The following is a 266,667-nucleotide window of genomic DNA, read 5'->3' on the forward strand; positions in this document are numbered from 1 at the left end:
TCAACATGCTGATTGAGAAGTCATTAACCTCAGGGACATCAGTGATCCGACACTAAGTGACTATTTCATGCAAAATCTCAATGTCTTTCAAGTTCATCCTTCTCCCAGATCAGATTGCCTTCTTATCATGCTACTTTGTCGTCGTCCCTCTACCACCAACACAGTGCTGCTTTGGACAGCTAACTGCTGCTATCTAAATCTGCCAAAATGTCCTTATTTAACCTGGGATTAAATTCTATTGAAATCCACAGAATTTACTTCCAATAAGTACACATAAGGCTAGGCTGCACCTCCTTTGTTTCCAACTATTATCTGCTATATATTTTGGAAAGTTGTTCTTCTGTTGATATCAAAATCAAATTTTTCATTATGATTCCTGAGATCAGTGAGCAGGTTTTCATCTATGGATATGACTGGGTGTTGGTCTGAAGCAAGATGGCAGACAGAACCTTTCAAAACTGCAGATGATGATGATGATTTGCTTTCTTCGAATTCCTGAGCAATGGCAAATTCAAGACAGCTAATATTAAAGATAATTAACCATATACATATTCTTTGTTTGTTGGTTGTGAAGAATGAGTCCTCAAGGTGGCTTATAACAGACTGTTATAATACACTGTTTCAAACAAAATAAATTCTCCTGTATGTAAATTCACATCCAACCCCCTGACTCTTACGCCTCTGGCCAATGATGTAGCCAGAGCATGCTTCTCCCCTTTTGCAGCCTGAGAGCAATTGGCATTTAAAGCAGACTGTACTTTTAAGTACAGAAAAGGTCTAGGTTAGGTGTGGCTGATGCTTCTTCCACTGTGGGGTTCTTCCTGGGAGGCAGAGAGTCCAGCCTTAGTCCAGAGAGTAACCCTTAGTCCTGAGGAAGGAATATTTTTTCAGACTGAAAGCTACATTCTCGTTTGGACAATCTTCCAGGGTCTACATTCCGGAATAGGGTGGGGTCAAGTCAAAAGTGAGCAGAACAATGAATGTAAACACACTTTCACACCTGTCCTCCATCCAGGGAGGCAAGAAGCACTGGCATAGTTCAAGGACACATTCCAGCCACCTACGAACACTCAAGGGCCAGTGGGGTTATGTGGCCTGGGGAGAGTTATGAGGGACTGACAAAGAGGCTGGAGGACTACATACAGCCCAATGGGCCTAAGATTCCCCATTCTTGTTATAATCCTTTGTTTGATTAGATGCCAGGAGAGGATATGTTTATTAGGTATTATCCTTTCTCCCTCACATGTGTGAATTCAACAGAGTGCCACCCCCTTGCTGCTTAAAGAGAAACTTAGATAGACTAGTTTTAGCCTTTCAGTATAAGAAATCCAAGATGCTTAAACTGAATTTTGCCTTAAACCTGATTTTTCTGGTATGACTTCCTGTTCCTCCACTTAAAATAAAACCCACCAACATCATCATCACACACAAAAATATTATAAAAGGTTTTTTAAAAAAAACATTTACTTACTCAGAATAGGTTTTGAAGAGTAACAGGTGCAGTAGCATGATGCAGACAGGCTTAAATAGGTAATTAAGTCACTAAGGCATAGGAAGTCTAGTTTAAAAATGTAGCCAGAGATGCAGGTGCTGTCATGTTGCAGACATGGTGGGAAAGAATGGAAAGAGAGTATGTCCAGACAGGGAGCAGCATATATAGCTACACCTTCTTCCTGTCAGGACACAAAAGGGAAATGATGTGTGAATGTATCTCACAGGGTTCTCTCTAGCATGTTCACAGAAAAGCTCTGTGAGCCTCAGCCCCTTCATGAGCCTATCTGGCAAAACATGAATCATTGGTCTGACTGCATTAAATACCCCACAAATCCTACACACTGGAATTAAGATCCACCTTAATGAATGGGGCTGACTTCTGTGTAGAAAGGCACCGAACCACACTGTAAACCAATGTGCTTCTGCAACTGTTTTGCTGAGATAATAACTTATTTGTTCATCTCTTAACACAAACATGAGGAGTAGGAGGCGAAAATGTTTTTACTCACATAGAAAACAAAAAAATTATTAAGCGTGCTAATCCTTGCACGCGAGGCCTGATTAGGCTACAAACACCCTTGGAAGATTTTAGTTCTGCAGGTCTGTAACACCACATTATTTTGACTGAAGCCACATTTGCCAGGATAGCAAGAAAACATTTGTCCGTAACAACAAGAAGTGTGTCTTCTTCATGCTGTGGACAATCAATTTTCAAACCAAGGGTTGAAATATGTATATGTATCTTACCTATTTTGAGTATATATTTCATTAACTCATTTGGTTGAACAGAGGAAAAAAGCAAGATTTTTTTGTTGTGGGGGTAAGCATCGCTTTCCTCTAAATGACCTTTCCCTCAACAAATATACCATTTAATTGAAACAAGAAACAAACGTTTCCCTGCTGTATATTTACTCAGAAACTTTTATAAAGGTCAAGCAGAAACAATTGTAAATGTGGCATTTAGCCTTTAGTATTTTGGAAAGTATTAATTGAATCTCCACATACACAAAGGGTACATTGCCTTTGTTTAGTCAGGAAACTTTGGAATAAAGAACAGTTCACCCACCCAATAGAAATAATAATTCTGTTTTCCTGCTCTTTTTAAAATGTTTTTATTGCCTTCTGATCTAAACAAACTGCAGCAGATTTCTTTCAAAACAAGAAAATATATTTTAAAATCTGAACTTGGAGTGGTGTCTTCATGCTCACAATCACCTTACGTTACCCAGCAGTACGGAGTCAACTATTTCTTTGTGAAAGCATGATGCCACATTGCTTGCTTTTATCCTTATAGTGCTTGAATAATTAGTCTTTGAAAGCAAGGTGCAGGCATTATCAAGCTCAGGCCCACACTCCTACAATGGGGTTGCTTTTGCTCCCTGGAGTTTCCTCGTCCTGCTGCTTCTACCTCTTTACTGTCACTGTCTATTCACCTCCCTCTCTGGATAAAAAAAGCTGTGCCCAAGCTTCAACAGCATCATTCATTTGCCTTGGCGTCTCACTCTAGGGAATGGGCACCCTGAACAGCAGTGAGGAGATGGTGGCAACTCTTAAGGAGGCAGAAACACAGAGGGCACCTTTGCCCACAGGCCCCCTTGAACTTGAAGCTGGCAAATATATTTGGGAGGCATATATATGCTAAACATTTCTATAGGAAATGGTTTCTGCGTAATACAATTGTGTTTTGCATCTGAGTGCCAGGCATCTTGCATAATATTTTGAAAATGCATCTTCTATAAATGGTTGCTTTTTCTTTCACAGTAATTATGAGTGATGACAGCTAGGTATAGACTGCCATATCCTGACCACATTTGGATTCTTCTTAGGGGCATCATGCCACTTCCTGGTTGTTTGATGTATGTTGGCTCCCAATGTGTGTCCAGGTGCAATTCAAAGGACTACTCATTACCTTTAGTTGGTGGCACCACAAGGGCTGCCCTTAAAGCTGCAATCAGAGGTCTTGCTTCATGATCCACTGCAATCAGAAATCTATTTGTAATAGTACACACCTGTCTGAGCAGTAGCAGTTTCTGAAGTGGCATAATGGCACATCCATGACTTCTTTTGGAAGAGAAGGCAAACATTAGCAGGGCATTGGGAAACTGTTTACAGTGGTAGTTGCATTCTTTTCTGGACAACTTTCCAAGATTCATATGTCAGTGGTGGGGTCAGGGCAAAATATAAATTTTACCTTGTACAGCTGCCTACTTTCTACAAATACATGCACCTCTCTATCCTTCAACCAAAATCACTTCAGGATGGTTTGAAGCAGGGCTGTGGATTGGAGAGACAGTGTGTGGATTGGAGAGAGTTCCAAGGACCAGGCAGAAATGCCTGGAGGACCACAGTTGGCCCATCTGCCTGAGATTTTCTACCTCTCCACTTAGCATGGTTATATTTTAACAACATGCCTTTCCTGATTCAGACATACACTCTCTGGATATGGTCTGAAGTAAGATGAGGCTACAACTTTGTGGAAGCTAAGTAGGTCTGAGACTGCTCAGTGCCTGGGGACATGACCACCTGGGGACCACATGTGCACTGCTACCTTAGGTTTTATTTTGGAAAAAAAGGCAGGGTTTAATGTAAGTTTTTTTTAAAAAAAAGTATTTGGCAAGTGTGCACAGGGCTCAAAATTACTGTTTATTATTTGTTCCTAAAAACTCATTTGCCAGTGCCGAAGAAACAATAATTCAGCAAATAGACCCCATTTCAAGAGCAGCCAGCAAAGAAAGGATTTACAAAAATCCAATAAAAAGCTTACGTTTTTGTCACCATGTGATAACATTTCAAAGTAGTATGAGGAAGGGGTGAGGGAGAGGGAGAGAGAGGGAGAATGTGCTTAATAGAATTAGCCAGGGAATTGGATGCTCGAATATTTCAGTCAGATTAATGTTAATCTTAGCATGATTTACAACATAAAGGGAGCTTAGAGAATAAACACAGCAGACTTAATTCATCCCTGGAGTAACTTCATTAACTCCAGTGATGCTACTCTAGGCATAAATCTGGCCTGAGCCTTTAGGAGCAAGTTGTAGGTGAAGTTCCTATTCTAGCTAAACTCTTTTTGAAGGAACATGTTTTAGGAAGGACTATGTGCAAACATTGGTCAGAAGTCAAGAATTGCTAAAGAAAAAGGCAAAAGCATGCCCTCCAAAGGCATCAAAGGAATGACAAACTTTGAACATCTGCACCCAGAGGTTCCATTGCTATCATTACAATCAAGAGGAATTATGGGGAACAAACAAAGGTCTCCATCCTCTGGACTGTAGCTCAGTGGTAAGGCACCTGCTTTGCATGCAGAAGGCACTGCTGTCTGAAACCTGGAGAGCTACTGCCAGTCAGTGTACACTATACTGAGCTAGATGGACCAATGGTTTGACTTAGTATAAGGCAACTTCCTTTGCTCTCTGCATCAATCAGCTGACGGGCACTGAAAGTGAGCCCCCTTGAACTCTGATTGTACATGTGATTTGTATCCACACTGTGCCTGCAACTGGACTTCAGAGGAGTTGCTCTCAGCAGTGATCAGCTGATTAGCACTGAGAGTAGTCAGTACCTAACATTATGATATCACAAGAGGCATTCCCTCCTCTAAGTATGAAAGAAGGGAGAATACTTCTTTCAAAATGGTTTTCCATAGCAGACATCATTCAGAAGATGCATTCCCTTCAACACAAGAGAAGGACCATAGCTCAGTTGTAGAGCATCTACTTTGCTTGGAGAACATTCCAGGTTCAGTCCCTGACATCTGCAGATAGGGCAGGGTACAGGTAGGGCTAAGAGTGTCCCCAGTCTGAGATCCTGGAGAGCTGTTGCCAGTCAGTTTAGACAGCACTGAGCTAGGTGGTCCAAGGGTCTGCCTTATACTAAGGCAGCATTCTTTGCATCTATGTTATTTTAGGAGCAGGATGATAGTTCAGTAGTAGAGCATCTGTTTCATAGAAGGTCCCAGGTTCAATTCTCAGCATGTCCAGGTAGGACTAGCAGTGATCCTTACCTGAAATCCTGGAGAGCTGCTGTCAGACAGTGCAGGCAATACTGAGCTAGAAGGACCAATGGGAAATTCTGATGTCCATTGAGACCAGTATTTGCTGACAATAATGCTTTACAGTCTCAGACATGTTTTTCCCTGCCTTACTATGTAGTATTTTTAACTGCATTCTGCTCCTGGGCATTACATGTGTTGGAGATAAGCAAACATGTTTCCTTCTCTTGAATTTTTGGTTAATGCATGTGCTATTTTATTTATTGCTTATGACTACTTTTGTTATGTTTGTAAATTTGTGTTTTTTTCATGTTATATGCCACCTTGAGCATGGTTTTGGCTATTAAAAGACAGCATACAAATAAAACAATGTACCGGTATGTATGTGTATATGTTACTTTAAACCACCAAAGGGTAATGTTTTTCTAGGAATCTAGTCAACACTTGCTTGTAGTCTTTGCTGTGTCCACCCCTAAAAGCCGAGTCATTTTGTTTGTTGTTCTATCCAGACAAGATGGGCCCTATTTTTATATCCTCTCCACTTATACGGTAAATAGTTCCTGCATGAATAGAGTCTTTGAACTCCAGACTGCAAGTTATTATTCCAATCTAATTCACTCAAGCTGCAGGGTCTGTTAACAGGGTTACCCTCCCATGATGTAGACAACAGTGAAGTAGATGAACCAATGGTCTGACTAAATATGAGGCCGCTTCCCCTGTTTCTGGGTTATCTTCAGATGTTGGTCATTACTTTAATTCATATTGAAAACTGAGTACCTCAATGATAACAACATCATATTTGTCTCTGTCCCTGTGGGGCAATTAATTACTGCAGAAATTCATCCATTAGAATATTGGGTATATGAATGTGAGTAATCTGAAAACAATAGCAAATGGCTTGGCAGTTTAGGAAAATGAAACCCATCAATTTATGGGGCTAGATAAATTGAATCGTGAATTGAACAGCCACACATTCCATTGCTTTAGAGGAGGGGAGGGGAAGACTTGCCAGAGATTAGTATGATCATGTCACTCAGAGTAGATACCTTTCTCAAGCCAATTATTCTGGATTAACCCTACTGCCTTCAGCATTTTGATGTACCTGTCTAGTTAACTCTTCTCATAACAGTCTTGTTCCAGCTTTAATTCCAAGGAACTGGTTGTGTGCTGCAATTAGTGGACTAGGATTGGGATGCACACAGCTCAATCTGTATCAAAAGATTAGTTAGTTAGTTAGTTAGTTAGTTAGTTAGTTAGTTAGTTAGTTAGATTGATTTCTACCCCATCGTTCATGTGGCAACAGACCACAGGTAGGTTTGGAATATCAATCCACCAATTGCAGCACCTCATAAAATGCAGTTTAAAATTAACAACAATCTGCAACAGGTATGATTATTACCTTTGCTCATCCAGCCACACAAAAGTCTAATGAATTGCTCAGCCTAAGGAAGTTCTCCTCGCCCCATCACTGCTAGCCTTTCAACAGACAACTGGGGGTTGTATCCAGTTTTAGAGCAGACCCCCTGAAATTATTGGACACAACTATTTAAGGTCTATTAATTTTAATGGTTCTGCTCTGAATATGAGTAAGTTTTTATACATGCAGTTGTTTTAAGTATATTTTTATTCTCTCGTGAAATTGCTTTGAGATCTTCATAGGAAGCAATTCATAAATGGAAACTACAATGTACTGTACTGCAATTCTATATCTAGTTTCCCTAAGCCCCACTGAGCAAGACTTGGTTTTAAGTGGACATGAATAGAATTGGGCATGAGTCCCATTGAACTGAGTGGGGCTTGTTTCTGAGTGTTGTTGTTTAGTCGTTTAGTCGTGTCCAACTCTTTGTGACCCCATGGACCAGAGAACACCAGGCACTCCTGTCTTCCAGTGCCTCCCGCAGTTTGGTCAAATCAGAGGAATTTAGTTACAGCTTCATGCCGGTATAGCTGATGTCAGCAAATTCTGCCAGAAACAGAAGCAAGAGCAGAATTTGCTGCAATTCACATGTTTATCCAAGGTTAGAAATGGAAGTCATGCAAGTTAACATGAGTGGCATTTGTTATTATTGGTTTTTTAGTTAGGAAATGTTATGCAAATAATTACATTATTTTCTGCAAGTTTTTGACAGTTCTCTTCCACTGAAATGAATTATGTAAATGAATTATGTAATTAATTAGGTTAGTTTCAGCCATAGCATATAGCAAGATAAACAACATAGGTTTTAGTAGAAGATGATCTATAGTAGAACAAAACAGCACTGATTGTGATGAACTTAGGATGGGATAGAAATCACTGCCTCTTTACATCCCTAGCTGAGAGATCTTAATTAGGGCAATGGAGCAGTATGGAAAGCAGTAGATCCATAGCTTGTTCTGTCTCCATTCACATCTTGACCGTGCACTTACTACCACTGGCAAGAACACCACTAGTGGTGCCTTTCTGCCTGCTCAGCTCTCCACACATAAAGCAGAGAGCCCCCTTACACACACACACACACACACACACACACACACACACACACACCAATGGCAAAGGGACAAATGGAGGGCAAATGGAGACTGTTGTCCTCCATTTATTGTCTGACTACAATTCCATTCCTGCTCATTGGCTATGCTGTCTGAGGATGGTGGGAGTTTGTGTCCAAGAACATCTAGAGGACCAAAGGTCTCCATCTGTGTACCAATCCCCTTTAGCAAGCAACATCAGAGGGTTAGAGCTGCTTGCTTAATTTTGTTTTGTGTGATCTATCATCTATCTATCTATCATCTTTCTATCTATCATCTATCATCTATCTATGAATATGAGAGAAATAGATGAAGAAATAAAAAAGGAATGTATGTAGCTGCATACCCATGAGATATACCTTAGTATGCCATTTCTGGAAATATATAAAAGAAAATGAAATGTGAGCAATATGGATGCGAGAGGTAGCAATCTTACCTCTTTTCACAGGCAAGTGAAAGGTATTTGATCTTTCTCTCGCTTTGATTACCTGGCATAGTATTCCCTTAAGGTTATTTTTGCTAGTCAAGAACATGAGACCTCGTAGTTGCCACAATGTGAAATAGATATAAAGTTCCGTGTTGCAGGAAATCCAACCTTGCAAATGTAGATGATTGTAGGAGCACAACACAATTATTCTCTCTTTAGATATGTCATTGGATTCACATACTTCACTTTCGAGTCCTCAAACTCACCTTTGCAATTATTATTTTTACAGTGTTGCCACTAAAAATGCAGTCTTGGGTGTGATGTGAAGGGTGGAAGGGTTCAAGGAAGGGAAAAGTCAGCAATACAAAGAGGCACTTTTATAGTAATATGCTTTAAGCTGGGCTCTGTCTTATTAGGAGCTATTTGGGCAGAATTGCAGTGGTTAACATGAGGTGGTAAAGATCAGCCACCATGAGTCCACAGGGCAATTTGCCCAGCATAATTATACTTACCTGAATCCAATTAGCTGACTGCACCAGCACATCAGAGTTATTTGTAACAGCAAACTCCAATTATGTTTAGGAGGTTAGGACTGTTTGTCCATTTCCTCCATTCACAGTGCTTTAAGGGAGCTGTTGCTTCAGCAGTGAAGCCGCTCAGATCTGGAGCAGGAATGAGGAACCTTGTTTAGCTTGAGAGCTTAGTGGGCAACTTTTCAGGAATCACATGCTAGTGGTGGGTGAGGCAATGGACATGACTCTTGGCTTTGAAAAGGAATCTACAGTCCAACCATGCAAAATCCAGAGGTTTCTACATGCACATGTCTCCATCCAGGTCTAAGCAAGAGGCATCACTGTAGTTCAAGGACACATTCTGGAGGGTCATTGAAGGGTGTGGTCTGAAGAGTAAACGCCTTCCATCCAAAACATTCCCAGTTCAATGCTTGGCATCTTCAGGAAAATATGGGTAAAGAACACCTGTCTGAAACCTTGGAGAGCAACTACTAGTCAGTGTACACCTGGTGCCCTCCACATGTTTTGGACCAACTCACATCAGGCAGAGATGTTGGGGGTTGTAGTTCAAATGAGCTAGGTGGACTATTGATTTGACTTGCTGTAAGACAGCTTCCAGCACAAGGCAGCTGGTAAATATTGCCACATTTACAGCAATCCCCAAAATATACCTCTCTGCTCCAGCAGCAAAATATACCTATATATATTCAAGGTGTGCAATCTGTGATCAGTTTTTACTGTAAACCCAAGGGATTTGAGGGTGAAATATAGCAATGCATGCAGATTCTGCAGAGGCTGATTTGCATATGAATAAATTGCCATGTACAAAAAAAGGCTAGGAGAGGCAAATCCATATACTGACCATACTAGAAAGTTCATGCCAATCCTGTATTATCATGGGTACTCAAAATGCATCCCTCACCCTTCAGAGGTGTACATTAATATTTGAACAAAAAAGAATTCTGAAAGCGTGTGTGTGTGTGTGTGTGTGTGTGTGTGTGCGTGCATGCTTGTATGTGAAAAAGAGGAACTATCACTGCAATCCTATGAGTGTTCACTCAGAAGTTAGTGATACTGTGTGTGTGTGTGTGTGTGTGTGTGTGTGAGAGAGAGAGAGAGAGAGAGAGAGAGAGAGAGAGAGAGAGAGAGAGATGGGGAGGGAGGAAGTTGTTAAAAATAACACTTCAGGCTGCTGGATGCTGTTTTGTTGAATATTATAAGGTGGGGAGAAACAAGGACCAGTTGAACCAGTCCTATAGATCTATACTATCTGCCCCTTCCTCCTCTCTGGTGGTCTCCACCACTCTTGTTCATCTGCCCAGACCCTGTCACTGGCATTTCCAATTAGGGCTGGCAGAAACCCTGGAAAGGCACAGTTAGAATAAGCAATACTGACCCAGATGAATCCAATGACATATCTAAAGCAGTGTCCTATGCTCAAGGCCTGAGTAGAAATCATAATTTTAAAGGTTCTGAAATCCTGCCAGACTTAAGAAGAAGGGACACCAAGGGCCTTGATTATCATCACAAGTTTTATGTGAATTGCAGAACTCTCGAAAGACTGCCATGTGTACAGAGAAGTTTCATCGGCCAAGGGGTTGGGGTAAATTTCTTACATGTGGAAGAACTGTGTGGTTTTGTGGTTGTAAGAAAATGACATCTTTCAAACATGGCAGAAGCTCATTACCATAAACTTTGTAGATGATTAATGTAGCACAGACTTCTGCTCATTCTCTGTCCAAATCCTGACAGCCGGACAGGCTTAAACAAATGTGTGAAAACACACCAATGGTGGGCAAGAGATCTAGGATCATTTGTATGACATTCATCTGCCTTACTTTAAATATTTATTATTCCCCAGTGCTTTTGTAAAAATGAAAATGAAAATGAATGTAATCCAAAAGAGAAGAAAGTTTACAAGGCCCGGAGACAATGAGAACAGAATGATTATTTTAGTCACGTTGCACGGAAGTCATGCAGTATTTATACTCACCTGTTGCTTGCTTCTTCAGCTGCTCCAGGCTCTCAACTTACTTTTGATTAAGGTGTTGGGTGACATCCTGATGATAGGCTGGCAGTGAATCCTCCAGGCAATTTCAACAAAAAACTGAAAGGGGTGTGTGAAATATAGGCATTGAACAGTAAGCAGAAGTATGTGATACAAAGCACACCTTTGGATGAGTGGCACATCAGTTCTGGGATCTAACCGTATAACAGGAGTGGGGAATCTCAGGCCCAGAAGTTTGCTGCCATCCAGGCCTCTCCATCTGGACTCTTTCCAGTCCACACCCCAACCTCAGCCACTTCCCACACTGGCCCTGTTTTACCTAAGTGTTTTTGCAAGGCTGGGACCATTGAACTCTGATAATGATTTTTACTAGCCTGGATGGAGAATAGAGAGGGGTGTGTGGGTTTAGAAAGTAGCGTACTGAAGAAAGATAAAATTTATATCCATAACTCCACCTATTTTGGCTCTGGCCCCACCCACCCTGACATGTGGCCCTGGCAGGTTTCCCAGAAGGAAAGGCAACCCTAGGGGTGCAAGGTGTTCCTACTCATGCAATGTACCAGATGCATCTTTCTTTTCAAAATTCACACTTCTCTAAATTTTGTAGGGCAGTTCTCCAACCAAACTATGTGTACACAAATGTGTGTATTAGAGGGAATTGTGCATGGAAATGCATATATTAATAAAAATAACATTACATCAAAGGAAATTGCTTTGTAAACATGCAAGCAGAATTGCACACAAAACTCAGAACATCAAGAGAGTTGTATACCAAAAACGCTGATGAATTTGGGAAGGACTTTAAAAACAAAAGGTTGCTGATTTGAAAAAGTGGTGAACTAAATGATTGGAAATATGAGAAATGGAGAGAAACCAAACTGAGAGAAACCAAAATTACAAATCTGTCAATCCCTATTGCCCTACTCCAACTTTATTTTGTACCTGAAAGAGACGCTATGGCTTTAGTACATACCAATAGCCCCAAGTAGTTCATTAGTGTTTTCTGGTTCAGGCCCTGGAATCTTGTCTCTACAGTATCCTATCTCTTCACAGTGTACCTCACCAAAGACTACTATGAAGCATAGCAGTCATGGAATAAGAGGAGAAGTCCTCTTGCAGATCAGGAATTGGTTAAGTAGCAGGAAGCACAATAGGAATAAATGGGAGTGCTCCGCTTGGAGAGATAACAGAAAGTGGAGTCCCCCAAGGGAATCTGTGCTTTTAAACTTGTTTGTAAACCATCTAGAGTTAGGGGTGAGCAGTGAAATGGCTGAATTTGCTGATGATACCAAATTGTTCAGGGTTCTTAAAACAGAAAGAGATTGCAAAAAGCTCTGAAAGTACCTCTCCAAACTGGGTGAATATGCGGGAAAACGGCAAATGCAATTCAGTGTAAACAAATATAAAGTGATGCATGTCAGTGCAATAAAAAATAAAACATCTTAAATTCACACATACACTCACGGGGTCTGAACTGGTGGTGACTAACCAGGAACAAGACCTTGGAGCATGATGAAGATGTTGACCCAGTTTGCAGCAACTGTGAAAAAGGCAAATCCCATACTAGGGATCATTTAGGAAATGAATTGAAAGTAAAACTGCTGATATTATAATGCTGATAAACAAACCTTTGGTTCAACCACATTTGGAATACTGTGTACTGTTCTGGTCACCTCAGCTCAAAAAGGGTACTGTAAAGTTGGAAAAGGTTCAGAAAAGGGCAACCAAAATGATCAATAGGATAGAGTGACTACCCTAGGAGGAAAGGTTACAGCATCTGGAACTTTTTAGGCCACCCGTGTCCCTGCAGTACTCCTTAGGTTCTGCTTTAAGGCTTCCCACAGGGATCCTGTTGGCCACCGTGAGAATAGAAAATAGAAAAGCTATTGGCCTGATCCAGCAGGTTTAGTGCTGTTCCGGCAATCTTCTCTCTTCTCTCACCCCTCTGGGGGATATCCTGTCTTCACGATCTTTCAATCCAGCACTACCTAAGGCATCATAGTTGTTGCATTGGGATCCAGATGGCTCTTCTTCCTTCTTCCAAAAGGAAGCCATGGGATCCTAATATTTCTTTTATCTTGTGCATTTGCAGGACAGAATCCTCTCTCCAAGATGTTGCTCTGAGCAGTATAGCTTCTAAGCAGGGGTAATGCTGAATACTTTACAGCAGAGCTACCAGAACCACATGTTAAAGTTTCTAGACAATGAGGATATAGCCTAAATACTGCTAACGTATCCTGTTATGCTGTAGGATAACATGGTTGGGATAGGAAGTAAGCATCTTTCAAGTTCTATTGACATCAGGAAATCCTCAAGGGGATATAGCTACTATGCTACATTGTCTGAGACTGATGCATCCCTTTTTGAACTTAAGGTCTATGATAAATTTAGTGCTGTCATCCTTCTTAAAAACTATGAAGGTAATAGAATAGAGGGCCTGAAACCACAGGAGGCCACCACCATGCTGACATGAAGCAGGTCTCAGTCTAGCCAGTGCCTGGATGGGAGACCATCTGGGAACCCTTGCATATGCTGTCTCAAGTTCCATGATGAAATATATGAGATATAAATATTAGATGAACTAGCCTTATCACTCTGAATTTATGAAGATATTGTTCATTCACCTGGACCATTAAGATGTGTTTCCATCAGCAGCAATGAGCAGCCAGTGTCACGCTGGATGATAGCATGTCTCCAACTCCCATCATCACTAATAAAAGACCATGGTGACTAGGGCTGATGGAAGTTGTATCCAACAACATCTGTAGATACACCCATAGGCCTAAAAGGATCCCACTGCCCATTTTTGGCAATGGAATATTGGTGGATCTTTGCCAGTCCAGCCAGTGTTCTTTAAATCACTAGTTCTCAGCAGGTGGGTTGTGAGCCACAATGGGTCACACCTTGAACTAAATTGGGGTCAGATGTGTCATCCTTACACTGGAGTCATCTGCATTTCCTTTCTTTGAGTGGCTTAGCTTACTATTTTTTTAAGAGAGAGAGATGAGGAACCTGTGGCCCTCTAGATGTTGTTGGACTACAACTCTCATCATTATTGCCCATTGACCATGCTGGCTGAAGTCTAACAACATCTGTAGGGTCACAGGTTCTTCACCTCTGCTAAAGGCTACTTCAGCATCAGAGGGCTTAGAAACAATTTCCTTGGAGTGCTCGAATTCCAGAGAAGAGCGCATGCAAGTGGCTTAGTGGACGCACTTGATCTGTTTCTGAAGCTCGCCAGACACTGCAGTAAACCTGCAGTCTCCCTCCCACTGCATCTGGCAATACAGAGAACTTTCTAATTCTGCATCTCTTTGGATTTTCAACACTTGGCAAGTACAAGAGCAGTATCAGAACAAGCATTATTTCTCCTTACTTTTACCTGAAACTGCATTCCAGGAATAGAGGAGTTAGGCCTGTTTAAGGACTGTAAATTCCAAACTGCCTTTATTCCTCCCATCTGCCAAAGAAGCAGTGGACTCCCCACCCCCACCTGCTCCAGAGAACAATGGAAATGTGCACTTGCTAATCGGGAGATTCTACAATAGTGCTTTTTTAATATTTTAAAACCTTACAACAGCACTCCTAAATTTACAGCACCAAAGAGTCCCATCTAGCGATGCCATTAGATTAATCTGCTCTCTCCTTCAGTCGCATGATTATGCTTGGAACAAAGATAGTGTTGGTGTATTCTTTGTTCAATTTAATAGGTCCAGGCACTTTCCTAAAGCACTGCAGTGGATCAATTGGAGTTAATTATTATACAAGATTAAACAGCAAATAACTACAGTACATCAAAGTAATGCAGGGAAGAATTGCCTGAACAACACAAAAGGAAAGAATTTCAAAGTTAAGCTGGGCAGTATCCTTAATTTACCCCATTGCACCTAAATGGCCAACACAGCATCAATGGCTGACTGTCCAATGCAGTTCTGGTGCAGGTGAGATGGTGTTTAGTATCCAGAAAGAGTTGGTCTCTGATTTCAAAGTTAGGAAGCAAGCCTGGTGCAGTAGCCTTTGTAAGTGTCAAGCTGTAACAGCTGAGCTTCTGTGGTCCTTTTGTGGTTCTGATGTGGCTGATTTCCGCCCCTTGCAATTCCCTACTTTGGCCAGAGCTGGAGGGAGCAGGGGGAGGAACCAGCTAAGGGGACAAGATCCACCAGGATGAGAAGCTTAGGATGCAGAAGATGCCCAGCTGACTGATTTCCATATCTGCCAGGCTCAGCTAGCGTTAAGTCCCTAACTCCTGCTCAGCTGGAAAAAAATGCCGTGTATCACATTCCAGCTCAGCCAGGTGAGCTGAAGCCAGGTAAACCAAGGCTTGTGTGAATCCCCCAAAAGGGGCATTCTGGAGGCATGGTGTGCCTGAACCAGAGAGGAAGGGCTTAGGCTGAATCCTAACTCTGTTCAGCTTGGTCATGTGCAACCCAGCATAGAACAGTGTTTCAAAGCCTTGCTTTCTCTCTGCAGGCTTAGGCAGAGCAGGAGCCACCATGCTGCAGAATGAGCTTTGCATCTGATGTAACTTTATGGGGACTTAACATACACTGACTTGCTCCACACCAGCTTATTGTGTATAGGATTGCTTCCTAAATATCCCTCATGTCACCAGCTAGAATTCACTGTAAGTGCATATATCTGCGGCGTGGGTTTTCTATAAATTTTTGAACTGGGAAAATTTCCAGTATTTTTATTGATTTTTTTCCAGATTTGTTATTCCCACCCGCCCCCCAAAATTATCCAATGCCCTGATCTGATCAAAGCTTCTTTTTTCCCCAGTAGCTAAAATTTTGAATGAAAATAGGTGATTTAGAGAAACACACAATGTATGGTAGTTTAAATGTTGTATTCAGAGTCAAAGCTTTGCTTGGAATTTGTTTTTGTTGAAATACTTGCCAATATTTTAAGATACAACAGTTCAATAGCATGCATGTCCCTTAAAATTTAAGGGCTGTATATCATAAGCATGCATGCTTCATAGGGGTTGTCAGCTGAAAGAGGTTAATTATGACTTTGAAACCATCCAGCCTGATTTTGTATGCATTGTGCTATTCATTAATTCTAATTTTAAGAATTTATTGGAAATGAACATATTTATGTGAAAAAGCCTATAGCTGGTCTGAAAAAATCTAGCATAAATGAAGCACAACTTATGGAGCTTCCATGGCACATCAAAAATTTGATGCTTATGAAAAGTATCAGTTCATATAATAAACAGCAAGTCGTCAGCTAAAGCGTTCCTGGAGATAACCTGTTAAGTGATGTAGACGTTTGTTCAAAGTCCCTCACTGGAAATGAATTAAATAGCATTCCAGATTTTGCCTAAACAGATGTTTGGAATAAAGTAAAGATGTTTGAGGAATTCAATCTTTATAAATTTTGATATGATTTAATCCTCCCCAGCTATTAGGCTGATCAGAACATAGTTATCCACTGACTTTACCAATTCCCAACATTTCCAAAAAAATTAAAAAGTCATTGGTCCACTGGATGGACCAATGGTCTGTTGAAAGGGACCCCAAAGGTCATCTAGTTCAACCCCCTGTAATGCAAGAACGTCAGCTAAAGCATCCATGACAGGTGGCCATCCAACCTCTGCTTAAAAACCTCCAAGGAAGGAGAGCCCGCAACCTCCCAAGGGAGACCGTTCAACTGCGGAACAGCTCTTACTGTCAGAAAGTTCTCCCAATGTTTAGTTGGAATCTCCTTTCTTGTAACTTAAAGCCATTGGTTCAAGTCCTCCCCTCCAGAGCTCTTACTGGTCCTGCGTGGCTGCCCACTTCCGGGTCGGAGGAGCACCGATAATAGCTTGTGCACATGTGCAAGTGTCATTTGCGCATGTGCAAGCGTTATTTGTGCATGTGCAAGCATTATTTCTGGTGCACATCTGGGTTGGAGGAGGCTCGTGCACATGATCACAAGTTATTTCCGGTGCTCCTCCAACCTGGAAGTGCACCAGAAATAGCGTGTGCACACGAGTAAGGGCACACGCTCCCCTGCCCTCTGGCCCACCGTGCGATCGGTGCTGGAGACACCGGCCCAAGGAGCAGTAAGTTTGCTGACCCCTGGATTAGATGGTTGATCATCTTTGTTGCCCTCCTCCACACACATTCCAGCTTGTCAACATCCTTTTTAAATTGTGGTGCCCAGAATTGATGCGGTCTGACCAAGAAAGAATAGAGTAATACTATTATTTCCCTTGATCTGGACACTATACCTCTGTTGATGCAGCCTAGAATAGTGTTAGCTATTCTGTTTACTCATCTTAAGCTTGTGGTCCACCAAGACCCCTAGATCTTTTTCACATGTACTGCTAATAAGCCAGGTTCAATCCTTGACATCTCCAGGTAGGTCTAGGAAAGCTCTATCTCTAAAACCTTGTAGAGCTACTGTCAATTACTGTAGACAATAGTGGGCTAAGATGGACCATTGGTCTGACTCAGTATTAGACACCTTCTTATCCTCCAATGTTCATCTGAAGCACATTCCAAAAGTCAGGTCCTGGACATAAGATGGTAAAGTGTGAAATGTTCCTGGAGATAACCTGTTCTTACCTGCCCTTGTGCAAGAAGTTGAACATGAAGAACTACCTCTTGGGATTTAGTTTCACTTTCCTCATACAACACTCAGATGCAGAAGTTAAAACAGCCCTTGTGTTGAAGGGAAGAGCACCTCTAAATTCAGTCCACATCTTTGTTTCCACAAAGCAACTGATGTATTCATTCAAAAGATTGTGTTTTCCTATTGACTTGCATGTTAAAAGTGATAGAAAGGAACACCATCTTCTTTTAGAAAAATAAATATAACAAGTTTTCAAATTAGTCTCCATAAAATGCCAATTACATGAGAGACAGGTTAAAATTAATACCACAGTTAATTAGATAATATATTTGACTATAGCAGCCCTAATTAAAATCCTAATTGGCTTTTCACCACTTATCCTATTGTTGCCACTTTAAAACAATTTAACTGAAACATTTCTAGTTAATTTCACTGGTGCACTTTTCATGCTTGGACTACACAAAACCCCAAATCCCAAAACTTCCAACCCACCCACCTGCATTCAACCTACTCTATAAATGATGAACTATGTGGTAGTTTCCCAGATACAATGTCACACAGCTGTTAAGCCTGCAGCCAAATATACATGTGTGAGTTTTCTGAGATCAAACAGATCCCAGGCTGCAATTCTAAGCATACTTACTAAGGAATAGGCTCCATTGAACACCATGGGAATTTCTTTTCAAGGAAACACATATAGGATTACATTGCACAATTTTACACAGTGTACTAGCAATGAGTCAGGAAATCCTCAGCTGAGCAACAAATGATTTTCTTGGGTTTGTGTGTTGATGCTTTCTTAAGGCCTTGATGGCTGGTGACTACTAGACCACATCACTTGGGGAGATTTAAAGGAAACAGTGTGTCAGTTGCCAGTAAGGAGGGGGGAAAGTCTAAGTAGTAGGTCCTAGCCAAGGAGAAAGCTTGGGGTGCTCCAAGGCTATGCTGAATATTTCCCTTCTATGATTTTATTTGGCTATAGTCTCCCCCAACTACTGCTTAATTTCTCCTTCTCCCAGCCAATCAGGGACAGTATGAGGAAAAGGATGACATCATGATACAGTCAGATTAGGACATACAGACAAGAGTTCAAGGGTGACAGTGGAACCTGTGTGTATGTTGTGTTAGAAGCTGCCAGGGCTAAAATGAGGAACCTCCAAATTTATGTGCTTTGGACTCATTTAGTAAGCTACAAAGACTTAGGAATGGATGGATCAGTCCCTCATATCACACATCAGACAGGTACTGACTCTGTTCTCTTTGTGGCTCCCACTGAAGACTTTCCTCTTTCAACAATTGGAGATGTTCTTGTTCTATCTGTTGACATGTATACTAGATTTTAAAATTGTGTTTATATATGTAATTGTTTTAACTGTCTTTGTAATATGTAATTGTTTTAACTGTCTTTGTATATGTAATAGTTTTTATGCCTGTAATCATTTTAACTGCTTTTATATTTTTCTTGTAGTATGAAATCGCTTCAAGAGGCTTCACAAAAAGTGATTCATTCATTTATTATTATTATTATTATTATTATTATTATTATTATTATTATTATTTCCTGATGTGTCAATTTGGCATATGTTCATACATAGGCTTCCTCTAATCCATTTCTGCATTAGTCTGCATTTCTAAAAGAAGTATGAGAGTTTTATTCAAATATGTATTTTATCACAAAATGTATTTTTAAATACATATTCTTTCACACTGTATGCATTTCTAAATGTGTGTACATTGAGCTAAAAGACACATTAATATACTTATTTTTACATGTCAAACTACGTTTTCCCATCTGGGAACAGCATCACAACATTCAGTGAATGAAACAATGTGTCTACTTGTCCATCTCCCACAAAAGAGGAAGAGCACCACCACAAACAGAGGATGCAGGTTAGCATAAAATTTGCATATGCTAATATATATATATATATATATATATATGCATGCATGCAAATTATCCCTAGAATTTAACAGAAACACAATGCAACTCACCATGGTGTGTCTGACTGTGACCAGGTGACATGTGCATCTGCTCAGTCTGCTGTCCATTTGCTAACTCTTGAGGGGGAAATTTGAAATCCCTGCTCTCCCTTTTTTATGTTATTTATCTTTCAGCTGCACTTGAACCACACAGCCCTTCTAACAGAGGATTTATTCAAATAGAGGACTGTCTTCTGTAAGGCAGGACACATAGCATCCTAGCACCGAGTGCTACAATTGCACCCGTAGCCAGATTAACACTCTCTTCTTCTTTGGACAATTTGCTCCCTCTTTAATTCCCTTTCATCTCTGTTATTATCAGTGCTACTATCACACAATCTGCAAAAATAACCTGGTCTCCTTTGGAATTAATCAGGTTGTAGCTAATCAAACCACAGGCATTAGCATAAAGTTCAGTTAATTGTCTCTCCTCTGCTTTATGGGGAAATAACCATAGAGAAGCGACATATTTCTGATTAGATGAAAGGCTCTTTGGTTAGTACTTTTAAAAAAGAAAAGAAAAAGAAAAAATAAGCTGGAAGATACAATAGAATCAGCCTTCCTCGCTAGCAATAGATAGTTTTAAGAGACTCAAAAGGAAAGGGACGGTCATTGTCTTACTCAGAAACCTCTCATACAATTAAAAAATAGAAATGGGAAAACTGTATGTGTCTGTATATATACCAGAATTTTCAGCCCCCTACTCCCCGCTTTCTATGAGCCTTTGCCCCTACTGCTCATTGTCTCACACACAAAGCTTCATGTGTGTTACTCCATTTCATTCTTGAGGATCACAAAAGAATGTTTTAGCAGACTTGAAGCCACTTTGCCTTTCGAGGGAGAATGCATTCAACACTTCTTCACCTCCCCATAATTTCTGCAGTTGAAGGTAGTTGTTAAGGCAGTTGTGAAGCTCCCTCCTTTCTCCATTCTCCTATAAACACAGAGTATGGCACTGGACTGGTCCTATTCTGTTCTAATCCCAATGAGTAACCGCAACCCCAGAGTCATCCGCAACTGGACTTAACAGTCAGGGGTACCTTTACCTTTACCTTTTAATCGGGGACGCGGGTGGCGCTGTGGGTTAAACCACAGAGCCTAGGGCTTGCTGATCAGAAGGTCGGCGGTTCGAATCCCTGCGACGGGGTGAGCTCCCATTGTTCAGTCCCAGCTCCTCCCCACCTAGCAGTTTGAAAAGCACATCAAGTGCAAGCAGATAAATAGGTACCGCTCTGGCGGGAAGGTAAACAGCGTTTCCGTGTGCTGCTCTGCTTTGCCAGAAGCGGCTTAGTCATGCTGGCCACATGACCCAGAAGCTGTCTGCGGACAAACGCTGGCTCTCTTGGCCTATAGAGCGAGATGAGCGCACAACCCCAGAGTCTTCCGTGACTGGACCTAACACACAGGGGTAACTTTACCTTTTAACCCACCAGGCATGGTGGAGCAGGTAAAGTCAGTTGCTGCAGCACCAAGGGCAGCTCCCAGTGAGCAACTTGCAGGGGCTGAAAGTGAACTGGAACCTTTTGAGCCTGTAGCTCCACTCTACCTGTCATATGCCCTCCCAACACCCCCTTTGTTGGAAAAGTGCAGCCTCTTAAAGGACCATCCCTCTGGCCCAAAAATATGCCTTTCTCCTTTGTACATGGCCTCTCACCTGATGCACTCCCTGCATTGTTGAAATGGCAAAGTAGTGTGGGAGGCACTCAGTTCATCAGGGCCAAAGATAGCTGCCTATGAACATCCCAGCTCTGGTTCTACAAGCCCTGGTGCTATGGGATCCTGCCTGTCTGTCTCAGGTTCAGTGTAGCCCTAATCACCAGCATTAGGCTAAGACTGCCAAAAACCTGGTCCAGCTCCTCTAACTCACTGATGGGTTCCAACTAAAGAAGAGCTCTGGGGCTGAAGGTGCTCTCAGCATAGTGCTTTCCTCTGGACAGTTCTTGCTTTCTCAAAGACAATAGCAGTACAGGCAGGAACCAGCAACATGCAGTTGGGTACAGATGCCATGCTAAATTCTTATGGTCCTTCATCTTTACACCAAACTTGGGCCAGATAGCACTTCAAATAATGGACACCTTCAAACAGAGGACGGCCACCCTGGCAGGCCTTCAAACAGGGGGACTGTCTGCTGCAAAGCAGGACACATGGATAACCTATTTCCATCTGTGAAATGCTGGATGGTATGGAAATATGGTCATCAAAGGCAGACTTTTCCTACAGGCAAGCAGTAGCTTTCAATTATAGTCAATGGCAACAGTAGCCATGTGTGGGAGGGAGACAAAACAAGGAAAGAGAGGGAGGCCATATGCAAAAAATTCCTCCCTTTGAACATCTTCCCTGATACATAATTACATTTGCTGTGTGGTGAAGCTCTGGGAAAGGTTCCCTGTGGCAGCCCAGAAACATACCCCATTTAGCTGTAGAAGCTGCCATATCACCTACAGCAAAATACTTCAACTTGTACACAAATTCCACCTAACATGAAATTCCTAGGTGAATATGGGGGTTACTGTTCAGACAAACCTCTTAGGAAATGTTGAGAAAAGCTCAGTATTTCTGAGTCAGGTGGTGAATGAGTTTACACATACTTAATCTGGATATATCTATATATCTTCCAAAGCTGTGGGCCTTTTGTTTCCTAAAACATTTCCTCAGGTTTAAGTGTTTGATTTGTCAGAAAACATGGGTTATGCTAGGAATGGGTAACTCATGGCCCTCCAGCCATTGTTGTACCACAAGTATCATCCCTGACCTTGTTGGCTGGGGCTGATGGGTGTTTAAATCCAGCTACAGCAGGAGAGTTACAGGCGTACCATCCATGGCTTACATGACTCAAATTATTGTGTTGATTGGTTATCCTAAGGATCCCATGGTCCAGTTTAATATTTTTTCACTGCCTATTAGCTTTCTTGTTTGTTTATGGACTGTAAGGCATCTGATGCCCCAAAGAACCAGCACACAACAGGCAAAAAGGAATAACTGAGATATGGGAGCACTGGAAAAAAGGAATTAAAGCAGATATTGGGGAAATGCATTAGATTAGTCATATATATATATTCAGTGAGTTTGTTTTTAATGGTACTTACTAGTCCAGGAGACCATCACCTCTTTTTTTGCTACCCACAGTAGATATCTTATGGCTCTTATGGCACAAGAGATGAGTACTAGCATCTCTCTCTCTCTTTTAAAACCAAAAAAATCCCCCTCTGTCTACATTTGCCTATCCTTCTCTCCTAATCTGGGGGCCAGGGACTTCTTGCATTACTTTCACCACCCTACAGGGTTCACTTTGAGAAGTTGTGATATTTAAATGGATATAAAACCATGCCATAGCATGATTCTTACTATGCCTGCCCTGAAGAAAATCCCATTGCATTCAGTGGAGCTTACTATCATACAAGCTTGTATAGGGTGGTGTACTAAATTTGTAATGTGCATCTGTCTACTGGTTAGAAGCAAACCAAATTCTATAAGCTAGCTCTGCACTGAAGAGTTGAAATGTAGCTCACCTGCCATGGTGACATGTCCCACCTGTAAAATAAAGAGATTGAGAAAAAAGGATAGAGCAGATCGCATAAGCAGGCTGAAAGAAAGGCCTGACACATAGGTGTTGCTTCTGCCTCTTCTCAGAGACTATTAGGTGCTGAAGAAGGTAACATGGATCATATAATTGGTGAAAAAATACTGACATGCAACATAGATTAAAATATGTTGGGAAAGAAAATTGGGAGTTAAAAGATGGATGGTTTACTTTGGCAATATTCTGAGCAAGCAAAGCTCAAGGCCCTATTGCTCTAACACCTAGAGCCACACTTCTGTTGAATGAACTTGTAAACGTGATTCTTTCACTTCCCAACAGAGAGAGAAAGGGAAAAGGAAAGCACCTCAAAAGCTAGGCATGGTCTGCATATATAGCAGAATGGGTTGGTAAAGCATAGAATTGTAGAGTTGGAAGGGACAGCTAGGATCCTCTAGTCCAACCTCCTGAGTGTAGGAATCTTTTGCCCAATGTGGGGCTTGATCCCATCGCCCTAAGATTAAGAGTCTCATGCTCTACCAACTCAGCTATCCTATATCTGATTCATGTTAAAAACTCTTTCCCCCAGCACCACCAAGCTGTCCTTGGTTAGCCTCTCAGCCACATTTTATCTGGTCACTCTGTTGTTTTGGTCTGTCTCAAACTTCAGTTTATGGATTGATTATATTCTTTGGGTTAATATTTTGTGGGACACCATTCTGAATCTTTATATGTTCAGCAGCCTAAAAGGACTATAAAATAAAAGGAATAGTATTATGGACTGAGTATGTAGCAGAGTATTTGAAAGTGGTATCCCCTACACAGAGAGAGGGAGAGGGAGGGAGGGCGGGAAAGAGAAAGTACAGGCATACATTAAAGAGCCAGTGTGGTGTAGTTGTTAAGAGCGATAGACTCGTAATCTGGTGAACCGGGTTTGCTTCCCCGCTCCTCCACATGCAGCTGCTGGGTGACCTTGGGCTAGTCACACTTCTCTGAAGTCTCTCAGCCCCACTCACCTCACAGAGTGTTTGTTGTGGGGGAGGAGGGGAAAGGAGAATGTTAGCCGCTTTGAGACTCCTTCAGGTAGTGATAAAGTGGGATATCAAATCCAAACTCCTCTTCTTCTTCTTCTTCTTCTTCTTCTTCTTCTTCTTCTTCTTCTTCTTCGCACATCATTGTCTCCCCCCCCCCCCAAGAAAAATAATCCTAGGTTCTGTAGTTCATTAAGCTGGCTGGGAATTGCAGCTCTGTGAAGGGTAAAGTAGAGTTCCCTGAATTATTTTGGGGAAGTTGTGTGCTTTATATATGCTTTAACCGCATACAGTGTCCATAGCCAAAAACCTGGACTGGTATAATCTGTTCTACTACATTTTTCACACTTCTTTTGGATGCATACATAGACCCAGCAGCAGAGAATGCTGGAAGGAATATTTGCTGCTAGTAATAGAACATACTTGCAGGGCACTAAAATGGGAACAGCTGCGTTTAGGAAAGAGTAGTGGCAGAACACACACTTTGCATGCAGAAGATCCCAGGTCCAGTCTTTGCATTTCCAAATAAAGAAATCAGGTAGCGGATGATGAGAAGGACAGACCTGCTTGAGGCTCTGGAGAGCCATTGCCAGTCATAGTAGGCAATATTGTGCAAGATAACTGAATGACCTAACAGGGTATGAAAGGCAGCTTCCTTCATTTCTATAAGAATTTATTTTTATTTTGCATTTGTTCAGGAACGAAAGAGATTACTTGAGATGTCTGTTCACCCCCCCCCCTTTTTAAGGAATCTCATGCAGAGCTGAGAAGAGAGCAGCAAAATCTATAGACAGATAAACATGAAACAAATGCAGCATCTTTAACCCAGCAGGACTGTGCTTGGCCGTAGTTATGAAGATATAAGAAGTGAGGGCTTTCAGGAAGGCCAGAATCCTGTATTATAATAGGGTTGCCTAGTCCTGCTTTTCTGCCTTGAGCTACAGTTCACTTTGCAGAAATCAGCAGGTGAAGCATTGCAACATGCATAAGGTAAGTCTGATTGCCTGCTAATACTTGATTTTATGGCTTTAACTCATTTTTAGTTTCATTGTATTAAGACTTCTGCACAGTGTTTAGAGAGAACTTTGGTTAAGTGAGAAACAAATTGCCAAAATACATAAATAAATGTTGGTGGGTCAAAATGAATGCAAGCAAAACTCACACACACAAAAAGTTGGCAACCCTACTTTTCATTGGGAAATGTACCTGCACAGCTCATTCTCACTGGAGTCCAGAATGCAGCAGCGAATAGTCTTAGACCAGGGTGATCTGAACCTGAAGTGCTGTTCTTCCACAAAGCCCGTTGCATGGTGCTAGGTCAGTCTTCTCATTCCCTTTTCATTCCCAGATCCAGTTTGGCATCCCCCACATGCATTTGCGTACACACACAGGCTGGGAGCCTCAATGACATCCCTCTGGAGGCTGCACCCCGGGGGGGGGGACCCAGCTAGCTCCTCTCCCCCTCCCTCTCTCCCCCCCCCGTAGCTATAGCTCTGCCAGATCCTTCTACTCCCTGATTGCCATTTTCAGCCCTAGCTCTTCTTATTTTCTGATGCACCCACTCTCATGCACTCTTATCTTCAGTTATGCCATCCTGCATTTCCAGAGTTAGCCCAAGTACACATTCTTGGGATGAGACGATATTATTCAGGGCAATAACAACATGGCATGAAGCATGGAAGACGGTACCCAGGAAGGAACTCTGTGGGTCCACTCTCAAACTGCACACAACTTAGATATGGAAGAGGTCATCAATTTGGATGGCTTTCATTTTTTTATATATAATAATATTTATTAAAATTTCAGAGGAAATACAAAAATATAAAAAAAGAAAAAAAGAAGACAAAAAGAAGACAAAAAGATACAAAATACAGAAAAATAAAAATAAAAATAGTTAAAAACAAATCAGTCATTCCATATCCTATCTTTCATCTGCCTATTTCCCTGACTTCCTCACACCTCCCTTTTTTTGTATCCTGATTCAGTCATTGTTTCAGCAAATCCTTTCTATATTTTATCTTATAACCAATTAATTAACTCTATACATCCTATCCATCTTTCACCATATTCTGATGTTCAATTTACCTTACTTTATTTAACCTTATCTTACCATAAAATACCTTAACCTTATCTTAACATAAAATACCGTAAAATACCTTAAAACTTAAAAACTTAATACTTATTTATCCTTATATCATTTCTGCTAAAGCCAGACAATTTCATTCCAACATTCTCCCTAATATTCATTAATTTTACACTAATTCCCAAAATAAAATTTTTTCTTTATAGACTCTTCCAGTTTTCATCCAACGTCCCTTCTTCCTGGTCTCGGGTTGTGTCAGTCCTTATTATCCAATTCCATCTAGTCCATCAACCTGGTAGTCTGATATCCGAGGCTCTTAAGTCTCTTCCATGCCCCTTCTGCAGATCTTTTTCTTCTTGTTTATGCTTGCACTTTTCCTTGTCTTTTGTTGGTCTCTTTCTTAGTTTCTTTCCTTTCTCCTTAGGGAGTAGGTCTCCGGGGAATTTCCGTCCATACTCATGTCCATCTCCCCACATCAAACCAGCCCATTCCCCACAGTCCCACTCCCCACAGTCATCAATATAATCCAAAAGATCTTTAACAGCATATTTCAAAATCTCTCCAGAGTTGAGATCCTCCTCAGCTCCAGATTCCTTCAGGCCTAATTCAAGTTCATTCTTCCAAAACAGCGGCTTATACTCCTGCAGGGCCTCGGGTCTCACCATTTGTGTTGCTTGAAGTAGCACCGTAGCTTCCTCCATTATTATCTGCCCTTGCATTTGCCCAGTCGAACCAGTTTCCTGGATTGGTCCCTGTATAATTTCTATGTCAATATTCCCTATTTGTCCACATTCACTAGTTGCAACAGTCATCAAATCCAACTTCTCATTCATCAAATCCACCTTCTCATGCGACTGCTCCAGCAAAGCACTTGTCTTGCAAAAAGCAAGCACCAGGACTTCTTCCAAACACATTTTTATTCAAGGTCACAGTCTGGTCCCGATGTTAATCTCGCAGCTGTGAAATCCCCAAGTAAACTGCAGCAACAATTTGACAAGCTCCCTCTAGAGGATACAATTTCTATTTGTGTCCATCTTTTTAAATCATGTCCAACAAAAGAAAGTTACTTTCAGTTTTCAAATATTTTGTTTCTTTAGAATGCAACAGGCAGCAGTGGAATCAATTTGTTTCTCTTTTTTCTTGCTATCTGTCAAAATGTTCCATTCACAGTCAATGAACGTCTCCGATAATTTCTGTCCCTGGCACCCCGTTCCCAGGTTTGAGACGGTGGAAACTTATTTTCCTTTACTCCCTCTCCAGCAGGCTTGAACAGTTTAATTCCCCCCCCCCCTTTTCTCCTGCTTCCAAGGGGTTTTAATGGTTATAAATGAAGGAAATTTCAACCTTTGTAAAGCGACTTTCCAGGCTATTAGCTTACAAGATTTTTGCTTCAGTCTATTTACAGAAAGCGGAAGGCGGACTTCCTGTTTTGAACCTTCCCGCTTCGGTGCCAAACTAAAATATTTCTTGATCCAATTTTCCGTTTCTACTCACGGGTACTTGTTTAGAATCCAATTGTCAACAGGAAAAAGTCAGCGCTCTCAATTTGGATGGCTTTCAAATGGGATTAGACAAATTCATGGAGGCTAAGGTTTTCAAGGGGACGTGGGTGGTGCTGTGGGTTAAACCACAGAGCCTAGGGCTTGCTGATCAGAAGGTCGGTGGTTCGAATCCCCGCAACGGGGTGAGCTCCCATTGCTCGGTCCCTGCTCCTGCCAACCTAGCAGTTCGAAAGCACGTCAAAGTGCAAGTAGATAAATAGGTACCACTCCGGCGGGAAGGTAAACGGTGTTTCTGTGTGCTGCTCTGGTACTCCAGAAGCAGCTTAGTCATGCTGGCCACATGACCCGGAAGCTGTAGGCCGGCTCCCTCAGTCAATAAAGCGAGATGAGCGCCACAACCCCAGAGTCGTCCATGACTGGATCTAATGGTCAGGGGTCCCTTTACTTTTACTAAGGTTTTCAATGCCTGCTAGTCATGATATATACCAGGGGTGGTTGGAAAGTATAGATAAGGATTTACTGATAGATCTTTTCAATGAGAAAGGTGGCAATTCCTGGCATCTCCAGGCAAGAAACTCTGGGGAGCTGCTGGCGGTCAGCATCATAGATAGCAATAGTAGGCAACTGGTCTGACTCAGTATTAGGCAGTTTCCTCTTGCAAACAAATGCTACTAGAGTATTCAACTAGGACCTGGGAGACCAAGCTTCACACCTCGATTCAGCCATGAAGCTCAGCTGGTGATCTTGGCCCAGTCAGCATCTTTCAGTCTAACCTACTGCACAGAGTTGTTTTGGGAATAAATAAAGGGAATAAGTATGTAAAGACACCTTGGAGAACAAGTGGGATAGAAAGGTAGTGAATAACTTAAAATAAAATAACTTGCATCTTTCAGATAACATGATGCAGCACCACTGGTGGTTGCACAATGGTTTAAGCTGTAATGCTAAACAAACTTCACTGAGGAATAAACCCCATTAGAAGCAGTGCAGCTTACTTCTGAGTAAACATGCGTAGGAGAGCACTGTCAAGCCAGCTCTGCAAAGAGCTTTTATGCTTTATTTTCTTCAAAGCATTTACATTCCTTGCCCTAAAGTCTCCCTTTTTTATTATTCTGTTTCCAGAAGCTCCATTGGATATGTCTCTAGCTGTTCCTGTGCGTGTTTATGTCCTTTCACTATTTAGGCAGAGGGTGGGGGAGGGAGAAGAAGAAGAAGAAGAAGAAGAGGAAGAAGAAGAAGAAGAAGAAGAAGAAGAAGAAGAAGAAGAAGAGAGGAGGAGTTTGGATTTGATATCCCGCTTTATCACTACCCAAAGGAGTCTCAAAGCGGCTAACATTCTCCTTTCCCTTCCTCCCCCACAACAAACACTCTGTGAGGTGAGTGGGGCTGAGAGACTTCAGAGAAGTGTGACTGGCCCAAGGTCACCCAGCAGCTGCATGTGGAGGAGTGGAGACGTGAACCCGGTTCACAAGATTACGAGTCTACTGCTCTTAACCACTACACCACACTGATCCAACTTTGTAGATCTTAACTCCTTCTTGTGCCTTTCTGAGATTGTGCAGAAGAAAGGTTAGCTGTCCAGCACAGACATCAGTTTGTTTTGCAGGGCTCAGAAAATACTAACATCCCTATTGAAATCCTCTCTTCGGCAGAGCACTCCCTGCCCAAGCCTACAAGTACATCTCACTACCTGCACTCACTCTCCCCATGGCGGACTACAGCCTGAGAGCCCAGTTCCTATGCATGTCTACCAAAAAGAAGCTCCACTGTATCTAAGAGGAGCTTATTTTGATATAAGCATACTTGCAGAGTGGTGACCTGATCCTATGCAGCAGATGGGGGTGGGCACCTTTGGCCCTCCAGATGCTGCTGAACTACAACTCCCATCATTCCCGGCCATTGTCTATGCTTGCTGAGACTAATGAGAGATGTAATACCTAGAAGCCAAAGGTTCCCCACCCTTGCTAAGGATAAGAAGGGAGGAGTCCCATTGTTGTTCAATAGGGATTACTCCCAAGGAAACATGTGTACAGAGATTGCAGCTCATCCTATGCAGCTTCCATCAGAAAGATAAAAACCTAAGAAGAGCCTGTCTAGATCAGGCCAATAGCCCATATAGTCCAGCATCCTATTATCACAGTGGCCAACCAGATACCTGTGGGAAGGTGACGGGGAAGACCCAAGCCTAAGAACACTCTTCCTCCCACTTGGTCGCAGGTACTAGACTCCATCTCCCATCTCCCTGGTCATTGGCTAGGCTGGCTGTAGGAGAGCTGGACTAGCTGGATGGCACCCTGTTGGCTGCCCTGGTGACTTTGGTGTTCCTTAGGCTGTACTCCTTGGTCCAGGTGTATGAACAGGGGAACAGCCTTGAGGCATAGGTGCCTTGCTCCTGGGGAGAGCAGGAAGAGCCTTAGCTTGGTGACAGAGCACCTGCTTTGCATGCAGAAGGCCCAGAGGTTCAATCCCTGGCGTCTCCAGGGAGGGCAGGGGAAATGTCCTCTGCCAGAAACCTTGGAGAGCCGCTGCCACTCAGTGCAAACAATGCTGAGCTAGATGGACTAAATGAATATGTTTCCTAACATTCCTCACCCCCACTTTTCCGTGTGCTTGCCTTCCTCTCCCGCAATCCCTCTCTTCCCCCCCACCTTTCTCATCTCCCCTTCGTGCCATCGCCCTGTCTCTTGGCTATACCTCCCTCTTTTCTTTCTCTCCCTCTCTTCCTTCCTTCCTTCCTTCCTTTCTCCCCCTCCTCCTCCCAGAGATGGAATGCGAGAAAGAGTCAATGCAGCTTTAAAGGGGCCAGCTTTAAAGGAAGGTCCACGTGAGCCTCGGTGTGTTGCCATTGATCGCATCTCCCGGCGTTGCAGCAGCAGCCCGCCTGCCTCTCTCTCTCACTCACTCACTTGCCGGTGAAACTGACACACATCGAGACGCCGCGTTTTGCGGGGCTCTTGCGGCAGTTCGTGCGGGGAGCCTGAAAAGGGGACGACCCGCGCTCAAGCGGCAGCAGATGAAGTTTGAGCTGTGAGCCCCCGCGTGGCCCGATCGGGGGCGGCTCGCTCTTTGGGTGGGGGAAAGGCAGGCAGGCTAGCGAGGTGGGGGCGATCGTTTGCTTGGCTCGCCCCACCATCTTTGCGTAGGGGAAGAGGGGGAGAGGCAAGCGTAGTCCCAGCTCGGCTGCGCTGCAAGCTCCTCCAAGCCAATGAGCCTTTTCAGGCTGGAGTGAAGAAGGGAGGAACGAGGAGAAAAGGAGGGCGAAGAACGGGAGGGAGTGAGGGGAGGAAGAAAGGAAGGAAGGAAGGAAGGAAGGAAGGGGGTCTTACTTCTGAGGCTCCCCACATTTGCGCCGATGCCCATCTGGTCAGTTTCGTCGTAGGGACTGAACTGCAGGGGCCGAAGAAGAACCGAGCGAAACGAAAACTAGACGAACAGAAGAAGGAAAAAAAACCATATTAATATGGGTCAGCCGGTGCCTCCAACTATTTTCCTCATGCTGGTGGGGCTTCTGGGGGAGTCGCTCGGAGGTTTTCCAAACACCATCAGTATAGGTAAGAAGCTCCTATCACTTTCCAAAGCGCCTTATTATTATTATTATTATTATTATTATTATTATTATTATTATTATTATTATTATTATATTAGCGCTTCAAGGTTATACTGAAAGAAGATTGAAAGAAGTCGATGATAGTAGTGGCGATGGGGGGGTCGACCTTTTCATCTCAAACTCGTGTACCCCACTCCTTTCCTCTTTCCACTCCCCCACCCCACCGCCACTCCCGCAAGGATCCCCCAAGACAGGCGCTCGCTAAAAGAAATTGAAATTTGCTTTAAAATTAAAATGCAGCGCTGCATACCTTTGGACAGATTAATAATGGGTCGAGGGTGGGCAGCGCTGGGACGGAAGCCTGGATTGCGGTACCATTATTAACAGTACTATGAGACTTGCAGTCTCATTTGAAATCGTGATTTATTTATGTTAAAGACCCCACCTCTTGATTTGATCGTCGATCGGGGTGCTATTCTCGTTAAAGAATTATCTGTAAGCCCTCACCCAATGGAAAAGCAAAACTTTCACTCATCTCCCCCCTTCCCCCAAAAAGGGGGCTAGAGAGGCTCCGTGTCTTATCACTCTATTTACCCCCGTAATCCACCTGAATCCAAAACTTCCTTTCCCCCTCTCTTTCCCTCCCCACTCAACAAGATTCACGAGGCACGTAACTCTGCCGTTTAATGGAGTACGCTTTTGTAACTCGCAGCTCTTCTAAAACCTCTAAACATTGTCTTGTTTGCAGACGCGGGGGACGCGGGGGGGGGGACGGGACGGTGTGTGAGTCTAGTTGATGGACCCAAATGTGCCAAGACTAATAGGACCAAGCTATCGGAAATGGCACAACCATCCATCGGGTGTCTCGTGTGTGTGTTGGGCTGGCATGGAGCGAGGTGGGGGGGGGGAGTGGGGGCGGTTGGAGCGGACAAACGGAGGGGAGCGTGCAGGCAGATGGCTAAAATAATCAATTCCTTGTCTGCCTGCATATGTCATCAAACGAGCGTTGCATCCAATGTATTTAGGGGGGGGCTGTTCCGCGAGTGGGAGTGCAAAGTTCCCTCCCACTGGGGTTCTGGGGCATTGAGAAATGCCAAGCCGTGTTTAAAAATAGCGTTGTATTCATTTAGCGTAAGGCGCCGTTTTACCTCGGTTAGGGTTCCTCCCCCGCCCCCCTTCCGTTTGCGGCTGTAGCCTTCCCTACACGGCTGCAGAAGGAACAGGCAACGGTGGTAGCGATGCATAGGAAGCTCCTTTGGAATGCATCCCATGGATGCGCTGGAAGTCAGGCCATTGGTCCATCTGACTCACTGCCGTCTACACTGGCTGGCAGTGGCTCTCGAGGGTCCTTATTCCAGCCCTACCCGGAGATGGTGCTGGGGATTAAACCTTGGACCATCTTGCGGCTGAAGCAGATGGTCTTTTTGTTTCTTCATCTCTGGGGGAAGGGGGATTGACTCCCTGCCCCCCGCACAATAAAAATGACAAGAATAAGTTCTGTTTGAAGGGTCCACCCCAATGCTTTCTCCTTCACTGCTTCCAAGGCGAGATCCGTGCCAGTCTTTGTTGGGAAGACCTCTGTGCGCATTGCTGTTCAAAACTTTGTCCGTGCATAACGTGTGTCTGCTATGTGTTGCTCCGGGACCAAAACAGAACGTTTTTGAACCCTTACCTGGAGCCAAGACATATCAAGCAGATTGACCCTAAAACCCTTGCAGAAGCCTGCTAGCCCCCAGGCTCCATAGAGCCTTATGCTATGCATATCTGATCTTTATCTGTGTTTACTCAGAAGTAAGTCCCACTTAATTCGGTGCGTGTGTGTTCTTGGGTATATCTACACCATAGTTTAAGCCCGTAATCACACTGCAATCCTGTGCCCTCTTATCTGGGAATTAGCTCCATTGAACTCAGGATGATTTACTTCTAAGTAGGCATGCACAGGATGGCAGGGTTAAAGGTCCTTTCCTATGCATGCCTGCTTGGAAGTAAGAACCAGTTGGGACTGCTTCCAGGTAAGGCTGCAGTCGGGTTTCTGCATCATTACCAGGGAACAAGCCCCACTGAATGTAGTGATATGTGCATTTAAGTAAGCAAACATAGGAATGGGCTGCACATGTTTAGGGTTTTTTTTGGGGGGGGGAGCCATAGTGATATTGGTAGGATTTGTTTCAGCTTCCTTGTTTAAAGTATTTGTTTGCTCTGAACGCAAAGCCCTAAAATGATACCTTAAGGTTCTGTTGTGAGCCACCAACATATATGAGGCATATAGACTGCAGGCACCAACTGTATGCATACCTGTGGGTTAGGAATAAGCCCCACTACACTCAGTGAGATTTGCTCTGGAGTAAGCATAGATGGTATTGGGCTACAGAAGCCCAATCCTATCCCTGTTTTCTTGGAAGTCATTGGGGCTTACTTCTAGGTAAACATGCACAAGATTCCACCTTGCAAGTGAGATAGAGATTGTGTGTACATGTTTCACATAAACCCTAGTTGTAAGCTGCATTATATGTTTGAATACGTTGCTTTAGATATGGAATATAGTATTTTTGCTGTGTGATGTTTGGTAATAAGCATCAATTGCATAGCATATTCCCAACACAGTTGAAAATATGCAGGTTCTTTTACCCAAGCAAATAAACAAATGCTGTTTCTTCTGCCTTACAGGGGGACTTTTCATGAGAAACACAGTCCAGGAGCACAGCGCATTCCGATTTGCTGTACAGTTATACAACACAAACCAGAATTTTACAGAAAAACCTTTTCACTTGAACTACCATGTTGACCACCTGGATTCCTCCAACAGTTTTTCAGTAACAAATGCATGTAAGTAGCTAGCTGGATTTTTCATATTATAGCCGCTGCCTGTTTATAGACCGATTCCCCAACTCCACCGTCCAAACACATTATCTCCCTCTTGCCCTGAAAAGCTATCTAGAACTGCATATCATGTTTGGTAAAACTAGATTGCAGCAAGACATCATTAATTGCTCTTGCAGCATTTTTAATGCATGTTACTGTTGGGATCTTGAATATGGTTTGGCCTCCCCCCCCCCCTTCACAAGCACACACACACCCCAATAAATCTGATGGAAGCAATTCCAAGTAAGACACATTTTCATGTGCCTCTGTTGCTTTGATGCGGAGATTATAAGCAGCATTTAGCAACAGCATGGATAGGAGTGTGAGCAAGTAGGTGGGGATTATTTCACAAATAATGTCTCTCAGGAACAAAATGTGGAGGAAGCTTTTTGAAGTGACCTTGAGGGTGGCAGAGGCAAATAGGCTTACTGGCCTCCTTCTGCCTTAAAAATAGCATTTCTTCTTGCTGAGAATGCCTTGATAAAAACCAGTGTGACTGTGCAAACTGATGGATGCCCTAGGAACTGAAGGGTGGGAGGAGAATTGGTGGAGAAAGCTTGACAGTCTGGAGAAATTAGCACTGCAAATGCATGTGTGTTTTTCATAGCTCTTGATGTTTCACAAGAGAAAAAGAGTGACTAGAGAGGGAGAGACTGAGGCAATCAGACAAGGAATGAATGTAGTATGGTCAGGGAAAGCAAGTGAGTTCTGCATTCTGTTACACTGCAGCCTGTTAGAAGGCCTATCTTAATATTTGGGCATCTGTTTTTGTTTGGGAGAGGGATGACGTTTACAGCAACAAGAGCATCTCTGGCTGTATGCCAGCCTCTAATCTTAAATCCAAGGAAGCTGTTTAGGGAGCAGACAAAAGGAGAGCTTTTTAGTTCCAGTGACCTTCCACACTGAAAGCTTAGTTGGTGTCTGATTTCAGACTTGGATTATTTGAACACCAGACAATTGGGTATACTGGGGTCAAGGGTACATTTCGCAGACTGGATGGTGGACTATACAATTCCAATTGTGCAGTGTTGGTTTTAAAATGTAAGGGGTTCATATCCTGCCCCTTTCTCCCAGAGGTTCAGGGTGACACAAACCTGGGTCTCCCTGGTTCTAGTCTAGGGACCTTACAGCCCGGGGGTGAGCCAACGTGGTATCTTCCAGGTGTTTTTACACTATCAGCTCCCAACAGCCCAAGACAGCATAGTCAATGGTTAGGGATGATAAGAGTTGGAGTTCAAGAACATCTGGAAGCCATCACTACACCATGACAGCTCTCATGCCCTGCTGCCAAAAACCACTCTGTATGATGGTGCTTCACCTCTTTTTATAAAAGCTTTGGTGGGCAGCAAGGAGGCTGGATTTGGTCTTGCATCTACCAGTTGCTGTTCCCTACCTTAAGGCATTTTCTTTAAAAGAAAGAAAGAAAGAAAGAAATCCTTACTATTAAGCAAATAATTCAATTTGTTATCATGGTAACATTTGTGTAAAATGTTTCCCCTGGACCTTCCAGTTGAACTGGTGATGGTGGTGTGTGCGAGAATAACATGATCCTATTGCAAGATGTCCCAGAGACATGAAAATTATTGGGCAAGGAGCTTCGAGAATATGTGAGCTTAAGTTTTAAGAAAGCCTTTTTCTGCTGCACAGACCCTTGTAGGGAGGCTCCTAGTTGTGCAATTCCATCCTATTGGTTTATGTTTTGTTTTGTGTAGGATTTACAGTTCAAGCTCTTTGGAAGTTTAAATGAAAATTCCAATAGTCCTGTTTATAATGAAGTTCCCAGTTTTTTAAACCAGCCATTGAAACTGTGACAATAACAGCAACATATGTGTGAACCTTAGCAGGATTTTTTTTTAATGCTATGGAAAGCTACATCTGCTGGTTTCTGCAATGTTAAAGGCACAAGAGCAGGACACACTTGTTTCTCTGGTCAGTTGGCAAGTACCCCCGCCCCCCAATAAAACCCTATGTCTAGATTTGGAGTTTTATTTTAATAATCCTGTCCTTCCCGAACAGCTCTCTTAACACATATCTGAATAGTAATCCTTAATGAATGTAATCCCTTCAAGAGGCCCTATCTCAAACATAGTTTCCTTTAAAATATCAATTATATGGATTTAAACTAAAGGCACTGTACTTTTATGATAATTGACTATTAACTACTTTCTTTTTTAAAAAAAAACCACCATAAAACTGCTGCTTGGATCCTATGAAGGGTGCCTCAAGGTGTCCTTTTAATGGCACAGATTATTATTATTTGTGTTCATGATGCTATTGGAACAGTCCTGAGTGATCCCACATCCAATACTGTTTGTACCTACAAATGTTTTGGAGCAGTCTCACTGCTTCATTTACAACCAGCACATGTTCTGTAACTTCCTGCTGAAACCTGTAACATTCTATACACCAAATGTTTGTTTCTGTCCACCCTTGTTGCTCTATAAGCCCTCAGGTCAGCAATAATGTGGCAGCATTTGGGAAGCATCACAGAAAAACTAACAGAGCAGAATAAATCCACCACTGGTGCATTTATATTGTGGCAAAAGCATGCCAGCCCAGTGTATTTTGGCACCTGAAGCAAACCGCAAAATGGTGCCCACCCCTCTCAGGGAAGAAGGGGGTGAGTGAAGATCATCATCAGGAACAAGGGGGAAATAAAGATCTACAAGAGGAACATGGGGGGGGGGGACCAGCAGCACTTCCTATTAGCCAAGACTGCTGTACAGGTGACTTGGGGCAGCTAACGAGGAACACACCACAGTCATTGCTGCTACCACAGCAGCGAGTGATGTATTCACTGGAGGCTGGATCTACTGCCCCTGTGAATCCTACCACCTGAAGCAGTCACCTCAGCTTGCCTTATGGGTGAGCCAGCACTGAAAACATGTTGCAGAATAAACCTTCAATAAAACTCCAGAATCATTTGCAAGGCTGGTTTAAAACACTTGTCGATCTGAGATGGAAAATAAACACTATTCCTTCTTCTTTCGGTTAAACAAACACACACACCTAATGATGAAATAATTGGCCCCTTGCTGCTCTTCTGTGGCATCCAAAGTAATCATTCTGCCTTATAATTACCCTCATTTTAAGAATATAAGAGCCCTTTCAGCCAAACCCCAAAGTCATCCAGCGCAGCAGCATTATATAAGCTAATAGTGATATCTGGTTACAATGGGTATGTAGGCAAAATGAGGTTACTGGAAAAAGGAAGAGGTACTGCCACGTTGGCATCTTTCTCAAGAGACAATAGAGTGTAGCTCTGGGAGTGAAGTCAAACTACTGCAGTAGAAGTACTGAAGTGACGTCCCTGGGGAGCAAGCCTGGGCAGTGCATATAGAGGTATTGCGCTGCCCAGACAACACGACAACACCCCGCTCGACCTTGCCGATGTGGTCCAAAGGAAAGCAGAGCAATGCGCTTGGCACCAGCTGGGCTGTAAGAGCTGTTGGAAGGAGGCTACAAGGCACCATCCAAGGAGCATGGTACTGCCATGTTTAGGAGGGAAGGCTTTAAGAGAGTGCAATGCCCTTTCACGTCAGCTCAGTAAGGGCTGAGAATGCTCCATGGCCACAGGATGTTAAGCATCAGCTGGCAGAGGAATAGAAAACTGGGGAGAGATGGCAAATGGAATGGGCAATCTTGAGAGGCGGCATGGCTGGTTGGAACGGAGCAGACCACAAGTGCAGGAGCTCTCAACTTAGCAATATCTTACTGCAGATCCCCCTTTAGAAGCTTCAGAAAAGAGGGTACCAGTCATGTGCTCCTGAGCATAAAAGCAATAGCCCACCCTCACTGCTATTCAGTGGCATACTGCCTCTGAACCTGGAGGTTTTATATATCTATCTCAGTGCACAATCCTCATTTGTCTAACCCCCTTTAAAGCTATTCTCGATATTTGCCATGGAACTCCATGCATTAATTGTGCCTGGAGAGAAGCAGTTCTTTATCTTCACTCTCCTGAATACTACCAATCAGACTGGAATTGAACAGTTTATTAAATGCTCAGGAGCATATATCATGCATTATATTACTTGTTGCAGCAGCGCTTGATCTTCCTGAATGCATCCCTAATCCAATTAGAAAATAACATGGTAATGCCAAGGTGTATTTCTCCTCCACAACTGCATATTTTAACATCACTGGAGCTGCAATTCTTTTCACTAGGACTAAGCCCCACTAGGTGCACTTAATTTTGAGTAAACATAGAGTTGCAGTGTTGGTTGCTTGTTACTGCCCTTATATGTCCATACATGTGGTTAGTGTGATCATAGGGTACATTTGATGCTTGCTTATGGCAATCTAGTCTGCTTTAGCAATTAAGCATTTGGAAAGGAAACCAAAGCATGCTTATTTTTCCTCAAGTTGCACCCTATATTGGACCATGAGTTCCATCCAGGCCAGAGATGAGAAGCTACAGACTTCCAAATACAGCTGAAATCCAATTCCCATTGCCCCAGCCAGCATAGCCAATGGTCAGGGCTGATGGGAGTTGTGGTCTAGCAAAAGCATGTAGTGCCATAAATTCCCCATCACTAATCCTAGTCCAGGGACGTGGGTGGCACTGTGGGTTAAACCACAGAGCCTAGGACTTGCCGATCAGAAGGTCGGTGGTTCGAATCCCCGTGACAGGGTGAGCTCCTGTTGCTCGGTCCCTGCTCCTGCCCACCTAGCAGTTCGAAAGCACGTCATAGTGCAAGTAGATAAATAGGTACCGCTCCAGCGGGAAGGTAAACGGCATTTCCGTGCACTGCTCTGGTTCGCCAGAAGTGACCCGGAAGCTGTACACTGGCTCCCTCAGCCAATAAAGCGAGATGAGCGCTGCAACCCCAGAGTCAGCCACAACTAGACCTAATGGTCAGGGGTCCCTTTACCTTTACCTAATCCTAGTCCAATGTCCTGCTTTAAAGAGCGGGCAGCAGCATCCTTCTGGGAAGCTTAAGGGCAAAACACAAAATAACCTTCCCCTGTTTGTTTCAAGCATCTGATATTCAGTGGCAAACTCCCTCAGATCATGGGTGTCTCCACAGCTTAAAGTTGCTGTTGGATACTTGTCTCTGGAATTCAGGAGGAATGACTGTGACTTGGTGGAAGAGCATGCACTTTGCATGCAGAAGATCCCAAGTATAATTCATGGCACCTTCAGATAGAGCTGGGGAAGATCTCAAACATTGGGAAATCACTGCTAAGCAGTGTAGGCCGTGCTGAGCTAGATGGATCAGTGGTTTGACATGGTATAAGGAAACTGTCTAAGCCATTGTCATATCTTCTGTCAATGGAATTCCATACATGCCTTTTGAAAAGAAGTTACGTTTCTTTATTTGGCAGTAGACTTGCAACAGACTATTCAATGCAAGTGGCCCGGTAAATTTGTATCTGATATGATATGTGAAGGTAAACATTTTCTCCCCCCCCCCCCCTGCATCCTATTCTCCTGGAGCATCTGTGGCTACATCCACAGAAGAAAGGGTAGGGAAAAGTGACCTTGTCTGGAATAAAAAGCTCAGTTGACGATGTATTACAGTGGGTGGAAATACATTATTTGCAGTCCTGCCCACTGAACACTGAAGTCTTTGCAGCTACAAATAAATATCCAGAAAGGCCACTACTATTCTCAGATCTGAAAGTAATTTGTCTCTGTAAAGTCATAATGCTCATGCATACAAATATGCCCTAGTTCCCCAAAGTGTATACAAATTAGCCACTGCCAATCCCTTATCCTTATTAATGAGCTAATGCTTTTTTATGTTTGGGATACATTTTCCTACAATTGCGTGGCTTCTCTTGGACAATCACCTACCCTCAAGGGCTACCATGTGATATTTGCCTTTGATATTTGCAACTGAAAATGAAAAAGTTGCAGTGACTCTACCGTGATTTGGGGTTTATCTGCACTGCAGATTCAACAGACTGTTTAGTCCATCCTTTCCCAACCTTGCGCCATTCAGGTGTTTCAGACAAATCAGCTTTAGCTAGTATAGCCATGTTCCCTTCAGCACCAGCTTCATGCAGCCCATGCCCATGGGGGTTGTATTCTCAAAGATCTGGAGACCACCAGGTTAGGGAAGGTTGGTAGTTACATTCCCTTCCTTAGGGAACTCTGGGAAATATAATTCTGCGAAGAGTGGCTGGGGGACAAACTCAGTGCTTTACCAAATTACCTTCCTTGGGTGCAATTAGAGTGATAGGTATAAAACCAACATAAGTTTATACTATAAATAGAGCCCCATCATAATGAATACTGCAAGGGACAAGGTGGTCGGATTACTATTATTCTTTTATCACTGAATTCTATAATATGTTTTAAATTGGGATGGTGCTAAATGTTCAGGTCCTTGGTTCCTATTTTGTTTTAACCACCCCTTTCTCTTTCAGCTGGGGCACTTGTAAAGGTATCAAGTGGTATATTGTTCTTCCTAAAGACATTTGAAGATGTTTTCACCCTAATAGTTTCACTATTTGATCCTAGGGTAAAATCATCCCAGGTTGTTGTTTTGTGTGTGTGTGTGTGTGTGTGTGTGTGTGTGTGTGTTTTGTGTGTGTGTGTGTGTGTGTAAATTTGATTCCCACTGGGTTGTCAAAATGCCTATAAAAATATTTTGCATTCCAAAGAAAGCCAGATAATTATTGCTGTTTTTATTTGTTATTTTGCTTTTTAAAAATAATGCCACCTTGTTTTCAGTGTTTGCTTCTATCAGTATTTTTAAATGGATATTTAAATGACATGTATTTTTTCCTATGGAGTGAGCAATATATAAATTAAGTAAATAAACTTATTATTATTATTATTATTAGCCACCCAGCATAGAAAACCACTTTATACCATTGGTCCATCTGGCTCAGCATTGCTTACACCAACTGGCAGTGGCTTTCCAGGGTTTCAAAAGGCAGTTAGGAGTCATTCCTAGCCGTATCTGGAGATGCCAGGGATTGAACTGGAGATCTTCATCATGCAAGGCAGATGCTCTGTCACTGAGCTATGGCCCTTCCTCCCTGAGGAATCCAGGTGCAGTGCTCTGCTCAGTGAAGGATCAGTCAGGGATGCAATGGTCATATGTTCCATCCACAGCAACCCTGGAAGATGGCTAGCCTCCTGCTTAAATACCTCCAGCAAATGATAGCGCCCCCACCCCACCCTGTCCCACAAGGCAGTCTGGTCTGCTATTGAGCAGTTATTAGTGTTAGAAAGTTTATTGTTTGACTGAAATTTCCTTCTGTACAACCTTCACTCTGCCCTCTGGTGTAACCAAGGGCACTTTCAGGGTGCCCAGAGCTCTGGCACTTAACAGGGCGTGTCTTAAGGGCTGGTCAGCTTGCAGTGTCATATAACTATAAACGGAGATCTAATCTAGATTTGCGAGTGTGGAGGAAGAATGAGAAGGAAACATTTATACCAGGAAGATTGTCCTAAGATCTGAAATTATGATCTCTTGAAACCATTTTCTAATTTGATCAAGGAGGAAGAAAACTCGTTTCTTATGCCGTATCCAGTTTACTGCAACCTGGTGCACATCTGAGGTAGCATAGACTTACCTGGGGAAACAGGGAAGGGAAAATGGGCTATTCGCTAAAAGGTATCATCTATTTTCAGAGGCAGAACCACTCTGATCTCATGAGATCGTGTGTGTGTGTAAGCACTCCCCCCTTTTCCAGTTAACTTGCTACATAAACCTGTAGTATTTTGTCTTGGCATACCATGTTTCTTATCTTGGTGTTAACACCTATCTGGAGATACAGAGGAGAGATGCTGTACTGAGCTGTAGCTCAGTGGTGGAGCATCTGCTTTGCACAGATCCAGCCCCCAGAATCTCCAGGTAGGGCTGGGAAAGTCTCCTTATCTGAAACCTTGGAGAGCCACTGCCAGTCAGTGTAGGCAACACCAATCAGATGAGCAAATGCTCTGTTAGCAATAGTGTGACCATTCTACAGCTTTGGGTTGTCTCTCTTCCTTGGGGAGTGGGAAATGCCAAATGAAGCTGCTAACTTGCTTTGCAAGTCTGACGAGTGCATAAGTCAATGTAAGCAGGTGGATACAGAGGCATTGCAGGGTTCAGCTCACATTTGAAGTGAGACGTCTTTGTTGGAGTATATTGAGACAGAGCAGCTTAAATGCATAATTCCATCCCTAGCATGTCTACCTGTGTGTGTGTATATATATATATATAAATAAATTCCCTCTCTCTGAGTTTAATTCAAAACCTCCAACGGTGTCTTTTACTGTTAGGTTTTCAATTATGTTTAACGTTCTGTTGCTCCTATTCCCTCAAAATAAAGCACTGCTGGTGTCTTTTTCTGTTCTGCTCTTGTAGTGCACTACACTACATTGCTCCAGCCACTGCAGTGTCAGCTCATTAGCACTCAGATCGCATATTCTCTCTCTCTCTCTCTCTCTGCACTGTCATCGCAAAAAAAAAAGGGCTGTTGTACACCTTTATGGTCAACAAATGTGGTCTTGGATTACGCACCATTTGCAGGGGATATTTAGAAACCCAAGCCTTGGGTTACTTCACCCACCCTGCTCTGGAATTTTCCTAGGGAAAAGGGTTAGCTTTAATACTTAAAACCCTGCAAGAAAATTGGTTGATCTTAGTGAAGGTGGGGCCTATTTTTAAAAGCTTTAGTTGCACGATGCAGATGATCTCTCATCAACAGCTAGCCACCTTGACCAATCTGCAGGCCACCCTCTATTCTCATTCCTCTTATTAAATTTCCTTGTAGGTATCTGTTCAAAATCTTCAGCTAGCCCACAAAGAGAGATAACAAATGTTGATCTGTCTGCATCCTAGATGCAGATGCCATGGCATTTCCTCCTTTGCCAACCAAAGGGAAAAAGAGCATAATTACCTAATTATCCTTGTTTGCCGAGATCCATTTAGATGTTTGTTTGGGTGCTTCTCATCAAATGGGGGGTTTTGTAGCTTTTCTTCACTATTTCTACTCAGTGGTGTGGTGTGTTTTCCCCCCTCTTCGATTCGTTTTCAAGCATTCAGAGGGATGGGGTTTTACAAAACAAAAACTTGGCATGTTTTGATGTGGTGAATAGTATTACAGGACATGATATGACCCACAATTTGGAGAGATCATTTAAATAAGAAAAAATTCCTTTACTCCCTGCTATGTGCATCACTTTTCTTGTCTGTTGCTGTTCCTCATTTTCTGTTTCCACTGGACAAACAACTTGCTTTCCTTGCCTCTGGGTGTTCTCTCTCTCTCTCTCTCTCTCTCTCTCTCTCTCTGTCTCTCTCTCTCTCTCTCTCTCTTTCTTTCTTTTAAGCCAGCTGGTAAAGCAAAGATGATGCAAACTGGTCATTTCACTGCTGCCCAAGATGCCTCTGTTTTAAGGGAATTAACAGAGGAAGGGGAGGAGAGAGAGAGGACAGGGATAGCAGTTGAAAGTGCAAATCACTCTTAAGTACGTCAAAGGATGGCCCTCCCCACTAAGACACTCTAATGTGGGTTATGTTTTGAGAAGCTCAGTTTATATAGGGCTCCTGTGTTGTCCCAGACATCCAGACACCGGCCAGATTGGGGACTTCTGCTTAGCTTTAAATGATAATGGCATCAATTAACCCAGTCTTTACGTTAGTGCAGGTGTGGTGAACATGTGGTCCTCCAGCTGTTTCTGAGCTATGCCTCACAGCATCCCTGGCCATTGGCTATGCTTGCTGGAGCTGATGGAAGTTCTCCATAAGCATCTGGAGGACCAAAGGTTCCCTGCACCTGTTTTAGTTAGTGCCCTTCTCCTCCCTTACCCTCCTGTACTGCTGCAGTTACAATTAGCATGATGCTCCATGATTACTTCTCCTCCTGCTATCTGGATCTCATTAAGTTTCTGACCAATCTCTGGCCTCGCTAAAGATGAATTCATAGCAACAAGAAGAAGTGGTGACAGGTGCAAAGGCTTTGATACAGATGAAGCCACCCTTAAAGTCAGTGGTTCATAAATCTGTCTGTCCATGGACACACTTGACTGTAGCTACCCACCTGTAAAATACAAACAAGGACTGCTGGTGTGTTGATGACCTGTGAATGACTAGAGACATATTTTCAGCATTTATATACTGTATATGGTCCCCAAGACTAAATTCTCCCAGGTTACACTCACATCATAAATTAAAGCAGTGCTATGCCACTTTAACAGGGACGCAGGTGGCACTGTGGGTTAAACCACAGAGCCTAGGACTTGCTGATCAGAAGGTCGCTGGTTCAAATCTCTGCGACAGGGTGAGCTCCCATTGCTCGGTCCCTGTTCCTGCCAACCTAACAGTTCAAAAGCACGTCAAAGTGAAAGTAGATAAATAGATACCACTCCGGTGGGAAGGTAAACGGCGTTTCCATGCGCTGCTCTGGCTCGCCAGAAGCGGCTTAGTCATGCTGGCCACATGACCCAGAAGCTATACGCCGGCTCCCTCGGTCAATAAAGCGAGATGAGTGCTGCAACCCTAGAGTCTTGACCGAATGGTCAGGGGTCCCTTTACCTTTACCTTATGCCACTTTAACAGCCAGGCCGTTCCCCACTCTAAAAAATTCCTGGGAGCTGTAGTCTGTTAAGAGTGCTGTGAATTGTTAGGACTTGTACAGTTTACACAGCTAAAATTACCAGCACCCTTAACAAACTACAGTTTCCATGATTCTTTTGGGGAAGCCATGACAGTTAAAGTGGTGTAAAAGTACCTTAAATGAATTCTGAAGATGTTCCCCCAGTGTTTTGCAAAGGCCTGGGCATCTGCTTGTCTTATTATTGACCATCTGCATCTGAGAACCTTTTCAGTATGTTTGATGCAAAATGTGAACTGCATTTCTCTAAGATGAGTATGGCCAGTAGTGCTTGTAGCTTTACTTCTTATGTTTTGAGTATTCTTCACTGGAGCAGAAAGAGCCTGAGTTCTTACTTAGACAAGAAGCCTGGGGACTTTCATCCTCTGAGGTCTTTGAGAGTTTTATTTCCCATTGACTTCAGGAGGAACAAGACCCAAGCCCACTGGGAATATTCACATGAGAGGGCTGCAACAGCAAGCCAAATCTTTGACAAATTTGATACAGAAGACAGCAGTTCAGATCCAAGGGAGCATAGAGAGGCATGGCAAGCAAGGGGAAAACAGAGTGCTCAACATAAATGGCTATTTTAAACTGAAGGTTTAGAGAGTAGGGAGAGAGAATCTCCCATTTGAATAAATAGCAGGAACCTGCATTGGGACTTTCCTTTTGCAATGGTACGTAATGCAGGTCTGGAGAACATTTGGCTTTCTTGATATTGCTAAAATATCCCAGCAGGTATGGCATGATGGGAGTTACTGCTCAGTAATACATGGAGAGCCAACTGTTCCCCACACCTGTCGAAAAGTGTTTAATTTTTTTGTATTTTTTAATGCATGCACAATGACTGATCAAACTAAGCTTACAATTTGAAATTAGAGAGTTGTGAGGGACCTTGGAAGTCATCTAGTCTAACACTTTTTGGCACATAATGGTATAAATAATATAAACAACAACCCCTACACAATGCAGGAACGAAAATGCGCAGTGCAGCCACAGCATCCCAGAAAGATGACTGCCCAGACTTTACTGATATATCTCCAGCAAAGGACAGCCCACCATGTCCTGAGACTAATGTTGAACAAATCTTACTGCTATAAATTTCTCCTAAAACTTATCTGAAATCTTTCCTTGCAAGCCTGCTCCATCTACCTTATGACAATACCTGTATGGCAGCCCTATATTTAAGCACAGCTGTAATATTTCCTCTTAATCTTCCCTTCTCCTGCCTAAACTTACCCAGCTCCACCAACCCAACTCCATAGGACTTAGTTTCCAGACGTCCTCACTATTCTAGTTGCCCTCTGCTGGACACGCTCCAATTAGGACAATGATAGGGAACTTGTTGTCTAACAATATCTGGGATGCTAATATCTCCCATCATCCCTGACCACTGGCAGTGCTGCCTGGTGCTGAAAGGAGTTGGCATGAAACATGTTTATCTACCCTGAGTTAAGGGAAGGGTCATGATTCAGTGGCAGAGCTTATGCTGTGCATGCAAAAGGCTGAAGGTTGAATCCCTAGCTTCTTCAGCTAGGGCTGGTAGAGATTCCTCTCTGAAACTCTGAAGAGCCTTTGCCAGTATGTGCAGAAAATATTGAACTGGATGAACCAGTTATATAATTCAGCATCCTGTGTTTGTCAACAACTAACCTTTTGACTGTTACAAATCCCCTGCTTCAGTTGGGACCACACAGGAAAATAAGATTGCCCTAGGTAGGATCCATTAGTTACGACAAGTAGATGTACTGGCTTGATTTGGATCCAGTGAATATAGTACCAAATAATTACTAAACTTTTTGAAGATGACATTACCACTCATTTTTCTTCTTCTTAAAACACCAACACTAATGCACTTCACATGTTTTGCCTATTGGGTCACTGTGTAATATGACCTTCACCTGAATACTCCCAAATTGAGTGGCTGATTTAAAATAAACAAAAGGCCAGAAAATTGGAACAAAAGGGAATTGCAGTCACATGGGGAGAGGGACCAGGTAGGTGACCACAGCTTCTCCTCTGCTGCTTCTCAGTTTTGCTATATTGATTGCATTTGTTTTGAAGCTGCCAAACTTCTCGTTGTCTAATTAACTTTGCTTAATGTCAAAAGAGCAGCCCTGTCATCAACCTCTTTCACACATCTGAAATATCAGGCAATGCTAACTCTGGCTTCAAGGTTGACATTTTCATTGCAATTCAGATTAGGTCACCCTTGGAGAAACTTTAGATGAATATAATTAGCAGATTGAGGAAGTCTCCTGCATCGAGCCACCATGGGATATTTGCTTTTCTCAGCATGCATATAATTTAATGCTTACCAAAAGGGGAGAGGAAAAACGCCAAAAATGTCACATCACAAGTCAGCATACTTCCATTCTTCCTGTTACTTGTTGGAATGTAGAGACATTAGCTCTCCTTCTACCTGCTAAAATTTAGGTCCTGAGCAGCAGATTTCCTTTTTAAACACTGTGCCAAATGCATGAAAAAATACAGTGGATGTCCTGTGCAGCTGGTCTCAGGGTTCACAGAGTAGCTGGACTGGAACACTGTTGCCATACATTGGCAGGGCAGCTTAGTCCCCATGCTGGGAACCTCATTTTGTTAAAGGTGCTGAGACTTATTCTTAGGAGACCCTGAGGGAGCTTATTGAAAAGAGGGATTGATTGTTCAACCACTCTGGAAATTGTAGCTCTCAGTGAGGGAAAGGACAACTCTCAGTACCCTTAACAAACTACAGTCTTCATGATTTTTTGAGGGAAACCATGACTGTTTAAAGTGATATGATGGTGCTTTAAATGTCTAGTACAGATATGGCTTTAGCGATTTGGTAAATAAGGGCTGGCTTAGACAAGGCATGTGCAGTCAGAACCTTGGACAGATCACTGTGTGAAATCTGGCTGAAATGTTCTTACCCAAGGCGACGAGCTGCTGATTCAGCAAAATGTATGTACAGGCCTTCAGAGGAACTGTGTATGTCCTTGAGGGGCTACTACCTTATTCTACATTCATTAGAATGTTGGGGGCTGCCTTGGGAGTGAGTTTTCTAAAAGAATATCCACTGGCTTGGAAGGATGGAGCATGTGATAGCAACCTGGCAAATGGCATGTCGTCCACAATTGGCATCCTCCTCTGTGCTGAGTACAGTTAGAGGGTGACAGTAATTCGTATTATGGATTTGTATATCTAGTACAAGATAAGGCAAGTTGAAGGGTCATTTCTGGAAGGTCATCATTAAACTATTTAAAGAAATCTGTCTCCTTTCCTCAAACATTAGTAGAAGCAGTGTCCATCTAGAATGGCATCCTGCGGGTGGTATGGAATGTGGCGTGACATTGCCTTGGACAGCCCTGGCACCAGTTTTGGGGGAGACTGGCAAAGCAATATGCAGGCTTATCTACAGACAGCCACTAGCAGTAGTGCTGCATTCTACACTGGCATGTGTAACCCACCTACCATTGTAAATATACACAATGCCCCCAATTCAATCCAGCAGTATGAATGAAATAGCCTACAGATGGCTTTCAGGAACAGCATTGCGTGGTAGCGGTCCCCACCACTTTTAATTTCATTGTTTGCAGATATAGCGAAAAGAAAGAAGGGATGTCAGCTGACATCAATAAGAATCAACCCTGATATATATAGATGTTGTCTATATGTCCAAATAGATATACAAATGAGATAGATACCTCCAAATATTTTTGTAAAAAATGCAGTAAAATCTTCAGACCACTGAGTAAAGTATGGTGGGTGTTTCGCCTTCAAACCTTGAAGTAGAAGTCTATTTCTAACCACAAGGACTCGCTTTTGTTAGTGAGTCCCCAGACCCACTATTGTATGATGAGCAACTTTTTAGCTATTTAAATCCAAGAATGAGGCCTCTTGTTGAAATATGCTGGTGCCTATGGCATCAGTAACAACTAAAATGAAGTCCAGACCACACACCCCAAAATTTACTAAAGGGCAAAGCCAATTGGTGCAGGACAAGTGCTCCTTATGAAATTAGTTTTTAAGATCTACCAGAAGTTAACAAAGAGAAAAAGAGTGGAAGGAGCTGCTTTTATATCTGCTGTACCGTGGTCTCCTGAGAGACAATGCAGACATTTGAAACTTACCTGGAATTTGATACCTTAACTCTTTGTGGGATAATTGCTTTTTGTCTTGCATCAGGATGGCTTTGACCCTTTTTTGTTGGTCCTTTGAGATGACTGTATCCTATAGCTGGTGTCCTAAATCAGAGGAAGTGAGCCAAGACCCCACAAATTATTTACTTTTTTATCAGGAACTCTTTATAATCTGCCCTTCACTCTCAAAGGTACTACTGTGGAACAATGAAATTAAACAAAATACATATGCAGTGCCACCTTGTTCCTCCCAAAGGTAGCTGAGGGTCAGCTGTGGACATCACTGGTGGACCAACATTAACTATGCTTCTTTCCAGGTATCAAAAAGACTATGAACATCTGAATGTCATCCATCCAGATTCACTACAATGGCAGGATCCAACATGCCAACCCGCATTCAGAACCTACATTCTTAGATACTTTCTCCCAAATATTCCAGTTTTGTTTGGTTTCCTGATGTTTTCACAGGAGATTGGAACAGAGCTCAGTTTCCAGACCAAGGCTGCAGTCATAAAAAGCAGGTTTATACTGGCTGGTTGTATAGTTCCAGCTGATAGTGAAAGCTAGTTTGCATTCTTTTGTTGGTGAATTACTGGTGTTGATGGTGACAACAGATTTCCAGCTGCTGTGGCAGTTTCTACAGAGATGCCTCTGCATCTTCTTTTATGTTTCTTAATTCTTCAACACACTGAGGGAGTTGCTTCTAGAACTTGTTGAGATTGACTACTGAGAAAAGATGCATATAGTCACAATACAAAATGTACTTTACTCTTTGCCGTACTGGTGAGGGTCTTGAAAATCGTAATTATGATGATGATCTCAATGCAAATCAGCTAGGTATCATTTGCCAGTGAGATTCTTCCTGGGCAGTGAGATTCTTCCTGGCCCACTGCTTGACGCAATAAATAAACAACAAATAAATTCTATTATCCTTGGCCAGTGGGCATTTTGGCTAGGGGTGTTGGGAGTTGGAATCCAATGACATATGGAGTCCCTAATAATAATAATAATAATAATAATAATAATAATAATAATAATTTATTATTTATACCCCACCCATCTGGCTGGGCCTCCCCAGCCACTCTGGGTGGCTTTCAACAAAATATTAAAATATAGTAATGCATCAAACATTAAAAGCTTCCCCAAACAGGGCTGCCTTCAGATGTCTTCTAAAAGTCTGGTAGTTGTTTTTCTCTTTGACATCTTGTGGGAGGGCATTCCACAGGCGGGTGCCACTACCGAGAAGGCCCTCTGCCTGGTTCCCTGTAACCTCACTTCTCACAAGGGAGGGAACCGCCAGAAGGCCCTTGGCGCTGGACTTCAGTGTCCAGGTAGAACAGAGGGGGGGGAAACGCTCCTTCAGGTATACTGGACCGAGGCTGTTTAGGTTTCCTATGATAGAGGTTTATAAAATTATGCATGGCATGGAGACAGTGGATAGAGAAATGGTTTTCTCCTCCTCTCATAATGCTAGAATTCATGGACACGCAATGAAGCTGAATGCTGGAAGATTCAGGACAGACAAAAGAAAGTACTTCTTCATGCAACACATAATTAAACTATGGAACTCACTCCCACAGGAGGCAATGATGGCCATCAACTAGCATGGTTTTAAAAGAGGATTAGACAAATTCATGAAGGCTAACACTAACTAGCTGGGATTGCTATGTTCTGCCTCCACTGTTGAGGCATAATGCCTCTGAATGCCAATTGCTGGGAATCACAGTTGGGGAGTATGCCATTGCACTCATGTCCAGTTTGCAGGCTTCCTACAGGCATCTGGTCAGCCACTGTGAGACAAGAATGCTGGACTAGATGGGTCATTGGCCTGATTGAGCAGGCTCATCTTATGTTCTTAATTTGTGGTTTGTGACTGGTTAACTTTTAATCAACGTCACAGTGATGGAACATCATGATAAGCAATGTGTGCTGTGTATACACTGACTGTTGTGTATGCAAAGGGTATGCAAAAGTCTATGAGGGTTGGTACAGACTAGGAATGAAGCAAACCAAATCAGACCCTGATATGCTTGTGCCAAGAATCAAAGTCTGACAGCTGGGGAGATTCCCAAAGATTTAATGGTTTCCTGCAAATGTAGCTGCTTTACATATATATCTTTAAAAAATAAAATAAAATAAAGCTTTCTTTTTAGAACAGATTCAGCCTTGTCGGCTGGTAAGAAAAGCTTTACAGTGCAAGCTGTGATCTATCTGTGTCCCTGGAGCCACAGGGGGCAGAACCACAAAGAAATGGGTGAGCCTCTAACATTCACACTGAAAAGAAGGGCCTATTTTATACTCCAAGGCCTAATTATGAACAGTTTAAGAGCTAACTTTCTTTTTATCCCTTTCACTATTGATTAGCATTGGCACAGAATGCAAGCTGGCACGATTGGAAGCTGTGATCAAGGGCAGCAGTGCTCATGTGATGATTCTGCAGTGTGAGGGCACCGGTTGCCTGGAAATCTCCTCGGGATTCTGGCTTGTGCTGATTTCGGACATCTGATTCTTATAGGGCATGCATAAGCCATGATGCCAGACAGGCAGAAATATATTGTGTAAGCTGTTTCAGTTATTCTACAGACCGCTCCTGAAGAAGGAACCTTGTGTTCCGAAGCACACTGAACTGTAATAAATCTTCTGAGAACAAATTTCTCCTTCCTGCACTCTTTCTTTCCTTTTTGCTGGGTAGAAATGCTTCTCAAGTTGTCACCAGCCCTCCTTGCCTGAGGAACATGTCATTTCCAAGGAAGCTGAATGCTGGAAAATTCAGGTGAACGAAAGAAACTACTTCTTCACACAGTGCATATTTAAACTATTCCCATAAGAGGTACCAACCACAGATGAATTCATGGAAAAGGCTATCAGTGGGCACAAGTCATGAAGCGGTGTGTCTTTGCATACCAGTCGTTGGGAATCACAAATAGAGAGAGTGCTGTTGCATTCAGGTCTTGCTTGTGAGTTTCTCATGGCCATCTGGTTGGCCACTGTGAGAACAAGATGCTGGACTAGATGGTCCATTGGCCTGATCTAGCAGAGCTTTGCTTATGTTCTTATGGTATGCTTCTTAAGACTTCCAACCATGTTCTTGTTAACCCTGAGCCTATTTTCCATCCCAGCTGTTCCTTGCCTCCTTGCAACCTCAACCTCCCTTAGTCTCTTTGGTTGTGTCCTGCTCCTTACTACCCTTGCCCTAGGGCAGATCTTCAGCCAACCCTTTACGCTCTCCCTTGCCACCATTTCTTGCCAGCTTCAGGCAAATCCCAGTGACTGAATCTCCGTTCATCAGGGATTCAACACATATGGCATAGGCTCGTTTATTGAACTTTCCCCATACTAGCTATCTCTCTATCTCAAGTTGGTGATTTATTAATTATCTGAAGTCTTGATCCTGTGACCACATCTATCTAGGGCTAGGGACCGGGTCTCCTATGACCCAGTGAGTGGTGGATGTGTGCACTATTATGAAGAAGAAACTGCTAAAAATGGGTGTTGAAAACTTAATGGTGCCTGAGTACCACCCATTAAGTATTCTAGATGCACACTTGTTCCTGTGCAGTGTTTCCAGCACTGTTTGGATGATCTTTAAGATTTGCCAGTTGTTGAGTCAGTGCTTGGTCTGTTTGGTTTCATCCAGTGGAAGCTCCAGTGATCAAGATACACCCCATGTACTCATTGTACATTCAGAATATGCTTATCTTTTAGTTCCAATCTCCAGCTCGCATGAAGCTTAGTCAATTCACCTTTGCACATACATATTCCATCACCTGTGTTCCCCTGCTTTCTTCCTCACTCTCAACATTCTAGATCATAAAGCTCCTTGGGGCAGCAATTCCCCCCCCCCCCCAGCTTATTTTGATCTCCAAAGCAACATTGATGACAACAATGGATAATAATATAAATATACAAAAATGATGACTATGGTGCACTCATCTTGCAATTAAGCTCAGCCATTCGGGTTTTGAGTTTTGGACAGGCCAACAAAATGCAGCGAAACTGCTGATTGTTTTGACAACTTTGCCACTTCTTTGAAAGAACTTTGCACTGATTTATATTTACAGAGCTATTCATTTTGCCCTGGCAGTTACACAATGCAGCTATTATGAGGATATGAAATGATGCCCTGAGTTATACCTTCCTTGCATGCCGAAAATAACAAGCTTTCTTCTTATGACTCTTTTTAGTGGCGGATGAATTTGAGAGCCATTCATCACTCGAGAGTACTTTAGGATGCTTAAAAGGAAAGGATAATAGGGTATTTCTGCTTTAAGAATCAAAAGATTACTATAATGCTTTCAAAAACAGGCAGAGTTAAGAAAAGGAGTAATTTTGCACTGATAAAGAACAAACTCAAAAAGCAGTGGCTTGCTGGCATGGACAAACGTCTGCTGCATAGACCAAGGGGCAAAAAAAAATCCACTTTATTAAAAATTAAATACCCATAGTCTTTCTCCAGGGGTGGCTAAAAACTAACACAACTGGTGGGACCATAGGCAGAGCAGCTAATGGGGGGCAGAGCCAGTCATCTGACTCTGATTACCCACCTCTCATCCTTTTCCCTTGCAAAAATGCAGTGGACAGCTAAGTTATTCTCAGACACAAGCATCAAATATTTAAGACACAGCTACTGAAGAGAAGGGACGCGGGTGGCGCTGTGAGTTAAACCACAGAGCCTAGGACTTGCCGATCAGAAGGTTGGCAATTCGAATCCCCGTGACGGGGTGAGCTCCCGTTGCTCGGTCCCAGCTCCTGCCAACCTAGCATGTCAAAAGCACGTCAAAGTGCAAGTAGATAAATAGGTACCGCTCCAGCGGGAAGGTAAACGGCGTTTCCGTGTGCTGCTCTGGTTCGCCAGAAGCGGCTTAGTCATGCTGGCCAAATGACGTGGAAGCTGTATGCCAGTTCCCTCGGCCAATAAAGCGATATGAGCGCCGCAACCCCAGAGTCGGTAGCAGCAGCAGCAGCAGCAGCAGCAGCAGCAACAACAACAACAACAACAACAACAACAACAACAACAACAACAGGACTCTAGAGCTCAGTTTCTGCTGTGCTTTCCTTCTATGTCTTAGACATCATTTATTAGGTTCCAGCAGTATTCAATGGTCTTCTGTTATAGCCTGCCAATCTTAGGGCCACCCTGAACCCTAAACTACAACACAGTGCTGCTCCTCCCCCCAAATCATATGTTACCATCTTGTTCATTGTTTGTTTTCTCTGTCTTTTTTATTATCAATATTTTATTGAAATAATTTATGGTGATGAAAGAGAAGGAAAGGGGGGAAAGTGAAAAAAACACTACATTAATAAAGAAAGATATAGTAAAGGATCCTTGGACGGTTAAGGCCAACTGAATTTGAGTATGGGGTACAGCACTCATCTCCACTTTCAGGATGAGGGAGCCGGCATTTGTCCACAGACAGTTTTCCGGCCAGCATGACTAAACCACTTCTGGTGCAATGGGACACCGTAACCTTCCCACTGCAGCGGTACCTATTTATCTACTTACACTGCTATGCTTCCCGAACTGCTAGGTTGGCAGGAGCTGGGACAGATGGCAGATGGCAGGTTTAGATTAGCAGCCATTGCAGAAGTTGAGACAGAAGATTGTGTAAGTAATGCATTATGGATTTTTTTTCTTTTTTTCATTTCCTCCAAACCTCTTCAGCTATATTAGGCAACTCTGGTTCTAGTACACTTCAGTTTTATGAAATCCCTCTAATAATCTTTGTAAGTCTCTGTTGTGTTTCCCCCCCACCTTTTTCATATATGAAAAAGCCAACAAATGCTTTGGCCTTTTCTAATGGATCAAGGGCCCCAACAGCAAAAGTAAAGAACATAGGAGCTGCCTTACATGGAGTCAGGCCAACATTCCATCAAACTCAGTTTGGCCAATACATTGGCAGTGGCTCTCCAGAGAATACTCACAGTCCTGCCTGGGGTTGCCAGGGGATGTCCATTCTGCATGCAGAGCAAATGTCTTACCACTCAGTTACGGCCTTTGCCTAAGAAGTAGGGCTTCAAAAGTACTCCAAACGTGGCATAATCCTGGTTTCCCTTTCTGGTTCTAAGATAAGAAGTGAAAAAGATAGTGATGCCTTTCCTTGAGAATCTGCTATACTTCAGCATCCTCAGTAACCATTATTGTTGCCTTTCTGAAATCTGATGGGGAGGAGAGGGAGGGGGGGGAAACAACTCTGGCAATCTTTTTATTTTTTATTTTGTTAAAGCTAACCCTAAAAAGGTTGCTATTCCACATGCTGTCACTTAGCTAATGGTGTGTATATTCGTTTCCAATGCTCTTCAGTCACCTACTTCTCTTAGTGTTGAATTCTCCAGAGAGATGCTCAGCAGATGGCTGTTGGGCTGCTGTTTCTCTGTTCTTATCATCTGCAATCTGTTGCTCTCAATCAGAATCTTCAAGCAAAATATATGTGTCACTCCCCCTAATAGCAAACCAGGGTGGTGAGTGCCAATAGAAATTGAGGGAAAATGGGGCCACGGAATAACAAGAGGGAAGTAAAGGCATGCTTGAGGGAACCCTGAAATATGAAAAAAGTGCAAACTTTATTTTTAAAAAATGCCTAAGGAGTCCCCCAAAAACCCCACAGCATAATTAGCAATCATCGAATGCTGGGTGTCAGTTGGGGAAAATGAAAAACTGAATGAGGGGGAGGTATCTTCTGCTTCAGCTCCCTGTTGTATCTTGAAGCAGGTCACAGCTGGCTAACAGAACTTACTCATGATAGGCAGGGCCAGCCCAAGACATCTTAGCACCTGAAGCGAACCACAAAATGGCGCCCTTGCATCAGGGAGGAAGGGGTGAGTGAATATCTTCATCAGGAACAAGGGAGAAATAAAGATCAACAAGAGGAATGGTGTGGGGTGGGGGAAGGAAACCAGCAGCATTTCCTATTCACCAAGAGGCTGCTGTAGAGGTAGCTTGGGGTCAGGGCTGGATTTAGGTTTGATGAGGCCCTAAGCTACTGAAGGTAATGGGGCCCTTTATATGTCCAGCTGTCCTTTGTTAACAACAAATTGTCGCTGTTTTTTGTGTATGGTAATTTATGGACTTAATAGGCCATTTTATTTGTTTTTTATCTTATATTTTGGAAATGTACATCCACTTTTTTGTCCTTTAAGAAGAAGAAGAGTTTGGATTTGATATCCTGCTTTATCACAGAGAAGTGTGTCTAGCCCAAGGTCACTCAGCAGCTGCATGTGGAGGAGCGGAGAAGCGAACCCGGTTCACCAGATTACGAGTCCACTCCTCTTAACCATTACACAACACTCTCTCTCTTTAAATTTTTTTGGGGGCCCCAAGAGAGTGGGGCCCTAAGCTATAGCTTGTTTAGCTTATATGTAAATCTGCCACTGCTTGGGGTGCAGGCAGCAGATCCAACCTCCAAGGAGCACACCACAGCCATTGCTGTTATTGCAGCAGCAGTATCAGTGGACACTGCATTCCTCAGAGGCCAGATCTGCTGCCCCTGTGGATTCTGCCACCCTAGACAATCACCTCATGAGTGGGCTAACCCTGCTGATAGCAGGTGAGGACATGGAAGCCAACTCCTAGGGGACGAGGGGTCTTCGCCCCCTAATAAAATATTTGAGGGGGTGCCACCCCCAAGTTGATGGGCATTGCCATTCAAATGGTATCCATGTGCCATGTCATGTGATTAATTATTCAGGGCTGGGCAGGGCTTACTTGGCCACCCCAAGTTTGCACCCCAGGGTGAGGATAAGCTGCAGCATTTTCTCATTTGTTCCTTTCCTGCCATGTTAGGAGTAACTTGAGGAAGTGGCCGAAAATGGGTTCTCGTGTTCCAATTCTTAATTGCCCTGGCTAAAGCTGGATCCAGAATTATGAAAGGCAGGGAGCAGACTTGGACCTCCACCCCACACAGAGAGGCATTGAAAGAGATGGAATTGTTAGTCAAAAACACAATTGTAGCAATGATTGGATAATTATAGAACTGCTTGATCTAAACAGGATTCAAATATTCTCGCCTGCAGTCTTCTGCATTAGGATATGATTGCAGAGCAATCTATGGATGAAAGGTCCATTTGTATGCCTCTGCTCCTGGAGGCCAGGTCATCCTTTTTGTTTCTGATGAGAAATGGGGGAATTAATTTGAGCATTGGCCATGTCTGTGCATTCTTCTTCCTAATGTTCTATTAATATTTTTCTAAGCACTGCTTAATGCCAGGATTGGCTTCTAAATGGTTTACAAGTATCACAATGGATGACATACACATTAAAATAAGCATCTATAATTAAAATACACAATAAAATAATCCCATTAAAATATAAACATCCATAATTAAAATATGCAATGGAGTGATCCTATCAAAACAATGCTGTAATTAAAACTGCATACTTGGGTCAAGAGATCAAGGGAATGCCTGTGTACATAGATGCATCTTCTAAAACAAGTGGAATACCAATGCAAATAGGGGGCTGTCTTAATTAAGCAGGGAATGAATTCCATAATTCTGGCACCACCAGTGAAAAAGCCTAATGGGTCCATGCACCTCTCTACTGTGGGTGGTGTTGCCTGCATCACAACTACTACTATTATATATGGTATTGGAGGATAACTCCAATGTTGCTCCTTCAGTCTTCATAAAGTTCTGTCAACTGGTTCAGAAATAGAGCTGGGGATGGGGAATTCAGTTCGGTTTGTCCGAAAGGCAAACTTACATTTTCTGCAACAATATGCTAATTCACACTTCTTCAGATTTTACATCTCAATTCTCCAGCCAAGTAATCTGTACAAAAATGCAATTATTAGTGAAGGCAGCAAACAAAATGTACTATATCAGAGGAAACTGCTTTGCAAAAATATGTATATTAGGCAAAACTGCATGCAAAAAAGTGCATGCTAGGAAAAAATCACACTAAAATGCTGATTGATTTCCATGAGAACTTTTTGTTTTAAAAAATTCCCAAACTAATGAGGGAATGTGGAGAACATTAAACCAGAAAAGTCAGAAACTAAAATCAACAGATTTGCCCATCCCTACCCAAAGGTTTACTTTAGTAAATACAACTGGGATTTATGTGTTTGTGTCCATTGGTAACTGTACCTTCCAAATACAATAATGAGAGGAAATGAGAAAACTTAAATAAAGAAAACCCATACATTGGTCAATTCCACACATTTTGCAGGAAAGAGCTGTTTTATGCCAGCGCTTTCTCCATGTACCTGATCAGGCTGTGATTTCTAAATGCATGCACATGAAACACTACCAGTATAAAACACCTGTATTTACTGCAGCAATCATAATTTTCAGAGCTACACTAATCTCTTATCATTTCTGCAGGAGACCAAGGCTTCCATTGCATTAACAACAACCACCCTTGCCTATGAATCCTGCAGGAAAGAAAATGTGTTCTTATACACAGCAGGATGGGAAAGATCGACCGGGCGTTATAATAATTGCCAAATGTCAGTGAATCTTGTGATTGTCTCTGCTTAATCATTGCCAGGGTTTTCTCTGACCAGACTTATGCAGTATTGATACACAATTAGAATATCTACACACATTAATACACAAACATTAGCATACACATTAATACACAAACAAAATACGTATCTGTGAGAGATATGAACTCCTACTGTTCATGAAATGGATGGCTTTAGAACACAAAACAGTAGGTGTTCAGCCTCTCTTGAATTAAAACAACATGCAATTTTTCCTGTTCCACTATACTGTCATATTATTCCAGAAGCTAACCTACACAACAAAGCAACAGATATTATTTTGTCATAGTAAATACCAATGACTCATTTCATTGTTATTATTTATGTTTACTGCAAAGGAAGCTAGAAAGGCAGATCACATCAAGGAACTACAGACTTTAAAAAGCGTGGCTACTGGAATTGTTTGTTTGTTTAATTAGAAAATGAATTTTTAGGAATTCCCTGGCAACCTAGGAAGTGAAATTACTCTTTCAGAGTTTGTGCCTTTATGGCAAATTTTCCACCCAGGAAATGAATGCTGAGCAGGGATATAAGGAGGCAGCAATTTCCAACCCATCCTGTCTTTGCCGCAATAGGCTCTGTTTCCATTCTTCCATTCCAGTTCTATACGGTTCCATACAGTCTGACAAGCTAAAGTCTCTTTTTATTATCTGCTATGGCCAAAACTAACATAATTAATTGTGCAATCAATTTTAATGGAAGGGAAGCATTTAAAATTATGCAGATAATAATGTAATTATTTACATAACATTTGCAGACTAAAATAACGATAGCTAATACTGCTCCTATTCACTTGCAAGATTTCTGTTTCTGTATGACGAGCTTGCAAATTGAAGCAATTTCCACTCCTATTCCTGTTTCTGAAAGAATTCCCCGACACCCCTAATTTCTAACAAACATGCTTAGAGGCTGGGTTACAGAAACCAAGAATGGCTTTCTACATGTTCACCACTACAGTCTATTTGATTTCTTATCCTGCCTTTTGATCCAGAAAGATCTTCAAGGTGGCTTACATAAAAAAACGATTTGATGCAATAACATGAGAGATCCTTGTATCCTCCGCAGCAAATGTCAGCTAGAAAGGTTATGTAAACTGACTCCACTCAAAATATTCTATGCAAGGTTATAGTGAAGTTCTGTGCCTGGTGCTCGCATCCATAGAAGTCTATTTACACATGCCAAGGCATCACTTGTTGGTGCTGTCATCTTGTGCACCACTTGTGTGTCTGAACCAGGCCTTGCTGGGAGGAAGCTGAATCTGTTAACTGACTCTGTTGAAAAGCATTGTCTTTTATATGGCAAAATGAAAAGTCTGAGTTGTGGCATTAGATCTGCAGGGTACCATTCACATCATGATAACTTGATTGATGCTGTCACCATAAATATGCATTGTTCCTTGGCTCTGGTTGAGTTGCTTCTCATGTTAACTATACTTGGAGTTTAATTATTGAAATTGAAAGACATGACTAATTTAAGCATATTAATTCCAATGAGTCTACTCTGAAAAGGATTTAGTTGACTACAACCACACCTATTTTTCCTCCATGAATGGGATTAACTATGGTGGGGGTGAAGTAACAATTAAGTTCTCTGTAGCTTCTTGGAGTTATCTGGAACCGTATTTTCTCTATAAATTACCCCTTTGTTACTCCTTTATCTCTCTTTTTGAGCCTCATGAGACTTTCACAGCCCAAAGATAGCGACAGCTGCCAGCTATTGCTTAGCAGTCATATTTCCGTGACTTGATCACAGCAAAAAGACAGGGCAAAGATGGATAGTGAGATAGATTTGCCCTCTTATTTGAACTTACAAAAACATTAGGCACTGTTCTTATTTACCTTTTTCACAGGATTCCCTACTGTGCAAGAAAATGTCAGCCCCCCTCCTTTTTCCCTCCTTAAATGCTTTTGATCCATCCTTAATGGTAACTTTTCCTGATGCAATTTCATTTCTGCTAGTCAAAACTACGCAGAGTGGCAGATTGATTTCATTCTCAATTTTCCTAAACCATAAACATAGAAAAAACTTCAGAAAAGATATATAACTCCCCCCCCATCAAACTCATTTTGCTGCAATAACAAGAAAAGAAGCTGAGAGATGAGTAACATGGCAATGCAGTATAATAAAAATGGATGGAGAAGGTATAAGGAGAGCCCTGCTGGATCAGGCCTTGGGCCTATTTGGGTGCATTCAGATGTACAGACCAGTGCACTAGTTTTCCTGGTTATATTGCTAGCACTGCTGCCCTGGCTTATAACATACATTTCACTCTGCATTAGCTGCCATGTTATGGAACCATGGCTTCTTGATTAATATGCCAACATGTCAAGCTACATTTCGTTCAAACCAATGGGTGTGGTGTGATACAACAGCAGACATCACAAAACATATCACCCCCCCCCAAACACATTACGTATGCTCATATATGCTTCTCCCCCCCCACACACACACACCTTGATAAAGGTGCTGGGAAATAATTATATATGATTATCTGGGATAATGGGATTGCAAATGATTTATTTTTTTTCTGGGAGCAATTAACATGGAAATGAGTGCTAAATTCCACTAGATTCTCCTAGATTTTCAGAAGGTGTTTTGTTTTGTTTTGTCTTTTTACATCGTAGGAAAGATTACATGACTATTCAGGTAAGGAAAGATCAGGAAGATGGAATGCAACCCTATCAGGAGTCTGTGCTCACTGTAGCCAACCAGATACTAGTCACGGCAAGCCCCAAAGCAGGACAGAGTGCAAGAGCAGTCTCCCGATTTGTGATTTCCAGTGGAGGACCAGCATAGGCATTGTGGCTACTGGCCACTGATAGCCATGTGCTCCATGAGTTTGTCTAACTCTCTTTAAAATCTGCTCAGGTTGGTGGTGGCCATGCTCAAACATGAAGCTGGGATGCAGTCAAAGGCTGCTTCCAGGCCATCAAACTTTGGTGCAGATATTTTACACATTTGTGTTTAGGCCAGGGTAAGTTCTTTCGCACCAATTAGTTGCTTATTAGTGAATTTGCTCCAAAGAAGTGCCACCTTTAGGCTGAGGTAGGAGGACATTGGGCAGCATACTATATTTGAGTCCCATCACCCACTTGCTGAGCCCAATTTCTATTGCCACTTAGAGAAGACAAGGTAAGAGAATGGAACAGGCTGAAACTGCTGCTTCCCCTTTTCACAAGTGCTCTCCCTCTACCAATATAGGTGAGGTAGCAGCAGGACCAGAGGTCCATTCTGGTCAGCTGTGGGCACCCTGCTGATGTTTTGGCATTGGCAGCTGCCCAACAACAATGGGATCATGTGCTGTGCCTGGTCCAAAGGTTATTTTTGCAGATTGGTCCAAAGGCCAATTGCAGATTCTTTTTAAAAGGCTTCTGTTCCTCTAGAAGCAACATGAAGCTGATCTGAAGCTAGCTAAAATTGCTACTCAGGAATTCCACCATGGTAGAAATATGAGTTTCATAGGCACCCTTTAGGAGACAGGTGTAGCAGTGATTGTGAATATTTCTATTGGTGAATCTATTCCTAGTGAACTCTCAATAGTTTTATATGGTTTGTAGTTGATGCTAGTCCTACTCAGAGTAGGGCATGGCAGGGGTGTACCAAGCGGGAGGCGGAGGGGGTGGTCCGCCCCAGGTGCCACTCAAAGGGTGACAAGATGGCACCTGCCTCCCCCCAGCTGTAGAGCAACTGAGGGTGCGTGCAGTCCGTATGGGTGCCACTCACGTGGTGTCCATATGTCCTGCCTCTCGCATGGCAACCATACGGGCTGCAGCACGTGCGCACTTCATACAGGATGCCACACATGCGGGGTCCGTATGGGATGCCCCGCCCCGGGTGCTGGAGAGGGTTCCTCTGCCACTGGGGTATGGCTAACTCTGATTCTTTACAGATAGGTAGCCGTGTTGATCTGCCATAGTCAAAACAAAAAAAATTTTTCCCTTCCAGTAGCACCTTAAAGACCAACTAAGTTAGTTCTTGGTATGAGCTTTTTTTGTTTTGACTATGGCAGACCAACACGGCTACCTATCTGTAACTGGAACTATGGAAGGCACCACATTGAGCCTCATGAAATGGAAGTCCATCTGTGTATCTGAAGAAGTGTGCATGCACACGAAAGCTCATACCAAGAACTAACTTAGTTGGTCTTTAAGGTGCTACTGGAAGGGGAAAAAAATTTTTTTGTTCTGATTCTTTAATCTCAGTGGGTCAGTTGTATACAGCCTTTGCATATCACTTTGTCAGGTGCGAATCTACCTTCAATGTCCATACCCGTGTAGGACATCGTGATGTTAGTGTTTCATTCTGTGTGTGTGCGTGCGCACTCGCGCACACACACACTGCATTACTGGCCCAATAGGCTTTTGAAATAGCTTGGCGTTTAGACCCAATGGAAGATGAGCACCACATATAAAAGATGTGAGCAGAACCTTCAGTAAAGCAGAATAATCTGAGCAAAGGGGGTGCTCAGGTATCTCTGGTTGGCCTAGAACCTCAAATATTGGCCTAGAACATCTCATCATTTTAGTCTGTAACATGTTGAAGGTGCAGTGGTGCCATCAGACCAACACTTTGGGACAGAGATCCAAGGTTCTGCCCTCCAGAATGGGTAGGAGGGCTGTCAAATACAGCCATGTTGGCTTCCGGCAATTTGAAACAAGTGAAGTAATATGCATTGCCATCTAAAGCATTTTAAGGAGAGAGTCATTGAAAGAATGCACCCACCCCAGGGATGAAGCACAACTTTGGGGCTGTTGACAGCAGTAGAGTTGAAAAAGTGAAAGTTCATGGGGCAGAGACAGTGACCTAATTTGTTTTTCCTAAAAATAAATTTTAAAAAAATCACATTTCCAGACACGTGCAAAGTGCTAGTGGGGGAAAAAATCTAGGATGAGGCAGATGTCGTGAAGGTGGGCGAGAGACAGAATTTGGCCTAAATAAATAATACGCTGCTGTGCATGTGAGCACATTCAGTACCTTTTAGCATTTCTAAGTAAAGAGACAGATGTCACTAGGAATGCAAGGGAGGAAGAGCAGATGTTTGCCATGGACCCATAAAAATTCCCCTGCGAAAGCATTTTTCTCTTTGGTCTCTTTCTCTTTGAGTTTTGCGCAAATTTTGCTAATCTTATCATGTCTTATGGGTGGAAGTGTCCTCTATGCTATACTACCACACCCACAATATATTATTTAAGATAACAGAAATCTAATATGTGGGAGAAATTCAAGTCATGGCACATTTTAAGGCAAATCTGTCTGACCTGCACTTTCTGAAACAGTACACAAGCCAACAGGCAGCCACCCTCTGAAATTTGCTGTCCTCTCAATTTTGCAATGCTATTCTTCAGGCAAGTAATGTGTATAGGAATCAGCACACTACAGTAAAATGTGGATAAAAATGCATATGTTAGTGAGAAAAGCATGCAAAAGTCCATTATATTAGGGTACACTACTTTGCAGAAATGTGTGTATCGAGCAAAATTACGTACAAAATGGGTATATTAGAAGAAATTTGTGTTGAAATGCGGATGAATTGTCATGTGGACATACTGGTGTGGAAATGTTGAGAACGGGATTTAAGGCTGGAAAAACAGCAAACTCCAGTGAACTTTCAAACATTTTAAATAATGTTAATGTGCCCTTCATTGTCAAGGAGACAATCCCAGGGCAGGGTACATTTAAAGTGAAACAACAGCTTCGGGCATCTGGCAAGGAAAGCTAAAATATACACCTTTGTCATCATCTTCCATCAAGCAATCAAATCAGGTCCAGGCACTAATAGCTAGGAAAAAAAGCTGGACAAATAACTTCAGCTGGCACAGAAAGCTCATAGGAATTGGTGCAACCCATATCTCTGAAAGGTGGAGATTCGAGGGCTGGGGTGCCACCACTGAAAGTGCCCTGTATAAATATTTAGTGTAGTAGTGGGAACCTCCTCAGCCCTTTCCAGGCCTCAGGCCTCCCCAGCCTTGCTTCTCACCTCCTCTGAGTGTTTTTTGCTTTGCTGGAATGTATCCTCTAATAATGTCTCTTGACTGCCTAGATGGAGAATAAGGAGGCGGGGAGGAAACTAGCATACTGTACAGGAGTAACAATAACATTTGTTCTGCCCACATTTGACTCTGGCCCCACCCACCACTGGCATGTGGCCCCTGGAGGGTTGCCCAGATGGAAATGTGTCCCTTGGTCTGAAAAATATAATATTACCCTGGTTTAGAAGGTAGTATTAGCAGCAGCATGCACCAAACTTCTATTTGTGATCTGTGCTCTGTACAAATTGTGATTCTCTTCACTTCAATTATGCCACCTTAAACATGTTGCTAACTAAACAGAAAGTTTAGAAGGGCAAAATGATCTTGCCACATCTAAGCAAAACAAGGCCTGGGCTAATGTCATAGCTTGGTGGCTGTGTATGCATGTGCGCGCGCACACACACACTGGATGAACTGCATTATAGAGCTACAAAGGCTTCTTGCAATATTGGCTTGATTACATTCTTGAGAGAACTGATTGCCTTCTGATTGCATTCTTCCTGATTGCTTTCCTTGCTGTTAATAATCAGGGACATCCTTTCGCCCCCTATTCAAAGGAAACAGTGGGAAACCTGTGACCGTGCAGATTTTCTTTACTCCTCCCAACTTCACCGACTACTGGAAATGCTGGGAGCTGAAATCCAGCAACATCTAGGGTGCCACAAGGCGTGCCTACCTGGCCCTGCAATCCTGGGTGTCCGGGGCTGTGGATGCCATGCAGACCTATGCCAGAGTGCCAGTCTTGTTCTGGAGCCTTTTGTTCAATGATGTAGGCAGCACTATCTTTTAAAATAAAATACAATGAATATTATAAATATTTATCTTGCCCTCCTCCTCTGAATTCCAGTCCTGAGAATTCCAGTTCAGTCCTGAATTCCCAGTCCTGGAAAAAGGCTACTTCTGGAACAATCAGTATATAATTAGAGATTATATTTCACTTGTCCCTCATCAGTACTGTATAGAAGTTATTCAGGCTGTGCTTAACTCATCTCCCCCAACTGAGACTGGTTACTTATTGTGGAGCAAGTGTGGAAGGAAATGGCTTGGGGATATTTGCAGAAGTGGTGTCTCTGTCTGTGAAGTATTCAGTCCTTCATCTATTCTCCACCCCCATCCCCACACCCAATACAGTGGTACCTCGGGTTACATACGCTTCAGGTTACATACGCTTTGGGTTACATACTCTGCTAACCCAGAAATAGTACCTCGGGTTAAGAACTTTGTTTCAGGATGAGAACAGAGATTGTGCTCCGGCGGCGCAGCAGCAGGCGGAGGCCCCATTAGCTAAAGTGGTGCTTCAGGTTAATAATAGTTTCAGGTTAAGAACGGACCTCCGGAATGAATTAAGTACTTAATCCAAGGTACCACTGTACTTCCCACCCCACTTGTTGTCTCAGCAAACATAACTTTGAGAGGGCTTTTATATTGTGGGAGCTGTAGTCTTAAATCCTGCTCAAGTTCTATCTGTCTGCTCCAGTTTTCCCAGGTCTGATCCTACCGGCCAGTATTTACTGTGCAATACCAGTCCAGCAATGTCCAAATAATAAGTTTTTGCAATATCCAGTGTCTCTTCCTTGCTGTTGATGGGACCTAAGGAGGCTAGAATATAACTGAATCTATCATTCCTTACCATCAGAATGAATTCAATTCAGTCTCTTTCACAATCACCTTTTAAAAATGAAGCTCAGTTGTGTTCGTTGTTTCCAATGCCATTGTTGTCCAAGGTAAGGTTTGTACTGATTGATAACAACACTGACTGTGGAAGCATGGATTTGTTCATGGAGATGAAAAAGTTGACAATAGCTTTAATAAAACCCACTCTCTTTCTGTTCTTTGAACTGCTACTTCTTGGAAAATGAGGTCTCTTGTCACTCCTCATTTTTGAAGAGTCACTTTACTTAATCTGTTGAATCCACCTGTGAAACTGTATTATCCTACTTTGCCAAGCATGGGTACTTGAAGGATGCCAAGGATGCATCAATAATAAAACTGTCCAACCAGCTTGTAATTCTGTTTGGGGCAAAATAACCTCTATATAATTTTCAAGTTCAAAGAGGTAAAGGTAAGCTAGAATTTGTCATTTGGGCCATCTGCATGGAATACCTTTTTGCATTAAAAGGAAGACTGGTTTTATTGCAGTATTATTTTTCATGTACTTATCAACACTTCTGCTCTGAAAAGTAAGTCATCCATCTATCCCAAATGCAAGGTCACCCCCTTTAGTAGCAAAGTCCATTGTGAAGTGCCAGTAAAATTACATGCAAAGTGGAGCCACCCAAAAACAAAGAGGAAAATATTGGCATACTTTGAACAGCATAAAAATGTTTTGTTTTTTTTGTTTTTTTGCAGGGGTGGGGAACAGATACAGAACTGACTCTATGCAGGGCAGAGCCTCTCACCTATCAATCACAAGACATCCTATGATGTCAGGTGTCAGAATTCAAAAGAAGAATTGGGAGTATACTCAACACACTCCTGATTCCTCCTTTGCTACCCTGGACTGAATTCAGGCTACAGCTGACAATATTCCTGCTGAAAGGAGGTCTTGCTTTCAGCAAATTCAGCTCTGATTGCAAGCCTTGGCTCCACCCTTTCTGGGAGCTCTGATCAGGAACTCCCAAGCAGAGGTGATGCAAGTGGGTTTTGCAATCTGTGCTGAATTTAAATCAGTCCTAATCCTTGCACCACGTGTTCCCCTCCTGTGCCCTAGATCTTGAAGACCACTTGGAAGCAGAAGGCCCAGAAAACTCTTTCCAGTTGATCTTTCCAGAAGTTCCCCAAGGGTGTTGCCACACCATGCTAGCTCTATCTTTCCATCCTGTAACTCAAGTTGGTATACTTAGATTTTTCCCAATGCCCTGTGAAGTACCATAGGGTGATAGAGAATGACTGAATGAACAGAGATATGAACTGTAGTCCAAGACCAACTATCTACTGACTACATTATAGTTGCTTGCATACCTCTCTGGTCACAGTAGCAATTTGGGTTCAGTGAGGCAGAGAGAGAGAGAAAGAGAGAGACTTTCCTAAGGCCAACCACTGAACATCTTGTCTGAACTGGGATTTGAATCCTGCTCTGCGCATGTGTGCCCAAGCCATCAGATTTTGACCTCTGCCTCTTCTGAAAATGCAAAATGCATTTTGAAAGCAGCAATGACTCCTTCTCTGTGCAATCAAATACTTATTGTTCAGTTTCCCTCCCTGTTTCTGGTGTGCGCATTACTCAGCAGTGCACCAGACATCTCTTTTGTTATGTGTCAATTAACTGAGCTCGATAAATACTGATTATGCATAATTTACATTGTGAAATCTTTTTCTTTTCCTGTGAATGTGTTTGGTTTTTGGTTTTTGGTTTTTTTAAGATGATGAATTGTCCTGTGTTATTATGTTGAAGAAGAAGAAGAAGGGCCGTTTTGACGGCTAAAATTGATGCAGCATCTGGATCATCCCCCCTGCACCTTTGGGAAGACTCATGGGTCAATTCCCACAAAAGACTGAACCTTTCTCCTCCACTAGGGATAGACATGCAATCACAAATATTGCTTCTTGTGTCTTTTTTTCCTTTTTTCCTTTTTTTCCTTTTTCTTTTTTTGCTTTCTGGTCTTTTCTGGACTAAATGTGTGAGGGGGTTATTTTTGATATTGTATGTACACATTGTTAGAGCCTGCAGATTTGACAGATTTCTTCTGATTCTAGTGCAGAGCTGGGGAACCCGTTGCCCTCTTGATGTTGCTGGACTACAGGTCCCTTCACCCCTGATTGTTAGTCATGCCAGCTGTGGGCGATGGGAGCTGAGAGTCCAAGGTTACATCAAACACCATAAATTTAATGCACATTTATACAGTTATTGTTTTCCCTCAAAGAATCCTGAGGACTGTAGTTTAGCCCTTCACAGAACTATAATTCTCAGCATCCATAACATCCCAGGATTCTTTGGGGACCCAACAGCATCAGAAAAGCCACAGGTTTTCTCCTCCCGCCCTGCTCTCATAGATGCTTAGTGTGGAAGAATAATATTACAAAATTATTATTGCTGTTGGAAAACTAACCAGGGATTGTAAGAGCTGGTCAGCTGGCCAACAGAAATTAATTGCCCTAAGTTAACCATGCCAATTGATTTCAGTGGGTCTAGTCTGGGTAGGACTAGCTTTGACTACAACTCCTAGATTAGTGGTCCTTCTCCTTGTTCAATGACTTCATGATGAAATAACACACTTTTTTTCTTTCATAAAGAGGTCTTAATTTCTGTTCATCAGCAAAGAAGCCATTAAGCAAGGTTGCATTTCATAAACTAGAGCCCAACAGCTGCTCTGGAGCTGTGAAGTTAAATGATAGCTCCCTCTGGAAATGGCCCCTTGCAATAGATATTCCAGAATTGATCCATGAATGCGACACACAGCATTCTTCTAAGTATTCTTTTAATGGATATAAGCCTACAGTTGTATATTAGTCTAGCAGGTGCCTTACACTGCCAATTGATTTTATTTTCTTTCTCATTTTTTCCTTCCCTTATGCTATAAAATTCTTGTTTAACTGTTTGCTTATTATTTAAAGTATTGATCCAGCATATGGTGTACAATGCAGTTGGGGCAAAACAACAAAAATAATAATACATCCAAGAGGGAGGGAAACAAGCAATAGGCAGCATTTGACCTGTCAGAAATTTTGTCTGGCCTAGTGGAACAAAACTAGGACAATTTCTGCTCCCCCCCCCCTTTTCCATTTGAGCAAAACAAACAAACGAATGAATAGTATAAAACTCTCAGAACACATGTTTCTCAGATAATTTCTGTGACTTCCCTTTTACACCGGTCTTGAAAGACCTACATTACATAACACCAGTCTTGAAAGACCTACATTGGCCCCCAGTACGTTTCCGAGCACAATTCAAAGTGCTGGTGTTGACCTTTAAAGCCCTAAACGGCCTCGGCCCAGTATACCTGAAGGAGCGTCTCCACCCCCATCGTTCTGCCCGGATGCTGAGGTCCAGCGCCGAGGGCCTTCTGGCGGTTCCCTCATTGCGAGAAGCAAAGCTACAGGGAACCAGGCAGAGGGCCTTCTCGGTAGTGGCGCCTGCCCTGTGGAACGCCCTCCCATCGGATGTCAAAGCGATAAATAACTACCTGACATTCAGAAGACATCTTAAGGCAGCCCTGTTCAGGGAAGTTTTTAATCTGTGATATTTTAGTGTATTTTTGGTTTTCTATGGAAGCCGCCCAGAGTGGCTGGGGAAACCCAGCCAGATGGGCGGGGTACAAATAATAAATTATTATTATTATTATTATTATTATTATTATTATTATTATTATTATTATTACACACTCATACCCACACACACACACCCCTTTGTACAACAAAGGCGCTTTGTACAACTGTCCCTGAGGCCTTTTCTGCAGTATGCATTTAAAACAGTTAAATGTTTCCCAGCTCTACTTGAAGGTGTTGGGAATTGAACCTTGGACCCTCTGCATGCAAGGCAGATGCTCTGCCATTGGGCTATGGCCCTTCCCCCAAACCCACCACAATATCCACCCAATGGTAACCAGATACTGAAATCTGCTGCTGCCAGGCTCCAGTACTGGCTGACACTCATCTTCAACATATTGAGCTAGCTTTGTGTGTTGGGGAAGACATTAATCTGCATACTGTTCTCTCTCCTTAAAAAACAAAACAAAATTTTAAAAACACACCAATTGCCTGGTTGTCCTCCTTTTTAAGACCTTGGGAATTAATGAAACCTGCTTGCTGGCTTGACTGCAAGGAAGTTTTACTTGAACGGAATGGAAAATCAGGTGTAGCTGTGTAACCCCTGGCTCCAGCATTTTGCCACAATCTGGCCTAGCTGCAACGGAGCTATTAAAACCCTAATCAGCTTGCCTGCTTACCTGAAATCTGGCCGAGTTCCTAATTGCTAGCCCTTCTAATTACCACAATACACAGCAAAATAATAAGGATAACTCTCAGTGGTTAGCATTTAAGCATAAATTCCTGAGATAAAATATTTAGTTCGTGTTGCAACATCCCACAGAAAACCACTATTAATAGCATGGTGGGTTCTTGTATCTTCTGTTGCTTTTTAATCCACCCTGATCCTTAAACCTCCATTTTAGATTTTGGCAAAACTCCCATGGGCAGTGGAGGCCAGTTTACTAGGTTGCAGCTCAAGGTCCAGGTTCAAGGCCCATCATCTCCAGGTGGGACTGGGAATGCCCCTCCTCTGAAATACTGGAGAGACACTGCCAATCACTGTAGACAACACTGAGCTAGATGGAGCAATGGTCTGATTCAGGATAAGACAGCTTCCTTTGTTCTAACACAACCTCACCTGCTCTGCTTTTTTACTTACAGTCAAGAGGGTCACATTGCCCATCAGCTTCCTCTTTCTCAGTCTCAGTGTCAGCCTTGTAAAACTCACCATGGAGAAGGATGGAGACAAATGTAGAATGAGTTGCCCCTACCTGTCATGGCTTCTGGCACCACCTACTGGTGGCATCTTTGCCTTTCACCCAGTGGGCACTAGCCGCTGCTAGACACAAATTGCCCTCATGTCCAGTGAAGACAATTTGTTAAATATTCCTTTGACAAGGAATGTCCTGCTAAAATGCTGAACTCTGCATGGTTGTTTTTTTAAAGAATAGAATAAGTAATGTGGGCTGTTGGTTTTGTTTTGTTTTTTGAAAAAACCAAAAAGAATAGGTTTGTGAGCTCAAGGCAAAAATGATGCTTCCCTTATTTTTATATTAAATCTGACAGTAAGCTAGAGCAAAGGTGATATTCTGCATGTTTTCACATATTGAAAATAACACTCTGCAAATAGAAAACTTAGCATGTTGAGGAAAGGATTCTCTCTCCCACCCTACCCCCCTCAGCATGTCCATTTTCCATTTACAGGTTAATATGGGGAAATAATCAGACATATGGTAGGTAGCTCACCTTGGTCTGGGCTATAAACTTGACAATGCTGTGCATGTCTACTCAGAAGTAAGCCCCTTTCTGTTCAGTGGACTCGCTTTCACATAAATGTATTGGTGCTTCCATATCAGGTTTAGTTTAAGAACACAATAAAAAAATCTCTTGTTCTCACCTTGGCTAACCTGATGCTTATGAGAAGCAAACAAGTAGGATGTGAGTGCAAGAGCACTCTCCCCACTTGTGATTCTCGCAGCTGGAGGTAAAACATGGCTATTGCAGCTAACAGCCTCCTTGAACAGGTAATTGCAAATAAGTCATTGAGATATTGCAGGTACATTGTTGACCACAGAGGTTTGTTTGTTTGTGTACTTACATTCTCCAGAGGAAAGATAAATCCAGACTAAACAGAGAAAGGATTATGGGCAGGCATTCTGATTCCAATGAATCAAAACAACAACAACAACTATCATCAAAAAAGCTTCCCCAATAAACACTCACCTGGCAGTGTCCTATAGAAGATTGCTGCTTTCATGCTCGTTTTTCAGTTGCTATGAATGATCTAAGGCAGTGGTCCTATTCCCACATATATGGGAGTAAGCCCCATTGTTCTTATTTGTGAAACTTGATTGAGCACAGTGATACTTATCTCTGACTAAACATGCAAGGAAATGCTCTGCATCAATGCATGTGTGATGTTCAAAGGTGTGGGCCAGAGTATTAAAAATCCAGGCATGACTCTACAGACAATTAAAATATATTGAGGAGTTCTGCCTGTGACCTGTCTTGAACTGGCAGGGAATCGCTTGTTGTCATGTATGAGTTCAATAAAATGTAGCTTCTCACTTTCAGAATGACCAACCAATTAGCAAAGAGTGACCAAAGAGTCCTTTTCTATCCCAGCTGGTCATTAGAACAGCTTGAAACTAACAGCTTGAACCTGAGTTTGCTTATTTCCTCCCTTACCTCCCACCCAAAGCATCTCCCTTTTGTGTCACGTATTTTTGAAATTGTAAGTGCTCTCACACACACGCCCTCTCACTCTCTCTCTCTTTAGTGATTTGGGATCTGCTCTGGGAACGTTTCCTGTCTGAAGTGTGGGATAATTTATTGTTTTAATGAATACCTTTTCTGTTTCCAACCTCTGTTTCATGAATGTCTAGCCATGTTGTTGTTGGTTCATCTATGCAGCTTTTAATTTCCAGAAGGAGAGATGCCGAAATGATCTGCCTGGAAACTTTATCAGAAAAAAAACAACCCACCACTCTCTTCCAATCCCTCATATCTGTGACTTTATACTTACTTGGGTCCATCTAGGTCAGCGGTAGGCAACCTAAAGCCCGTGGACTGGATGCGGCCCAATCACCTTCTCAGTCCAGCCCACGGACAGTCCGGGAATCAGCGTGTTTTTACATGAGTAGAATGTGTCCTTTTATTTAAAATGCATCTCTGGGTTATTTGTGGGGCATAGGAATTCATTCATTTTTATTTCCCCCCCAAAATATAGTCCTGCCCCCCACATGGTCTGAAAGACGGTGGACCAGCCCACGGCTGAAAAAGGTTGCTGACCCCTGATCTAGGTCAATATGGTCTGCACTTTTTAGCAGCAGCTCTCCAGGGTCTTGGGGGATGTCTCCAGCCCTACTAGGAGATGCTTGGGTTTGAACCCAGGACCTGCAAGCCAGACTAGTGTTCTAGCACTGAGCCACAGCCCTTTGAAGCTGTTGAAGCCTTGTCTTGTCTGTTCTCTATGTGTTTCAGGATTAAGATCTGACAACGGGCTGAAGCTTCTGAGCCCTAGCCTAAATTAAGACCTGCAGTACTTTCTGCTCAAGCAGAAGGAGCTGTCCAAGGTGCTAGAGGTCTTTTAAAAAAAAATCTTTTAGCTGGAGATGCCAAAGACTGAACAGGGAGCTTCTACATGCAAAGCATGCACTCTACCCCTGAGCAATGTCCCTTGACCATCAATTATCAGGCTGCATTCAAGCTAAAACAATGGACAAGCTATCAGACCTTAAGGAATGTTATTAAATGGCTGTAGCATTTATATAGAAACTCCAACACTGCCTGTTCTGAGATTATTTTAAAATGCTGCAACCTTTCCATTTTGATGATGCCCAAACATCTATTGATACTACAGTTAATTATATAATTAATTATAGTTAAAGTATTTCCCTGATTTTAAGGGGTGCGGAGTGCCCCAAGTACCTGGAATATCCTAAGTCAGTAGATCCCATCAAAAAATTCCCTATGAAATGCTTGAAAATTGCTGAGGGTGTTCACAAAACACTTAATGATTTTGCTCCCTGTTGTTTCAGAATTGCAGTGATCTTTTCTAGCTCTCCCTCTCCCTCTTTCTTACTGCTTCTTCCATTCCCATGTATTGAATCTCCACTCCTTTCAAGTGCCTTGACAGCCTCTTTTAGTAGCTTGGGACTTTTGTCCTCTGAGGATGAGAAGTCAGAGCCTCTTCTCACCCTCCACTACCTCCACAGACCACCTGAAGCTCACTGGTGGTCTATAGACCCACACTTTGGGAACCCCTGACTTAAGTGAGCAAAATGAAGATACTGCTTTTAAAATGAGTGAGGTATCCCTGAGTTATTTCAACCAGAGAGGATCTAGCAGAGGGAGGGAGTTTGGAGGGCTTTTGTTCAAATCTGGCAGGTTGCAGACTAAAGTGCCAATTTCATGCTTGAGTTTCTCTCCCCCCCCCCCCACCGCCCCAAAATATAAAAAAAACAACCCTTCTGCATAATGTTTAGCTTCCCAGGCAATCTGCTCAAATAAAGGCTGCATCATGGCTCAACGTCTACACAAATTTTGGCTTTGTGAACTGAGCTCAGAAATGAAGCAGCAAACAAATGCTGGGTCGCAAATGTAAGCACGTCTCTTTTTGTCCTGCACTTTATTGAAAATAGCTCTTGGTATTCTGTCGCAATGCCCACCCCCCAAGGCAGCATAGAATGAGGATTTCAAAAGCATCTCCCCCTCCAAAGAACCTAGACAATCATATAGTACAAATGGAACAGCAATTGTACAATGCAGCTATTAGTATTACAGGGAGGGGGAACCTGATGCCTTGGACTTCAGCTCCCACCATCCTTGACCATTGGCCATGCTGGCTAGGGCTGCTGGGAGTTGGAGTCCCGCAACATCTGGTGGGCTGTATGTTTCCCACCCATGTCATTTTGCCTCCTTCTGTCTTACATAATGCCATTTCTAGGAATGGCGGCGTTGCCAACATACTGAAAAAAGTCTTCCCTGAATCCACATTTGATGTTCCATTGCTCTGCCACCCTTTTCTTAACCTTTCAGTTTTGAATAAGAAGGATGCTCGTAAAATGGCCCCCTCCTAGAGAAGAAAACAAGAACAAAAACAGAACTACTGCAGCAGCAGCAGCATACTCCTGCACCCAACAGAGGCTAGTCCATTAGGGTGAATGGGGCACTGACCAACCATACTCAACTTGTTCTCAACCATCTCCCTGCTTTCTTTCTGACAAGTTCAAGGACTATCAGCTTTCCACCTCCTTAGTCTCAGTGTCGTCGCTACAGAACTCATAAGGGAGGAGGATGGAGATGAAAAATTAGTCAGCTCAGCCTGCCAATGGCTCTGCATCCACCACTACATCCACCACTGTTTCCATCTGATGTCCAAAGAGCAAATGGTGGCAGCAAATGAATCTATCTCTCTCTCTCTCTCTCTCTCTCTCTCTCTCTCTCTCTCTCTCTCTGGTATTCCACAGATAATATTCTATCTCTGGTCATCACATACCTAAGCTCTTCAGGCTCTTGTGCACTGGTAGAACTTGCCATGGGGCATGATTCAGTCATAATTGCTGATCACTTACAATAGGTCAGTGAGATTCATTCCTGCATAAATGTATACAGGAGTGGAGTCTTGCCGTGTCTTCCATGTTGAGGTGTAGACTGTAAGTCCCTCAGGACAGGGAGCTGCTATCTTTTGTTGCTTTATTTTAATATCACAATAAATGTATTGGTGGTGGTGGTTGAGTAAATGCACTGTCATACTTATTATAATTATTTATTATTAGCATGTTAACAACCGCTTTGGCCACAGCTTCATGACCTTTTTGCCCTGCTGCCACATAGCCACTACCCCTTTAGATCCAAAGATCACTGCTTTGCATTCAGAAGGTGCTAGGTTCAATCCCTGGTTTCTGAGGTTAAAAGGAGCAGATAATGATAGGTTTAGTGCTCCTTGAGGGTTCTGCATTGCGGTGTAGAATTCAGTTCCATCTACTTTGCAAGTCCATTTCTGCAAATGGTTAACCACAGCATAGAAATGGGGGGCAGAAAAATATCCATGTTAGATAACCAGCATGCAGATCATTAGAGAGTCGCTCTGTGTTTTGCTTCATGCAAGTGGAACTAAAGCATGCAAAATCGATGGGATCTGTAGGTACACTAGGGTTAAAGAGTGGGATCAAATGCTGCCATGGTTATCCTACCCTAAAAATAGCCTTGTAAATGTGATGTCTTCAGTTTGTGCTGGGATGTTTTTAGAATTCCACCAGATTAATACAGAGAGACAAGCCCACAAAGCCCATTGTTATAGTGCAGTTCTCCAGCCAGGTAATTTGTACCTCAAAAATGCCTATGCTAGGGTAAAGCATGCATAAAAATGCATATATTTGCAAAAATAGCGTACAAAAATGAATTAGGGAAACCTGCTTTGCAAAAAAAGAGTATATTAGGCAAAAGTGTTGCAAAAATGTATATATTAGGAGAAATTCATACTGACATGCTGATAGATTTTCATAAGGATTTCATAAACTGATGCTAAAATATGAAAACCTAAATTTAAAATTTGAGAAGCTGAGTGAAGTCAAAATTGACAGATTCACACGTTCCTAGGCTCAGCCTATCTGGACCTATTCCTACTTCTTCCCATGTCATCCTTAGCAAATATTCCTCTCTGTTCCAGTACAAGCAATTGCAGCACAGAGGAGAGAGATCTTCTGTGCATTCTAAATAATGTACTGTCCTTCACTGCACTGTCAAAAGGACAATCCACTCTGCTGAGAAATTCCCTGTACTGGAAAGACTAAAATAAAATAAAAATGATTAGTGTCCTTAAAAAAAATAATCCTCTGAAATAAATATTACAGTGTTAAGTGAATAAAAATGGAAAGCATTTCTAAGGAGCAATAATTATTAAGGAGATGAGCCTGTTGAGGCCAGAATTTATTTAAAGAATATTTTATTGCTGTTTGCTTCATCACGACTTACCAAAACTGCTTATTTAATAACCTGTTTATGAGCTTCCCGTTCTGACCACATGTCAAATGGAGATGAAAAATGCATTGATGCTGTTGGGCAGCGGGGAGAGGGGAGAGGGGAGGGAAGGTTTTACCTGAATTACATGGAAGTAGTAGGGAAGGGCAGCAGACAGAGAGTTGCTCCGCATTTTTCTTCATGCAAACAGCACTAAAGCATATGTAGAATTGATGGGAATTTTGTGTACAGTGCAAGGGAGAGATCAAATACCACAATGGTTATTCTGCCTTAAGAATAGCCTTGGAAATATGCCGTCTTTAGTACCTGCTGGCTTTTTCCCATGTTCTTCACGTTCTAAACTTAAAAGTCCATTTGCTTTTTATTTGCATGCATGCATTCTGATCAGCATCTAAGTAAGCCAGATGTGTTCCCTGCAGCAATCACAGTCTTCTATTTATACAGTATATTATAAAACAACCATCTGAGAGAATCCTCTTCCTTACAGTTTGGTATGTATGCGTGGTAGATGAGGCCCAAATATTGTTGCCAGATCTAAAGAGGTTTGCAGTGTAATCCCATGCAGGTCTACTTAGAGGTAATTCCTGTTGAGTTAAAAGGGACGTATCCCTAGGTAGGTAAGGTTGTCTGGCTAGTTGAAGTTGGCAGTTCCAAACATTTGAAGGCCACCAGATTCAGGAAGGCTATTGTGTAAGACTGCACTTTAAGAAGAGAAACGGGGCCAGGAACAGGGTAGGCAACTCAAGCAGAAGAACCACTCACCCACAGTGCCTCCATGATTCAAGCTCAGCTTGCTTTTGCTCAGATCCATGGAGCTACCCAAGAGCTTCTTCCTACTTGGGTCCATTGTTAGCAGCAAGACTTTTACTCTGCTGTGCACATTCAGAAACACCCCTCGTTGTAGAATTATAAGACCATCAACCATTTCTACAAATAATTTTTGAGTGCTTCAACTGTAAATTCTCAGGACCAAGCCTGGACTCTTGGGCACACATAACATGCATTCGTACCATTGAGCTATTGCCATTGGGTGACAAAGAGCCATGGGTTGCAATAGTTGCAGATGATAGTGCTTACTCGCCTCTGACACATGAACACTCAAACGTTTTCCCCCACTCTATCTGCCCATGTTTATTTGTTTACAGTGTTGAAAAATCCTCTTTCTTTCATATATACTTTTAGCAAAAGATCTAACAGTTCTCTTAAATCTTGGGGAAGAAGCAAATGTAGTATTCTATGTGCTTTTATATCTTCATTTCAGCTACTGAGGCTGCTTTTAACATTTTGTCCTTCATTTAAAGTGTGTTCTTTATTTCTTCAATGTGTCTGGTGGTGATCGACTCTTTATCCAAATGCACCTGCCCTTTTCTTAATATCCACATGCCCTTTTTGCTTTGTACTCATTCACAGTGTGCAACCACTCCAGAATAAAACCTCTTCTTACCAGTTTTATATTTTTGCATCTGTGTTTCATGAGGATGAGAAAAGATATGTTTTAGTTTCTCTTTCCTAAGGTATTCTTTTGATTCTATGTCAATGAGCTATTGTGGATAATCTTTTTTCCCTTCTAAAATTATTTTAGCAGACTTCAGAGATTCTAAATATTATGATTTGTGGAAATAATGAATGCTCTGGGATCTGGTACTTGGGAATGCAGCATCGTATATTTACTGCAAAGGTTGTAGTCTCTATCCCTTGCAATTATTCCTCCATGAATCTTGGGCAGTTAAATATATCATTACTAGGAAATGGTTGGTTTCCAAATACAATGAAGATTATAGCTGTAAAGGGTGTTTCAGATGGCACAAAACAGATTTTCAAAAACAGATGCGTAGAATGAGGTCTTCATATATATCAAATACTAAGGGCTCATAAGTTCCAGTTGTCTGTTTTGAAACATAATTTTTTTTAATTGCTTTTTTAAATGTAAAATTAGTAATAGAAGAATTCTAGAGAACCAAGTTTATGAGTCACTCCATTCTAAATCTGGATTTTCTTCTTGGCCTGAAAGCAAAGCAAACAGCAATCATCTTTGCAACTTGCCTTATTAGTGAAGATGATTGTGACTTGCTTGCTATATAAGCATCACTGAAACTTCTTCATGTTTCTCATGCACTGTCATCCATCCTTGCCCATCCCTGATTTGTAACAGCTTTGTTCTTTTGTCTCTTAGTCTGTTCGCAGTTTTCCAGGGGAGTGTATGCCATCTTTGGATTCTACGACCAGATGTCGATGAACACGCTGACGTCTTTCTGTGGGGCGCTGCACACATCTTTCATCACTCCCAGTTTCCCAACTGATGCTGATGTGCAATTTGTCATTCAAATGCGCCCAGCTCTGAAGGGAGCCATCTTGAGCCTCCTGACTTACTACAACTGGGAGAAGTTCGTGTACCTCTATGACACAGAAAGAGGTAAGACAATCCCTTTGAACTCCCTGCACTTTCCTCTTTCTGCTCCTACACACAAGGTATTTTATCTAACATAATTTGTATACTGCTTAATCATCATGATAGCTACGCAGTTTCTTTCCTGGATCATCATCTAAGAGCTAGCGTGGTATTGTGCTGTACTAGGATTCATATCCAGGGTTTAAATCCCCACTTGGCCATTAAGCTCACTGGGCAACCTTGGAACAATCATTGGCTCTCAGTCTAACCTACATCACAGGTTTGTGTGGGGATTAAATGAGCCAGGGGAGAACACCATGTGCACCAAGCTGAGCTCCCTGTAGAGAAAAGTGGGGTATAAATGCAATAAAGAATGCAAAGAATAAATAAATAACAGTTAGATATGTGTTGGCAACAGGCAGCTCCCTAGTCAGATCTGGCCTAGGTTGCATCAGCATGCCAAAGGTTCTAAAGCTAACTCTCAGCTGTCAAAATAAGCCACCTTTGGGGCTGAGTATTCTTAGTCCTCTTCCTTAGTTCTCACTGTGGCTCTGTGATATGGGGAGGTGAAACCTAGATGTTAGTACTTAAGATGCTAAATACAAGAAGCAGCGTAAATGAAGTAATATTTATTTTTACTAAGCAAATATTAGCGGGGTCCAATAGTAATAGCAGTGTGATTGAGCCATGATTGCAGCCCATCACAATGTTATGCTAAGCCTGGTTCTCACAAATAGCAAATGAGGTAGTGACACTGTGTCTGGATTATACCACTTCAGGCTGCATAGCGAAGGGGCAGCTCATTTAACCGAATAATCCCAAGTACCAAAAGAGAAAAAGAAATAATCACAGAGAAACCTGTGCAAAGAACCTGGGATGTCAAGAGGGAGAGATGCTAGCTTCCCCTTCTTAGAAATCCAGCTGGAGTTTATATCTCTATGCTCTTCCTTATCTCAAACTAATTGCTTTCTGCACACAAAGGATGGGCAGAGCAGTACATTTTGGACCAGAGGTGCCCATTCAAAAGCCCATTCCATCCCATTTCTGCATTATTCAAGGAGATGGAATTGCTCCCCTATGAGGAAAGGTTACAGTTAGGGTTTTTTAGTTTAGAGAAAGGACAGGTAAGAGGTGACTTGATGGAGGTATATAGAATTATGCATATCATGAAGAAAGTGGATAGAGACAGGAAATTATTCCTTTCTCGTAATGCTACAACTTCTGGGCAAGCAGCAAAGCTGAATGTTGGAAGATTTAGGAGAGGCAGAAGAAAGTACTTCTTCACACTGCTATCACACAAGAGTCAGTGGTGGTCACCAATGTGGATGACTTTAAAAGAGAATTGGATAAATTCATGGAGGGCAAGGTTACCAATGGTTCCTGGTCACAATGTCTATTTTCCACTTCCACTGTTGGCAGCAGTGGGGAGAGTGCTGTGATGCTCAGGTTTTTCTGGCAGGCTCCCCATGGGCATCTGATTGGCCACTGTAAGAATCTGATGCTGGGCCAGATGAGGCTGTGGTCTGATCCAGCAGGGCTCTTCTCATGTTTTCTTTATGTAATGTATTTGTATGCATGTGGATACACACACACACACACACACACACATACAGTTTGTGTACTGTGTGTGTGTGTGTACTGTGCGCGCATGTGTCTCCATGTGTCTCCATGTGTAAATCCATACTTAAATACATGTTTGAATCCATGTAAAATTTCATATTTAAATACATGTTTCCATATGCATTACACATTTCTAAGCATACCTAATCCTAAAATATTCATTTTATACTCAAGTTTATTTTTATATCTAAAAATGGGATTGTTGTATTGTGTGTCTTAAGTGCGGATGCTTATATCTCCACGTATGTGAAACTGTTTTTTATACATGTAAGCTGCTTAGAAGTCTATTTGGGCTTTCAGTGGTATACACAGTGCTTTTTTTTTTCCCTTAAAAAATGTTTAGGGGGGTACTCTCATTTTCCTACTGATATTGAAATACTTCCCCTCAATGAGGTCAAACTTAGATTCATAAAATGTTCAGGGGTATGTGTACCCCTGCATACCCCCAGAATAAAAGGCACTGGGTATACATAAAATAATAATAAAAATTAAATAAATAATTCTAACACACTTTGGCACAATTTGATTAAGCGAAAATTGTTTCACAAAATTTGGAGAAAACCTGAGTGATTTTCTGATCTATTTGTTAGTCCAGGAGCTTGGTTTACTGAAAAGCATGGACCAAACAAAAACAAAAGCTACCCTCTATTCCAACTCTATACTGATTTAGAGTTCTGCTGCCTCTTTATATAAGGCCAAAGTGACAATTTGGGTACCACCATCAAGAAGCAAAAAGTTGAGTTTCAATAAAGTGAAGCTTTTCAGCTTTGGGGTTTCTGGTTTTCTTGTGGGCTGATAAAGTCTGTGCAAAGCTGATTTAAAAAAGCTTTGGGTGGGGGCTAAAATGACCAGCGCATTACTCTTTTATCTTGGGGGGGGGGTGCTGTATTCTATTCTGCACAGCAGTTTTATCACCCACAAGTCAGTGGTGGTAGGCGTGGCCAGAGGCAAAAGTTGTTGGAGCAATAACAGTAAATTTTACTTTTGCAGAGTAGGCTAGGCTAGTTTCTACCTGTAGTCACATGCCCCTCTATATCCACCATCCAGGCAAACAAGAGGCAATATCAGAATTTAATGACATATTCCATCCAGGCAAAAACATTTGAGGAGAATGCAAAGCAGGGCTGGTGAGAAGTGTGTGGCCTGAGGAGAGTCACAAGACCACATTTTGCTCCGAGGCCTGAGATTTCCCATCCATGGTATATGGTGGGGAGAAGGGAGGAATAATCCTATCACTTGCTTTGTATGCACCTTTTAGTACAGTTTATATTAAATTTTGGGACGCGGGTGGAGCTGTGGGTTAAACCACAGAGCCTAGGACTTGCCGATCAGAAGGTCGGCGGTTTGAATCCCCGCGACGGGGTGAGCTCCCATTGCTCGGTCCCTGCTCCTGCCAACCTAGCAGTTCAAAAGCACATCAAAGTGCAAGTAGATAAATAGATACCACTCCGGCGGGAAGGTAAACGGTGTTTCCATGCGCTGCTCTGGTCCATCAGAAGCGGCTTAGCCATGCTGGGCACATGACCCAGAAGCTGTACGCCGGCTCCCTCGGCCAATAAAGTGAGATGAGCGCCGCAACCCCAGAGTCAGTCACAACTGAACCTAATGGTCAGGGGTCCCTTTACCTTTACCTATGTTAAATTTAGCAGAGCTCTTGAGGAACTAAAAGACATCTCAAAGCCAGGTTCTCTAAAACAAATTGCTGAGATACACACTCATACAAATGTAAAGTTCACTGCAGTGCTTTTCCCCAGCCTTTTGCTAAAAATGAGGTGCTAGTATTCATATCTTGATAACAATGATTGAGAGAAAGGCAAGGGTACAGTATACCACTGGGCACCATCACACACACAAAAATACTGCTCTTATCTAATCCAAGACAGTATGGCGAGCTCCAAAATTAGTTGCTGCTTGGAAACCGCAGGCTAGGTATTCAAATAGCTTTGACTACCCACAGATTTCAGATAGGGAGAAAACTGGCTTGGAGCTTCTCTGCTTTTTCTTTTAGCTGGGGAAGAGAACTTGGTCTGATTTTGTAAATATCTATAAAAATATAATTGCCTTACAGTTTCACCAAAAAAAGCAAAGACAGTTTGTGTTTTGGGCAGATACAACCACAGTCAGAACATCTGTTTCGTCTTTTTTGTGCTGTTAATGCCCTGTGAGGATATCTTTCCCAGACTAAGAAATTAAAGAAGTGTTGTAATTACTGCCCGAGGTCTTTAAATCCATAAAATGTAATAGAGATGCTTAGGCCCCAATACACACACACACACATTCATATGCACAGCTCAGTTGCTAGCAGTTGTTTGGGAAGCGTGCCCTGATTCACTTTGTAATATAGGCCTATTAGCACATCCTCATGCACAGGTGGATGGTGGTGTCATGGCTCACAGGTAATGCACATGCTTTCTATGCAAGTGGTTCCAGGTTCAATCTCCAGGAAAACATCTGTTAAAAGATTTAGGTGGTAGGTGATGGGAAAAGCCTCTGCCTTAGACTCAGAAGAATCACTGTCACAGTACACAAAACTGGACTAGATCTGATATAAGACAACTTCCCATTTTCCTAGTGGTGTGTATTTTAATTGACCTGTAGCTGTAGACCTGAGAGCCAGTGTGGTGTAGTGGTTAAGAGCGGTAGTCTCGTAATCTGGGGAACCGGGTTCGAGTCTCCGCTCCTCCACATGCAACTGCTGGGTGACCTTGGGCCAGTCACACTTCTCTGAAGTCTCTCAGCCCCACTCACCTCACAGAGTGTTTGTTGTGGGGGAGGAAGGGAAAGGAGAATGTTAGCCGCTTTGAGACTCCTTAAAGGAAGTGAAAGGCGGGATATCAAATCCAAACTCTTCTTCTTCTTCTTCTGTAGACTGGCTACAGCAGAGAGTGTGCTGTCATCTAAAACTGTACTCTCTCAGTCAAGGAAGGCAGAAATCTTGCTCCACCTAAACTTGACTTTGCTACTAGGGTATGCCAGTGGCAGAAAAGAGGGAGCTACGTACATTCTTGCTCCATGGTTGATGAATGACCAAAGGATGCCACAATGGACCCCCAACCCATGCAAACCTCTTTGTCTCTACCATGTCCCACCTTGAAAATGCCCTTGCACAGTGTAACTTTTGCAGAAGGTCCATAGCTCAGTGGCAGAGCACATGTTCTGCATGCAGAAAGTCCCAGTTGTGACCACTGGGTTGCCACCTTTGGTTGGGCAAAAAAGGGAAAGGTCAGGCAAAATAAAGGACAGGTTAGGGATGGGAACTGGTGGGGGGGCACACACATTCTCATGACACCCAATTCCTGCCTCCCATCTTCCTCACCACCCTGGTCCCGCTCTTCCCCTCAACTCATGTAGATGGACAGGGTCCAAGGGTAGATAGCCAGTTCCGATAGGCAACTTGAGCTGCAGCTCCTAACTCTCTCCTTTGCTGGCATTGGAAGATACTCGAGTGGGAAGGAGGAGGAGGGATGAGGGAGAAGATGTCAGGTCAGGGTGGTGGAGGGGGCCAAGCAGTGGCAGACCCACACCATGCTAGACCAATGTGCAGCGGCTGGCTGAGGAGGAGAACCAGTGATAGGGAAGGAAGGAGGAGCGAGGGAGGGAGGGGGAGGAGGTCACGCCTTACCCCTTCTCTCTTGTGCTGGACCAGGCTCCTCATCAGCTGCACCAACAGCGATGCAACCGCCATTTTGGGCCAGCTGAGCTCAAATATAGGGGGGAAAGACATCCCATTTTAAGTCCAAATGGGACAGGGGACACTTTTGTTAAAAAGCATGGTGATCCCATTTTTCTAGGGACAAGGTGGCAACCCCAGTGGTACCCCCGGTTACAAGGTTCAGGTAATGGGCAATGTCTCTGCCAGAGACTTCAGCATGGTATGGTAAGTCAAGAATAGATAGTGCTAAGTTAAATGGAGATATAGTTTGTACTGGTTTAAGGGTTCTGTGTTCCACACATTCAAATGTGCATTGCAGCATAGATGTATCTCTGGTTCTGGTACCCAGGTCCTTCTGCTAGTGACGCCTAGGATAATATCTCCATGAAATCTCAAAGCCTGTAGAATCCGCCAGGCATGGTATGAGAGGGGTGTCAGCTCAGGTCTTTCCAATGAGCAATCTAAACTGGCCCACCCAGAACTCTTGGCTCCCCATGAGAGATTTGAGAACACAGAGGGCGCGATCTAAGGCTGCTCAAGTCCTGGAACTGAAGAGCACCAGCTTGGTGGATGTTTGTTCTAAGTCAGTAGAATTTCCAAGGGTTTTTTTATTTTGGGTTGTTGTTTTTTTATTTTCCATCTACTTTTATTGTTTCTGGGGGAAACCAGAGCAAGCTGGAGTTGCAGGACAAGTGCATTACCTTTTGGAGCAGGAGACCCTAAATCCCATCTTCTTGAGAGTTGTAATTGTATTTGACAGCATCTGAAACATTTGGCAGTTTGGGTAGCCTGCCTAATCTATTGTGATGGGTCTTCAAATAAGGGAGCATCGCAAGAGCCTCCCCAGTAATTCTGGTGAGTGATTGCTTGTATCAGATGGTTCAGTAAAAGACCTCATATACGTCACTGCCAAAATCCCACTGAAAATTGGGGCGGGCGGGCAAGGAGAGGAATCTGGAACTGTCATACTTTTTAATAATTTGTTCTGTCAAATCTTTGCTTGCTCGGGGCACTACTGGGAGACGGTACTGAGCAATTTTCTGTCGGTTCTTGAAATACATTATCATTTAAATACAATCTCTCTCTCAGTGTGTAAACATTATTAGCTTACTAGGCTGTTGTTAGAATGGGGTGATCGGTGAGAAATCGCAGGCTGTTGAGCTGTTTCCTCCTTGGTTTGACTATTGAGTTGCTGGGAAAGACAGACAGAAAGCATTAAACTCTGGATTTACCAGTAGAATGGCAAGTAGCATATTACAGGTGTTTGCAAAATAGAATGTGTTTTTGTAGAGGGGTATATTATATTGTAAGCTCCTTGGAAGGCAGGGACTTATTTTGCTCATGTTCTGTAAAGAGCTCCAGCACAGTAATCTATGTCCTTAACACTGTGTCACACTTTGGGGTGATCAAAATTTGAAACACAGGATGCAAACTTGATTTCAGCGTGCCTAGGATCACTAAGGATGAAGAGCAAGCTTAAACCCTCTGCTGTAACTGAGTCCATAGGATATACCCAGGTTTAGTTGTACCTAGAGTGGATCCATTGGAGATACTGCTACTTAAAACTGAGTTATGGTTTCAGGGGGTCTACTCTAAGCATTATAAAGTCTCACTCCAACCCTTTATTTTCTCCCTTTAATGAATATCGACCATATATATTATGGGTGGGGGGGGAACATAGTGTTGCATTAAGAAGACAAAAAGATATCTGCTTGGGTAATAGCCTTCCCCTGCATTTGCTCTCTATCTGCTGCCCTGCAGGACATCTTCAAAATAAGATAAGGTCAAGGAGTAAATCCTATGCAAATCTGGAGTAGAATCCCAGAAATGGTTGGAGGCACCTTGTATGCCTCCTTTTACCAACTCCTGCAGCCCAGCTGACGTAAAACATTTTGCTCTGCTTTCCTTTGGACCACATCAGTGGGTCCAATGTGTCAGCAAGGGTCTTATTGTCTGGGCAACCCAGGGCCTCCATGCACACTGCCCAAGCTTGCACCCCAGGGAGGTCACGCCAGTGCTGTTAACACAGCATTTGCTCTCCAGCAACAGGTATTCAATGGAATATTTCAGGTATTGGGAATGTGACACTCCAGCCTCTATATCTGGTCCTGCTTGGAAAGGAATGCAATCCTCAGACTGAAAAGGGGTTACCTGCTTCAGGTATATCGGCATCGAAGATGGAGGTTCCACTTGATCATTATGACTAAATGCTGTTGTATGCAGAAGGCTCCAGGTTTCCACCTAAAGTAGCAACAAGTGATGGGAAAGGCTTGTGCCTAAGACCCTAAGGAGTTCTTGCTACTGAGAGTGAGAGTCCTTCATTTGAAGGGTTGTTCAGTCCTACTCCAGTTTAAAGTTAAAGAGCCCTAAGAAGGGTGAATAAGTGCCTTGAACTTATGCGTCAGCAATTAACACCTGGGCAATAGCCTAAGCTGGCAGACAGGATGCTTGGCTATACAGTGGTACCTCGGGTTAAGTACTTAATTCGTTCTGGAGGTCCGTTCTTAACCTGAAACTGTTCTTAACCTGAAGCACCACTTTAGCTAATGGGGCCTCCTGCTGCTGCCACGCCGCCGGAGCACAATTTCTGTTCTCATCCTGAAGCAAAGTTCTTAACACGAGGTACTATTTCTGGGTTAGTGGAGTCTGTAACCTAAGCGTATGTAACCTGAAGCGTATGTAACCTGAGGTACCACTGTAGTGGGAAAGACTGTCACATTCTGTTTAAGCTCTTTCTCTATTGGCACCAAGACATTCAACGTGGAATTCAATATAACACTAAGGAGATAGTTCCCACAGAGAAAGCATTTTCTCCCTCTGATCTGGGAAATCCCCAAACACTCCAGAACAAATCTGGGGGATGTGTGGGGAGAACCCCACTGTACCAATGAGAGTCCTTTCACTGGTTTCTGCTAGCGGAACAAGGTAGTTTAATCTGGTCCTTAAATTAGTACACACGCACACACACAAATGAAAATATGGCTCCTTTTTTCTGGCAATGATTTGGGACCACCTACATATCAGAGTAGATAATTCTGGTCTAGATGGGCAGATACTCTCTTCCAAGACAGCTTCTCATATATGAAGAGCAAGCTGTGAAGAACTACATGCAAAAACCCATGCTTCAGTATAGCATCTGATATTCATGCAGAAGGTCTTAGGTTCAATTCCCAGTGTCTCCAGGTAGGACTGGGAAAGTCCTCTGTCTGAAGTTCTGGAGAACCACCACCAGTCAGTGCCATAGCTGTCAACGTTTCCCTTTTATAAAGGGAAATTCCCTTATTCCAAATAGCATTCCTCGCAAGAAAAGGGAAAAGTTGACAGATAGATGGGTCAAAACTCAGACTTAGTATAAGATAGCTACCTATGTTCCTATTCAAATGAGAGTAACAGTCAGCTAAGAAAAAATAAAGATGCAATAATATTATCCGTACTATCTTTACATATTCTCATCTAAACAGGTAGAGAATCAGACCTTAAAGGCCTAATCTTGACTCTACAAGCTAAGAGGGTGGGAGGAATTTAAGTCAGCAATTGTTGTTTTCTTACTTCATTGCTATGTAGACCACAGGGTAAAACACCATGGTGGGAAATCTATTAATTTGATGTACAGAGCAGCCATGTTGAGAGTCATGTTTAAATGCAATAACAAAATGAATGGTTTTTTTTCATGGTTCTTGGGGGGCTGCTAAGTTGGTATTTATCCTAAACAATGATGGGGAGTTTGTGCTGCTTTCATAATCATACCTCTTTCACAAATAAGAGGCAAAACTTCTTAGACTTATAGCCAAATAATTTATTACCATCCTGCAATGGAACACCATCCATGGAGGCAAGGAGATGTCATACATTGAAAAAATATTTCCTGAAGATCTAAATCAGGTATTTCACCACCACTTTTAACAAGTCTTGTGTTTAGTTTTGATCAGTTTTAGCAATATGCATGCATTTATTTATTTTTCATTATAAAATAAACATCACAATAAACATCACAACAAATAAATAAAATAAAAATACAACAAATAAAAACAGATAAAACAGTTCTCAAAAGAACTCAACCTTCTAGGGGAACCTATAAGCCACTGAGCAGAAAGTATGGTCCTCCTTTGCTAGTCATGAATTCCCCCAAAGGATCCTGGGAACTGTAGTTTGTTTAGAGTGCTGAGAGTTCAGAAAAGACTCCTATTCCGCTCTCAGATGTGCAATTTCCATAGTGGTTTAACAATCAATCCCTCTACCCAAGGAATGCTGGGAATTTAGCTTTGTAAGGGAAATAGGGGCCTCCTAATATATAGCAGGTGGGACACGGGTGGCGCTGTGGGTTAAACCACAGCGCCTAGGACTTGCCGATCAGAAGGTTGGCGGTTCGAATCCCCGTGACGGGGTGAGCTCCCGTTGCTTGGTCCCTGCTCCTGCCAACCTAGCAGTTCAAAGGCACATCAAAGTGCAAGTAGATAAATAGGTACCACTCTGGCAGGAAGGTAAACGGCGTTTCCGTGCGCTGCTCTGGTTTGCCAGAAGCGGCTTTGTCATGCTGGCCACATGACCCGGAAGCTGTACACCAGCTCCCTTGGCCAATAAAGCGAGATGAGCGCCGCAACCCCAGAGTCGTCCACAACTGGACCTAATGGTTAGGGGTCCCTTTAGCTTTACCTTTAACAAATAGCAGAACCCTTAACAAACTCAAGTTCCTAGGATTCTTTGGGAGGAATCATGACTCTTTAAAGTGGTATAATGTTACTGCCTTAACTGTGTAGTGCAGATAGGACCTTCATCTGGTGGTTCACATACTCTGGAGGCCTCGCCTACTTCATCCTTCTAAGACCTCCCAAGCACATTTTGAGCATGAGACAAGCATTGTGTGTTATGAGATAGGAGATAGGTGCAGAGCTCTTCAGCTTAGCACAGAAAAATGGGGATGGGCTATGAACAAAAGATAAAATTTAGAAACAATATCTAAAATTCTCCAAAGCTTCTCATGCACTGATCAATATCACCAAGATTAATAAGGAAAGCAAACAGAATTATTTAGGGCATAAAGAGAGGCAGCACTGAATGCAAGATCTGCATGGAAGGCAATTCCAGTGTGCGGCCATTTGAGAGTTGCAGACATGCCATGTGTATAAGCAGGCACTTGTTTTAATACATCCTATTTAAATATTAACCAGATTATAAATATGCATGCTTGTGCTACTCTCAAAGAACAGGATAAAGCATGTTTAATTTTCATGGTATGTGTAGATATGTAAATAATTTAAGGGAAAGATACTTTGTTCACTGAATTTTTGGAATGCATCTGTGGACCAATTCTAGCAACAAACATGCATGCAGATGAAATGATGGTTCCCCTCACCCTCCTCTACTTGGTTCTACCCCCGACCTCAACCTCCACCATCAGCACTATTTAGGGATATTTGTTATGTCCCTATAGTAAATATATAACCCCTTTTCTCTCCATTTCTCTCCTTGATTTATTTTATCACCAACTCTCAAGTGTGTGTGTGTGTGTGTGTGTGTGTGTGTGTGTAATATATTCTCATTCTGACTTTCTGGTGGACAATGTAATTCATATATATATACACACACACTATGTCAAATATACAGTGGTACCTCTGGTTGCAAACAGGATCTGTTCCGGAGCCCCGTTCACAACCTGAAAAGAACACAATCCGCATCTGCGCACGGGCGGGTCGTGATTCACCGCGTCTGTGCATGTACGCGATGTCATTTTGTGTGTCTGCACATGAGTGAGCGGCGAAACCCGGAAGTAACCCTTTCCGGTACTTCCAGGTCGCCGTGGGACACAACCTAAAAATGTGCAACCTGAAGCAAACGTAACATGAGCTATGACTGTATATAAATGAGAAATAAAACACAAAACCATACAATAAATAAATTAAATAGAAATGTTAAAGACAAACATCAATTAACCATTGTTGAAGGATATGTTCTTAAATGGCCTGGTGAAACAGAAAAGTTTTTGGCAGGCATTTAAAAGTTGGCCCCAAATGCACCTGCTGAATTTCTATTGGCAGAGTATTCCATGGGATGGGGCCAATGAAACTGAAGGTTTGGTTTCTTGTTTGGTCTCTGAGCACAGTAACTTGGGTAATGACTGACAATGCTCCTGCAGATGATCTCAGTGATTGAGCTGGGATATAATGGTTCAGGCAAACCCCAAGGTACTCTATTGCAGTGAACACGCTTAAAATCACAAATCAAGGATAAACTGGGCAGCACACCCAGTATCTAGTGATATATATATAGATATATATAGATATTATATATATATATAATATCTATATATATCTATATATAAATCACTAGATCTATATATATATCACTATATATGGATGCGGGTGGTGCTGTGGGTTAAACCACAGAGCCTAGGACTTGCCGATCAGAGGGTCGGTGGTTCGAATCCCCGTGACGGGGTGAGCTCCCGTTGCTCAGTCCCTGCTCCTGCCAACCTAGCAGTTCGAAAGCACGTCCAAGTGCAAGTAGATAAATAGGTACCACTCCAGCGGGAAGGTAAACAGTGTTTCCGTGCGCTGCTCTGGTTCACCAGAAGCAACTTAGTCATGCTGGCCACATGACCCGAAAACTATACACCGGCTCCCTCGGCCAATAAAGCGAGATGAGCGCCGCAACCCCAGAGTCGGTCATGACTGGACCTAATGATCAGGGGTCCCTTTACATACATATATATATATATATATATATATATATATATATATATATACCCCTACCGCTTCAGAAGACTCCCTCCCCCGAGTTTGAAAAATCCTGTCTGAGAACACCACTGAGCTCCACTCCACTTCTCATTCGCTGCTGAGGCCTCAGGGAAGACATATTTCAAGGCCTCTGTGCGACTGCCATTCATAACTGCTGTAAAATAGGCCGAGGTCCCCATGAAACTGTTCTCAAGTTCCTCCTATTCTTCCCCCATTAAAAAAATAACAGTGCGGAGATGAATTCTTAGGGCTGCTGTGTATAAACATTTCCGCAGCTTCTCCTTTTCATATATCAAGGTGAAGGAAGAGCAGATAAAACTGCAGGTGCTTCATTTAGTATTGCCAAGTATAAGACTTGCTACAGTAAAGATGGAACAGACAGGGGCTGATTAATTCTGCCATTCTTTCTATTATTTAGATGCCTAGAGCAATATATTGCATCCAAAATGCACATCTGACATTAATCATGGCGGAAGCCCCAGTTGACTTCCGTAGAGCTACTCATCTGCTTAAATTTTAGGAGAAGGATTGATCCCCTTTACCACGCTCTTCAATGAAATATTTGGTGTTGCAGCATTAGACAAATTACTTGTGAGGTCTAATCCAACTTGCCAGTAGTGTGCTGGCCATTTCCTGACTCCTGCTCTCAAAACCCCAGGCACTCAAATTATAGAAGTGGGGTCCTGCAACAAAATGTTGCAGACCTTTAGTCCATCAAGCTCAGAACTGTCTACACTGGCTGGCAGTGTGTCTCTCGGGTTTCAGACAGGGGACATTCCTGACCCAACCTGGATACTCCAGGAATTGAACTTGGGACCTTCTGCATGCTAGGCAGATGCTGTACCACTGGGCTATATAGCCTTCCTGGCTTCTGTTGAGAGTTCAAATCACTCCATTCTCTTACCAGCACCTAAACCTTCACTCAGCATTCTGTGCTCACTGTGGCTGCTCAGTCCTCATTTTGGTCCCCCCTCCCTGTCTCTGTGTGTGCACAAATGTAAATTCTTGGATTTCTTTTTTTTTTTTTTTTTTGGCAACTCCCATTTATTTACTGAATTTCTATTCTACCCCTTCCTCCAAATTCTGCAAAGCAATGCAAACATTGTGGTCTTCTTCTTTTTTAAGCATTTTTAAGCATCAAATAAATGTGTTAATTGTACAGGCAGCATAGGACGCTGGCAAGGAGATTTATAAAACATGAAAGGAGACTGGTGTATTTGGTCTCCTCAGAAGACAGTAGTAGCTACTGTTACACATTTAGGGCTCACATTCGTGTTTACAGCCCTCAACAACTTAGGGCTATATCTGAGATTATCTCCATCCTTAACAACTGGCTTGGGTGTTAAGATGTATAGACTCGTGGTACTTCCTCCATCCTCAAAAGTGTGGGGTATGGTGGCCCAGGAGAGGGCATTCTCTGGGGCAGCCCCTACATTGTGGAACTCCCTCCCCACAGAGGTGTGTTTAGCATCTTCCACTATAAAAGTTTTTGCTCTATGCTGCAGATACACTTCTTTACCTTGGCCCTTGGCAATTAAGGTATTTTGCTTTGCAAGTCCAACCTTATTTGCTGAATTTATATTGTTTTGTCCCACATGGAATGGTTTTATGTGTTTTCTAATTGTTATGATTTTAGCTGTTTTTATAACTGCATTTTCTGTGAGAGGGGTGAGTGAGAAAACTTATAAATAAATAGTAAGCCCAACCAAATTACATACTAATTATAATTAGCTGTATATACACAATTTGTTAAATTTTTTTGCACATTGACTGTTAAAGCTTTTTTAAAAAAAGAAGCAACAACGCCATATTTTTTTTCAGTGCAGAAAACACACATTCCTTCCCTAAGGACATTTAACCGCAGCTTCTCAGTGTGAACCAGGAAATTGTTCATCTAGGCAATGAGAAGGGTTCTCCTCATATTTTCTACAACTGTGTGTCTTCCTTCATCTTCCTTTTCCAGTTACTGCATTCCTTTCCCCCCTCCCCAGTATTTTGCTTTTCAGTCAGTCTACAGATGGCAGCTGAGTATTTATTGGGCTATTTCTGGGGTTTCCCTCTCTCCTTTCTGAAGACTTCTGCAAACCTTGGGGGTTATTCTGAGTCTGCTAATATCTCCCTCTTGCCCATGGGAGAAGCCATTTTTGCTTCGTTTGTACAAGCACAAAAAGACTTGATTCAGAAACAGTCAAGGATGACAGCTGATAGCCGGTTTGTATATAGAAGCAAACAGCTACAGGCCCCTTCCTATAGAATGACGAGGGATACAGTCCCTTCATGCAAACTCTACCTCTTTGGCACTAAAATGTGTGTCTTCACTCAACGAGGCTGATAATTCCTTGTACTGAGCCAAAGCATGTAGTTTATTATTATTATTATTATTATTATTATTATTATTATTAAGTTTACTCCTCAAAATTCACACAATGGAATCTACTGTTTTCTCTTACCTGCTTAATTATCCATGTCATGTTTTCTGGGAAAGCATTAATTCCCTTAGTGGAGCATAATGATGACTCAGATGTTTTATAGGGTGGGGGGAGGAACACAAACATGACAAACTTTGTGCATCTGGAGGATGAAATGATCTCGTTTTGAATTAATTTTAAAGCAATTTGTAAAGTGTTTCCCTCTTACAAAGATGGATTTTGTTTGGCATTCCAATGAGATGTTTAAAACCGTAGTCATCCCTCCTCCCTCATATATCCTTGCTTCTAGTGAGTCACAGCTTAATTTCCTAGCAAATGTGGTAAACAGACGATATTGTATTCGTGGGGTAATTCTCCTTTGTAAAGTGAATATGGATTGGTTCAATACCATCCAGAGAATCAGATAAATCTGTGAATAACAGTTGATGGGGTAGTGGGGTGGGGGGTGGGAGAGGTGAAGCCCTCATGCTATGGAATGGACTCCTTCGGAAGGTGGAAAACTCTCCTTCATTGGAAAGCCATCCCAGTCAGAGATTCTTTCAATGCAATTCCTGCATTGTAGGGGTTGTACTAGATGACCCTTGGAGTCCATTCAATTATTTATTTATTCATGCATTCACTCATACATACATACATACATACATACATACCCCACCCATCTGGCTGGGCACAGAATATTAAAAGCACGATAAAACATCAAACATTAAAAACTTCCCTAAAGAGGCCTGCCTTCTAAACGTCAGGTAGTTGTTTATTTCTTTGACATCTGGTGGGACGGTGTTCCACAGGGCAGGCGCCACTACCGAGAAGGCCCTCTGCCTGGTTCCCTGTAACCTCACTTCTCGCAGTGAGGGAACTGCCAGAAGGCCCTCGGAGCTGGACCTCAATGTCCGGGTTGAACAATGGGGGTGGAGACACTCCTTACAGGGCCGAGGCCATTTAGGGCTTTAAAGGTCAGCACCAACACTTTGAATTGTGCTCAGAAACTCAACAATTCCAACTCAACACATCTTTGATTCTGTGCCCTGCTTGTGAACTTCCTTGAGACATTTGGTTTGCCTGTGTGAGTAACAGAAAACTGGGCTAGATGGGCCATTGGCCTAAAACAGGAGGGCTCTTCTGGATTGTACTAGCAGGCAATCCATTATTTACATGAATGAAATGCACTACTCTGTTTCAGCTTGACCTGAACAGGAACGCTCCACTTTTTTTTCTTTTTTTTTTTGCTAGTACCACAAAATAGGATCTTAGCTTGAGGATTTTGTTACTAAAAGTCAGCATGTTCCCAGGAATCAGCTCCTAGTCAAGGCTTGATGTCGTTAACAATGTCTACATGCTGTTGACGCTGACAGCAATACACAGTTAGACAGAGAAAGATTGTGGAAAGAGCTGGATTTGGATTGTATTATCAATTAATTAATTATATTATTAAATCTGCGGACAGATTTAATAATATAGTTAATTACATTATTGTTATATGATTGCGCATCATTAATTTAAATGATTTAAATGGGGCGCACTATCAATAATACGTTGTTTGTGTAGTGGGGGGAAATAATAGCGAATTGCAGACTGTGGAAGAAAATGAGGGCAGCAAATATTGATTGCATTTGCCTGCCTGATTACCATTCCTACTTGCAGATGGACACACAAACTGACCCAGTTCCTAGCACCATTCTTCATTTCCATGGAATTCTCTGACATACCCAGGAAGATCTCAAGCTAGCCTTTCTCATGGACAGAAAAAAATGGAGGAGGGAACCATTTTGATGAACATTTTCTCAGGGAATTATTATTTTTTCTGAGCCACCTCCACTCAGCTCTAGTCTGAATTTTCCAAATGTGCTACAAGAAATCAGCCCTGGGTCCCCCAAAAGCACTGATTGGCTAATGGAAACTTGTAGCAAACATCTCTGTCTGCCTCAGAGCATAGTGCAGCCCAGGAGCCAGACTTGTAACTAATGAAAACATAAACCCCAGCTCTGTTTCCTTAGCCCCATAGGGAGCATATTTTATTAGAATCATAAATTTGAGTTTAGCTACTGGGGCTGCCGCTACGGCAAGGCATGGCACTCGGATAAAAGGGAGATCCTCCTGGGAAGGTTAAAGGAGTCCCAAGCACCAGTTGTTAAGGATTCTGCAGGAGTCTTGCAACTGTATGTCACAAAAGCTTTAACATGTCTTTTGCCTTTGAGATAGTTCTGTCAATGCCACACGCGGCACTTGATGGTATCGCTAGTCTAGTATACGTGCGCCTATCTACATGAATGTTACTGAGACTGGAGATGTGTTTGCTGAGAGTATTTAATTCAGTGGGTTTATAGAGATGGCTCTGCCTTTCAGTTGCCATGTTGGTCTTATTTGCTTTCTGCTCTGCTGCCGAGATGGCAATTGGCAACAGGCCTCTTTGAGTCTTTTTACTGTCTAATGAAGGGATTAGACCTGGGTCACCCCTGGATTGAGTCTGCCTCCCCCCCCCCAAAAAAAAAACCTTTTAGCCCAGGGCATTTCCTTCTGAGCAATCTTCTGGGGGCTACGTGACTGTGGTGGGTGGGGCCAAAGTGAGGTAGGTGGTACATGTCATCATCATCTGAGGCCCTTCTTTGTGTGGCTCCTCCATGAGAGGTCTGGAAGGTGGTAATGCAAGAACAAGCCCTCTCTGCAGAGGCAGGCAATATCGCTCTGCTTGTCCCAGGCCTTTGGCTAATCAAACAATCTATGAGCTTTTAAGTTATGAGGGGGCATGGTTTTGGTTGTTGGTATGTTATGTGTTTTTGTGTTTTTAATTGTAAACAGCCCTGTGACTCTTGGATTAAGGGCAGTAAAGTGGTACCTTGGGTTAAGTACTTAATTCGTTCTGGAGGTCCGTACTTAACCTGAAACTGTTCTTAACCTGAAGCACCACTTTAGCTAATGGGCCTCCTGCTGCTGCCGCGCCACCGGCGCACGATTTCTGTTCTCATCCTGAAGCAAAGTTCGTAACCTGAAGCACTATTTCTGGGTTAGCAGAGTCTGTAACCTGAAGCACTATTTCTGGGTTAGCAGAGTCTGTAACCTGAAGCGTATGTAACCCGAAGCGTATGTAACCCGAGGTACCACTGTATAGAAATGCAATTAATAAAATAGTACTAGTAGTAGTAGTAGTAGTAGTAGTAGTAGTAATAGTAGTAGTAAAATACCTCCCATCCTTCTTCCTCTGTCCCAGCCTCCTCTCCTGCTTAAGTCCTCTCTTCATCCTAATCAGCAGCAGACATTTTGGATTTCCAGACCTGACAAGGAGGAAGGCAGCCAGGCAGGGGCCCCAAGGCTGGCAGGTAGATGTGTCCATTAAACTAGGGGGCTGCTGCAGTCTGTTGAACCCATCTGTCTGTGGCTTGCAGGAACTGCCTATCTAGCTCCTCTGGTCACACAGCAGTTAGCAGCGCCATCTGTTGGCAGCCATACAAACTATGGCTTGACAACAGCCTTACACAAATATAGATATAGAAATATCACACACTTGTGTCCAAAATGAAATTGCTCAAAATGACTACTGAGATATGAACAGACACACATTAAATTTCATCATTAAAACAATTATCAGAAACAGCCACAATAAAAGTCAGATGGTGGTTTTTTACTTGTCCAATGTCTATAGGATACCTTCATTTTGAAAAGATGCAGTCACAAAATATCACAAAAGAGGGTGGAGTAGGAGAGAAATCCATATAACAACCATAAAATGAAACTTGCACAAACACAACATCATAATAATAAGGGGGTAGACGATAATACGGTTTCATCTGTGATCTTCCAAAACTCTCACAAAATGAATTGCCACTTCTTCTTTCAATATCCACTCACTTGTTATACGTTCTGGGTAGTTATCTACATTCCAGCCATTTATGCTAAGCATGAATCCCTGAGATGCGGACACATCCACGCATTCCCCTAATGTAATGCGGGCAATTTCTTTTGTAATGCCATTATTTTTAAATAGCAATGCATGAAACTCAGACTGTCACTGTGTACATTACAGCTGCCTTGAGGCAGCTATTGCTTATGTATCATTCGGCTTCTCCCCCTTCCTTTGCTTTTCTCCCTTGCCTCTCAAAAATCTCTCCTTTTCTCAGAAATAATATCAAGCATAATTCCCTCTCCTGCCCACCCACCCCCACTCCCATTCCTACTCTGCATCCCTTCAGGGTAGCCATTTGAATGCCTGTGACACACGAGGAGGAAATAGGTTAAGAAACTGAAGAAAATGGTACATAAATCAGAAACTCTTTTTATGCGGGGGGTGGGGGGCTCTGTATAAAAACTGTTCTTCTTTCAAGACAGGCTGTCATTATTGTATGTTGAGTAGGGAGGTTGAGATGGGCATTAGGCTTTTAATTTCTTTAATAAGAGCTTCACCTAAATGTAGGTGGATGATTGTGAGTGCAGGCAAACGTGCAAGGCTGATCGATAATGTGTATTGCTTAGCTATTTTCTGTCAGGTGATATGAAGGTGAAGATGTTGCCTTATTGCAGGAAGGAGGAGTCAGAACACTGGTTGACAGGAGAGTCAGTACAACTAACTACTACACCACACAGGGTGCAAGATCTGGTGACAGCCACTCACCTAGACACATTTAGAGGAAGGGCCACAGTGGAGCAACTGCTCTGCACAAAAGAAGTCCCAGGTTTGATCTACAACCTATCCAGGCAGGGCTTGAAGAGACCTTTGCCTCAAATCCTGTTGCAGGTCAGTGTAGATAATACCGAAACAGGGTTGGTCTTAGGCAATATGGTGCCCTGTGCAAGGACAAAATCCCCCCTCCCCTCCCCCGCCACATGATGGCAGAGCAAACCCAGCTACCCTACCAGATTGTGACTAAAAATCTGCTAGATCCCTTGCAAGGACTAGTTTCTTAATACAGTTAGATATGTTGGGCTCATCTGTGATAGATGAATCCTATATTGAGCAGTTCTCCTGATTTGTCTGTGTGGAGGTTATGACACTGTAGTTGAGGGGCTGTCCCCCCCCCCCGCTCCACACACACACACTATAGTTTTCTATCGCTTTCCTTACAGCAAAAGGATCCCCCCCCACCTTGACAGAGCAAATTCATTGTACAAGAGTGTTTACTTTGTGTGTCTTCGATGAGGGTGCTTTCACACACCCACCACCCTACTTCCTGGCAAGCAAGATCCATTATCCTAGATCAAGGACACTGTGCAAAAGGACCAGGCAGAAGTGCCCAAGGAAAGGATGGCCTGGAAGGGTTCCCCATCCCTGAGCTAGATAATCTGATTTGCTTTAAGGCAGCTTGCAACTTTCCTGACTGGCAAGGCCAATTCTGGCTGAATTTCACCATGTTTAAATATTTACTTTCCCCAATAATTGTTAACATCCTTTAATTTCTTCGTGTTCTGAGCACATTTATTCCAAACTTTGGCTCAGAATGTCTTTACAGCAGTTGGCACTTGCTGGAGAACAGTTCCCCAAAGGGTACTTTGTGCCATCTCCCACCCCCCAGTCTCTCCAAAGAAAAGAAAATGAAATATTTTCCAGTTACTTACATAGAGCCGTCAGTGTGCACGGCTACAAGAGGGCTGCAAGAGATCTTCAACTCCAAGGAGTTAACATTTGTTAGCAGAAACAACAAAGGAAGGGGGGGGGATAAGGAGACAGGGAAGCATCTCCATGTAGAGAATATCCTCTCACAGAGGAAATCTGCAGATGGAATGCTCAAAGGCTGAGTGGGGTGGCAGAACTTAGAACCTTGTAGATCACAAGGTTCTAGGGCTCCATTTGCACTATTGCATTTTAAACTGTATCATAACACCTTAAGCAGCCATGACTTCCCCCAAAGAATCCTGGGAACTGTAGTTTGTTAAGGGTGCTGAGCATTGTTAGGAGAGCCATATTGCCCTTAGGGGGCTACAATTCCCAGGAATAATCAATGCTTCAACACTGGTGAGCTTTGCTTATTCCAGTGCACTGGCATTATGTCTTCCCAAGCGATGTGTAAATTTTTTTGGAGACACCATTGATGGAATCTTTCAAGGAGTTAGAGATGGTATTTATAAGTGGTCCATGTTTCACAAGCATACAGTAAGGTTGGTAGTACAACAGCTTTGTAAACTCTCCCGCCTGGAAACCTATGTCCCCACTGTGGAAGGACGTGTGGATCCAGAATTGACCTCCACCGTCACTTACGGACTCATTGTTAAGACCGTGTTCATGGAAGACAATCTTACTCAGCTATGAGTGATCGCCCAAGACTAAGAAGATAATTCCCAGAGTGGTTTAGCAAACAATTCCTCTTCCCTGAGAGCTTTGGGAATTATAAATCTCTGAGGAGAATAGGGATCTCCTAAGGATTCTGAGCATGCTTAACAATATTTGGGGGGTGGGATCCATAACTGTATAAAGTGGCATGATACTGCTTTAAATATATAGTGCATATGGGGCCCAGGGTGCAAAGGTGACATAACTACTGTAACCTTCAGTTTTTGCAAAGGGCTGTCAGGTGTTTGTGGGGAGCCATGGTGCTCTGTGGTGCAAAGCAAGGATAGCTAACCTGGTTCCCTTCAGGCATTGTCCAGATAGTACTACAACTCCCATCACAAACACCCCGCCAGCATGGCCAATGAGGAGAAAAGGTGGGATTTGTAGTTAGGGGTGAGTGAGAAATTTTATTCACTTCTTACTTACAAGGTTATCCTACCCAATTTGTTCTTTCTGAAACAATACACGAATGGAAAAAATAGCCATCCTTCAAAATTCACACTTCTTCCCATTTTGTACTGGTATTCTCCAACAAATGTGCGTAGAAACACATATACTAGGGTATGACGTGCACAGAAGTGCATGTATTCTTGAAAATGACACATGAAAATGCATTCCATTTGGGGAAATTGCTTTGCAAATATTAGGTAAAATATGCTGAAGGAGACTCTTGAGAGTCCCATGGACTGCAAGAAGATCAAACGTATCCATTCTTAAGGAAATCAGCCCTGAGTGCTCACTGGAAGGACAGGTCCTGAAGCTGAGGCTCCAATACTTTGGCCACCTCATGAGAAGAGAAGACTCCCTGGAAAAGACCCTGATGTTGGGAAAGATGGAGGGCACAAGGAGAAGGGGACGACAGAGGAGGAGATGGTTGGACAGTGTTCTCGAAGCTACAAACATGAGTCTGACCAAACTGCGGGAGGCAGTGGAAGACAGAAGTGCCTGGCGTGCTCTGGTCCATGGGGTCACGAAGAGTCGGACACGACTAAACAACAACAACAATGTGTTTATTAGGAGAAATTTGTACTAAAATGCCGATTTGCTTTCTTGAGGGCTTTTAAAAAGACAGGCGTACCCGTGCATGCACACACACACACACACACACAAATTTGGAGAACTGAACTTAAGACTGGGAAAAATAAGAAACTGGGAGAAATCAAAACTAACCGATTTTCCTATCCCTACTTGTCCAACAACATATTGAGGACACTACACTGGCTCCCACTGGTCTAAAGCTACTACCTTCAGTGAAGCCAAAGCACCCACATTTAAAGGGGGCGGTTTGATGTTCACTGAAGGTGACTTCAGTGGGGTTTCTTCACATCCTACAGACACATGGAGACTTTACTCTTCTTTGTATTTAAGTCATGCTTAAAATTGTCGCTCCAGCAGCAACAAAATTGTTCTCCATTGTTAAGAGCTGTATAGTTTTGCCTAGCAACCACATTTACTTAAAGAAGAATCGCTTGCATTTTCATGCATATAATTGCTTTGAGTGTCAGTGGCCTTACTCTATAAATAGTGCCGGCATCTTTCCAAAGTGTTTTTTCAATGAGTTTGCTGGGCTTTCTGATCTCTGCGAAAGACACATGCAAATCAAACTATACACCAGAATGGAACATGGGCCAGATTATGTTGTGAAAAATCCAGCAGTACCTGGGATAAACTACACTTAAAGCAAGAACCTTGCTTGCTGCTTGGTAACAATGTAGTGTTTAGACAAGAGTGAATCTCTATCTCCCCTCTTAAAATTTAGTTGTAAGGTGGAAGTTGAATGAGTAGTGTTTCCTCTAGATCCAACTTGCCTTGTTAACCAGCACAGTACTGTACTAGAGTTGGTGCAATTTGACCTGATTGGACTCCTGTAGTTTTATTCTAGTTCTAACTGTGTGAATAGTGGTGTTCTAGCTTCCTGACTGACGTGTCCTCTATGCCTTCCATGACACATAAAACATGTTGAAAATAATGCAAAAAATGTTGAGCTTCCTTTCACATCGAGGGAGAAAGACTGCTTAGATCTCCAAGCTGTTTACATCAGCATAAATGTATTTTTAAATTGCACATACAATATGATATTTTTTGGAGGGGGTTTAAAAAAATCAAAACAATATGTATTTTAATCAATATATTATCATTGTAATCAAACAGTTAATACTCACATCAATTCACTTGATTTCTGACATTCTGATACTGAATCTAACATAAATTTATTCCATTCTTCCAATGAGTCACCTTTTTGTTATATTTGATAGATAAACACTAGGATATGAAGAGGGAAAGTGATTGTTAGCAGGGAGGTCTGGTGAAAATGAAGTACAAAAATTAGAGATTATGATAATTATGTTAAAGTAGGTTTGACTCTGGGGACGCGGGTGGCACTGTGGATTAAACCACAGAGCCTAGGGCTTGCCGATCAGAAGGTCGGTGGTTCGAATCCCCGTGACGGGGTGAGCTCCCGTTGCTCGGTCCCTGCTCTTGCCAACCTAGCAGTTTGAAAGCACCTCAAAGTGCAAGTAGATAAATAGTTACCGCTCCAGTGGAAAGGTAAACGGCATTTCCGTGCACTGCTCTGGTTCGCCAGAAGTGGCTTAGTCATGCTGGCCACATGACCCGGAAGCTGTATGCCGGCTCCCTCGGCCAATAAAGCGAGATGAGCGCCACAACCCCAGATTCGGCCACGACTGGACCTAATGATCAAGGGTCCCTTTACCTTTAGGTTTGACTCTGCAAGTTGTTTGACTGCACCTCCCATCATCCCTGACAATCGGTCAAGAACAATTGAAAAGTCATGTGTTTCTCACCCTCAAACAACAACAAAGCTCTAAGATATTAGAACAAGTCTTGTGTGTCCCTAGACCGTATGTGCACCAATACATTTTAAAGCAATACCATACGACTATAAACAGCCATGACTTCTTTCTTGAAATGCTGAGAACTGTAGGCTGTTAAGGGTGCTGAAAATGGTCAGGCAATCTTTATTCCCCTCAGAGAGCTACAATTCCCAGAGTCCCCCACAAAAATGAATTGATTGTAAAAACCACTTTGCAAATTGTAGCTCTGTGAGGGAAATATGGGTCTACTCAGAACTCTTAGCACCTTTAACAAACTACATCTCCTAGGATTCTTTGGAGGGGAATTATGACTATTTATAGTGGCATGATACTCCTTTAAATGTATGCTGCAGGTGGGTCCTAAGAAAATTATTTGGTTCTTGGACATAGGTAGAATGTCAAGGTGGTAAAATGACTCAACGAAGCATGCAAAATAATGTATTCATGTATATATTCATTTATTGAAATGTTATTTATTAATTATTTATTTATTTAGGAAGTATTTCTAATCTAAGTACTACTAGGTGATGACGCAAGTAAAACTTTCCTCTCGTATTAAAATTTTAATGCTTTTTTTTTGTAAATTGCTTAGAGCTTCTACTTGCAATCAGTGCTACATAAATTTTGTTAGATGGATGAATAATTTATTTGAATTAAGCAGCCAAGTTTTTGCCTGCAGGCCACAAGCCAGACAATCAAAGTACAATTCCAGTGGCTGCCTAACATTGCAGTCCTAAGCCACTGTCCTTGGAAGAACGGGCTGTCAAATCCAGTGGAAGCTTGTATCTGACTAAACCTGCTTAGGATCAGTCTATCAGAGAGTTAAATTAATGGGCATGGGGGGGGGGACTAACCTCTCCTTTCCCAGATTGACTGCCAGGCATATTCTCAAAAGGAAATATTTGAATTTGATGCATCAGGGTTGTGTGTTTGTTTCCTTTTTAATGGTGCCTTGGAGCAACTAGAAACACATAATCCTTTTCCTTTCTTAATTGGATTTGGGCATTCCGCTATTGTGAATTGCTTTGCAAAACGCATATCGGAGCCTCTTGCCGCAGGAGTTCAATTAGAGTATGTCCGTCTCTTCTTAGCATTCCTGCAGGACAATTTCTAAACCTTAGCTCAGGTTTTGTTGTTGATCAGACAGCAAATGAGAAGCTTACAGAAGCTGGACTTTTCAGTGATGTCCATCAGCACAGGATCCATTAATTTCTGTTCCAAGAGATGGCTTCAGCTGTGGAGATTCTGGCCTAAGCTTGGAGTGGGTTCAGATCAGTAGCTCTGATTCCATCAAGCACAGCAAGGTGAGTCAACATATGGCAGATTTAGCTTCGGGAAAGGTCAGGGTTCAGGATTTGAATAGCAGCATATAAATAGCTCCATGTGGAAGTCAAGCTGGAGACTCATTCAGCCAGAACTCACTAGAACTCAGTTCTGCCACCTCTCACATGGACACCATTGCCATTATAAGATTAAGAGCTCATCCCCACCTCCATTTTCTCTGCTGCATTCCCCTGGGAAATCCCACTGCTTACCACTGAGTCAGAGCAAACTTCAAATGGGTTTTCCGTGGCTTGATGTTTGTTCCAATTCAGCGGTAAATAATGTTGCTGTTTTTCCAGGGAAACCATGGGGCAAATGTAAAACCACTCAGACTTGTGCCTAGAAAGCATGGGGCAAGCAGAAAACCTCTTGGACCCCCCCACACACAGAAGTATGGATGAGCCCTAAGCTTTAAACGGCAGCTGCAGTGACACCTTGGTAGGAGTCTCCACATTTAAAGGGGACTGGCTGGCTTTGACAGTCATCAGCTCCAATGAGTCAGTTGAGAGTGTGATTTCATTAGGGCTTCTGAACCCCAGTTCCATCCCTGACCACTGGTCTTGGAGTCAGAGCAGGGCCTAAGAAATGAGCTCCTGGATATCTGGGGCTGGCTCTGAAACTATGCCTATTCTGCATCCCAGGCTCGTCACTTGAAGTTGAGGAGTCCAAGCACGGCATTAATGAAAGTCTGGCTCTTTAAATTAGGTTTGTTTGTTTGCTTCTGAGTTTCCTCTCCTCCATATACTGGTTGCTATGGAGATCAGGCCTAGCTGGGAATAACTGGATTTTCAACCCTCAGTAGCTTGGCTTTCTTATTCTCCTTCCACGCCCAACATTCTTGTGACAGTGCATATATATATATATATATATATATATATATATATATATATATAGTATATGAGAGGAGATTGTGTTCTCCATTGTAGGATGCATGGATGAGGAGTCCTCTGCACAGTGGAACATGCATTATTATTGCTGTTCTTATTAAAAGAAGAGGAGTGGATTAAGTATTTGGACATTAAGGATTTTAATTGAAATAATATTGTGTTACTCTTTTATTTGTTTAAAGATTTCTACCCCACCCTAATCCAAAACAACTCCCAAAGTAGCTTACTTAAAATCAATAAAAATAGCACATTCCCTGTCCATTCCATAAGCTTATAATGTGAAGGGCATGGCAGAAAAAGAAAAGGGGATGAGGAGGGAAGAAGAAAACAAGCAAATTCAGGCACTAATTCTGAACATTCTACAGTAGTTCTTAGAATGACCAGCTGGAATGGAAACAGAATAGGGAGTGGGGAAATCCAACAGATGTGGTAACTCATCAGAGCCAAGTGAACCTGCTTCAGTAACTCTCAGTGCAGAGGCTCCACAGAATTATGGCATCCAGAGAAGGCTCCCCATTATGGAAGGGGGGCAATAGGTAGTGCACACTGTGCCTGCAGATGGTCCCAGTTTCAACTTCCTGTGTTTCCTGTCTGAAGTCCAAGAAAGCCACTGCAAGTGAATACTGAGCTAAGTGGACCAATGGTTTCCTAGTTCAGTCAGAGGTAGGTTCCCATGTTCATTAGCAGCACCCATCTCTCAGTGGTGGAGCACATGTTTTCACTGCAAAATGTCCCAGTTTCCAAACCTGTCATTTCCAGTCTGCTGCCTAAATGAACCCATGCATTGTGAGCTAAATGGGGCAGTGATCTGTCTCAGTCTAAAGCAATTTCCTATGCCCACTGGAGTCCAGAGGCATTCATATATATAAATCACATGAAATTTATTTTATTTTATTAGAGTGCCAGGTCCTAAATAAAGGGTTTTTTAAAGGATTCTTTAAAAAGCAAAGCGAGTCCAGTGTCAGCAGCAATGGACCCTTGAGGCATGGGACCAGGGGAGTACGAAGTGGGGGACAGAGGGGGTGTGTTACCCCGGGTGCCACTCTGGGGGGTGGGTGACAAGATGGCCCCTGCATCCCACCAGCTGTAGAGTGGCCGAGGGTGCGTGCAGTCCGTATGGATGCTGCTCGCGCAGCGTTCATACGGGCTGCCTCTCGCACAGCAACCGTACGGGCTGCCGCTCTTATGTGCCATTCATGCGGGCATCCATATGGGCTGCCTCTTGCGCAGCAGCCCATGTGGATGCCATGCAAGTGGCAGCCCGTTCAGAGTGTGAATGTGTGGCATCCCGTATGGACTGCTCATGTGCGACATCGCATACGGAGTGCGCACGAGCAGCATCCCATATGGTTGCCATGTGTGTGCACTCCGTATGGGATGCCGCACATGTGCAGTCCATACAGACATCACACATGCATCACCGAGCAGTTCACCCCGCCCCTCGGCATCCCACCCCGGGTGCCAGAGAGGGTTCTTCTGCCACCAGTGGCGTAGCGTGGGTTGTCACCACCCGGGGCAAGGCAAGTAATTTGCACCCCCTAACCCGTGGATTTGCGCCCCCTAACCCATGGATTTGCGCCCCCTAATCCTAACCCCCAGATGTTGCGCCCGGTGCGGCCCGCCCCCCCTGCACCCCCCACGCTACGCCACTGTCTGCCACTACATGGGGCCCCTGACATTTGTCCTACCACACCAGGTGCTGACCCCAGACCTGCTTGCTGTAAATCTTGCCCTCCACTAATGAAATCCCTTTCCCTCTACTGATATCTGAAAGGGCACTGCTGTGTTGAGATTATATTACACAACGTCCTCTGCAGTGAAGCACAGAGAGAATGTGCATGCTTTGCTTGGCTCTTCAAACCAATGAAGTCAAGAACAAGTTTCTGAGAGCAATGGAGGTGCAAATTGAAAATTGATGAAGATCAATAACCTAAATGAGGGTGGTTCTGATTATTTAAACTGAAGATTGAAGTCACTAAACGGTCTTGATTTGCACCCCACTCAAATCAATTCTTGCACTTGCAGTCAATCTTGATTTCAATCCATCTATCCCAAAGGGTACAATTCAAGTCTTTATGCAAAAACCTTGAGCATTAAAGAATGAAAAATACCATCATGTTCCAGCGGTGGTGTTTGCTACTAGAGAACAACTGCTTTCAAAACATCTGCTACGCTACCACTTTCAGTCGCAGCTTGCCCTCCACCCCAGTGCTGGTGTTTTTTATAAGGAAAAGAACCTCCTCTGAGCCAATTTCCTAGTTAGCCCTGCTAATTAAAGAACACATGTTGCAAAGTTCCTTTCTGCCTGCAGTAGCCACTAGTAGTAGTAGTGGTAGTAGTAGTAGTAATAATAATAATAATAATAATAATAATAATAATAATAATAATAATTTTTATTTATACCCCGCCCACCCCAGCCAAGGCCGGGCTCTGGGCGGCTAACACCGAATATATAATGCATCAAAAACACAAAATCAAACAATTGATTAAAACATAGCTCAAAATCACAGTAAAATCAAAATAAAATGAAGTGGCCAACCCACGAATCACAGCCATGAAGGTAGGAATATTAAATATTCGCCAGGCCCAGTCACCTGTGCTGGTTCCATATGGGCCAATAGAAACGGCCAAGGGGCCACTTACATACAGGGTTACATGGAAAGAAGGGGGGTCACACTTGGCCCAGACCAAAGGCCTGGCGGAACATCTCCGTCTTGCAGGCCCTGCAGAAAGATGTCAAATCCCGCAGGGCCCTGGTCTCTTGTGACAGATTGTTCCACCAGGCCAGGGCCATGACCGAAAAGGCCCTGGCCCTGGTTGAGGCCAGTCTAACCTCCTTGAGGCCTGGGACCTCCAAAGTATTATTATTTGCGGACCATAAGGTCCTCTGAGGGGCATACCAGGAGAGGCAGTCCCGTAGGTATGAGGGTCCTAGGCCATATAGGGCAGGCATAGGCAAACCCAGCCCTCCAGATGTTTTGGGACTACAATTCCCATCATCCCTGACCACTGGTCCTGTTAGCTAGGGATGGTGGGACTTGTAGTCTCAAAACTTCTGGAGGGCCGAGTTTGCCTATGCCTGCTATAGGGCTTTAAAGGAAGAACATTACTAGAACAAAGTAACGTGCTTTCTTCTTTGAAGAGCAACATATTTAACATTTTGTAGATGAAAACTGAAACACTTGCATTATTGAAGGGATGTGGAGCCTTTTTCAGCCCAAAGGCCACATTTCCTCATTGGCAACTTCCAGGGGTCATGTGTTCCAGTGATGGTTGGGGCCAGAGGCAAAGTAAGTGGAGCAATTAATGCAACTTTGGCCAGCAGGGTGCATTCCATCCATCCCAAACTCATAGGTTTCTGCACATATGATTCCATCCAGCCAAGTAAGAGGTGCTGGAGTGATGGGGTGAAACCCAGAGGTCCACCTGCCTTTTTTTTTCCCTTTCCTGCTGCATCCTGTATTCATTTTCCCAACAATGGCCTATCATGCAATGGCTTTTGAAACTCAGAAAGTTTTAGCATAAGGAATGAGAACTTTTGGCTCTCCATATGATGCTGAACTACACCCCTCATCAGTCTTGGCCATTGGCCATGCTTACTGGGGCTGATGAGAATTGTAGTTTTGCCCTCAGTCTATGGAGGTGTCTGGCTCACCCTTCAAGGACTCAAGTTCTGGGTCAGAGATAGGCATGGCACTCAGCCCTCTCTGTTGCATTACCTTTAGTCAGCTTCCAGCCCTCTGTGAGCTTGAGTGTGGCTTTGTGAAGTGGGGAATCTCCTCCATTCATGGAAACTTCCAACACATTTCAGGGTCTAAAGTAAGGTTACCAGATGTCCCTGTTTCCTGGGGACAGTCCCCAGATTTACAAATCAGTTCCCTGACAAAATCCATTCATTCCTACTGAAGCTGAAAGGTGTCCCCGGATTCATTGAAAAAAATCTGGTAACCTTAGTCTAAAGCACAACTGTATAAGTAAACACATCATCCTGTTTTCTGTTGTGGAAGGTGGGTGATTGCAGGGCGTACAACCAACAGAACAGAACCATCAGAAATACAGAACAGGATATTAACAGTAATCCTTGCTGTGACTATAGGGACAGATCCATACCATGCATTTAAAGCACATGGCTTCTTCCACACACCCCAAAGAATTCTGGGAGCTGTAGTTTGTTAAGGGTACTGGAGATTGTAGGTTTGTGAGAGGTGCCCTTGATTCTTTGGGGATTGTCATGTGCTTTAAATGTGCATTGGAATGTGTTTGAAATACATTTTTTCCTCTGGAATCCCCTCATTTTTTCCTCTGGAATCAGAGTATGGATATTGGACTCCAGCCCCCATCATCCTCAGCCAGCATGGCCAATGGACAGGGATGGTGGGAATTGTAGTCCAACAACATCTGGAGGACCACAGGTCCCCCAACCTTGCCTTTGAGGGAATACTGCTTCCATATGATTCTAGCCTTAATAAATCTCAACAGAAGGGTTACGATTAAATGGATGGCAAAAGGTAGCCAGAGAATTTGGTGTAGTCCCTGGAGTTGTTCCAAGCCTGTAATATCTGCAAGCGAATAATTGGCCATTTTACATGTTCCCCCCCCTCCTCCTCCTTTGAGGCAACTGTACTGTGGCTCACGGGCAACACTGACCTGATTTTTATCTTTCCCTTCCTCTTTTTGCACAGATATAAATATCATAGTGAGGCAATATTAAATAAACATCTTTTCTGCTTTGTATGTGAAATAAACAAGGAAAGGTAAGCATCCGATTTGCAGGGTGAGGTGGGGAACTGAGAACACTAATTCACTTCCCACTCAATATGCATTGCACCCTATCTGCTTAACACCTTACCTTCTTGGTTTGAATGTTCCAGTTAAATATGTTGGGAATAATCTACTGCTGTAAGAATGTCCAGTGCAACACCCACAAAGTCTTAATGCTGGAGCCCACATAATGCTTTATTTCATATTCCTTGTTAATTCTAAAACTGTTTATGGGGGCTGAGCTATGGTCACAATCCCTCTCAAACTGCACATGGTGGGAAGGGTTCTAATGGACTCTTCACAGTATGTTACTATTGTCATCCCTCTCCCACCATGCTGCCCCTGTGCTGAAGCTATGCTAAGCTGCTTATTTCAAAGCTAAGACCAAAATGTTCTTTGGAGCATCCAGCAGTCTGCTTCCCACCCAAGGGAGATCTAGTCCTTGCAGGACCGCAATGATCACACAGCATTCCAGAAGAGGAATGCAGCTAAGGATCTACCTCCAAACAAATGGGAGTGCTGTAGACTGTTCCATGGAGTTTGGGACCAGATATGTTCCTCTACTAAGGAACCATTTCTAGTGCTGTGCCAAAAATTCTCCAGTGGTGGTTGTTGTTGTTTTAGCCATTGCCCATAAATAAATGTGAAAATATATCGCATTTCAAAGTTATCCAAGGGGAGAGAACATTTTCATGAAATTCTCATGGGAGTGGTACAAAGTTTGTGTCATGTTTGCCTACCTTTTGATGGGGACACGGGGTGTTTATGAGCACCCTTTATTTCATTATGCCAAGCATCTCACCTTGCAGCTTTCCTAGATGCCCATGTTCTGATAAAAGGGAAAGCAAGGGGAAACCCATGGGGTACTGTAATTCTTTCCATGGGGTGGTTTTGGGATTTATTTATTTATTGAGATCAGGAAGCAGGGGTAGCCAGGGAGACTGCAGAGTGCTGAAAAAATTATTTACTGGGAACGAAAAGAAAAACACATGCCACTTTCAACTATGACGAACATAGTTATTGCACTTATTTGCATACAGTATGCCAAGTGATCCATGGATTATTATTAATGCCATTGTAAACAGCGTACGTAAATGTTACAGATAGGTAGCTGTGTTGGTCTGCCATAGTCAAAACAAAAAAAATTTTTTCCTTCCAGTAGCACCTTAAAGACCAACTAAGTTAGTTCAGAGTACCTTAATTATTTTTTGTTTGTTTTTTAAAGATATTTATTGAAGTTTTACAAAAAGAAGAAAATTACAAAGTAAAAAGAAAGCAGAGAAAAGAAAAAAATACAAAAAATACATAGAAAAAAAGATAAAAAATAATTAAAAACAAATCAATTTTTCGTATCTTAAATTTCATTTGCTTATTTCCCTGACCTCCTCACACCTCCCTTTTTTGTATTCCCGTTCACATGATTAATTCAGCAAATCCTTACCCTCTTTCTTTTATCTTAACTCTATATCTCAACATATTATAACTTTATATTTTCATCCGTTATCAATCCATTTTTACATACTCTTATTAACCTTGTTGCTAAGGCCGCTTGATTTCAATCCAACATCATTTTAACATTCATTAATTTTACAATGTTTCTGCAAATAGTCTTTAAATTTCTTCCAATCTTCTTCCACCAACTCTTCTCCCTGGTCTCGGATTCTGCCAGTCATTTCCGCCAGTTCCATATAGTCCATCACTTTCATCTGCCATTCTTCCAGGGTGGGTAAATCTTGTGTCTTCCAATACCTTGCGATGAGTATTCTTGCTGCTGTTGTAGCGTACATAAAGAAAGTTCTATCCTTCTTTGACACCAATTGGCCGACCATGCCCAGGAGAAAGGCCTCTGGTTTCTTCAAGAAGGTATATTTAAATACCTTTTTCATTTCATTATATATCATCTCCCAGAAAGCCTTTATCCTTGGGCACGTCCACCAAAGGTGAAAGAATGTACCTTCATTTTCTTTACATTTCCAACTTTTATTATCGGGCAAATGATAGATTTTTGCAAGCTTGACTGGTGTCATGTACCACCTATATATCATTTTCATAATATTCTCTCTTAAGGCATTGCATGCCGTAAATTTCATACCTGTGGTCCACAACTGTTCCCAGTCAGCAAACATAATGTTATGTCCAACATCTTGTGCCCATTTAATCATAGCAGATTTAACCGTTTCATCCTGAGTATTCCATTTCAACAGCAAGTTATACATTCTTGAAAGTATCTTTGTTTTGGGATCTAACAGTTCTGTTTCCAATTTTGATTTTTCCACCTGGAAGCCAATTTTTTTGTCCAAATTGTAAGCCTCCCTTATTTGATAATAGTGAAGCCAGTCTCGCACTTTATCTTTTAATTTCTCAAAACTCTGCAATTTCAATTTGTCTCCTTCTTGTTCCAAAATTTCCCAATATTTCGGCCATTTGGCCTCCATATTGAGCTTTTTCTGAGCCTTTGCTTCCATCGGTGACAACCACCTTAGGGTTTTATTTTCAAGTAAGTCCTTATATCTTATCCAGACATTAAACAATGCTTTCCTGACAATATGATTTTTAAATGCTTTGTGTGCTTTAACCTTGTCATACCACAAATATGCATGCCACCCAAAAACATTATTAAAACCTTCTAAATCCAAAATGTCTGTGTTCTCAAGAAGCAGCCATTCTTTCAACCAGCAGAATGCTGCTGATTCATAATAGAGTTTAAGGTCTGGCAGGGCAAGTCCACTTCTTTCCTTTACATCAGTTAGTATTTTAAATTTTATTCTGGGCTTCTTGCCCTGCCAAACAAATCTAGAAATGTCTCTCTGCCACTTCTTGAAACAGTCCATTTTGTCCAAAATTTGCAATGATTGAAACAAAAATAACATTCTTGGCAATACATTCATCTTTATAACAGCAATTCGACCTAACAAGGAAAGCTTCAAATTTGACCATATTTCTAGATCCTTTTTCACTTCTGACCAACATTTCTCATAATTGTCTTTAAATAGGTTTAAGTTATTAGCGGTCATGTTAACCCCCAGGTATTTTACTTTCTTAACCAATGTTAAACCTGTCTCCTTCTGAAACCTCTTTCTCAATCGGTGTTAAGTTTTTCTCAAGAACTTTAGTTTTTAACTTGTTCAACTTAAATCCTGCCACATGACCAAATTCTTGAATCAGTTCTAATACTCTTTTAGTACTAGATTCTGGCTCCTGTAACGTCAGTACTAAGTCATCTGCAAAAGCTTTCAGTTTGTACTGTTTGGCTCCAACCTGTATACCTTTAATCAAACGGTCCCTTCTGATCATATTTAGCAAAACCTCCAGGACCGAAATAAAAAGCAATGGGGAAATTGGGCAGCCTTGTCGTGTCCCTTTCTCTGTCTTAAATTCCTCTGTCACCACGTTATTAACTATTAGTTTAGCCTTTTGTTCTGAATAAATTGCACTTATACCATTTTCAAACCCTTGACCAACCCCCATCCCCTGAATATTTTTCTTCATAAAACTCCAAGAAATATTATCAAAGGCTTTCTCCGCATCTACAAAGATTAAGACTGCTTTAGTATTAATGTTCACTTGCAACTTCTCCAAAATGTTAATTATATTCCTCGTATTGTCAGACAAGTGTCTACCCTGGAGAAAGCCAGCTTGGTCTTTATGTATCTCCTCCACTAATACTTTTTTTAGCCTTTTAGCCAAAATATCTGCAAAAATTTTATAATCCACATTAAGCAGGGATATGGGGTGGTAGTTCTTAAGCTGTGTCTTTTCAGACTCATTTTTCGGTATAAGTGTAATATAGGCTTCCTTCCACGACTCTGGCGCTTTTTTCCCCTCCAAAATTTCATTGCAGACCTCCTTTAGTAGTTGAATTACCCAATCTTTCAAAGATCTGTAATATTTTGAGGTTAAACCATCCGGCCCTGGAGATTTGCCCAACTGCATATTCTGGATGGCACCTTCCACCTCCTGTTCTGTTATTTTATAGTTCAACATTAACTTATTTTCTTGAGAGATTTTTTGTAGTCCATTTGTTTTCAAGAATTGGTCTATATCAAACTCTTTCTGTGGCCCTTGTGTATATAACTGTTTAAAGTACCTCTGGAAGCATTTTCTAATTTCCACTGGATTCTGAATATTCTTTCCTTCTACTTCCAAGTTGGTAATGGTGTTAAGTTTTTGTTTTTCTTTCATTTGCCAGGCTAACAATTTTCCACATTTATTAGCCGATTCAAATGTCCTTTGTCTCATCTGTTTAATTTTCCATTTTATTTCCTGATTCATCATCTTCATGTATTGAACTTGATATAACTTTATTTCTCTCAGAATCTCTTGTGACTTTGGTTTCGCTCTCAGTTTCTTCTCACCCTCTTTTATTTTTTCCAAAATTTTGTCTTTTTTCTCATTTTGAGTTCTCTTCTTTATTGCATTCTGTTGAATTAGAAACCCCCTCATAACTGCTTTACTTGCGTCCCAGATTACTCTTTTTTCAATGGTGGTGTTCATATTTATCTCAAAATAGTCTCTCAGGGTTTTTTGGGCCTTCGTGGTAACCTCTTGGTCTCTAAACAAGGTGTCATTCATCCTCCATCTGAAGGAACCGGTTGGTGTTAATTTCATCTCCATTTTCACAGCATTATGGTCGGAGCAAGTTTTGGGGCAAATATCCACTTTTCGAGTCTTAGGTGCCAGTCCTCTAGTTATCCAGATTTGGTCAATTCTTGTCCATGTCATTTTGGCTTCAGAGAAGAAGGTTCCCTCTCTACCCAAGGGATTCTTTATTTTCTCTACCCAAGGGATTCTTTATTCTTTATTCTCCAAATGTCAATCAAGTCCATATTGTCAGTCATCTCAAAAAAGGTTTCTGGTAGTCTGCCATCTTTAGTAACTACCTGTCTCTGTGACTTGTCCATGTTTGTAGATACCACTCCATTCATATCTCCCATCATGATAATGTTGTAATCCATATAGTCATTTTTGATGACCAGTTCTTTAAAACAAAATTCAACTTCACGTAAATGTGCAGGCACAGAATTCCTCTTACAAAGTTGATTAGTGAAGGATGACATGTTCCCTGACAGAATTGGTAGATTTTTCCTTTGGGGTACTTGTTTTATTTCTGGTTTAAAATTATTAGCATATTCTAACGACAATATCAGGGTGGCTTCAGAAATATATATTAAAGTTTATCAAGAGGAGGTACATATTTATTCGCTCTTGATGACTGGAGGTTAGGCATCAAGAATCTTTTGACGAAATAGGAAGACAATTCAACCAGCCAAATATTTGACTTTTCTAGGACATTTATCTAAGACTTGCTAAGCTAACATACTCTTATAAATGTTGAATATGAATTTCCATTCGTGGCTTGATTAACATAATCTCCTGCGATTGTTTCTTCAAACGAATATTATTTATCATTATTTAAACTCAGCAGTTTCTGGACTTTTGTTCTCTCTTTTTAAGCGTTATTCAGCATTATTCAGGCTTGCGTAATGAAAACTTGATTTGCTTTATCAGTAAGATTACTGCTTGCATTTGAAATTAAATTTATTACATTTTTATCATGCCCTTCCACCAAGGAGCTCAGGGTAGCACTTGCTCCTCACAAGAATCCTGCATGGCAAGAAAACGTGGCAAGTCAGGTGAGCCAGGTGACCCTAGTCCCTAGATCTGGTGGGTTCCAGATGGCAGATATGGGGCTGTATTCTTCAATGTAATAGGTCTGGAGCCATGTGGTGATGGCGAGCAAGGGGCAGAGAGAGAGAGAGCCAGAAGGGCAAGCCACTTGTCACCAACCGCCTCTCTCTCCCTGCTCAGCAGGCTGTGAGGAGAGGGCTAGATTGTTCCTGCCAGAGATCTTGAACCAATTGCTAGCACATTGCTCCCTCCCACATTAATTGCTCCATCCCTTTTGGCTTGTTTCCACGTTTTCCCACTCCTGACCTCCTTTTCTCCTGCAAAACGTCACCCCAAAGGCACACAAAATTAGGCTAAGGGGTGCATCAGCTGCTGCTCCTGTCAGCTGCCATTTGTTGTCTTTTCCCAGAATGCTTCACCCTGGCTACCATCACTCCCCACCCCAGGCAATGCTCCAGAATTATCCTGCAATGCTGAATTGGGGGGGGGGGGGAGAGACACCAAAAGGCAGCTTCTAAAAATGGCTACAGATGTCTCCTCTGTTGCTGCCACCAAAAGCAAAAAAAAAAAAAATGGGGTTGGGGCTGGGGTTTTGTTTTGTTTCTTTTTTAAAAAAAAAATCCTGAAAATAAAAGTGGGTGTCACAAAAAAACAAATGCAGATGAATAAGGCATGAAATAAACTAGACCAGCAGAAATGACTGGAATCCCAGTGCAGTGTGTGTGTGTAATCTTGCATACCCCTTCAGAGGGGGAGCAGGCTTTTGTCAGTGGCAGAATGCCCTTCACAGCTGAGAGGGCCAATCTGGCTCGAGAGTCAAATAAATTAATTAATCTCTTTGCAATTTTCTTGGAAATTCTTCCATAAGCCAAACGTACCTTTTGAGGGTGTTGAATGTGCTTCTGGCAATTGTAAAGCCGCCAGCAGCAGCAGCAGCATCTCACCTCCAGCTGAGAGCCACCTGATTATAGGTTTGGGTATCCCTGCATCCAGGCACTCAACCCTCCTGGAACACAGATCAACCATCTCACCCAGTGCATGAGGTTATCCGCTAACCTGCTAATTACTAACTGCAGGATTCCTAATTAGATCCCCTTTCCTTAAATAAATACATAAACATAGGCAGACGTGTTCATCTGCATCTTCAGTTAGGCACCAGCAGCTACAGAGAGGGGGGATTTTTTTTTTACACACACACACACACACACACACACAGAGAGAGAGAGAGAGAGAGAGAGAGAGATGCTTTTGATTTTGTGCATTCCACATTGATGGTCAGTTCACATTTATAGATAAACCTACCTAACTCACACTTTCTGAAATGATGTACGAACCAAAACACAGGCACCCTTCGAAATTCACATGCCTTAAAGTTTTGCAATGCATTTCTCCAGGCAGGTAATGTTTACAAAAATGCATATACTAAGGGAAAGCATTGTATTTAAGCCAATCATTATATCTCTTTGCAAAAATGTGTATATTAGGCATAATTTCCTGCACACCCAGTGAGGGGAGTGGGGTGGGCTGGAGAAGAAGGGCAACTAGCTACAGAAGACGGATTTAAATTACTGGTGCCTTCTTGCACTAATGTGCTTGATGGCTGTCCTAAAGATTTTCATGCTTCCAAAGATATGCGCTAATATGGTCCACTGGATGCAAGCCCTTATCGGATCTATCATTTCTTCAGTTGCATTCACAAGTGATGGTTACGGTGCTATCTGATCAAGCATAACTATATAAAAAATTCGGTCAGTCCTGCTAGACATGGAATTTTATCTAACTGAACGAGCTCTTCAGTGGAAAAAGTATTCTTTCCTCTTGCTGCTCAGCTTGCTTTTGAAAAGAGAGATTCTCACACGCTTTTAGAGTGCTATTAAACTGGGCAAATAGGCCTCTTTTGTCTGTGTAGTGGTATTATCAGAGCAACAGTATCTGTCTAAAATTGTAGGCAAAATGTGTTTATTTTTTTCCCCTTTGACAGCTATATATCAGTTTTGTTTGCATTTGGTGTGTGGCTCAGGGATAGATAGAGGCATTGCACTTACAGTTCTATGATTCCATGAGCAGGAGGTTTAGACCACACTTACAACTGCATTAAGGTGGTAAGAAAATAGTTCCTGGAACAGAATCTATGACAGCCCTCCTGCATGACCAGAGCAGTCCTATACAGTGGTACCTCTAGTTATGAACTTAATTCGTTCGGAGGTCCGTTCTTAACCTGAAACTCTTCTTAACTAGAGGCGTGCTTTCACTAATGGGGCCTCTTGCTGCCCCTGTGCTGCCGGCACATGATTTCCGTTCTCATCCTGGGAGAGAGTTCTCAACTCGAGGTAGCTCTTCCAGGTTAGCGGAGTTTGTAACCTGAAGCGTTTGTAACCTGAGGCGTTACAAACTGTAACTTGCTTATTCAGAAGTTAGTTCTACTGAGTCCCATTGATAATAAACCTGTAAGTCTTTAAAATTCCACAAGAAGACTCCTGTTTTTGCAGCAGCAGTGTAGCACAGCTGTCACAGAATCATACAGTTGGAAGGGTACGGGGGGGGGGGGTATCCCTGGTGTGCCACAGTGGTCAAAGTGTTAGACTAGGAGAAGAAGACCTGGGTACAAATCCCCACTCCCAACACAAAGGGTGTGGGGTGTGCTTGGGCCAATCACTGTCTCTCAATCTAATCTATCTCACAGGGTTGTTACATGGACAGGGTGGAGCAGACTAGAGCCCTGATCTCACTTGGGAAAAGTCAGTAATAGGAATGCAATATACTTTTTAAAAATGGTCATCCAGTGTCTCTCTCTATCTCTCTCCTTCACTAGAGATATTTAAGCAATCTCCTTGTGAGGCACTCTGTTCCATAGGCAAATAACTCTTGTTGTTAATGCATTTCACCCAGTGATTAGCTGATATTGCTTGCATCCACACCACACATTGAAAGTACATTGAAAATACATGAAATACATGGCTTCACCCAAAGAATCCTGGGTTTGTCCCTGATAGAGTTACACCTCTAACAAACTAGTTCTCGGGGGGGGGGGGATGAGGGGAGTCATGGGCTTTCAATGTGTCTTCAATGTGTGGCATGGATGTTGCCATTGATTACTCCGGTTTGCATTGGTTCTCCTCCAGATTTGTCAGATCTTTGTACAGAAGCTGTCAGCAACTGAATCTGGACCCCATGGGTCACCAACATGGGCACACATACTTGATGTCCTCAGGGTCCCATCTCCACAAAGAGTTCTTTGGCCAAAATAAGGCTTTTTTATCTCCTGGGAGGGGGAGATTTGTGGCTAAGGCTGGGGAGAAATGTGTATTTAAAGTCAAATCTATCAAATCTGCTCTTTTTTGAAACTGAGACATAGCTATATCCTTGTAAAAAAAATTGTGAAGAAGCTCTCAAAAATACATCTATCAGCAGAATATGTACGCAAAAATGAAGATAATAGTGAAAATAACACCAAAATTAATTGTATTCAGGCAAATTGCTTTCAAAGATGTGTACAATAGTCAAAAGTGCATATATGTCTGGTCAGAGAAATTCACATGTGCATTTTTTTAAAAAAAATATTCAAATTGCTGCAGTGTGTGAGGAACTGAATTTAAGACTGGTAAAATGAGAACACTGAGAGGATCTAAACAGACAGATCCTTCCATCCCTGCTTGTGACATGCATGTTTCTCCAGTTAGCAAACATGCCCTTTGGCCCCCAAAGGCTGGTGACCTAGCTTTAACCACTGACCTATGCCTCCCCAAGAATCTTGTCTCTGAAATTTTGGAAAGTATGAGTGCATACAACAGCTGTGTGGCAGTGAAGCAAGACTCCAGGTATATTGGCAGGTTCCCTTAGGGACATGATGTACAATATTAAACACTCCTTAAGCAAAAGCAATAAAAGGCCGATTTTTCCCCCACTTAGCTTAAAAAACCGGCATAAATTTCCCTTTAATTGCACTTGGAGTTTTCAATTATCAAAATGTCTCATTTGTAAGCTGTCTGCTAACCCAAGCCTTGTACCTGCTCGTTCTATAGCATGTAGCAGAATCGTAATGCTGCCTCAGACATCACAGCCATCTTTGTAAAATATGATGTTAAGGAAGGCTGAGTTCATTGTACCATACATATGTAAATGCCTCTCTTTCAGTGGTCTCGGGGGAGAGGGGAAGCCAGACCGTATTCCCAAGCACAGCATGTATTAATTGTACAGCAATAAAGTGCACACGTACGAACTCAAGAACGTTCAAGAAGCATTAAGCAACCAAAGTCAGGACATCATTAAGGGAACCAGAAAGCCCTGCTCAGAAGTTATATTTAAAAGATGCTGCATTGGGAACTGCCTGGACTGAAGCTCTTTTGCAAAGGGCAGACAACCCAACCTGTAAACCAGGTAATGTGAGGAGTAATTTTCAGCCCGGGGCCTACATTTCCTTCTGGGTGACCTTTTGAGGACCACTGGCCAGAAGCAGAAGTGGACAGACCAACAAATATAAAAGTTACCTTTGTATAGTAAGCTGGCTTCTACACAGTGATGTGAGCCCAACTGGTGCGTGGCTTGGGGAAGAGTTTCACAGGCTGGACAGAGAGGCATTGTTGGCATCCATCTGTCTCAAGAGACAATGGAGTGCACCTCCACAGGTTAAGTCAAACTGCTGGAGAATCATAGTGCCTGCTGTGGATGCAGAAACCGGTAACTCAGAACTGCTGCCTCCCATGTTGTTTCTGCTGTGTTAGCAGCACCAAAGTGACCTTCCACAGTGTGCAAGTCTGGGCAGTGTGTATGGAGGTCCTGGGCTGCCCAGATAACAAAAAACCCCTCTTAGCCTCACTGATGTGACCCAAAGCAATGCGTTTTGCACCAGTTTGGTTGCAGAAGTTGCTGGAAGGAAGCATACATGACACCATCCAACCATTTTAGGAACTCCACTCCATATTTGTTTAGGGTTTACTCCTTCACCTTTTCTTCTTACAAAGATATCCTGCAAGGCAGCAGAGGTTTATGTTCAGAGCTTTCCTTCTCTTAGTTGGGTTCCCTTCCCAGGCTGACGAGCCGATCTGCCCCTCACTTACCTCCACAGCACATGCAGAAACTGCCGTCTTAACCATTGGACCCACTATGGGTCTCATCCGCTCAATCCACCGGAGCCTGTCTTCACATGCAGGAGAAGTCGCTAACTCACTGAGAGTTTGAGACCCAATGGCCACCCTCACCTTGTTTAGCCAGCTAGTCAGAGCCCATAGAGAGCAGCATCATACCACCTCAGATTCACATGGCTTCCCAAAAAGAAACTTGGGGAATGTAGTTTGTTAAAGGTGTTGAGAGTTGTGAGGAAGCATTCTCCCATTCCCCTAACAGAGCTACAATTCCCTGTGTTCCCTGAAAAGAGGGTCTGAGTGTTCCACTACTCTGAAAACTGTAACTCTGTGAGCGGAATAGGGGTCTCCCTAAGAACTGTCAGTACCCTTAAGAACCCTACAGTTCCCATGATTCTTTGGGGGAAGCTATGACTGTTTAAAATGGTATGGCACTGCTTGCAGAATAAAGTGCAGATAAGGCCTGTTAAATCCACCCACAGCCCTGGACTGAATCCCTATCATTAGTAAATAATGGTTTCTTAAATGAAGTCAGGGGACATTGCCCTCCTGCTATAAGAGACCATAGCAAGATTGCAGCCCACCCCCCTAAAAAAAAAGCTTCCATGCAGATAGCCTTCAAGAATGAGATTATTCTCCCCAGCTGTTCCACAATTAGCTCTCAGCAGTTTGCTTAAATTCAGTCTACGTCCCAGCCACAGTTGTTCACAAGGAATGAATGGTCCACTTGCAAGCGTAAATTTCCCACTGTGCTGCTCTTTGTTCGTTTTATGCTGCCTCCCTGCTCTGCTGAAGCTGTTAAATGAGTCGATATTACCTTAATATGAGCTTTAAAGGTGTTATTTAATGCCATTACATTCTCTATTAAAAAAAGAAAGAAATGCACTACATGAACGGGAGGCGGGGGGGACGACACACCTCTGAATACCAGTAAAACCACATGTCTACATTACTTGCCTTGAGATAATTGCCACAATATTTTAATTGCCATTTTCTCCTTATGCAGAGCTCAGTCTGGGCTAGTTATGGGCCAGACCACACCTCCCAATCAATTCCAGTACTGCTCCGTGCCACCTTGGAAATAGGATAATGTCAAACGGAAGCTACTTCATGTTATATAAGGCTCCACCTGCACTATACATTCAAAGCAGTATCATACCGCTTGAAAGAGTCATGGTCTCCCCCAAAGAATCCTGGGAGCTGTGGTTTGTTACACCTTCCATTGAGCATACAAAGATCATTGCTGGGGTGGAAAACATGATCCTCACAATTTCAGTGAGCATATTTTGAAGGTGTGAACAGGACTTTTCAAGTTGTCCTTTGGGCTGCTGATTAGGCCAGGGATGGGAAGACTCAAATATGCCCCCCCCCCAGTCTATCTGGCCCTTGGAAGCCTTTCCAGGCTATGCCTTCTCCCTAGCCACATTCCCTCTCCCTAGGTCTCAGCCCTTACCAGCCCTGCTTTGTACCCTCCAGTTTTTCCCAACCTGGAAGGTTCCCTTGAACTTGACTCGATGGAGGCTAAAGAGGGGTGTACATGTATCTGTACTGCACTAAAGTAACATTAACTTTTACTGCTCTGCCCACCTTTCCATCTCTGGCATGTGATTCATGGAAGGTTGCGCAGAAGGGAATGTGGTCCACGGTCTGGAATAGATTTCCTCCACAGCATCAAGCTGATTGCACATGAGGTCATCTAAAGGAAATTACACAGTTTCGTTGGTGTGTGGGTGTGGGTCTGTGGGTCTGTGGCTGTGGGTGTACTTGCCTGGTCTATGGCAGCAGGATGAATGGACTTGAAAATTGTCAAGGCACGTGTTAAATGTTTCATGGACAATCTCTATGTCTTGGCAACTCTGCTAAATCCAGAGGGTTACTACAAGCAGGAGGGAAATTACAACTGGATTTCTATTGTTCACAGAATGCTCGCAGGTCATTAATTTTACTAGGTTATAAACACTGCAGCTGTTTCCAGATGAAGCAGGAGCTTTCTTTCCTTCTTTGTTTTTAAATCAACTTGTCCCCACTTTCTGTTTTTAAGTCTTCTTTCTCCTTTTCTTTCCCCAGGATTTTCCATTCTTCAGGCAATTATGGAAGCCGCCGTGCAAAATAATTGGCAAGTGACTGCCCGATCCGTGGGAAGCATAAAAGATGTTCAGGAGTTCAAGGCAATCATTGAGGAAATGGACAAGCGGCAGGAGAAAAGATACTTGATCGACTGCGAGGTTGAAAGAATAAACACCATTTTGGAACAGGTAGGTTCCCTTTTCGTAATGGGCATATCGTTGTGCAACAGTTTTATACATAATGCACATTGCACTCCACCTTACCGGATGTGTGAATTGAAGGACTGGGCTGCCTGCTGTTGTTACCAAGCATTGTGAGCCATCCTGCATTGGGCCTGCAGCACCACTGTTGCCTATTCAGAAGAAATTTATGTTGGGAGAGATTTGGGAGAGATTCTATTCTCCAAAAGCAGAGTTAAGCACAATGGTGATTGTTCCAAGCACATTAAAACTTTGTTAGATTTATATTGGCTCTTATCCACCTTTAAACAAACATTCCCCACAAAAATACCTAGGCCAGAATAAATCACAGAAACTTAGCTTTGCAGAAAAGTGGCTGTTTTACTCATAGAGTTTCCAGAAGTTGCATCAAACAAGTCTCCATCTCCTGGCAGTAAAATAAAGATGAAAAAGATTCCAGATGACTTTAAAATAAATGCACTTGGTTTTCTTACAAAAAGGATCATACACTATTTGGGTTAGCAAACATACAGGGTTTTACAGAGATTCAATTCATTTACATGCAGCATTTGCTGAGTTCGGAGAACAAACAAAAAGGGGGGGAAACAAGGAGGCAAAAGCTGCTGGGAGCAAGCCAAGCCGTACTCGCTGGCAACATGAGCTCATGGCTCACTTTAACCCTTTTTTACATGCAAGGGTGAGTCAGTAACAATTTACTGCGCCATCACTTTTTGTTCATTCATTATTTAAAGCATCTTTACCTTGATCTTCAGCCAAAAAGCCCTATTACTTTTTGCGGGCAATGGCCTTTATAGCCTGGCATGATGGTGGAGGGATGTAGTGTTGGCATCTGGCCTTGGGGGTGATTCCTATCCCATATGGCTGTTCTGACAGCTGGGGAAAACTCGTGAGACCCAGGAGCTAATTAGCACCCAATATGGGCTCTCAGGGGCAGGCCTCCCCTGCAGACCTGAGTGAAGACTTCCCACTCCCATGGGAAGCTGCTTTATACTTAGACTATTAATCCATCTGGTTCAATGTTGTCTACAATGAGTGGCAGCTGCTCTCCAGGATTTCAGTGAAACCTTACCTTGAGATACTGGGGAATGAAGATACAAAGCATGTTCTACCACTGAGCTATGGTCCTTTCCCAATTGTGCCCTGTTGTGACAAGACAGCTCTCATAACTCTGCATTTGAGATCATTATTTCTAAATAGGGTTGTTAGAGAGGGCTGTTATGTTTGTTTGTTTGTTTGTTTGTTTGTTTGTTTGTTTGTTTGTTTTAAGATTGGGGGAGGGCTAGCAGAATATGCACTGGACTGTTTTTAAAGCTTGATCTGTGGCAATTTGGAATAAAATCATTCGATTAAAAGTGCACCATATGATAGATTATGAACCACCAGGGTTGTCCCCTTGTAATTTGTGTGAAATGCCATCAGTGCTCATGGTGCTATCTAAATAATATATGAAGAATTCAATTTACTGAATCTAGTATTTGACTTTACAGCTTGGAATTTAATGGAAAGTCACAACTGCAGCCCAACTGTAAATTTGTTTACTAGGAAATCAGTCTCCCTAAGTTCAGCAGGGCTTTCATTCCTGGGAAGCATGCTTAGGCTTGTTGCCTAAAATTTCAGAGAGCATTAGCATATTTTCCTGAGCAAATTTTCCATTATTGACTGATGGCAAACTAGCCTCCCCGCTATAAGCAATTCAGGAGAAGCGCTGAAGATGTGAATTGGTTCCGACAGCATTCAGCTCCAATCAAGCTGTGTGTTGAATCTGCATGGGTAACTGGGGTGCTTGGGTCATATCCTGCTGCTTTTGAACTTAGCAGGAACATTGCAAGAGAGCCATGATGTTGAATTGCATTACAAAAAGCTGGCTTTTTGGTGATATTTGGGAATTACCCATAAACATCCTTGGTTGTATTTTTCTTCTGATTTACACTGAAGATCCTATAGGTTTATCTTCTGATCCTTTCATACAGGTGTAGCTGAACTGCGGGTTTCTCAACCTGAAAGACCTGAAATAGGATCCTTTCCAAACAATGGTACTGATTCCTGGTATTACTGGGGATCTGAACTAACAGTTATGAATTTAGCTCACACCTGCTGCATAGAAGCCCAAAAGGGTTTGGTGGTCAGCACAAGTTTGATAGTAGGGATGGGGGATAAATATGATTTAGCTCATATTTAAAGACTAACCTACTTAATTCTCACTTTCCAAAAAAATACACAAACAGAAACACAGCCATCTTCTAAAATTCATACCCCTCTGAAAGTTGGGATGCAGTTCTTTAATCAAGTAAAGTGTACAAAAAGAAAATTGGAAATTGGGACAGAAGTGCTATCATTTTGATTCATAAAACTAATGCAATAAATCACATGCCTGAATGCACCCAGGAAAAACTAAAATGATATTGAGAAGAGGGAACAGACTTGCACTCTGTTGCTCTAGAAGGCAGGATCAGAAGCAGTAGGTTTCTACTACTGTGGACCAGGAAAAAGACCTTGGGGGCATTTTGGATGGCTCCATGAAGATGTCAACCCTGTGAACAGAAGCTGTGAAAAACGGGTGGCAACTGTTGGAGAAAGTACATTCTAGGGATCATTAGGAAAGCGGTTGAAGTATTGTAAGCCTGTACTTGGAACACTTGGAGAGGCTGAACAAGGAGAAGTCTGTGATAATACTAAAACTGTGATAACTCCAATGAAACTGGATGTTGAAAGATTCAAGACAGAACAAATGAAAATACTGTGGAACCTTGGTTTTCAAATGTAACCCATTCCAGAAGACTGTTTGAGTTCTGAAACATTCGAAAACCAAGAACTCAATACGGAAGCCTAAAAACGGAAAAATTAATACAAAAAACTCAATACGGAAGCGTTCAAAAACGGAAGCATTTAGGGCGTTTGAGTTCTGAATCGTTCGTCAACGGAGACATTCGGAAACCAAGGTTCCACTGTACTTATCCAGAGAGTGTATAGTTAAACTATGGAACTCATTGCCATAACAGTGATGGCAACCAACTTGGGATGGTTTTTTTAAAAAGGATTAGAAAAATTAATGAAGGATAAGGCTAGCAATGTCTACTAGCCATGATAGCTATGTTCTACCTCCACTATTGGGGGCAGTGTGCACATGAATCCCAGTTGCTGGGAATCACAAGTGGGGAGAATGCTGTTGCACTTATTGTGGGCTTCCTGTAGATATCTGGTTGACCACTGTGAAAATAGGAGGCTGGATGAGATGGAACTTTGATCTAACCTAGCAGGCTATTCTTAAGTTCTTATGAATGGTTTCTTAGTACATCTGAATTGGGCCTCTAGCACCCATGAGGAGTAAACTATGGAACTGACTGTCACAGAATATAGTCGTGACCATGAGTTTAGATAGGTTTTTTGTTTTTGGGGATTTGTTTTTAAGGGGATTTGATAAATCCATGGTGGAAACAGCTACCAATGGCATGATGGCTATATGCTACTTCCAGGATCAGAGACACCATGCTATTGCTTCACTGTCAAAGGCAGTATGTGCCTGAATGCCAATTGTTGGGAAGGGTGCTGTTTCACTCAGGCACTGATTGCAAGCTTCCTAGAGGCATCACTCCCTCTAATAGCAAACTCGTGATGAGTACCAAAAGGACTGGCATCAAAGCACGGCTAAGAGGAGACAAGAGCTGTCTCCAATGAGGTGCCATCAAGATATTTAGAACTACAGTGGTACCTCTGGTTGTGAATGGGATCCGTTCCGGAGGCCTGTTCGCAACATGAAAAGAACGCAACCCATGTCTGTACATGCGTGGGTTGTGATTCGCCACTTCTGCGCATGCGCATGACGTCATTTTGCATGTCTGCGCATGCGCGAGTGGCAAACCCGGAAGTAACCCTTTCCAGTACTTCCGGGTCGCCGCGGGACGTATCCTGAAAGAACGTAACATGAAGCAGACGTAACATAAGGTATGACTGTATTAAATTCCCTCCCACAAGAAGTAGCAATGGCCACCAACGTGGATGGTTTTAAAGGATCATTAGACAAATTCATGATGGGCAAGACTGTCAATGGTTACTAGCCATTGAGGCTGTGCTCGGTCTCCACTGTCAGAAGCAGTATGTCTCTGAACACCAGTTGCAGGGAAACACACTTGGGAACCTGCTTGCAAGCTTCCCAGTGGCATGTGATCGGCCACATTGAGAATAGGACGCTGGTCTATGTGGGATTTTGGCCTTGTCCACAAGGGCTCTGTCCTTAATAGCCAGGATGCTGCTGTCACTCCACTGCTTCCAGTACATTTCTGAGCACAATTCAAAGTGTTGGTGCTGACCTTTCGAGCCCTAAATAGCCTCGACCCAGTACACCTGAAGGAGCACCTCCACCCCCATCATTCAGCCCAGACACTGAGGTCCAGCACTGAGGACCTTCTGGTGGCTCCCTTCCTGAGAGAAGTGAGGTTATGGGCAACCAGGCAGAGGGCCTTCTCAGTGGTGGTGCCTGCCCTGTGGAACACCCTCCCATCAGATGTCAAAGAAATAAACAACTATCTGACATTCAGAAGACATCTGAAGGCAGCCCTGTTTAGGGAAGTTTTTTCATGACTGGTGTTTTAATGTATTTGTAATCTTTTATCAGAAACCGCCCAGAGTGGCTGGGGAAACCCAGCCAGATGGGCAGGGTATAAATAATAATTTTTTATTATTATTATAATATCTTCCGCCTGAGGTGCTCAGCTCATTCTGCCTAGTGGTAGCAATCTGCCCTAAGAGCCATGGCTTGCTTTCCCAGTCAGGATTGATCTACCCCTGGTCTGACTGCTATGTGATTTACATTTTCTTTCTTTGAAAGTGTTTGCTTCCTTATTTCCAGCTCAACTCCTTATCACCACACAAGGTAAATAAATAAATAAGACAATCTCAGGGAAATTTTAAACACTTCTTAGATCTCTGCAGTAGGGATAGTCAAGGGGAAAGGAGAGGTCCTTTCTTCTTGGCAACTGTGTTTGGCTGATAATGCAGCACTGTGGGGTGGGATAACTCTGGATTTGCATATTTTGGATTGTCTTTTCCCATTAAGCTTAGAAGAGAATTTACCCAGCCAAAGGAAAGGAAAGCAAGCAAAAGAATTGAAATGAATTATATATGCCGTTGGTGCATTTCGCTTCCTCTGGAGAATGAATTTAGCATGTGCTTTCACACATTCTTGATCACTGTGGCACCATTTCTTAGACATTTAAAATGGGAGGTTCATTTCACTCTTATGTCTTGAAGATTTTATTTATTTATTTAAAAAGCTAGAATGAGCCATTCTGTAAGTCAAGCCCAGAATGCCTTATTTGGATGCAGACCAAGGTAAGTCCCAAATCAATGCAAGACAATGTCCAGCATGGCTAACTTGAATTCCTCTGGTTTCAGCCCACTAACTCCTGCAGAGGCATAATGGGAGAAGTCTTCTCTGGGAGTGGTTCATTTTGCATGGTGTGGAAACAGGGGGCAGGGAGAGGTTTCTCCTCCCTATCTTGTTAGCACTAGAGCTTGGATTCACCCATTGAAACTAATTGGCGACTGAGTCAGGACAAACAAAGGGAGTCACTTCACCCAGTGCCTAACTCATTTATGAGATGTGCTGCCACAAAAAGAGGTGGTGACAATCACTTGGATTTGAAGGCTTTAAAAGAGGACATGACACACTCCTTGCTACTTTTAAAACAGTGAAGGGGGGGGGACAGTAAAGGACATTTTCTAATAAATGTAGTAGATGGGAGTATAACAATATGTCATGGGGCCCTGAGTAACAACAGTTAGTATGTGAATGTGGATAGAATGAAGGAGCACATTCCTGTCTTATACTGAGTCAGATACTTGGTCCTTCACCCTCAGTACTGTTCACATTGAGTGGGAGAAGCTCTCCAGGATTTCAGCCTGGAACCTCTCTTGGTTCTGCCTGGAGTTTTCAGGAACTGAACCAGGCATCTTCTGCTTACAAAGCTTACTGAGCTATGGCCCTTCCCACTCACGTCCCACATCTCCTCCAAAAGAAAATATAGAAACTGTGATTTAACAGGTACAGGCAGGTGCCAGAAAAAATAGAGGCAGGCCCTGGTAGATATGGACAGCTGAGATACAGGGCTGCAAACGAGAATGCTCCTGTGAAATATATGCAGTGCTGTTTGCATTTACATCAGTTGTAGTCTGGAGGGCTACCCCCAGTCTGCACATATGGGACTTGTGCAGCCCTACATGGAGATGATGGGGAATAAAACTGAAACTGTCTGCATGCAAAGATGTTACTCTAGCACTGAGCTTCAACCCGTCCCCTGCTTCACAGACACACGGCTGTTTTCACCTGTGAAACATTGGACGGCAATGGCAGACTCCTGGCTTTAAAATTTCAGAGCTGCCCTGTGCAGTGCCTCCTCTCACCTTCTGTTGTTCAACATTGTTGCAGCACCCAATGCAAGCAAACTGGGCACAAAAATGCTGCAACATGGAAGAGCAGCAGAAAAAAACATACCCAAAATTGTGTGGGTATGTGCTTCCCTCATCAACCACCCCATCAGCTAAAAATGGGTTCCTACATCAGCTACTACTGTGCTTGCTCACAGAGAGAAGCTCTTACTGTCTCCCCTCCATTCAGAATGGAAGGGAGGGTTGTTGTCCAATCCTAGCTTCCAATAAAATGTTGGCATTTTTTAGGGGAAGGAAAGACACCGAGCCAGGGCAAACAATGGCCAAGCAGGAAAAGCAAACTGTTTCCTGTGCATTGTGGGCTTTTGAAGGGATATGTACTGAGGTAGTGGTGGGCACACTGGCACAGATGCTACACTGGGCACCCCTGCTGTAAGCCTAAAAAAAACTCAGTGTTGCCATGCAAGCAAATGCTGTGCTCCAGTCCTAACATTTACATCTTTGTTCAGCTTAAAATGAAAGATCATACATGTTGTTATTTTTTAAGGCATTACCTTAATTTCTGCATCTGTCTCTCAACTCAAGCATTGGGGTGGAAACTTCACTCGCAAGCAGAGTCACTCCTTAATTAGTTTCCAAGGCAACCTCTGGGGGTGGGGGGAGAGGAACTTGGTTAAACTGAGTAGGAGAAAGCAGAAGAAAACATGGCAATGTCAAATGATAAGATAATGCCCTAAGAATTGGCTTTTTTCCAAGTAGCTTGGTAGATGGAGCATTTGCTCCATGCGCAAAAGATCCCAAGTTCAATCCCCAGCCTGTCCAAGAATGATTTCAGAAGATCCCTGACTGAAAATCAGAAGAGCCTCTACCAGTCAGTGTAGACAGTACTAAGCTAGCTGAACCAATGATCTGACTCAGTAGAAAGCAGCTATCTATTCTGCAACAGCTGTTCCTTCCAATGAATGTGTCCAGAACAAAGGGGTGAAAATCTCCTCCTGGTTCTTTGTCCCACTTGGTTCTTGTGTTAGACTTCATATAGTTCTAGGTTCCAGGTAGAAAAAGTGGCACGTGAATTTCATGTGAGCAAAGGCAAAGCTGCCACCAGCACCACCCAGCTGCTTCCTTGCAAGTAAATCTGCCAGTGGGTAAAAACCCCAACCACTACATGTTATGGTTCAGGTTTTTCCAAGGAGCAATCCTCCATTTACTTGATCTATTAAATGTATTTGTATTGCACTCACAGTTTGTTCCAGTGCCTCTGGGTAACTTACATAGCCTGCTTTCCTTATATTGTCACATCACCTTTGTGAGGTAGATTAGGATGAGAGTGAGTGAGTTGCTCAAGGACTCCCAGTGAAAGATGCCAACTACATAAATTAACTCTGCTCCCTTAACAGCAGATGGGCATATAAAAATTAAAATTAAGTAGACAGGGATTTTTCCTGGTGCTGAGGAAGAGTAATAGGGAAAGTTCCCCAGGAACTATCCAAGGTTTTCTGAACTGTCCCCCTTTCCAAGTAAGATGCAATCACATATCAGCATAATTTTAGTTGATTGGGAAGTTTTATACAACAAGCCTGCTTCCTCCAAAAGGTTGGGATTTTTAAGCTAAAGAATGGGAGAAATGCGCTGAAAAATGTGGGATAACACTCAGTGTCATCTAACATGTCTGCAAACAAATCAGAAAGAATGTTTACAAAATAGCTGGCAACGTCTAATCTCCTGCAGAAACAAATCAGGATGAATGCTCCATAAATGGGTCATTGGGAAGTGCCCTGACATGAAAGCTCTCTTTCATTTTACACCCTACTTGCTGCTCCTGGAGAAGTTGTAAGTTAGGTTTCCTCAAACCACAGCTGGGCAGAATGCTATTATCTCAGAAATAACATTTTTTGAAACAGTGCTGCCTTAGATGAATCCCATTCTTGATCAATTCCCCAGGGTTATATTAAGTTTGCCCAGCTGATCTCATCCTCTGTTATAGCCTTCACCACCCTGGTTCACCCCTAGAGTTGTGGACTACAGCTCCCATCAACCCCAACCAGCATGACCAATTGTTGGGGATGATGGGAGCCCTGTCCAAATCATTGGGCAAGAACCAGATTGCAGAAGTCTACTCTAATTGTCTCAAAAACAACAACACAGGAGTGCTTAGAAAGCCTAACATACAGATAAATCTTCTTTAAATGCCTTAATTTCAATGTGAATGTTACATGCACATTTTGGCTATTTGCTAGATGCCACCTTTAGCACTGCAGTCATAAAGGAAGGGCAGCCTATTCATTTTTTTAAAATAAAATAATGAACTAAAACAAAAAATGGTAGACAACACAGAAGATTCTAGTGAAAACAAAGAAAGAAAGAAAAAAGACTGTGCTTACGTGGGTGCATCTTATAACCATTTTCAGTAACCCGTAAAAACTGCTGTCTGTCCATTGGAAAAGTACCTCATTGTACAGTGCTTCTGCAGAATGAGAAAAATGCATTGGAGCAGGTCGATCTCTCATTGCCACCCCTGCTTAAGAGGCATATTTCTATGAGTTGTCACTTACTGCAAAACCCACGAAAATCTTTAGCAATGCCGTGTGTCATCTTCGATATTTTATCTGGTGGAAAAATATAATGGGCTCAGGAATATCTGAAATGTCACCTTTGGAAGCGGCAAATAGAAAAAAGAAAACACTGCAGCAAATGGTTTAACCCTCGTTTTAAAAGATAAGCATGGATCATTAGGCATTGATAGATCTGGGGAGCTGAAAGCAATGCATTCACAGTGTCTATCCTATATCCTTCAATAAAGCTATTGTTGACACAGTTCCAGGGCTGGCACTAGGCCAGAGTGGGCCCTCAGAACAGGAGGGGGCTCCATGCCCCATTTCCACTGGCCTACTCCATCATATCTGCTTTTCTTCCTTTCTCTTCTAGAAGATTGTGTAAATGATACAGTTCTCTGCGGTCGTGGTGTTTCCCATACCACTTAACAGCAACAGACACACTTCCATCATCTCAGAGGCCCATCTTTGTCCCAGGAATTCCAGGTGTGTTGAGGGAAAGCAAAGATGGTGGCTAGAAAGCTTCTGAGATGAGAGTTCAGCGTCTGGTACTGAGCATCAACAAGGGAAGGGATGATGAAAAGCCACGAGGGCTGCAGAGCGACTGGACTCTACACCACCAAGTTTCTATAACCCGATGATAAAAAAAACCTCTTTCTTTCCTCTTAAAAAACCCCATAAACTGGAGAGGAAGATCTGGGTTCCACTGGGCTCCATGGGGCACACCAACCCATTGCTGGCACCAGCATTGTACAGTTCTATAACACACCCACAAGCTGGAAATTATGAAAATCATCCATGGGCAGGGGAGTGAGCAGATCATTTGTGTTTACCACTAGATTTCTTATGAAGTACAGTGGTACCTTGGTTTGTGAACTTAATCCGTTCCGGAAGTCTGTTCTTAAACCAAAGCATTCTTAAACCAAGGCGTGCTTTCCCATAGCAGCGAAGGACTCAATTTACAAATGGAACACACTCAACAGGAAGCGGAACATGTTCTTATTCCAAGGCAAAGTTCACAAACTAAAACACCTACTTCCGGGTTTGCAGCGTTCTTAGTCCAAGTTGTTCATAAACTAAGCTGTTCTTAAACCAAGGTACCACTGTACTTAATTTCTTAAGGGTTAATGCTAAAGAAAGAGGCTTATGTTGTTGTTTACCTGCCTGTCTTGCACAATCAAAATAAATAAGCTGGCTAGGCTAAGGAGCTGAACAAAGATTCTCTGCTCTCATTGTAACAATTCTGTCAGTTTTCCCTCCAGGTTGCTAGACTCAAAAAATGTATACACAGTTGACAAGATTTATATGTTCTGCTTCTGTATTTCTGCTTTGTGGAAAGGCATTATCAAATTCATTTGCTCCTGTAGGGCCAACGCCAGTGTGGCTGATTGGTTCTGATAAGCTTGCCTCTCTTTCCATTCAGATTGCTGCAATGTTTTCTCAGGCTTACATGCCGTTAGCTCTAGGCTAGGAAGATGTGCTGAATTCTAAAAGTACTATTAGGGCCTAATTAAGTCATTTTCCCTCTAACGAGCTTCGATTTCACCACATATATAAAACAAAACCTGATACGTTTCTTCTGGAAATGCTGCTATTTTCTCAAGCAGGGATTTGGCCGCTGCTACACAGTGATCTTAGAACCACATGATGCTTTCAGACTCTCTGCAGGAAATCTATTAGATTTCACAGAAGCTATACAGAGTGTCAGGTGCCCTGTGCCACGGACCCAGCAAGGCAGGGCTGGGCAGGGCAATATCAGAGCAATGAACTGAACAGACGTAGTAGAATAAGGATGAAGTTTCAGGGTGCAGTTTCAGGGTGCCAGGAGTGCCAACTTGAATAGAATTTGGGGGGGGGACCCAGGTGAGAACCCACCCTGCACAATCGATCACAAGTTGCAGCATGCCCAAACCATTTGAATGGCAGTGTCCATCAATTGGGGGGGGGGGCTGAAATATTTTATTGGGGGGCTGAAGCAACCTCAGCCCCAAGAGGTTGGCTCCTGTGCTACCACAAATGTATGGTGAGGCACCCAGTTGGCCTGGTCTCTTCTACAATACCTCCTGTATACCTTAGTTCCTCATTTTTTGGGAGTGCCTTTTAAGTCAATCAACCCTTTTTTAAAAGAAAAAGAAAAAAGGATTCTGACCTCTGCAAGTTGTTATTGGTTTGGTTGACACCAACCATCTTTTGTTCTATCTTATCACTTTGCTTTACTGACTTTGAAACTTGCAGGGAGTGTATGCTAAGGTTGCCATATTTCAAACAGTGAAAGTTGTTGACCTTTTTTTGGCAAAGTTGTTGGGCTTTTGGGGCAAAAATGCAAAAAAAAAAATCCACTTTTAAAGCTATTTTTTATGGGAAGTCGACAAAACAGCCCTGCTAGCATGGGCTGCCATACATATGAATTTTCCAGGACATTTTTCCCTGATTTGCACCCAGACACTGCTGCAGTATTCTGGTTGTGTCCAGGAAATCCCGGACATATGGCAACCCTAGTGTATATGTGAACGTGCAATTGTTAACATATTCCTGGTATTCTTATTGTGCAGTTGAGCACATCATTAAAAAAAAAAAACCTCAGATATGCCATCAATGAGCAGAGTCCTGCCTTAGTTTCAAAACAGCTTTGCCAAATAGAGGGTAATTAATGAACTGTTTGCCGTTTGCACATAGAAATGACTGGATTTGGCTGTGTGGGTAGCAGACATTCAAAGAGCAGCTGCAAAAGATTGTTCCCACTTAATCCTGGCAAGACAAAGACAAACTAAATGTAATAACATGGCATTTTCTATGTAGAAGCAGAGGGAAAGGTAGTGCAGGTTCTGTTTTTTTTCAGTAGAATTATCTGTCTCTGAAATCTAAATGAGCACTACTTCATTCTGATGATTACCTTTGCCTTTTAGTATATATTTTGAAAAGTTGTTCATCCATATGTTATGCATTTGAACACCTCTTAAGATCATGCCACCAAAATCTGAGCATATCAGAGATTAGGAATTTGTGAACTTCCAGATCTTCTTGGACCTCAGGTCCCATCAATTCTGACTGAGGCTAATGGCTGATAGAGTTCGACAACATCTGGAGGGCCCCAGGTTTCCCATCCCTTGTCTGTATAAAAATATAAAAGTATATTATTTGGGTCCATCTAGCTAGTACTGACTGCTCTGATTGGCAAAGGATGTCCAATGTCTCAGGACTAACAGCCTTTGTAACTTGAAATTGCCAGGGATTGAACCTGAATCCTTCTGCATGCAACATCTACTGTTGAGCCACGGGTTTACAATTTTGTCTAGCTTCACAGTTACAGAACACATAAGGTAAAGGGACCCCTGACCATTAGGTCCAGTCATGACCGACTCTGGGGTTGCGGCGCTCTTCTCGCTTTATTGGCCAAGGGAGCCGGTGTACAGCTTCCGGGTCATGTGGCCAGCATGACTAAACCGCTTCTGGCAAACCAGAGCAGCGCACAGAAACGCTGTTTACCTTCCCGCCAGAGCGGTACCTATTTATCTACTTGTACTTTAACGTGCTTTCGAACTGCTAGGTTGGCAGGAGCTGGGACCAAACAATGGGAGCTCACCCCATTGCAGGGATTTGAACCGCTGACCTTCTGATCGGCAAGCCCTAGGCTCTGTGGTTTAACCCACAGCACCACCCACGTCCCTACGGAACACATAAGTTTAGTCAATTCTGCATTACACATGCATGTGTATAAATATATACTACATGCAAGATTCAAAAGAAAGAGATAACATTACGGAGCAGACTCTCCTGTTTCCTACACATATTTCTGGTGTGGTCTCCAGGTATCACATTTGGACTGCAGGCTGGATGTTGGTCATCCATTATGCTTGAACCTGTGAGTGTGGCACTGGCTTTGGCCTTATAGAGGTTACCAACCTAGTTTAATTATTCCCTCTGTGCTGACCAATAAGACACAGGGACAGTGCTGCAGAGGCAAAATCTCTGGAAAGGATGAACAGCTTTGTTTAAAGTACTTAACAACACATGCCTCATTCCTTAACAACTCAGGGAGATTTCTCCATGGAAACCTAACCGCATATCTTGAGTCATTGTGTTGTTCTGTGCCAAGAACTTCCAGGGTTCCCAGGAGTACTGTGGCTCAAGGAGATATGGAAGCCTTGTCTGTGGTCTTTTGCCTGTTCTGTAGATACAAGTCAACACTTAGATGCCACTGTCACCAAGCAATGGATGTTCATTTGTGAAGTTGCCCTAAGTATAGGTTTCCAAGAGAGCTTGTTGAGCTTCCATCTTGGTAAACAAAGAAGTGTCACTTGGACAAAAGTTGGGGAGCGGCCATTGTTCAGTGGCAGAGCATCTGCTCTGCATGCAGAAGGTCACAAGTTCAATCCTAACATCTCTAGTTAAGGCTAGGAGATAACTCTTTCTGAACCATTGGAGAGCCACTGCTAGTCATTGTGGATAATACGGCTGTGGATAGACCAGTGGTTTGATTCAGTATGTTCCTATGATGGATTCCATGCAGGATTCAGATTAAAGTGTTCCTTCCACCAACACCATCCCAAAAATCTGTAGACTCCATCTTTCTTTCACAGTCAGCAGTTCCAAGCAGAGATCTATGCAAGACTAGGCAGAGATTAATATGTTGCTTACATAAACAATATGTTCTTTACCCAGTCAAGGAATCCTCGCCATTCTCAGTATCTGTGCAAGGCTAACATGACCTGGGAAATAGGCACACATGATCACAAAGCAGAAAATCTACCATCAGATGCATTCCAGCACAAGGTTCCATTCATTTCAAAAACGGAATTTGCATGGGAGAAGTCCTTTGTTGTGAGTTTTTGTGCAACACTTCCCTGTGTGGAAGGCAATGTGAATAGCAGGGGTCACCACAGAAATCCTTGCATGTGTGCCTCAAAGTCAACATCACCTTATGCTTGCCTTTTTATTCATGTGGAATTTCCTGCAGCTAAATAATGTGTCTTTTTTTCCCTTTCTTTATCCCTTATACAGGTTGCAACCCTTAGTAAACATTCCAGAAGTTATCACTACATGCTTGCTAATCTGGTAAGACCTTCTGTCTCTCTCTCCCTCCCTCTCTCTCTATCTATTTATTTATCAATGTAGGAGATTTAGCATGACTGCGGGAAATAACATACTGACCTTTAAGTCATGCCATTCCTAATTGCCCAAGCAAACTGAAGGATGGTCACTAGAATCTGATGAACTGTGTGCAGCTAGTTCCATATTCCCAGGATTAATGTTTCAAACCACCTCACACTTTACCGTCTCACTCCCAATAAAAGCAAGAGAGGTACACGAGTCAGGAAGCTAGTTTAGCAGCCCTTCCCAATCCAGTGAGCTGCTTCTGATGAATACATCCTATCCAGATCACAAGAAGCAATCCTTACATTCAACCCTAAGCAATTCAGGCTGTATCTGGAGCCTTCTGTCCAGTTCAAAAGACGCTGACAAACTAGAATAAGTCTAGAGGTGGGTGACTAGGGCCTTGTCTGACCATACATTAAAAGCATCATTATACCATGCTTCCCCCAAAGAATCCTGGGAACTGTAGGTTGTTAGGGGGCTGAGAGTTGTTTGGAGGCCCCTTTTCCCCTCACACAGCTACAATTTTAGAGTTCCCTGCGAAGAGGGATTGACAAATCACTATAAGAATTGAAGTACTTCTTTACATAGCACGTACAGTAGTTAACTATGGAATTCACCCTTTTGCCTGAAGCAGTGATGGTCACCAACTTGGAGGACATTTTTATATTTAACAAAAAATGGACAAATTCATGGCAGATAAGGCCCTCAATGTCTACTGGCCATGATGTCTAAACTCTCTCTCCACCGTCAGAAGAAGTGTGCTTCTGAATACCAGTTGCTGGAAACCACAGGAGAGGAGGTTGTTGCATTCTGGTCCTCCTTGCAGGTTTCATACAGCCATCTGGTTGGCTGCTGTGAGCACAGGATGCTGGACTAGATGGGCTATTGGCCTCATCCAGTCAGGCACTTGTTATCCTCTCTTAAATTGAGCCCAGAAGGGAATAGGAAGTCAGTGTAGACTGAAATCTTGGCAAATTTCTTTTGTATTTAAGGGACATTTCAAAAAGGTTCCATTGAGCATGTGCAAAGCTCAAGGCATTTCTAAAGCATCTATTTGAATCCTGGCCAGAATGTATTTCCCAGCCCTTGCTGTGTGGCTTTGGAACAATGCTAGAACTGGGATGTCATAATCATTTGTACTCAGTGACTGCCTCTTGGCTTTTTACTGAAGCTTCCCTGCCCTAATAATCTGAAACTAATTCATAATTTGTATTTCATCTCAAATTATGCCACTGAGAATCCAGATCTCCTTTATAATGCTTCAACCTCACTGCTAAGAAGTACGACATTGTGCTTGGTTATTTTACAGTTGTTATGAAGACTCAAAGTTAATCCATAATTCTATCTTGCCAAGTTGTCAAGCTGCTTAACAATTCATTTGTCCAATTCCAGGCAGTACATCTAAAGCTTATTGTGGAGAGAGTAAGATATAACTTGTTTCATATATTAAATAACTAGATATGGTGTGCCCTGTGTCTGTCTATTTTTAAGAGGGCCAGCCCAAGACATTTTGGCACCTGAAGTGAACCACAGGGAGCAAGGGGAAATGAAGATATACACCAGGAATAAGCAGGGATTAAAGTTCTACATCAGGAACAGGGGTTGGGTTGGGGGCATCAAATCAACCTTTGATGGTTGAAGTGTTAATCAAAGGCTGTTGCTTGGGGGAAAGGGGCCCCACTCTAAATCATGGATAGGTGTAGACCCCAGGAGACCCCAGAAAGCAACCCCCATCATTTCCTCTTTAATGGGAGGGGGGCCAGCAGGCTGCTATGGAGGTGGCATGCGAGGAGCCCTGCTGAGGTGTGCTGGAGTTGTTCCTGCCACCACGGCGGTGGTTGTGGTGGATGCATTCCTTGAAGGCCAGATCTATTGCCCCTGTGAATCCTGCCGCCCAAGGCGGTTGCCTCACTTTGCCTCATGAATGGGCCAGCCCTGATTTTTATCATGTACTTTATAACAGGTTTTTCCCAAGGGTTTCTTCTTATGGCATGAGAGACAGACAGAGAGAGAGAGAGAGAGAGTTTTGAAAGTCTTCTCTCCACTTCCCATGTGTTGCACGCCACCCCAATCTCCGAGCGGTGAGAGATTCCAGGGGTTCCAGGCGTTTACCCAGGGTTCGTGTTTCCTTGGGGTATGAGGCACAACAGACTGTGGTGTCTTTGTGATACATGGTTTATTTTCCTGCAATGGAGGTGTTCGCAGCATCAATACCCCAAAAGGGTCTTGCTCCTCCCATAGACGCAGCCTTGGTAGGGCCAGCCTGCAAGCATACGCTGTTTGCTGAGACCCTTACAGAAGGTGCTGGACTGTAGAAGTTGGCTAAATACAGCAATGCATGTTCTTAAGTGTATATGTGGGATTACTGAATCTGAATCAATTAAATTCTTCCCACTCACCATTCACAAAAAGGGCCTGGTTAATGTAAAATAAAAAATATAAACAGGAAAGAGCATAATCAAGGTTATAAAGCATAGGAGAGGTAAAAAGGTAGGATTTTCCTAATAAATAGAGAGCATATAATGTAGAAAAATAAAAGCAACAAAACGCATAATGAAAGCAAAAAGTTGTGATTTGGTGGGGGAAGAGAGTTTTGTATATTTGAATTCGACACGTAAGAAATGAAATCTCACCAAACAGAATAGAAATGTTCTCTACAATAGACAGAGTCCACATAGCACAGAAATGTTCTCTACAACAGCCAGAGTCCACATAGCATAGAAAAGTTCTTTACAATAGCCAGGGTCCACATAGCCTTATACTACGACAAGAGTTTAGTTCTGTAGTGTCTTCCATTTCTGGGCCAAAGAGGTTTGTCTTGCAGCCAGCATCCATGTTAAGAAGAAGTTCCATAGATTGGGAAGATGTGGTTTGATCATCCCACAAGTTCAAAAGGGTGAGTTGCAGGGAGGCTTGGAGGGGACATTTTTTAAAAAATAAATAAATTGATACTTCTTCAAATATGTCAATCTAAAATTTGGATGCCAGAGGGCATTCCTACCATAAGTGGAAAAATGTCCCCCTCCTACTGCAACCACCCCAACAGTCTTGAGGATATTTTATGTCATATGAGAAAACTGCACTTGTGGTGCCACCTATACAGAATTTTTAGACAACAGTCCCTTAAATAAGGTGATGCTTATTTATAAGGCTTAGACACATAATTGCATCCCATCTGTTTTCAATTGTAGGTCCTTCTGCTAGCTACAATGTCTATGTTCTATTTCTCTGTCACAGGCAATATGCCTCTGAGCACCAGTTGCTGGAAATCACAGGTGGACAGAGTGCTCCTGTGCTCAGCTCCTGCTTGCAGGCTTCCAGTAGACATCTCGTTGGATACTATGAGAAGAGGATGTTGGGCGAGATGGGTCATTGGCTTGGTCCAACAGGCTCTTCTTATGTTTTTATGCATCTATACTGCATTTCTGAATTTCAAAACAGTTATTTTTTTTGTATTCCAAAAAAAATAAATGAATGTATTTCTAATTCTCTCTCTTCCAACTTGAAAGTCAGCAACAGTTTATACACGCAGCAGGATAAAGTGGTTAAGCTGTTCCTGGCATGTGTCGCTTTAGGATGGAGACTGCAAGATTGATTCCAGGTCAAAACAAAAAAACTATTTTGTCTTTCTAGGGTTTTACAGATATTTCACTGGAAAGAGTGGTACAAGGAGGTGCCAATGTAACTGGATTTCAGATTATTAATAATGACAATCCAATGGTCCAGCAGTTTATGCAGCGCTGGGTGAGACTTGATGAAAGAGAATTCCCCGAAGCAAAAAATTCTCCACTAAAGGTAAGTGTTGTGGAGCAGTGACAGAATGGGTAAGACATATGGGTCTATAGCTTTTTCAAGGCAGATACTGGATCTGAAAAAGTTGGAGGCTACTGCGCTAAAGCACATGAACTCTGAAGGCCGAAATGAAAAGTTATGGATATTGGGTGACCACTTTTCAAACCATGACCATTGTGGCAATTCCTCTTCTTTCCCTCACCACTAATTTGTACCACTGACTTTGCTCTCTGAGATCTCAGGTAGGAGTCCTTTCCCAGCTCTATTGGAGATGCAGCTTCTTGGAACTCAATATCTGTTGACTGATGCTAATTGATATCTGCTGACTGAACACTGTTAGACAAACCATGTACATATTAGGTAAAATGTCATACAAAAATGTGTGTAGTGGGAGAAATTTCCGCAAAATGCTAAAGACTTTTACAATAGCTTTTTTCAAACTCATGGAAATGTGGATATAGTCAAACTTAATCCGTTCCGGAAGACCGTTCGACTTCTAAAACATTTGACAACCAAGGCATGGCTTCCAATTGGTTGAAGGAGCTTCTTGCACTCAAGTGGAAGCCACGTCGGACGTTCAAGTTCCAAAAAACATTTGAAAACCAGAGCATTTACTTCTGGGTTTTCAGCATTCGGGAGCCAAAATAATGGAGGCGTTCGGGAACAGAGGTTTGACTGGACTGAATTTAAGCCTGGTAAACTGAGAGAAACCAAAACTGACATATTCACCCATTCCTACTTGGAGGGAGGACAGTGCTATCCTGTCCAATCCAGTGCAAAGATCATTGCAGTGTGCCCTGTATCAGAGCTCTGTAGCGTAATTTACTATAGTTTAGGCCTAAAAATAACTGAATTGGGGGCCGGGGGCAAAAAAAGTACTCCTCTGGCTTTTAAAAAATACTCTTATTGTTGGGTATCACTCAGGAACGAAACTAATATTTGCACATCTGAGGAAGTATGCATGCACATGAGAGCTAATACCCAGAACTAACTTAGTTGGTCTCTAAGGTGCTACTGGACAATTTATTATTTTTATTTTTATTTTTTTGACTGTGTCAGACCAACACGGCTACCTACCTGAATCTAATATTTGCACAGATTTACTCCTGATTTGTTAAATTTGTACAGTATTTATGAAAGAGACAGCCACTCCCTTTAGAAAACCATCCTGACAAATGAATGTACAATGTCTGGGACTAAGAAATGTAATTGGCTAGAGACTAATGCCCTGGTGTGTTGATTTATTCAGTATTTCATCTACTCTTTCCTCCTTCCCTCGCTGGCTTTCCTTTGCATGCTCATGCATTTGTTAGTAGAATACAAATAAAATAGAAAATTTGATTTGTCTCTTGGCATGATTCCAAGGAGGCTGCATTTGGGTTTCTGATCATTAAAGCAGGCCTGGCCCGAGGGAGAAAATACCACTGTGTGAGCTTTATGTAGTAATAGATTGGACAGCTCTTACAAAACCCTTTTCTTGTCTATGTAAGAGCAAAAGTTGACTCTAATGCTCAGTTGTACGGTGGAGCTGTTCTGTGATATTTGCTAGTTTTAACTTTTTTAAAGAAGCTCTAACAAAAAACAAATGAACAAGTGAAACAGAAGAAGCATTAGTTAGTTAGCTAGCTAGTTAGTTAGTTAGTTAGTTAGCTAGCTAGTTAGTTAGTTGGTTTATTAAAGATTGGCTCCTCCCAGATATATTTGGGCTACCAACTATCGTGCTAGGGAAATGGGTTGCAATTTAAAACTCAGGAGCCTGATTCCCTCAGATATTGCCTATTTGTCTTAGAAACACAAAGTTCTTCAGAGAGGATGTATTTATTTCTTTATGGGCTCCTAAGCTAAGGCAGACTTTTTAAGGGCAAAATAATGTTATAGGGTTTGTGTAGCTGCTGGGAGCATAGATCAAGTGCCTCCTCAACTTGGGCCACATTCACACTATACATTTAAAGAACTTTATACAGCCATGGCTTCCCCCAAAGAATTATGGGAGCTGTAGTTTGTTAAGGGTGCTGAGAGTTGTTAGAAGACTCCCATTCCCCTCCCAGAGCTAAAGTTCCCAGAGTGGTTTAGCAGTTCTTCTTCCCAGGGTACCTTTAGGAAGGGAATAAGGGGTCTACTAAGAACTCTCAGCACCCTTAGGAAACTGCAGCTCCCAGGATCCTTTTGGGAAAGCCATCACTATCTAAAATGCTTTAAATGTATGGTTTGGCTGTGGCTTTGATGACAACATTCCACCATTTAGTTTAGTAGAAGTGAAACAGGAGATAAAGGGAATGTTTTGAGAGGTTGCCACCCAGTGTCCATAGGGTTGTATCCTATAATATGGGATGGGGTTGGGGGAAGGAGGGTTAGTGATTTGTGGGTTTTTTGTTATTGTTTTTAGTATTTTTTGTGTTTTTATCTTGTATTTTTATGCTGTGAAATGCCCTGAGATCTAAGACTGAAGGGTGGTATACAAATTAAATAAATAATAGTTCTATGCATAGTAGACCCACTGAAGTTAATAGACATGGCTAACTTAGGCCCATTAATTCCTATGGGTCTACTCTGAGTAGTACTTGGTTTGCTACGACCCACTACTTTTCATATTAGCCTTTAACTCAGAGTTGGTATGTTGTAGCACAGTAGTCATCAACTTTTTCAGAACCCACCTTCAACCTTAGCTTCAGCCATGCTATTAAAATCATACACATTCTTCTTTCTCTGTATGTTCCTGCTTCTCCCTCTTCTCTGGTTCATACATGATGCTAAGCTATGGTTTGTTTAGCCAAACTATGGTTATTCTGATTGTGTAAACCTAGCCCAGCAGACTATTGTTTATTGTCTACCAACAAACATAAAGCAAAGCCATGCGTTGTTGATGGCTCACAAACCATTACTTGTTTTAACTATGTTATGATATGGTGTCTGAATCCAACAGCCTTGTTTAATCATGGTTTGATAGGTCACCCACCATAGATGTTGGTCAGGCAAGACTAGCTGGATATAAGCCATGGCTGGTTCATTCATCCATGAAATGACTCGTGGTTTGTTGAATAAATAATGTTTCAAACCGAGCATGGTTCAAACCAAATGTGACTTGTTGCACAAATTAAGCCTCAGTCTCTCCCCACATCCACATGTAACATTCCTGGTTCAAACCATAGTTTTATGGAGCAGGAATGTGCCTAAGCTCAAGTACTTTCTCTCTTTGTCTCCCCTTCCCTTCTTGGCTACAGAGGAAAATGTTTGTTAAAGCACAACTTGCTGTAATGTCTGAGCTTTCATGGGTTTCAAAGCCATGTCTTTGGATAAACGTGAATAGACAGGGAGCTATAGGACCCTGTCAGAGCCTCATGGCTCTTTCCCAAAGCCCAGTGCCCAGTGCTTACCAGGCTTTGAGATGGTGCCCCCATTAATTAATTAATGGAATTTGCTGTCACAAGGTCTGGTGGCAGCCACTGGCATCTCCTGAACAGAAGACTATATGAGCCCTATTCGGACTCCCCCACCCCCACCATCCCCATTTTTCCAGCACTCATAAGTCAGAAAGCATGTTTCTGAGTGGAGAGACGTTCTGGAGAGAATCCACTTCCCATGTGGGGTGGAGTTGCTACACTAGCCTTCCAGAAGGAGGGTCAGTGTTACTTACTGGGAGGGAGAGGGCTGAGGCAGTCGGGAAACTGGTGCAGTGACTTTGCACCATGCCACCCTCCCCTGCCTTGCTTCTGTCTCTGCCATCAAGCAACAGCAACCCACCAGCTGGGAACCCAGCCCAGTGGCTCTTCCCCAGCCGCCGAGAAGCTACTGCAGTAGCCACAGAGGTTCTCTGCACAATTTAGAATCCTGCATAATCAGGGTTCTAAATCACATGGGGAGTCTCCAGCTAATTTTGCCAACTCTGAATATTCAGCTACAAAGAAATAGAATGCCGACCACAGAAAGCAATATATTCAAAATATAGGCAAATCTCTAATTTTGAAGAGTTGGGTTTTCTTTTCTTTTTTAAGTCTTTCTCTGAAATAAATTCAATTCACTGGCAAAAAAATAATAATCATTTAGAGATCTTACCCTTCCTACGAACAGGAATGTTTATCAGATTTATAACCTCAATAAGAACAGTAATTCTGAACCGTATGAGAAAGCAGTGAAAGTGGTGTGCTTTCGTTGTTTTCCTAAGGAAAAAAAATAAACAGATTTATTGCTGGCTACATATTCGAGTTAATAGAAAATACAGTCCAGAGAGATGTAATTCATGGTCGCTGTGCTTTTAACACCAGACAGCCTATATTGGCTAGCTCATTGTTTAACAAAGAAAAAGAAGAAAACTGCAAGCAGAAAGAGATGTTATATAGAATATATTTGGTTTATAGCCAGAAAGATGTCATGAACAGACCCTGCACCTAATGAGGGCTTGAATTTTGTTTTACGGGAGTGGTTTCCAGGTTTACTTGGCGAATGGGTGCCACACATCAAGTTAAAAAGTTAAAACAAACCTAAGACCCAGGAAACAGGCATAGGAGTATAAGAAGCCACCTTATACCCAGTGCTTTTTTCTGGGGGGATGCATACCCCTAAACATTTTGTGAATCTTTATATTTTTGTCCATTTACTATATTTATTTTTCCCAATTTGAACTACAAAATAGTGGTTTTCTTGAGTCAAAATGAAAGTACCTCTAAACATTTTTTTAGAAAAAAAGCACTGCTTACACCAAGTCAGACCATTGGCCCAACTAAGCTAGTATTGTCTATGCTGAATAGCAGTAGCTCTCCAGCATCTCACTAATGGGCCATTCCCAGCCCTATCTGGAGATGCTGGGGATTGAACCTGGGACCTTCTGAATGCAAAACAAGTGCTCTACCCCTGAGAAAGAGCAGGGGCAAAGCAGCGAGGCATGCAGCCTAGGTCCATTGCCAGGTGAGTGGGCTCTTTGCCTTCTGTCCAGGTATGTCACACATCAGAACTGGATCCTCCAATCTGTGCTGATCCTTCTGGTAGCTGCTCTACGGCAGGTACCAGAAGTCATGCTACCTTCTCTCTCATGCTCACCTGCCCACTCTCTTGCACTGGAGCTGCTGAGAGTTCCTGCCCAAAATATCTGGAAGGCAACAGGTTGGGGAAGGCTGGCATAGATAAACATGGTGCCCTCCAGAAGTTGTGGGCAACACCTCCCATCACTCCTAACCATTGGATGTGCTGGCTGGACCATGGGAGTTGGATCCAAAACAACTGGAGGGCAGCAGGTTGGATGCCCTGTTGTAGATGGATGAGTATAAGGCAGCTCCCGATAACATTGCAACAGATGGTAATACCTCACAAAAACCACTGCATACTGAAAGGTGAAAGATGTGGTAAAATAAATAAACACTATAGAAGGAGGGGGAGGAAAAGTGCTAGTAGACACAACTTCCAAAAGCACCAAAAATAATTTTGGGAGGAGTTGGTGAAGAATGACAGAGAGGAAGGGATCATTTGCGTTTCCCAAACAGGGGCTACAGGAGGAAGACATCTCCTTGAGATCGGCATAGTTAATATGGAATAAGATGACCCAGCAGATCTACATACACAGATGACACTTTATTGTTGCTGTTGTTGGTTTTATTTTGTTGTGGACTAGTCTCTTGTTAAGCCTCCATGAATATTGCTCGTCATCGAAAGACAATATAAAGGTAAATGTGAATGTAAAGGAAAGCAAATCTTTATTGTTACAGTCAATGACCAGCATGAATATGAAGGAAAACGTAAACCCCTTCTTCCTCCTGTGTCAACAATTATGTAATTACAAAATGAAGTTTGACACCTCCAGGGATGTGGGCTAGTTAGGGTGACTACTCCAGGCTGAAAAACAAACGAACACAGGGAGCAAAACTGGGTCTGAAGCTGTTACTAAAATGCAGTTTGTCAAACTGTCTCCTTTGCATCTTCTTCAGTACACATCTGCACTGACCCACGATGCCATACTAGTCATAGCAGAAGCTTTCCGGTACCTCCGAAGGCAGCGTGTTGATGTCTCCCGGAGAGGTAGTGCTGGAGATTGCCTAGCAAACCCTGCTGTGCCTTGGAGCCAAGGGATTGATATAGAAAGAGCACTGAAAATGGTAAGGACAAAAGCAATGACGACACTAACCTAAATCCTAATGTATTTGGCTACAGAGGTTATCATTAGGGGATCTGGGAAATGTGTTTGACTGTGCATGCAACTGTAAAGTACACAACCTGGCTTTGCCATGCAAAATGTATTGCCTTTATTTTACCTGATACCTTACAATGTCATGTAAACAGGTTGTCTGTATTCAGGCCAGGGGTGCCAACTTGAATAAAATATTGAGGGGGCCCAAGTATGTCCCGCCCTGCATAATCAATCACATGACACTGTGCATGGAAACCATTGTAATGCCGATACCCATCAACTTTGGCACCCCCAGTCCCTTCAAAAAAATTGGAGGGGCAGGAAGGGACCCCCGCCCCTAGGAGCTGGTTCCTATGATTCAGGCTGTGTTGAACACAATTCCCTGGAAAATTTACACTACCATCTTTGTTGACATTTTGTATGTATAATGTAGGTATTTATTTAAATACAAGAAGACAGGTCCCTGCCTCAAAGAACATACAAGCTAAAATTCACCATGGGGAAAACAATGGAAGAAAGGAAGAAGGAATAGATTGGGGGAAGATTATTTCAGTTGCATGTACTTAGGCTTAGCTGGAAATGAACGTGAGAACCAGGGAGTTGAAAGAAGCAAGAGAGGTTGTACCTGTGTTGTAGAAAAGGGTCACATCTTGAAGTACCTACTTTGCACTCAAAAGGCCCTGACAATAGCCGACCAGGTGCCTATGTGAAACCTGCAAGCAGAATATCAGGACAACTGTACTCTCCCACTCATGTTTCCCCAGCAACTGAGAACCACTGCCCATTGGTTGCTGTAGAGAATAATGAGCTAGATGGACCAATTGGTCTGATTCAGCAGAAGGCAACATCCTAGGTCAGCATTGCTTAAGTCAAGGGTAGCCAATGTGGAGTCCTCCACATATTGCAGGAGTACAACTCTCATCATCCCTGACCATTAACCATACCATCTAGGACTGATAGGGGTTGAATTCCAACAACATATGGAAGGCACCACATCAGCTCCCCCTAATGTAGATGCTCTGGATGGCAGTTCCAAGTAGACAAGTCTGCAAGAGAGACAGGAAGTTATTATTGTTTACTATTCACAGAGGACAGGATGCTGGTGGCGCTGTGGTGTAAATCACTGAGCCTTGGGCTTGCCAATCGGAAGGCAGAGGTTTGAATCCCCGCAACAGGGTGAGCTCCCGTTGCTCGGTCCCTGCTCCTGACAACCTAGCAGTTCGAAAGCACGTCAAAGTGCAAGTAGATAAATAGGTACCACTCTGGTGGGAAGGTAAACAGCATTTCCGTGCGCTGCTCTGGTTCGCCAGAAGCGGCTTAGTCATGCTGGCCACATGACCCGGAAGCTGTACACCGGCTCCCTCGGCCAGCAAAGCGAGAAGAGCGCCGCAACCCCAGAGTCGTCCACGACTGGACTTAACTGTCAGGGGTCCTTTACCTTTACCTTTTTATTCACAGAGCAAACGTTGGTTATGTGAGACTATATCTGTGTGCATCTGTGTCCATTCATTTTGATGGAATTGTTGGGGGGGTGTTAAGTTCCCAGGGAACTGTGGCCATTGAAGGGGCAAATGTGTTGTGGTTGTACCACCACAGAAGCAATAAATTCCTCTTCGGAAGATTGGGTGCTGGAGTGAAAGCATGTCCAGTAGATTGCAATTATTTCAGATCTGTGGGCATCTTATTCCTTTCAATGACAGTATGTTGTGATTTATCATTGCTAAGGTTCAAGTGCAAGGAATGACAGGAAATATCCAATTTGACACCTACGGACGTAGAACTAATTATACAATTGATGTTTATGAAATGAGACCTGGAGGACCACGGAAGGTAAGCCACACATGGGTAAATGTGTATTTACTCTCCCAGCTCAGCCCTGCTTCTATCATGAGTTTGAAATAGAAGATCAGTTGAAAAACAGAAATATTTTAATAGAACTATTGGGGACAAGCAAACTTCAGACTTGTGGGGGCTTCCTTTTTATTTTGTTAATTATTTTTAAAAAACATCATATACCAGTTTTCCTTTATAAATTTACAAATCTTACAACAATATATAATATGCATAAAACCATTAAAAGCAATAAATAGCATATAAGAATGTAAGAAGAGCCCCAGGTGCCTATAGGAAGCCCCAAAGCAGGATCTGAGAGCAACAGTGCTCTCCGCACTTATGGCTGCATTGGAGGGGGTTGGACTAGATGACCCTTGGGACCCCTTCCAAGTCTACATTACTGTGGTTCTATGATTCCCAGCAACTGATATTCAGGGCTATACTGCCTCTGACAGCAATGTGGGATCAGTTACCTCACCTTTCCTTGGTGTCTGGCCTCCTCAGATGGGATATGACTGAGAGGGCCACATGCCTTTGAGGTGCACTTACTTTATACTAGATTCCAGGATTTTAGGGTTGAATCTCTAGCTGCCTGGAATCAGTTGCTACCTGAATTTAGACAAGTACCCAGTGTTGTGGTGGCTACTGAAGCTGTTTTTGTTTGAGAAGGCTTTCCATGAAGTGTGACCCTGCTATTTATGAAATAATCAATTGTTTTATTGCTTTTGTGGTTTGTAGGAATGGTTTTAACTGTATTCGGAAATGTGTTTGGCTTTGTATTTTATGTTAGTTTAATCTTGTTCTACACTGCTTTGATGGCCTAGGCTAGAAAGCAGTTTATAAATTTGTGAAATAAAATAAATGAGATTAAAGCCCCACCTGTAGGTCTCTGCAATCCTTTAAGGTGAACAGATGATGAAAGCCATGTGCCACTTATTACTGGTCTGGTATATACGCGGTGGACGCGGGTGGCGCTGTGGGTAAAACCTCAGTGCCTAGGACTTGCTGATCGTATGGTCGGCGGTTCGAATCATAGAATCATAGAGTTGGAAGAGACCACAAGGGCCATCAAGTCCAACCCCCTGCCAAGCAGGAAACACCATCAGAGCACTCCTGACGTATGGTTGTCAAGCCTCTGCTTAAAGACCTCCAAAGAAGGAGACTCCACCACACTCCTTGGCAGCAAATTCCACTGTCGAACAGCTCTTACTGTCAGGAAGTTCTTCCTAATGTTTAGGTGGAATCTTCTTTCTTGTAGTTTGGAACCATTGCTCCGTGTCCGCTTCTCTGGAGCAGCAGAAAACAACCTTTCTCCCTCCTCTATGTGACATCCTTTTATATATTTGAACATGGCTATCATATCACCCCTTAACCTCCTCTTCTCCAGGCTAAACATGCCCAGCTCCCTTAGCCGTTCCTCATAAGGCATTGTTTCCAGGCCTTTGACCATTTTGGTTGCCCTCCTCTGGACACGTTCCAGTTTGTCAGTGTCCTTCTTGAACTGTGGTGCCCAGAACTGGACACAGTACTCCAGGTGAGGTCTGACCAGAGCAGAATCCCCGCGGCGGGGTGAGCTCCCATCGTTCGGTCCCAGCTCCTGCCCACCTAGCAGTTCGAAAGTACTCTTAAGTGCAAGTAGATAAATAGGGACCGCTTTCTAGCGGGAAGGTAAACGGCGTTTCCGTGTGCTGCGCTGGTGCTGGCTTGCCAGCTGCAGCTTCGTCACGCTCGCCACGTGACCCGGAAGTGTCTTCGGATGGCGCCGGCTCACAGCCTCTAGAGCGAGATGAGCACGCAACCCTAGAGTCGGACACGACTAGCCCGTACGAGCAGGGGTACCTTTACCTTTATAGATCAGGACCCTGCTGGATCAGGACCCATCACAATGGCCAGCAAAATGCCCATGGGAAACCCACAAGCAAGACCTGAACACAACAACACTCTCCCCTCCTGTGATTTCCAGCAAGGGTTATTAAAAATGGGGGGGGCAAGGCAGCAAACTAATGGCTTGTCCACACTTGCCTTTTCTCCACTTCGGAGCAAACAGCAATCCCCCCCCCCCAAAAAAAAAAAACCAAATTGCCACATGTTTCACTTGTTGTTTGCTCCAACTGAGCTTTAAAGAGTGGATTTTCATGGAGAAAGCTCCAGGGCAAAAAAAGAAGAAGAGCACTCAGACATGGAGCTTTAAAGCAAGGATCTGTGCCCGGAAAGAGCAGAGCAAAAAGAAAAGTGTAGATAAGCCCTAGATCTAAAAAGCTTAAGTTACAGGAAGGGAGATTTTGGTTGATTGTTAGGAGTCATGCCTTCGAGGTAAGAATGGTTCATCAATGGGACCAATTAGCTAGAGGGCTGGTGGGTTCTGCCTCACTGCAGCTCTTGAAGCAGAGGCTGCATAGCCATGTGTTGCAATGCCCTCTAGGTTCCCTACATCAAGCAGTGGATTGGAGTACATATCACTCACTCACACACACACACTCACACACACACACAATCTATAGATGAGCTGTTGAATGAATGGAGGAAGTACATATTAAATAACATTAAGAATGGATATCTGCAAATGTTCTCTTGATGCACAACCCTTATTGCAAGACATATCAAAAAGAGAGGGGAAGCACTCCTAAAAAAATTAATACTGTACCTTTAACAAAAACCCTTTGAATGTTTTTTTGCATGTGTGTCTTGTGCTAATTTATGTAAAGCACCAGGAGTGCCAATCAGCAGGGCTGTCATTATCCCCACAGTGGCCCAGTGGATTGCATGGAGTGGCTGGTGAAATATTAACACAGTTGAAATGCAACGTGCTAATTTGGCTGCGTTCTCTTCAATTACAGGCTGGTTACTGGAATGAATATGAGAGGTTTGTGCCAGCAGTAGACCCCACAGTCTCCAACGACACTTCCTCTGTCGAGAACAGGACCATCGTGGTCACAACCATCCTTGTAAGTTCCAGAGCAGCCGGTTTGTAACTAGCAAATAGAAGTCTTAGAAAAGGATCATTCTCACCAAAAGTGTATAAACCAGTTGTGCTTCTCCTTTAGTTATCTCCGTTCTAACCTCAAGAAGCCCCAAACACTTTACCATTGCCTTGTACAGTATGGGAGGTGCCAAAAAGACCCATAGCTCTGCACTGGGAGAGTCTTTCCCACCCCCTCTAAGGAGTAAACCCTACACAAATCCAGAGTGGAGTCTCTAAGACAGTTGGGGGGCGCCTTGTACGCCTCCTTCCAGCAACTCCTGCGGCCAAGCTGGTGCCACATGTACTGCTGTGCTTTCTTTTGGACCACATCAGCAAGGCCAAGAGGTGGGTGTTGTCATCTGGGCAACCCAGGTCCTCCATACATTCTGCCCAGGCTTGCACCCCAGGGAGGTCACTTAGGTGCTGCTAATGCAACAGTTTGATTTCACCCCCAGAGGCACACTCCACTGTCTCTAGAGACAGATGGAGGCCAACATTGGCTACTTATAGGGAGATGAGTGTGCAAGGGGTTTTCTTCAAGGTAAAAGCTAATAGATTATCCAAACATGGCCCATTATGCTCCTCCATCTCAGCTTACTTCCAGCATTTCTGAGATAGTGCTGCAGATGAAGATGGACACTTGCAAACTAGGGAGAGGAGAAAAATTTGGTTCAGTTCCCATTTAAAGGCAGACCTCCCCTATTTGCATTTGAAGAACAATGCAGTTCTCCAGCCAAGCAATGTGTACACAACTGTATGCTTGGTAAAGCATGCATTGAGATGCATACATTAGTGCAAACAATACACAAAAATACATTTGGAAAAATAAAATAATGTGTGTTTTAGATAAAATTGCATACGAATGTGTATGCACTTAGAAGAAATCCTCCCTAATTTCATGAGGACTTTAAAAACTGGAATTTGCAAACTGGTGTAGGAATATGGGGAACTGAACTTAAGATTGAAAAAATGAGAAACAGAGAGATAACAAAATTTGCAGGTTTTCCCGTCTCTGCTGCACATACACCCTGCAGACTCTGGGCACATTTTTAATAGAAGGTGTATATTAAAACTGTGGGGGGGGGAGGACTTTGGTTTTTGTTTTCACCCCCTGTCATTTTACAGGAAGCACCCTACGTGATGCGCAAGCAATCTCCTGACCAAAAGGGAGGAAATGAAAAATACGAAGGCTATTGTGTTGATCTAGCTTATGAAATAGCAAAGCACGTTGGGATAAAATATGAACTATCCATTGTTCCCGATGGGAAATACGGAGCAAGGGATCCTGACACTAAAATGTGGAATGGCATGGTGGGTGAGCTGGTCTATGGGGTAAGTTGCCATTGAACTTTTGTGCATATATTTGTGGTTTTGCTTATGATTGAATGGACAACAAAGCCCAGCAGGGCCCAGTTTCTATCATCTATACTGGCAAAGCTCCATAGATGTGTATGCAGGTACATAAATGTGCAAAGAAAGTAAGAAATATCACTTTGGGATATACAGTACTGTGGTGAATGTCCAAAACATGAGCATGATGTGTCTCTTTGTCTGTCACCTACTGACCATTCTCAATTACGTGATTTCATCATTTCAAGCATTCACTCAAATTTTCTTTAGGACAGCTACAAATTTGGTGAACCTGAAAAAATTAGTATTATGCCGGTATAGCTGTCACGGCTACTCCTTTCCCAAGAATTCCACCATCCTGCATCGGGTTCCATGACACTTAAACCAAGTAATATCTATAATGTAGAGATATTTGTATTTGTTGTATGCAAAACTGGTTCCATTGTCTGCCGCCTTCCACCAAAAACTACATTATTCCTCCCAACATCCAGTATGACAATATGGATGTTATCCTGTCATTGCATTGCAATGAAGGGGGTGGAATAATGGAAAGCAAATATTGAGGGGGGGTGTTTAATCAATTACATATTGCTTACAGACTGAAAGCAAATGCCAATTGTATTCACCGGAATGATTTATGTTATGGCCATCAGACAAACAAGTGAACATTGCTCCTGTTTCTGTTTTCATGAGAATTCTCTGACATCCTTATGTAGAGGTGACCTTAGCAGGTTTAAAGGAAACTTAGACAGAAGAAAAAGAGAGTAAGCATTTTGCCTTATTGACTGAAAACAGGACAAGAAGTGATTGTTTCAAATTATAGAGAGGTAGGCTTAGGTTAACCAAGAGGGAGAGCTTCCCAGATATAAAAGCTCTTGAGCAATTAAAGAAATGGAGTGGAAGCCAAGACCACCCTGTTATGTTCTGGCTCTGCGGTTGACTTGCTGAGTGATGTTTGACCATGTAGTTAACCTCAAGGAGCCTGACATTTTACCCACGGTAAAATGTGGATGAGTGATACAAGCTCAGTCTCACCCAGCAAGGATTTTGTAAAACACCTGGAGACTTCATGATGAAAATGTTCTTGCCCGGTGTGAAAAGCTATTCCTCTCCACTCAAATTGGAGCCATCCCTGCTTCTGTGAGCACATCAGCAGCCCTCATCTGGGTTGGCGATCATTCAATCATCTCAGCTGCCAGGAGGAGAAAGTAGACTTAACGGTGTTATGTTATACATGTTGTTTACTCCAAAGTAAGCCCCACTTTCTTCAGCAGGACATAAATATGTGTGAAATAGCCTTAGTCATTTTAGTGCTGAGGCAGGTAATATGCACTTTGGTCAGCAGCATCTGATGTGTTATTTGCAGATTATACATTAAGTAGAATTACATGGTAAAGTGTTTCTCAGAGTGGTTATCACTCTGGGCTGCAGGTAAATATATATACTATATTCATATATATATATATATATATATATATATATATATATATATATATATATGAATGCCTGCTGGGTGAGGCAAATGTCCCATCTAGTCCAGCATCCTGTTCTCACAGTGGCCAGAAAAGAAATTTGTAAGGATTAGGGAACTTTTATGCTTTAGCAAGGTCTGTATCTGACAATGGAGCACAGCAACTCTTCTCTGTAGGTTTTACCCCTATGAGGCAGATGCAGTGGCTGAAGATCTCCACCTTCCCACAGCTGTCCAGATATCCTCTTTCCCCATGTCTTCCCCAGCAATCTGAAACTTGCCAATGTGCCTGTCTCTGCTCCTCCCTCTTCATACATCTTCTGGTTCTGAGAGACCAAGACAAGAGGGGAGCTCACCACAGCAGGAGGGAGCGACACCCTGGCTAATCTCTGCCTCTTCACCCACTTCTTCTCCAGTTTCTGATTCTGGACTGCCACAGCCTCTCCCAGCTCACTAAGCCCTGTTACACCTTCAGCTTCCGACACCTCCTCTCCCCAGTCTTCTCCCTCTGACCCCACCACCACTCTCCAGGCTCAGAGCCATCTTCCCTTGCGGGTCCCCCAGCTGGTGCCTCTTACCATTCCTGTGTCCATTCAGTCCATGACATCAGACACAAACACACACACACAAGCACACACACACCTCTATCCTCAATCTAGGGAAGCAAGAAGCATTATCAGAATTCTATGCAGGCAGAACAAAACAAAACAAAAACCCAAGGAGGGTATGGCCTGGGGAAGAAAGGCCTGGAGGGCTGTGGGCATGAGGCTCCCATTCCCTGAACAAAGGGGTCCTCCCCCTTCACTGGGCCCTGACAGATGTCTGAATATTGTCCAACACAAAGTGATTTCCCCAGAACTGCTCAGTTAGTGCTAGCTCCAAGTTTTGGCCAAGATATTCTCAACAGGCCCATTTTCTCTTTGGCATTGCAACCGCTGCCCCTTCCTTCACTTGCCAGTCTGCCAAACTGTCCTAAGGGAGAGCAGAAGACAGGTAGATGTGATGCTTCTGCATCTCCTAACAAACTGCCTGCTCAGAAAAGGCAGGTGAGTAGGTAGCAGCAATGAAGAGGAGAGGAGGCAGAGCCAGGGGGCTCCAAGGGTTGATGGAGGGGTAGCCTGCTTGGGTGCGGACCTTAGCAGCGACTTGACAATGCTGAACCCTGGTGTTCTGTGCTCCGTGCAATTCGGCATCCATAACTCTTGGATTCTCTCCACCCGCTAGCCACATCTAACCTACTTTTCTCATGACCACAGTGGCAATATCATTTCAGTTTGGGATCTGCTTACATGTCGCCCTACAGCAGTTGCATCCAGTGAATGATAAAAGAGTTTGCAAACAACGAAATCTCCGTGCAAAAGCCAGCCTTCTGTAGGGTAGTTCGTCTCAGTTCAGAAATCTCCCTTGATCTTCTGGGATTAGTACAACTCAGAAGGCTGTTGTTCTGATGTGTTGCAGAGAGCCTCGGGTGTGTTACGTGAACATGATTGCACTTCTCAACCTCTCTCCACAGGGAGCACAATAGCTCTGAGTGTAAGGCTGGCAATGATACTGTGGTTTTTTAACAAAACAGCAAGGCAGACTTCTCTGCCTGAGCAGATCTGGACTTTCACATTGCTGATGAACAAAGGTGGATTGATCATGTTTTCATTCATATGTCAGGTCCATTCTAATTTTGCATCAATCTGTTTTTTATCATAAAAATGTGTTTAAATAAGTACTTTACACATGTATTTCATCACAACCTTTTTTCTCAAAAAAAAAATTAAATTTGGTTATCTCAATATGGACATTTCTTAAAGTACTGTTTCCTCAAATATGTTTCTTTCTCTTCTTTGCACATTTTGGTGTGAAGCTGAGAGCTGTATTGAAAAATTTGGAGAAATGTGAAATCCAAAGGGAAATTACTTTCCAAACCATGTAGTTTATGTTTGTGTGACTGGTTTTGAATTTATTTATTTATTTTATTAAACATATATCTTGCCCTTCTTTCTAAAGGAGCCCAGGCACCCAGCAAACCTTCCTCTGATAACAAAAAGCAATTTAAAATATAATTAAAACATTTAAAAACTTTTATGTTTTGACAAGTGCTTATAAGCCTGCTTGGCAAGGAAACCCATTGTGCCCAAGAACCCTCCAGAGCCTGAATCTGGCATTGCTTCTGCTTCTCTTTTTCCTTGCCAGCCAGTTGCTCCAGCTACTTTTCCCCAGCACTCAAATACAGGGCCAGTCCACCCTTGAGGCAAGGCAAGGCGACTGCCTCAGGGTGCAAGATCTACAGGGACAGCAGGTCCAGATGTAGATCTTTCTTCCCTCCTTGCTCCTGATGTAGATCTGCACTCGCCCCTTCTTCCCTGGCAGGGACGGGGGCACCATTTTGTGGTTTGCGTCAGGTGCCAAATTATCTTGAGCTAGCCCTGAAGCACAGCTCCTTTAGCTCTTATTTATTCTAAAGTTATAGGGGCTATGAATTGGCCAAAATATGGGGAGAGCCTAGGGTAGGGCTTATGAATTTAATTAAGGAAGACCCCTAGCCCTGGTACCTTTTCCCATATAATTCAGTGCTGTTGTTCTGCCCTCAAAGTAAGGTTCCAGAAGCATTTTTACTGCATGGGGAAACAAATGGGGGGGAGGTTGCAAGGGAAACATAATAGGTGGGAGGATTAAGCTCCCTCCTTCCTGTTACTCTTTTTACTGCAAATCATGCCCTTTCCCCCAATTTGCAGCTTTTTCTGCTGCCGAATATGTAATTTGCTCCTAATGTGCTTGATCATCCCATGGTCTGCAGCACTCAAGTACAGTGGTACCTCGGGTTACATACACTTCAGGTTACATACGTTTCAGGTTACAGACTCCGCTAACCCAGAAATAGTGCTTCAGGTTAAGAACTTTGCTTCAGGATAAGAACAGAAATCGTGCGGTGGTGACGTGGCATTAGCGGAAGGCCCCATTAGCTAAAGTGGTGCTTCAGGTTAAGTACAGTTTCAGGTTAAGAATGGACCTCTGGAACGAATTAAGTACTTCACCCAAGGTACCACTGTAGCCCCAAGTTGGGTGCATTTGCTTAGACAAAATTTTACCTTGACAAGAAGAGAAGGAAGGAAGGAAGGAAATAAATCAGGAAATAAATCAGGAAATTGGTAAGCAAATACTAGGGAACCTGCCACATTCTGCAATCCGGAAAGGTGACTCCTTTAACCTTGATATGAATTATGCAAATAGGCACATTTTTCCTTTTGCTTACTTTGCATAATGCATTCTCTTACTCCTTGTCCTTGAGAGGGGGAAGGGATGGGTTGATGGGCACTAGAGCTCATCTCTGATTATTCAGCTACTCTTCTGGATTTAAGCAGACACTTTGCCATACATTTCCAAGCTTATCTCCACACCCATAAGGACTAGAACCTTTGCTTTCTGTATTTAAATGAAAGCTGAACTTTGCCCCTCGTGGCTTTAAGGATTAGAGTTTAAAAAAAAATTAAGACAGCCGTCACTCAATCTACTATGACTTGCACCAGAGCCAGGGGAAAGGAGTGTGCAGTTTGGTTCCTTCCACACTCCCTTTTTCATACCATTATTCTTCACAGAATAATGAAATTCACACTCATTTTTCCCCCACCGCCACCAATGGAGAGGCAGAAACATATGGCAGTTCATAGGGGCAGGGGGCTTAATAATAAAATGCCCACAAGGCCATTTGAAGATGAGCTCCCCTATAAAACAGCTCATTATGGCAAATACACTTTTCATTCAAAAGATGGCTTTACTTTCTCTCAGGAGCTTAGGAGCCTGTCAGAAAAGTCAAGGGCAAAGAGTTTTTGCATTTCTCCAATGCCCCTGTGTGTCTTGTCTGGAAAAATGATTGTCTTATTTTGTATGTACGGTATTAATTTTGAATAACTATGCTACCAGCAACAGCTGCAGCAGCAAGGAATGGGATCTGAAGGAAGCCTGGTCTGTTGTGAAGTCAGTTCCTGCAACAGCCATGCTGAGCGGTTGCATAATTCATTATTTTGGCTTGTGTTTGTCCACTGTGTGCTTAAGCTGTCACAGCAGACAAGTGGCTCCTTCGAAGCTGGCCAGGCAGTCTAGCTGATGCGTATCCACACTGCGGCTTCTTCTGATGCTGCCTTAGTGGCGTGAGCACTGCAGCAGTGTGCATCCCTCACAGAGCAAAGCTGGAAGTTTGTGTCTCTTTCCCCAGAAGTTGCTCTTGCATACGTCTGAAACAACCTAAAGGCGCGAATATGTCCTTCCCTGCTGATACAATGGAATGGCCAAACAGTCCATAATTTGCCAGATGAGCCCTAATTAAGAACATAAGAGCCCTAATTAAGAACATAATTAAGAACATCTAGTCCATTGCCTTGTTTCCCACAGTGGCCAATGGAAAGCCTTCAAGCATATCTTGAAGACAACAGCCTTCTCTTCCTGCTGTTGCTCCCTAGCAAGAGCCATTCAGTGGTATACTGCATTTAAACATGGAAGCGCCATCTAGGCATCATGATGAACAGCTATGTGTTTCCCTTTAAATCCCTGTTACAGTGGTACCTCGGGTTATGTACTTAATTCATTCTGGAGGTCTGTTCTTAACCTGAAGCACCACTTTAGCTAATGGGGCCTCCTGCTGCCGCTGCGCCGCCGGAGCCCGATTTCTGTTCTTATCCTGAAGCAAAGTTCTTAACCTGAAGCACTATTTCTGGGTTAGCGGAGTGTGTAACCTGAAGTGTGTGTAACGTGAAGCATATGTAACACTGTACTTTGTTCAAAACCCACCTTTTGCATAAAGCACCCCCCATTTATTTTATTACCTTTTATTTATTTTATACCTTCCCTTTCTTCAGTCATGGAACCCAAGGCACCGCTTAGTGTCAGCAATGGGGTGGCCTCACTTTCCTTCAGACCATTATCCCCAGCCAGCAGGGCCTCAAGGACAACGGGAGCTGTAGTCCAAAATCATCAGGAGGTCACCAGGTTGAGGAAGGCTGTGTTTGCACATTTATTAAGTGTATAGAGCACAGGCTAAACTGAGCCTGGACTCAGTTTCTGAAATGAAACTTCCCAGCTCCCTCCTGCCACCCCCACCCCTGGCACTGTTCATAGCATTAAAAATGTAGGTTCATGTCTTCGTGCAAAGACCTGGCTATCTTGATTACCTTGGCAGAAAGCATTCATCCTTTTTTTATAAGCTATTTCAATTTGGGGACAGATCCTCTTCCCTAGTGAGTTCTCACCTCCTTTGACATCTTTTGAACAATTGTTTCAATATCAAATCTGTGTCAGAGTCATGCATAACCTCATTTTTACCCTATTTTTGAGACTTTGCCTCTTGGGGTCTGTTTCTACTATCAGTTGAAAGCACTGGACCATTTTGCCTATGGGTCTTCACTACATTGTGGGCCCTCACCCAGACATTACTGGGTTGCATGTGTGTGTGCTTTAGGGGGGCTGGGGTGGATCAGAATGCCAGAACTTGACTTGGTGTCAAACACCTAAAATAGCAACTGAACGGGATGGTGTTCTCCCCCACCAAAACTAAGAAAGGAAAAAAGGCAATAGGCTGTATGCATTCTGCAAAAGTGCAGGGCGATAACAGGAGATAGCATTAACCACAGAACACAAACTTCCTGATTCTTTTTTTGTTTCTAGCCTTTGTGCTCCAAAGATTGGCTTGAAGATGTTTGAGCAATGACTGGGGGATTCCTAGATGCTAGAAGAGTGGGGACAGGATAAGCTTTCCACACTTTCAAAACATATGGGCTCTTGTACTGATTATTATAGCTCTGTCTTGGGGATCACTGAAGTACTGTATGTGAAGCAATGTAAGGAATCATGAGGGGTATAAATTACCTAAGAACTACTGAGATATAATATGTGTGAGGTGTTGGCTTGGGTGGCTTTTAAAGAGGATTAGACAAATTCATGGGAGATAAAGCTCTCGCTGGCCACAGACCACAATGGCTACGTTCTACCTACATAGTTAGGAGGCAAGTGGGGAGAGAACTATTGTGCTCAGGTGCTGCTTCCAGAGTAAGAACAGCATGCGGGAATAGATGGGCTCTTATGACATGAGTGCAACAGCACCCTCCCATCTTGCAATTTCTAAGAACTGGTATTCAGGTACACACTGCCTCCAATACTGCTGAAGGAGCATAGCAGTTGTAGCCATTAACCACTGCTGGCTTTATCCTCCATGAGTGCATCTAATCCTCACTTAAAGCCATCCAGCCTTTGCCTCCATGGTGCCCTCCATAGGTTTTGGCTGAGGGTGATAGGAATTGGAGGTCGCCATGTTAGCAGAAAGGCTGTTCTATATAAATGCCTTTTGTTTTTATGCAAAGATGGCAGGGATACCTGGCTGTAATTCTCTCTTCTCTTTTCTGTGTGTTGTCTTTTCAGAGAGCAGACATTGCAGTTGCCCCGCTGACTATAACTTTGGTCCGAGAAGAAGTCATAGACTTTTCCAAGCCATTTATGAGCCTGGGCATTTCCATCATGATCAAGAAGCCCCAAAAGTCTAAACCGGGGGTCTTCTCCTTCCTGGATCCTTTGGCCTATGAAATTTGGATGTGTATAGTCTTTGCTTACATTGGAGTCAGCGTGGTTCTGTTCCTAGTCAGCAGATTCAGCCCTTACGAGTGGCATTTGGAGGACAACCAGGAAGAACCACGAGACCCTCAGAACCCTCCTGACCCTCCAAATGAGTTTGGAATATTTAACAGCCTTTGGTTTTCCCTGGGTGCCTTTATGCAGCAAGGATGCGATATTTCTCCAAGGTTTGTTTTTTTTCCACCCCATATCACACTCCCATCACCTTTTTGCATTTTATGGTCGTTGGCTGATGCCATGGTGCATATATGCTTCTTTCTCAAACATGCTTTCCAAATTTTTATTTTGACATTCCATCCAATGCTAAGCTTCCTCCATCAAGCCACAATTGCTTGCCGGCGTTCGCCCTTGAAAAGAAACGTTTGTGACGGGCATTGCTTTTCAATGCCTCTCATCCGTGCATCACTGCCAGAACTTATATACACCATGTTGAGACTGTAAAATGCATCGGGTTTTTACATCTTTCAGCAATACTTGGAGGGTTACCGTGTTTTTGCTGCATCTCTCATTTTACGGTCATCTGCTTGGTGCATATAACACTTTGATTTCTGCTTTGCAAAACAAGAGCCAATGCCTTTGCAAAGCCACACATGCAACAGCATTTTAAAAATAAAAATAGAAACCCTCTATGCTGCTCACCATTATTCACACTAGCTTTTTAAGTTTTCGTCATGCCTTCATCTTCTTGTCTTTTTTTCCTCTCATCCATGACTTATGTTGTTATCTGATATTCATTCCTTCATACACATCCTCCAGAACTGTTATGTCTTGCCTTGTGTACATGTTGTTCTGAAAAACAAATTTGCTCGGATCTCCCAGTCTTTTAAACATAGGTCAGAGCCTTGACTTACAACGTTACGTTGGGACACGTCAGGGAAACTAGATAAATGCAGATTGAATGTAAGTTGGTGTGGAACAGCAAAACAAAACAAAAAATTCAGATAGCCAGCTTACATTAAAAAATGTATCATTTCCAATCTCTAGAAGTACAAGGGTTAAAGCTTTTGAAATACTGCAAAGAGGAGGCCTCTTTGTGAGGCCTGCTCCTCACGACTCATTATGGCTACAGCCCCAATCCATATTGTCTTTGTAACAAAGGCTACCATGTTTCAGATCCTCTTTTTCATTTAAAAAAGTAATAAATCTTATTTGTATTAGCTCTTGGTATGGCATATCTCAGCAATCCTACGGAAAGAGGCAATGCTTTTGAATTTTAAAGATACTTTAAAAAACCCTTTTAGTAACAGTAACTGGAGATCTACCTTCGGGCACTCTCCACATTAGTGTGTCCTGTGCCAAGAAAAGTACAGCGGTACCTCGGGTTATGAACTTAATTCATTTCAGAGGTCCATTCTTAACTCAAAATCGTTCTTAACCTGAGGTGCACTTTCGCTAATGGGGTCGCCCGCCGCTGCCACTCGATTTCCGTTCGCATCCTGGAGCAAAGTTCTCAAACTGAGGTACTACTTCCGGGTTAGCAGAGTTTGTAACCCGAAGTGTTTGTAACCCGAAGCTTTTGTAACCTGAGTTACCACTGTACTCAGTTAACTGACGTTCTGCTCCCTCCTAGCAGAAGGCAGCCCCTCCCCACCATGATTTCTGAACTTAAGGGGACAATCTCCTAAAAAAAAGCTTAACAAATTCGGCTGCTCCCCCTAGCAAAAATCCTATTACTGGCTACTCCCATGATCCGAAAGATTTTCTGCTTGTCCGATGCTTTCTAGACACAGGTCTGAACAGTTTTTGGTTGCTCCCCCTGCCCCCACTTTCCCTAGGAAAACCCACTCTTTACTGCTGAATGGTACGTCAGTACCTGGAAAACCCAACAGATGTTTGCTTCTATTCAGCAGCAAAGAGCGGGATTCCCCTGGGGGAAGCAGTGGGACAGCAGAAGGGCTTACCCACACTAAGCTTTTGCCCAGCTCTTTCTAGGCACTGGCCCAAGCTTATAAGCTCCATATCCAAGCGCATATATATATATATATATATTGCCCGCAAACATCAATTCAGGTTTTCTGTGGGTTGCTGTTTGCTCCAATTGAGCTTAAAAAAGCAGGTTTTCACAGGGAAAGCTCCTGAGCAAAAATTAAAAAGGGGGGAATCATAAACAGAGCCTTAAAGCCTGGAATGAGCAGGGGAAAGGCAAGTGTGGATGAGCCCTAAGTCTGAATGAGCCCTTATTCATTGAGACTGAACTGTGCAAACACAAAGCGTGCTGCAATGTATTGATGAAATCTGAGAAGGGAGCATTGACATAGCCAGGATTTGGGGAGGTGGGCAGGCCTTCTGGTGGGGGGCAGAACCTCAGTTAGCTCTGTATTTTTATTGATTGGGAGGGCAGCTGCCACTCCCTGCCACTCCCCCCCCCCCTTGGCTATACCCATGGAAGGGAGATAGATATATGTTGTTTCTCTGATGAAATTGCCCCCCCGCTCTATTGAAAGCTACTTTCTATCAGGCCAGGCTATGTAGACCACAGTTGTCTACTCTCAGTGGTAGCCAGAGGAGGATGCTCAATTAGGGCAAATGGGGCACTGCCCCACCAATTTCAGTCTTCTTTCAGCAATCTCCACCTGTCTGCCTTCTTATTTGCAACTATTCCAGAGAAATAGCACTGCCTATCAACTTCTCCACCATAAGTCTTGCCCTTCTGGATTTAACAAATAGGATTATGGAAGCAAAAGGAGAATTACGGTAGTTGGTTCTGCCTGCCATTTGTTATGACTCTGCCTATCATTAGCTCTGGCTCCACCTACTGGTGGCCTCTCTACCTTCCACCCTCCCAGTCCCATTGAGTACCAGCCACCAGTAGCTCTCCAGAATCCCATCACCTGGTGCCTGAACCGTCCAGCTGAAGATGCCTGGGATTCATGTAGAGCAGGGCTCAGCAAACTTTTTCAGCAGGCGGCCAGTCCACTGTCCCTCAGACCTTGTGGGGGGCTGGACTATATTTTGGGGATAAAAATAAACGAATTCCCATGCCCCACAAATAACCCAGAGATGCATTTAAAGTGAAAGCACACATTCAGGCCCCACAAATAACCCAGAGATGCATTTTGAATAAAAGGACACGTTCTACTCATGTAAAAACACGCTGATTCCCAGACCGTCCGTGGGCCAGATTTAGAAGGCGATTGGGTCGGATCTGGCCCCTGGCCCTTAGTATGCCTACCCATGATGTAGAGACCTGCATGCAGATTGTGGAGCAGAGTTGCCATGAGTCCTACTTTGCATGAGTCCTACTGTTTGAAGTGCTTCTCCTTTTCCCATGTCTAGAAAGTATGGCTCTGAGTGGCTTTCCACTTGTGCTGGGCCTTCTAGACATGGGTCTGAGTGGTTTTGCCTTTGCCCTGCTGCTGCTTCCCCCTGGAAAACCCACTCTTTAGCACCAAATTGGAACAAATGGCAATATGCAGAAACCCCAGTTGCTATTTGTTCTGATTCAACACTAAACCATGGGTTTCTCCAGGGGAACGAGATGGGGATGAACCCTAGATAGGGTTTAAAGGTAAAGAGCCATCAGAAGGGAGATCTAGGACCTTGTAGTTACACACCAACAGTTAGCACCTAGGTAGCAGGTTCAACATGCAAACAAGTCACCTGTTCACCGTCTTTCCCAGTATGGGAAGTTACATGATATTTCATATGCAATGCTGTATCCTATTTTCTCCCCTTTTTTGGCCATACGTATGTGGCTACCCTAGCACATGTGCTGTCAGTCAATGCTTTTCTCCTGGGGGTATTCAAGGGTATGCAGTACCAGCACCTCTTTTTAAAAAAAAGAAAGAAAAGAAAAGCACTAGTTCAAAGTGTGGCTCTTACTGTAACGACTTCATGGTGAGAACCAGCACCATTTTTCCAGAAGGAAAGCACTGCTGTCAGCGTGTAATGATCTCTCCTTTTCATTGCTATTAGTTGCAGAGGGGGAGTCAGGTGCCCTCTTGTACCTATTTCCCCATCTTCAAGGACTAACGATAGCTTCAGGGATGGGTTTTTTTAGGAGACCGATATAATATTTGCAAGAACGAAAGATCAAGACTGTGGATCTAGATGACAAAGAGTTCTGATGAAATTAAATGGGACTGGACCAGAATTCACACAAAGTCGTGACTGCATGTTTGTTATAGTCACATTAAGATCCAAACCTTATGATCTGTCCAGCTGTTCATGTGCAATGCCTCTATAAGGATTTGTTGATGGCCAAACAAATTTTCTGTCACAATACCCTTCTGTATATGAGTAGCTTATAGCCTCCTTCATGTGCCCGTGTGCTTTGTAGTTTAATCCTGAAACCTGTAATGAGACCCTGCCTCTCTGCTTGCTGTTAAGATAGTGTGTAATGATAGCATTTAAATTGCTGTTGACCATGTGTTCACCCATTAAAGGACCGGGAAAATAAGCATGAGGCATCACATGGAAAGCTGCAGGCTTTATGTTTATTTCCACTAGACCTGTTTTTCAGTTGTAAATAGAATCCCATAGGATTTCTGTTAGGCTCTTTAGATGACTCTTAACATGTTCAGCAATCTCTGTTTTGCATAATGAATGGGACATTTTCTCTCCTTATCAGCGTCCCAATTTTGGATGCTTCAAGAAGGCCTATGAAAGATCAAAGTCGCTGTAATATACATATCAGTCTATGAGTAGCTAATGTTATTAAAGTTCCCAACCCACTCTTGGCTGCTCCCCATGCCTGGAGATTAGTGGGGGGGGGGCCCAATTCAAGAAAGCCCAACATTTTGTCAGTAATTAGCACTGTGTTGTGGCCAAACCACACAATGAAACATCAGAAGATTTACCCACAATTCAATACAAGTAATTAATATTTTATTTGTGCAGAAGAACATTTCTGCCTCTGCCTTTCAGCTCAGAGGGGTCCCCAAGGCAATTCATAATAATAAAATATAAATAAATGTACAATATGACAATAAAAGTTGTAGACACATTTTTTAAAATAACAAATGCCAGAGAGCATTAAAGGAGAAGTGAATGAAACAGAATATGTAGTGGGATTTAAAACACATAGTAAACCAACTTGTAGTAATAAGGGCGGGGGGGGGGGAGACTTGTCTGCCTGTCCAAAAGCAATAAGAAAGGGGACAGCCCAGGCCTCTCTAAGGAAGCAATTCCACAGTCTGGGTGCTGCAACTGAGAAGGCCCTGTCCTATATCAGAAAACAAACCAGAGTGCTTTCTTAGCATTACATGTAAACCAATGCTAATGGTTTGTTTCTCTCTATACATACCACAGGAGTGCTCCGTATTATATTCTTCTTGTGGTTTGAAGAAGAGAAACAATGAGCATCGGTTAGCACATAATGGCTTGTTTCAGTATGGCATAGCAAAGGCAGGCAGGTTGGCATGATTTGAGTAGCATGCATGCACCAGCATGCTTGCTCATTCCTGGTAAGCCATAGTTTTTAAACATTGGTTCACCATTATGTGCAAACCAGACCAATGATTCTTATTGCTAAAGAGACAATCCACTTTTGAAGCAGAGCAGAGGCATGTTTCTTCAGCAGTGGGAACTGCTCAGGGGTGGAGGACAATGAGCCAAACCTCTGCTGCACATACTTCCCACCCACCCACCCAACCACAATTGCATACCTTTCCTGTGGATCCCAGCCACTGCTCTGTAAATGTGAAGAAGCTGAACAAGGTTTTCATTTGTTCAGAAGATACTGAGCCTATAGTCCGTTTTTTAATATCACTAGTTAAAGGAGTTTAGGTCCTCCGGTGTGAGTTTTGTTGGAGTACATTTAGGGAATGAAAGCATGCAGAGCTGTTAGACAGACGAGAATTCTGGGAGAGACTTCACTGTTGGACTTCCTGACCTAGACTCTTTCAAGCTGCCTTTGTGTGAAACAGCCAGAACACCTAATGCCTAGTTAGACCTATAATAGGTGAGTATTTGGTGTGGAAATTCCTGAGGGTATGCCCTTACTTAATTTTAGATTTTTAGCTGGAATGAGCTACTCACTGCATTGGATTCTTCATGAGAATTAGCATTTGTCCAGGAAATTGAGTTCTGTTAGATGATAATGATTATCATTCACTCTTTCATTCATTCATTTTCCTCCCTGTGGAACGCCCTCCCACCAGATGTCAAAGAGGACAACAACTACCAGACTTTTAGAAGACATCTGAAGGCAGCCCTGTTTAGGGAAGCTTTTAATGTTTGATGCATCACAGTATTTTAATATTTTTTTGGAAGCCGCCCAGAGTGGCTGGGGGCAGGGTATAAATGATATATTATTATTATTATTATTATTATTATTATTATTATTACTACTACTACTACTACTACTACTACTACTACTACTACTATATTCCACCCTTCCTCCCAAAGGAGCACAGGACAGCAAACATATCAATAATAATAAAAATGTAAAATAGTATAAAACAGTCTAAAAACAGATAAAATAATGCCACATTTCTGTGGGATGCTTCACACAGTACGTTTTTAGGTGCACATCTAGGATTTTCTCACTGGGCACCTAAAACGTAGAACATCAGTGTGATGAATGCATGCATCCTTCTCAAGGAACACGATTCTATGCAACTGATTATTCAAAGCCCCAGATTTTGGAGGACCCTTGGACTAAACTCGCTCCATGGAGTCCCTTCCCTCAATGAGTTTACTTCCTTGTTGCAGCACCTCTAGGGGAATCTTGTCCAGCAGTCTCCTGCCTGGATGTGGGCTCTTGCCAGATGTCTGACTATTGATGCCAGCCCGGGTTGTACACCCAAGGCTTTCTTCTGTTCACTATGTGAAATGGCCTTAAGACCCATTCAGTTGTTCCTCTCTCCCATGCAATGATGTGGGAAGTAGGAATGTACATGGATACAACATCCCACAAAGGGTCTTGCCTGGCCATGAGGGAGCTAAACCAGATTGTGTCCATCTGTTTCACTGGAAGTACTTACCCAACCTGCAAAACAATTTCCAACTTGTTTTGAGCAGCAGGCTAAATGAGTTGACTACTTTCTCTCTGGATTGCATTCATGTCAAAGGAACAGAAGACAGGTCTGATGTTCACTGCTCTAAAATAATAATAATAATAATAATAATAATAATAATAATAATAATAATATTTCAAAGCATTGTATGAGTCTGCTTGCTTCAAACTATCCAGTTTCAATTTGTTTTGCCAGGACATAAGCATGGACTCAAGCATCCCCATGTAACACCTGTGTTTCCCAAGTGATTATGTTCTAATTGTGGCACATTTCCTGGGTTAGTGTCAATTAATTCACATAGGTGTGTATCCCACACTCAAGGTGACATGGCTATGAAGCAGTTGTAAGAGAGAAGCAAGTTGGGAGATCTTGTCATAGATCTCCCACCTAATATCTGCCCTGATGATGTAATTATATGCCCTTTCCTGCTAGCAACACATCACATTGTCCAAGGAATGAGGTCCTCCTACTTACACAGATGGTCCTTATCAGGAGATCCTGACTGTGGCAGGTCAAGGGACTTTTGTCAATCAGCCTCCTGCTTGGGTGTGGGCCCTTGACAAATGCCTGGCTATGTCAACTGCCGGTGCCTGTACACCAAGGTTTGCTTCTTTTTTCTATGGTGTTACCCCCCTTTCCAGAGTTCATGTAGGTGATGGATGCACATTATGCTCAGTGAAAGAAAATATTTTTAAGGCCCCACCAGGATCCAAGGCACTCCATAGTGCTGTCCCTGCAGTAAGTGCCATGGATCTATGGAACCACTTTAAGGTAAAAGGTAAAAGGACCCCTGACCATTAGGTCCAGTCGTGACCAACTCTGGGGTTGCGGCGCTCATCTTGCTTTATTCGCCGAGGGAGCTGGCGTACAGCTTCCGGGTCATGTGGCCAGCATGACTAAGCCACTTCTGGTGAACCAGAGCAGTGCACGGAAGCACCGTTTACCTTCCCGCTGGAGTGGTACCTATTTATCTACTTGCACTTTGACGTGCTTTTGAACTGCTAGGTTGGCAGAAGCAGAGACTGAGCAATGGGAGCTCACCCCGTTGCGGGGATTCGAACCGCCAACCTTCTGATCAGCGTTCCTAGGCTCTGTGGTTTAACCCACAGCGCCACTCAAAGACTTAGTAAGGTTTTCTAATTTATATTTAGACACACACACACTTACCATCTGCTTTTGAAAGTTCCATTGCCCCCCAAATAATAATAATAATAACAATAATAATCCAGTTTGTCCTGTGGCATAAGGGGTTGCTCCTGGAGGACCAAACTAGATGCTTTGGTTAAAGATGCAGCAAAAGATGCAACTATGTATATTTGGCTGTGTTCATACCACATGTTTAAAGTTTATTTAAAGGCACACGGGGGTCGCACCCATACTACACATTTAAAGAAGTGTTGTACCCCTTTAAGCAATCCTGGCTTCCCTCAAAGAGGCATGAGAATTCATCCTTCACAGTTCCTAGAATCCTTAACAAACTACAGTCCCTAGGATTCAATGGGAGAAGTCTCATGTGTATTGAATTTGCTTTGATTGCATAGCATGGGCTGCTGGAGAGATGCCTTCTGCACAGCACAGTTCTGCACCTCTCGCTTTTAAAGCGCAGGGCTTCCCCCTAGGAGAATCCTTGGAACTTTAGTTGACCCCTACAATTCCCAGCCCCCTTAGAAACTACAGTTCCCAGGATCCATTGGGGGAACTGTGAATTTGACGGTAATTCATTACAGGTGTGTGGGGTGGAGGATCCCTACTGGGAAGGCAGCACTTGGGAAGGGGAGACTGTTCTCTCCACTTGTCTCTTCAGATGGGATCCATTCAGCATGCAGTGAGTTTTGTTTCTATGTATTGTTTTGCTTCTAGTTTTTTATGGTTTTAAATTTATTTATTTATACTCAGTTATTGGAATGGGAGTGCTGCAACTCTCAGGTCCTGTTTGCAGGCCTCCAAGGGTCTAGAATCCTCCTAAGGGAAGACTGCAAACAGAACCTGAGAGCAGCAGCAAATGATGGGTGCAAATGCTTTAGAACATGAGAAGAGCCTGCTGGATTTAGCCAGTGACCCATCTAGTCTAGCATCCGTCTTTCACAGTGGTCAGCCAGATGCCAATAGAAGGTCTGTAAGCAGGACTTGGGCAAAACATTCCTCACCCCCTGCAGTTCCCAACAACTGGCTTTCAGAAGCATAGTGATTCCAACAAGAGGAGGTAGAACTTAGCCAACTCAGCAGCTAGAAACTGATAGTCTGACCCTGAAGGAATTTTCCTAATCCTTTTAGAAAGTTGGTAGATACTTTAAAATGCTTAAAGAACATAAACAAGCAAACAGGAATCTCAGTGGGATGGAAAATCTCCATGGCTACCGATACGAGAAAACCAAAGACAGCCAGCATTTTCCCCTCGCACCTAAAAATCTCTTTACACAGCACTTTAGATCCCAGCCTGCATCTCTAGATCTTTGTCCTTTCCAAAAAAAAAAAACCAGCTACAGGAATACTTTGTGGTCATCAAGAATCATGCCAACTGACTTCAACAGAAGTAAGTGGGATTAAAAGTGCTCCAGATTAGAGTGCCTAATGAGAATTTGTCTAAGACAGAGAGATGCATAATTTGTAGTCAAGAGTATAGTTAAACATTCACGATGTTCCCATTAAAGACTGAGTAAATGTTCTGTAAATATAATGTAACTGTTGCATAAAAATGCATCTGTTTTGTCCTTGTTGTTAACATGCTATTATTTTAACATGCATCCACTCAAATTTTCCTCTCAAGGTATGCTATTTACTTTGATTTCATGATAACAGCTAAAGTTCATTTGTTGAGGAAGGCGCTCTTAACTGCAATTGATTTTGTGCTTATTTTCATGTATCTGACCACTCTGTGTATTTTGCATAAATACTATTGAGAGGACAAGTACAATTTAGAAGGAGAGGGGAAACCACTGACTTTTATAATCCTAAAGTTTGTTTTTGGGGCCAGGGATTTGGGGTTCAGAAGAATATTGGTACTCCTTGCAGATGGTATCATTATAGTGTGATAGCTCAGTTGGTTAGAGCATGGTGCTGCCAAGGTTGCAGATTCGATCTGCTGCATATTCCGGCATTGCAGGGAGTTGGACTAGATGATCCTCGGGGTCCACTCCAACTCAATGTGTCTATGTTCTGTGTCATTAATTTGAAATCTGTTGTGCATGCAGTTCATTTTGTGCTAAACTCACACACAAATTAAAGTTGCAGAGATAATGGGTTTCATCTAATTTCTACTTAGAGTAGACCCATTAAAACTAAGGAACCTAAATTAGTCATGCCTATTAGCTTCAATTGGTCTACTCTGAGTCAGACTAGCATTGAATACAGCCCAATATACTTGAGAGCCCATGAGTATCCTACTGGGGAAAGCTCTGAAGCTTTATAGTCTTCTCAAAGACCAAGAGAATACAACCCCAATATAATTTGGACAAGTCATTACTGTAGGTCACACATTGGGTTTGATATTCTATTCTGGCCTAGATTCCAGTGTTCTGAAAGTGAAGGAGGGAGATGTGCTTCTTTTATCATGGTCAGGCCATTACTCGCTGTAGGTTTTCCAATGACAGGTTTTCCATCCATCTACCAGGGTGGAAGTCCAGTTAAATTGATTCACCCTTGGAGACTTATGGGCCCAATTGGTTTCCAGAGTGCTCTCTTCTGTCCCTGTTACCAATAGCTCTTGGGTGGGTGGTTGCTGTGGAGAAGGGGCAGCTATAAGGGGTATCCACTCTTGTGGTTTAATCAAATTTAAGTAAGTCTCTCCCTGGTTTACTGGGCTGGGGTCTGCACCAAACAATGATAACTAGAACACTGAGGGAGGGAAAGTCTCACAACATGAAGCATTTAAGAAAGTAAAGCTCACATGCTGAATTAATGAGTGACTATGAAGAGGGACGCAGGTGGCGCTGTGGGTTAAACTACAGAGCCTAGGACTTGCCGATCAGAAGGTCAGCGGTTCAAATCCCCGCGATGGGGTGAGCTCCTGTTGCTTGGTCCCTGCTCCTGCCAACCTAGCAGTTCGAAAACACGTCAAAGTGCAAGTAGATAAATAGGTACCGCTCCGGCGGGAAGATAAACGACGTTTCCGTGCGCTGCTCTGGTTCGCCAGAAGCGGCTTAGTCATGCCTGCCACATGACCCAGAAGCTGTACGCCGGCTCCCTCGACCAGTAAAGCGATATGAGCGCCGCAACCCCAGAGTCGGTCATGACTGGACCTAATGGTCAGGGGTCCCTTTACCTTTACCTTTATGAAGTGGGGCCATGCACATCACCCATATGTTGATGCAAACATCAGTAAAGGGGGAATCATTGGTTGAACAGGGTTCCATATTGTGTGGAATCCTTCATGAGTCCAGCTGTACACAATGAAGGATATTCCTTCTCAGCCACCTATGTCAAAGCACACACATTTGGCATGACTTCAGGGATGGGTCTAGCCAGCACAGTTCCAGCCCGTGAATACGTGTTGATTTGATGCATGAGTATTACTTCCTGAATTGTGTATTAACCATACACTAGTGGCTGATGCAAAGAAGGTGTGGTTTTTTTTTCCTTCAGCACCCGGTGAACTAATGCAAAATCGTATCTCTAGATTTCTGGTGATGAAAAAGTTTTCTTACAATGACTTGGCTTATTATAAATTCCTTCTGCATTTTTATAAATTTGCTAGGGAGAATGAAGTGACTAAATATTTGCAGTCCTCTTCCGGGACAATGCTGGCTAAAATGGAAATCTGCCAGAGACTCAATTGCTAAAGCGGAATATGCATGCTTTGGAACATTGGGTTTTAGACATGCAAATTCCAATTAACATAAAATACACCAGAACATCTCCTCATGTCTCTCTGTGTTAGACTTAGATACTCAAAGTCCCAGTAGGATCTGATCAAGAAAGCTTGCTGATACATATTTTTTCAAAAAAAATTACATATTTCCATTCACTGAATATTTTACATTTATGTTTGCTTAATCTGGCAATATAGAACAGTTATTTCATTTCTAAAATTGCACAAGTGCTCCTGTTAAGCAGAATAAAATGACCAAAAGAAATAGTAATTGGGGAAGGTCCATAGTGAGTCACATTTTGAAACGTTTTCTTCAAAAAAGAACTAAAAGGAATGGAAGTAGGAAACTGCCTTACACCAAATCAGACCATTGGCCCATTTATCATAGTATTGTCTACCCTGACTGGGGTGGCTGTCTAGGGTTTCCCAGAAATGCTGGAGGTTGAACCTGAGACCTTCCGCATGCAATGCAGATGCTCTGCCACGGATGCTCAGTGTTCCCTCCTCCCCACCAGTGATGTAAAGGTAAAGGGACCCCTGACCATTAGGTCCAGTCGTGACTGACTCTGGGGTTGCAGCGCTCATCTCGCTTTATTGGCCGAGGGAGCCGGTGTACAGCTTCCGGGTCATGTGGCCAGCATGACTAAGCCGCTTCTGGTGAACCAGAGCAGTGCACGGAAATGGCGTTTACCTTCCCGCCGGAGAGGTACCTATTTATCTACTTGCACTTTGATGTGCTTTCGAACTGCTAGGTTGGCAGGAGCAGGGACCGAGCAACGGGAGCTCACTCCATCACAGGGATTCGAACCGCCAACCTTCTGATCGGCAAGTCCTAGGCTCTGTGGTTTAACCCACAGCACCACCTGCATCCCACCAGTGATGTAGTAGTGGTTAATTTTGAGGTAGGAGTTCATCACAACAGCCCCTATATCCCACCCCTCTTCCCATAAATGCAAGTCCAAAATTATAACATAGCACCCAACAAGATCCAATAATACCCATATAAGTAAGATCAACATGGCTATAATCTTCTGCACAGTTTCTTGGGAGAAGGTTCAGTGGGCTTACTTCTTACAGCATTGGTTCAACCCATAAAACACATTGAGCTTTAACTAAATATATTCAGCCAGCTGAAATATAACCTTTAGCTTTTATTTAGAATTGCATTTCATATTGCCAATGAGTGTTACAATTTAAACTGCTGGACTGAAGGAGGAACCCCATCAAAGAAAAGAAGTGCCTAGCCTCTGTTTAGTTCTTTTCATCATTCTCTGACATCCGCTTTGCTAATATGTTCTCACAGACAAACTTGAAATCCTCATTCACTTGTCAAAGCAAGGAGTGTCAGTGATTCTGATGGTTTGATGAATGTCATTGCCACTAATGCCCAGGTGCTGCACTTCCCTGCATCCACCCCATACTGCACCATTGTTCCCTCTCCAGTTTTTTTCCCCATTTTGACAGATATTATTATTATTATTATTATTATTATTATTATTATTATTATTATCATCTGCCCATCTGACTGGGTGGCCCCTGGCATTCTGAGCGGCCCCCAACAAAATATTTAAAACACAATAAAACATCAACCTTTAAAAACCTCCCTGAACAGGGCTGCCTCCAGGTGTCTTCTAAAAGTCAGATAGTTGTTTATCTGTTTGACATCTGATGAGAGGGCATTCTACAGGGCAGGTGCCACTACCAAGAAGGCCCTCTGCCTGGTTCCCTGTAGCTTTACTTCTCACAGTGAGCGAACCAGCAGAAGGCCCTTGGAGCTAGACCTCAATGTCTGGGCTGAGTGATGGGTGGAGACACTCTTTCAGGTATACTGGGCCGAGGCTGTTTAGGGCTTTAAAGGTCTGCACCAACACTTTGAATTGTGCTTGGAAATGTACTGGGATATGGCTACTATATCCTTTTTGATCCCAGTGGCATAGCGTGGGTTGTCAGCACCCGGGGCAAGGCAAGTAATTTGCGCCCCCTAACCCGTGGATTTGCGCCCCCTAACCCTAACCCCCAGATGTTGCGCCCGATGCGGCCGGCCCTCCCTGCACCCCCCACGCTACGCCACTGTTTGATCCTCCCCTCCCAAAAAAATTATTTAAAGCATGACCATCAACCTTTTCAGATACCATACATAAACAATTGATGCTGCCACATACTGTGTGAAACAATTGGTGCATTTTCTCCAGTCGGCAGGGCTTGGCAGACGCCATGTCTTACAGTCAGTGTGGGTGATATTAAGCTAGACTGAGCCATTGTCCGACTTGGCAAAAGGCAGGTTCCTGTGTTTCTACCAACATACATACAATGCATGGAGGGAAGGAGGCCGCCCATTTCCCACTGGGCCTGCCCCCTCATAGGTCTTTATAAAACCTACACATGCACAAGTGGAACAAGCAATCTGTACACTAAAAATATGCAAGGAACAGATCGTGCAGGCAGAGCCTACACACATGCAGTTTTTTATATATATACGGTAAACGTAGGCATTGTCCAGACAGCCTGATCAACCTAGCTAGCAAGTAAAGCTCCAGAATTAGAAACACCGTTGATGTCAGAGGTGGCAAAAGTAGGGAGGCCGAGGGAAGTCAAGGAAGAAAGAACTCTGTGGGTAGGAAGGGAGCTGAGAGTTAAAGAGGAGGAGGAGGATATGAGTCCTCCTTTCCGTTGACATCCTCAGGGAAGGACTGTTGGCAGCAAGTTCATTTTGACTCTGATGTATGTGAATGTTGCGTATATTGGGGATATTGTGGAGGTGGGGGTGAGAGAGAGAGAGAATGGCCATTTACATTCAACAAGTGTAAGGCAAATAGTTGAGGTGTGCACCCTGAGTGTTTCATATGTGACTTTCATCAAATGTGCAGTCTGCATACCTGTGTGTATGCAGTAGTTGAGTTGTGCAAATCTAGTATACTTGTTCACACAAACGTATGTACAGATGTAGAGGCAACTTGTACATGTGCTCAGTGTAGCGTATGAATAACGAGAGAGAGAGAGAGAGGTGGAGTGGAAGAGGTATTTACACACACACACACACACACACACACACACACACACAAAGCCATACTTTCTTTAGAGTTCAATGCATGCTAACAACACACACATGTTCTATAGTTACAATGAATGGAAACAAGAGCAAGCAGAGGGTGGATGGGGTGCTCCACCATAGCATGGGGGGCATATTTTGGAATCAGTTCTCACCTCCCTAACCCTAACCCTAACTCTCTCATGGCTGGGTGCCTAATTTGGCCTATAGACTTGCTGGAGTAGAGCACTTCAGTCAGGTGAGTTGAATTAGCAGACACAGCACATGAGTTGTTAATTTGGCTAGAGATACAATGTGGAAAGATGCTCAGGTGTTCCACCCTTGCATTGATTAAAGACAGCCAGAGCTCTGCTCAGAAGAGGATAGTAGCCATGGTGAGATCTATTTTTCTCTTGCCTCTACCCACTCTGTGAATGGATTGTCAGCCATTAGGTGCAGCATAATAGGGGTTTGGGCACTGGTGGTTTTCATGCCATGATTATTGATGATGTTGGGGCATCTTTTAATGCCAATATGGGTGTCTAGCTCTCTCTCCCCCTCTCTTTCTCTCACACACACACACATCTTCTCTTCTCAAAGAAGATCAAAGACTTGTTTTTATAACCAATATAACCTCATCTCCTCTTTCTTAGATCTCTCTCAGGGCGAATTGTTGGCGGCGTCTGGTGGTTCTTCACCCTCATCATTATCTCTTCCTACACTGCCAACCTTGCTGCCTTCCTTACGGTGGAAAGGATGGTGTCTCCCATAGAAAGTGCTGAAGACTTGGCTAAGCAGACCGAAATAGCCTATGGAACTCTGGATTCAGGTTCAACCAAAGAATTTTTTAGAGTAAGTTTCCTGGTTTTTCTTACAATGGCTAAACTATTTCATTATTATTAGTAGTAGTAGTAGTAGTATTTTTAAAAAAGAAGAAGCACAATCACCCTTTATTCTCTCAGCATGTTTGTGTATGTGGAGAAGGATTGCAGCTACTGGAGCTGCTCCATCTTCAGCCTAACACATAAATGTAATCTATGCGCACAAATCCTAGATGCATGTAGGCACTGTGTGTGCAATTAAAAGCTCTGCAAAAGTTTCATGGAGAGAGGCTATGGATGTAAGGGAGAAGGTCCTAGCTCAATAGCAGAGCAGCTCAGTCAGTAAGTATGAGACTCCTAATCTCAGGGTCTTGGGCTCAAAACCTACATTGGGCAAAAATGTTCCTGAACTTCAGGGGGTTGGACTAAATGGCTCTCCAACTCTATGATTCCATGAGTCTATGATTCTACATACCTTCCTTGAAGAGGGTCCCAGGCTCAAATTTGGCATCCCCAGTAAAGACGAAAAGACTCCTAACTGAAACTCTGGAAAGCAGCTGCCAGTCAGAACAGACAACATAGGTAGAAATGGTGCTGACCTCCAGACAATGCTGGGCTCAAATCAGTGCCATCTCGCATGGCCAGTTGTCAAGGATGAGCAGAGTTGTAGATGGACCATACCACTTGGTACAAGGCAGCTTCCTATGTTCCTGTAGCTGTGTAAGCCCTGTTCAGGGTGGAGGGAAGATCCAGCAGGTACATTTCTCCTCCCCTTTTGATGTGATTATTTATATGCTGATAAGTCTCAAAAGAATATTTGTATATGTAAGTACACTTAACATTCCAGTACCAGGCCTGTTATGGTACACTGTAATTTTGTTTTAGAGAGAGCCTTTTCATAATTAAGCGACCTCATTAATGGATTGACTTTCTGGCTTGTTTCACTCCTTCCTGTTCATGTGGATAGGCAACAAACCATGTTCCCTGGCATAGCATTAGGTCTGAACCAGAGACCATGGTTTATTTTGCTCTCAACAATATGCATGGTTTGTTCTTGGCTTACTGACTATGGTTTGCTGGAGCAAAGCAAAACAAGAACACTGATTTGAACATAGCACAAAGCCAGAGATAGTAGTTTTCCACAAAGAATCCCAGGAACTGTAATTTGTAAAAAGTGCTCAGAATTGTTGGGAGGCTATTCTCCTCAGAGAGCTACCCCCCATTAACTGCAGCTTGTCATGTGGAGAGCCGCAATTATGGCTTGTTTGAAACAAGCCACTTGAGAGGCATGGCAGCTGGATTGTTTTGGCAAACCATAGTTCAGATTAACTACAATTTAGGGCTTGGACACAACACTAAACTGTGGTTAATCAAAGCTAAAAGGAAATGCTTGCAGTCAATGCACAGTTGCACGAGAAGAGAAGATGGGTATATGAGATCATACCTCATTAATATTGCATTATACCAGGCAAAATGGTGTTCTCCATATGTTGTCAGACTCCAACTCCCATCAGCCCCAGCCAGCATAACTAATGCTTAGGTATGATGAGAGTTGAAGTCCAACAAAAGCTGGAGGATACCCCTGCATTAAACCATAGTTTATTGTGATGCCCATTTATTGTGAACATTACAATAAACTATGGTTTAATGCAGGAGTTTCATCCATGTGTTATTGGACTACAACTGCAGTGAGTGACTAGCAGAAAACTCCCCCCACCATCTCTCCAGTTCTTCCTGCATCCTGGATCTAGGAGACTGTGCAACAAAGTCTCACCCCAAACACTCAAGGATACTTTTTAAATGCTTTGGCAACTGTCTATTTTCATCTGCTATCTCCGTCTCCAGAGAGTTGCATGCTATGGCCCTTCTGTTGTCTTCAAACTGTGATTCAAGGGATAGGTGGTTTTTGTGTGTGTGTTTAAAAAAGATCAATTGCTGGCAGAGAGGAAAAGATGGGGGTGCATGCACCCCCTCTTCTGTTATCTAAAAAGAAATCCTTTCTTTCAAGTAATGAAAGGCAAGTGTTGTTACAAGGTGTAAAAAAAGGAAATCATTAAATATCTGAATGCTGCAATGTACAATTAAAAGAACTGGGTGCTTTATTGCTATGTCTCTTGGAGGAAGATGCATCTGGAATTCTAAATAATATGTAAAGGGAAATCTAGTGCAATCAAGAGAGGGGTTTGGTGGGAGAGATGAAATTGACTGTGGCAGCATAACTTGAAACTTCTCTGACAGCTAAAATAAGGACTTATGTACCTTATAACTTGGGGTCATAGTCAGGCTAAGACCTTGGGTGTCTGGATTCCAAAGGGAATGTTTTCAGATAAAGAGTCCACTGAGGATTGAAGAGTTGGGTTGGGTCTGGGCCCAGAGCTTAAGCAGGAGCTAAATCAAGGGTGGGCATGCTGTGGAACTGCAACGTCCATTGCCCCTAGCCATTGGCCATGCTGGGTGAGGTTGAAGGGTGCTGAAGCCCAACAACCTCTCAAGAGCCATTGGTTCTTAATCCCTGAGCATGAGCTGAGAAAACAGGCTGATGCTGAAATGCATTGGACAGGAGGTCTTGCTCTGTTGACTAGGTATGGGAGAATGTGACACTCTATTTCTTGATTACTCGTTCATTGATTACTGCTCCTTTACCCTTGAGACCTTATCAGGGAAAAAGACAGGATGATGATGATGGTAATGATGATGATGATGATAAGGCACGCCTGGATCTACCTGGGGATTTGTTGAAATATTGTGATCCCTGGTAAAGGTAAAGGGACCCCTGACCATTAGGTCAAGTTGCGGATGACTCTGGGGTTGCGGTACTCATCTCACTTTATTGGCCGAGGGAGCCAGCGTACAGCTTCTGGGTCATGACTAAGCTGCTTCTGGCAAACCAGAGCAGCGCACAGAAAAGCTGTTTACCTTCCCGCTGGAGCGGTACCTATTTATCTACTTGCACTTTGATGTGCTTTCACACTGCTAGGTTGGCAGGAGCAGGGACCGAGCAATGGGAGCTCACCCTGTTGCGGGGATTCAAACCGCCAACTTTCTGATCAGCAAGTCCTAAGCTCTGTGATTTAACCCACAGCGCCACACAAAGACTTAGTAAGGTTTTCTAATTTATATTTAGACACACACACACACACACACACACACACACACACACACACAAACACCATCTGCTTTTGAAAGTTCCATTGCCCCCCAAAGAATAATAACAATAATAATCCAGTTTGTCCTGTGGCATAAGGGGTTGCTCCTGGAGGACCAAACTAGATGCTTTGGTTAAAGATGCAGCAAAAGATGCAACTATGTATATTTGGCTGTGTTCATACCACATGTTTAAAGTTTATTTAAAGGCACACAGGGGTCACACCCATACTACACATTTAAAGAAGTGTTGTACCCCTTTAAGCAATCCAGGCTTCCCTCAAAGAGGCATGAGAATTCATCCTTCACAGTTCCTAGAGTCCCTAGGATTCAATAGGAGAAGTCTCATGTGTATTGAATTTGCTTTGATTGCATGGGCTGCTGGAGAGATGCCTTCTGCACAGCACAGTTCTGCACCTCTCGCATTTAAAGCACAGGACTTCCCCCTAGGAGAATCCTTGGAACTTTAGTTGACCCCTACAATTCCCAGCCCCCTTAGAAACTACAGTTCCCAGGATCCATTGGGGGAACTGTGAATTTGACAGTAATTCATTACAGGTGTGTGGGGTGGAGGATCCCTACTGGGAAGGCAGCACTTGGGAAGGGGAGACTGTTCTCTCCACTTGTCTCTTCAGATGGGATCCATTCAGCATGCAGTGAGTTTTGTTTCTATGTATTGTTTTGCTTCTAGTTTTTTATGGTTTTAAATTTATTTATTTATACTCAGTTATTGGAATGGGAGTGCTGCAACTCTCAGGTCCTGTTTGCAGGCCTCCAAGGGTCCAGAATCCTCCTAAGGGAAGACTGCAAACAGAACCTGAGAGCAGCAGCAAATGATGGGTGCAAATGCTTTAGAACATGAGAAGAGCCTGCTGGATTGGGCCAATGGCCCATCTAGTCCAGCATCCGTCTTTCACAGTGGCCAACCAGATGCCAATAGAAGGTCTGTAAGCAGGACCTGGGCTCTGTGGTTAAGACCACAGTGCCACCCTCATCCCTGTGATCCCTGGTATGATTCAGTAAAGGTCCATAGTGCCCAGCATCCTGTAGATGCCTCCTGGAAGCCTATGTCCAGAACATGAAGGCAATTGTGCCTCACATAGTCTTGCTTTCCAGCAATTGATACTGAGTCAGATACTGCCTTTGAACCTGTAGGTTCTTTACAGTCACTATGGGTGATAGCTGTTAACAGATGCTCATTTTAATCCCTGAATTTGTCTAATTCTTTTTTAAAGTCATTTGGGTGGGTGGCCATCACCACATCTTGTGGCATTGCACTCCACAGATTAATTACATATTCTGTGGAGATGTACTTCCTTGTGTTTCACTGGATCAACCACATCCAGGTTCTAAAGTCATGACATGAGGGGCCTCTTTTGCCTTAACCCCTTGTTCTCAACCTGCATCTTGTTATACACCACCTTTGTTCCAAGCTAAAAAGCAATGAACACTTCAGCCTTTCCTCATATGACACATGCTCCAGTCCTTTGGTTGTTTGGATTGTGCCTTTCTGCTCATTGTCAGTCCTCTTCCTCTTTCTTTCTGTGCTCCGAGGAGTATTCTGGTGCCTGAGCACAGATATGTCACTCAGCAAGGTCTTGGAACATGAAGTTCTTGGTTCATGTCCCAGAATCTCTGGCACTTAGCCATGTGCAGATGAGAGGTGCCTAGGTTAGTCCAATCTTTGGCCTCACTAACAAAGCCACAAAGTATTAGTCACTGATGTTGTGGTGTTGTTTTTAATGAAATGGGGAACACTTACTATTTGAAAGTGGAATCACACCAGCAATTCATTTTATGTGAACAGATGGTAATGAATTTCATCTGCTTCAGGACTGGGCAGCATCCAGCCAGCAACCTGTTTTATACTGCTGACTGTTTCCCTAGCTGTCATAATGGTTTGGTGGCTGGCAGGACTCAAACTTTATAGGTCAAACATTCCCAATCTTAAAAAATTAAAATGCACCCTGAGTTCTCATGATATGGTGTTCTCATCTGTGTATGTGACATTTTCACAGTAGAACATACTTTATACTCCAAATAGCTCCTGAGCTCCTGCAGCTTCCCAACTGCAAGTTATCTGGCTACCAAAGGATTCCACTTAGTCATGCTGGCCACATGACCTGGAAAAACTGTCTGTGGACAAACGTCAGCTCCCTTGGCCAGTAAAGCGAGATGAGCGCCGCAACCCCAGAGTTGTCTGCAACTGGACTTAACTGCCAGGGGTCCTTTACCTTTTTTTTCCTTTCTTATTTCTAGTTAGCAGCACTAGGCAGCAATGCAACACAAGGGTGGTGCTATAAATGGCAGTCAATGGGTTTTGTGCACTTTTATCCACATTCTGGAATGCTTTTATCCCAATGGGATAGACATTGGGAATGTTTTAGCCTTTTTAGTGTAATCCTTGATTCTAAAAAAATAAAAATCCCTTTTATTTCAAAATGTCTGAGGTGATCTTCTACCTCTGCTATCCAATGCAGTATGTCTGTATGTCTGTTGCTAGGAGTTGCAAGTGATGAGAGTGCCATTGCTGTCAGGTTCTGTTTGTGGTCTTCCCACAGACACCAAGTTCGCCACTGTGAGAACAGGATGCTGGACTAAATGGGGCCATTGGCTTGATCTAGCAGGCTCCTGTGGTGTCATGGTTAGTGTGTTGGATTAGGACCTGGGAGACCAGGGTTCAAATCACCACTCAACCATGAAGCTTCCTGGCTGACCTCGGGCTAGTGACTGTATCCCTTAGCCTAACCTACCTCACAGGGTTATTGTGAGGATAAAATGGGGAGAACTATGTATGTCACCTTTAACTCCTTGGAGTACATAGTTGTTGTTGTTTTGACAGGACATTGCATGACTAAAAACCGAATGCATTGCTATTGGGTTTAGGATAATGTAATGTATTGTGTTAAAGTTGCATAATGAATCTGATTCTTTCTGTACATCAGAATTAACAAGAGGATGATGGAATCCATAATTAGAAAAAAAAATAGCATGTTGTCGCCATTTGTTTTTGATAATTCCAGTAGATCCAAGTGACCCTTGTACCCAGTTAGCACTCTGGGGAGTGGGGAACCTTTTTCAGTTACACTCTCTTCCATACAACCATCCAGGGGACACATACCAGCGGTGAGCAGGACAAAAAGCAAAAGTGGGTGAAGCAATTAAAGTAGGCTAGTTACCTCTCTAGGGGATGCGGGTGGCGCTGTGGGTAAAACCTCAGTGCCTAGGATTTGCTGATCGTAAGGTCGGCGGTTCGAATCCCCGCGGCGGGGTGAGCTCCCGTCGTTCGGTCCCAGCTCCTGCCCACCTAGCAGTTCGAAAACACCCTTAAAGTGCAAGTAGATAAATAGGTACCGCTTTATAGCGGGAAGGTAAACGGCATTTCCGTGTGCTGTGCTGGTGCAGGATCGCCAGAGCAGCTTCGTCACGCTGGCCACGTGACCCGGAAGTGTCTCCGGACAGCGCTGGCCCCCGGCCTCTTAAGTGAGATGGGCGCACAACCCTAGAGTCGGACACGACTGGCCCGTACGGGCAGGGGTACCTTTACCTTTACCTTTTAGTTACCTCTCTACCCTCCCTCTAAGCAAGCAAGAATGATTATTGAATCTCAATGGCACATTCTAGTCAGGCAAAAACACTCAAAGAGGGTGCACATCAGGCCAGGGAAAGGAATTTGGCCAGGGAATGGGTGCAACCTGTGGAAAATACCAAGCACCAGACAGAGGGGTCTAGAGGCCTGCATTCAGTCCCCGGGGTTGAAGTTCCCTACTCACAGAATTTAGTGGCAAATTCAGAAGTGCAGAGTAACTTCATTATAGTCTCAGCCACACACTCTTCTAAGATTATACAATCTTCTAAGATTATACACGAATAATCATTAGAGATCCATTGTAATGACCAATGCAGATCTCCATATGTTGCCTTCCAGCTAGATCTACTTTTTCGTGCTTATGCACATGGGCAAATGATTTGGAGTGTTCCAGTATCTTCTTTTGGAGTAATGTGGTTTTCCTGAAGTTCCATTGTATGTGGCAGAACTTGCACACCGTTTTCTTGAAACTGAAGCATCTTGTGTTTTCAATATTGCCAAGAGCTTAACTTTGGAGCATACAGGAAAAACCACTACAGTATTTGGTGTTCTTTACACACAGCTCCTTTCACTCTGGCTTCAGTTAGTGCAAAGAGTGAGAATATTCCTTTTCAGTAGCTACAAATTTCCTCTTTCATGTTGATTGGGCATCTCTAGGTTGCTGGAGACGGGGACCCTACTAGGGCCCTGCTGCAGAAATAGTAACAGGGCCTCGACCTCCTGTGATCCCAGACTACTGCACTTCTGCCCACTTCTGGTCCTAAAGTGAAATCTTGTATATCTTCATAGCAAAATTTGGCATGGCTGATAAATGGTCCCCTTTGACTTGCATCCTGCAAATCTTCCCTCCACTCCATTTAACCTCTAATTGCGATTTGCAACACACACATGAGCAAATTTCACTCACTATCTCATGAATATTTGCTTGCAGAAGACACTAACTGTGAGACCTGAGACTTTGTGCAGGTCAGAGAGCAGAGCATGAATTGCAAAGTTGTTGAAGTGAAACTGCAGTAGAGCTTCAGCTAACGGGTTAACTTGGTAGCTAGGAGAATGTATCACTGGAGCAAAGCAGCCAGAGCCCCAGGGAAATGCAATCACTCCCTGTTTCTGTGTTCTACTTTTGGGAGAACAACTACGCGATAATGATAGTGACATTGCCTGAGATAGCTAAGGCTCCATATTCTTCCCCCCACCCCCAAACTTACTGTACCACTTTATATAACTGCTGTGTCACATGAATAGGTGCTTGTTAGAAGAAAATATATAGCTTCTCTGTAGGGACGCAAGTGTGCAGGTGATGAATTGGTTAGATTATTAATTGATGAAAGACCTTTTGAGCGATTGAAGAGGTGCCCTAAATGAATAATAGGTATTTTTACAATTTTTTTAAAAAAAATAAAGCTTACAAACATCACGAATGGTAGATCCTTTCACAGAAGAGATGTCCAGCTCTGTACATGCCTCATTTAGGATGGCAAAGAATCCTTCTGAACTTTAAAGACTACCATTGATTATTACAGCATAAGCTTGAAGTGTTTTCCTGAATGCATTGGATGGAGTAGAATGTAATATATGAAAGCTTGTATCAGGGGATGGGAGCCCTTTTGGGCCTGGGGGCTGCATTGCCTTCTGGGCAGCCTTTTGGGGGCCACATGTCCGTGGGGGTGGGAGGCCAGAGGCAAAAGCGGGCAAAGCAACAAATATAATATAGCTTTGTACAGCATACTTATCCAGTCCTCTCTATCCTTTATCAAGTCACTCAAGAAGCTGTATCAGAACTCAAGGATGCATTCCAATCAGGATAAAAAGCAGGATCTGTGATGAGGAGCATGATCTGGGGAGTGTGCTGAGAGCCTGGAGTGACACATTTGGCCCCATATCCTGTGGTTTCCCACCCCAGCTTGTACCATAATTTGTTATTCTTTAAGGCACCACAATATTTTTTCTTTCTTTCTTTCTTTCTTTCTTTCTTTCTTTCTTTCTTTCTTTCTTTCTGGTTTTTGCTGCTGACTGAAACAGCTACCCATCCAGGCATTTTTAATATATATATAATGATAACAGACAAAATGCATGTCAAAGCCCAAAAACAACAGTTGTTAAATTACTTACTTACTTAATGTCCAAAGGACTTGCCTTCTACAACCCAAAAACTGTCCAAATTCACCTGAGGCTTTGAGAGACTTGGAATGGAGCAGTCCAGTTTCCACGTTAGTGTCTGCTTGGCATGGTCGAGATCACTGGGCGGTGCTATAGCTAGAGGGGGCTAGCTGGGTTTTTTGCCCCAGGTGAAGCCTCCAGAGGGGTGCCGTTGAGGCTCCCAGTCTGTGTGTGTGCATGTGGGGTGGTGCCAAACTGTGTCTTTGACCTGGGTGAAATAAAGCCTAGCTTTGCCTCTGCACTGGGGCTGGTTCTTGTTTTTTCCATCTCTCTGTGTGCGCATGTTGGAGTGAATAGAAGGCAGCTTGGCAGGGTTGGGAAATCTTAGACCTGGTGGCTTCTCTTATTTTGCCCTAGGGAATTTCCTTAGGCCACATGGCCCCTCCTTAGGCCACACCCCTTACCAGGCATGCTCCTCAGGTGCTTTTGCCTGGCCAGAATGCCCTTGAACTGCAACAATGCTCTTGCTTGCCTAGTTGAAGAGATGTTTGTGGGTTGGGGGTTGTAGAAACCTCTTTAAGTTTGATTGGCTGGAATGCAGCCAACCATACACCTACCCACTTTTGCCTCTGGGCCTGCTCATCACACGCATGCAGCCCCCAGGTGGTTCAGGAGGCAGGGCATAGGCAATGGCACTCATTGGGTTCCCTGGAACCACCATTGCTCAGAGCAGTGGTTCTCTGAGCCACAATTTCAGAATAAAAATTTGCTAGCACCAGACCAAATTCTTTCTTGATAGGAAATACATTGGAAAACAAAAAGAAACAACTCCCTGCAGTGATTGATTTATAGTACAGAACACAACTATTTCATAATATGATCGTGGGACATCTAGAAAATTATTTTTTTTAAAAACTCAGCTACATAAGAACACAAATCATTCCCAAAATATAATTATAAACGAGACTCTTACATATGTACCTTAAGTATGTATACAAACTCAGTGAGAGGTGTGAGCTTGCCTGGTGATGTCATTTATATCAGGTTCAGTTTAAGACAAACAAACTCTCATCTCCTCATCAACACAAAGAATCCTTTCTCTTTTCTCATTTTTCATATTTGCCCTGTTTGTGGAGAACTGTAGAACAATACCCAATGCTCCTGAAGAGAGGCATGGATACTGTTTCCAGTTAGAATCATATAACTGTAGAGTTGGAAGGGATCCTGAGGATCATCTAGTCCAACCCCTTGCAAGGCATGAATCTCAGCTAAAGCATCCACAACAGATGGCCATCCAACCTCTGTCTAAAGACCTCCAAGGAAGGAGAGTCCACTACCTCTTGTGGAAGTCCACTGCTGAACAGCTCTTACTGTCAGAAAGTTTTTCCTGATGTTTAGCTGGAATCTCCTTTCTTGTAGAATTAATTGGTTTGAGTCCTACTGTCCAGAGCAAGAGAAGACAAACTTACTCCATCCTTCATGTGACAGCCCTTTGGATATTTGAGGATGGCTGTCAGATAGTCCTCTTTATCAAAATGGGATAGCTGCCTTTGACAGCCTTTTCCTCCAGATGGGAACCATTTACATATATCCAAATGTAATGAATATGCCACTGCTGTGATACTGTGGGATACCTGAGAGAGGGGAGAAGAAACAATCCAGAAGTGAAGTTGTCTTAAGTCTACAGCTATGGCAGCTTATCTGCCTGGTAAATCTTTTAATTACATTCAGCATCTAATGACTCACAATTGTACAAGTAGATATGTAAGCTCTGCTGCTGCAGAACCTGATGCCACAGTTGTAAGGATATGGGGAAATAAGAAGAGCATGCTATCTCTCCCCCCTCCCCCAATGTTTTTGTACTATGCTATGCTACACTGAGGGGGACGCAGGTGGCACTGTGGATTAAACCACAGAGCCTAGGACTTGCCGATCAGAAGGTCGACGGTTCGAATCCCCGCGACGGGGTGAGCTCCTGTTGCTCGGTCCCAGTTCCTGCCAACCTAGCAGTTCGAAAGCACGTCAAAGTGCAAGTCAATAAATAGGTACCACTCCAGCGGGAAGGTAAACAGTGTTTCCGTGTGCTGCTCTGGTTCGCCAGAAGTGGCTTAGTCATGCTGGCCACATGACCCGGAAGCTGTACGCTGGCTCCCTCAGCCAATAAAGCGAGATGAGGGCCGCAACCCCAGAGTCAGTCACGACTGGACCTAATGGTCAGGGGTCCCTTTGCACTTTACCTTTATGCTTCACTGAAACGCTTAAATGCTTCTTTGAATCTTCCTGCCACACTTGCCATCCTCTCCTGCCACACTAGTGTGGTGCATGCCCAACTCACAAGCCACTCCATACTCACAAGCTGCCAAAGCTGCTCTTGGGCACTTTCTGTGTCATCCTAATCAACTGCTGCAGGTAGTTGTGCTAATGAAAAGGGATGGACCCCCACATAGCCTGGGACTACAACAAGGTGCAATAAGCAGTTAACATATAAAGACATCCATAAAGTTGGATGCCCATTTGGCCAAAGCACCAGATTCTGAGCTTAGCTGGTCACACATATACCGTGCAGGATGAAATGATGTTTGTTATTTTCCTGCCTTAAATGACTGCTCTATCTTTGGGGACAGGAGCTTCATTGGAGAAAGGATTCTTTGCTTGTATCCTCTGGGCATCTCGCTTAGCCTCTGAGCTCTTAGCGTTGCACACTGCACTAGGTTTCCAGAGCAATCTTGTAATGTTCCCAGGGCCTAATAATTTCTTCCCTGCAGGCAAAGCAAGGAAATATAGGAAGTGATAGCAGTCCCAGCACGCAAAAGGATATCTCTTATTCTTAACTGTTGCTTACCAAGAACAAACCTTGGTGACAGCTAGGGAAGGGGGGAGAATTCAATTTAGTTCACATTTAATGACAAAACCTACTTAATTCATGCTTTCCGAAACATGGGAACCAAAATACCTGCCATCCTTCAAAATTCACACTCTGTCGCATTTTTGTAAAATAAAAAATCAAGATTCCCTGTGCTCTGCTCCACTCCCTCTTTCTTCCTGCCCAGGGTAGCCCTATCTTCTGCCTGCACCTCAGAGCTGGGGCAGCAGCCTCTCCTCCTCCTTGTTTGCTCTCCAGCAACCACTACAAGCTGCCCAAGGGAAGAGGGTGGTAGCGATAGCCAGGGAGAGGTCAGGGAGAAGCCAGGGAGAGGCAACAGAATGGTCCCTTGCAGCTGCAGTTGCCGCCGCCATCGCCACCACCACCTAGGACAAGCACCAGCTCAACCTCCTTCCCAAGCTTGGCGATGGTGGCACTGGTGGAGGCGACCTTCTGATCAGCAAGTCCTAGGTCCTGTGGTTTAACACACATCACCACGCAAAGACTTAGTAAGGTTTTCTAATTTATATTTAGACACACACACACACACAACACACAAACACCATCTGCTTTTGAAAGTTCCATTGCCCCCCAAATAATAATAACAATAATAATCCAGTTTGTGCTGTGAAATAAGGGGTTGCTCCTGGAGGACCAAACTAGATGCTTTGGTTAAAGATGCAGCAAGAGATGCAACTATGTATATTTGGCTGTGTTCATACCACATGTTTAAAGTTTATTTAAAGGCACACGGGGGTCGCACCCATACCACACATTTAAAGAAGTGTTGTACCCCTTTAAGCAATCCTGGCTTCCCTCAAAGAGGCATGAGAATTCATCCTTCACAGTTCCTAGAATCCTTAACAAACTACAGTCCCTAGGATTCAATAGGAGAAGTCTCATGTGTATTGAATTTGCTTTGATTGCATGGGCTGCTGGAGAGATGCCTTCTGCACAGCACAGTTCTGCACCTCTCGCATTTAAAGCACAGGACTTCCCCTAGGAGAATCCTTGGAACTTTAGTTGACCCCTACAATTCCCAGCCCCCTTAGAAACTACAGTTCCCAGGATCCATTGGGGGAACTGTGAATTTGACAGTAATTCATTACAGGTGTGTGGGGTGGAGGATCCCTACTGGGAAGGCAGCACTTGGGAAGGGGAGACTGTTCTCTCCACTTGTCTCTTCAGATGGGATCCATTCAGCATGCAGTGAGTTTTGTTTCTATGTATTGTTTTGCTTCTAGTTTTTTGTGGTTTTAAATTTATTTATTTATACTCAGTTATTGGAATGGGAGTGCTGCAACTCTCAGGTCTTGTTTGCAGGCCTCCAAGGGTCTAGAATCCTGTCTGCAAACAGGATCTGAGAGCAGCAGCTATCCCATTCCAGCAAATGATGGGTGCAAATGCTTTAGAACATGGGAAGAGCCTGCTGGATTGGGCCAATGGCCCATCTAGTCCAGCATCCGTCTTTCACAGTGGTCAGCCAGATGCCAATAGAAGGTCTGTAAGCAGGACCTGGGCAAAACATTCCTCACCCCCTGCAGTTCCCAACAACTGGCTTTCAGAAGCATAGTGATTCCAACAAGAGGAGGTAGAACATAGCCAACTCAGCAGCTAGAAACTGATAGTCTGACTCTGAAGGAATTTTCCTAATCCTTTTAGAAAGTTGGTAGATACTTTAAAATGCACTGGTGGAGGAAATAGGGACAGTCCAGGCTCAAATGAGAACCTGGCTGGCTTTTCTAATTTTGGGACTGTCCCTGGTTAATAGGGACGCTTGGAGAGTGCGTTGTTCTCACTGAGTGCTAAAGAATGGGTTTTCTGCTCAGACCCATGGCTAGAAAGCACAGGACAAGAGGAAAACTGCTCAGACCTGCCCTTTCTATGCATGGGACAAATGGAAATGTGGATGAGCCCTAGCTCTAGTCAAGAGGACTTTAGACAGTCCTACTTAGAGATGCTGGAGATTTTATTTGAGGATTTAATGGAGCCTTATGGGTTGAATCCAACTAAGTTTTTACCCACAGTTTCCCCACTGAAATTAATGGACCTATATTAGCCACATTCTACTTTGAGTAGAACCAACAATGAATACATGCAAAGCTCTATTACTCATCCAACACCCTTCCCAGTGATTACAAAATAGTAGCTCAAGGCAGCTATCTGTTTTCTGTAGTGAAAGTAGTGTGGTAGTCTTCTTAGTTATTTCTGAAAGAGTTTCCAAAGGAGCATCAGGAGTTGCTGATAATGTCTATTTATAATCGACAATAAACATCTGGTTGTAGAAGGTAGTTTTAATCTCTCTGAAGGCCTACATGAAAGGCTTAGAAATATGTTTGCATTTGAACTGTCCCTAAAAACACGCATGCAAAACAACCCCCCAGAAAGCTATCATCATTATCTCTTGAAGTTGTAAGAAATATTTGCCTCTGGTCTTCTAAAGAGCAGTATCAAAAAAAGGAAAATGGATTTTGCAGAGTACATAAGAGAAATCACTTCCATTTGTGGGCTTCAACACTTGGCTTCTCTCCATGTGTTTGTGATGAGGGCAAGCTGGATTGGAAGGAAGTCTTTTATGTACCACTGTATTTTCACCAGTATACGATAATTACATCAGGCCACTGAACCCACTTGAGTTGAGATCAGAGTAATAGGGAAAGGACTGTGGCACTGTACAGAGCACATGCTTTTGCATGCAAAACGGCACAGATGATGATGGTGGTGATGATTTCAGTCGACACATAAGGAGTCACCAAGGAACTTGCAGGATCTTAAAGCATGACATAAAGAAATCAGAAAAAAGAACAGTGCATTGTAATAAAAGCAGAACAGCAAGCCCCATTTTGTTCATTTGCCAGCATGATTTGGATTCCAGAGGGCATTTGTTCCTCTGCAAACCAGCAAAACTCACTGCAATGCCAGCCTGGGAAAACATCCATTTCCAGGTGTGGTTTGAATATAAACAATGCCTGCAAATGGCCAGCTTCAAAGGAGCTTGCTGTCAAAGCCCATCCGTGATGTCAGTGAGCTATGCTTGCAAAGAAACAATCAGGGCACACTTGAAGTTCCCCCAACGTTCCATCGCAGCTCCATTTTATATGACATCTGGTGTACAGCCAGTGGGTGTGGTTTAAAGAAAACGGGCCAGACAAGGAACCCTGGCATGCCTGCTTAAGCCCATGGGCCAGAGGTTGCTCACAGCATACTAAAAGTTTGAAATAGAGAGTTATATGGTCTTGGGAGGCTCACTGATTTCCTGCAAAAGGTTCAAACAATGTGCACTGCTAAAACAGTTGCTTACTATTTAATACAGTGTTTCAGTATGTCCTCCCTGCTGTGTGTATCATCAGCCAAACTGAACTCCTGTGGTCTCAGGGCTGCATTTGAATCTACTCAATGGAATGTGAAATCCCATTTTATTTTTCTTTTTTTCCCTGTCATTGGGATTCCATGATGGGGCAGGATGGAATTTTAACTGCTGGTTTCTCCTTGCTGGGCCAGCAATTCAGAGAAGAAGAGCGCTACCAGAAGAAAAATTGGCAACCCTACCTGGGGCTAACAAATTTGAGCTATGTTTTCCATACTTGTTCCCCATCAGCTCTCATCAGCCACTCACCCTTTTTTTATGTAAATAGGCAGAGACACACAACCCAGTTCAGCCATAATAACACAGATGAAGGGAGTATAAATATAGCTGCCCTGTTTGTGCTCTCCTGTGAACCTTGACTATCAGGTTCAGGTTCCACACAGGTGTTTGCAACAAGGCCATTTGCACCATTTATCCTAGACCAGAGATGGGAAACCTGTGGTTCTCCGGTTATTGTTGGACTCAGCTCCAGCCAAGGGTGCTGACAGCAACTTCTGGAGGGCCACAGTCTGTCCTGTGGGAGGAAGAGAAGGAGGCAGACTGGGTTATTCTTAAGGGGAGAATGCATAGCTAGCTCACTCCCAGAGCATCTAGGTTGGCCCTCGCCCAGCAGTATAGCTAGCCATTCAGGTGCCCAGTGTGGCGTGTGTGTCCTGCAGCTGGGGGTGGGGCGAACTGGCCATGGGGGCAGGGCAGGGCAAGCCAAGGCAGGGTGCACTGTGTGGAGCCTCTCTGCAGCCTCCCCCTCAGCTGTAGGGCAGCTGAGGCAGTGGGCAGACACAAGCCCCACGCTGCTCGAAAAAGCAGTGCGGAGCTTGCAGGCAGTTCACCCGCCACCTCCCCCTCAGGAGAGATGCATGGCTCAGGCACACTGCAGGCCCCGCAGTGTGGCACCCAGTGCCCCATGCCTCACACCTCACCTATCTACCAGTGGCAAAGGAAGGGGGGTGCGTTGGGTGCGGGAGTTATTTTTTCCCCAAAAAAAGTGTCGTGAGCCCAATTTTTATTTATTTATTTTTATTTTTGCCATTTTGTCACCCCCCCCCTCAGTGATGACACCTGGGGTGGCCCGCACCCACCTCACCCCCCTTCCTACACCACTGCCCTCGCCATATCATATGGTCTGGTGGGTCTGGTTAGCTCCTATAATCAATGGATTTTTTGCATGTTAATTCTGCACATTCAGTGGATTTCACGATGTTTGGGCATTGTAGGATGATTTATTGTATTTAATGTTTCCACTTCATTTGCATAGCAGCCAACCTCTAGGGGCTGAGGTCCCTTCAGCCCCCCAATAAAATATTTTAGGGCTCCAGAGCCCCCAAAGTTGATGAGCATTGCCATTCAAATGGTGTGTGTGTGTGTGTGTGTGTGTGTGTGTGTGTGTGTGTGCCGCATGTCATGTGATCAGTTATGCAGGACGGGGCTTACCTATTCCCCTCCCCATCTTCAATATTTTATTGAAGTTGGCATCCCTGTTCACTTGTCTAGATTTTGCATTTATATGGTATTGCTTAACTTTGCTGGATTTGGGGAGACATTGGAAGCTGCCTTATACTGAGTCAAACCACTAGCTCACCAAGCACAGTATCGTTTAATTTATTTATTCATTTTATATATTTATATATATATATATATATATATATATATATATATATATATATATATAATCATTATTTCATTTTAAAAATATCAAAGTGGTTTACAACAAAAATGCATAAAGCCATACAGTAAGAACTGTCTCTAGAAGTCTACACTGACTTTCAGACAGTCTCTCCCAGCCTTACCAGGAGATGCCAGGGATTGAACCCGGGACCTTCTGCATGCAAAGCAGGTGTTCTACCTCTCACTTGGGGCCCTTCCCAACAACATGAATCTCTTTCTGATCTCGTTCTTGATGAAAAGTGGTACAAAAATATTTGTATGAATGAATTAAACATTTGAACAAAATATATTAGAAGTAGGGGGAAATGGCCTATGCTAGTGGTTCCCAAACTATTTCCCCTATGGACCTCTTGGAAATTTCCAAGAAATTTGGAAGACCACTTAATGATATTTCTGCTTGTTTTAGCGATTACAATGAAGTGTTCTAGATGCTCTATGGGGTTTTTTAATTGTATTTTTATTTCTTCCTTTATTTCTTGTGTTGCATTTTACTTTATTAGACCTTGAATTCCATAGAATTCAAACTGTAATGCAATATAAGAAATAAAAGAAGCAACAAAAGAAGTGTGAAGTCTGAAGAAGTGTGCATGCACACAAAAGCTTATACCCAGAACAAACTTAGTTGGTCTCTAAGGCGCTACTGGACAATTTTTTTGTTTTTTTATTTATTTCAACAAAAATGCAGTTAAATATAATCATGAGTATTCATTGCAGGCATGCCACAGACCACCTGAAGGAAGCTCAGTGGTCCACAGGCCACAGTTTGGGAGCCCCTGGACCCTGCTAAGAATTTTGTAAAGTGAGAAATTGCATGTTAACCTTTCCTTCTTCCTCCACCCCAACTTCCTGTCTTCTACAGAGATCCAAAATAGCTGTCTATGAGAAAATGTGGTCGTACATGAAGTCGGCAGAGCCATCTGTATTTGCCAAAACAACAGCGGACGGGGTAGCCCGCGTGAGGAAATCTAAGGGGAAGTTTGCCTTCCTGCTCGAATCGACCATGAATGAGTACATTGAACAACGGAAGCCTTGTGACACAATGAAAGTTGGTGGGAACCTGGATTCCAAAGGCTATGGTGTAGCAACTCCCAAAGGCTCAGCATTAAGGTGGGTGGAATAATATAACAATATCCATGTTGTTATAGTATTCCACCTACCCTGATGTATTGTGTTGTCTTTTTCTTTCTTGTGGATTTGAGGTAAACTTAAAAAAGTTTTCAAAAAAAAAATCAGTATTCCATGAAGTTAAATAAGACGGTAAATTATGGTTTCATTGACTTTAATGCATCCATTTTTTTTCTAAATGTTCTCTCCGTGTTGTCCTTTCCGATTGTTTGTTGCTGTTTTTAATTTTACAGTCCAGTGGCTTTTTTCAATTTAAATGGTAAAAGCCCAAGTTAAAAACCGCCATACGTGACGGGTGTTAATTGCATGACGTGGTGTTCTCGTCGCCTCTTTTTTTAAAATCCCCTCCTCCTCCTCCTCCTCCTCCTCCTCCTCCTCCTCCTCCTCCTTCTTATTTTTTCTCAAAAGACAATTTCCCCATCCCGCACACTTCCGTTTTTTAAGCAATTGTTTAGATCCTCCATGCCACCTTTCCAATATTTAAACCCTGTTATTTGCTGTAACAAACACGTTCTCTATATAGCTCCACCTCCCTGTGAAAAACCAAAAAGAAAAAAAAAGTGAGAGAGAGAGAGAGAAAAGAGGAAACAAAAATTACCGGCCAATTTGTCCTCCTTCTGCTCCTTTCTTTATACGTTTTTTAACGACTTTAACCGAGCATCTGTGCATTATTCTTACGAGTTATGTTTTATCGTTTCAAGAAATGCTGTTAACCTGGCAGTATTAAAACTGAATGAGCAAGGCCTCTTGGACAAATTGAAAAACAAATGGTGGTACGACAAAGGAGAGTGCGGCAGCGGGGGAGGTGACTCCAAGGTCAGCCTCAATGTCACCACAATCGGGTACCTTAGTCAAGAGTAATCGGCAAGGCTGTTATTTTATGCATCAGGGAAAAAAGAGCCTGGAAGATGAGAAACCATCTTGAAACCATTATGTTCAAGTCACTTGCTTGTCCAGTAGCTTGCAAGGCTCAGGGAGGGGGGATTTTTTTTCTACTTCCCCCCTTCCTTTGCACTGCTACCGTTGCAATCAATCCTGGGTCCTTATTTAACTAACAGAGAGAAAGAGAGGAGAAACCAGACTGAGGGTTTCATCCAATGCTTGTCATACTCAAAGTTGGCCCACTGAAATTAGTGGGCATGGTTAACTGAGGTCTGTTAATGGCATTGGGTCTCCTCTGAGTATTACTTCATTGGATGCAATCCAGGGAATCCTCTCTTGTTGTATTCGTTGAGTTGGATGTGGTTATATGATGGGTTATGGATTGAGTGGGATGGATTATATGAGTCTCTACTTATACACCAGTGGTTTTTACTGGGCCAGTCTGTCCCCGTTTGTATGGGGCCTCTGGTGGGTGTGGCAGGCAGATACGTTTCAAGGATTCACTCTTCAGATCCCAGCCAGGGGTTCCAAATGTTAGCCTTGTGTCTCAGTTGCATATCTAGCACAGGGCACTGAGTATTTCCAAAAAAATCAGAGTTCAGATATGTAAATAAGCTTGTTTGAAAATAAGGTGTGTGTGTGTGTGCGTGTGCATGTGTTCAAATGTGTTAGATTGCCAAGACCTTTGCTGGAAATGAATTACTAATTTTCTCAAGTTATATATTAAACACTAAGAAAATGAGGAGGGGGAGTATTTAAGTTTAGAAAGATACATTTAAAAAATCATATTGTTTCAGGATTTGCTGGCTCTTTAAGCTGATAATTTTTCATTGCTAATTTTTAATGTGTATTGTTGTATATAGCTCAGGTTAATGGATACTAGGATAGTTAAATAACCAGATCCTCAGTTTGTGATTTGTCAGAAAGAAAGAAACAATATCCATGTTGAATTTTTAAAATAGGGTTGCTACTTCCTTCCCTGACAAAATACCCCATGCCTTCGAGATTTGCAGACCTTCCAAGTGTCCCTGTTTGCCAGGAACAGTCCCGGGTTTACTGAAGCCGTCCCAGTTTCTGATTTGATCCCAGAATGTCCCACTTTTCTTTAGGACATCCTTATTTTCATTGGAGAAATGTTGGAGAGTATGGTATTATGTGACCCAAGGAGATAAGCAACTTTGCAACCTTTAGAAGACACCTGAAGGCAGCCCTGTACAGTGGTACCTCAGGATGAGAACAGGGTCCGTTCCAGAGCCCCGTTTGCATCCCGAACAGAACGTAAGACGCAACAGTGCGTCTGCGTGTGCGCGGGTCGTGTTTCGCCGCTTCCACGCATGCACGTGACATCATTTTGACTGTCTGCACATGCACGCGTGGCACATGCACGCTCCATTACTTCCGGGTTGCCACGGAGTGCAACCCGAAAGTGCTCAACCTGAAGCGTATTTATCCCGAGGTATGACTGTATAGGAAAGTAGGGCATCCCTATTCTCATTGGAAATGTGTTGAATGCTATGGATTTGCCTAAAAGGTGCATAGAAGTTTTCCCCACCAGCAGGTATTGTGATGATGCTATGCAGTTAGGCATTGGGGTGTGCATTGTTTGAGGGTGCATAAACCCATGGCTTGTTCCTGCAATACAATGCATGTTTCAGTTTCACAGCCCTTTGTCAAATCTAATAACCCAGCTAGGAAAGGGATATTTCATTAAATTAATCCCATTAATTGAAAAGTAATACCCTGAAGAATTCCATTAAATTCTCTGGGCTGCTGTTCCTCTCCCCCCTCCATGCAATCTACTCTTTGAAAAAAAAGAGCCAACAATAATTTGTAATTACTTTCTGTAGTTAACCAACCCACTTGCAGGAAGATTATTGATGGGGAAACGTGCAGGCAGTTAATACAGCTCCCCCCTGAATTTCTTCATAAATGATGCTTCTATCAGCAGAGCAAGTGCAATAATCATTTACTTTAATCATATTGGATAGCAGCAAAAGCTGTATATGATTAAAACAAAGGAAGTTTTATGCCATTTTCTTCACTTCTCTAGTCATTACCACCGGGAATAAAAGCTAGGGTTGGGGAAATATCCAAGTATACATTTGAGCTCAAAGGCTTATTCCGTAGCCCAACCTTTACTATAGTGTAACCGATGTTTCTGAAATACTTAAATCCCCTCTTGTTCATACTGTCGTATTAGGCAAGGTGTCCAGAAGGAGTAGAATTTGAAGCAGATCACAACCTTCTTTTGAGAGTCTAGGTAAAAAGATATCTTACTGCCTCTGAATAATATGATGTGGCTGGTTGGTTGGTTTTACATTTATATCCTCTCATTCCTCCAAGGAGCACAGAGTGGGGGAGGGGCATACACAGTTCTCCCCTTCCCTCATTTTATTTATCCTTACAGAACAAACATGTGAGGTAAGTTAGACTGACATGTGAGGTAAGTTAGACTGAGGTAAGTTACCTCACAAACATGTGAGGTAAGTAATAATAATAATAATAATAATTAATTTTACTATAGTGTAAACGATGTGAGTTTCTGAAATACTTAAATTCCCTCTTGTTCATTCTGTCAAATTAGGTAAGGTGTCCAGAAGGAGTAGAATTTGAAGTAGATCACAACCTTCTTTTGAGAGTCTAGGTAAAAAGATATCTTACTGCCTCTGAATAATGTGATGTGGCTGGTTTGTTGGTTGGTTTTACATTTATATCCTCTCATTCCTCCAAGGAGCACAGAGTGGGGGAGGGGCATACACAGTTCTCCCCTTCCCTCATTTTATCCTTACAGAACAAACATGTGAGGTAAGTTAGACTGACATGTGAAGTAAGTTAGACTGAGGTAAGTTACCTCACAAATGTGAGGTAAGTTATAATAATAATAATAATAATAATAATAATAATAATAATAATAATAATAATTTATTTATACCCCAACCTCCCCGGCCAAGACTGGGCTCAGGGCGGCTAACACTGAATAGAAATATAGTAAAAACATTTTTAAAAAACAACAGCAACAAAAACCAGTTGATTAAAATGTAAGTTAGAATACAGTTTAAAATGCAGCTTAAAATGCAGACTCGTTTTAGTGGTAGCCTATAGATCAAAGCCATGAGGGGAGAAAACGTCAAATATTCACGGGGCCAATTATCCATGCTGGTCCTACATGGGTCAGCAAAAAGAGCCAAGGGAAAATTTATATACAAATCCCATATAAGGGGTTCCATTAAAAAAAGAGGGGGAGTTAGACTGAGTGGGGGTTTGAACTCTGGTCTCCTAGGGCCTAGTCTGTTGCTCTAACCACTACACTATATTGGCTCTCAGTGGATAGTATTCACGATGACCATATAGTGCCTCCATAATGAAAGGCACTATGCCTCTGAATACCAGTCACTGAGGAACAATGGTGGGAGCAAGCTATTGCTTTCTTTTCCAGCTTGTGGGCATCCTAGATGCATCCAACTGGTCACTCTCAGAGCCAGGGTGCTGCATTGGACAGGATCTTGACCTAGCAGGACTGCTTTTTCCTAATAAGTCAGATTCTGTTCATTCATGCCTAGCAGAGGAGAATGCTGGCCCTACTTGTCATCTGGTTTGGTCACTGTGAGAACAGGATGCTGGACTGATCAAGCTGCAGATCTTTTCTTATGCTTAAAAAAACCAAATATAGACTTCAGTTATAACATGGAGATGCAGCTGAAAGTCCAGGATCCAAATCCAGCCACCAAAACATTCTATTTGGCTTCCAGCAAAGCTCTGCGTGACTCAAAGGCACTCACACAATGTGAAAGCTTTGTACCTCACCCTTGCTTGCAAAGATAAAATAAGCATTGGCTTATCAAACCTGGGATGTGGGTGGCACTGTGGGTTAAACCACAGAGCCTAGGACTTGCCAATCAGAAGGTCAGCGGTTCGAATCCCCGTGACGGGGTGAGCTCCCGTTGCTCGGTCCCAGCTCCTGCCAACCTGGCAGTTCGAAAGCACGTCAAAGTGCAAGTAGATAAATAGATACCGCTCTGGCGGGAAGGTAAACGGCGTTTCTGTGCAATGCTCTAGTTCGCCAGAAGCGGCTTAGACATGCTGGCCACATGACCCGGAAGCTGTACACCGGCTCCCTCGGCCAATAAAGCGAGCTGAGCGCCGCAACCCCAGTGTTGGCCACCACTGGACCTAATGGTCAGGGGTCCCTTTACCTTTACCTGTCAAACCTAAGAATGTGACGTAACCAACATACAAAACAAGGGTCCATATAGCAAGCAAAACTGTATCCACAGCAAAAACATCCACAGCAAGGAAAACAAAATCTAGACACTATGCCTGGACAGAAAAGAAAGTGTTAGTCTCTGTGTCCTAAACACACACACCACCACCACCCCATAATGTTAGGGAAAATGTTCCACAATCAGGGCATTATTTTGGAAAAGTCCATCCATGGTTGCCATCCGTTCTTTCTATGTCAGGTTTGGGGAACTTGTTGTTAGGGATTTGGGTGAGATTCGATTCAGTCAGTTCAGTTCACAGTACAAAGCGAACCCATATAATTCACATTTTCCAATGCAATGTGCAAACCAAAACACAGCCCTTCTTTGAAATTTGCACTTCTCTTAGTTTTGTAGTGTGGTTGTCCAGCCAAGTAATACAATACAGCTCACATCTTTTGCAGGGGTCACATTCCAGGAATGGCAATTATATGCAAAAGTACAAGCCACCCCCTTGAAACTGTCCCCTCATGAAAAGCCTTACCCAGAGCCAGGGAACCAGACAGGTCTTACCTACTCCCTCCAAGCAATGTATAGGGTTTTTAAGCTCTCAGACTTGGTTAGCGGGCTCTGAGTATGCACAAGGCTCTCAATATATTGCAGGGCTGTCCAAGTTCCTATGAGATCTCTCCCATCCAGAATCCATGCAAGAGCTTCCCAGAGCCTCGTAAACTAGTTTCAGAGCTTAAAAGTTATTTTCATGCCAGGAAGGCCCTGTGCAAAAAGAGCTTTTTAGCTCTCCACCTTCCATGCATCTAATTTGTGTGATTTCAGCCAGCCAGCTTTCAAACACGTAAAATTAAAATTGCACATGTTAAGCAAGCAGGAACTGAGAGTTACCTGAATGTACAAAAATTCATATACAGTAGTGGGGCAAATTTTGGATTAAAGTGCACGTACTTGTGAAGATGCATGTACTTGGCGTGCTTTGGTCCATGGGGTCATGAAGAGTCAGACACAACTAAACGACAACAACAATAACTTGTGAAAATGACATATAAAAATACATTATATTAGGGGAAATTGCATTGCAAATATGTGTTAGGCAAAGTTGCATACAAACATTAGGTAAAGGTAAAGGGACCCCTGACCATTAGGTCCAGTCGTGACCGACTCTGGGGTTGCGGCGCTCAGCTCGCTTTATTGGCCGAGGGAGCCGGTGTACAGCTTCCGGGTCATGTGGCCAGCATGACTAAGCCGCTTCTGGAGAACCAGAGCAGCGCACGGAAACGGCGTTTACCTCCCCGCCGGAGCGGTACCTATTTATCTACTTGCACTTTGACGTGCTTTTGAACTGCTAGGTGAGCAGGAGCTGGGACCGAGCAATGGGAGCTCACCCCGTCATGGGGATTCAAACCACCGACCTTCTGATCGGCAAGTCCTAGGCTCTGTGGTTTAACCCACAGCACCACCTGCGTCCCTCATACAAACATTATATTGTGCTAAAATGCTGAGGAATTTTTATGAGGGCTTTTAAAAAAGAATTGCAAATTGATGAGGAAATGCGGAAAACTGAGCTCATGATTGGAAGAATGAGAAACAGAGGAAACTGCAGTTGACAGATTTGCCAGTCCCTATCTGTGCCTCTCTAAGGGATGTGGGTGGCGCTGTGGGTTAAACCACAGAGCCTAGGACTTGCTAATCAGAAGGTCGGCAGTGTGAGCTCCCATTGCTCGGTCCCTGCTCCTGCCAACCTAGCAGTTTGAAAGCACATCAAAGTGCAAGTAGATAAATAGGTACCACTCCGGCGGGAAGGTAAACGGCGTTTCCGTGTGCTTCTCTGGTTTGCCAGAAGTGGCTTAGTCATGCTGGCCACATGACCCGAAAGCTGTACGCCGGCTCCCTCGCCCAATAAAGCGAGATGAGCGCCGCAACCCCAGAGTCAGTCACGACTGGACCTAATGGTCAGGGGTCCCTTTACCTTTACCTATCTGTGCCTCTCTAGATGTTGCTGGACTCTAACTCCCATCAGACCCAACCAGCAGGGTCAATGGGCAGGGGTGATATGAGTGGTAGTACAGCAACATCTGGAGGGTCACAGCTTCCCTCCCTCCTCCTTATAGGTCCTTACCCTCCCTGAATGTGCCATGCCCTTTTCTAGAGCCATTTAAGCTTCTGAGACCATCGCCACTTCTTGTGGCAATAAATTAAGTGAATTAATTATGCAGGAACTTCTGTTAAGCAGGGGAAGTAAACAAACAAACAAAACAGTGGAAATGCCCAAGTGTTTGGGTGCTTCGGAGGAGCTCTTTGTATTTGACCATCTGTGCTGGCCAAATGCTCTCAGCATTAAGCTGGTGCTTGTTTACCCTTTGTATAAAATGGAAATGGAAATAAGAACCTATATTTCCCTGTTCTGAACCAGCAAATTGCTCCCTTGTTTGTTTGTTTGTTTGTTTGCTCGCTCGCTTGCTTGCTTGCTTGCTTGCTTGCTTGCTTGCTTGCATTATTGTTTGTTTGTTTTTGAGCACAGAAGCTGCTCCTAAGAACCAGCAGTCATCAGCTCTAAACCTCCATCATCCAGGCCAAGTCACCTGGGAATATAATATGGGTCAAGCCAGTTGTTGGTGCCAGATGTATACACATTTTCATCAAAGAATTAACGGTGCCCTTTAAAACTGCTTAAAGGCTGGCATGTTGTTGCTTTTTGATATAAAAAGAAACAGAAATAGGCCTCCCCCAATTTTCTTATTTTCCTTTTTCTTTGTTTTGTCCCTCTTGGGCAAATGTTTTGGAGACATCTTTTGGCACTGCCCATAGCTTCTGCTCAAAATAGCTTCTTTTTCTAAAGTGACAGTTTATAAACATTTAATATTGCAGACAGTAATGTCTTTGTGTACAACACTTTAAAAGCATTTATTCCCTACTGTAAATAAGACAGTTCAGCCGCAATTGTTCAAGCAATATTCCCCCCCCCCCATCTCCAAAATTGCACATCCTTCAAGGAAATGCTCCAGAGTTGGCTTCAGGATTTTACAAGACACAGGGCAAGCAGATCAAGAATTCTCTTGCTCTCCTTTCAACCTTCCCAGGTGACTAGTCCTTTTGAAGTGGTGGGTTCCTGACTGGTCTTGGCAGCCCAGCAAATGTTGAATGGTACTACCATCCTCTGGAGTTGCCCATTAATATCCTCAGTGCCTAAGCTATATAGGGGAGGGCTGTAGCTCAGTGATAGAATCCATGCTTTGCATGCAGAATGTCCTGGGTTCAATCCCTAGTGTCTCCATGTCAGGCTGTTAGGAATTTTTTTCTGAAACCCAGGAGAGCCACTAATAGTGTAGACAAAACTGAACTAGGTGTGTCAATAGTCTGACTTTTCATAAAACAGCTTCCTATGTTCCTATCATAATTCACACTTACCGGATTCATTCTTAAACCAGTTGCCCCAGGATTTTCATGGTAATTCCAGAACAACTTAAATTTCTTCTTTTAAATTATTTGACTTTCATTTGCGTAGCGCTTTTCTATATTACTGCACACAAGGCGGTTTACAAGCTGAAGAAACAACAAAATAGACAATAAAGATCATATACCTAATAACAATCTGATCCAATACAAAAAAGTCATAATAAAAATATAACTTTAAAATAAACAACATATAAATTAAAGCAATATTCAATAATCCATTAGAATATAAAAGTAAACAGTAAAGTTAAATGTCAGCAAATAGTAATTAAACAGTTTCAATAAAGATTTAATAAATTATAATCAATGAAAATAATGGCAAGTCACAATTCATAAAATACCACAAAACATACAAAACCATGTAAAAGGGTCAAATTGAGAAACAAGGACAGTTTCTAGGAATGGCCCAAGATTTTCCACCACCTGAGGATGATGATTCAAAAAATAAGAACATCAGCACTGCATACCTTATGAAAAAGTATCCTGTCCACGTTGCATACAAAAGGTGCTTGGTTTAATTCCTGACAGGGATGGGAATAATTCCTGCCTGAAACCCTGGAAAGCTGCCACCAAAACATGAGCTTTTTTGGGCCAGTGGAATGACTCTGTGTAAGACAGCTTCCTGTGCTTAATGTGATCTATTTATTTATTGCAAATATTTCTATCCTGCTGTCCTGTTCAAAAAAACAAACAAACAAAACAAAACCCAACTTGAGGCACTGTGCAACAAATGTGGGAAATGATAACGCCACAGAAAAGAGAGAAGCAATCAAAAAGTTTGAAGTAAGGAGCACAGGAGCTAAAAACAGCGTTCCACATTCTCATTCCCAAACCTAGACATATTGGGTAGTTTCCCAGTGTTGCTCCTATCCAGAGTAGGTCCACTGAAAATAATGGGCATGCATGACTCACTTAGGTTATTTCATTTTAACTGAAAAGTTATAGGCAACCCTATTGGTCCTATACAGAAGAGGTCCATGCAAATCCCTGGTATTTTATAGCCTTGGCTTTTCCAGTTCGGTCCTCTTCCTGCTGTCACGTAGACACCATTACCCATATTTAAAACCCTCCTCTAAAGCATAGAAACAAATGATCTCATGATAACAAAGAACTATTGAATTGCATAAATACATGAAACATCCCAGCATACACAAACACCTTCCTGCATTCATGTCAGAGCCCTTGCTGGATAACTACCATGATATTCTGTTAAATCAGCAGGACCTGTTTCCACATAATGGGCTTAAAATAGGGGCAAATGCATGCTTAATGACAGGTCTGTTTTTCTGACTTTTCCTCATGGGAAGCCCCCTACCTTCTCTGCTCCAAGGCTTCCTCCGCCTTTACATCTCTGGTTTGGCACTTCGTAATTTTGCACCTACCTACACTAATCTTTCATACCAAGTTCTTATTATGAACTTAAATAAGTATTTATTAACCCACACATTTCCTCCCACTCTGTGCTTCTCATGGTTGTGATGTATTGATAATAATAAAGTGACAGTCTGGTTAAATTTGACGCTCAGGGAATCTAATGTGGAAGGATCTCAGAGATTCTACTGAACACCTCTGTGAAACAGCAGAATGTGCACATGTCGGCAGCCTGCATGCAGTTGGTTCAAGTCAGTGTGAAAAGGTTGCTGGGCCTTAGGCCAAGCCAGACTCCTGTCCTTCCTTTGGAGGTGAATAATTTAATGCAATGATGGGGAACTGGATTTGGTCACCAGACCAGTCCTTCTCTTCCCCACCCCCTGCTGACTAAGTTTGGCAGGGCTGCCCAACTCTCAGTCACCTGACAATCCCAATGACATCAGATGACCATTTTCACCCACGTGGCTTGGAATTAAGCTGTGTGGGTGCAAACCCCAATGATTAGCTACATTTGGGAGCTTGCAAACCCCATTTTGGCCCCATGATGTCTACTGCTGACCACACCTGCTATGTTATCAGGTGTAAGACAGGTGGACATTTGTCCAAAATGACTTTCTGGGCAAAATGAGGATTGGTGGACCATAAAGCACATGGACCAGATATTTGTAGAGCAGGGGGTCCTAGGTTCAGTTCTTGCTGTCTCTAGTAAAAAGATCAGGTAGTAGATATTTATAGTCTCAGGCAACATGGAAGGCTTAAAAAGAGGATTAGATAAATTCATGAAGAATAAGACCTATCAGGCAACATTTGACCTCCAGTCTGCAGGGACCTCACCTGTTCTCCAGGAATTCTCAAATATTATAGACAAAGGCCCTGAGATTAAAGCTGCAGGCACCCTTAGTAACCTTAGGTGCTGCTCACCAGGCCCTGTAGATCTGAATTCATTTAAAGTAACTAGGTGTTCTCTTACCACCTCTTTTCCTATCTTGGGTTTCTGCTCCCTCCTTCCTTTGTTTATTCTGTTATCACTAAGTTGGACACAGCTTTCCTTTTGGGTCAGAGGCAGAATGGGTGTTGAGCAGTTCCACCTTCTTTCTGTCACCCAACAATATTTCTCTGTCTTCTCCTTGCAGAGGACCCACTACTTGCTTGTTCTTCCTCTTGCTTCAAACATTGAAAAAGAACCCTTTTTTAATTATTTTTACCCTTCTTGCAGGTGTGAGCTGATTCTGTGCTTTTGCTCACATGACCTTCTCCCTGCAACTGTTGGCTCTTCATGTATACTCTTCCTTCATTTGTGTATAACACTGGGTAACAATTTTTTACTTTTTGAATGTTGTCTAGATTTCTACAACTGATTTAGGGTATTTTTGCACTGCTGAATCAGGAAATGGCATCCATTTCTCTCCATCAGGTCAGGTTTACTGTAAACTGAATGGTGGGCATTGATAAAGGTAAGTACACGTAAATTGCATGTTGCTTCACCATTTTTCAAACTTCAGGGCTTGAACTTCTGTTTCTTGGAACTCCTGGAATGCTCAGCGGCAGGGAGGTCTCTCTTCAGAGTCCAACAGTAGTCAGCCATCATGACTGTGTCCCAGCGACCCTGATACCTGGTCTCCATCTCTTTCATGTCCTGATGGAATCTCTCCCCCTGCTTGTCACTCATTGAACCCAGGTTCTCAGGAAACCGGTCCATATGTGAAAACAGGTAGTGCATCTTGACGCTCATTTTGCAGCCCTGGTTTCTGAAAGCAGTCAGCATGTTGTTGACAAGTTCTGCGTAGTTTCTGGCCTTATTGTTGCCAAGAAAGTTCTTCACTACCAGAACAAATGCCTTCCACGCTTCCAGTTCCACTTCGTTCATTGAGTAACTCTGGATCTCTGATGAGCTGACGGATCTGAGGACCATCAAAGATGCCAGCTTTCAACTTCTCCATGGTCAATCCTGGAGAAGCCTGGCACAAGTAAGTGAAGCAGTCATCATCCTTGTCCAGAGCCTTGGTGAACTGCTTGATTAAGCTGAGCTTGATGTGCAGCGGTGGGAAGAGTATTCTGTCTCTGTCCACCAGAGGGTCGTTGATGACGTTCCTTTTTCTGCAAGGCACCAATTCCTCCCGCACAGGCCAGTCCTTCTTCGTGTAATGCTGAGCACGGTCCCTACTATCCCACATGCACAGAAAACATGGGTACTTGGTGAAGCCAGACTGTTGTCCCAACAAAAAGTTCACCATCTTCAGGTCAACACAAATAAACCGCTTATGCTGATCATAACCAATTTTCTCCAGCACATACTTCACCGCTTCATAGTTCTCCTTCAGTGTACTCGAGTGAGCCAGGGGTATAGAGGCAAACTGGTTGCCGTTGTGTAGCAGAACACATTTCAATGATCGCTTGCTGCTATCAATGAACAGTCTCCAATCTTTGGGTTCATACTGTGGCACTCCAAGCTTGAGCAGAAGCTGCGCAATATCTGCACAGTACACCAAGTCCTTCTCTTCCGAGAAAAAACGGAGGTACTCTTGATGCCTGTTGTGGAAGAAGCTGGTGCGAGCACTGTCAAGAGAGGAGGTTTTTTTCCTTCAATCTGGGTGCCAACAGAGTCCTTTGACAAGCTGAGGTCGCGAACTAGATCATTCAACTTCTTTTGGGAAAATGGATGTGGAGCATCATCTTCAAGAACCACTTCTTCCTCATGTCCTTCAACACTGGACGCATCTTTGTCACTAATGTCAGGAAGTTCTCCGAAGATAGGCACTGGAATTTCATCACAATGAGCAACAGGACGACGTGCTGATCGAAGATCAGGATACTTGAGGCTGCTCCGGTTCTTTCTGTTGATCCCAGCCGCACCAATTTATGGAAGATTTCGAGGTTTTATGACTTCAAACTGATCCCTTTTCGACATAAACACCCAGAACTATCGGACCTGAATACTTCTTGTCATTAAAATAATCATTTCCAATCAAAACAATTATTCAACATGGCATTTTACCCCCACCAACTGCTTCTAAGATGCTCCACACAAGCGTACATGTGAACAAAAACATAAAAAATGACATGTGGCCATAGCTCAAAAACTTGACCTGATTGAGCAAATCCAATGTGATTTTTGGATTCAGTGCATCAGATTCGTCCTAAATCATCTGAAAAAACGCAGACAACAAATTTGTTGTTGACCAGTGATAATCTTTCCCTTTTCTTCCCTTTCTTATACATGTCATTCTTAGATCTTAGCTCATTTGTAAGCTCCTTATGCAGCCACACCAGTCTCTTTAAATGCTTCCCACTTCTCTCTCCTGTTGCAATTGTCTGCATTTGTGCCTTCAATTTTCCACCTTTAAGAAACTATCATCTATCTTGGACTCACTTCTTTTGAGTATTTCTGACCATGGGATCTCAACCCAGTAGTTCCTTCGGCTTATTGAAATCAGCCTTCTTAAAGTCCAGAATGCATGTCCAGCTACACTCAGCTTCCCGCCTTTCCCTTGTCTCTGTATCATGAAACCCAAAAGGACATGAATACTTCCTCCCAAGGTTCCCTTCGTCAATCAGTTCTTCCCTGTTGGTGAGGACCAGGCCCAAGATAGATGATGTTAGTGCATGAGCACCAACATTTAGGGGTTCCTTTTCTCTGTCTCAGCAAAGCTCCTCAGAAAGTCTTCCTGCATCTTCACAGCAGCAGCATTCCAGCCCTCTCTTGGTGAATGTCTGTGACAGGAATAACCACATCACCCATCCAGTTCTTCTCTAAAGTCTTTATTATTTACATTACAAGTTGCATAATACTACCGGTCTAAATATAAAATAAGAAACAGAACTATATACTCTGCTCCCTTCAGCCATTCAGCCAGAGAGACAGGCTCACAGACTTTCACATATTCTGGCGGCCACACTGACCAACACTGACTGCCTCACACTTAACTACATTTCTCCAGAATGCCCTAAGACACCTGTTGCTGGGGAGAATTCTTGTTCCTAGGCAGATGTTTTAAGGGTGCCTCAGGGATGCGCTTCAAGGCTCATTTCAAGTTTATTTTGGCAATGCACCAACAGATGATCCCCTTGTTGCTTCTTCCACCTTTTGGGAAATTGCCAGTGAGGCAATTCTGGAATTTTCTGGAGCTTACATTATTGACAGAGTGAGTTCGAATTCCTGAAGATATAGGGTAGCTGAAGTCCTCCATGGCTATTAGATCTCTCCCTTTGGAATGCTTGGTAACCTGCTCTAGGAAGGCATCATCCAAGTCTTCAGTCTGGCTTGGAAGTCTATAGTAGACACTCACAGTAGGGTCATTTCCCCCACCTGTGTTTCTTTTAAATCCATTTACCCATTGGTCCACTCCAGCTGGCTCTTCCTGTGTCCCTATGTATATTGAACTGATGCTTCCTCAAGAATGAATTCCAATATACAGTTTGTATATTGACAATCTCAAGCAAATTGTGTAAATATCCTAAAACTCAAGAGATGCAAAGTGAATGTTGAAGCTCAGCTAAATCATTATTGTGGTGAATGCCCCCAGAATGTGTGTGTTTTGAGGGGTGGGGATATATCTATTATTGGACATTCCCAAAATTCATCTGGGATTGTCAGTATTCACAGGTGAGTACCAATGCTCATTGTACATGGCTATTGAGGCTTTAGTAGAAGATTGCATTCTCTCTTGATTCACAGTCTTAACCAAAGGCCCTAGAGAAGTCAGTGATATCTGTGAACTCTTGAATCACAGATTACCTTACTCCTGTGGATGAAAAGTTAACATGTAAACATTCTCTTAGAATAGTGAAGAAATACGGTAAGTAGCATTGCATGCCAAATGCCATACTTCACTTCTCTAGATACCAGGGTTCTGATTTTCAGCTTTGTTCTGTTCTGTTCACCGTGGTTTGGCATTCATGTTAGGATAATTATCCCTGCTACAATAGGTGTTTGATTTGCATTACTTTTTAATTTGAAATAAGAATGTGCTTAGAAGCTTCAGTCCTTAGCAAACTTATATTAATAAGTCCCATTAAACTCAGTGGGGCTCACTTCTGAGTAGACATGCCTGGGATGGCATGCCATGTATCTTATTGTTTAATGATACAGTGAGATGAAGCACATTTTATTTTCCTTTATGATAATATTTTTCAGAGGAAGAATTTTTGCTTAGTTTGTTTGGGGACTGAATGCAGGCAACAATTTCACCAAGTGGTAGTTTGCTACAGTGAGACCAAACTGTGCTTCAGTTGCCTGCAGTGGTTGGCCTCTGCAGCTGCTAGGAAAAAATCACAGCTCACCACTAGAGTATCTGTTTTGCATATAAAGTGGTACCTCCAGTTAAGAACTTAATTCATTCTGGAGGTCCGTTCTTAACCTGAAACTGTTCTCAACCTGAAGCAACACTTTAGCTAATGGGGCCTCCTGCTGCCGCCACACGATTTCTGTTCTCATCCTGAAGCAAAGTTCTTAACCCGAGGTACTATTTCTGGGTTAGCGGAGTCTGTAACCTGAAGCATCTGTAACCTGAAGCATCTGTAACCCGAGGTGCCATTGTAGAAGCTCCCACGGTCAGTCCTCAACACCTGCAGATAAGGCTGGGAGATACCTCTATGTGAAACCCTAGAAAGCTACTGCCAATCAGGGTAGACAATGCAGTGCAGACAATTGTTTGAATCAGTATAAGGCCACTTCCTGTGTTCCTAAAAACAATGCAACTAACTGATTTTTCCAACCCAGTATTGGAAAAATAAATGCTGTATCAGAGAGAAGTGTATGGCACTCTGATAGATCATCTGCTATTATTGATGCAGGTTGCATAGGCACAATGCTTGGTGGACTGATTGTGGTTTAGACAGTGCTACAGAATTGTGTATGTGCATAGGAGAGACCTGTGTGCACTCCCATATGTGCCTTTGTCATTTCTGCTGTAGCCTCAGTGGCATCTAAACAGACCAGTGAAAACCTACCTTGACATCTCAGAATTTCCAGCGGACATGGGGGAAAGAAAGAGAAGTCCTTACAAGTTATTAATGTGATTTGCCAACATACCTTGACAGACCTTGAACTATTTGACAGTATTCTGACAATATCTGAGTACTAGGTCTTGTAAAAAGAAAAAGAAAAGGCAAGATTCAAGCACTTTCCCAGATAATTATTTGCTCAGATAAAGCAAGCACACTTCTTTTTTAACAAATGACTTGATGTCGATCATTTGCCCAATTATCTCTCTCCAAGAGCCAAACAGAGGCAGACAATAAAGGGCCGGGAAATAAGACATGTGATGGAAGACACAGAACAATTTCGCTAGCAAATCGAGTCCAAGTGACGGGCATGAAGTTCAAGCACAAAGATCAGACTTGAACAGGTGATTTTCCTCCAACTTTGAAGAAGGGATGCAAGATGGAGCTACCCCTTATTTTTGACATTCCTTTCTTCTTCTTTATGAGATTATCATAGGTGACATTTTTAAGAAATACCTGTAAACATTAGTGAAGCGTTAGTCAATAAACAAATAAAGGTAATGCATTGATGGAACAAGCATGTATTGAGAAATAGGTGCATTAATCCAATAGATTGGTGAATGCATTAAGCAGGTGAATCAGCAAGGTAAAGTAAGTGCTGTTGAATTTAGGTCCTGCTTTTGGGCTTCCTATAGGCATCTGGTTGCCACTGTAAAAGCAGAATGCTGGACAAAATGGGATGATCTTATGTGAACTCATGAGAGACCTGGGATCGGTTGCAGTTCCCTGGCAGAAATTAATTCATCAAAACTGCATGCAATTTAAAAATGGAAAGGGGTGGAGTACAGTTGCTGCATTCACAAGATATTCACATGTCAAAATTCTGAGGATCAACATGAAAACTTCTGTGTGTGCCAGGAAAGATGTCAAGGACCATTGGGCCTACCAAGGGCCAGCGGTGATCACCAGAGCAGCCTGGGCCCTGTTGCTGCTGCTCTTGCCATTTCCACCTGCTCTGAGGAAGAGGATCAGCCAGCGACTGGAGTGAGCCAAAGTAACAGCAGCTTCCATTGACTCCTTACTCCTCTAACTTCTATCTCTCATCAGTGGTAGAGATTGGACAAAATACCAAGTGACAATTGCAAGAAGAAGGACCCATTGAGAGCATTTTGCAACCTGGAACCAACATTATGGTGCCTTCTGGTTCACTCTTCCTGTAGTTGTTCTCCCCCTCCCCCTCCTGGAAAACTTGCTGCTGAAAATTTAAGGAACTGCATACCGAAGAGGAAAGCAAGGGTTGTGTCTGGAAGTACTTGGGCTCAATCTAAGCAATATTCCCAACTGGCTTCATACACATCCTGGAACACAGAGCTGAATATTGATAGGGCTACAAGGAGAAAAGGGAACACCTAGCTTAATAGGCAAACAACCACCATTTTAATTCACTGATCCCTGAAGACAAGTTGAGTGAAGCTCCTGCGCTCAACCTATTTGCATTTCTATCACGAGATTGGTCTGGTTTTGTTGCAAGAATCTCCCATGTATTTCATGAAGATCTTGGACCACTGCTCATCTATCCCAGAATGGATTGAGCTTCTGTGTAGGAGAAGATGTCAAGTGTGAAGAAGTCCTTGGACAACCCAAGACTCAGAAACTCATGGGGAAGGCTTCAAGAGATTGACTAGGATGTTTATCACAGTGTAAGTAAACTAAATCCCATAAGTGTTTTCACTTTACTTTACTTAGACCTTACTCCCTGGATCTCAGAGCAGCTTTCATGTGGCTTCCCAAGACAGCATACAAATCCAAAGCTGCTTCAGCTGTAGAACTTTATTAAGTATCTCCAGACCATCTCTAAGCAAACCATTCAAGAGGGGAAAGTTAGAGACAGATTGTGGAACTCACTGGAGAAAGGTGCTTCCCCCCCCCCCTTCAGAAAGTGTATTTAAAAGAATGGGACAGCTGATGATAATTTTTTTCCAAGAAATCTCATGAATTTAGGAAGCAGTCATAACCGCCCACGTAGCCCAGAGGGTCTTTTACAGAGAGTGGCAGCCAGAGTGGAAGGTGAAGGACAGACTTATTGATGCTCTGACCTGGAGCTGGCACAGCCATAGGTCCAAAGCCAAGACATGATGGCAGCAGCACTGGCTTGGGATCCAATGGATCCCAGACTAGCTCAACCCCAACTTACCCTTGGAACATCCTCTTTTCAGGCTTTCTACTGCCTGCTGCCTGGTGAATCTCTGCCAGCACATCTGCGGGCAGAAGGGGAATCTCTGCACCTTTTGAACAATGCTGGCATCACTCCACAGGTGACAGGAGGATGTCAGAGGTCAGCGTTGCTGCTAGATGGACAACACCGCTGCCCAAAGACACAGCCCAGAGCAAAAGAAATTTGGATTTCTCTGCCAGTATTGATATCTCCACCACCATTGAAAAATTCATTTGATGTGCTGTGCAATCACTGAGTACAACCCATAGTTAAGCACTTCTCAGTCCCTTTGATTTCATTCTCCAATTAAGACAACTAAGTTCTAAGTATTTGCCTGGATCATGTCCAGTAGCATGAAGATGCCTGGCAGCAGGGTTAATTTCCAAATCAGACAACTTGTGCATTGTTGCATTAGCACCTATGATATTGTTAGCGTAGAATTTAATATGTGTGGGCTACATTTATAAAAAGATATAATATCTAAAGAAGCACCTGTCAAGCCAGATGCTGCCACTGGACACAGATAGTAATATTTTCACAAAGGTGAATGCAAAGATCTGCAAAATAACTTCTGACTTCATCAAATTGTACACACACATTGCTGTTTTCCTTATTATGTATTTTAATTGAGCAGAATGCACCATCTCATGTAGGGGGCGGGGGGTAAATTCCACTGAAAAAGGCGGAAAAACTGCATTAAATTCCATCAAGGGAACAGCAGGGATCAAAGGCTAAATGTGCACACTTGAAAGCAACTAAATAAGAAGTGTTTTCAATTGCTCAGAAGGAAACTAATTACAGAAACAAAATAATATATTAATGGAAAATGGAAGAGAATGCTGTGATATGATGCTGTGATGCTACAGTTCCTAACTCATCAATGAGATTTAACACTTCAGCTAATTTTCATAGGTTATGAAAGAGGCAACTGCAAATTGCTCCCAACTCCTGATAGGGAAAAAAAAGTGTGCTTTTAGATTGGGATTACAACTCAGCTGACTGTCAGAGGAGTGTTATTTAAGAGACTGAATACTGATGAATGTCTGCACTTAACTTGCATCTCTGAAAAACAGGCTTCAGGAAAAGGACATGAATATGCTACTCTTGGCCAGCATCTGCATGGATTGGGCCTATTGTCAGTATGAATTGCAGCATAAAGAAATATCTGTTCTATAAATCCACAAAGCCGGCTCGTGCCATCTAACATCAGCCTACACATTTTCAGCAAGGAGTGGAGATACACGTTCAGATAATCTCTCCAGAATGAAGCGAAGCCTGATCCATAGAGATGAATGAGGCACCACCATCCTCAGCCTGCCCTCAGCCAGCTTCCACCTGCTGACTTCCTTACTTAAAACCTGCCCAGGAGCTGGCAGTGACTGCCATCCTCATTCTCTTCAATCTCAGTGTTGTCTTTGCAGAGCTCAGCAGGGAGGAGGATGGGAACAGAAGCAGCAGTAACTGGTTCTGCGTAATACTGGCTGTAGCCTTCCTGCCTTTTGCCCTACCAGTCCCAAAGCACACCAGTTTCCATTGTCAAAATGTATGCGAATTGCTGCTGCTTTCAAACCAGCATACTTAAACAGCAGTAGTGGACAACATGTGGGGCGGCAGTAATTGCTTGACCTCCAGTTGGTGTAACCCTGCTGAAAGGGAGGAAGGCCTGAGGTTGGTGCAGTGCAAGCATACCAGCGGGAGCTCCAGATTGGCTCTGCCAGCACATTTGCAAGCTGCCAACCTCACCGCCATCTCACCCCTTCCCTCTCTACATAATAATAATAATAATTTATTATTTATACCCCACCCATCTGGCTGAGTTTCCCCAGCCACTCTGGGCGGCTCCCAATCAAGTGTTAAAAACAGTACAGCATTAAATATTAAAAACTTCCCTGAACAGGGCTGCCTTCAGATGTCTTTTAAAGAGAAGATAGCTGCTTATTTCCTTCACGTCTGATGGGAGGGTGTTCCACAGGGCGGGCGCCACTACTGAGAAGGCCCTCTGTCTGGTTCCCTGTAACCTCGCAATGAGGGAACCGCCAGAAGGCCCTCGGTGCTGGATCTCAGTGTCCGGACTGAACGATGGGGGTGGAGATGCTCCTTCAGGTATACAGGACCGAGGCCATTTAGAGCTTTAAAGGTCAGCACCAACAGTTTGAATTGTGCTTGGAAACATACTGGGAGCCAATGCAGATCTCTCAGGACCAGTGTTGTCCCGGCGGCCACTCCAGGTCATCAATCTAGCTGCCGCATTCTGAATTAATTGCAGTTTCTGGGTCACCTTCAAAGGTAGCCCCATGTAGAACGCATTGCGGTTGTCCAAGCGGGAGATAACTAGAGCGTGCACCACTCTGGCGAGACAGTCTGCAGGCAGGTAGGGTCTCAGCCTGTGTACCAGATGTAGCTGGTGTACCAGATGCGCACCTGGTCCTTCAGGGCACAGTTACCCCATTCAGGACCAAGGTATCCCCCACAACCGCCCGCCCCCTGTCCCTCCAAAACAGTACTTCTGTCTTGTCAGGATTCAACCTCAGTCTGTTACATCATGGTAAGCAGCAGTGACACAGCCAACCAGAAGCGAGGTGAGCACAGCCACCCAACCATGCCATCTTCTGCAATTCAACAGTGATGCTTGACAGTCCACTGAGGACCTCTCTCTTTTTGTTGCTTTTCTGGGACTGCAGAATAAAGGAGGGCTTTACAGGGCAGGGCTGGCTGAATGCATTTGGCTTGGTGGGACATATATTCTGCAAAGGAATATCTTAAAACATTCGTTTAGCTTCAGCAGGCATCAACATCCTGAGAGATGAATGGGAGAATCATTGCTTTAATTTTCATACACTTCTGTAGATTTGAAACTGCACTTCATCAGAGATGAAAATGTTTGCCCATTGTACAAGAGTCCTCAACGCCTTAATGAGAGAAAGAATATCTAAATGCACTGTTTGGAAACATGTTATTCAGGAGCACTTAACACCAAGATACAGCCTCTCCCCAATTAAATCTCACTGCTATGGCAAATGGAATGGCACAGATGTGTCACTATGTACAGTTTGTACTTCATGTGTCTGTCTTGGCACTTTAGATATTTTAAATGTATTTTAATAAGTCTGTCTGTTCCACAAAACTCCAGGGAGAAGCATCTTCCATACAAACTTCCTTTTAATTTCCTAACTCAAGCTGGGACCCCAGCTGGCCATTGTTTCTCTAGCCCAGATTTGGTCAGTAATTTATTTCTTAGTCTGAAAAGTAAGGCAAGAGTTGACCCAACAATGTTTTTATTTGCTTTTGATCTTGACCCACCCCAGCACTTTGCCTTAGAACTCTGTTTACCTAGCTCAGTTTTGTCCACTCTGACTGGCAATGACTCTCCTTCCTTGTAAGTTTTTAAGCAGAGGTTTGGATGGCCATGGATGCGTTAGCTGAAATTCCTGCACTGCAGGGGGTTGGACTAGATGACCCTTGGTGTCCCTTCCAACCCTACAAATCTATGTTTCTATTACTCTTTTTAGGATCTCAAATGAAGGTTTTCCCCATCATCTGCTATCTGATCCTTTTAGCTATAGATGCCAAAGATTGAGCCTGAGACCGTTTGTTTATTGAACTTTTTGTTTTATTGAACTTTTTCTTTATTGAACTTTCAAAGCTAACAGAAGGAAAAATAAGGGGGGGAGAAAAAAATCATCATGCAGGATCAGTGCAGACATGGAACATAAATCTTAGCAATATTTTGCTGTACTTAACAAGTACTTGCACATATTTGAAAAAGAAAATCCTACAGTAATTAGCAATATGCTGAACTCAAGAGGTGGCTCAAGTAAAGATGCTAATCTTAATTTGCTTGCTTTCTTACGTCTGCACCATGTGAACAGAAATATAAGAGTAAAATATAATGAATATATCAAAAATTAATAGAGCTCTAATAAGAGTAAGGGGGAAATCAAATAGCATGAGTCTGTTAAATCTTGTTGATTGTAATTTCATGTAACCCATACTTTAGCATAGACTGTATATTCAAAGACAAAATGAAATCAGACAGCATTGCAAAAAGCCTGTCATTTTTACTACACAGCCTTAAAAATATTCTGCAGTCATTAGCAATACTTTTGAACTCAAAAATAACCAAACAAAAATATTAATTTACTTTCTTTCTTATGTGTGCACCATTTTCTTTCTTATGTGTGCACCATTGATTAGAAATAATAAGAATAAGAAAAATATTATTAAATCAAATAGCATAAGTGCTAAATTTTGTCAATTGTATTTTCATGTAACCATACTTAAGCATAGGCTTGAAGAACCTTATTCATAAATAATATGAAATCAAACAAAAAGTCTAGCTATTACAAAAAGCCTACCTTTTTTACTAGAACCCCTAGAGACTTGCAGTTTATGGGTATTTTTTTTTTCTTGCCAGACGCTTGAGGACCAATGGTCCAAACTGACTAACTCAATATTTTTCAAAACCTTGTTACGTACATTATTGCTGCCATCGAAAGGCGAGGGATGAGTTCCTTGTTTTAAAGGTATTTAAGGCACCAGATGCAGAGATGAGACAAGAGTTTTATCTGCTGTTAGAGAACTCTCCTTAAACACCTTGTCCCATTATTCTGCAATATTAAGGGATTCCCACTACATTTGCTCCCAGGTATCCCCTGTTTGGCAGCCCGTCCAGCGAGCTTCTCAGATGCATAAGTGAAAGCTGGTATCATCACAGCAGATGCAAAGGACATCTGCCTGTGGCCAAGTGCTTAGTACTGAGCTAGACATATTAAATATATTTACATTTCAAATAGTTTTTTTATATATCTACTGTTTTAAATCTATTACTTCTATTTCGGTCCAGAAAAAAACAACCAAAAAAGCAAGATATAAATGAGCCTAATGATACTGATTATAACTTAGGTTTCTCTCTGCCAGGAGTGAAACGAATTCCATTTCCTGGTCTTGGCTTCTGCTTCTAACTTCTTTAATACTTGCTGGAACATCAGGTGGTTGGAGAACCAAGCTGGTTCAAGACCTTGTCCAACCACTGCAAGGGGCCATTCAGATGGATCTCAATCCAGCAGGGAACACTCGCGAGCGTCTGCCGCTTGTGTTCAAATCCCCAGGGCTTGACGAAGCTCATTCGGATGATGCACATCTTCATCAGCTGGTAGACTGCTTCAAAGCCCCGGGTTGCAGCCTTGGACAAACTTTCACTAAATACGTCCTTACGGAAAATTTTCAAGTTGCATTCTTTTGGAATCTTGATAACAGTGGACGGAAGCACTCCATAGCGCTGGTTACACATGAGAGACTGGACAAAAACAGGAGTCTTGCTAAGGCACTCCAGAGACACGTCCCCGTCTTCATAGCTGAGTCTCACTCCTTCCCTGATGTACATTCTGGCTTGCTCCACCTCAGAATCGCGGTGGATATTGGTCTGCTGGCCTAAGCAGAAACGTTCAGCATTGATAGGGTCGGTACCGCCATCTACAATCACGGAGCGCTGGTAAGCATGGAAGCTCTCCCCAACCCGTTGGCCAAGCTCGTAGTAGGTGATGGAACACCAAAAGGCTGGTTCAGAGTACGGGACGGGCTTGATGTTCACATTACTGGGTCCAGGGATCACGAGAGCTCCAGGTGTTTCCTGCTGGCTACTACTACTAGTGCTGGCTGCTGTACTCTCAGGACGACAATGAAGCACAGTGGATGGTGTTTCTACAAAGGTGCTGCTTTTAGAGGTGCTCTTTTTAGGGGCAGAGGTTCTCTTTTTAGGGTCAGAGGTGCTGCTTCCAGGGTCAGAGGTGCTGCTTCCAGGGTGAGAGGTGCTACTTCCAGGGCCAGAGGTGCTGCTTCCAGGGCCAGAGGTGCTGCTTCCAGGGCCTGAGGTGCTGCTTCCAGGGCCAGAGGTGCTGCTTCCAGGGCCAGAGGTGCTGCTCCTTGCAGAGACAGAGGTGCTGCTCCTTCCAGAGACAGAGGTGCTGCTCCTTCCAGAGACAGAGGTGCTGCTCCTTCCAGAGACAGAGGTGCTGCTTCCAGGGTCAGAGGTGCTGCTCCTTCCAGAGACAGAGGTGCTGCTCCTTCCAGAGACAGAGGTGCTGCTCCTTCCAGAGACAGAGGTGCTGCTTCCAGGGTCAGAGGTGCTGCTCCTTCCAGAGACAGAGGTGCTGCTTCCAGGGTCAGAGGTGCTGCTTCTTCCAGAGACAGAGGTGCTGCTTCCAGCAGGGACAAAGGTGCTGCTTCTTCCAGGGACAGGGACAAAGGTGCTGCTTCCAGGGACAGGGACAAAGGTGCTGCTTCTAGGGACAGGGACAAAGGTGCTGCTTCCAGGGACAGGGACAAAGGTGCTGCTTCTTCCAGGGACAGGGGCAAAGGTGATGCTTCCAGGGACAGGGACAAAGGTGCTGCTTCCAGGGACAGGAAGAAAGGTGCTGCTTCCAGGGACAGGGACAAAGGTGTTGCTTCCAGGGACAGGGACAAAGGTGCTGCTTCCAGGGACAGGGACAAAGGTGTTGCTTCCAGGGACAGGGACAAAGGTGTTGCTTCCAGGGACAGGGACAAAGGTGCTGCTTCCAGGGACAGGGACAAAGGTGCTGCTTCCAGGGTAAAAGGTACTGCTTCCAGGGACAGAGGTGTTTCTTCCGGGGACAGGGACAAAGGTGCTGCTTCCAAGGACAGGCATGCTGCTTCCAGGGACATGGGTGCTTCTTCCAGGGACAGAGGTGCTGCTTTCAGGGACATGGGTGCTGCTTCCAGGGACATGGGTGCTTCTTCCAGGGACAAAGGTGCTGCTTTCAGGGAAAAAGGTGCTGCTTCCAGGGACATGGGTGCTGCTTCCAGGGACATGGGTGCTGCTTCCAGGGACATGGGTGCTGCTTCCAGGGACATGGGTGCTTCTTCCAGGGACAAAGGTGCTGCTTCCAGGGACATGGGTGCTGCTTCCAGGGACATGGGTGCTGCTTCCAGGGACATGGGTGCTGCTTCCAGGGACATGGGTGCTGCTTTCAGGGGGAAAGGTGCTGCTTTCAAGGAAAAAGGTGCTGCTTTCAGGGGGAAAGGTGCTGAATTCAGGGAAAATGAGGGTGATATCAGGGAAAAAGTTGCTGCTTTCAGGGCCAGAGGTGCTGCTTTCAGGGCCAGAGGTGCTGCTTTCAGGGCCAGAGGTGCTGCTTCCAGGGCCAGAGGTGCTGCCTTCAGGGACAAACGTGCTGCTTTCAGGGCCAGAGGTGCTGCTTCCAGGGGAAAAGGTGCTGAATTCAGGGAAAATGAGGCTGATATCAGGGAAAAAGTTGCTGCTTTCAGGGCCAGAGGTGATGCTTTCAGGGCCAGAGGTGCTGCTTTCAGGGCCAGAGGTGCTGCTTCCAGGGCCAGAGGTGCTGCCTTCAGGGACAAACGTGCTGCTTTCAGGGCCAGAGGTGCTGCTTCCAGGGGAAAAGGTGCTGAATTCAGGGAAAATGAGGCTGATATCAGGGAAAAAGTTGTTGCTTTCAGGGCCAGAGGTGATGCTTTCAGGGCCAGAGGTGCTGCTTTCAGGGACAGAGGTGTTGCTTCCAGGGAAAAAGGTGCTGAATTCAGGGAAAATGAGGCTGATATCAGGGAAAAAGTTGCTGCTTTCAGGGCCAGAGGTGTTGCTTTCAGGGACAGAGGTGTTGCTTCCAGGGCCAGAGGTGCTGCTTCCAGGGCCAGAGGTGCTGCTTCTGGGGCCAGAGGTGTTGCTTCCAGGGCCAGAGGTGTTGCTTTCAGGGACAGAGGTGTTGCTTCCAGGGCCAGAGGTGCTGCTTTCAGGGATAGAGGTGCCGCTTCCAGGGTCAGAGGTGCCGCTTCCAGGGTCAGAGGTGCTGCTTCCAGGGCCAGAGGTGCTGCTTTCAGGGACAAAGGTGCCGCTTCCAGGGATAGAGGTGCCGCTTCCAGGGTCAGAGGTGCTGCTTCCAGGGCCAGAGGTGCTGCTTTCAGGGCCAGAGGTGCTGCTTCCAGGGACAGAGGTACTGCTTCCAGGTACACAGGTACTGCTTCCAGGGACAGAGGTACTTGCCTGGAGGTTAGAGTTTCCTGGAGCATGGTAGCTGTGATCCTCCAATGGAGGATATGAAGCTTGAGCTTCTGGCTGTATTGGCGGGTGCACTGGAGCACTGGAGCTCTGGAGCAATGTGAATACTGGCTCACTGGTGTGCTCTGGCTTTTCCACTTTCTCAAAGTGATACGGATTCACACAGACTTTAGACTTTAGTTTTTTATAGGCATTTGCACACGTCTCCATGCTACGCAAATCATGGTGGCTTTGCACCTCTGGCCATCGCCACAGCCGGCAGTAGAGAGTGTGCGGGAAGTTATTTCCGCAGGACGCATACATCTGTTCAAACAGAGGTCTGGTGATGGTGATGCACTTGGTGCCAGGATTCTGAGTGCTGATAGCCTTCTCCAGCTCCCCCAGCTGCTTACTGGCGTGGGTCTTCCTCACCAAGGTCTTGACAGCATTCTCGTACACCTTGGCTTCCTGCTCGTTGAAAGTAAACTTCTTCCAGGCCAGCAGGCGTTTGACGGTGGCGGCAGCGAAGAACGGGGGGGACATGGCTGCGTCGGACCCACAGGCAAATGGGGAGACTTGTCAAGCGGCACCGGGAAAACGAGAGGAAACAGGAGGGGTGACTTGCCTGCTTCTCTTATTCCAGAGGCACCCGGATAGCAGCGAAGACCAGTCGCGGCTAGGAGATGGGACAGTGCCGAGAGGGGCGCGGGCGCTTCAGCTGCAGCTACAACACCTGTCTCAGGCCTCAAACTTTCTCCCGACTTCTCTCACTCCTCTGTGAAGGCGCCTCTGTCGGCAGAGGCAAAAGCTGCTACTAAAACCTCTGCCGGACCCTCCCCCGAACTACCCCTCATGACCTGGTATCCTATCAGCATCCCTTGGAGACAGAAAATTTGCAGAAGATCTCGGGGCAGAGCCAATCAGAGTTACCAACAATTAGTTGCGTTTGGGAATGAAGTTTCTCATCCAGTTTGGGTTGGCTGCAAGAACTCAATAAATTTAAATTTAAAGCTGCCCTGCAAAGGATCCTGGGAAGTGTAGTTCCTTAAAGATTCTTCCCAAAGAATCCTGTGAGAGTAAGCTACAGTTCTCAATATTCTTTTTGGGGGTTGCTTTGAATGTATGGTGAGTACACAATGTTAAGTTCTGCTTGTGGCAGATGAGTTGGACTTAATAGACCTAAGCTAAGCCTGTCCAATAACTTCCGTGGGTATACTCTTGAGTATGACTAACTTTGGATGCAACACCTAGTGGTTAACACTTTCCACACCCACCAGTTCTCCCCTACAAACGCTCCCTTGAATGTTTTGAAATTGTTTTCCCCTCAGATGTACACAGAAATGGATCTCAGCGTGATAGAAATCTGTCAGGCTGAATGCCCTTGTATGAGCAAATGGACAAATGTGGGAAGATTCAAGAACCCCCCTCATCTCCTACTGATACTCTCTCCTGCAAACACGTACAGCCTCTGCATTCACATTGACTGGCAGACATGTTGAAAACGCAAGTTTGCTGGTATAATGTTTAGAATTTGTCCAAAGATCCTGTGGTGCCATTTCCCCATCCTTTGCATGTACAGACAGCACGTTGGAGCATTGTGGAGAATAAGAGGTCTGTTTGCACCTCTCATACCCCTGTCCAATAGAATTGTCCATCCTCAGCCTAATGACAGCGTTGGTGGTGGAGTGTGTGTGTTCATCAGGACCATGGAATGAGAATAATTCAATCCTCACAGTCACCACCATCCAGTCATAGAATCATAGAAGGGACCCAAAGGGTCATCTAGTCCAACCCCTGCAATACAGGACTCTCAACTAAAGCATCCATGACAGATGGCCATCCAACCTCTGCTTAAAAACCTCCAAGGAAGGAGAGTCCACCCACCTCCCAAGGGAGACCATTCCACTGTGGAACAGCTCTTACTGTCAGAACGTTTTTTCTGAATGTTTAGTTGGGATCTTCTTTCTTGTAACTTGAAGCCATTGGTTTGAATCCTACCCTCCAGTTCTGCCCTCCGTGTGCTGCTCTGGTTCACCAGAAGCGGCTTAGTCATGCTGGCCACATGACCCGGAAGTTGTACGCCGGCTCTCTCGGCCAGTAAAGCGAGACGAGCGCCGCAACCTCAGAGTCAGTCACGACTGGACCTAATGGTCAGGGGTCCCTTTACCTTTATCATATCTCTTCTCGGTCTCCTCTTTTCCAGGCTAAACGTACCCAGCTCCTTCAAGCGCTCCTAGTAAGGCTCAGTTTCCAGACCCTTGGTCATCTTGGTCACCCTCCTCTGCATACATTCCAGCTTGTCAATATCCGTCTTAAATTGTGGTGCCCAGAATTGGACACAGTATTCCAGGTGTGGTCTGACCAAGGCAGAATAGAGTGGTACAATTACTTCCCTTGATTTGGACACAATAATTCTGTTGATGCAGCCTGTATTATCCTTTTTTGCTGCTGCATGACACTGTTGACTCACATTAACCTTGTGGTCCACCAAGACCCCTAGATATTTTTCACATTTACTGCCAGTAACCCAGGTGTCCCGCATCCTATTTTTGTGCATCTGGTTCTTCCTACCTAAATGCAGAACCTTACATTTATACCTATTGAAATTCATTTTCACCCAGTGAAGTTCAATTCACCCAGTTCTGCAATCTGTTAAAGTCATTTTGAATTCTGATTCTGTCTTCTGTGGCATTAGCTACCCATCCTAGTTTGTTGTCATCTGCAAATTTGAAGAGCATTCTCTCAATTCCAGTGGCGTAGCGTGGGTTGTCAGCACCCGGGGCAAGGCAAGTAATTTGCGCCCCCTAACCCGTGGATTTGCGCCCCCTAACCCGTGGATTTGCGCCCCCTAACCCGTGGATTTGCCCTAACCTCCAGATGTTGCGCCCGGTGCGGCCGGCCTCCCCTGCACCCCCCACGCTACGCCACTGCTCAATTCCTTCATCCAAGTCATTTATAAAGACGGTGAACAACAATGGGCCCAGGACAGAACCCTACAGCATCCTGCTTGTCACTTTTTTCCAGGATGAGTACTCTTTGGGTTCAGGCAGTCAACTAGCCACAAATCCAAATCAAAGGTCTTACTGAAACCAAGATAAACTATGTCCACAGCAGTTCACTTATTCACCTAGTTTGTAATTCCATCCAAAAAAAGAAATCTGATTGGTCTGGCATGACTTATTTTTGAGAAATTCGTGCTGGGTCTTAGTAATCACAACATCCATTTCTAAATGCTCAGAAACTGACTGTTGAATAATCTGTTCTAGGACTTTCATTGATGTCAAACTCACCAGTCAGTAGTTAACCCTTTCCCCCTTTTTGAAGATGGGGACAACATTTGCCTGCCTCCAGTCTGTAGGGACCTCACCTGTTCTCCAAGAATTCTCTTCTCAATTCTCAGCTCATCTGTAAGCTCCTTAATGCAGCCACACTGGTTTCCTTAGATGCCTCCCACTTTTATTTCTTATTGGTATTGCCTGCTTTGGGGCTTTCAATATTTCTCCTTTTAGAAACTCCCATCCTTCTTAGACTCCCTTCTCTTTGATATTTCTGACCATGGGATCACACCCAGTAGCTCATTAAGCTTTTTGAAATCACTGTTGCCCTAAACTTGCCCTTTGGGGTGGAGGGTAGTAGAATGGGTATACTTCCTTGCTTTACACAAAATTAACAACACCTGTAGTTTGCCCCTTAAAAATAGACTTTGGTCAGGATGGTGAAAATGTCCTTGCTGTGCTGTAGTAAATTAGCCTCTGTAAAAGGCAGTGGTGGCCACCAACCTGGATGGCTTTAAAAGAGGATTAGGGCAGTTTATAACAATTAAAATACAATATTGATATTAAAACACAATGTTATATTATATTAAAAACTGTTCCCAACAACTTAACATTTCAAAAATAAGATGGACCCTAAAAATACATTTCAACCTTAGAAATGGGAGATTACACAGAAATGGGAGATTACACAGAAACACACACACACACACACACACACACACACGACCAATGCAAACAGCAGGAATTGGGACTCAAGTAGGGCAAAGTGTTAAAGCCAACTATCTACATCAGGACCCCAGTCCAGATCAGGACTCCTGCTCCTGCAACTCTGCAACATGCTTTGGAAAAGTGAGCTGCTAGGCTTGTTGCCTAACAACTCACTAGGCTAGTTGTTGTGGTTGTGAGATTTTGTGGGAGTCTGCTTTCATCTGGCTGCATATCAAGGCCCCGTGACCACCTTGTTCCCTAAGGTGAGAATAACTAGACAACACATGACATATTGGTTTTGGGGATCAAATGAGACTTTATTGGTTACAGATGTGAGGTTTGACCAAAGGCATTGTGGTAAACAATGGCTCATGTCACTCCTGCTCGTCCACTGGGAGTGTTTCTAAAGGTGAAGCTGGTGGGTGGAGGGGGGGATCGCTCTATGACCTACGTCAAATCAGGGTGTCCCCCAAGCAGTCACCATTGGAGGAGTAGTATGGCCCTAGCCCCCATCTGGGCATTGGGCAGGAGCCACTCCTCCCAGATCCTTTTAACAGGATACCCTTAGCCAAGGAGGGGCAGGCGGATGCTACAACCTCCCTTCCAACCAAGACTAGGCATACCCAATGCATACCCACCTCTCAAAGTTGTGGCGATCCTACTGTAGCTCAGTCTGTTAGAGGCTGCATCCAATCTTAGTCCTATTCTGAGTAGATTCTTTGAAATTAATGGACAATACTTAATTTAAGCTCATTAAACTCTACTCTGAGTAGAACTTAGTTGGAAGCAACTCTAGGATTTATATCCTGCTTTTGTTGTGGTTGATCATAAGACTACAGGGCATGTGTAATCCAATCCATCCATTATTTCTCGAACGTGTGGTCCCACACTGTTCCCATAACTGCAACAAGAAACTGTCTCAACATTCAGCTGTCCCACATCATGGCTCCCTTTTTACAGACCTTGCCAGAGAGCGGTTTGTGTCCAGAATTTAGGGAAACTCACACTTCCTTAGTAAGGTATGTATTGGGTCAACATCTCTCATAAATAGCTTGGGACTTTCTAGCTTGTTTGAATTTCTCTCCTTTTTTCTTTTGTTTCTTTCCTTCTTTTGAATATAAGACAAGGGAAACAAGCCGAAGTATTTTCAAAGTGCACGTATCATGTGGCCAGTAGATACTTGAAGATGGCTATCATATCTCTTCTCAGCATAGCTGTCAACTTTTCCCTTTTTTAAGGGAAATTCCCTTATTCCGAATAAGATTCCTTGCAAGAAAAGGGAAAAGTTGACAGCTATGCCTCTCAGTCTCCTCTTTCCCAGGCTACACATATGCAGCTCCTTCAACCATTCCTCATAAGGCTTAATTCCCACACCCCTAATCATCTTGATCGCCTTTCTCTGCACACGTTCCAGCTTGACAATATTATTCTTAAATTGTGGCACCCAGAACTGGACACAGTGCTCCAGGTGTGATCTCACCAAGCCCACATGAGGTTCTGTTTATGCTAGTCGTAAGAAGGAAAGCCATTTTATATATCTATAGAGCTTTCCCGTGCCACCAGATCAGAGATAAAAGTGACTGTAGATAATTTCTACATGCAATAGTGCAGAAAACTGCATTGTGATCTCTTTTGACACACCACTGTACAAAGGGATTACCTGTGTATCACAACTACATTGCTAGAAATTCTCTGCAAATATACTGGATAACCCAATCTTATTCATCAGCTGGATGCATAGGTGAAGTGGAATGGGAGTGGATGAGCAGAAAAACATTCATCTGCACTGGCTGAAACAGAGGCATTCTTTCTGTTAGTTCAATAAGCAACCTTTAAGGGCAATCTTTCTCCTCCACCTTAAATCTATTGTAAAGCTACTGCAAGCTGACTAAAGGTACTCACCGGAAAAAAAGAAAAAGAAAAAGAAAGAAAAAAAGGGGTGGAAAAAACTGGGGAGAATTGAACCACTTTGTTTCCATGGAGTTTATTTAACAGTGTGTGCCGATTACTCAAAGCGATATGGGCAGGACCTGGTGATCTAGCGATGCTCTAGAATTTTAACTTTTAAGGGGTTTACGATTCCAGTTTGCCTGCAGTACGAGATAATTTCTTTTGACATTTGTGGCCAGGAACCCTGCTTTATCGCTTTGTATAGTTTTAAAGTAGTTTAAAGCTTGAATAACATAAAATAACATAATATAATGTTATTTATGTTATTTCCCACGTGAAGAACTCCTGTAAACCTTGCAGTATTGAAACTCAGTGAACAAGGCATCTTAGACAAGCTGAAAAACAAATGGTGGTACGATAAGGGTGAATGTGGCGCCAAGGACTCGGGAAGTAAGGTCAGTCGCTGAAGGTCTTTTTGTACTGATTAGCAATCACATATATATTTATATATATATATTTTTGACCCGCTGTTTTATTTTATACCAAAGTTATTCTCCAAAGTTAACTATTTACATTCTAAAGCATTGAGGAAAACACACCCCATCCCCGTCAAAAAAAAAAAGGGCAGGGATTTTTATTTATTTTTTATTTTTAAGAGAACTCCATTTTTTTAAAAGACTCAGTAAAAATGACAGCCTTTTTCTTTTGCAGTATCAAAGGCGCTAGTTGTAAGTACATTTTTTTATATATATACTCAGGTTGACCCCTCCCTCAAAAAAAAAATCTCAAACTGGTATCTCTACTTTAATATATACCTACAGAAGTTCCGTTTGAGTCCATGTATGATTTTTTTAGCCTCTAGTTTGCCTTTATTTTCCATAAATTTTCAAAGCTCATCGATTTTATTATGAAATTTTGTAACTCCTTTCCATGCACAATGATGGTTTTTGAACAACAAATGCATGAGTGTTAAGGATGGACATTTTTCAGAGGACTTCACATTAATAAGCATGACATATCCTTTTTTTTTTAAAGAAAGAAAGAAAGTCTGGAGGGGTTTATTTTTTAAATATATATATAATAGCGCACTATTTTATTGCTGGTTCATTCCATAAATCTTAGCCATTCAATTTTTTTTTATGATTATTCATCAAACCATTTTGCTACTGTATTACTTACATTCCATACCAGAAACTTTTGCCACTGCGTACTTTGATTTCCCTTTTATGGTATGGCTTTCAGCTTGTCACAAGCTTCACACACAAATTATGTTGCTGGGGCGGTGGGTGTGGACCATCCCAGTGGGGACTTCTCCAGTGGAACTTCCATAAGTTTGAAATGGATACTCCAGATGTAGAAGTGACCCAGGGGGTTTCCATCCATAAACGCTTTTCCTTCTTGATTTGGGAGAAAACATTATGCTTACCTGCTGTGATGAAACATGGAGATGTATATATAATGGAACAATTTCAAAAGGAAAAAAGAACTGAAATACCCAACCAGTATTAAATACTGATTTGGATGCATTTCTAAGGCACCAAACAACAGCCTGGTGTCCAGTTCCCATTGCAAACAGATGAGAATTGAACACCTGCCTTTCGTTTGTGCCTTTGAAAAATTACTGTGATAATGACCATAATAAGAATTACTAGAAGTTTTTTTAGAGGGCTCCATTTTCTGGTCCTGCTGAAGTCAACTCATGAGTATTGATTCCAGCAGGGCTTGGAGATGGCTTCTTGTTAAGGTGAACTTTGGGCCGATGGATGTTTGAATGCACCATTGCAGGATCAGCCTCTTTGTAACTCAAACCTAAAACCAAAAAATCAGAAAGGATTCAAAATTTATTAAGTCAGCCAAGCCCAGTCTTCTAAAATGTGTTTGTTTTCCCCTGGCTGGAAGGAACTGATCTATTTTGGGGTCTGGTTTTCATTGTTTGGTTTTGGGACATTTGGGGGGGGGGTCCAAATTCGAAAGACATTTTGCAACTGCTTAAAGATTTTTGGTAAGCTGAGGCTTAACCTGCAACTTTTTAAAGAGTCAGTTTCAAATTTCTGCCGTAAATTGGTCTGGAATCCAGATTGACATCAATTACTCAGGCCTTGCCTACATGAGAGAGCTGTGTTGGTTTTAGATGAAATTAGCTGTCAGACTGGAGCAAGCCCCTGTGTGTGGACTGCTTTTTTGTTAATTAGAATGGCTTGTTGCCACTTTCTGCTTGCTGAGTTACATTTTGCAATTCTCATAACCGTGGAGGCTCATTTAGTCCTGCAACGTTAACAGCTGCTGATAGCTTAGTCACCGGTTGCAATGTGAGTCTTGGCTGGGAGGGGAACCCAGTCTCGCAAGCCCAAAAGCAGTCTGTCCACATTGAGACTTTAACCAGTTTGACTCAATCGGTTTGAATTCATATTCCAACGCACACCTGCACAGCCTTCTCATGTTGACAAGCCTTCTGATTTTCTTTGTGTCACAGCTCAAACCATAAGTATTCAAACAATTGAGAAACCATGTAGCAGGTAATCCAATTCAGCAGCAAAATGGTTATGATGGTGTCTCAAAACAGACAGAGAAATCATTAATATTATTTTTTCAAACAAAAGTCTTCCCCCATTGCCTTGATGGTACACCTTAGACAGTATAGATTGATTAATATTTTAAGCTGGGAGTTTTGTTTGTTTGTTCAACCCCAGAAACTCAAGTGAGAGCGTAGGGTTATTTAGCTCAGCCTGAAAGTAACTGACCAGCTTCATCAAACATAGCAACTGTTGCTACCAGATGTTAAAACAGCAAAAAAGTGATTCTTTTCCTCTACATTCTCCAATATCAACAGAATTAAAGGCCTTCCTTTAATTTTTTTTAAATGAAAAAGCAGTTTTTTTCTGAATTCACCGTGCTATGTTCTGCCCCGCTCCAGAGGGGGAAAATGTTTAAAAGATCAATAGAAAGGCTCAGGTTAGCCCAGTGATATTCACCATGAAGCTGTGTGTAGTCAGCTACAAAGTGAATACCCCTGGTTTAGGGAACTATCTATATTGTTACCAGATACTGTATAGTTAGTATCAAGTAGGGGGAGATAAAACATTATTTCCTGGGTGTTCCTGCCTTAAGCCCTTTCATGTCATGGGACATTATTTGTGAGATGAATCTGGCAAGAGTGTTTTGGTTCAGCTGGTTACCTCTGAAATTGATGTAAAGATTTGGGTACAAAGAGTTCTAAGCTGCAAAATAGTGAGAGTGAGTTGTCTAAATGCACATTTAGGCCTTCAAAGCTAGACACCTCTAGAAAGATGTTGTCCTTCTGTCTCTTTCCTTCCCGCTGCAAAACTAACCAACTGGTTCGTTTTTCTTAGGACAAGACAAGCGCTCTGAGCCTGAGCAATGTTGCTGGGGTTTTCTATATTCTTGTCGGAGGTCTCGGCCTTGCCATGACGGTGGCCTTGATAGAGTTCTGTTACAAGTCACGGGCCGAGTCCAAACGAATGAAACTCACAAAGAACACACAAAACTTTAAGCCTGCTCCTGCACCCAATACCCAGAATTATGCTACGTACAGAGAAGGCTACAACGTGTATGGAACAGAAAGTGTTAAGATCTAGTGGTACGGCTAAAGGTCCAGTAAGCAAATCAACTGGTTTATGTTTTTGGTGTTCCCTGTGGTGATGTGTTGTTGGTGTTGTGTTCCCCAACGTGGAGTAACATCTCAGGATTATGCACATCAGAAATGGGACACAACACAGTTGATGCCTTTCCAACATGTGTTCTAGCAATGCCATGGGAAAGGCAGTGGTAGTTGATTGGCAGAGCACCTGATTCACATGCAGGAAGTCCTAGGTGTGTCTCGGGCCCTCTGGGTGGGAGAGAACCATGTCTGAAATCCTGAGAGGCCACTGAGAGTCATACCCAGTGAGATTGGTCAACATTCTGACTCAGTATAAGGCAGCGTCCCCACCTTTAATTCCCAAACAATTATTGGATTAATTCTTAAACTATTTGCCATCCTGGATTTTCACTATGATGCCAGGACACTTTGAATGGCAGCTTCTAGGGCTTGCCCAAGACTTGCCACCACTTGAGAGAGATCATCTAAATAAAAACAGCACACACACCAGCGCATACTCAAAGAAAAAATATCCCAAATTTATTAGCTGCCATGAATGGATGCATTAACATTGCAGCCTCCAACAATCACCTTAGTGCACCAAAAATTAATTTTACAAATCACACACACACACACACACACAAATATGAAACACACACACACAAATATAAAACAAGATCACATGTCATTAAAATATCATAATAAACAATAAATTGAATTTGTTTGCCCTTAAGAGGGGCCCTTAAATTTGTCTCCTGAAGCAGCCGCCTCATTTATCCTCACTGGAAGGTCAGCCCTGAAAACTTTGGCACTGGGCATCACAGGTCTTGCCAGGATATCATCATGCCCTCCAGCCTTACACATAGAGATGGACATCATTGATTATTCTTTCCTGACTTTCTTATGATCTTTTCCCCTTTCATTTATTAAAGGGAACTGTGGTGACTTCAGGTAAGTGCATTCTTGAGGTGTCTCCCCTGCTGCCAAAGCTGTGGGGGTAGGGTGGGGGTGGGGGGATAACACACTGACTTTCTACAATTATGTGATTTGTATAAGCAGCAAGGGTGAATGACAGGTGTGTATGTACATGGAAGTAGGAGTTGGGGAATCTCCTGGTGAAGACAAGGGCAGAATTCCCATTTATTGCTTTCTAACCATGATTAGACGCAGGACGCGGGTGGCGCTGTGGGTAAAACCTCAGTGCCTAGGACTTGCTGATTGTATGGTTGGCGGTTCAAATCCCCGTGGCGGGGTGAGCTCCCGTCTTTCAGTCCCAGCTCCTGCCCACCTAGCAGTTCAAAAGCACCCCTAAGTGCAAGTAGATAAATAGGTACCGCTTTATAGCGGGAAGGTAAATGGCGTTTCCGTGTGCTGCGCTGGTGCTGGCTCGCCAGTGCAGCTTCGTCACACTGGCCACGTGACCCGGAAGTGTCTTCGGACAGCACCGGCTCCCGGCCTCTTAAGTGAGATGAGTGCACAACCCTAGAGTCGGACACGACTGGCCCGTATGGGCAGGGGTACTTTTACCTTTACCTTTAACCATGATTAAGGGCTTACCCACACTAACCCTTCCTTCATGGTTTCCTGGCACAGTCCAACACTTTAAAGCTCTGTGTTCGAGCACCCTTTTTTCTTTCTTTCTTTTTGGCTCCAGAGCTTTGCTCCCTGTAAAAACACACTTTCAAAAGCTGAATCAGAGCAAACGACAATCTGCAGAAAACCATTTGTGGACCGTTGCCTGGAATGAGTGGGGCAAGAAGTGGATAAGCCCTAACTCCTATCTCTACTGCATTTGAAAGGTCACAGTAATGTGCTATAGCATTAGCAATCATCATTTGTCTAGCTATAAGTCATAACATAGATAAAATGGCATTCAGAATTCAGCTACAAATTCGTCTCTCTATTTTCTGCCAATGCAAGCAAGGAAGAATGCAATGTGACATAATTTTCCTTGTCTGATAGCAGAAAGCAAACAGGCTCACTTGATGTAACATAAATTCCTCCATGGCTAAACTCAGTCCCACCCACCACCCACCACCACCCCACACACAGAGATATTTATATACAAGGTAATATAATGACAACATCCTCTTTAGCTGTTCCAAAAGTAATTTCTCACAACGGCCATCCGGGAAGGCAAAGGTCATAACATTAATTCTTAATTCAGTAAGGCAATTCTACTTGGAGCTGAGGTTATTACTCCAAATAAGTAGATACAGCCTAGATAATTTCAAAGAAAGGTTAATTAGCATATCAGTAACGCGGATGGTGCTGTGGGTTAAACCACAGAGCCTAGGACTCGCCGATCAGAAGGTCGGTGGTTCGAATCCCCATGACGGGGTAAGCTCCCGTTGTTCAGTCCCTGCTCCTGCCAACCTAGCAGTTCGAAAGCACATCAAAGTGCAAGTAGATAAATAGGTACCGCTCCAGTGGGAAGGTAAACGGTGTTTCCATGCGCTGCTCTGGTTCGTCAGAAGCGGCTTAGTCATGCTGGCCACATGATGCGGAAGCTGTACGCCGGCTCCCTTGGCTAATAAAGTGAGATGAGCGCCACAACCCCAGAGTCGGCCACGACTGGACCTAATGGTCAGGGGTCCCTTTACCTTTACCTTTAAATAAGCTTTACTGCACTAAATAAGCTTTAACAGCAATATGCAGGGTTTCCCAACCTTGGGTCTCCAGCTGTTTTGGACTACAATTCCCATAATCCCTGATTGCTGGTCCTGCTAACTAGGGATGCTGGGATCTGTAGTCTCAAAACAACTGGAGAGCCAAGTTTGGGAAACCCTGATTTAGACATTGACTGGATCTTTGTTGTCTAGCAAGTACATGCAATGCAACAGCACTCTGCTGAATTGGTATCACTGAGTGAGAGTGATAGGCTATGAGTTATGCTCAGTAGTAGGACATCTGCTTTGCATGCAGAAAGTCCCAAGGTCAATCTCTGGCATCTTCAGATAGAACTGGGAGAAGCCCTTGTTTGAAACCCTGGAGAGCTACTGCCTATTAGTATAGGCAATACTAATATAGATGGATTAATGGCCTGATTCAGAGTCAGGCAGCTTCCTATGTTCCTTAAATCCCCTTTGCAAACTCATCTGCAAACCTTGAAGACAGCTACATATATGGGATTCACATGCTACATTCCATGACTTCATTATTTGTGTACCTGTATACAGACTTAGAGTCATAGAATTGTACAGTTGGAAGGGATCCTGAGGATCATGTAGTCCAACCCTGTGCAATGCAGGAATTTCAACTCAATCATACATGACAGATGGCTATCCAACCTTTGCTTAAAAACCTCCAAGGAAGGAGAGTCCACCCCAGGGGGTCTGTTCCACTATTGAGCAGTTCTTACTGTCAAAGTTCTTCCTGATAATGAGTTGGAATTTCCCTATTTGTTGATTAAAGCCATTTGTTCGGGACCAAGGCTACAGAACAGGAGAAAACAAGCTTGCCCCATCTCCCATGTAACAGCCTTTTAGATATTTGAAGATGGCTATCATCTCTCCTCTTTTCCAGGCTAAACATACCCAGCTCCTTCAAGCGCTCCTAGTAAGGCTTAGTTTCCAGACCCTTGATCATCTTGGCTGCCCTCCTCTGCACACATTCCTGCTTGTCAACATCCTTCTTAAATTGTGGTGCCCAAAATTGGACACAGTATGTGGTCTGACCAAGGCACAATAGAATGGTACTATTACTTCCCTTCATCTGGACACTGTACTTCTGTTGCAACCTAGAATAGCATTGGGTTCTTTTGGCTGCTGCATCACACTGTTGACTCAAGTTAAGCCTGTGGTAACTTGACTACCTGTACAGTTATTCACATGTAGCATTCAGCAAGTGTACAGTCTGTGTCCCTGTGTGTTCAAGAGTTGAGCTGTACTCATCAGCAAGTGTACATTCTTTCGCTCAAACACTTGTTCATGTGTAGAGACAGCTTGCACCTGTGTTCAGTGTAATGTGTGAACAAGTCCTCTGTTTAGTTGGATTTTGTGGTGCTATGTATTTTTCAGTATAATGCTTGAGTAGCTAATGTTCAGATAATTTCTTCCCTCATCCCTGGTTTTCACCTATGCCTTCGTGATAACCTCCTTCTCATGGGACACAGCTGAGATAGTTGCATTCTCATTGCAGATCCCGCACTTATGATGGCATGCAAAGGAAGGAGCTACCAAGATCCCAGCAACTTCAGTGATCCTGACCACCTGAGCCAATTTTACTCCCTCCCAGATGTCGGGTCTGACACATTATTGACGATGGTGCAATGAACTCTTCATAGGAATTTTATTTTTTCCTTCAGTGCCTTACAGGAAATTCTTAAGACTCAAAAACAATGCAAACCATCAAAAAAAATAGTCTTGCTTTGCTTGAAAACAAAACAACAGCAACAACAACTACTACTACTACAAGAAGAACACAGATTGATAAGAAGATGATATTCTCATACACGGAAAGAGAAAGAGAGAAAAGTATTCTTGTAAAAATAATTTTAACAAAAGTTCAACAGAAGCCATTCTTTGATACCACTGCACAGTATATATGGACGTTAATTCTTTTGAAAAGAGACAAAAGGTTTTCAAGTGCCCCCTTTTATCAAAATATTAAGCTGTTCTTAATATTATGCCTCAGAATACCACTGCTTATATTCTTAGGGCAGCCTGTTAACCTAACTCTGTGATTTCCTGTCACAATGTGTTGCTTTGTTCCTTCCTTTGTGATGGTAAGGATCCTCTTTTGCCATTTCCGCTCTAGATCCTGCCTCACATTTTAAGAAAATGCATATATCTGCTCCAACAAGTGAATGTAACATACAAACAAAACAAAAAATGATGAAAATATATGGAGGGGGGGAGGAGGTGTGTCAACCAATTGAAATAAAACATCATGGAGGCTCATGCATCAATTTGTCAAGGAAGGACCTGGTGTATCTTACAAAGGAAAGTTTTCAAGAAGGAAAACACAAGAGGACAGGCTAGAAATGCACCCATGTCCTCTATCATCTGCAAGTGCATTCTTATTTTTATTATTAAAACAAAAATAAATAGCATCACTAGTTTTGAGAAGAATTCATTCCATTCCATTTCCTGCCACATTTCATGTTTCTGTGCGATATATCTTTTGGATGTTTATTGCTGGCACCGTTGTCCCTTCTCCATTCAGCATTTAATATCAAATGATTATAAGTGAGAGGACTGAAGAATACAGTTGTCCCCCATAACGCAGTTTCAGAATCTCCACCTTTTCTTTTCTTTTTCCTTTTCCTTTTGTAATAGTTAGGATAATAATAATGATGATGATAATGATGATAATAATTTTTTTTAAAGAAAAAAAACTAGCACTGTGCTCAGACGATGCTTCGTGGATCAGCCTCGCTTTGTAAAAAACTAAAATTAAAAACATAACACAGGATGGTACCTCAAAAGAGACCAGCTGGTCCGACTCGTAACAAAATGCTCTAGCATTACTATTGCTGGTAGTTATTATATTCTCAGCTGCTGCCAATCATAATTTCATGGCTACTTTTTTTCTTTCCTTTCTGAAAGATACTTAGGGTTCATCTTCAGTTTTCCTAACAGATATAACGCATTCCAGTATATACAGCTTAAGATACGGACTGCATTTATTGCCTTACAGCTTTTTCAGATGTAGGATGTGCTCCACCATAGAGTCTAGCAGAAGTCGACAACATTGGAAGAGCTCAGGGGCAGAGCGTGTGGCTGGAGTTAGAGAAGATACCAGGTCCAATCCCTGGAATCTCTAAATGTAAAAGACCTCAGGTAACAGGGTGAAGGAAGACCTCTGAGTCTGGAATCTTGGGGAGGTTTTTGCTCCTTAGAGTAGACATCCTTACCAAGGTGGACCAATGGTCTGACTCATTATGAAGCAGCATCATATGTTCATAAGCTGCATCTTTAAACAAAAAAACAAAAACAAAAAAAAACCCATTGTCATTTACCAGATAGACAAAATACAAGTTAAAGGAGTCATCTACATACTAATTACCTCTAATTATGACAATATGTGCAACTGGTAGTTCAGCAAGGGTTTCATTTCACTGATAACATACTGGATATTAAACAAAATTTTAAGAAATATTATGAATAATATATTTTTTCTTTAAAATCAAAAAAGGAAAAAATGTTTGAAAGAGGTCACTGAATATATTTGATAGCTCATTAGAACAAGGCATATAAAGGTCACTGATGATATATTTGATAGTTCATTAAATCAAGGGATATACTATAGGACTTGGGGGGGATACGTTTTCACAAATGTAACATAAAAAAAAAAATCATCAGAGAAAATTCTCCCATAGAATAAGCTGCTGCTCATGTTTTTACAGAGGTATTAAGCAAAAAGAAGCTGTACTTTTTCATGAAACTGTGATTCTCAATTTCTGAATGCTATAATGTTCCAGCAAAAGGAAATGCAAAGCTGTGCAAAATGTTGTATTTAAGTTTTAAAAAAGGGGAAAAATAGACATTTTCTTAGATGCTGTATAAAAAGAAATGTATGTTTGTCAAATGAAAATAATTTTTCAGAGTGGAGACTTCACACTAGTGAAGGGTTTGGTAAAAGGGTTGTTATTTTTAAAAACATGCATGTTTAAATAATTAAAAAATGTCAATTGCTTAAAAAAAATCCTGCTACTAACTTCAAGCTCTGGAAGTTCAGCAGTAGCCAGTTGAGAATTTTTTATTTTTATTTTTTCCCTTTTGTTTTTAAAAACAACAACAAATCTTTTTTAGGTTATTTCTTTATTCGGTTGTTAAAATTGCACTTCAGTGAACAGAAGAAGAAAAAAAAACCCTGCCAAGCGAAACTCATGGCTGTCAAAAGTGTAAAACTGCATGTGTGGGCATAAATTCCTAAGCCTCATTTGAATGAGGCATTGTACAAAGAGTTTTAATACATTTTGTAAATAAAATTGTAAAGAAAACAAAATTAAAAAAACTGATTCTGAACTTTTGCCTAAAGCAAACACTTGGCTCAGTAGCCTGTTTCATGGATATTCCTGGCAACTTGCACCCAAGCAACTGCAATAGTTTCCACCATTCTTAACAACTCTTAAAAAAGAAAGAAAGAACAAGGTTCTAGGCCTTATCTATACAGAAAAACCTGGGGGTGTACTTCGCATTTCCAAAATAAAACCATGGCAGCAATTGCTCACAGGTTCACTAAATATAGTTTTTATCAAAAGGAATTAATTGTGTTGAAATGACAAAATAACCATCCACACAATCACCTGATGACTGTAGGCAACTATCAGGGCTCATCAGCAGAGATACCTATTCTCAGTTTCCTGTACTGTGGTACCTCTAAATACGAATGGGATCCGTTCCAGAGCCCCGTTCTCATCTAGAGGTAAACGTATCTAGCGATGGCACGTCTGCACACGCGCGCGTCGCTTTTCGCCGCTTCTGCGCATGTGTGTGATGTCATTTTGCGCATCTGTGCATGTGCAAGCGGCGAAACCTAGAAGTAACGCGCTCCGTTACTTCTGGGTTGCCGCGGAGCGCAACTCGAACACGCTCAACTTGAAGTAAATTTAACCCAAGGTATGACTGTATTAGGTGGCTGGGTCTTTGAGCCACCGTTTAAGAAATCCCCACAATTCTCCAGATTGCTACTTCATTAGGGGCATTATGGGAAATTTTACATGGCATCTTCTAGTTAGGAATGGGGGAGACATTTGAATTCAGCTCACATTTGAAGGTGCACTTACCTAATCTGCACTTTCTGAAACAAGACGACAACCAAAACACAGCTGTCCTTTGAAATCTGCTTTTCTGTGAATTTAGCAATGTGGTTCTCCAACCAAGGTGCAGGGGGAAGGTATGCTTATGGGCTGGGATGAGCTGGAATCAGAGCTATAGGATCCCATACATTGTTGGTTCCAGATTTCAGATGGCTTCTTAGGCATAACACCGTCTATGGCGCCCCATCCTCAATGTATCTATCTCCTCACTGCAGCAGATCCAAAGGGGTTCTTGTCAGACAGACCACTTCTGGGGTGAAGAACATCTACAGATGCCTGATCATGCTGACCCCCTGTCACCAGAGGCGAAGCAACCTGCTCCAGTATCTGGAGCGTCACTCGTTCCAGGGGGCGTGATCACATCCCGGGGGCATGTCACATGTCACGGGGGGTGCCGCTGATGGGGGGCAGCATTTTGTCACAGACACCCTTGGAATGGCACCCAGGGTGCCCCCCACATAAGAATGCCCCTGCCTGTCACCAGGCTTGGTCACATAAACTATCCCACTTAAATAAACAGCTCGTATCTACAACATGTTTAACCAGCAGTATGGTCATTTCTACAAGGACTGTAGGGAAGTTTGCCTTGACCCATAGTCCTGCAAAGAGTCTTGCAGTGGGACCAATGGGTGGTGAGCAGAATTGGCAGCAGGTAAGATGTGATGTGGAAAACCCAACAGAACAAGGGTTAAGGAGAACCTATGGTATACAGAGAGCCCACAGGTTGTACAAAATCCAGGGATCTGGCACACAGTGCTATTTTTCTAGAAAAAGAGGCACCGGAACTCATGCTTGTTCAATGTTGCCCACATGAGAGATGCCGGAATTCAGTTCCCATAAATTTCACCTGGAGGAAAAAAAACCTGCTGGCACACAATGGGCTAAGCACAACTACAAGCAAGCATCCAATGTGGGAAGCAGGGAGCTCAGCCTGCCAGCCAATAATATACAAGAAGAAGAAGAAGAAGAAGACCCCATAAATTACATTATATGCAGAATCAAAGCACTTAGCCATGCTAGATTTCCTTTCTTCTTCACCACTAACAATGGTCCTCCCTTTTGGCCAGCTGAACACCACAAAGTTGCTGCCCTTTCGAGAGACATCAAAAACCAAAGGTAGGAAACCTCAGGCCGAAGGCCACATTCTAGCTGGCCTTATAAACTCTAGGCCACACCCCTTGTCCCCAGGCCATGCCCTCCACTGGCCTTGCTTCACATGCTCCTACAGCATTTTGGGCTGGATGGGATGTGTGTGCCATGACTTTTGCTTGCCTTGGTGGAAACTAGAAAGGGGCAGTAGTGAGCTTTGGACCTTACTGAATGAAAAGAATGTTGCAGTGCCCGCATTTGCCCTTGGCCCCACCTGCCATTGTGATATGGCCCCCAGAAGATTGGTCAGAAGGAATGCGGCCCCTGGGGTGGGGAACAAAAAGGTTCCTCAACATTCTTGCTGGAAAGCCTTCAGAGGCAGAAACAGATAAGATTCCCTCCGAAGTGCAAAAAGACAAAAGGATTTTGTGGAGGGAACCCTTATATGCCTCCTTGTTTATCCAAGCTATTGGGAGCATGTGACATGGTGGGCTTACACACCAGAGGGCTTTGTTTCCTCTAGTTTATACAGGCCTCTGGTTTCCGAACTGTTTTCTGTAGAACCCTGCATTTCCTTGGCAGCTTATCCTCTTCAGGAGAAAATAAGTAAGGACATGTGCCCTAAACGGCCTCGGTCCTGTATACCTGAAGGAGCGTCTCCAGCCCCATCGTTCAGCCTGGACACTGAGGTCCAGCTCCAACGGCCTTCTGGTGGTTCCCTCACTGCGAGTAGTGAGGTTGCAAGGAACCAGACAGAGGGCCTTATTGGTAGTGGCGCCCACCCTGTGGAACACCCTCCCTTCAGACATGAAGGAAATAAGCAGCTATCCTATCTTTAAAAGACATCTGAAGGCAGCCCTGTTTAGGGAAGTTTTTAATATTTAATGCTGTACTGTTTTTAACATTTGACTGGGAACCGCCCAGAGTGGCTGGGGAAACTCAGCCAGATGGGCGGGGTATAAATAATAAATTATTATTATATATTATTATTATTATTATTGAAAGGTCCCTTGCTCATCTCTTGCTCTTCTGACTTCTACATCCTGTATGCCCAGAACCAGTGTGGACTGGTTCATTAATTCAAATGGGGCACTGCCCCACCAACCTCTGCACTCAGCCAGCCTCACCACCTGCCTGCCTACCTCTCTGCTTACAACCAGTACTGTTGGCAGCTTCCTCCTTGGTGTTGGGGTTGTAGAACTCAGAAGGGAAGAGGATGGGGCCAAAACCAGGCTCTTGCCATTGGCTCTGACTCCATCTCCTGTTGCGCTCCTTGCCTTCTGCTTTACCAGTCATCCCTGTCAACAATGTGCAATGGCAGGTAGGCACTTAGGAACACAGATAGGTGTGCTTTAGAACAGAAACCACCATTCAGATTACGTGGTGACAGTAAGACAGTAAGAAGCCTGGTCAGAACTCACATTAAGGCCCATCCTCTGCAGGGTTTTTGCATGTGTTCAGGGCTGGTCCAACACATTTTGCCACCTGAGGCAGACCCCAAAACAGCACGTCCCCTCCCTGCCAGGGAAGAAGGGATGAATGAAGATCTGCATTGGGAACAACAAGGGAATAAAGGACTGACTTGAGGATCTGCTGTCCCTGGGTATCCTGCTGCCTGAGGTGGACACCTCACCTTACCTCATGGCCCTGCATGTGTTCCAACTGATCCTCTTTGGAAGAGACCAACAGTTCCTGTTTTCTAGCCCCTGTAAATCACCGTTTCTCACTTATCCAAACATTTGTCTTGTAGGGATGCCCAAGTGAAATGGTCAGTGTGAGTTTGTTGGCACTCTCATTCTTTTTCCCAAGGACTGGGAATCCTGTGGCCCTCTAGATGTTGTTTGACTCCATCTTCCATCAGACCCAGCCTACATAGGCATTGGTCAGGGGTGATGGGAGGTGGAGTCGTAACAACAACTGGAGGGCCACAAATGCCCCAACTCGTATAAAACTGCCTCTCTCTAGTTTCTAGAGAGTGTCTTTATCCCCTGTTGCAAACATAGGAGGCTGCCGTCTACTGAGTCAGACCATTGGGCTATCTTGTCCACACTGTATGGCAGCAGCTCTCCAGGGTTTCAGGCAGGCTATCTTTCCTTGCCCCATCTTGACCTGCTGTGGAAGGATTATGGGACCTTCTATAAGAAAAGTTGGCCCCTCTCAAACTTGAGGCCTCAACACTAAAGTACCTTGCTGTGACCAGCAGACCACTTCACATGTACACGGCAACTACCAGTTTATATTTGAGCTGCTGGTCATTTATTTTGGGATAATTATTCTTTCCTTACTATATCAAGAACGAAGAGCCTTAATGTTTTTAAATCTGTGGAAGACTGGCTTTTGCAGAGTACATAAGCACAGCAGGCAGAGTGAGGCAGGACCACTCTAGGGAAGTCCAAGCGCAGCAACAGAGCACACACTTTGTGTGCATAAGGTTCCACTTGAATCTCCAGCATATCCAGAAGGGGGGAAAAGATCAGAGGTAGCAGTTGATCTGCCTAAGAAGCTGGAGAAGGTTACAGCTCAGTGGTCAGATTATGGATGCACGTGTGTTGATGTTAAAAAAAAAAGGATTATATGAAAACACCCTAGTTTTCATCTCTGAAAAGGAGAAGGTGTGAAAATGAGTGTGGAAGAGCACGCCTGTTTCTTATTTTGTTTTGTTTTTTGCTTTTTTGCTTTTTTTTTAATTAAAAAAAGCATTTCTCTTCCATTAAGCACAAAGAGAGGAAGAAATACAAGGGAGCGAGCCACTCCAGCTCCTGAGCTGATCTAGAATGGGAGGATGGAAGCTCAGAGGCCGTCATCCCCAACATCTCATGTAAGGCTGGGAAAGATTTCCCGTCTGAAATCCTGGAGATTCTGCTGCCATTCCGTGTAAATAACACTCAGCTAGATGTCCATAGGCAGTTTCCTATGCACATCTAAAATTATCCTAGCTTTGGGGATGGGATGGTGGACAGCAAAGATACCTGACCCTTCAGATTCAAACCTTCTATGGACACTGGAGAGCCAACATCAGATGGACCGCAACATCACAAAAGTTTCTGCAGCAGTGGAGAAGGAGTGACCCAGTATCAGCCTTGCTGAGGTTGGAGCTCTCTGTCTGAAAAAAACACCAAATCCAATGTAGCCTATAGCCCAGGGTGGGGAATCTTCTTGACCGGGTTGGCTATATCCCTCCCCAACCACCTTTGACAGGTGTGCAGGACCACGTACTGCTCAATCACCTGATGACTCAGTAATGAGGATTGAAGTCTCTGCTTATCAGGTGATGAGCTGAGAGTTTAATCCTGCTCTCTCCAGAGATCTGAGCTGGAGTTAACCTGTTGATAAGCAGGTGATTAAATCATGCTGCTTCGATTGTGCACACCCAAATTCGCTGTGGGGAACAGGCGGGTGCAACCAATGGGGAAGCCCACCCCATGCCCATCAGCTAATCTCACCTGCCCATTAGAGTGATGTTAGCTGATTGAGAGGTGGGCAAGGTTTGGGGGAAAGGGCCTTGTGGGTCAAATTAGACCCCTAGCAGGGCAAGGTTGGCCCCTGGGCCAGAGGTGCCCCACCACTGTGCAGGCCATCAGACAGCCTCCCAGGGACCAAAGAATTGCAGCCTTAAAGTAGAGTGTTTGATAAGCCCTGTTGTAAGAGAAGACAAATCCTAGATGCAAGGTTATTTCTGAAATTTGTCACCTAGCTACATTCAGCTCAACGCAGCGAGATGAATCTATTTATGTACTGAACCTCCCACACAATATGCACACACAGAGATGCATGTTAAGTGACAATATTATATTCCTTGTTAGCAACTTCATTTCATGCTCAAAATTTAATCAGACCCAGGCAGGTGTGTTGTTGTTTCCTCCCACCAACACCACCACCACCATACCCCCATCCTTCAAAGCAAAACATGCTTGCCTTCCTTTATTTCCAGGCTCGGTGCGAAATATGGTGGAAACTGGCAAGCAGAACCAACCGCATGCTGGTGATTGATATTCTAACCAACGAAGCACATGTCAAAATTACCAGCATGGCACTGAGAACCGGGCTGTTAATTTGTTGGACGTTTCTCACTGTGAGAGTTATAGAAGTGTGAAAGAAACTGTAATGACAGACTAATAAATAAAGCCCTTGCTGTGCAAGCAGCCCTTTGCACAGCTATTCCAGCTGCAAGCTGCTGTGTGCTACAAGAAGCTAGGAAATTGGCGCATTTAAATTGAGCTGCACCAAAGAGGTGCGGGAGCATGGATGCCTCAGGTTGCGCTCATTGCACTTGGGGGTGCTTTCCTAGAGAACTGAGGCTCTAGCATATTAGAAAGAAGCAGCAAACATTATTACTTAAAGGAGCATACAGTATCTGCACTATAAACTTACAGTGCATTCAGGCATGGGATATTATTGTGTATTAATACAATGCTAGCACTCCTGGGCCATTTTCTAACGTTGCTTTTGCCCTGCCTGTTGTATTATGGAACTGTATTCTTTCTCTGTCATCTCCCACCCCCACCCCACCCCATGCTACATAGCCCCATGCAAGAGAGGACATAAGTACTACTGCACAGAGTACAGTTCTCTGTTTGAAAGACTGTCAGCCGAGAGCTGTCCGTTCAAAGAAGTTGTCTTGCAGAAGGGCTGTCCAAGTCATGTTCAGAGTTAAACAAGCGTATGAAAAGAGATCAGGGACTTGAAGCTGTCCATCAATGGTCAGCACCTGGGCAGTGAATTCAGCAGGAATTCGACAGGTCACCAGGTCTTGATCTTCCTCACTATGTATTTCTGTTTCAATTGCTGTGATTATTCCTAAATGTGACCTCCTAATTAGTATGTGAAAGATGGATGCAAATCAGTGCCCCCCCCCACTTGGCAGTGTATATTGGACACTCTGTCTCCCCCCCCCCCCCAGCAAAAAAAAAATAAACAACAATATTGGATTTAACTTTTCCTCCACTCCTTCTCTCATTTTGACTGCCCTTTCAATCAAGACTAGCAACTTTCTCTAAGAAAGCCAAAAAGGTTCACAGAAGCACAAGCTCAAACGATCTTGGAAAATATCTTGGAATCTGCTACTTTGAAAATAAATCAAATGGGATCATAGCTCTCTGGTGTGCAAATTGTCTCTTTCATAGCAAAGTGTGATAAGCTTAACTGCTAGAAATAAGCAGAAATGAAAGGCAACAGAATAATAGTTGTTTCTGGGCGTTGTAATGAAATTGCAACATTCCTCAGTGAATCTTGGTTTAAAATCTATGCTCTTTCGCAATCTGTAGAACACAAACAAGTACTGGAAGTAAGCTATTAAGCTTAAAATCTTTTGTTACCGTAGAGGATTTCTTATTCATTGGTGTTATCAAAATACCAAATAAGGTTGTTTCAGATTACAATACTGTTTAAATTGTGTGTGTGTGTGTGTGTGTAGTAGTAGTAGTAGTAGTAGTAGCGGGGCTTTGAGAAAAAACCACAAATAGCCCACTGAGGTTTGGGAGTTTTATTTAGTTATTCATTTAAAGACAATTCCAACCAATGTTGTAAGATCTCTAAGTGCTATACAAAAGCAGGGGCGTATGAAGTGGGGGGCAGAGGGGGAGGGCCACCCCGGTTGCCACTCTGGGGGGTGACAAAATGGCCTCTGCCTCCCCCCAGCTGTAGAGCAGCTAAGGGCACGCGCAGTCAGTATGGGTGCCACTCGTGCGGCGTCCATACGGGCTGCTGCACGTGCACACTCCACACGGGATGCCGCACATGCACACTCCACACGGGATGCCGCACATGCACACTCCACACGGGATGCCGCACATGCACACTCCACACGGGATGCCGCACATGCACACTCCATATGGGATGCCGCACATGCACACTCCACACGGGATGCCGCACATGCACACTCCACACGGGATGCCGCACATGCGCACTCCATATGGGATGCTGCACATGCACACTCCACACGGGATGCCGCACATGCACACTCCACACGGGATGCCGCACATGCGCACTCCATATGGGATGCTGCACATGCACACTCCATATGGGATGCCGCACATGCACACTCCACACGGGATGCCGCACATGCACACTCCACACGGGATGCCGCACATGCACACTCCATATGGGATGCCGCACATGCACACTCCATATGGGATGCTGCACATGCACACTCCATACGGGATGCCGCACATGCACACTCCACACAGGATGCTGCACAACATGCACACTCCGTACGGGATGCCGCACATGCACACTCCACACGGGATGCCGCACATGCGCACTCCACATGGGATGCCACACATGCGCACTCCGTACGGGATGCCGCACATGCACACTCCACACGGGATGCCGCACATGCACACTCCACACGGGATGCCGCACATGCGCAGTCCGTACGGGATGCCGCACATGCACACTCCACACGGGATGCCGCACATGCACACTCCACACGGGATGCCGCACATGCACACTCCACACGGGATGCCGCACATGCACACTCCACACGGGATGCCGCACATGCACACTCCATATGGGATGCCGCACATGCACACTCCACACGGGATGCCGCACATGCACACTCCACACGGGATGCCGCACATGCGCACTCCATATGGGATGCTGCACATGCACACTCCACACGGGATGCCGCACATGCACACTCCACACGGGATGCCGCACATGCGCACTCCATATGGGATGCTGCACATGCACACTCCATATGGGATGCCGCACATGCACACTCCACACGGGATGCCGCACATGCACACTCCACACGGGATGCCGCACATGCACACTCCATATGGGATGCCGCACATGCACACTCCATATGGGATGCTGCACATGCACACTCCATACGGGATGCCGCACATGCACACTCCACACGGGATGCCGCACATGCGCACTCCACATGGGATGCCACACATGCGCACTCCGTACGGGATGCCGCACATGCACACTCCACACGGGATGCCGCACATGCACACTCCACACGGGATGCCGCACATGCGCAGTCCGTACGGGATGCCGCACATGCACACTCCACACGGGATGCCGCACATGCACACTCCATATGGGATGCTGCACATGCACACTCCATACGGGATGCCGCACATGCACACTCCACACGGGATGCCGCACATGCGCACTCCACATGGGATGCCACACATGCGCACTCTGTACGGGATGCTGCACATGCACACTCCACACGGGATGCCGCACATGCACACTCCACACGGGATGCCGCACATGCACACTCCATATGGGATGCTGCACATGCACACTCCATACGGGATGCCGCACATGCACACTCCACACGGGATGCCGCACATGCGCACTCCACATGGGATGCCACACATGCGCACTCTGTACGGGATGCTGCACATGCACACTCCACACGGGATGCCGCACATGCACACTCCACACGGGATGCCGCACATGCGCAGTCCGTACGGGATGCCGCACATGCACACTCCATACGGGATGCCACACATGCACACTCCACACGGGATGCCGCACATGCGCAGTCCATACGGGATGGAGCACATGCACACTCCATACGGGATGCCGCACATGCACACTCCATAAGGGATGCCGCACATGCACACTCCATATGGGATGCCGCACATACACACTCCATATGGGATGCCGCACATGCACACTCCATACGGGATGCCACACATGCACACTCCACACGGGATGCCGCACATGCGCAGTCCGTACAGGATGCCGCACATGCGCAGTCCGTACGGGATGCCGCACATGCGCAGTCCGTACGGGATGGAGCACATGCACACTCCATACGGGATGCCGCACATGCACACTCCATAAAGGATGCCGCACATGCACACTCCATACGGGATGCCGCACATGCGCACTCCATACGGGATGCCGCACATGCACACTCCATATGGGATGCCACACATGCGCAGTCCGTACGGGATGCAGCACATGCACACTCCATACGGGATGCCGCACATGCGCAGCCCGTACGGTCGCCGTGCTAGCGGCAGCCCTTACGGATGCCTGTATGGATGGCGCGCACGAGCGGCAGTCCATATGGAGCTCACACATGTGCCACCGGGCGGTTCGCCTCGCCCCTCGGCATCCTGCCTCAGGTGCCAGAGAGGGTTCCTCCACCACTGTACAAAAGCACAACATAAAAACAACAAAGCAGTACCATAAAAATCGAGGTACAACATAATAAGGAGTAAAAGAATATGATAAAACCAATAAAAGTTCAGATGCTAGGACTAAAAGTTATAAAGAACTGAACGATGGAGAGATGAAACGATAGAACATTAAAATGTTAGGGTATGGGGAGGGAGGGAGGGAGGGAGGGAGGTATGGACTATACAGGCATTTGAAACTGTAGAATGAAGATCCAGAAAGGTGAAAAGTAAGAAGAGTCATTCTGAATCAGCCCAAGTACCTGATCACTATAGCATTCTGTCTCCCACAGTGACCAACCAGATGATTCTGTGAAGGCCACAAACCATATTGGGAGAGTCTGCATGTTTTAATGGACGTAGTTATGGATTCTGCAATGTGGAGGAAACACACTGATGGTACTTGAGCACGTTAAGTTCTTGAAGGTAAAAACCACAAGAAGAGTCTCATCCTTGCATGCAAGATAACTCATTCAGGATGGGCCAAGAAGTTTTGTTGTTCATGTCTTGGAAGGAAACCATTAAGCTAAGGAAACTTGGGTAAGGCAGTGACTCCTATTCTATGCCCTGAATTCAACTGGACTAGTAGCTGAATGATTCAGCGTTTGCTCCAGCAGACTTGAGGACATTGGGCTACTTTACAACAAGTGTGGAGAACTCCAGGCCCAGAGACCAAAAGCAGCTCTCCAAGCATTTGTATGTGACCCTCCAGACTCTACCCACACCCCCACAAGCACCTTGGGAATATAGAAGGAAGTATCAGGAAGACGCAGGATGCAGGTGGCGCTGTGGGTTAAACCACAGAGCCTAGGACTTGCTGATCAGAAGGTCGGCGGTTCGAATTCCAGCGACAGGGTGAGCTCCCATTGCTCGGTCCCTGCTCCTGCCAACCTAGCAGTTCGAAAGCACGAAGTGCAAGTAGATAAATAGGTAAATGGCGGGAAAGTAAATGGCATTTCCATGCACTGCTCTGGTTCTCCATAAGTGGCTTAGTCATGCTGGCCAAATGACCTGGAAGCTGTACGTCGGCTCCCTCAGCCAATAAAGCGAGATGAGCGCCGCAACCCCAGAGTTGACCACGACTGGACCTAATGGTCAGGGGTCCCTTTACCTTTACCTATCAGGAAGACAGCAAAGTCTGCCTTGAAACTATGGGCATTTCAGTCTACTGAGGCAGAGCATAAATGGTCCAGGACCAGGATATCTTTATGAGCCACTTCCTCCCATGAGGGGATGGTTCACAGAACCATCATACAGGATATGATTTGTATGCACAAGGTCCCAGGTTCAAGACCTGCAATCCCCAGCTAAAAGGAATCATGTGGAAGGTGATCCCTTCTCTGCCTAACCCTATACAATACTGCCTGTCAGAATAGACAATAATAGGAAAGATAGCCAAAGGGTATGACCTTCGTTCCATATAACCCTACCCAGTGCTGAGGTCAACATCAGCGGCACTGCTCCATGTCTCTCTGCCAAGAAACTGATGGTGGGCATAAAGAAGGGTCTTTTCTGTGGTGGCATCACAATTCTGGAATGTGATCCCAAGGAAGGTCTACTAGCTTTCTAAAAAGATCGTTTCAAAAAATGTATTAGGAATGCATGATAGCTGATTCTACAATTATGCCATATAACAGCCTACTGAGGCAGATGCCTGGTTTATTTTGTTTATTTGTTTGCAAGTTACAGCTCTTATTTTCTTTAATTGTCACGGTGTTCCTTTAGATATTAGTTTGATGCCATGGCTATTTTGTCTATTGGTTAGCTGCTTTGATTGATTCTTAACAGGAAAATGGAATAGCCACTGCACCTGGCTTCAGTATCAAAGGCAAAAGTCGGCTTCAATATCAAAGAGAAAAGTCGGGTGATCGCTCCCACCCAGTCAGTTCATTCGTTGGGGTTTAGCTCCCACTGCCTCGGCCATTATTAATTACCGTAGCAGCTATTCCACCTGGCTGCATCGAGAGGGAGGTGGGAAGAAGGCTGCTGAACAGGATCTGGTGAAAGACACGCCCACCCACACTCACCCCTTCTTGAACTGTTTCAATTAACATCCGTCGTTATGAGAATTGCTTTTGTAGTTTTCCTAATTGGCGTGTGAGTGTTCTCCATCCCTTCTTCTCTTGAGAGATTGAAAGCCTTCCAGAATTATTACCGTATAGGCTGAATATAAGCCTCACTTTCTCCCCAAATTCCGGCCGCGAAAAGTTAAAGTGTGGCTTATATTCGCGACATTACAGTATGCAGCCAGGAGCGGGGCAAAGCAGTGCCCACCCCGCGAGCAGTTTCCCCGTCCTCTCCCCCAAGGCCGAGAAGGGAGGGAGGGAGGAGAAAGGCCAGGGGCAACACAGCACGCCCCCCCTCCATTATGCAGCCAGGAGCAGTGAGGAATAAAGTGGCTTATTTTCGGGGGGGTGTTGTTTTTTTCCTTCCCCCCTCTCCAATTTTAAAGGTGCTGTTTATATTAAGCTGTGGCTTATATTCGAGCCAATGCGGTATTATTATTTACTAAATTTGTATACCACCCTATACCTGCAGGTCTCAAGGCGGTTGACAGAAGAGGGCTTTCTGTTTTTGTTTTTAACCTCCAGTACATTTTAGGTGCTTTACAAATGATAAATAAAATAATGAGTTGGAACCAAGCAAGCAAGCAAGAACTATGCTATTACAAGTCACTGCAATATTACAGATACACAGGTTTAAGGAAATCACAGACTTTCAGAATAAAATAAGGGAGCAAAGAAAGCGCTAGATTAAAATCTGGGAGTAAGTTCCGTTAATTGCAACCTACTCAGTATCAGTCCTTCAATTTTAGAAGCATTTTAATCTACTAAGCTTTGTGGAAGATGTATTAATTTGGAGCAATACTGACATTTAGTGGCCGGTTAAGGCTGGTACAAAATACTGGCATTGGAACTGAATGACCAACCAAATAGCAATTCATGATCTGTACAGGTTCTGGCTTGGATTTATAAAGCAAACAAGAACAACAAAACCCAAAACACATACAAACCAATTCTTGCAAATACATCACATGTGCAAAGGAGTCTGAAACACAGATAGAAAGGAACAGAGGAAGCTGAATTATACAGAGTTAGACCAGAGGTGGATTTAGGAGAGTGTGAGCACACTGAGCACAGAGCTGAAAGGGCACCGCAGGGGGTGCCACAACTCAGAATGCAAGGCAAGAGGTGGGGGGGGGCACCAATTTTTGGCATTGCACAGGGCATCTCTGAAATTTGAAAGCCCGAAGTCTGCAACTGTTGACACTGACTGGCAGCTGCTCTTCAGAGTTTCAGGCAGGTGTCTCTCTCCCAGCACTACCTGAAGAGTCTGAGGATTGAACCTGGTACCTTCTACATGCAGTGCAGATGCTCTGGCACTGAGCTACACCTCTTATCCTAAAAAGATTCAGGGCTGATTTGAATAGGTTTAATGGGACCGGTCAGACGACTCACATTTTCTCACAAGTCAAACCTGCCAGGCAGGCCAGATCATACATCTCTTTTGTAGGTGAAAACACATCCCCTGAGAGCTAATGCTTTCAAGGTTGCACACCCTCCAACATTTCTCTGATGAAAATAGGGACGTCCCATTCCATAATGTTAATTCTACTATTTATACCACACACATCTTACTGGGTTGCCCCAGCCACACCGGGCAGCTTCCAACATATATAAAAACAGAATAAAACATTAAGCATGTTTTTTAAAAAACTTCCCTATACAGTGGTACCTCAGGTTAAGTACTTAATTAGTTCCGGAGGTCTGTTCTTAACCTGAAACTGTTCTTAACCTGAAGCACCACTTTAGCTAATGGGCCTCCCACTGCTGCCACGCCACCAGAGCACAATTTCTGTTCTCATCCTGAAGCAAAGTTCTTAACCTGAAGCACTATTTCTGGGTTAGCGGACTCTGTAACCTGAAGCGTATTTAACCTGAAGCATATGTAACCCGAGGTACCACTGTACAGAATTGCCTTCAGATGGCTCGGGGGTCAGATAAGTCCATATCATCCAACAATTCTTTGATGAAAATTGGGACATCCTAAGGAAAAATGGGACATTCTGGGATCAATTCAGAAACTGGGACGGCTTCTCTAAATCAGGGATGTCCCTGGAAAATAGGGACACTTAGAGGGTCTGAGGTTGCCAAGAAAAGTATTTTTCAACCATCAAAAGCTTGAGAAGGTTGTGTCAACACCAGCTAGGCAGCAGCCAGCAGTGGCACCACAATAAGGTATTTCCTTCTGGTTGTAGGGCCTGAGATGCTTGGTGCTGGAAAAGTGCTCTTTTAAACATTTTTAAGCAGTTTTCAAGCTGTTTGGGGCTTTGGGTTGTTGAATACCACCCCAATCTCCAAGTGGTGTGAGATTCCAGGGGGTCCAGGCACTCACCCAGGGTTTGGTTTCCTTGGAATGAGGGGCAGTGGAGACTGTAGTGTTTTCATGATATATGGCTTAATTATACATACAGTCATACCTCGGGTTGAAGTTTCTTCGGGTTGAGCGCTTTTGGGTTGCGCTCTGCAGCGACCCGGAAGTAACGGAACGCGTTACTTCCAGGTTTTGCTGCTCGCTCATAGACAGACGCTCAAAATGACATCACACGCATGCGCGGAAGCGGTGAATCGCGACCCACGCAGACGTGAGAACAGGGCTCCGGAACGGATCCTGTTCATATCCAGAGGTACCACTGTATATACAAACTGAGCCTACGGTGGAAGGGTTCACAGCATTAACACCCCAAGAGCGTTTTGCTTCTCCCAAAGCCACAGCCTTGGATTCCAACAGAAATCAGGCATGATCCTGTCTCCCAGCTGCCCAGCTTGCTGTCCGCAAACTTCTCATCACTCAGCTCTGCCTTCAGTGGTCTAAACTGAGACCACCTTTTAGATCCATCTCAGCCAAAAGAAGGGAACTCGCTTTGAAACTTATTTATGGATGGTACCTAACACCCCCTTCTCTCCCCTCTTATTTCCCTGCCCCCGCCCCCCCTCACACTATCTATAGCTGTAGTGTCTCAAATTGAATACAGCTGACCTGTAAAATGGATTCTATGAACTGAAATCGGAGGTGCTATATGTACTTTTTATAACCCTAAAATATTCCAATAAAAATAAAATAAAATAAAATCTGCCTTTGTCTCTCTAACTATCTGCCCTAGGCACCCCAGCCAAGGAGGGCACACGTCCGATAATTGATCCTTTATTGAAAGCACTGACAGCAACTCCCATGGTGCTCTGGGTACACATGCATCCATACTTCTATCCCCTAGGCAGCTGGGTCTGTGCCTTGCAGAGCAGTTGCAGCAGCCGCAATGGGACTACACACTGCCCTCCAGCTTATGTACCCTCATCTGATAGGATGTGCACATGCAACATGAGACTTCTCCTACACAGAAGCCATCCTCTTCGAGTTCCTCCTGGTTCTAGGAGACAGCAGGGCAGGGGATGGCATGGCAGGGAGTCAACTGGCCAGTCCCTCCCCTGAACAGTCTCTTCTGCCTCCGACACATCCTCTGCACCTCCCTCCATCTCAGTCTGATTAGATCCTTCCTCGGCCCCCCAACCTGGCTCTGGCCTTGCAAATAGGGCCAAACCCCATAAATCACTGGCCCCTTCTCCTGGGTCAATCCCCTGCCCCCCTGCTTCCACCCCACACACTTCAGAGCCCTGCCAGTCCCTGACACTACCTGTGAGTAAATGGGGACCTACCCATCTATCGTCTGGCACAGAGCCATTTCCTTTGTTACCTTGAATAACCCATGCTTAGTAATTATGATAATAATAATACTTTAATAATTTTATTATTTATACCCCGCCCATCTGGCTGGGTTTCCTCAGCCACTCTGGGTGGCTCCCAACAGAACACTAAAAACAATAAAACTTCAAACATTAAAAACTTCCTAGCTGCCCTGGACACAGAATTAACCTGCACCTCCATGGACAGATGAGTCCAAAATGACTCCCAGGCTGCGCACCTGGTCCTTCAGAGGTACAGTTACCCCATTCAGGACCAGGGAATCCCCCACACCCACCCGCCCCCTGTCCCCCAAAAACAGTACTTCTGTCTTGTCAGGATTCAACCTCAAGGCCATTACCTCGCCAGGAAGCTTGCCTGCCTATTCCAGGAATTTGAATCCTTGCTTATATTGTAGCACTTTCTGGATCCAAGAATTAGAAGGTTCTTAACATGCAGCCTAATGCGTGTGCGTGCGCACACACACCCAAAAGAAAACCCTCACAATATTATTCTAGTACTAACACACTGAACTGGGCCTGATAACTAACTGGCAGCCAGGGCAGTACTTTCAGATTTGGTGGTGGTTAAAGGGACCCCTGACAATTAGGTCCAGTCACGGACGACTCTGGGGTTGAGGCGCTCATCTCACTTTATTGGCCGAGGGAGCCGGCGTACAGCTTCCAGGTCATGTGGCCAGCATGACTAAGCCGCTTCTGGCAAACCAGAGCAGCACGCGGAAATGCCGTTTACCTTCTCGCCGGAGCAGTACCTATTTATCTACTTGCACTTTGACGTGCTTTTGAACTGCTAGGTTGGCAGGAGCAGGGACCAAGCAACGGGAGCTCACCCCATCGCGGGGATTCGAACCGCCGACCTTCTGATTGGCAAGCCCTAGGCTCTGTGGTTTAGACCACAGCGCCACCCGCATCCCAGGTGGTGGTGGTACAAGGTCCCAATGGGCTGCCTCATTTAGCAGCCTAGAAGAAGCAACCTACACTAGTGACAGTCTCCTGGTGGTCTTCAAGGGCAGCCTCACATACAGCACATTACAGTAGTCCAGGCAAGAGGTCACCAGAGGATGAACTAATTTGGCCAATCTTTGGAAAATCTTTGACTGTTTTGATTGGGAAGAGAAGCTATCTTTCAAGGATGATATAGGTCATTTGTGAGGCCAGCTCAATAGGGCAGAGTGAGGCAGCCATGGGGCAGGAATGGAGGAAGGATATGTGTGCTACATGCTCTTGCAGTGTGCCCCCTAAGCTAGCTGAAATATACTCAGAGTCGCAAAGTGATTTCATGCTCTTTATTCAGCTCATAGTGGTGAGGAGGAATGAATGAATGTCCCCTCAAAGTATCTGCTTTATATACATTATTTACACAATGGGCTGCACATGATTGGCTAATTCCGGAATTCTACTGTAAGCCAATCAGGTTGTGGATTCACTTTTATCTGGAGCATGATTGGGTGGTTCCTGCCAACCAATCATACTGCTGCATTGTTCTAGGACCAATCAGACTGCTGCATTCTGAATCCTATTGTTCTAGGACCAATCAGACTGCTGCCTTTTGGATCCTATTGTTCTAGGACCAATCAGACTGCTGCAGTTTGGATCCTATTCAACTCAGTACATAACACCCCTCCCCTCTAAGTTCCAGTCCTGCCCGGGAGGTCGCATTCATAGTCCTCAAGGTACGCCGGCGGCCTACGTGTGCGTTGTGGCCTGGGGTGTTCCCTGGTCCGGGGTTCAGGTTCTGGCTCATGTTCCAAGGATGCTGGCTGTGATGGGGCTGTATGGTCTGGCGCAACCGGCTCGCTCAGTCGTGGTTCTGGTTCCGGTGTCCTTTCGGCCTCACGGGTCCTCTCTGTATTTACTGATTCTGCCTCTCCTGCTTGCCCCTGCTGCTCTATGGGCCTCACTGCCCCACTGTTCCCTTGGGACTCCTCTGACCTGTCCTCCTCCTCCTGGTTTTCTCCCGGGAATCGTCGCCATATCTGGTCGCAGTGGCGGTGCCAGCATTGCCCCCCATCTGTTAGCACCTCGTACAACACGGGGCCAGTGACCCTGATGACTGTGGCGGGTACCCATGCAGGGCCTGCCCCAAAGTTCTTTGCGTACACTGGGTCCTGGGCCTCGAAGGTCCGGGGGTTCCTGCCTTCCCCCACCACTACCTCATCCTGAGCTCTATCGGGGTGAAGGCGGTCCAATCTGATTGCAAGGCGCCGACCCATTAGTAGTTCAGCGAGGCTCCGGCCAGTCGTTGAGCTGGGGGTGCTGTGCTGTGCTAGAAGGAATGTGGCAAGGCGGTACTCCCAATCCCCTTGCGTCATGCGGTGAAGGGTGTCCTTGGTGGTCCGCACCATGCGTTCTGCTTGGCCATTGGTGGCAGGGTGGAATGGCGCCGAACAGATGTGATGGATGGCGTTCTGCGCTGTGAAGGTTTGGAATTCTCCTGACGTAAATGCAGTCCCGTTGTCTGAGACGAGAGTGTCAGGGAGCCCGTGGGTTGCAAACAGCCTGCATAGTACCCAGATGGCTGCGGACGTGGAAGTGGATGGTACCAGTGCAACTTCCAGCCATTTGGTGTAGGAGTCCACCACTATGAAGAATGTTTTCCCCTGAAAGGGGCCAGCGAAGTCCACATGCAGACGTGACCATGGCGCTCGGGCGGACTCCCAGGACTGGACTGGGGCCCTTGGGGGATCTGGGCGGGATTCTTGGCAGGCCTGGCAGTGTTTGACCCAGGCCTCTATCTCTCCGTCGATCCCCGGCCACCACACATAACTCCTGGCAAGGGCCTTCATTCTTACTACCCCTGGGTGTGTCTCGTGTAGGGCTATGAGGACCCTTTTGCGGAGGGGCTGGGGAACAACAACCCTGCTTCCCCATAACAGGCACCCCTTGTGGGCCGACAGTTCATGTTTGTGGGTTGTGTAGCCGGAGAATTCTGGCCCGAGGCTGCTGCTGGGCCATCCCCTCCACACCCAGTCCAGGACCCGGGAGATGACCCTATCTTTCTTCGAATGGTGTGCAACTTCTTGTGCCTGAATGGGGCGGTCGGGAAGCAGCTCCAGGCTCATAACCTCTTGTGCAGGTGCTGGGTCGGGGCCTGTTTCCGGTAGTGGTAGCCTGCTGAGGGCATCCGCATGGCCCATCGCCTTCCCAGGGCGGTGAATCAGTGCATACTGGTAGCTGGCAAGGAAAATTGACCACCTGAGGATGCGAGGAGACAGCACTTGGGGGGTCTGCTTTTCGGGGGCAAACAAGCCAAGCAACAGCTTGTGGTCAGTCACCACGGTGAAGGGCCGCCCGTACAAGAAATCATGGAATTTTTTTACTCCCTTCGCAATTGCCAGACCCTCCTTGTCGATTTGTGAGTAGTTCCGCTCGGTTGCGTTGAGTGTCTGGGAAAAGTATGCCACCGGTACCTCTCTTCTATCCGGGAGTTGGTGTCCCAGGACAGCGCCAATGCCATAGGGTGAGGCGTCACATGCTAGCACCACCGGCAGCCTCTTGTCGAAGTGTGCCAAGACTGAGTTTGAGACAAGCAAGTCCTTGACTGCCTGGAATGTGGCCTCCTGGCGCTGGCCCCATCCCCAAGGGGCCCGCTTGTCCAGGAGTCTGTGTAGGGGCTCCACTACCGCCGCCTTGTGGGGAAGGAAGGAATGGTAAAAGTTCAATAGTCCCAAGAAGGCCTGAAGTTCAGTCTTGTTCTTGGGCGCTGGGGCATCACAAATGGCCCGTACCTTGTCCCCAGTCGGGTGGACCCCTTCTGCGTCCACCATAAATCCCAGAAAGTCCACCTGAGGCACTCCTAGTAGACATTTTTCCGGCTTCACCTTGAGACCCGCCGTCTGGAAACGGTGCAGAACGGTGCGGAGGCGGTCCTCAAACTCCTCTGGTGTGGGCCCGGCAATCAACACATCATCGAAGAAGGGAGTGACACCAGGAATCCCTTTAAGGAGAGAGTCCATTAGATTCTGGAATATGCCTGGTGCCACGCTGACACCGAATTGCAGCCACTTTACCCTGAACGCTCCTCTGTGCGTCACAATCGTCTGTGCCTCTGCTGTGGCCTCATCTACTGGCAGCTGTTGATATGCTTGGGCCAAGTCCAGCTTGCCAAAAATTTTTGACCCAGCCAGGATGGCAAGGACATGGCTGACCACTGGCACTGGGTATGCATGGGCCAGGAGGGCCTTGTTTATGGTACATTTGTAGTCTGCGCAGATGCGGACCGAACCATTAGGCTTGATGGGTGTGACGATTGGGGTTTCCCAGGGGGCATTAGGCACCGGCTCCAGCACTCCTTGCTCCACGAGTCGGTCCAATTCCTCGTCTATACGGGGTTTCAGGGCGAACGGGACCCGGCGGGCCTTGAGCCTGACCGGTCGTACTGCGGGGTCAAGCTGTAGAGCAATGGGGGGGGGCCCGTATACTGTCCCAATTTCCCATCGAAAACTCCCAGAAATTCCTTGCATATGGCGTCCACGTCCACTTGTAAGCTCGTGTGGTTCACCCCGGTGACAGCTAGCCCCAGTGGTCCAAACCATGCCAATCCCAGTAAGCTAATGTAGGGGCCCTTGACCACAAGCAAGTCCAGTTGCCGCGTCCGCCCTCGGTATTGCACCCTGAAGGTCTCCACCCCCATTGTGGGGACCTTACGTTTCTGGAAGTCCCAGAGGGTGAATGGGGCCGGCCTGAGTTTGGGACCCCCAGTAGGACACAGTTTCCTTAAGGTCCTTGCCAAGATTATGGATAGAGTTGAACCCGTGTCAAGCTCTATGCAGCATGGGGCCCCCTCTATCTGTACCTCTACATAAATTTTCTCTACGTTGGGGTGGGGCAACTGGTATACCTGGAAGTCCGTGAGCTCCGTCGAGTTGCCTTGGTGCATTGGGCCCTGGGACCCGGGGCTCTTGGATTGGTCATCTGATGCCTGGCGTCGGGTGGGCCGAGCCTGACACACCCGGGCAATGTGTCCCAATTTTCTGCACTGCCTGCACTCTGCGTTGCGGAAACGGCAGGTCCTCCTCTTGTGACTTTCTCCACAGCTTGCGCAGTTCCCTCCTTCTCGTCGAGGCAGCTGTGGTATGTGGGCTGCTTGAGTGCGCTGCTGTACTTGGTGCACCTCCTCCCTGTTGGATCCTGAGTCGTTGGTGAGGTCTTCGTGGTGGACCCTCGGTTGAGACGGCTGGCTCGGCCGTGCCTCTTGCGTTGACCTCTCGGCAGCTTCCGTTGCCAGGGCCTCCTCCAGAGCGACCTGGAACGTTAGGTTCTTCTTAGCGTAGAGGCGTCGTTGCAGCTTCTCATCCTTCAGGCCACCGACGAGGCGGTCACGAAGCATGTTCTCCAGCTCTGAGAAGTTGCAGAACCGGGCAGCTTGGTGGAGAGAGGTCACAAACCCAGTTATGGTTTCCCCAGGGGCTTGCCGCTTTGCGTAGAAGGCATTTCGACGAGCCACCACTGGGGGCTGTGGCGAAAAGTGCCCCTTCCATTATTGTTTTGTATGGAACAGTAGCAACGTCTTCAGGCGCAAGGAGAGCCCGGGCGATTTCAAACGTCTCCTCTCCGCAGACGCTGAAGAATATTGCCCTCTTCTTGGCGTCTTCTTCCTCGGTGACCCCTTTGGCTTCTAGGAGGAAGGTGAAACGGGAGGCGTACGCTTCCCAGTCTCCAGATGCTGGGTTGAATGGCGAGAAGCTGCTGTCGGTTGCCATTCTGAGTTCCTTGTGTCCTGGAGCTGAAGCCTGGATACACGGTGCGAGGCAGCGGTGCGGCAGGTGGCGGTGCTGCGGTGCTGTGTGTGGCAGTCAGCTCAGCGGGATCCCACCTTCGTCGCCAGTGAAATATACTCAGAGTCGCAAAGTGATTTCATGCTCTTTATTCAGCTCATAGTGGTGAGGAGGAATGAATGAATGTCCCCTCAAAGTATCTGCTTTATATACATTATTTACACAATGGGCTGCACATGACTGGCTAATTCCGGAATTCTACTGTAAGCCAATCAGGTTGTGGATTCACTTTTACCTGGAGCATGATTGGGTGGTTCCTGCCAACCAATCATACTGCTGCATTGTTCTAGGACCAGTCAGACTGCTGCATTCTGAATCCTATTGTTCTAGGACCAATCAGACTGCTGCCTTTTGGATCCTATTGTTCTAGGACCAATCAGACTGCTGCAGTTTGGATCCTATTCAACTCAGTACATAACACTAGCCTACCCCCTAATTGCCAGTGTTGAAGTCAGGCTCAGTTGTCATCCTGGTCAGCTTTAGTACAAGGCCTAAGGAGGCTTTAATGATTGGGGGCTAAAGTGATCTTTAGTGCCTAGAAAATGCTCTTTCTGCCATTTGGAATGCCACAACCGCCATCTATTAATGTAGGAATTTGAGGAGATGCAGAAGTCAAGATTTGGCATTGACTAGAACTTAAGGTAAAGGTAAAGGGACCCCTGACCATTAGGTCCAGTCGCAGACAACTCTGGGGTTGCAGCGTTCATCTCGCTTTATTGACCGAGGGAGCCGGCGTACAGCTTCCGGGTCATGTGGCCAGCATGACTAAGCCGCTTCTGGCGAACCAGAGCAGCGCACGGAAACGCCGTTTACCTTCCTGCCGGAGCGGTACCTATTTATCTACTTGCACTTTGACGTGCTTTCGAACTGCTAGGTTGGCAGGAGCAGGGACCAAGCAACAGGAGCTCACCCTGTCGCGGGGATTCGAACTGCCGACCTTCTGATCGGCAAGTCCTAGGCTCTGTGGTTTAACCTGCCTCCCAGACTAGAACTTAGGCAACTGCTAACTCTGTCACAGCCATACATATTTAGATCTGCCTACCCTCCACCCCCCAAGCCCTAGACATTGTAGTTTTAACTCTCACAGAGCCACAGTTGCCATGATCTTTAATAATAATAATAATAATAATAATAATAATAATTTTTTAAAAAATTATATCCCGCCCTCCCCAGCCAAAGCCAGGCTCAGGGCGGCTAACAACAATAAAAATAAAATAATACAACATTCTAAAATCATTTCATTAAAATTAATTCAACTCAAATTGATGGCAACCATTAGGATAAAATTCTATGAAGATTGCCAAAGGAGGGAGTCAGGCTGCGCCCTGACCAAAGGCCTGGTGGAACAGCTCTGTCTTGCAGGCCCTGCGGAAAGATGTCAAGTCCTGCAGGGCCCTAGTCTCTTGTGACAGAGTGTTCCACCAGATTGGAGCCATAGCCAAAAAAGCCCTGGCTCTAGTTGAGGCCAGCCTAACCTCTATGTGGCCTGGGACCTTCGGGATGTTCTTATTTGAAGACCGTAAGTTCCTCTGTGGGACATACCAGGAGAGGTGGTCCCGTAGGTACGAGGGTCCTAAGCCGTATAGGGCTTTAAATGTTAAAACCAGCACCTTAAACCTGATCCTGTACCCCACCGGGAGCTAGTGCAACTGGTATAGCACTGGGTGAATGTGATCTCGCAGCGAGGACCTTGTAAGGAGTCTCGCCGCGGCATTCTGCACCCACTGGAGTTTCTGGGTCAGTCTCAAGGGCAGCCCCACGTAGAACAAGTTACAATAATCCAGTCTGGAGGTGACCGTCACGTGGATCACAGTGGCTAGGTCACGGCGAGAGAGGTAAGGAGCCAACTGCTTAGCTTGGCGGAGATAAAAAAAATGCGCCTTTGTTGTAGCTGCAATCTGTGCCTCCATGGAAAGGGAGGTGTCGAAGATTACACCCAAACTTTTAATGGACAGTGCTGGCCCTAATTGCACCCCCGCAAGAGATGGGAGTTGTCCCCCCAATCCCATATCATCCCTTCCCAGCCAAAGGACCTCTGTCTTCGAACGATTTAGCTTCAACCGGCACCCACGTACCCATCCAGCCACAGCTTCCAAACATCTGATCAGTGTGTCTGGGGCCGAGTCAGGATGGCCATCCATCAACAGATAGTTGGGTGTCATCAGCATACTGATGGCAGCCCAGCCCAAAACTCCGGGCAAGCTGAGTGAGGGTGCGCATAAAGATGTTGAAAAGCATCAGGGAGAGTATCGCACCCCGAGGCACTCCACACACCAAGGAGTGGCGTGATGACAATTCCCCCCCCCCAAGCGCCACCTTCTGTCCCCGACCAGAGAGAAACGAGCGCAGCCATTGAAGGACTGTGCCCTGGATCCCCACGTCGGCAAGGCGGTGGTCCAGGAGTTTGTGATCGACCATGTCGAAGGCTGCTGACAGATCTAAAAGAATCAGCAGCCCCAACCCACCTCGATCCAGCTGCCTGTGGAGATCAACTGTTAGGGCGACCAGAGCTGTCTTGGTCTCATGACCAGTGCGGAAGCCGGACTGGAATGGATCCAGAGCCGATGTTTCATCCAGAAACCCACCAAGCTGTTCAGCAACAGCTCTCTCAATCACCTTACCCAGGAATGGAAGATTCAAAACCAGGAGGTAATTGGATAGATCTAAAGGATCTAATGATGTTTTCTTTAAGAGCGGGCGCACCACTGCCTCCTTCAGTTCCCCTGGGAATGTCCCAGTGCCAAGGGACAAATTGATGATATCCCCTAGGGGGGCCCGCACCTCATCTGGACACGCTCTAATCAGCCAAGACGGGCACGGGTCAAGAGGACAGGTGGTGGGCTTTCCAGCTCGGAGGAGTCTGTCCACATTGGCTGGGGATATCCGGTCCCAATACTAGACCCGAGGACAGTCAAGGGGTCTCCAGTTCCTTTATTTTATCCAAATTGGCCGGGAAGTCATGGCGGAGCAACAGGACCTTCTCCGCAAAAAAAACTCGCAAATGCCTCACAGCTGTGTGTCAAATTATTATTTAAATTTGGCTGTCTCTCGAGGGACGTTAAAGACCTACCGTATTTTTTGCTCTATAGGACGCACTTTTTCCCCTCCAAAAATGAAGGGAAAATGTGTGTGCGTCCTATGAAGCGAACACAGGCTTTCGCTGAAGCCTGGAGAGCGAGAGGGGTCGGTGCACACCGATCCCTCTTGCTCTCCAGGCTTCAGGGATAGCCGCCTGAAGCCTTTGGAGCGCAGCGGGAACTCGGGTTGTGCTCCAAAGGCTTCGAGTTCCTTTTGCTGAAGCCGGGAGAGCTGTATCTTGAAGCGCGACTGGCGGGGTCTGCGCAGCTTGCCCCGAGGCATCACCGCCTGGTAGCTCGAGCAGATGCCCATCAGCTCCGCGGGCTTGGCGGCGGCGGCAGCCATCAAGCGGGGGAAAGAGAAAAGCAGCAAAAAAGGGAAAGCCGAGAAAGAGCGTGCAAGCCAGAAAACAAGTGCCCCAAAGAGCGCCTCGTGCTTGGGTCTCGCTTTGTGCTGCTACTTATTCTTCGCTGCCTTGAGGCATTTCTCTCTAATGCGAGGGAGACCCGAATGAAAAAGGGGAAATGTGTGTGCGGAAAGCCGCCGGAGGTGGGTCGAGAGGGTGGCTTCTGCCGCTTTGCAGCCGGAAAAGCGTGGAGGGAAGGGAGGGCTGGTGGCGGTGACTGGCAGAAAGAAGCGCGCGCTCTGCTGGTGTCCCTGCGCCACGCTCTCTCTCTCGCCTGCTGACACAGGAGCATGCTCAGATGATAAGCAATGCCATTTAAAGGCAGTGAGGCCGCTTCCCTTCCACCTGACGACGACGTAGACACGCACTCCCACCGCCCCTCTCCCTCACCGCCGTGGGGGGATTGCTCTTCCAAGGAAAGCCCTGCCAGCACCCACCTCAGAAACGGCTGGGGGAGGGAGCGAAGGAACCCGGAAGGCGAGGCGGAGGGGGGGGAGAGACGAGGAACGCGCCAAAACACATCGCCCCTGCCTGCTGGGGGAGGGGGGTTCCTGGAGAAGAAGCGGCCCCTTTTTTGCAGGGGGAGGCGGCGAAGGCAGCCGGGAAAGGAGACGCGAAATAGGCGCGATGGGGAGACTTCCGGGGGCGGCGCGAACGGTAATGGCGGTCTCCTTCCACTTGTGAAGGGGAAGCTCTGCAGAAACGGGTCGTCCGCTACGGCAAAGCGGAGACCCCTGTCAGAAACCCATAGGTGGGGATAGCCTGTGGTCGTGGGACTCGGCGGGCGCCTGTAGCGCTCCTCTGCTACGTGAAGGGACCCCGTTAGGAGCTCCGGATCGTGTCGGGGGTGGCGCGGCGTTGTGAGTCGATCGCTCTTTTTGCGGAGTGATGCCGCTAAGCTGCTGCCGGTGAGCGCTGACCCTTTTCCTGGGAACTATTTGGCTATAAACTTCAACCCGTAAGTAGGGAACTTTATTTGCTTCACGAAGATAAATTTAAGAATTTGGCACACAAGCGGGAGACGCAACCAGGAAGTCCGTCTCCCGGGTTTTGTTTCAAGAACAAAGCAAGGACTCTTAAAAAACCCAAGCCCCGGACTTTGGGATAAATAAGTTGCAAACTTTCACATCAATTTTAAAGACCCCCCGCTCAATTTTATTGAGGGGAGGAGGGGTGAAAAATCAGCTTTTTCCTGCCGATTCTTTGAACTTTGGGACTGGATATTGAATCCCTGGTTACTGAGCTGCCAGGGTCTGGAATTTGAAGGCTACTTTGGAACTGTTACTTAATATCTCGCACTTTGTTGAGACAATTCATCTTTGTTAAAGAGTAACTCTGTGGAAATTTAAGGGACTTAAGAGGAGTCTGAAGGTCTTTTACAAATTGGACACTGTTTAACGTCTAGAGGGAACTTGTTAACTTTTATGAACTGCGACATTTCTGAACCTTTCTGATTACAGTATCCCTCTAGTGGAACAACTTAGTTTGGCAACCTACTGGGGGAATTTTCCATCTGTTGATTCGGGGATTTCCATGAGAAAGACAGACTGTGAGACCGACCTTGACGCATAGATAAGAGGGGTATGAGCGGAAGGACAAGATCAGCTAAAGCAAAAACACTGCAAACTACTCTAACTTCTCAGCTGCGCAGATCATCTGTCCCCACAATCTCTGTGGCACAAGTGGAAGATACAGAACAACCTGGGCCGGAAGGAATGGCCTCAGGTGGGGACTTTACTTCAGTGCTAAATAAAATATTTGAAAAGTTGGAAGGTTTAAGCAAACAAGTTACTGACCAGTCAGCTAAGATAGACCAAAATACTGCAAGCATCAACAACTTGACTCAACAAGTAAACTTAAATGCACAAACTATTGGAAAGCTGGTGGAAGACACTACTGTAAACCGTAAAATTGCTGAAGAGGCAAAGCAGAAAGTTGAAGAAGTCCAGGGAGAAATTAAACCTATGCGCAAACAGATAGGAGAACACCAGGCACTGCTGTCTATGATCGAACTGAAAAATAAGGAAAATAATTTAAGAATCAGATCTGTACCGGAAATTGATAATGAAAATCTAATTGAGTACCTTACGAAAGAATTTACACAATTTTGGCCCTTGGAAGAAGAAAAGGACTTTAAAATTGTAAGTGCATTCAGACTGGGAAAGGGAGGGAGGAAGATTAAGTCGAGAGACTGTCTAATCTCTCTCAGAACGAGGGAAGAAAGAGACAAAATTCTGAGTGCGCACTTTAGGACGCCTTTAGAGATCCAAGAATCAAGGTTGGAAATTTATAAGGATATTCCTAAGCATTTGTTGGAGCTCAGAGTGAATTACGGCGATCTGGTGCAACTTTTGAGGAGCAATAGGATTATCTTCAGATGGGAATTCCCCCAAGGGATTTCCTTTAACTTCAGAGGGAAAAAAGTCAAAATTAAATCGGTGGAAGATAAAGACAAATTTTTGAACGACTACGGAGAAGACCTTCAGAAAGGGATTGAAGAGCCAAACGATCCAGGACCGGGATCATCAAGCCTAACACCTGCACCTGGGGAATTGAAAGATCCTGAGAAAGACACGCCACTTTTGGGAGCAACAGGAGGAAAATAACACCATCTCAACATGTCTCTGCAACTACTAAGCTGGAATACTCACGGTCTAAACTCCCCGGAAAAAAGGAGGAAGGTCTTTCATTTATTAAAAAAGGAACAATTGGACATAATTTGCTTGCAGGAAACACATGTGATTAGGCTGCACAGAAAAGTGCTAATTAATAAAAAATTAGGCCAAGAATTTATCTCATCAGACAAGGTTAAAAAGAGAGGTGTGGCAATTTATGCAAAAGAAAGCCTATCACCAAAGTTTCTTTTTAAAGATGAACAAGGAAGAATTTTGGCAATAGAAATCCAAACACAAGGAGAGAAATTTCTGATTTTAGGAATTTATGCACCAAATGAGGGGAAATCAGAGTTTTACAAGAAACTGCATGAGACATTGATGGACTTTATGGACTATAACAATATTATTATGATGGGAGACATGAATGGAGTGGTGTCTACGAATATGGATAAAGCACAAAGACAGACCATAACGAAAGAGGGCAGACTACCAAAAACCTTTTTTGAACTGACTGACAATATGGATTTGATTGGTATTTGGAGGACCAAAAATCCCCTAGGTAGAGAGGGAACTTTTTTTTCTGAAGCCAAAATGACATGGACAAGGATTGACCAAATTTGGACAACTAGAGGCCTGGCACCTAAAATAAAAAAGGTGGAAATCTGCCCAAAAACCTGCTCCGACCATAATGCGGTAAAGATGGAAATGAAACTAACACCTATCGGTTCCTTCAGATGGAGGATGAATGACACTTTACTAAGAAACCAAGATATCGTAAGGAAGGCCCAAAAGACTCTGAAAGACTATTTCGAAATAAACATGAGAACTACGGTTGAAAAAAGAACAGTTTGGGACGCAAGTAAAGCGGTCATGAGAGGGTTCCTGATTCAACAGAATGCAATAAAAAAGAGATCTCAAAATGAGAAGAAAGGGAAAATTCTGGAAAAAATAAAACAAGGGGAGAAGAAGTTAAGAGCTAAACCAAACTCAAAAGAGACCTTAAGAGAGATTAAGTTATATCAGGTGCAATATATGAAATTGATTAATGAAGAAATAGAGTGGAAAATTAAACAAATGAGACAAAAGACTTTTGAGTCAGCTAATAAATGTGGGAAATTATTGGCGTGGCAATTGAAAAAAAGACAGAAGTTAAATACGATTACAAATCTTGAGATCGATGGAAAAAGCATACAGAACCCGGAGGAGATTAGAAGGTGCTTTCAGAGATATTTTAAACAACTTTACACGCAAGGGCCGCAGAAAGAAACTGAGATAGACCAATTTTTAAGAACCAATGGACTGCAAAAAATATCTTCAGAAAACAAATTAGTATTGAATCAGCAAATTACAGAACAAGAAATTGAAGGTGCCATTCAGAATATGCAACTGGGCAAATCCCCAGGACCGGATGGACTAACCTCCAAATATTACAGAACTTTGAAAGACCTCTTAATTCAACCATTAAAGGAGGTGTGCAATGAGATTTTAGAAGGGAAAAAGGTGCCTGAATCGTGGAAAGAAGCATACATCACATTGATACCCAAGACAGAAGCTGAAAAGACACAACTAAAGAACTACCGTCCCATCTCCCTTTTGAATGTGGATTATAAAATCTTCGCAGACATTTTAGCTAGCAGACTTAAAAAAGTATTAATGGAAGTAATACATAAGGACCAGGCAGGCTTTCTCCCAGGTGGACATTTATCTGATAATACAAGGAATATAATTGAGATTCTGGAGTTGTTGCAAAGAAATATTAATACGAAAGCTGTTTTAGTTTTTATTGATGCGGAGAAAGCCTTTGATAACATCTCTTGGAGTTTTATGAAGAAAAATTTGAAAGGGATGGGAGTGGGTCAGGGGCTCGAAAATGGTATAGGAGCAATATATTCAGAACAAAAAGCGAAATTGATTGTAAACAATGTGGTGACTGAAGATTTTAGGATAGAAAAAGGAACACGTCAGGGCTGCCCTATCTCTCCATTATTATTTATCTCGGTCCTGGAGGTGTTGCTAAACATGATAAGAGGGGACCGGTTTGTAAAAGGCATTCAGGTCGGAGCTAAACAATATAAATTGAAAGCTTTTGCAGATGACTTGGTTCTAACTTTACAGGAGCCGGAATCCAGTATGAAAAGAGCTTTGGAATTGATTAAAGAATTTGGTCATGTGGCGGGATTTAGACTAAACAGGGTAAAAACTAAAGTATTAGAGAAGAATTTAACTCCAATGGAAAAGGATAGGTTTCAGAATGAAACAGGTTTAACGGTGGTTAAGAAAGTGAAATACCTAGGGATTAATATGACGGCGAAAAATTTGAACTTATTTAAAGAGAACTATGAGAAATGTTGGTCAGAAGTTAAAAAAGACTTAGAAATCTGGTCTAACTTGAAGCTTTCCTTGTTGGGTCGAATTGCAGCTATAAAAATGAATGTATTGCCAAAAATGTTATTTTTGTTTCAATCCCTGCAAATTTTGGACAAGATGGACTGTTTCAAGAAGTGGCAGAGAGACATCTCTAGATTTGTCTGGCAGGGCAAGAAACCTAGAATTAAGTTTAAAATTTTAACTGATGTAAAAGAAAGAGGTGGATTTGCCCTGCCAGACCTTAAATTGTATTATGAATC

General features: G+C 43.7%; 3 protein-coding genes and 1 long non-coding RNA gene across 6 annotated transcripts; 2 read left to right on the plus strand and 2 right to left on the minus strand.

Annotated features, from left to right (window-relative positions):
* Positions 1–30,279: 30,279 nt before the first annotated feature.
* Positions 30,280–234,731, plus strand: LOC310754153 (glutamate receptor 3). 3 transcript variants are annotated; one of them, XM_083595719.1, is made up of 16 exons: positions 30,283–31,159; positions 33,823–33,981; positions 78,533–78,772; positions 122,021–122,208; positions 136,158–136,211; positions 139,887–140,048; positions 145,961–146,128; positions 147,886–147,990; positions 150,831–150,938; positions 152,081–152,287; positions 160,176–160,552; positions 175,833–176,031; positions 193,588–193,835; positions 194,555–194,669; positions 229,160–229,424; positions 233,548–234,731. In XM_083595719.1, the coding sequence occupies exons 1-15, from the start codon at positions 31,069–31,071 to the stop codon at positions 229,403–229,405; spliced, it is 2,667 nt and encodes an 888-aa protein (XP_083451845.1). In that variant the 5' UTR covers positions 30,283–31,068; the 3' UTR covers positions 229,406–229,424; positions 233,548–234,731. The 3 variants fall into 3 exon arrangements, with proteins under 3 accessions (XP_083451844.1, XP_083451843.1, XP_083451845.1); XM_083595718.1 differs by lacking the exons at positions 229,160–229,424; positions 233,548–234,731 and having other exon boundaries at positions 30,280–31,159; positions 193,588–193,736; positions 194,555–197,095; XM_083595717.1 differs by lacking the exons at positions 136,158–136,211; positions 229,160–229,424; positions 233,548–234,731 and having other exon boundaries at positions 30,280–31,159; positions 194,555–197,095.
* LOC310754687 (uncharacterized protein) lies at positions 200,337–210,784 on the minus strand (the record flags this gene model as incomplete). The annotated part of the gene is made up of 3 exons (XM_083596765.1): positions 200,337–200,568; positions 200,922–206,326; positions 210,660–210,784. The coding sequence occupies 2 exons, from the start codon at positions 210,782–210,784 to the stop codon at positions 205,567–205,569; spliced, it is 885 nt and encodes a 294-aa protein (XP_083452891.1). The 3' UTR covers positions 200,337–200,568; positions 200,922–205,566.
* Positions 211,640–218,592, minus strand: LOC310754688 (uncharacterized protein; the record flags this gene model as incomplete). Its single annotated transcript, XM_083596766.1, has 1 exon — positions 211,640–218,592. One exon carries the CDS (start codon positions 218,590–218,592, stop codon positions 216,913–216,915), a length of 1,680 nt encoding a protein of 559 aa, XP_083452892.1. The 3' UTR covers positions 211,640–216,912.
* LOC310754180 lies at positions 218,995–219,416 on the plus strand. The gene is made up of 3 exons (XR_014543659.1): positions 218,995–219,094; positions 219,137–219,283; positions 219,326–219,416. It is a non-coding gene; the product is annotated as an uncharacterized lncRNA (long non-coding RNA).
* Positions 234,732–266,667: the final 31,936 nt, after the last annotated feature.

Source organism: Podarcis filfolensis (genome assembly GCF_964270895.1).
Source record: "Podarcis filfolensis genome assembly, chromosome: Z".
Classification (NCBI taxonomy): domain Eukaryota; kingdom Metazoa; phylum Chordata; class Lepidosauria; order Squamata; family Lacertidae; genus Podarcis; species Podarcis filfolensis.

Bases quoted from the DNA above. Each gene is read 5' to 3' on its own strand.
- LOC310754153 (XM_083595719.1), top strand. From the start codon at position 31,069: ATGGGTCAGCCGGTGCCTCCAACTATTTTCCTCATGCTGGTGGGGCTT. The intron at 122,209-136,157 runs GTAGGTTCCCTT...TCCCTTATACAG, and splicing joins TAAACACCATTTTGGAACAG to GTTGCAACCCTTAGTAAACA. The intron at 193,836-194,554 runs GTGGGTGGAATA...TATCGTTTCAAG, and splicing joins CCCAAAGGCTCAGCATTAAG to AAATGCTGTTAACCTGGCAG.